This window comes from Pinus tabuliformis, chromosome 1_1, assembly GCF_031772625.1.
Source record: "Pinus tabuliformis cultivar Carrire ecotype Pingquan chromosome 1_1, CPIR1, whole genome shotgun sequence".
Taxonomy (NCBI): domain Eukaryota; kingdom Viridiplantae; phylum Streptophyta; class Pinopsida; order Pinales; family Pinaceae; genus Pinus; species Pinus tabuliformis.
The window spans coordinates 961,766,358-962,054,715 of record NC_142297.1 but is presented as its reverse complement, the minus strand read 5'-3'; the positions used below and the strand labels follow the sequence as shown (position 1 = coordinate 962,054,715).

At 38.1% G+C, this 288,358-nt stretch overlaps 1 pseudogene; it reads right to left on the bottom strand.

Moving 5' to 3' along the window:
- Nucleotides 1-45,049: 45,049 nt before the first annotated feature.
- LOC149217689 (putative pentatricopeptide repeat-containing protein At3g13770, mitochondrial pseudogene) lies at nucleotides 45,050-47,715 on the bottom strand (annotated as a pseudogene).
- Between the last annotated feature and the right edge of the window lie 240,643 nt (nucleotides 47,716-288,358).

The window sequence follows — 288,358 nt, the reverse complement described above, 5'->3', positions numbered from 1 at the left end:
ATAGGTATACTTCTATTAGTATCACTCATGTTTATCGGATAAATATTTGGTTTTCCTTTATATCATATGGATGTAAATAATTTTTTTTAATGTGTCATTCATGTGGAGTGTACATTAATCAATGGGATATTTTTATGGTGTTGCATAGACAAAATACTCATGTACAAGTTACAAAAGGCATTTATAGGATGAAGCAAGAACCATATCCACGGAAATCAATAATTGATGAATTCTTACTAAATTTTGGCTTGACAAAGAATACTATAGATCCTAGCCTTTGTTATTTACATGATAAATCTGATTTGCTAGTTTTGGTTCTACATGTAAATGGCTTGAATCCTACAAATAGTTATGAGAATTTCATTGCATGGTGTAAGGAGAAGATGGGTGATAGATTTAATATTAAGTTATTCTAATCCATTAATTCCAGAGGCGTGATAAGATATAGGTGAGGTCTTCCTTGAAAACTGAAGTACACAATGGAGATTCTGAAAATATTTTTGATGCTTGATTGCAAACCCTTGGAACCTCCTATGGTTCTAAATTTGAAATTCTAATATCCTTTATGTGAAGATTCCAAGTCCTAGGTGACTAATGTCGTTATGATCTCAATCAAACAAGTAGATTGTTGAATTTAACTAGTATTGCAATTAAATTTCAAACCATAACATCAATCATATTATAGCTAGAAATTAAATAATGGACGCATAAAAAATAATTTCACACATACCCAAGTAATTACTCCTTTCAATCATCTTTTTGTTCCATTAAAAAACTTACAAGGAAACCTCCAAAAGTTTCCCAAAAAATAAAATTGCACAAATACAAAAAACCACACTGAACTTGACTAGAACAACTATTGAGTAGTATGTTCAATTATATGAACATATGTTGGTATGTTCATATGAGTATGGATTATGTATGGTATAACTATACCATTATATGGAACTATTATGTATGTTTTCTCATACTACATGTTGCTTGAAATGACTCTTTCTTGGCTACTTGTGTTCTCTCCCTCTCTTTATCACTCAACCTAGTCAATTGCTTATGTGTGATGAAAATCTCTACCTTGCCTTACCTCTATACTTTCAATGGAGAATCTATTTTTAATATTCCTACTAGTCTAATTCATGCATGAAATACAATTTTAGACTCAACTGCTAACATAAGATTTTCACATTTATACTAAAGTGAATTTCAAAATAGAATTATTTTTCCAAGATAGAATTAATTTTCAAAAATATCTTGAAATACTTCTCACACACTCACACTAAACCCACTATAAATTCATGTCCAAGATATAATTCTCAACACTCTCTCTTAGCAAGGAAGTAATTATGCACCAATCCAAGCTTATTTTGTTTCCAAAGAAAAATTTTGTAACTTTCTATTAAGAAAAAAAGTTATGTTCAGTATATGCATCTAAGTGCATTCCAGCTCTAGTTCCCTCCTTAGACAAAATATGTGCTTCATGGTTCCTTTCTCTGTAGATGTGGCATCAAGTAATATAACCAACAAATTGCTTTAGTTGTAAAATATCTTTAAGTATTGTTAGCAGTAAAATCTCTTTAAGTATTGACATCTTTGAGAGGCATTAAATTTTTTTATAACATTTAGGGAGTCCCCAAAGATTTGAAGAAGCACCAATCCAAGCTATAATGCCTCAAACTTCCCTTTTGCCAAGGACTCAATAAGAATATTATCTACCTATTGATCTATGGGATTATGTTTGAGCTTCAATACTCCCCTTTGAAGCATGCCTTGTATGAAGTGATATCTAAAAGTATGAAGTGCCTTGTTTCATGATTTGACCTATCATGAAACAATGTATTCTTAAATAGTTTGATACAACTTTGAGTATCAGAGAAAATGCTTGTAGGTTCCAACTCCTTATGAAGAAATCTTATAAGTTACTTATGAAGCTAGATGGACTTCCAACTAGTAGTACTAGCTACCATGTATTCTATCTATGTTGAGATAAGTTCCATGTAAACTTTCTTTTTATTAAACCACAATACCATCGTTGATCCAAAGCTAAAGCAACACCATCATATTATCTTCCTGTATGTTACGCTACCTACACAATTTGAGTCTAAATACCCTTGCAACTTCAATTCACCATCTCCAAAATATCTTAGACCATGTTCCATCACACCTCTCAAATATCTGAGCACATATTTTGCTACTACTTAATGCCCTTGCCTTGAATCCATCATGCACACACTCAAGGTGTTCATTGTAGAACATATATCTAGCATAGTGTTGAGAAAACACATCAAGGAACATATTAGTTTCATGTACATAATGGGATCTACCAAATTTGAATCTAAGTTTTTCACCTTATTTAGATTAGTCGTCATGGGTGCGGTCATAGGTTTGTAGGCCTCCATTTGAAACCTCTTAAACATCTAAACTACATGCTTATCTTTCCTAAGGAAATCTCCCCTAGTCTTTGCCAAACCTCCAACCCTAAGAAGTAATGCATCATGTCGATGTCCTTTATCTCAAACTCAACTCCCCATGTCTACTTTGCACCTAGAAATAAGATTCTCTACACATGCCAAAAGTAATTCACCTACGTACAACACCAAAAAAAGTAGTTTATTCTAAATAAATATAAAATATAAAATAAATTATACTTTGTTTTTGGTGAAGTCCATGCTCCGCAAATATCCAGAAATAATGGAATACCATGCTCTTGGCACCTGCTTGAGTCCACATAAGGCTTTATTAAGCCTTCACACATGGGATTCCTTCCCATTTACCTCAAAACCTTAAGGTTGCTCCATGTCCACTTCTTTCACAATGATTGAATGAAGGAAAGTTGTCTTCACATTTATTCGATGTATCCTCCATCCCATAAATGAAATCTAGGTCATAACAAATCTAATAAAGGTGTACTGATGGCTAGAGTGGATGTCTACTCGTATCCCACTCCCTCTCTCTAGGAGAACTCTCTCATGACGAACCTTTCTTTGAACTTCACAATGCTACCATATATAACATGGTTGATTTTGTAGAGCCAACTATAACTTACAACTGACTTCCCCTCTAGTTTTGGAACTATTCTTCATAATGGAGGTATACTCCACCATGGCATCCTTCCATACCTATTAGTCTACTACCCCCTCAAAACTAGAAGACTCTGAATCTAGATTGTTCCATATCAATGCCACATAGTCTGAAAACCTTTTCAAATGTTTTCTCTCTTTGAATATGCTTCTAGGAGTCTCAACATGCTCTTGTGCATCCCTCAAGGTTTGACTTAGCCATCAAGTTCTCATAACATAAGTAGAATGGGCTATTGTCTCTCCCTTTTCACCCAAATGCTATTGTATTTCCCCAAAAATCGCTAGTGATATTGATTCAACCTTCAAAGCTCCCTACTCTTCATCCTCCATCACTAGAATAGTCTCACAGGACTTCCTAGTTGCAAAGTTTTCCTCAAGCTTTACATCCCAACTCACTATTGTCTTCCTCTACTCTAGAATAAATCGTTCATGTTGGAGGGATATAACTTGATCCTCTTCTCTACTGATACATGGATATAAATTGGACAACTAAAGATGAAAAAATGACCCACCTCTGGCTTCACCGTAATGAATACCTCCTCCAGTGTCTTATCATCCAACATTATATGAGGACACCAGATTCGGATGTAGGTTAATGTATTGCATAACCTTTCCTAATAAAAAATCAACAAATCCTATCATGTATCAAAACCTTTGTAGCCCCTATGATGGATCGATTCTTACACTTTGCAACCTCATTCTACAGTGGGTTATATGAAACTATCATCTCCCTCTTGATTTCTACCTCGGAAAAACCTATAAACTCCTTGGAGGTATATTCTCCCTTGTTGTCTAAAATAAACACTTTAATATTCTTCCCTATTTAATTTTCATCTATATATTTGAACTCCTAAAACTTGTTAAATACCCCATGTTTAGTCTTTAAAAAGTAGAACAAAGTCTTGCAAGAGAAATCATCAATAAAGGAAACATAACACATGCTTCTTGTTATTGACAATATTGACATCGATCTACAAACATCCATATATACTAGGTCTAGAATATCCTTATACCTATGCTCACTATTTGGGAAAGAAACCTTAGCATTCTTGTAAAACATGGACTCTTTGCATACAACATGCTGCTCAATACTAAAGTTTAAAATACATATGACTATCTCCCTAAAAATAGGAAGCACCACATGATTCAGGTGTTGCATCTTCTTGTGCCACAAATCACACAAGTTTTCATCATTATGCACCAAATATCAAATAGGTTCAACCTACAAAAGATAAAAATGGCCTTCTCTAACCCCTATTACTTGAGCTATATTTGGGCTAGAATTCTTCAGCTTGATGAGGACTTGCTAGTTTTTGAACTTTGTTGGAAATCCTTATCTTCCATAGCCAAAACTAAAAATAAAATTTACCTAGGACCTCAAAAAAATAAGATATCATCAATACTGAACTCTAGAAGACTAATGACTACCTCCCTCAAAATAGGAAATAACATGTGATGTAGGTGCCCCATCTTCTTGTGCCACAACTCATAGAAGTTGCCTCTTTTATGCACCAAAGCTAGAACAAGTGCACCCTGCAACCTATACAAATTACCTTTGATAACCCCTATTACTTGAGTTATATGTGGGCTACAATCCTTCAACTTAATGAGTACTGGTTGGTTCTTGAACTCCATTGCAAAGCTTGTATATTTCGTAACCAAAATCGGAAACAAATTCTTCTTGGGACCTAGCACAAATAAGACATCATCAAAATCTAAAGAGTTACCTAACTCAACCTGGAAGGGATATAGTACCAAATCTTGGTATTGAGTACTTGATATCATCACCAAGCCCAACCTATATTTTTGAGTCTTACTTCCTCACACTATAACACAATCATGGCACTAATGTCATATGTTGAGATGCTCCACTATCCATATACCATGCATCCTTTAGAGTCATGTTGGAATAAAGGCATATATCATTGAGAAATCCTTCTAGAAATCTGATTTTTTTCAGAGATTGTTACCTACTATTGTCATTGCTTCTCTTTACCCTTCTTATTTTTATGGACACTGTGATGCATAATGATAAGGATTATGAAAAATGAAGCACTTTATTTTACTCAAGCACTTATTTCCTGGTTGTGAGGTTGAATCCTCATATTTTCCCTTACCCATGTCATTCCCTTTATCTGTTTCCTTATTTGGCTAACCAAATAAAGCTAGTTTTTCAACACTACCCTTCTTATTATCCTTTGACTCGATTCGAGTCTCCTCTTGGATACAATGATCTTAAAGCCTCTTAAATAAAGAAGCTTTTCCCAACTGCAATACCTTTGACAAATGGTTCCCATGAAGTTGGAAAAGCATTTAGTGTCATGTTCACTAGAATTGAATCTTTAGCTTTCTGCTCAACCATATTTAATTTTAGTGTGATCTTCATAAGGTAACTAGTGATTATGTTTGATCTGGTCATCTCTGTGGATATGAGTTTGTTCCAAAATATTGTCTTTATATTTATGTTATGACTCTAGGAAAGACTGAACAAGACATTAAACATCTCCTTTTCCAACTTCTTCTTGGATATATCAGGGATTATATGGTCCTTTATGGCATCCAAGATTACCCACTTATCCTTCACTTCCTTCTTGTTGTGAGCTAACCAAGTCTCGTGGACCTATAGGTGGAGTCGTAACATCCTTTACGATATCCCATTGATCATTATATTGTAGTAAGAGTGTAACCATCACCTTCCATGTAAGGAAATTCAAAGCACCATCCAATTTGTCCTCAAACCTAATGCTAGTTGATGCCATATCTAAGATCTATTACACAAATTCCCAAATTTGAAAATTAGTTTGAAACCCTCTAACTACTAGTCCTTCTTTTCAATAATTTATTTACCATTGAAAATCCTTGGAATCTCAATCAAAGAAGTTAACTCTAATAGCATGTGAAAATATCAATCCCTAGGTGACTAATGTCCCCATGATCTCAAACAAGCAAGTACATTGTTGAATTTAATTAATAGTGAAATGAAACTTCATACCATAACATTAGCCACACAATAGCTATAAATTAAATAATAGAAGCATAAAATATAATTTCACACATAAATAGGTAATTACTCCTTCTAATCATCTTTTCATTCCTTTGAAAAACTTACAAGGAAATTTCAACATATTACCCCAAAAAAAACACTATACATATACCAAAAAACACCTCGAACTCTAGCAGAACAATTGTTGAGTAGTACAACCTGTTTGTTGGAACTGTATGAACACCTATACAATCCATCCATATGATTGTATATAAATATTATGTATGATATACATAATTGGGTGCTACCCATAAATACATATTTCCTAGATGTAAGCACTCTCTCCCTCTCTCTATTACTCAACCTACTTAATGAATGCAAAAGCCAACTAGGTTTGGGACTTCCACGTACAACCCGACCATAGATTGGATGAACCAAATCTTTCTTTCAGCCAATCACCCACATGCCATATTCCAATCATGAATGTGGGACTCATAACCAAAATCAACCAGGGATTCTCGAGGCTAAACCACCTCACCCTCATCAATAGAACCAGGGCTTCCCGAGACTAAACCACCTTACCCTCATCAATAGAACCAGGGCTTCTCGAGGCTAAACCACCTCACCCTCATCAATAGAACCAGGCTTTACCGCAATCCGAACTGGATCAATAGGCCCTAAACAAGTATTAATGCCATCGATTTCTCCACCTACACCATGAGGAATTTTCTTGTCTCCTAGTCTCTAGGATTTATCGCACTCCCCACCAAATCACTAGGCCCTAATCAAGACTCCACCCTCTAGGATTTACTATATATCCTGTCATTCACCAACTAAGGATTTCTAGGCCTGATTGAGGGCACCCACTTCTAGGCTTTACCGTATATCCTACCATTCACTGGTCGAGGATTCCTCGGCCCACTGAGGTAACACAAAATCCATCTCTACCGCAACCCACAATCCAGTTTAGGGGTTACTAAGACAAGGATTTACCACAATCCATAGTCTAATTCAGGGATCACTAAGCCATGTGTTCTTTCTTTCAAAGACCACCTCAATTAGTTTCAAATCCATCCTACAATCCATCTCAACCAAAACATGAGAACCCCATCACACTATGGCTATCCGGAAATGGAGAGGCAAGGCTGAAGAACATTGTCACACCTGGAAAAACCCATGCCAATGAAAACAAGAGAACCAAATACACACATGCATGTACCATGCATGGAAAATATAGCAAGGAAATCACACATGGAAATCGATACCTACAAATAATCTTGTTGTAGCTACTTGATCCTCCTCTTCCTTGCTATTTTGCTTTCCTTTGCCTTCTTGGTCCTTCCTTTTCTTTCCTTGATCCAAATCTAGAGTGCTCTAAGGAAACTCTAAGTGTCCAAGAGTGAGAGAGAGAGAGAATAGAGATAGAGCTCCATAACTGAACTAACAAAAGGTAAAACTGACAAAAATGTACAAAATGATCCTCAAAAACCTTTTTATTAATGAGGCCTCTATTTTCTTCAATTTTCCATTATTTTCCTCCTCATATGCAACCGTGACCTTTCACCTTCCTTTTCTCCTAATTTCCATTATTTTCATAAATAAAATGCCAATTAACGTCTCATGCCTTTCCAAAGCCTTTGCTATTTCCTTTGCCAATTTCCTTAGCCATAATAAACCAAGTGAACAACCACACAAAGATGTTTTTTCCAAACATTTAGCTTGGAATATGTGTCCCATAACTGTTGTTATTTATTATTTTTCATTTATTAACTTTATTTACATGAACAAAACTCATAAGCAAAACATACTGCCTATGGATCTTTATAACTTAGCTCGATGTAGTATTTACAATGATCAACCTATTGAGAAACAATCAACATGTCAACATAAAAACATAAACCATAACGACATGACACCCATACCACTTATTGGAGCTTTATAACACAACTCATGGTGGTATTTACATCCACATACATATGTACATTTACCAAAAACATCATACCAAAACATATACCAAAAACATTCGCTCAACCAACGAATAGAGAAGGATACATAGCCCACATCTGATCCGCCATCTCCCATGTAGCTTCATCAGGCCCAAAGTGCTTCCACTGCACTTTAATCTGCTTGATTGCTCAGTTCCAGAGCATGAACATCTTTCTCTGCAATATACACTGAGGTTCCGGTTGGAATTCTCCCTTTGGATCAACCTGCAATACATACTAATAACCACATGATCAACATATTTAACATACTTATTAAGCAATGACACATGGAATTTCATTATTGGAGGCAGTGCAATTCGATAGGCTACTGGTCCAATCCTTTCAAGAATCTTTAAAGGACCACAAAACCGAGGTGCCATCGTAACACACGATCTAATCCGCAAGGAGCTCTTCTTGGGCTTGATGTGCAAATACACCTGTTCCCCAACCTGAAACTCCTTTAACAACATGTTTCGATATGCATAGATTTTATGCATGTCCTGTGCTGCGTTTATATTCTTCTTGATTACTAGTATTTCTTGTTCCATCTCTGCCAACATATCTGGTTCAATCAACACCTTGTTCATTGGATCACTCCAACTGATGGGAGTATTACAACTCCACCCATATAGTTCCTCAAACCGACTCATACTCAAAGATTCATGGTACATATATTTATAAGCAAAATCAACCAACAGAAGGTACTCCTCCCATCTCCTCTGCTGATGCATCACATACATCCTCAACATGTCCTCCAATATCTTGTTGACCCTCTCTTCCTGTCCATCTGTCTGTGGATGATAAGCTATGCTGAAGGCCAACTCTGTCCCCAATCCTGCAAACAACTCCTTCCCAAATTTGGAAGTGAGATTAACATCCCTATCTGACACAATCTTCTTCGGAACACCATGCAATCTGACCACATCTCTGATGAATCCCTGTGCCGCATCACTAGCTGAATATGTGGACTTCATTGGAATGAAGTGTGTTACCTTTGTCAACCTTTCCACCACAACCATGATAGAATCATGTTGTCTACATGTCTTTGGAAAACCTGTGATGAAATCCATGGAAATGACTCCCCACTTCCACTCTACAATCAAAATCGACTATAGTAATCCACCTGGATGCTTACATTCTCCTTTAACCTGCTGAGAATCCAATCGTCTGACCACAAACTCTGCCATATCCTTCTTAAGATTCAACCAATAATAAAACATCTTCACTGTTGTCAATGTCTTTTGATATCCTATGCCCTGAATACGGGTTCGCATGAAACTATCTCAAGGTAGTCTTCTAAAGCTCACTACCATCTGACACATATATATTATCCCTAAATCTAATCAAGCCATCCGTTGTGAGGTGATAGTCCACATCTTGATCACTTGTACCCTGTTGTAACCTGTGCATAAGCTCCATATACATGTCATCCTACTGACTTGCTTGCAAGATTTGATCATGTAAGTCTATCCCATAAGAACTCATATGTTATATGATTCACGTGTACTCTCCTTCTAAGAGCATTTTCAATCCTGTTCTCCTTACCCTTGATGTACTTGATCTCAAAGTTGAACTCAATAATCGTGGCAAACCATCTAGCTTGCCTAATATTCAGATTCGGTTGGTCAAATAGATACCTCAATCCACTGTGATCACTCATCAATACAAACCCCATACCAAGAAGATAGTGTCTCCACATCTTCAATGCTTGAATGATCGTTGCCAATTCAAGATCATGTGTCGGGTAATTCTGCTCATGCTCATTCAGTTTTTGTGATTCATAGCATTCTATTTGTCCCTCTTGCATAAGGACTCCACCAAGTCCTCTCTTGCAAGCATCTTTACACACCACACACTCCTTATCTGAATCTGCAATATTTAACACTAGAGAATTTGTCAACAATTGCTTCAACTGTTCAAAACTTGTTGCACATTCCTCTGTCCATTCAAATTTCTTACCTTGCCTCTGCAATGATGTAATAGGATATGAAATGTGAGAGAAGTTCCTGATGAACCTCCTATAATACCCTTATAGACCCATAAATGATATTACCTCATCCACGTTTCTAGGACTTGACCACGCCATGATATCCCTTATCTTCTCTAGATCCACTTCTATGCCTTCCTTGGAAACAATATGTCCCAAGTAATGTACCTATGTCTGAAAGAAACCACATTTGGTAAGCTTGGCATACAACTGATGCTCTCTTAGCAATCTCAAAACTGCTGCTAAATGCTCGGCATGTTCTTCCTCATTCTTAGAATATATCAAGATGTCATTAATGAATATAATAACAAACTTGTCCAGATAAGGACACAACACACTGTTCATCAAGAAAATAAAGGTAGTTGGAGCATTAGCTAACGAAATGGAACTACAACAAACTCATAATGCTCATACCTGATCCAGAAAGTTGTCTTGTAAATGTCCTCTTCTTTAATGTGTACCTAATGATATCTGGATCTCAAATCAATCTTTGAGAACACTGTTTCTCCCTTCAACTGATCAAACAAGTCATCAATCCTCGACAACAGATATGTTCTTGATGGTCACTTTGTTCAACTGTCTGTAATCAATGCATAACCTGAGAGTACCATTCTTATTCTTCACAAACAATATTGGTGCACCCCAAGGCGATACACTTGGCCTAATGTATCCCTCGTAAATAATTTTCTTGAATTGTAATTTTAGCTCTACTAACTCTGGTGTGCTCATCTTGTACGATTCCTTCGATGCTAGTGTTGCCCTTGGTACCAATTCAATGGAAAAGTCCACTCCATGTGAGGCGGAAACTCTAAAATATCTGTTGGAAACACATCCTAAAAATGTTGCAAGATTGGGTACCTGCTCAATACCTCTGCATCCTCAACATTTTTACATTTATCACTAGAAATATGCATTCTAAATAATACACACCATTTTCTGTGACTGTGTTTTTCCTGCATAGTTGTCACCATCCTAACGGATGTTTCTTTCTTCTTACCCTGCAAAACTCTTTTTTCTCCATTGTCATCCAAGCACTCAATGGACTTGTCATAAGAATCCACTTTGGTCATATGAAGATACAACCAACCCATACCCAACAACATATTGTATGACCCCAATGACAATGCATTCAAATGTGTTTAGGTAGGCATACCATTCAACTAAAATCCACAAGCTCTTTCCCAATGATGAACTTTCTTCTTTGTACCTGTAACCAACTGCACTAACCAAGATTTTTCATGCACGTCATTATTCAAACCACACTTATCCACCATGTCAGGACTAACATAACTATAAGTTAATCAAAATGGAAACAACTTGATCACAAAGCCTACCATCCATCTCAATGATATATGTATGGTGATCTGCCTATCTGTTATCCAGCGCTGCATAGATATAGGGAATGCTTCGTCCAATGTCCCCAATAGTACACGCCTCCTATGCACTATAGATCTAAGGCATACCACCCTGATTCTATGGAAAGTCCCTCTTAGGATGTTCCTTACCACATGTCCAACACTCCAACTATCCTATACCATCACCTTTGTTATGTTGTTGTGACCCATGTCCCTATCTAGCTACGTTGCAACTCTTGTATTGTGCAACATTTTCTCTCTCTTCTGCATTCTGAGGCCTTATTCTTTTCGGCTTCCATTTACCTTTACCTTTATCTTTCCCTTTCCATCCTTGTTGAGATTCATTCTTATGCTTTGAATGCTTTTAAAAGTGTTTCAATTTCCCAATAAATTCCTCAAGTGGCCGAGGCTCATCATACTCAGTCCGATCTCTAAAAGCTAATGGAAATCCGCTGAAAAATCTCTGAAATTTAGCCTTCCATCCTTAAGATACGGTACATACCTTAATAATTCTAGGAACTTAGTCATGTACTCCTCATCTGTCATTGATCCCATCTTTAGCTCATTGAACTCAGATTTTCTTTCGTAGTAACTCTTTGACAAGTATTTCTTCTTGAATTCATGCCAACTCAACTCTTATGTCCTGATGTCTCTAACCCATTTTACATCCTCCCACTACATGTCTGCTTTCCCTTTGAGATTGAGGATAGCTCTTATGGCCTTCATATTCTCTATGTATTCATGCAACTCAAAGAATTTCTTCATCCCAAGTATCCATGCTTCTACACCCTCTAGTTTCTTCAAATATCCATCAAAGGTAGGTCGCTTAGCTTTATTGAACTCGTCTGGAAAGTATCCCCTATCACTCCTCCCGTAAGGGTGATAACGATGACGATCATAGTGCATGTCAGAACTAGAACTCGAATAGTACATGTGTCCATCACCTCTCCTATCCAGAGTATCCAAGAGTCTTCCATATCTAACTGTGTCATCCCTATATGACTTGTACCACCATGAGACCTACTTCCATATGCCCCATTAGTTTTGTCCTCTTGCCCATGATTTATCCGAAGTGGTCCATGTCTTTACAATTTTGACAAACTTTGAAGGATGACTTCATTAACTTTTGCTTGTTTCTCCTGTGCCTGCATGATTTTGTCATTATTTTCTTTACAACTTCTTATTTCTACCTTCAAACTTCTCAATGTATCTGTTAAGTCAGAAGAGTTCCCAACACCATACTTCTCATATGATCCATAAGGAGAATCTCGTGAACTGTAGTTTACCATATTGCTATTCATCTTTGATCTCTTTCCAACAACACACCATCCACTTTCACATGGCGACACAAATAAAACCATGACAACTGTTAGGGTCCCACCCTAACCCCCTTATTTATGTAGTGGGATCGAGTCATAGTAAAGAGTCAATAAAGCCCATATTAATAATTGTAAGTGGTTAACCCGCAATTAATGACGGGACCACAGTTAGTTGCAAATGGGCCATGGTATTAGATAGATGGTATTAATAAAACCCATGGTATTGATCCATGATATTGCATGTATGAGTCATATATAAAGGATAGAGACTCCCTGTGAGGAGCATTGTGTCTTATTTTTGAATCGAGCTCTGCTCTATTGGAGGTTGCCCCCTCGAAGAGGCCAATGAACATTGCTTTCTGAATAATAAAATATTTGTTGTTGTCTCTCATTATTCTATGTTCTGGGTATCTTTCTTCGCATATTCTGTATTTGGGTATCTTTTTGCAGGTTAAGAGCATAACAAATGGTATCATAGCACTTTCCAGGGCTGGTGGGATCTCCATTTCTTAGCAATTTTTTTTTTTTGGCTAGAGACGTGTTCCGGCGTCTTTAAACCACGGGATCTATCGTTGAGCGCATAAACTTGCGGATTTGGGGAGGCATGCATGCAGGAAATACAAGAGGTGGTCACGCTTGTTGGACTCCCTTGTAACCCCTGTGGGTGCCCCTTCGAGTAGTAGCGCATTAGACAGAACCGCGTACGGACTGTCTTCCAAGTACCTTCTGGGTATATCGGAAGCCCCTTAGCTCCTCTGCAACCTCGCCATAGATAAACTATCGGCCGTCTTGCTGCTACAGTACATCGAGAACAACACTCGGAGAGATTACTCGCCCGTACGATAGGGTAGTTGGGTTGTACGACTAAGGGTACGGTTGATCCTCCTTAGTTAGAGCCCTAAAACATTGGGCCGAGTACTACTGTTAGACCCTTATGTATATTGCGATCTGTAGCACCTGACGCTCCTCGAGACCATAGTTCCGTTTTCTATCTTGGGATCACGCATCATCTCTGCCAGATCCGCTCGCGCAAAGGGTGCAGTAGCAGCAGACATCAGTCCCGCAGTTCCGAGTTAGCAGACTAGCCATTCCGATCTATTAGATCCATCCAATCCGCAACAACAATCTGTTCTGCCACTCAGAGCTATCCGATCTGCCATTCAGATCTCTCAGATCCACCGGATCTGAGTAGTTGTGTGGGGTTCTTATACCGGGGTATGATTTTCGCAGGACTTTTGGCAGCATTGACATTTTGAGGATTCGACTACTGCAGTATTCCTAAGGAGTAAAACTCCCTTAAAGAAAAAAGGGTCTGAGATCTCCTGGGGCGCTTATTGGTGATTTAGCCCATCAGAATCAGGACGACGAGCTGAGCACGGTGGTACCATTCAATTCTTAGTGAAAAAAAATAAAATTCGGCGGTCCCAAATTTCAAGAACATCAGGTTGGTTCATGGTAGAAACTAGAGCTCAAACTATGGCCAATGAGAGAATGGACAAACTTGAACAATCCTTGCAATCCCTCCAAATTCAGCTTGACAGACTAACTAGCATAATCCCGAAGGGCAAGGAGGAAGCCCACGAGGAGGCATATATTGGCAATGGACACAGTGAAGGTGAGTCTAGCCACTCTCTTCACCTCTGGGGCCCCCACCAACAATCAAGCCCGCGACCTCCCAAGTTGGATATGCATAAATCTGATGGTTCTCACCCGGCAGCATGGATAGCACAAATGGAGTAGTATTTCAATCTGAATAAAATCTTAGATAATGAGACTCAGCTTATGGTGGGGAGCATGTACTTGGACAATGAAAGGTGGCAATGGTGGGAATGGCATCAACATTGCAATGGAACTTTTGTGACTTGGACCACCTTCAAAAAAGCTCTTACAGAACGCTTTGACCAGGAATCTTCTTTTTTGGGTCGTCTTACTAAGCTCCGAGAGACTGGCACAGTGGATGAATATGTTACAGCCTTTGAAGCCTTAGCCTTCCACACTAGGGGTCTCAGATGTGTTCTACACGGAATGTTTTATCAGCGGTCTTAAAGAAGCCATAAAAGCCCACGTCCTATTGCACCACCCTCCCACATGGACGGAGGCTTGCAAGGTAGCTCGTAACGTGGAACATGCATTAGCAGCCCAGTACAGTCGCCCAAATTTCACCGCTAAGGGTCGCCCCCCACAGGCTCACAGCACGACTCAAACACTTAAGGTTCAAAAGGTGTCACCTGCAGAAATGGCCGAAAGAAGAAAGCAAGGATTATGTTACTACTGTGATGAAAAATACTCCCCAGGTCATAAATGCAAGGAGCCCAAATTTTTTCAAATTGATGCCACTGATTACAGCTCATCGGAGGAAGATCCACCACTGGAGGAACATGAGGCGGTAGAAGAGGACAACCAAAAGGACAATGTCCCTGACGAACCAGTTATTTCGCTGCATGCTTTGGCAGGGATTTCTTCACCTCAAACTCTCAAAATCAGAGGTTTTATTAAACATCACCCAGTAGTAGTCTTGATTGATAGTGGAAGTACACATAATTTCATCCATCAAAAAGTCGCGGAAGCAGTGCATTGTTTTGTACGAGCAGTTTCTAACTTCCAAGTCCAAATTGCAGATGGGGGCACAATGAAATGTGAAGGCCGCTGTGAAAATGTCAAACTTCAAATGGGGGATTATCAATTGAAGACCCACATGTTTTCCATACACATGGGAGGGTGCGACATTGTCCTCGGTGCTGAATGGCTTCGCACTCTTGGGCCAATCACAATGGATTTCCAGAAGTTATATATGAGTTTTAAGCAGAACAACTCCACACATACCCTCCGTGGACTCTAGGCGGGAGCTCCCTCTATCATCAGCTCGCATAGGATGGAAAAATTGCTTAAAAAGGGCCATCAGGGAGTTATAGCTCAATTTAATGCCATCCAGGCAGTCGAAACCCAGTCTCTGCCGATTCATCTTGAGATGCAACAGATTTTAAATAACCATCTGCCGGTCTTTGACAAGCCTCATGAGCTTCCACCCTCGAGAGGGGAACATGATCATAGCATCACCTTGGTTCTAGGGGCCCAACCCCCAAATGTGCGCCCATACAGATATCCGTTCACCCAAAAGAATGAAATAGAAAAATAATCAAGGAACTTTTGGAAGCAGGTGTCATTCGTCCCAACATTAGTCCTTATTCATCACCGGTGATCATGGTGCTCAAGAAATATGGGGAGTGACGGATGTGTCCAGACTTCAGGGCCCTCAATAAGTTGACAGTCAAAGATAAATTTCCCATCCCGGTGGTTAATGATTTGCTGGATGAACTCAATGGGGCTCAAATCTTCACTAAGCTGGATCTTCGCTCAGGCTACCACCAAATTTGCATGAAGGAAGTCGACATTCCAAAAACTGCTTTCCGAACTCATGAAGGCCATTATGAGTTCCTGGTCATGCCATTCGGTCTTTGTAATGTCCCATCTACTTTTCAGAGCCTTATGAACCACCTTCTCAAACCATATCTCAGGAAATTTGTCCTTGTCTTCTTCGATGACATCCTCATCTATAGTTGCACTTGGGCCGCACATCTTCAGCATGTAGATCTACTCTTGCAACTGCTCTGCAAGCATAAATTATTTGTTAAGATGTCCAAGTGTTCGTTTGGCATGGAAGAAGTTGAGTATTTGGGCCACATTGTGGGGCGTGAAGGTGTCAAGGTGGACCCCAAAAAGATCCAGGCAATGCAGGATTGGCCTCAACCTAAGACCTTGAAGAGCCTGAGAGGATTTTTGGGTCTCACAGGCTATTATCGCACTTTTGTCCGCAATTATGGTCGCATAGCAAAGCCCCTCACTCAACTCCTGAAGAAAAATTCATTCTTCTGGAATGAGGACGCACAACAGGCATTTACAGCTCTAAAAAATGCCATGTGTTCCACTCCAGTCTTAGCACTACCTGACTTCACCAAATCTTTTGTCATTGAATGTGATGCTTCGGGTATGGGTATTGGGGCGGTCTTAATGCAGGAAGGGCGACCTTTGGCCTTCACAAGCCAACAACTAAGTGGGAAGAATCTGGGCCAATCTACCTATGAGAAGGAAATAATGGCCATTTTACATGCAGTAGAGACCTGGCGACCTTACTTATTGGGGCGACGTTTCCAAATCCGCACAGACCATCACAGTCTTAAATATTTTTTGGAGCAACACCTATCCTCCCCACAACAAAATAAATGGCTCACCAAAATGCTGGGATATGATTATGAGATCATTTACAAGAAAGGGCAAGAAAATAGTGTAGCAGATGCATTATCTCGCCAATTTGAGGAGGGAAGTACCCTGCTAGCAATTTCCCTTCCCATTCCAGAATGGATTGAAGAGGCTTGCAGGGAATGGTTTTCACATCCCGTGCTCTCCCAACTCATTTCTCAATTGCAGGCAGATCCAAATTCCACCAAGGGCTACTCGTGGCAGGATGAGATTCTTCGCTACAGGGACAGAGTCGTAATATCACAAACATCCACCCTCAAAAGTCGCATTTTGGCCGAATTGCACTCATCCCCCATTGCGGGACATTCAGGCTTTCAGAAGATGTATGCTCGCACCAGAAGATCATTTTTTTGGACAGGCATGAAAAAGGAAATCCTTACTTTTGTAGCAGAATGCGATGTCTGTCAACGCCACAAAGGGGAGACCGTCAAAGCACCAGGCACATGACAACCGTTGCCCATCCCGACAGCAATATGGATGGAGGTTTCTATGGAGTTCATTACAGGTCTTCCAAAGTCAGGAAACAAATCAGTCATCATGGTGGTTGTGCACAGACTTTCGAAGTATGCTCATTTCTGTGCCCTACCCCACCCGTTTACACCGACTTTGGTCGCTCAATCGTTCATGGATCAGATCTTCAAATTACATGGCATGCCCACTTCTATTGTGTCCGATCGCGACCCGATCTTCACCAGTAATTTTTGGCAGGAACTTTCAGGCTACAAGGCACCCAACTGAAACTCAGTACTACTTATCATCCACAAATGGATGGTCAAACTGAAGCCGTCAACAAATGTCTGGAAACCTACCTTAGGTGTTTCACTTCAGAAAAGCAACATCTTTAGGTACAGTGGTTACCTCTGGCTGAATGGTGGTATAACACCAACTATCATGCCACCACCAAAATGACTCCCTATGAAGCAGTATATGGTCAACTCCCTCCTTCCCCTACTTCTTATATCAAGGGGTGCTCAAAGGTACAAGCAGTGGATCAACTCCTACAAAACCGCGCAACCATGCTCGCCCATCTTAGAGAGAATCTTCATCAAGTTCAAAACCGCATGAAGCAACAGGTAGACCAGCATTGCTCAGAGCACCAATTTCAAGAAGGGGATCAGGTCTTTTTGAGGCTGCAACCATATAAGCAAACATCACTCAAAGACAAGGGTTGTCAGAAACTATCTCCAAAATTCTACGGACCATATCAAGTACTTCAGCGCATTGGAGAAGTAGCCTATAAGCTGGCTTTGCCGCCTACTGCAAAAATCCATCCAGTTTTCCATGTCTCATGCCTCAAGAAAGTGATTGGGAACAATTGCAGAATTCAAACCAGTCTACCTGAATTGGACGAGGAAGGGTCAATCTGGCTCCAACCTGAACAGGTCCTAGACACACGAGAAAGGCACCTGCGTGGCCGCATGATTAGGGAAGTTCTCGTCAAGTGGAAAGACACCTCTCTGGAAGATGCAACTTGGGAACCAGCCACTATTCTTCAGCAGTTTCCGCAACTTCAGCCTTGAGGACAAGGCTATTCTTAAGGGGGAGGGCATGTTAGGGTCCCACCCTAACCCCCTTATTTATGTAGTGGGATCGAGTCATAGTAAAGAGTCAATAAAGCCCATATTAATAATTGTAAGTGGTTAACCCGCAATTAATGACGGGACCACAGTTAGTTGCAAATGGGCCATGGTATTAGATAGATGGTATTAATAAAACCCATGGTATTGATCCATGGTATTGCATGTATGAGTCATATATAAAGGATAGAGACTCCCTGTGAGGAGCATTGTGTCTTATTTTTGAATTGAGCTCTGCTCTATTGGAGGTTTCCCCCTCGAAGAGGCCAATGAACATTGCTTTCTGAATAATAAAATATTTGTTGTTGTCTCTCACTATTCTATGTTCTGGGTATCTTTCTTCGCATATTCTGTATTTGGGTATCTTTTTGCAGGATAAGAGCATAACAACAACCACCATGCATACACAACAAGTACATAGACCACAAGCATAGAGAACACATATATGCAGCCGACATGAATGCATGACCAACACACCGCACATCTAGTCCAAGGGGTGAATCATGCTCTGATACCAATCTGTAACACCCTCCTCCAATATTTACCCAAGTTAACCATTATGTTGGGGTAAACATGTGACGAGAGGCTACTATGATATAGTTCAACTTCCCATGTACAGTTAAGGAAGTGGAACCGACAAAACACAACCAATCTAACATTCTACACATGTTACAAACCTTTAGGAGTCAACCAACCCTTCTGGGTGACCAGCCCCTGAGACAACTTGATATTTCACTGACCTAGAGCCTTATTCACTCCCATGACATGAGCATGCATGTGACTAGGACCCTCCAGTCGCTCCCACAACAACGACATGTCGGCGACTAGGGACTTTTTTAGCTAGTTTTGAGCCTGCGACCCCAGATTAGGTGCCACTTTTTTAGGGCTAGGTATTAGGCCATTGCCCAGAACTTCATGAGACTTCCATAGATGATAAATAAAATATAAACAAAGGTACTAATGCAAACATTTTATCAATGAATTGAATCAACCCCTACTAGCCATAACAGGCATTTTGTCAAACATGTCACAAATATGCATTCTACAAGTCATAACAATAGATCTAAGCACAGGAGTCTCATACTTATCTGGGAATCGCTAAGAAGCATTGATACCTTATCAAATTAGCTACATTATCATTTATTAGGTAATATATTCATTGTCCATTCATTTACAAATCAAAACATGATGAGATCCATACATGATTATTGTCATAAAACATACTCATAACCAACATATAAACAACAAAAATAATATGGATACAACAACCATAAAATCCACATGTAAACTAATACATTTGCTCATAAAATATCAAATAAATGAACTCTTATTAATGATGCAAAATCCAACTAGGTTTTGGACTTCCATGTACCACCCGACCATAGGCTGACTAAACCAAATCTTTCTTTCAGCCAATCACCCCTGTGCCATATTCCAAGCATGAATGTGGGACTCATAACCAAAATAAACTAGAGATTCCCGAGGCTAAACCACCTCACCCTAATCAATAGAACCAAGGCTTATCACAATCCCCACCGGATCACTAGGTCCTAAACAAGCGTGGATGCCACCATATTTCTTCACCTACATCGTGAGGAATTTGCATGTCTCCTAGTCTCTAGTGTTGAGAAATCTAGGGCATCAAAAGATAGGCGATTTCTCTACTTTGAAAATTTCTTGTGAGTGCCTTTTTACTTCTTGATTATGATCTTCTCTTTCTTATGTTATTGTTGTGTTCTTTTTATCAAGACAATTACCAATTCATGAATAATAAAGAGACAAGAGACACCGTGTTTAGGCTATCAGCCAAGGCCAAAACCTCTCACTCTTTGAGAGGAAAAACCACACAAATTCCTCTTATAGAACCTTCAATTGACGGATACCAAGACCATGACAAAGACCCTTGACACTAGAGCCCTTCCAAGACCAAGTCACAAGCCTCCTCTTCACCCTTAGATCTATGTTGCTCTTCTTCTTCCTCTTCTTTGCTTCCTTTAGAATTTCGGCCTCTTCCTGTAGGTCTGCAACATTTTTCTTCACAACAAAAACCCTATATTGTCTTTTGATCCTTGAATAATATATTTTTAGAGGGATATTTCTTTCACTTCTACTCAGCTTCCTTTAGCGAAGTCTTTTCCCAATCTAGATCACCCTTATATCACTACATCCTTTGGCCTCCTTCAAATTTGTAATCTTCACATGTGAGAGGTTCGATTGGCCCAAAAATAGTCCTACAATGATGTCACTTCCTTCATTATCCTTTCTTCTTCCTTCATTGATGTTAAGGCTCCTTCTAGGATGAATTTCACACTTGGTTATCTCATACTTGCTTGACCGAATTGTTGTCCTCCAAATGGGGCCGAGCACCACTATATATAATGGTTTGTTTATGACTATTAGGCCAACATGATCATTGTAGTAGGCTGACTTCATCTTTCTAGAATTTTCCCTTTCATTATAGGCCGACTTGAGGGAGGACTAGTGACAAGGTCTTGGAGGGTGAATTACATAAACAAAAGTGACTTTTACAATGTGTAACATGCCTTCAATACATGAAAATGACTCTTTAGACTTTTATGACTAGATGACAAACTCCCTAAAGGGATCACAATGGGAGCCTTAACTAAAAATAAAATCTCTTGCTCATGAAAACCATGACGTAGGCTTTACAATAATTTTATTTTTCTTCTTTACATATTTTACATAAAATCACAATTACATGTCATTATGAATACCGAGCCTAATTAGACTTTTCAACACTCCCTCTTAACTAGGGAGGTATTCATAATGGTACTTGGTCATTCTCAATATGAAGAATTTCTCATAAGAAGAATCAGATTGGTAATCCATGTGTATAACATCATATCAACCAACATTGTCACATATTAAGGCCTTGATTGACAACTCTATTTCTCCACAAGATCTGAGCTCAATGCTGGCGAGACCAATGATGTATAGACGCCTTCATCATTATCTCTCTCGGAACATACCCCATCTGGTGCTCAGGGTGTGCTCCACTAAGACTATTCTTATCTTGGATTCCCAGTCCTCAAAGAATATCGGTCCTCTATGACTACTCTTATCTTGGATTCCCTAACTCATCCTCACAAAGTATCAGATGCTAGATGTTTACCCAATCCTCCATTCTATCTTCCCAAGTGAAGACAAGAATGATGTGTCTATATCTCCCTCTTAATTAGGGAGGACATATCTATTCCAATAAAGGAATGTACTCATTCCTACTGAAGGAATGTACCTAAGCACCCTCTTGGCTTAGGAATTTTTTTCTTCTTCTAGGTTTCTTTCAAGTAAGAAAGTTGTTTCCAAACTCCCTCTTAATTAGGGACCTACAACAACGCCTTAGGTGGATATAAACAAACAACTAACTGCTTGAAGAGCTCCTTCCTTCGATGTCATGAATTTATACTTCTTTATGGAGTCTTCATCTTTTAGGACTTCTTCATAGGGCACAGACCATCCATCACTTTCATCCATGAGTCAATCATGTCATCATTCCTTCATCAAAAAGTGATCCATCAGTCTACATCTGGCCTTGATTCATGTCATGTTTCCTTCTTCATGTTATCCTTCTTTGGAAGGATCTTACATCCTTCTACGTGGTTCTCTTGGAAGACATTCAAGGTTCTTCCCTTAGTAGCCTTGCATAAACCAATCCAGATATTTGTTCAAAAAATAAAGGAATGAACATTAAAAACATTATCTTTGTGATGTTGTTTCATCATGACATCTTCTAGTTTGCATCAACATCCTGCATACATATCGACACATCTCTCCAAGATATATATATATATATTATCAAGGGTCTCTTTCAGACTTCAATAGAGTCTTCATATATTCCATGGAGATATCCTAGTAAAAAAATCTTGGTATTTCAGATGTTAATTTCTTTTACCGTGGTTGCATATTCCATGTTTTCTTCCTTCCTTCACACATTTCATTCCCAGGAGCTTCCAATCAAAGTTCCTCAATTGTAGTCAACCACCTCATACTTCATATGAGGACATATTATGTTGATTTAATCTAGTGAATGTGTGACCCATGGCTTGTTGCATCCTTATATAGGAGAAGATATTTTCCCTTTGATCATGCTTCTCAATATAGAGCAGTGATCCATGTTACCTACAACCATTTGACATGACTTTATAATATTGAATACAAGCATACATACCTCATTTTTCCTTTAGGTCATCTAGGCTTCTTTCAACAATTTCCTTGATTGAAAAGAGCTTCAATCCTTGATTTGATTCATCTCTTATGTCATCATATCATCATCCCATGAATTCTACAAGTTAGAGTTCTTGATGAAACACTTGCTACCTTTCCAGATTGGTCAATCTTTCGATGAGGATTCTATCAGAGAATCTTGAGGATATAGCATATCCCTATCCAACAAGTGTTTTTCTTTTGACTGATGTATGATGAGCCTTGTCGTAGATGACTTCTTCCTTGTTCCCATAAGTGTCACTTGAGCTTTTAATGAGGTTTCCAAGAGCTATATCCTTCATAGTTGACTGCCATATATTTTGTTCCAAACATCCTTCACGTTACCTATGGTAATGTCACGAGCTCTTACTTCTAATGCTTATACCATGATGTCATTTTCTAATATGATGCATCCTATCTTATTTACAATGCTTCCTATCTAGATAGCTATAATTTACACAACTGAAGAGTACTTATTGGAGGTGATGATCTTAGCCATAATAGAGATATTTTACTTCCCTCTTTTGAAGCTTCTTCTTCTCAGGATCTTCCACTTCTTCGGTAATATGGGCTTCTTCCTTATTTCTCTTGTTATTGTCCTTCTTAAGTTTAGGACAATTTCTTCTATAGTTCCCATATTCTTGACATCCATAGCACTGAACCTTTTCCATGTTCTTCTTTTTCTTTTGACGACAAAATTTACCAAACTTTCCTTTTCTCTTTGTCATAGCAAAATATGCTTGATTTTGCTCATTTGATCCTACATCAGTTTTTGCCTTCAACCTGGTTTCTTCAATCTTGCATAATGACCATAGATCCTAGAAAGGAGTGGCTTATTTCTTCCCATAAATAATTGAAGTGAAGTTTCCCCATTCCTATGATAATGCATTTAATACTACAGTGGTCATTTCTCTGTCAGACATTATTTCACCCAGACCTTGAAGTTGATTTCTTATTTTAGAAATCCTCATGAAATATGAGGTTATTCCTTCTTCCTTTGAAATCTTTAATTTGTAGAGTTCTTTCCTTAGAGAGATAAATTCTCCTGCACTACTCACTGAAAACATCTCTACCAATTTGTTATATATATCTTTTGAAGTGCTTAATTTTGATACATATGGGATGAGGGAGTCCTTGATGGATTCTATGAGAATCCTCTAAGCCCTCACTTCCCCTTTAATGTATCTAGCAAGTGCTTAAGCATATTCTTTAGGAGGTTGGGTTATTGTTCCCTTGATGTGATCCATGACTTCATTCTCAATAAGGTTTAGATCTGTTATTTTCTTCCATGCAAGAAAATTTGAAGCCCCAACTAATTTGTTGCTCTCCTTGCAAAAGGCCATTTTGAGAGATTCAGATGAAGTCATAAATGTACTTGAGTAGAATTTTCTTTCTCCACTTGCTTCCTCATTTAACTTGATAGTGATATAGATAGTACAAGAGTACCTCTTGATAGATTATTTCTACAAGAGTAATCCTTGATTCCTTTGGGAGAGAGATCACTTTGATGGAGTTCTTCAAAGGTTAAAGCTTTTACTTTAATGAGAGAGAGCTTGCTTCACAAATCTTTTTGAAGACGATGACAATGTTATTCGATCTAGTCTTCTTTAGTCTTTGAAAAACTTCTACTCCTTAGATGATGGTTGAGTGGTGATCTTGGAAAAGCTTCTAGGGTTTTTGGACTTTCTTTCTGCTTCCTCCTTGTTGATGATCCCAAGACTTTTGTTGAAGTAGATTTCTTCGATATAGGGTTTTGGTATGATGTAGATCTTGATATTTCGCTTTGGTATCTTTGACTCTATTTTATCCCTTTCTTGAAACTCGATCCTTGAGTGTCCCTTTGATTAGATGCCCCTTCTTAACTTTGTCACCTTAGCTTTGAACCCATGTTGAGAAATCTAGGGCATCAAAAGATAGGTGATTTCTCTACTTTGATAATTGCTTGTGAGTGCCTTTTTACTTATTGATTATGATCTTCTCTTTCGTATGTTATTATTGTGTTTTCTTCATCAAGACAATTACCAATTCATGAACAATAAAGAGACAAGAGACACACTATTTAAGTTGTCAACTAGGGCCAAAACCTCTCACTCTTTGAGAGGAAAACCGAAACAAATTCTTCTTATAGAACCTTCAATTGACGAATACTAAGACAATGACAAATACCCTTGACACTAAACCCCTTCCAAGACCAAGTCACAAGCCTCCTCTTCACCCTTAGATCAATGTTGCTCTTCTTCTTCCTCTTCTCGGCTTCCTTCAGAATTTATACCTCCTTATAGGTCTGCAACCTTTTGCTTCACAACAGAAACCCTAGATTGTCTTTTGATCCTTAAATATTCTCTTTTTAGAGGGAGATTTCTTTCACTTCTACTCGGCTTCCTTTAGAGAAATATTTTCCCAATCTAGATCACCCTTATATCACTGCAACCTTTGGCCTCCTTCAAATCTGTAATCTTCGCACGTGAGAGGGTAGATTGGCCCAAAAATAGTCCTACGATGATGTCACTTCCTTTGTTATCCTTTCTTCTTCCTTCATTGAACTAATAAAGGTACCAATATTCTACAATGAATCTCTATTACAATATATAGGTATGAAGAAAATTAATGAGAACATCCAAATAACAAGAAAGTTGTAGTTTTCTATTCAATTGGAATTAATAACCAAAGCTCATAATACAATACGAGTTATGAAACGACGTCGTTAACTTATAAAGTCGAAAAGACCCATATTATATTACAAATAGAACAGTATTTAGGCAGAAGACTTTCGGCCTTAGCCTTTGAACAGGGCAAAAATTGCCTATGATGACACATTTCCCCTTGGGGCATATAGTCCAGAGTAGCTTCATTGTCTCAAAATGCAAACGAGAGAACCAATTCTTATAGAAGAAGTGACTAGGGGTGCAAGCTTGTCGACCTATATAGGAAGGAGGTCAAACCCATTCAAAAATTGAGAGGTCCTGATTCCATGCTTCAACTTATATAAGAAGCATTCGAAATATAAACAGTGAGTTTCAACATACCTAGAAATTCCATCTGAAACAAAAAATAAGATGTAACTAATGAAAGAAATTAAGTCTAAATAAAAAACTAAAGACTCTTGGAAGAATATTATACCTAAAAAGAAATTGCACCCAAACCCTAAATGTGTTATTCGAAAACGACATAGAAACAAAATTAACAAATGGCAAAGAAGTATAAAAATAACATATTCAAGAAAGATTAATACCCTGTAAGTTTAATCAGTAGTGGAAGATTAGAGCCAATTATGGTTTGATATATTATAAGCGGATATTACCAAATATAAAAGCTAAAAATTTATTCCAGGATGAACAAAACAAAAAATGTTCTATTTTGGGTTTTTACTAATAAACGCCAATTGGTAAAACAAATAAGAAATAATATAAACTGTAAGGAATTATACTTCCTTAAGAGAATATTAACTTACAATTCAAGAAACGAATTGCTTTCCAAGTATAGAGCATTGCTAAGAGCAATTTTGGCCAAGATAAAGATGGAAGTTATAGTATGATTTCACAATTGAAGTTGTAAGCCAAACAAAAGGGCTACGCTTAAAAACCCTTGTTTAAATAACCTGGTACATAGAAACAAAGAGAATATATATATATATAATTCACCTTAAGAGACGAGAAGAAGTACTCATTTTAACCATGGAATAAACAAGCATGAGAGCGAGTAATAAAAATTTACATTTGTAAGTGATAAAATCCTAGATCAGTCTCAACAACTCTAAGGAAAATATTTACTATGTATCAGCAAGAAGAAGGAGAACGTTTGGTTAAAAACAATAAAACATAAAATCATTAGAATTGTAAACGAAGATATTCACAATCTTGAAAATCAACTTCATACCTTAAACATGCCAATTCAACCATTTGGAACCGTAATGCATTTCCATTCAAAAAGATTGGGCAATGTCTGAAGAGAAGGTAGGGTTGTGATTTCAGCATAATAGCAAAAAATAGTGAAGTTAAGAGGGGTAGTAGAGCATAATGGCAAGTTTTATTTACTATGTTATAGACTCATAAATGCGCTTGGGTAGTATATGCCCACCGTTGGATCGAAACAAATATATTATCCAGTGGAAAACATATACTTTCCAGACGCATTTATGAATCTATAACATAGTAAATAAGACTAACCCTCTATCTACAAACCCAAAAAGAAAACCGGACAAATGAATCCATCTGAAGCAATGTCATTGCAACTCAAACAAAACCCTAACAACGTTTACCGTCGACTAACAAAGAACCCATCGCAACCGTCGGATCAAGGGTTCACATATTTCCATGTTACTCCACTTGAAGGCGGATGGAACCATCATCGTGGCTCAACGGAAACGTGCCACAAATACAAGAGGGACCACATTATGAATTCATTTGAGTGTTGCCTCAAACACAGGCAAATTTATGTGTGTGTGAGACCATAAAACATTATACCAACAATTTAATACACTACATACACAGAATTAAATATAAGGTGCGATAAATGTACATATGCAGCAAGTAGGGCATTTGTAAAGTGGTCAATAAAGTCCCTCAAGCGTTGGAGTTTGACTTGATTAAAAGTATATAGACTATATGGAAGCACACATTTAACATGCAAAATAACCATAAGTCATGTAGGACAGTAATAACAACTTTCAAGATTAAACATTAGTATAAAAAATATAATGGAGAAGGGGTAAAAGCCCACATTGACTTGTTATGGCCACCATAGTTTTGATTTATATATATATTGTTTTATAAACCAATGAGAGAATTTTCTTGAAATACACACATGTACATGTATATTAGATTATTCTTTATAATAATTATTAGTATAAAAATATAAAGGAGAAGGGGGTAAAAACCCACATTGACTTGTTATGAGCACCATAGTTTTTATTTATACATATATATTATTTAATAAACCAATGAGAGAATATTCTTGAAATACACACATGTATATTAGATTAGTCTTTATAATAATTATAATGAGGACTTTGAGAAATACATTTACATTCATAATTAAGGTGGTGTAGAAGACTATAATGGGTTTAAGAGTAAATTACCATGTCAACAAAACCTTCAACAATTAAAAAGTATAAAGAATAAGAGTAGAAGAAAACATAAATGAAATAGAATAAAATTAACTCTTTTGTTTAAAAGTTAAGGTATAACTTGCAACAGTGAATTGTAAAAGAATAGTAGATAGTGATAAAAAATTGTGTCAATTGTTAAAGTATAGACAAAGAAGATATTGTATGAGTATTGTATCTAAATATTTTTTTTCTTCTTTTAGGTGCATATTGAGAGGTACATTACATTTTTCTTCTTTGTAGGTGCATATTGAGAGGTACATTACATAAGACATCTACATTTTTTTCTTTTTTTTAGGTGCATATAGAGAGGTACATTACATAAGACACCCGCATTCTAATTCTCCATGGTTTTTCATCTCATCTCATATGATAATAAGGATGATACTATTTCATCAAAATTTAAAGTAGTTGCATTACTACACATAACAACAATTAGACCATCTATCTAGTAAAAAACATAACTCATACAGTTGTCTTCATATGAAATCTTACTATCAATAGATAATAATTGACTTAACATAGTATTGAAGGTGTTCAGATGCTCTGTGATTGAGTCTCCATCAAGTTATACATATTTTTTTGTTGAAATAGTTTGTTCACTAAGAACTTGGACTGATACAAAGCCCCTAGGCATGTTCCACAATGCCTTTGTTATAACGTATTTTGAAACATTTAGTAATAATGAATCTGAGAGACACGATCATATTGTTCCCTTTGCTTATGATTCAACTTGGTCCAATCTTCTGTTTACATCCCTATTGGTGCAGTATTCACATCCATAGTGATCCGCTGATATTTGTGCACCAAAATTTTTGAGCTTTTGTAGCTGAAAAGTCTACCCATTTAATTTACTAATTTCTATCTTTGAATTGCTCACCATTTCCCTTCACCACAGGAATCGATTCCATAGATATTCCAATATAACAAGGTTTTCCATGGGCCTGAACAAAAGAATTTAACCATAAAGGTGTGCCCTTGAAGCCAAACTATTATGATACCAAATGTTAGTTTTAACCTTATGCAATTGTGTTAAAATTGGCAACTAGGGCCAAACTCCATGTGAGTCATCTTATTAATGGAAGATGATTTTTTCTTGGATCCCTCTCATTGAGAGGTGTAAGATTGATCTAAAGATTATCTGATTCCAATAAGTATTCATGGATATATGAATTTATTTGTGTTATGGGACAATTCATCAAGGTCGGCCAGCAACCAAATAAACCCCATTTGTGCTTAACATTTTAGTATAAATAGAGGTGGCCTTCAAGTCATTTCTAAACACTCTTGGGATCTCTTCCTCTCTACTTGTCTTTGGGTTTTAGTAGGAGGAGAGATCCTAAGGGATAACGATGCCCCAATCCAGAGGGCAGAAGCCGGAATTGCTGGGAAAAGCCGAAACTGTTGGAACTGCCGGAACTATTGGAACTACCGGGAATAGCCGGAACTGCCGGAACAGCGGGGAAAGTTGACCCAGAGGGCAGAAGCTAGAACTGCCAGGAAAAGTCGGCACTGCCAGGAAAAGCCGAAACTGCAGAGAATAGCCGGAACTACCGAGAATAGCCAGAACTGCAGGAACTACCGGGAATAGTTGGAATTGTCAGAACTGCCAAGAATTGTTGGAACCGCTGGGAATAGCCAGAATAGCCAGAATTGCCAAAACTGTCGGGAATAGTCGAAATTGCTGGAACTACCGGAACAGGGGGGAAAGCTGATGTAGAGGGCAGAAGTCGGAACGGCTGGGAACAACTGAAATTGCTGGAATTGTCGGAACTGCTAGGAACAGTCAGAACTGCCGGAACTGCCGGGAACTGCCGGAACAGCTAGAGCATCTGTCTCTGAAGGAGAGTAGCATGCAAGGGACAACTAACTAACATTGGGACAGTTGTATGGTACTTAGCAGCAAATACACCAAGCATGCAAGGGACAGCTAGCATGCAACAACAAGCATGCAAAGGACAACAAGCATGCTAGGGACAACAAGCAAGCAAGATGCAGCCAACACATAGGTCAGTATGGCAACATGGTGTAGCAATGGCACATAATGCAGTACAATGATGGGTACAATCATGATTAATGAAGCGTGATGAGATGCAGCATAGTGATGATGGGTGCAGCATGGTGTAGCACAGTGAGGTGCATCATGATGACGAAATGCAACACAACGATAGATGAAGGAGTCACCTTGGAGAATCAGTTGAAGCAGCATGTCTTCAACTGATCTCATGTATCATCTTTTTAGAGATGATCTATGCTCTTATCTAGATAAGTCAAAGTGTTGACTTCTGTTGTAAACGTACTATCTCTCTCTCTCTACTGAACTATTGAAGAACATATAAGAAGAATTGATCAAGGGTTTCCCCACATTGGGGTTTGTCCCTGGCTAGCACCACATCTTGTGTCCTCTTGTCTTGGCTTGTCTTCTGCGATTTATGTTTATGTTCTATCTGCAGTTTACTTTAATGCTGATGTGATTGCTAATCTGGAAAAGATATTGAGCTAACTGTGAAAATTGAAATAAATTGCTCTAAGCATAGAACATACCTAAAATCAACATGGTATCGGAGCTAAGGTGAAGGCAATGCCCAAGCAAGAGTGAAAGAGCAATCATGAAAGACAGTTGGGAAAGGAAAAAAGGATCAATGGATTCCTCATCCCTCTTCAAATTCACCAAGGGTGAAGTCGAAGCAGAGAATATTATCAAAATGGAGCAACAAAAGTTTTTGATGGCCGACCTAAAGATCACTTCAATGGGAAGTCTGGATCTAAGGGTGGAAGGAAACGCAAATGCCTTGGTTGCAATAAGTTCGACCATTATGCAAAGGAGTGTCTGAATGGTAGAGACACATCACTTGATGAAGATAACAATCATTCCAGGGACATCTTCAATGATCAAAGGAATGACAGGTAATGCAGGTCATCAAGGAAACGACTGACTCTTCAGAGAAAGCAAGGAACCCTAGGTATGAAGATTCAAATGTTGTTTCTGATAAGATAAAGAAGCGTTATCTTGTATTGGTCCTCTTCTTTAGATTCTTTGGGAATCTGGCTTATTGATCGTAGTGCTTCAAGGCACCTCATCGGATAGAAGGGTGCTCTCTCGAATTTGGTAGAGACAGAAACAACCGTGGGATTATACTTGGAGTCGATGCCACCTATCCCGGAAAGAGTGTAGGGAATGTTACCCCTCAATTGAATGAGGGTAACTCGATTCATTTACAAAATCTCCTTTATGTACCTGATCGCAAGAAGAACCTGGTGTCCATTTCAGCAATGGAAGTCAAAGGTTATAGGGTGGCACTCATCAATGGAAAGGTACGTGTTTGAAAATAGAAATTTCAAAGATGTTTTTGAGTTCAGGGTTGTATCAAGTTGCAGGAAGTCCACTGGGGACTATGTCCATTTACACATAGCACCGAAGGTTTGTGAGTCAAATGGTGACATGGATGCCTGAATTCAAAAAGAGCATGAAAGTACATGTCTGAGATGTACCGAAGGAAAATCTTACAAGGGGACCATTCCCCTCATGTAGCAGGTCCACAGTTTTGGAACAACCCAAGGGGTTTGAGATTGATGATCAAGAATCTCACGTATGCAGGTGGAAGAAAGCCCTCTATGGCTTGAAGCAAAACTCCCCAGGCGTAGTATGAGAGGATTGATAGCTGTCAGATGAAGTTGAGATTCACTAGGAGTGAAACCGGTCCAAACCATTACCCGAAGGTTGAGGATGATAGACCTCTCATACCGACACCTTATGAGGACGACCTATTTCTGACAGGTGCAGACGCCTATTTCTGACAGGTGCAGACCCTCTCATTTGCAGAAGTAAGAGGGAGTTGGATTCCGGATGTGGAATGATAAACTGCAAGCCTGTGACTACCTTGAGGATCTTAACTTTTAGAAGTTATATGGTAGTGATGTCAGACCAGATTTGGGAAATGCCTTTGAGTTTCATAAACTCATTCGCATTGATGTTCTTGGTGGACTTCCGTCCGGACATATGTTTTGCAGTTAGCATGGTGAGCTCATATTTGGTTGAGCCTCACTGGATTGGTGCCAAGAATCTTCTGAGATATCTTCGAGGCACAATCTCTCATGGATTGAGATACACTGCCGGAAATATGAAACTACATGATTATTTGAATGCTGAGTGGGCAGGCAGTGTGGAGGATCACTAGAGCACTTCTCAGTGCTGGTTCTTTTTGGATTCTGCTTCGATATCATGGATGAGCAAGAAGCAGAAGTCGGTTGCTATAAGCATCGCTGAGACCGAATACATAGCTACGAGTATGATCTCGTGTGAAGCTGCATGGTTGCAGAAGCCCTTAAGTGAGCTGTTTGTACACATGCTGAATACCACTGTGATTCTCTCTGACAGCCAGAGGGGGGATTCGATTATTGAGGAATCTCGTATTCGATGATTACTCCAGCAAATAGACATCAGATACTGCCTTATCTGGGATATGGTAAGTCAATAAGCGAGGAGGCTCCATTGCATTGAGACTGATGTACAGGTCGCAAACATTTTGTCAAAGGCCCAGGGAAAGGTCAAATCTGTGACTTTCCCAAATGACTTGGAGTCGTTGAGAGACCTTCTTATAAGGGTCCTGCATGTTGCATGCATTGAGCTTTGGGAGCTCTGGGGGGCTTGGGGTACTTACTAGAGCAACATACGACCACAGGGAAACTCACCCTCCCCTGGTGGTGCGCTATGTACAAGATGATAGGTTCAACCCTCCCTTATGATACCCCGTGGTGACTGTGGAACAGGATGATTAGTTCTCCCGTGGTGACTGTGGAACAAGATGATTAGTTCTCCCGTGGCAACTGTGGAACATGATGATTAGTTCTCCTGTGGCCAGGATGATTAGTTCTCCCGTGGCAACTGTGGAACAGGATGATTAGTTCTCCTGTGGGCCGGGTGATTAGTTTTGTCGTGGCAACTGTGGAACAAGATGATTAGTTCTCATGTGGGCCGAGATAATAGTTCTCCCATGGCGACTGTGGTGCAGGATGATTCGTTCTCCTGTGGACAGGATGATTAATTCTCCTGTCGAGGCATCCTACCCATGCAGTCTAGGACTCATGGGAAGTACCTCTCATCTGATCAATGAGCAGGGAAATGGGGTTAGGGACCATAGTAGTACTATCAATGGATGCATCGATGTATCTACTGTACTCACTATGCTAGGATGACCTCCATTGATCTGGGATCAATGAAACTGATCTGGGATTAGTGTGAGTGGTTTGAGACACTCTCTTGTGATATTGATCTAGGATCAATAAAACTGACTTCGGGCCAGTAAGAGTGATGTGACACACTCTCTTCAGATGAAACTGACTTCGGGTCAGTAAAGAATGGTATGAGACATTCTCGATCAATTCTTCTTCTTCATGGTTCAGCAGAGCAGAGTAGAGCAAAGCAAAGCTCAGTAGAGCAGAGCAGTGTAGGGCACTGATGGCAGAGATAGTACAGTCATACATATGGATCAACGGATGGAGTTCTCCCTAGTTGAGAGGGAGTGTTAAAATTGGCAACTAGGGCCAAACTCCATGTGGGTCATCTTATTAATGGAAGCTGATATTTTTCTTGGATCCCTCTCATCGAGAGGTGTAGGATTGATCTAAAGATCATCTGATTCCGATAAGTATTCATGGAGATATGAATTTATTTGTGTTATGGGACAATTCGTCAAGGTCGGTCAACAACCAAATAAACCCCACTTGTGCTCAACGTTTTAGTATAAATAGAGGTGGCCTTCAAGTCATTTCAACACACTTGAGATCTCTTCCTCTCTACTTGTCTTTGGGTTTTAGTAGGAGGAGAGATCCTAAGGGATAACGCTGCCCTAATCCAGAGGGCAAAAGCCGGAACTGCCGGGAAAAGTCGAAACTGCCGCAACTATCGGGGATAGCCGGAACTGTCAGAACAACCGGGAAAGTTGACCCAGAGGGCAGAAGCCAGAACTGCTGGGAAAAGTCGGAACTGCTGGGAAAAGCCGGAACTGCCGGGAATCGCTGAAACTACCAAGAAAATCTGGAACTACTGGGAATAGATGGAATTGTCGGAACTGCCGGGAATTGTTGGAACTGTTGGGAATAGCCGGAATTGTCGGAACTACAGGAACTGCCGGGAACAACTGAAATTTCCAGAACTGCCGGAATAGGCGGGAAAACTGACACAGAGGGCAGAAGCCAGAACTGCTAGGAACAACCGAAATTGCCGGAACTGTCGGAACTGCCGGGAACAGTCGGAATTTCTGGGAACTGCCGAAACAGCTAGAGCATTTGTCTCTGAAGGAGAGCAACATGCAAGGGACAACTAACTAACATTGCGATAGTTGTATGGTACTTAGCAGCAAATACACCAAGCATGCAATGTTACAGCTAGCATGCAAGGGACAGCTAGCATGCAACAGCAAGCATGCAAAGGACAACAAGGATGCTAGGGACAACAAGCAAGAAAGATGCAACCAACAAATAGGTCAGTATGGCAACATGGTGTAGCAATGGCACATAATGCAGTACAGTGATGGGTATAGTCATGATTAATGAAGCGTGATGAGATGCAGCATAGTGATGATGGGTGCAACATGGTGTAGCGCAGTGAAGTGCAGCATGATGACAAAATGCAGCACAACGATAGGTGAAGGAGTCACCTTGGAGAATCAGTTGAAGCAACATGTCTTCAACTGATCTCATGTATCATCTTCTTAGAGATGATCTATGCTCTTATCTAGATAAGTCAAAGTGTTGACTTCTGTTGTAAATGTACTATCTCTCTCTCTCTCTCTCTGCTGAATTATTGAAGAACATATAAAAAGAATTGATCAAGGGTTTCCCCACATTGGGGTTTCTCCCTGGCTAGTGCCACATCTTGTGCCCTCTTGTCTTAGCTTGTCTTCTGCGATTTATGTTTATGTTCTATCTGCAGTTTACTTTAATGTTGATGTGATTGCTAATCTGGAAAAGATATTGAGCTAACTGTGAAAATTGAAATAAATTGCTCTAAGCATAGAACATACCTAAAATCAACAAATTAACTACTGCAAATAATTCTTAATATAAACAGAAAAGATGCAATGGCACGCACATACACACATTTACATAAAGATTCACTAGAAACTCAAAACCGAGAAACCAAAAAGATTTTTTACTATATATGTCTCTAAATGTTACAAAACCCCCAATCCATTAATCTTGGATTCAAATATAACCATAGTTCCTTAACCAAAATAAAAAAACCATGGGCAAAACCACAATACACCACCTACTAAAATGAAAACCATATGCCAAAACTCGATAAAAATGGATGCAAAAAAATTACCCAATGTTTTTCCCATGGGGGCTTCCACTCCCCATGTGACCCCCATGTTGTGCCTGGTGCATATGAATCATGTGTGGGACTATTAATGTAAAGTATATAACACATACCCAAAAAAATCCCCAATGAAAATACACTAATATCTAGTTCTCCCATCACATTTCATATTCTAAACTCTTTCAAAACCATTTTGTTGGATTTACACTTCATATCACCTCAAGCTTCATCTTCTTAAATCCTGGCAATCTTAACCTAGAGAAACTACCCTTGAGGCAAAGGAGAGTTGACCTGAAGTGAGAAGAGGGTTGGTGAGGTGGCAATGGCCCCTCTTGAGTTCCACTAGAATCACACTTGAGCTTTTAGACCTTATCTCAAGAAGTATGAGTTTATGTAATAACAGGTCTCACGTAAATACCTAGGTCACCCTTAGCCACCTAGAATAATACAATGAAATGTTGACTAGATTAGCTATTAAACCATAATCTATGATAGAAATTAGTCATAATGTCAACTAACCACAAGCAAAGATTACCCTCATTCCAACACAACCCCGCCCCAACCCTGTCCTAATTTTGAGCACGAGGTAATAAAGAAAGTTGATAAAATCCTTTTAAGTATAGAAGTGCTAAAAGTCAAAAATCAATTCTATACTCAGAATTGCTTTGTCATCTATAGATTAGGAATAGGTTATAATATTAGGGATGTGCATGGACTAGAAGAGTTCCCTATGGTGTTGTCTATCGAGGTGGAAAAGTTTCCTAAAGGGCAAAAAGTCGTTGGAATACGACTAAGTTTTTCTCAAAAAATCTGATACTAGGAGTGCTTGAATCTTGTTTTTGATGGTGGAAATCGATTCAACATCATCAAAAACCCCTAGGGCACCCAAAATCTTGAAACTTGACTATTGTAACCCATATTTCCCAAAATATATACTAGATTTTATCAAAATCTTGCCAGAATTTCCATTGTTTTCCGGGCAAAATTAAAGCCTCGTTTAGACTACGTAGTTCCAAATTTTGAGAGGGCTAAAGCTCCAAGAAGCGAGTCACATGCATGCACACACCTAAACTCCTACCGGGCACTTTTTATAATAGGCAATTGATCCATGCAGGTTGGGTGCTTTCTTCTAGGTAGATTAGGGTTGAGCACATCACTAGTATGTCCACATTCATTGTGAACCCTAATCTCTCTTATTTTATAAAAGAGAGATTGGGTGCACCACTCAGGTGGCTAAAGAATATAAATTTTGAGCTTACTGCATTACAATTATTTCTTTCAATTAATAAAGAGTGATTTAATTGAGTGTTACAAATTAAGCTTGTTGTTCCATTATTAAAAAGATTGATGTGTTTGTGGATCTATCATTTCTTTATCCATTGTTTTGACAGGTGGTTAATTCGAGTCTGATTCCTAGATTAGGGTTTTGCTTTAGGAATGCAGATCTGCTTACCATGTATTGAAAAAAAACCAATGAAGAATAAGCAAGTTGAGGTCCCCATCCAACCTAGGCTCCTAATGAACAGAGCATATCCCAAGTGATTAAGTCTCCAATTAGCAGAAAGTCTTACTAGAGGGTGTTAATCTAGTTGTCATTGATGTCAATATTTTGAAGAAGGCAAGGACATGAAGAAGGACATGGTGATGAAGAAGGAAAGAACATCAAGGACATGATGATATGTTGAAGAAGACAAGGATATGATTAAGAAGGCAATCAATGAAGAAGCCCAACACTCAAAGGCATTCTACCCTGCCTCCATTTTTGCACTAATGAATGATCAGTCACATTAAATAATATTTTTCTCCATCTTAGAGGAAGAATATCATCATGAGACCTAGACCATCTTGAAGGGCATAATTTTACCTTTCTAATGAGCTATTATGTGTCCCGAAATTCCAAATAACGAGAGAGAAATTGATTTTACAAGTTAAATTATACCTTTGTTCATGGAGCCGACCTACACAAACTTATATATGTCGGCTTGCACTAAAAGACATGTCCGTTCAGGTTTATGGGCAGAATAGCCTATTAATATAGGCTCGGACCTCCTCCTCAAGTACAGAAGACAAGTAGATTTGTGGATTTATTCAAGGAAGAAAGTGATAGGAAAGTTCACACCTCGTGAACTAAACAATTAAAGTAAGAATCCCTGTATAGTGTGGAATATTTCTGAGGAAAAATATGGACTCCTGTGGACAGTTAGGGCTCCCATTCCAGATTCGTTTGCTGACTGTTTTTCTTGCTGCGGTGCCTTTTCGGACTAAGGATGGCTTTCTCTCTCGAACTGGGTAGACTGTATTAGAACAATAACCACCTTCGAACCTAGCAACATATCTTTGTTCTTGGTACTGTGGATAAGGGCTCTCGAAACTTAATACTGAACTGTGCAATAAACAAGCCTCAAACTGCTAAACAGGGTCACATGGTGTTGAATTTTTCGAAGTATTAGCCCTCGGATTAGCCCTCAAAACTGTGGAATATTATGTCATGGATTGTGTAGCTCGGACCTTCTGAAGATTACTTCGGATCTCTGTCACCTTTGGAGCTGCCTTAGGATATTTTTGAAGACTGGGTTGCAGATTGTCTCAGGGTGTTGTTTGAAGACTGTTTTGCAACTTATGGACTAGAACAGGAGCACCTTAGATCTCTCTGTGGTTTAGAACAGAGCCACCTCAGAATGCAGATCACGTTGCTAGAACATATACAATTGAAGATGGTAAGTAATAGTGCAGATTGGTGAAATGAAGTATTTGATCAAATAAGTCCAGTGAAGCAGCAGGTGCAGACTTGGTGCAGTGTGGTGCTAACTCTTCTTGGGAAGTGTGAAGACAAATCAGTGGTATAGTTTGGTGTTTGGAGCAGTGCAGAATTGAAGATGGTGCAGAATAGTGCAGATTGGTGAAATGAAGTATTTGATCAAATAAGTCCAGTGAAGCAGCAGAGAAGGATTGGTGTCCTTGGGGTAGGTGCCCCTAAACTCAAGGTTGGAGCCTTGGTGAAGATAGGGTCGAAGCCCTAGAGGTCGAAGCCTCATTAAGTCCAAGTTGGTGCTTGGCAATCATTGTACACCTTCATTTGTAAAAGGATCATTTGTCCTTCTTATTTCAATAATAAAATTATTCATTTCTCTTATTTTAAATTGTGTAGAATCTAACTGGTTAACAATTGAAAAGAAATATTGATTCACCCCCCTCTCAGTATTTCCAACAATTGGTATCAGAGCCAACTTCTTCACTATCAGCCTAATAGCTAGAAGAAGGATTCTTAGGCACAATGAAGAATCAAGAAGTGACAGGGAGGCTTCCTTTGTTCGATGGCACAAATTTTGGTTTTTGGAAAAAAACAATGTCCTACTACTTAATGTCCCTTGGACCTGAAGTTTGGCATTCTGTTTTGAATGGGTACACTGCTCCTTTCACTCTTGCAATTGATCAAGACGAAAGGGAAGATTACATTGCAAATGAAAAAGCCTTAAATTTCATCACTAGTGGAATCACTGATTCTGAATTTACAAAAGTCATGAATTGTGACTCAGCCAAAGAAATATGGGATAAGCTGGTTAGCTTATATGATGGGGACTCCAAAGTTAAGAAGGCAAAGCTTCAAACTCATAGAAGGCAATTCAAAAGTATGAAAATGGATTATGAAGAAGATATTGCATCATACTTTCTCCGAGTAGCTGAAGTGGTCAACTCTCTTAAAGGATTGGGAGAAAATATTGAAGAAAGCATTGTTGTTCAAAAGGTCTTAAGATCTCTCCCTGACAGATTTGACTCCAAAGTAAGTGCTATAGAAGAAATGAAGGACCTAGATACTCTCAAGATGGATGAACCTCATGGAATCCTAATTGCCTATGAGATGAGAAAAGGAATCTCGAGTTCCAAAGATACAACATTCAAGGCCTCAAAATCAAAAAAGGGGAAAGGATGGAATACCAGCAGTGATGACTCCGATGTTGAATCCGAATTGGCGCAATTTGTATGAAGACTAAAGAAAGGATCCAAGCTAAAAGGTAAGTACCCTCTTATTTGTTTCAAATGTGGAAGAATAGGTGATTATGTTGCAAAATGTCCCCATAAGCATGATAGTGATGATCAGGAAGATTCTAAAAGGATGGTATACAAAAAGAAAGGGCTTAATATGAAAAATGTCTTCTCTAAGCACGAGAGCCTGACGAAGATGAATTTGTAGTCATCAAAAGGAAATCAACTAAAAATTTCCCTCATTGCAAAGGAGGTAATGATGAATCAAATGAAGAAAATGACTATGTAGGAAGCCAAGAAGTATTATTCATGGCATTCACAAATGATGATGATTCAGGACTAGAAGGAAATGTAGATGAATTGTTAATGTGTCATTGAAGAAAATGAGAAATTACGAAATAAAATCATTTCTCTCAAGGTAGAAAAGGAGGAAGCAAAAAGAAGGGAAGACCTCTTGAAAAATAAGCTAAAAGAAAAGGAAGACATCTGTGAAAATCGTGAAGCTGAAATAGTATTTCTGAGGATTAAAATGGAGCAAGTCAAAAAGAGTTGGGAAAGCTCTCAAATACTTGACAATATCCTTAATGCTCAAAAAGCTCAATATGACAAATCTGGGATTGGTTTTAAAGGAGAATCATCAAGTACTAAGGATAATGCAAGAATCTATGCCAACATACTTTCCAGCAATCCAAAAGAAGAAAAATCATCTCATCAAAGGCCCATCTCAAATCTAAAGAATGAAGAAAGAGTAACTCCAAGGAAGAATGTTGATTCAAATCGTGGCTATTACAACAGGTACCAAACTATCTTTTTTGGGCATTGTTATTATTGTAAAAAATTTGGTCATCAAGCTAAACATTGCATGGCTCGTAAGAATACAACACCAAGATTGAAGGATCAAACAAATAAACCACGTGGTCTCAAAGAGCAAGGACAAATCAAGACTTATAACTCCTTTGATCCTTTGACCAAGTTTGATCCAATTTGCTCATTATGTAATGATTATGGACATAACGAACAAAATTGTCCACTCAAAAGAAGAAAAGCTAGAAGGGAAAATCTCAATACGGATAAATGTGGCCTAGCTCTATGTGCTCATAATGATGAAAACCATTGGTTTTTGGATAGTGGATGCTCAAGACATATGGCAGGTGATAAAAGGAAGTTTGTTTCATTGAACAATAAGGATGGAAGTGTATCCTTTGGAAGTGGATCTGCTAAAATGACTGGAAAAGGGATCGCTACCCTTGTTAATGGAAAAGGAAAGGCTCCAAATGCTTTGCTGGTAGAAGGACTCAAACACAATCTCTTGAGTGTTAGCCAAATTTGTGGCCAAGGACATAATGTTGTCTTTAGCACCAAAGATTGTGAAATAAGAAACTCGTCCTCAGGAGAACTTGTGGCTAAAGGAGTAAGAACACTAGATAACGATTACATCCCGAGCAAAATCCACGAAGATAAGTGTTACTTGAGTCAAATAGATGAAAGTTGGTTATGGCACAAGCGATTGGGGCATACAAGTTTTGATAACTTGATCAATATTAGCAAAATTAATGCAGTAAGGGACATTCCAAAGATGTTCACACTAGATCAAGTTGTATGTGGCCCATGTCAATATGGTAAGGAAACTAGAACCAACCACAAGACTAAGGAATTCTCAACATCAAAATCTCTGGAGATCATTCATGTAGATTTATGTGGGCCAACTAGAACCCCAACGCTCCAAGGAGAAAGGTACTTTGCTTTATTTTTTGATGACTATACTAAAATAATGTGGGTATATTTCATAAAATATAAATTTGAAGCATTTGAATATTTTAAGAACCTTAAAGCTCTTATAGAAATTGAAAAGGATTCTCAGATTAAATGTCTTAGAACAGATAGAGGGGGAGAATTCACATCAAAAGAATTTGATGAATTCTGTAAAGTACATGGAATTGAAAGAGAACTCTCTGCTGCTAGAACACCCAAGCACAATGGGGTAGTTGAAAGAAGAAACCGGACTATTCAAGAAATGGCAAGAACAATGTTACTAGTAGTTGACTTGCAGCCAAAATTTTGGAGAGAAGCAGTCGGGACAACAATTTATACCTTGAATCGAACTCAACTAAGACCAAATAATGAGAAAACTCCTTATGAATTATGGAAATGAAGACTTGCTTCAGTAAAATACATCAAGATTTTTGGAAGCAAATGCTTCATAAATATCAATGATGACTCACTAGGAAAATTTGATTCTCGGGTTGACGAAGGAATATTCCTTGGATATTCTATTAGGAGCAAAGCTTACAAGTGCTACAATAATTGACTACGAAAAATAGTGTAAAACATTGATGTGAAGATTGATGAAGCCCTTCCAGAAAAGGAAATGGAAGATCATGAAGTTGACCCCTTCATTGAAGAAAACGAAGAAGAACCTGAAAAAGAGGAAAAAGATCAAGAAAAGCAAAAGGAAAAAGAACCATCTCAAACTCCTTCAAAAGTGAAATTCCTCCAAAAACATCACCCGGAAGAGCAGATTATTGGCAATGTAGATGAGGGGATACAAACCCGAAGAAGGATGACAAGTACACCAAGGAAAAATGATGTTGCTCTCCTATCTATGATAGAACCAGAAACTTTTACTCAAGCAAGTAAGGATCCTCATTGGGTGGAAGCCATGGAAGAAGAAATGTATCAAATCGAGAAGAATGAGACATGGGAGCTGGTACCTTGTCCAAAGGATAAAAATATAATTGGAACCAAGTGGGTGTTCAAAAACAAAATGAATGAAGATGGAAAAATCATCAGAAATAAGGCAAGGCTTGTTTGTAAAGGTTATTCACAAATTGAAGGAATCAACTTTGAAGAAACCTTTGCACTGGTAGCTCGTATGGAAGCTATAAGGGTGTTCTTGGCATTTGCTTACTCAAAAGGATTCAAAGTCTATCAAATGGACGTAAAATTAGCGTTTTTGAATGGGGAACTCAAGGAAAAAGTCTACATGGAGCAACCAGAAGGGTTTGATCTAGCAAAAGGAAAAGACTTTGTTTGTAAGTTGAAAAAGACATTATATGGGTTGAAACAAACTCCTAGAGCTTGGTACGCAAGATTGGATCACTATCTACAAAAACAAGGCTTCAAAAAGGGGGTGGTTGGAAGTAATCTCTACTTGAAGATGGACGAGGATAAGTTACCAGTCACTCTTGTCTATGTTGATGATCTGATTTTTGCTAGCAATAATGATGAGATGAACCATGGGTTTGCCCAAAATATGTCAAAAGAGTTCGAAATGTCGATGATGGGTGAATTATCTTACTTCCTTGGACTACAAGTATTTCAAACCATAGCGGGCATGTTCATATCTCAAGCAAAATATCTTAAAGACGTGCTTAAAAGATATGGGATGGAAGACTGTGCACCTATGAGCACACCAATGACCACAGACTGCAAATTGAGCAAAGATGATGAATCCCCCTCGGTAGATGCAACTCTTTACAGGTCAATAATTGGAGCTCTCCTATACTTAACTACTACAAGACCCGACATTATGCAAGCAGTATGAATGGTAGAAAGATTTCAATCAGCTCCTAAGCAATCCCATTTGTCAGCTGTAAAAAGAATTCTCGATACTTGAAAGGAACTCCTGATTTTGATCTTTGGTGCCCTAAGAGCTCAACTCTAACTGTGACTGCATACACCAATGTTGATTGGGCCGGAAGTGTCGATGATTGAAAAAGTACTACTGGAAATGCATTCTTCCTGGGAGATTGTCTAGTATCTTGGCTCAGCAAAAAAAATCATCCATATCACTATCTATAGCTGACGCTGAGTATATAGCTGCTGCAGATTATTGTACTCAAATAAAATGGATGTAGGAAGCTCTAAAGGATGTCAACATAGATACCAAACAACCAATCACCATCTATTGTGAGAACACAAGTGCTATCAGTCTCAGTAAAAATCCAATGATGCACTCAAAGACCAAACATATACCAATCAAATATCATTTTCTCCGTGAACAGGTGGCTGACCAAAACATCAAGTTGGAGTATATCAATACTAAGGAGCAGATTGTAGATATTTTCACCAAACCTCTTCCTCGAGAAGCATTTGAACATTTTCGCCAAAAGATGGGGGTTATTGCTCTAACATCACACTAAGTTGATTCTTAAGATGCCGCACGACAAGGGGAGCAATTTGATAGGGGGAGTCCTTGTACACCCCTTTGCCATTGATGTCAAAGGGGGAGAGAAGAATAATATTGTCATCTAATGACAAAGGGGAAGATTGTTAATCTAGTTGTCATTGATGTCAATATTTTGAAGAAGGCAAGGACATGAAGAAGGATAGGCTGATGAAGAAGGAAAGAACATTAAGGGCATGATGATATGTTGAAAAGGACAAGGATATGATTAAGAAGGCAATCAATGAAGAAGCCCAACACTCAAAGGCATTCTGCCCTGCCTCCATTTCTGCACTAATGAATGATCAGTCACATTAAATAATATTTTTCTCCATCTTAGAGGAAGAATCTCATCATGAGACCTAGACCATCTTGAAGGGCATAATTTTACCTTTCTAATGAGCTATTATATGTCTCGAAATTCCAAATAACGAGAGAGAAATTGATTTTACAAGTTAAATTATACTTTTGTTCATGGAGCTGACCTACACAAACTTATATATGTCGGCTTGCACTAAAAGACACGTCTGTTCAGGTTTATGGGCAAAATAGCCTATTAATATAGGCTCAAACCTCCTCCTCAAGTGCATAAGACAGGTAGATATGTGGATTTATTCAAGGAAGAAAGTGACAGGAAAGTTCACACCTTGTGAACTGAACAACTAAAGTAAGCACCCCTGTACAGTGCGGAATATTTCTGAGGAAAAATACGGACTCCTGTGGACAGTTAGGGCTCCCATTCCAGATTCGTTTGTTCACTGTTTTTCTTGCTGCAGTGCCTTTACGGACTAAGGATATCTTTCTCTTTGACTGGGCAGACTGTATTATAACAGTAACCACCTTCGAACCTAGCAACATATCTCTGTTCTTGGTACTGTGGATAAGGGCTCTCAAAACTTAACACTGAACTGTGCAATAAACAAGTCTCAAATTGTTGAATAGGGTCACATAGTGTTGACTGTTTCGAAATATTAGCCCTGAAAACTGTGGAATATTATGTCATGGATTGTGTCGCTCGGACCTTCTGAAGATTACTTTGGATCTCTGTCACCTTCGGAGCTGCCTTAGGATATTTTTGAAGACTGGGTTGCGGATTGTCTTAGGGTGTTGTTTGAAGACTGTTTTGCAACTTATGGACTAGAACATGAGCGCCTCGGATCTCTCTGTGGTTTAGAACAGAGCCACCTCACACTGCAGATCACGTTGCAAGAACAGATACAATTGAAGATGGTGCAGAATACTGCAGATTGGTGAAATGAAGTATTTGATCAAATAAGTCTAGTGAAACAACAGGTGCAGACTTGGTGCAGTGTGGTGCTAACTCTTCTTGGGAATTGTGAAGACAGATCAGTGGTATAGTTTGGTGTTTGGAACAGTGCAGAATTGAAGCAGGTGCAGACTTGGTGCAGTGTGGTGCTAACTCTTCTTGGAAGTGTGAAGACAGAACAATGGTATAGTTTGGTGTTTGGAGCAGTGCAGAATTGAAGATGGTGCTGAATAGTGCAGATTGGTGAAATGAAATATTTGATCAAATAAGTCCAATGAAGCGGCAGAGAAGGATTGGTGCCCTTGGGGTAGGTTGTCCTATACTCAAGGTTGGAGCCTTAGTGAAGATAGGGTTGAAGCTCTAGAGGTCAGAATTATGGTAATTACCATGTCTTCTGATTTATGTATGTACTAATTCTCCACTAAAATATTTTACAGAGCTATCATATGGTGTTAATGTGTATCTTTCTGGTGAGTCTGTTATATAAAATCACTTCGTGAAGAACAAAAAACTAGCTTGGACATAGTTGGAAACAAAGAAATGTAAAAAATATTACCTATTCTGTTGCAGTATGTTCAAACTTCAAAGCCTACAACAAATGCAGGTTGATAGGAAGGCAAATGCACGCATACTGCTTATTTCATATCACCAATAATCGCCACAAGAACAACATCCGTCCTTGAAATGATGGAACCGATTGGCATCCCTCACAACAATTTCTCGGGCAACAATTTTAGAAATGAACTTGGTGGCAGAATGGCAGTCGCCACAAACTCGAAGATTTTTCACAATCCGGATGGTTGTCCCTGGCGACGTGTTGGTAAGCCCAAATGCAATTGCCAACTTCTCGCTGTGATGGCAGAGAGCAAATTCCTTTTGCTCCTCTTCGACATCATGCAGAGAAAATCTTGTATCAGGCACATACCCTGCTTCTTTCATTTCAGCAGCCAGTCTCTGCAGTTCTTCATGGATTTTCTGCATTTGAGGATTCGATCTTTGTCCCACACGAAATGTGTACACATTGTTATTGACCTCAATCCAGCTGCATCCAGCGGGTTTCTTTTTAACCCTCCTGACTTTCATCATTTTTCGAACATTTTCAATGTCATCCCACCTGCCAGCCGCAGCATACATGTTTGATAGCAACACATAATGTGCAGCATTTTCAGGTTCCAACTCAAAAAGCCGTTCTGCTGCATACTCACCTAACTCAATATTTATATATATTCTACAGGCACTAAGCAAAGAACCCCAAATGGCAGCATCAGGTTTTATTGGCATTTTTTGTATAAAGCTTTGTGCCTCCCTTAGGGCCCCAGCACGGCCAAGGAGATCAGCAATGTTGCAGTAATGCTCAAGACTAGGTGTAAGGTGATAATCTCTACTCATACAATCAAAATATTGCAATCCTTCTTCAACAAGTCCTCCGTGTCGGCACGCAGATAGAACACCAACAAACGTGACATGATCTGGGCTGATGCCCGAAAATTGCATTTGTTCAAAAAGTAGAATTGCCTCTTTGCCCTGCCCATGCATTGCATAGCCCATAATCATTGCTGTCCACGAAACCACATTTTGCCTCGGCATGTAGTCAAAAGCTTTCCTTGCAGTCTCTATGCTCCCACATTTAGCATACATGTCAACAAGAGCACTACCTACAAAGACATTAGAGTGGAATCCACTTCTAACAATGTCTCCATGGACCTGCTTACCAAGTTCAATGGCAGCCAAATTCGCACAAGCTGGAAGTACAGCACCAAAAGATTCTGCATCTGCCTTCAACCCCATTACCTGCATTTGTCCAAAAAGCTTAAGAGCTCTATCAAAATGCCCGTTCTGTGCATATCCTGCAATCAGTGCATTCCACGAGACCACGTCTCGTTCTGGCATTTCTTCAAACAACTTCAGGGCTTTATCAACATGCCCGTTCTGTGCATAACCTGCAAGCATTGCATTCCAGGATACCATGCTTCGATCAGGCATTTTCTGAAACAATTCAAGGGCTTCATCAACTCGTCCATTCTGCACACATCCCGCAATTATCGAATTCCATGAAATCACATCCCGTTCAGGCATCTCCTCGAAGATCTTCAGAGCCTGGCCAACATCTCCATTCTGTGCATATCCTGTAATCATGGCATTCCAGGACACTACATTTCGTTCAGGCATTTTGCTAAACACATTGCAGGCATCCTCGACACTCTTGCATTTCACATACATATCCACAAGCGCACTACCAACATAAACAGCAGTTTGAAACCCACTTCTAATTATGTACCCATGGACCCCTCTTCCATGCTTCAAATTCCCCAAATTAGCACAAGCAGGGAGAACGCTCGCAAAAGTAAAATGATTGGGTTCGATTCCCGTCCTCTGCATTTCATAAAAGAACTCCAAAGCCTCCTCGCTGCGCCTATCCCTTGCATAACCAGCGATCATGGCAGTCCAAGAAACAACATTTCGCTTGGGCATTTCACCAAAAACTCTGCGAGCGTCCTCCAGGCTTTCGCACCTGGTATACAAGGCAACAAGCGTGGTACCCAAAAACAAATCCAACTTAAATCTCCTCTCATTCATGTGGGCATGAACTAGTTTGCCTTCCTGCAAGGCTCTGTTGTCCACACAGCTCTGCAACAGAGTAGCATAAATAGAATAGTCCGGGCGGCCCATGGAATCCAGAATTCGAATAGCTTCTTTCAATCGCCCTTGATTGCACAGGGTTTTTACATCCCCAAAACTTGGTATTGCTAGCATCGCAATTTTTTATTATTTCAAAAACTATACAATTGGTCTCTTTCAGAATTGAGCCTATCTGCTTCATTTTCTGAATCCATAAATGCTGCCGCAATGCCATGGCTATGAGTCGAAGCTGCTTAATTTTATAAGCGGAAACTTGCTTTCAGCCATTCCAATTGTCTTTGGCAAATACTCACCTATGGTTCGCTCTCTGTAATAGTCTTACTTCGCATCCTTCCGATGACAAACCTTCCCAACATAAAGCTAGCGAAATCTGCAAAATCAAACAAACTATGGGAGGCCAAATATATGTAATTTATGGTTTCGTATGGGCTAGATCTTAAATACGAGCATATTCGCCAATGGGAATGTTTGAATGTTGTGCATTTTCATGAATTTAATACGGTTAGGTAATTTGTGTTTTGTCCCGATGGGATGGCATTGGCGGCATTAATGTTCTTAGGCGCCTTAGTTAGTATCATTTTTTTTAATCATATGGTGAATCGGTCACTGCGAGGCCTAATCTATGGGAGACCCAGGATCAAACCTCATAGCTGCCACTATAACACCAAGAGCATAACCAACCACCTGCAAGTCGGGTATACTAAGTTCCTATGATTTTAGCAAGAGCAGACTCATGGGAAAGGGGAATCTGCCCCTCTAGCCGCCACCACAGCAGGTCATTGTACTCAATGAGATTTGAACTTCGGTCTCCCCGGGCTTCGCCCATGTGACTTACCGTCAAACCACACATCACTGTACTCGGCACTTAGCATCATTCGCCTGCGTGGAATACAATGGCCAAAGGGAAGGGGATGAGAGCAAGTTCTCCACCTGTCTCATCACACTTTTTGGCGTGACGGTCACATTGTTTTTAAGTCACAAACTCACTTATTCTCGTTAAATTAGTTTAAATGCGGGCATTTGGTGGGAGAGGGGCTTCCATTCGACATTCTCCTTATTTGTTATACACAGTTATTGCAAAATTTTTTATTTGTTATATACAATGATTGTAGTTGGTTATATAGTCATCGCAGTGGGTTATGGTTTCATCCTAGGGAAGATGGCTTACGGAGTGCAAAGGCTCTGATATAAGTAAGGCATGTTGCGCTCAAGAGCACATGATTTGGGTTTTTAATGTTACAGTTGACATGCACGCCATGACGTACACTTGTCATTCATTGGTTTTTGCTCGCTCAGGTCTTCTCTCTTGGTTGTTCGATCATCTCACATAGTTTTCCCTTAACAACCATATAGGCCTTATCTCATGGTGGTAGATTTTCAACTTTGTTCGAAGGAAAGTGGCAGACTTCCGATTGTCATTTAGCTCCTAGTTACCAAGGTGGGAGCTCAAAGCTTTCAACGAAGGTATGTCTATGTATTACCCACCTCCACGATTCTTTTCTTGTCGTCAATTCACTAGGTATTGTGTGTCATTTCCCTTTGACAATCTATCTAGTTCCTGTCGGTGCCCATGTTTTTTGTTTTATTCTTGCATAACACGACAACGATCTAGGTGAATATTGGTGACCACCTACCTATTCCACTGACCCCCAACACTGCCTCTTTCAGTTTTTTCGGTTTCCTTAATTGTAGCACAATTTACTATTTTTGGCAGTTTTTTCGGGTCCTAAACTTTTGGAGTTGTTTTGAGGTCATAAATGACGTTTTTAGGGGAAACGGAGAGACCAAAAATGTCTCAAACCATCATATTAATTTGTTTTTGGCTTCCTCTTCGAAATCTTCAAATCGAAATATTATGAAAGTCAAACGGAGATCATATGCCAAAGCTACGACCCCGGGAAGTTGATATACCAATTTACCCAAACGGGGCCCACAGTTTTGGCGCTTCATCTCCTAGGGTCAGGTTTTTGGATGTTTAGGGTTTTTTGTTGTTTCTCAATAATAAATAGGCCTTTGAGCCTTATTGTAACATAATTCAGAGGCATGTAGCTACGACATCTCTTCTTAGAGATAAGTTACCATCATTCGAGCTAGTTTATTTCCATTTTGTTTGTAAGCATATTTCAGTATTTTGATATTAATGAAATGAAGTGTGATTTCTACTGCATTTCTGTATTTATGGTTATATGTATAATTTGTTGTGTTCTTGTTTAAGTTCGGATTAGTGGTATCAGAGGGGTCTACTATTTCTCTGTTTTTCTTTGCGTGTCCCCAACGAGGTCAGGATATAAGGAGTTAGGGCTCGATCTGGTTGAACATTTGCAAGACCAACCTTACAAACCTCGACGGCCTCCCATGGCGGAAAAAAAGAAAACCGAGGGTGCATGAGATCCTTTCAAAATATTACTTGAGGAAGCCCTCAAGTGACAAAGGAACGCGATGATGGATAACTTTGCCCAGATCCTTCGACAGCTACCCATAGGCGACGCATCTTCATCCAACAGCCACTCTGGAGGCGCCACTCCTTTTAAGGTACAAGTTAACTTTGATATTCCCGTATTTGAGGGCCAGATAGATGCAGATGTCGTAGATAAATGGTTGAATCTGTTGGAAGGATATTTTTCAGTTCATGACTTTTTCAATCGGGAAAAGATTACTTTTGCACTTCTCAAAGCTGCCCCACATGTCAAGGACTGGTGGGAAGCCTACTGTGAACAAAAAGACAAGAGGGAATCCTCACTATTTTCAGCCACACCCACTTGGGATTCTTTCCGAGACGCCATCAAGGAACAATATTACCCTGTCGGGAGCTATGAAGATAAATACATAAAGTGGACCACGCTACGACAGGGAAGGGACCAAGATGTGTTGGAGTTCACAAATGTTTTCCATACCCTCCACACGAAGTTGGGTATCAAGGATTCTGAGCGGTATGTGATACTCAAATACCGCGGTTGTCTATATAAGTGCATCCAAGATGAGATGGAGTTAGTCGACATCTCCTCGCTCGACACGACATACTAATACGTGCAAGGAAAATATGCCCCCAAACCATAGAGCAAAGGCGAAAGTCAAGGCCGAAGACGCAAGCAAAGAACAACACCATGAAGACAAAGAAGGACATGGGAAAATGGTGTGAGTTTCATAAGAGCTCCACTCACAACACAAGTGAGTGTCGGGCCAAGCAGTTAGTGGTGGTTGAGCTTAAGGCTTTTGAATCAGACGCATGTTCTGACTGTGAGTCATAAACCAACAAGGGGAATGACAAAGGGAAGCAAATCATTGATGTGGAGCCTAGTGCCACCGTGGCCACCACTAAGATCCAAAATAATAAGCATGAAAATCCAGAGGAGGGGAAACACCTCTTCCACTCATAGATATGGGTGAAAGGTTCTCTGTTGCAGTTCATTGTCAATAGCGGGAGCCAAAAGAACTTCATTTCAGCATAGGTTGTGAAGCGGTTGGGCCTACCGACAACAACACATCTGTAGTCGTACACCATCGGGTGGCTTCACCAAGGACAAGGTTTTCGTGCCAGCCAGTAGTGTCACCTTCCCTACAGCATCAAGCACTTCATGGATGAGGTACTGTGTGATGTTGCTCCTCTTGAAGTTTGTGATGTATTATTATGACAACCATACTTGTGGAAGCGGCATGTTGTATATGAGTCTAGACCTCGCTCTATGATTATTAGTTTGGGAAATAAGTTGTACAGGATACCGAAGGTAGCCCTGTCTACTGCCATGTCTTTGATCACTACAAAGCAATGCAGTAAGATCATTTTCCATACCAGGAAATTTGTTTTCCTTATGATTCACCCTCAGGTCAAGAAGAAGGTTGTGGCCACGACTTCCAGACAGGGCTCCTCCGCACAACAACAATAGATGGACAAGGTCGTGGAGGAGCAGTGGGACATTTTCGCCTCACCTACAGTGGTACATCTGCACTATCAGGTCAAACACTCCATCGATCTGGCCCCAGACGCGCCACTACCCAATGGACCGATCTATCAACGCTCTGTTCTGGAGAATGATGAGATCAAGAGGCAGATTCAGGGAGTCCGATTGTATTGGTACAAAAGAAGGACAAGACCTGGAGACTTTGTATTGACTATCGAGCGTTGAGCAAGATCACTATCCATAATAGGTACCCAATCCCACGGATTGATGACCTTCTGGACCAGCTCAAGGGGGCCAAATATTTCAGTAAGATTGACTTGAAGTCTGGTTATCACTAGGTGCCTATTGAACCCTCCGATGTGTGGAAGATTGCCTTCAAATCCAAGGAGGGCCTTTTCGAATAGTTGGTCATATCTTTCAAGTTGACGAATGCCTCCGCAGCCTTCATGAGATTGATGGATGACATGTTGCGACCCTTCATTAATGCATTCATGGTGGTGTATTTAGATGACGTCCTGATCTTCATCCAGATTTAGGAAGGGCACCTCCGCCATATTCGATAAGTCCTTAAAACCCTGTGACAACACAAGTTGTGTGCCAATTTGGAGAAATGCAGTTTTGGCATGACCCAGGTTAAATATCCGGGGTACATCATTGATGAGCAGGGTGTGCATGTGGACCCAGCCAAGATACAATTCATTCAAGATTGACCAGCCCCAACCACTCTAACAGAACTCCGCAACTTTCTGGGTCTTGACAATTTCTACTGCAAGTTCGTGTTAGGGTTCTCTCATATCACTTGGCCTTTAAGTCAAGTCACCAAGGGAGGAGCGAAAACAAAGATTTTTTGGTCCGAAACCCAACAGAAGGTGTTTTCTGAGTTGAAGCATCGCCTCTGCTATGCACCAATCCTCACATTACCAGACTTGCAACAATCATTTGAGATTGAGACAAACGTCTCCGCCTATGCTATTGGTGCAGTTCTTACTTAGCATGGGCATCCAGTGGCTTACCATAGTGAGACACTTTCAGACATAGTCCGAAAGTATCCCACTTATGACAAAAATTTATTCCATTGTGCAGGGATGTCGTCAATGGAAGCATTACATTATGGGTAAGGAAACGGTCATCCACATAGACCATTGACCCCTGTAGTTCATACAAACACAGGGGAAGTTGCAGAACGATCGCCATGAGAAATGGTCCACATACCTGCAACAATTCCATTTGAACATTAAGTACAAGAAGCACAACACCAATAATGTTGCAAACTACCTCAGTCGACCACTAGTCATGGTGCCAATCATTGTGCTCGACTCTTGTGGGAACGAGACTTCGGGGTGGTCGCATCTTTATGAGAGCGATCCATAATTCGACAACACATACCAGACACTCCTTGAAGGTAAGTAAGTTTAAAATTTTCACGTCCTAGATGCACTCTTATGCCACTTGGGACACATTTGTGTTCCTTCAAGCGAGCATGCCAAGATGATTTGGGAGGTGCACTATTTTCGGATTGTTGGACATTTCGGAGTAGAGAAAATAGTGGTAGTACTGCATAAGTATTTTTATTGGTTGAACCTTCGTCAGGATGTTGGGAGGTACATTAAATCCTGCACTGCCTGCGCCATTGCCAAACCAACCATCAAGAAGCAAGGCTTATATACTCCTCTGTCTACTCCTAGTCGACCTTGGGAATCCATCTCCATGGATTACATGTCTGGCCTTCCTTCTACTAAGCACGACAATGACTGTGTTTTTGTGGTTGTCGACAGATTCTCTAAGATGGCCATTATGGAAACTTGTAAGAATAGTATCACAACACAGACCACTGCTAAGTGCTTCTTTGAGCGAGTGTGGGTACACTTTGGGATCCCACAGTCCATTGTCTCTAATCGTGACAGTAGATTCCTAAGTGCATTTTGGTCAAGTATCTGGTTGATGTTGGATACCATACTCACTAAGCCCATGGCTTTCCATCCCCAAACTGATGGCCAAACAAAAGTTGTCAACAGGATGATCGTACACATTCTGCGCATGTACAACTCAAAGCATCCACGCACATGGGATGAAATCCTCCCCTATGTCCAACACAACTACAATAGAGCTCTCCATAGCTCAACGGGCCATAGCCCCTTTCAGGTAGGGCTAGGATTTCAGCCATTATGACACATTGATGTGGCCATACCAGTTGCAGCTACTTAGGCAGATTTGGCTCATGTCCAGTCTGAAGCCGATAGGGCTAACAAGTTCATTGAGCGCATTCAACACATCCACAAGTAGGTCCATGATATATTGCACAGAGTCATAGCTAAGTACAAGCAGCACCATGATCAACATCGGGTGTCGCACAATTTCTAGGTGGGTGACAAAGTTTGGCTACATTTGCAAAAGGAATGCCTCGCTGGACCCCATTGCAAGCTTCACCCGCTTCGATATGGGCCATACACCATCACCAAAGTTGTAGGGGACAATGCCTTCAAACTTATCATTTCACCGTTCCTTGGTCTGCACCCAGTGTTCAATGTAGACCACCTTCGGCCATACTTTCCACCATTGTTGGGCACATCCGACGTTGCAAAACAACTCACACCAACAGAGCTAAACCCAGATTGCATGGAATAGGGCACAACTGATCAAATCATGGACACACAGATCAAGAACACTCGCCAGCAGAAGATCCAACCATATTGGGTTGTCAAAGCTGGCCAACTCCTTCACCAAGGCAAGTGACTCACTAGGGACCAAGTTCAACAGAAGTTTCCTGATGGGGGAGGAATGATTCATGTGGATATTTGTGGCCACCTATCTATTCCACTTGGACCCCAAACACTGTCTCTTTTAGTATTTTGGTTTCCTTAATTGTAGCACAATTTACTAATTTTGGCAGTTTTTCGGGCCTTGAACTTGCGGAGTTGTTTTGAGGCCCTAAATGACTTTTTTTTTTTAGGAAAACGGAGAGACTGATAATGTCCCAAACTAGTTTTCTGACTTTTTTTCGGCCTCCTCTTTGAGATCTTCAAAACAAGGTATTATGATAGCCAAATAGAGATCGTATGCCAAAGTTATGACCCCAAGAAGTTGATGTACGAATTTACCCAAACGGTGCCCACAGTTTTGGCACTTCATCTCCTAGGGTTAAGTTTTTGGATGTTTAGTGTTTTCCATTATTTCTCAATAATAAATAGGCATTTGAGCCTCATTGTAACACAGTTCAAAGGCATGTAGCCACCACATCTCTTCTTAGAGATAAGCTACCATCGCCCGAGCTAGTTTATTTGCATTCTGTTTGTAAGCATATTTCAGTATTCTGATATTAATGAATCTACTGCGTTTCTATATTTATGGTTATATGTGTAATTTGTTGCATTCTTGTTTAAGTTCGGATCAGACTGGTCCCTCCTTTGAGCTGGTCGTTGTGTTACCCACTGCATCCTCCCAAATTACTGACTCTACGTTATTTAATTCAATTGTCCTACACTGGTATGTGGTGTATGGTATCTTGGCACTTTTTTGATATGGTTTTGATAGACTTACGTGTCAAGTCTTGGCTAATCTCAATTTCCTACTTCCTATCAGTCATTTATATCTACAAATTCAGTGGCTTTGGGAGCCTGAATACGTAAGTCATTTTGGGTTGCTCTTCCTCTCTATGGTTGATGACGCCTTCATTCGTCTTAGTCTCCACACTTCCATAATCATGTGTGTCCACCATCATAGTCTCATGTTCGTTCCACCTGCACCCGTTTATACACATTCTCCCTACTATTACATGGCACCCAGGCATCGTCTACCCAGTCATCGGGGTGGCAGATGCATCTTCCTCTCGTCGACATCTCTTTGGTTGGAACTTTGTGGCTTATCATTTTGACTTCATTCCCCCTAAAGTGAGGAGTGAGATTCTTCATTTGGAAGCAAGGGAATTTGAGGATTGATTTGACTCTTGAATCAGTGGCAACACCTTCAGGTGCACTCCGGACCCAGGCAAATTTTGAAAAAGGAGGCTCCATTTCCTTCATTCAGTGGTTGTGCACCGTCAGCTAGAAACTTTGCTTCACATGGTCATCTGTGACAAGCAAGTTGACAATTATCAGTTATTTGCAGGACAAGAGGAGATTAAGTGAATTCTATGGGATATTAGATACAATCTGGATGACATTGTCGCCAGATTAACATGGGTAGAGCGTTTTGTGGTGTCTGACTCCAACTTTAGATCATATACATAGCCTAAATCACGAACTGTCATTAACGCTCCAACAAAGATTCTGCCCCAAGGAAATTCCAACTTCTTCTCTCAAGTTCTCATATCAAATTAATAGTTTCTCATGGTTCTTGGCATTTCATTTTGGAAACAAGTTATGCCTAGCTTTTCTATGCTTCTATTATTTTCATGGTGTTTTAGTATGCCATATGCAAACACTGGTTTTGTCTGGTTTGCTTTGAACACACTTATGCATGTAACTCTTTATGGGAAATGCCTTGTCTAGCTTGACCTTTTGTTTTTGTAAGTTTTTTGAACAATTTGGAAGTTAATCCTGGGATCTGAGGTTGTTACTGATAGAAATAGTGAACTTTGTTTCGACTACTAGAACAAGGGATTCCAAAGAGTTTTTGGGAAATAGAAGTTATCAATGTAATATCAAATTTTCAGTAATATAAATATATCTACGAAGCTTACAAAAAAAAAAGTTTTTTAAATCATAATTCAACCATTTTAGATTTATTTTAATTTTGGATTTATCAAGCGTTAAGAGAATCAATTTTTTTAATGTGAAAATCTCTTTTTCGAGTGCAGAACTTAAGGAAATATTTGCACATTTAGAAATTTGATCTCTCAAGGCACGTGATAAATCTAGAGTTAAGATGGATCTAGGTTGATTTAATTATTAATAATGAATAATTATATATATATATATATATATATATATATATATATTTCGAATATATATATATATATATATCGTAATGAAAACCAAGGAACAAATTACATTTTGCAGATGCCTAAAAGCATTCGATCAGAACAACTTTTCAATCGATGCACTAAAAGAGAAAAAACAAAATAATAATAATTACATAAAATTGTTGGGGCGAAGTGTGATAATAATTAGTGAGTTTCCCTTTTTTACCTTTCTTTTTTTCCAACTTTTGCCAAACTCCTTGATTGGGAGCAGTTGACACTATTTCCAATTAGCTGTCTTCCACTTTTGGGGGAGTTTCTTTCTATTAGTTTGAACTCTCAGATGTATGGGTTCACTTTATACCCCCTACTTCCTTTTGAATGGGTATGACCACCTTTTGTTACTATGTACTATGATCTTTGTTGTTTCTGTACCATTGCTCTTTTTCTCATGTTGATTACCAAGAGTCTGGGGCACCGCTAAACCATTGGCCTTATGCTTCTCTTCTCCCTCCTCCATTTGGGATCCTTGTTGATTCTGTGTCTCTGGTTGTTGTTGACTCTCATCCATTTCTTCATCTTCGTCATCAGAAGAAGGCGGATCTGGAAATTTCCAACCCTTTGGATTTTGCGATCTCTTCTTTGTTCTTTGTTTTTCTCATGTGCATGAATTCTGCAAGTGCCTTGTCTGATGGTAGATCTGACACCTGAAAGCAGTATTTTCAAAATCTAACCATTGTGTCCACTTGAAATCTTGGTGATTCAGATGGACGCAATCTGGTAGGCCTTTGCTCAAGTCTATCTCCACACATATATGGGCAAAAGTAAAAATACCTTTGTCCATTCTTTCTCGATCCATCTTTAGAAATTTCCCTAATGAGTTTCCAATGCCTTCTAGGACTTGGTGATGCTAGAAGGAGAGGGGGAGATTATGTAACCTTACCCATACAAACATCTTTGTAACCACCATTATTATGGCATCAAAACTAGGAAACCATGGAGTTACAAAGAGATATGTCCTTCCGAAAAACCATGATCTTTCATTTATGACATATTCCAAGTCTTTCTAATTGTCAAATTGAACCATAAAAAATCCCTTCATGCACAAGTAAATATCACAATCTTTAGTCCAGTTGAGGTAAATCCATTGATGTAATTCCTCTGATTTAGTCCAAGAACCATTAAATCGACAAATGATGGCTCTAGCTTGAATAATAGTGAAAATACCACTCACTTCTGGAAATTTTACTGATAGATTTAGAGATTTCTCCATCTTATCAACTAGGTAAGGGCCTAGGATTTTTAGATTTGGGGATTGTCTGACTCACTTTCCCTCGCACTGCATCCTTAAACGAATTTAGACCCTTTGTAGTAGAAGTTGAACATGGGGGTCGTTCCTGAGGCTCAACCTCGCAACTTTAGATTTATAATGATTGTAGGGTTACGTTCGATGCCATACTCCTTCAAATGATTGACATCTTGCAATAGTTTACCCTCATAGATAAGGTTTTGTATATTGGCCAGAATACCCAATTTTCCCTTCACCATCTTTTTCAGATTTGATACTAGATCCACTGATTGAACCTTTATAAGGAAATATTTTCCACTTAGGGTCTTTAGAAAAATTGGAAAATCTTTCTCATGATCTAGATCTGAGGAAATAAAAGCCCTTGGTGAATATGTGGTGTTGATTCGTTTCAAACTCCATCCACCCAATCCCTCGTTTATCTTCAAACAAAATCAAAACAACAGTTGGGGCATCAATCTATACAGACCGTCCCCTTCTGAGACACAGTGGGTGCCTATGCGATATTGAAAATTTGACTAGTGAAAATGTTCTAATTAATAATTATAATAAAAATTAATTACTTAATATTTTATATTAACGAATAAGTAAATATTTATAGCGAAATCATAACTAGTGCAAAGTCAACAATAAATGAATGACAATGTCTAAACATACTGCGTTTTGGAGTTTTCGTGAGAATCAAGCCAAATTTTTCTAGCCATATCTTAAGTATTGTTGTTTAAAATGGGTTTTTGAAAGCATATATGGATTCAACACCCTAAAAAACACATAGGGCATTAGGATTGTGGAGAGTTTACAACTCAAACTTGATTCCAAGAAATCCGACAAATTAGACCAAGAATTTTTTTTTTATAGCGAAATATATGGCTAGTAAAAATCATCAAATTAATATAATTAAAATTATTTTATTTTAAAATTAGTAATTATTTCCTTTTATTTTTTAAATATTTTAAAAAATGCATACTATAAAATATGTTTAAAAATATAGCTTATTCTTTAAGTGTTAGAATTAATATAATAATAATAATAAGTCATTTTTAACGTCGTGATTTTTTTTAAACCATGGTAAATCGATAACTCATTAGAGTAATTTGGGTGAGGTTTAGGACCAAACCTGGCAGCTACCACTATAACACCAAGAATATATCCAATAGTCTGCAAGCGAGATATACCAGAAACTCAGTTCAACCTAAGATCGAGACATCCAAAGACCACCATAAATTGGAGCCAGTATCCCAAACTCCAACGAGATGCCTATCCTTCCAACCTTACTATGATGGGCCATGGTGTCGCTCTTGTTTATGCAACAAGGGATTCATCTCCATATGTAAAAACCATCATGAAAATTTCATGTAATAAAAATAAATAGAGGCAAAAATAATAACCACAGTTCATGGGACACTTATTCCTTGAATGTTGGGCAAGGCATCCTAGTGGGTGTTCACTTGATTGTTTATGGCTAAGGATTTGGAAAGGAAAAATTACATTTTTGGCACATTTATTTATGAAAACAATGGAAATTGGGAGAAAAGGAAAGTGAAAGGTCACAGGTTTCATGTGAGGAGGAAATTGAAGGAAAATAATGGAAAATGAAGAAAATAGAGGCCTCATTCATAAAAGGCTTCTGAGGATCAGTTGGTAACCTTTTCTCAGTTCAGTTTTGGAGCTCTCTCATTATTCTCTCTCTCTCTCTCTCACTCTTGGACACTTAGATTTCTCTTGGAGCAATTTTTGCATTGGAGCAAGAAAGGAAAAGAAGGTAAGAGGAAGCAAAGATCAAGCAGGGAAAGGCAGGATCAAGCAGCTACAACAGGCTTCATTGCAGGTATCGACTTGCATGTGTATTTTCCTTGCTAGATTTGGCATGCATGGCATTACATGTGGTTCTTTTCTATCATGGCATGGGTTTTTCTAGGTGTAACAATGTTTTCAACCTAGCCTTGCCATTTTCAGATAACCATGGTGTGATGGGGTTCTTATGTTTTGGTTGAGCTGGATTGTTGGATGGATTCGAAATTGAGTGGGATGGATCTTCGAATGATAGAGCACATGACCTAGCGGTCCTTGAACTAGACTGTGAATCACGATAAATCCACTGGCCTAGTGACACCTGAGCCAGACTGTGGGTTGTGGTAAAGCCAGGATTGTGGGTTGTCGGTGGGCCTAGGAATCCTTGCTGGTGAATGACAGGATATACGGTAAATCCAAGAGGTGGTTTTATCTCCGTTGGGCCTAGTAATCCTAGGTTTGGGATATGCGATAAAGCCTGGAGAGTGGGTCTCGGTTTAGGGCCTAGTGATCCAGGTTTGGATTGCGATAAAGCCTGAGAGACTAGGAGACAAGAAAATTCCTCACGATGTAGGTGGAGAAATCTGGTGGTATCCATGCTTGTTTGGCCTAGTGATCGGGTGGAGATCACGGTAAAGCATGTTATGATGTGTTCATTGTGTTGGCCTAGTGATCCAGGATGGATTACGGTAAAGCCTAGTTTCTATTGATGAGGGTGAGGTGGTTTAGCCTCAGTATGCCTTGGTTGGTTCTTTTGGTTTGAGTCCCACATTCATGCTTGGAATATGGAATGGGGGTGAATGGATGAAGAGAGATTTGGCTCAACCATTCTATGATCAGGTGGAACGTGGTAGTCCCATCTCCGGTTGGTTTATTGCATTCATCAATGAGAAATTCATTCCCTTGATTTTCATGTATAAATGTACTGATGTATATGTGGATTTCATGGTTGATATGCTTATGATATTTCTGTTCCTATTATGTTGGTTATATGTATGTTTTATGACAACAATTATGTATGGTTCTCAGCATGTTTTTACTTATGAATGAATGGGTAATGTATCTATGGCATAATAGATGGTAATGCAGCAAATGACACAAGGGAACAATGATTCATAATGATTCTCAGATAAGTATGAGATCCCTACACTTAATTATGTTGTTTACACCGTAGGTTACATGTTGATGATATGTTTGACAAAATGCATGTCATGACCAGTAGGGGTCTGGTTAAGGTCTTGTTCAGTTTATTTCTTTTGAATCATTGTTTCCCTATACTTTTATTGATTTTAAGCTATCACTCCATTCTGGGAAGTGACTTGGGCTCTAGGCCTGAAAAAGTGGCTTAAATTCTGGGGTCATTGGTACAGAATTGGAAATTTTAATCTCTGGTCATTGGTAGACAAGCTTGTGAGAGCAACTTTGGGTTTATGGACACTATCTTGCCCATAGCATGGGAGCGACTGAGGCCTAAGATGTCTAGAACGTAAGTGGGACCCAGGGACAGCCTGTCTAAGTTCCTGGCATGTCTCTTGAGGATTCTGAAGCTGATGTTGGATGATTGTGTGTGATGTTTCTGTTGATTCCACTTCCCTAAGGTCACTTAGGAGGTTGAATCCAATCATAGTAGCTTATTGGTTAGTTACTTGGATAGATGTGGAAAGAGGGTGTTAAAGAGTGGTATCAGAACATGGTTCATCCCTCGGACTGGATGGGTGGTGTGTGTTGGTCATGTATGCATGTCGGTTTCATGTGTGTCTCTTACACTTGCATCCCATGTGCTTGTTACATTTGTTTGATGATTGATTATGGTTGTAGTAAGGTTTCCATGTTGAATTTGATGATTGATTTTGTGGAAATCATCGTCATGAGTATATGACTCGTTACATATTATTACATGTCGTTTACATGTTGATTTTATGTCATCTACTTACATCCTTGTATGTTAGGTTTCATTCTTGTAGGTTTGATTACATGTATCAATCTTGTACTTTTATTACAAGAATTGATCACTTATGCTCAACTACATGCGTTTATGCGTATGTGTAGTTTATTTTGCGTTGCTTATGCATGTTGATGGTTTCATGTGGCAATGTGTACAATGGAGTAATGGTTGTTTTCATGCATGAGGTCATCACATGCATTGTTGATATGGCCTTGCCCTGATGACTAGACCCTAGCTAGAATGATATTTATGCATTAATGCACTTACTTGTTATATGTCTATATGTTGTTATGATTATGTTACACATGTATCACGTTGATTTGATGATTTGGTTTATTTGATGTATCCCAAATTATACTAAGGCATGTTGATTTATTGTGATTTGGTTTATATGACATATTATGCATTGTAGGAAGAGATCAAATGGCTAGAAAGATGGTAGACTACAAAGACTCTCCCTATGAATCAGATGAGAAACATGGTGTTGGGCACTCTTCTGATTTGGAAGACACAATGAGAAACCTAAAGGAAGAAATAAGGAGTTGCGAGGCTGACAATGACCGGATCATATAGGCACAAGAGAAACAAGCAGAGGTTAATGCTATACTTATTCAGAGTTTGTTAGACTTGCAATGAAAAGAGCCACTTCTTATCAGCCATGGACATTAAGATAGAGCTAATGGGGCATATGGAAGTAGGCCTCCTGGTAAACACAGGCCAAATAGATCTAATACGGTGAGAGATGGCAGGTTGTTGGACACTCTGGATATAAGGGGTGATGAGTACAGGTTCTATTCTAGTTCTAGTTCTGACAGACATCATGATCATCATCACTATCATCCTTATAGGAGGAATGATAGGGGATAATTACCAGATGAATTTAAGAAAGTGAAGCCACCTACTTTTGATGGATATGTGAAGAAGTTGGAAGATGCAGAGGCTTGGATACTTGGGATGAACAAATTCTTTGAGTTTCATGATTACATAGATAACATGAAGGCCAAAGTAGCGATCTTCAACTTTAAAGGTAAAGCAGACATCTAGTGGGAAGATGTTAAGCGAGTCAGAGACATCAAGATAAATGACTTGAGTTGGAGGGAGTTCAAGAGGCTTTTCAGGAAGAAGTACTTGTCAGAGAGGTACTACGACAATAAGGCCAAAGAATTATATGAGCTAAAGATGGGGTCAATGACAAATGAAGAGTACACAACCAAGTTTCTAGAGCTATTGAGGTATGTACCATATCTTATTGATGAGAAAGCTAAAGTTCAACAATTTGTCAGTGGTTTTCCATTAGCATTTAGAGATAGGATTGAGTATGATGAGCCTTGGTCACTTGAGGAAGTCATTGGGAAATTGAAGAATTGCTATGAAAATCAAAGTGTAAGAATGAATCTCACCAAGGATGGAAGGAAAAATACAAAGGTAAAGGTAAATGGCAGCCTAAGAGGACAAGGTCTCACCATGCAGATGAAAAAGAGAATGTGGCACTGCAAAAGAAGTTTAATGAAGCTAGATAGGAGCATGAGTCACAACAACAACATAGAGGTGTGGGTATTGTTCAGTTGGAGTGTTGGACATGTGACAAGGAACACCTTAAGAGATATTTTCCATTCGGGGTAGTAGGCCTCAGATATACAGTGCACAGGAGGCACAGACTGTTGGGGATGTTGCGCAGAGCATTCCTCGTATCTATACAGCAGTGGATAACAGACAGGCAGAACACCAGGTATCTATCATTGATATGGACAGTAAGCTTTTGATCAAGTTATTTCTATTTTGACTAACCATGGATCTAATTATAGCTATGTTAGTCATGACTTGGTGGATAAGTGTGGTTTGAGTAAAGAGTTGCATGCAAAGCCTTGGTTAGTGCAATTGGATACAGGTACAAAGAAGCGAGTTCATCATTGGGTAAGAGCTTGTGCATTTGATTTGAATGGTATGCCTACCGCAACACATCTAAATGTACTACTATTGGGATCATACAGTATGTTGTTGGGCATGGATTGGTTATATCTTCATAGAACCAAGGTAGACTGTTATGGCAAATCTATTAAGTGTGTTGATGACAATGGAGAACCAAGAGTCTTGCAGGGTAAGAAGAAAGCCACATCAGTTAGGATGGTGAGAACTATGTACGCGAAGCGTAGCCGTAGGAAAGGGTGTATGTTATTTGTAGTGCACATTTCTAGTGATAAGGGTAAAGAGGTTGAGGATGCAGATTCGTTGAGCAGGTACCCAGTTTTGCAACAGTTTCAGCATGTATTTCCTGAGGACATTACAAAGTTGCCACCTCACAGGGAAGTAGACTTTTCGATTGAGTTAGTTCCCGATAGCTATGTTAGTCATGACTTGGTGGATAAGTGTGGTTTGAGTAAAGAGTTGCATGTAGAGCCTTGGTTAGTGCAATTGGATACAAGTATGAAGAAGCAAGTTCATCATTGGGTAAGAGCTTGTGCATTTGATTTGAATGGTATGCCTACCGCAACACATCTAAATGTACTACCGTTGGGATCATACAGTATGTTGTTGGGCATGGATTGGTTGTATCTTCATAGAACCAAGGTAGATTGTTATGGCAAATCTATTAAGTGTGTTGATGAAAATGGAGAACCAAGAGTCTTGCAGGGTAAGAAGAAAGCCACATCAATTAGGATGGTGACAACTATGTAAGCGAAGCGTAGCCGCAGGAAAGGGTGTATGTTATTTGCAGTGCACATTTCTAGTTATAAGGGTAAGGAGGTTGAGGATGCAGATGTGTTCAGAAGGTACCCAGTTTTGCAGCAGTTTCAGGATGTATTTCCTGAGGACATTACAAAGTTGCCACCTCACAAGGAAGTAGACTTTTCGATTGAGTTAGTTCTAGGGGAAGCTCCAACATCAAAATCACCTTACAAGATGATCACACCTGAGTTAGTTGAGTTAAAATTGCAGTTGAAGGAAATGTTGGACAAGGGATACATTAGGTCAAGTATATCACCATGGGGCGCATTGGTATTGTTTGTGAGGAAGAAAGATGGTACTCTCAGATTATTCATTGACTACAGGCAGTTGAACAAAGTGACTATCAAGAATAAGTACCCTTTGTGGAGGATTGATGACCTATTCGATCAACTAAAGGGAGCAACAGTGTTCTTGAAGATTGATCTGAGATCTGGATACCATCAGGTATGCATCAAAGAGGAGGACATTCACAAGACAACTTTCCAGACCAGGTATGGGCATTATGAGTTTGTTGTTGTTCCATTTGGCTTAACTAATGCCCCAACTACATTTATGTGCTTGATGAATAGTGTGTTATGTCTGTATTTGGATAAGTTTGTTATTGTGTTTATTGATGATATATTGGTATATTCTAAAAATGAGGAAGAGCATGCCAAGCATTTAGTAGTAGTGTTGAGGTTGTTGAGAGAGCATCAGTGGTATGCTAAGTTCAACAAGTGTAGTTTATTTCAGACCGAGGTACATTACTTGGGGCATGTTATCTCCAAAGATGACATTGCAGTAGATCTAGAAAAGATAAGGGCCATCATGGAATGGGTAGCTCCTAAGAGTGTGGATGAGGTGAGATCTTTCATGGGTCTGGCAGGCTATTATCAGAGGTTCATCAGGAACTTCTTGCAGATTTCTTATCCTATCACATCATTGCAGAGGAAAGGTAATAAGTTTGAATGGACAGAGGAGTGTGAGGCTAGCTTTGAGCAACTTAAGCAGTTGTTGACACATGCACCAATGCTATAGATTGCAGATCCAGACAAAGAGTTTGTAGTATGCACAGATGCTTGCAAGATAGGACTTGGTGGAGTCCTTTTGCAGGATGGATAGGTGGTATGCTATGAATTGCAGAAACTGAATGAGCACAAATAGAACTACCCCACGCATGATCTTGAGTTAGCAACGATCATACATGCATTGAAGATGTGGAGACATTATCTTCTTGGCAGAAGGTTTATACTTATGAGTGATCATATTGAGTTGAGATATTTGTTTGACCAACCAAATATGAACACCAGGCAGGCTACATGGTTGGCCACGATCAGTGAGTTTGATTTCAAGATCAGGTACATCAAAGGTAGAGAGAACAAGGTGGAAGATTCTCTCAGCATGCGGGTACATGTAAATCACTTGGCAGCTATGAGCTCCTATGGACAGACTTACAGGATAAGATCTCGCAGGTAGGTCAGCAATATGTCAGTTATATGGAGATTGTGCACAGGTTGTAGTAGGGTGTTGGTACAAGTACAGGGGAAGGTACAGGTACATGTAATGGTACAAGTACATGTACATGTGTAGGTGCATAATTTATGGATTATTGTCTTACAACGAATGGATTGGTTAGATTTAGAGACATGATATATGTGACAAATAGAAATGAGCTCAAGAAGATGATATTGAGATAGTTTCATGCGAAACCTTATTCAAGTCACTCATGCTACCAGAAGACACTGACATCAGTGAAGAGATTATTATTTGATGAATCTGAAGAGGGATGTAGCAGAGTTTGTGGTGAGGTGTTTCGACTATCAGTGAGTGAAAGCAGAGTGTAAACATCCAGGTGGACTGCTATAGCCAATCGTGATTCCAGAATGGAAATGGGAGGTTATTTCATTGGAATTCATCATAGGGTTGTTGAAGACAGTGAGATAACATGATTCCATTATGGTTATTGTGGAAAGGTTAACAAAGGTCACAGACTTCATTCTAGTGAAGTATAAATTCTCAGCTAGTGATGTAACACAGGTATTCATCAGAGATGTGGTCAAGTTGCATGGTGTTCCAAAGAAGATTGTGTTAGACAGGGATGCGAAGTTCACTTCCAAGTTTTGGAAGGAGTTATTTTTAGGTTTGGGCATAGAGTTTGCCTTCAACACAACTTATCATCCACAGACAGATGGACAGTCAGAGAGGGTCAACATGATATTGGAGGACATGTTGTGGATGTATGTGATGCATCAGCAACAGAAGTGGGAAGAGTATCTCCCATTGGTAGATTTCGCATACAACAACGGTTATCAGGAGTCATTGAGGATGAGTCCTTTTGAGGCATTGTATGGGCAGAGTTGCAATACTCCCATCAGTTGGAGTGATCCAGTTAACAGGGTGTTGATTGGACCAGAGATGTTGGCAGACATGGAATAGGAAATGTAGGTTATAAAGAAGAATCTAAAAGCAGCATAGGATAGGAAGAAGAATTATGCAAATAGGAACAGGTTGTTCAAGGAGTTCCAGGTTGGGGAACATGTGTACTTGTGCATCAAACCGAAGAAGAGATCCTTGCGGATTAGATCATGTGCCAAGCTGGCACCATGGTTTTGTGGACCCTTTAGTATCATTGAGAGGATTGGGCCAGTAGCCTATCGACTTGCACTGCCTCCGATAGTGAAATTCCATGATGTTTTCCATGTATCATTGCTTAAGAAGTATGTTAAATATATTGATCATGTGATTGACTGGTCTGTATTGCAGGTGGAACCAGATGGAGAATTCCAACCAGAGCCTCAATGTATATTGCAGAAAAAGATGTTCATGCTCCGGAACCAAGTAATCAATCAAGTTAAAGTGCAGTGGAAGCACTTTGGGCCCGATGAAGCTACATGGGAGATGGAGGATCAGATGCGGGTTATGTATCCTTCCTTGTTTGTCGGTTCAGGCAAAGCAATTTTGGCTTGATGTTTTGGTGATGTTGCTATATGTACATATGTATATGGATGTAAATACTACCATGAGCTAAGTTATAAATCTCCAATAAGTGGTATGGGTGTGTTGACAGTGTTGGACCCGCCAACATTCAAGGGATCACCTTGGTATGAAGTCCCAACTAGACCTTGCACCGTTTGGTGTGGGAGTCCCATCCGGTATGATGGTCTGATTGCCATTGTTTTAAGGATTTTTCTCAACTCTTGCTTGTCAGCACAGGAGAGTGGTTCACTTTGTCTTCAAGAAGTGAGGTTCGCGTGCCTGGTGAGTGTAAGTGTACTTGTGTCAATGGTTCTTTCACTATGAAGGGAAAAAGGTGAATGTGAGTTCCAGGTTGAAAGGGATCAGTCCCAACTCGACTAGGAACACACAACACAAAGGACATACATAGCTTCCAACAAATCAATCCACTCGGATGCAACAGTCACAACATAGAAGGTAAGATAACACGTACAACACTCATAGATCAATCAGAGACGAGTGCAACGGTTGTTACAACAAGGTTCATGTGAAAGGTTTGTCTGATGTCCGGCAGAGCATTCGGCACGGATGGGACAACATTAACAACATATACAACACATTTCCATTAATAGATTATGAATTACAACAAATGAATCAATTCATATGTAGAACACATGGTTAAAGCAACATGCATTACAAGTGTTAAAGATCAGTATTACAACAAATACAATACATGTGTGAAAACGTGTTGGCCTGTTGACATGCTTCTGAATTAAGCGAAAGTTCCAAGACACATCGTTACACCATACATCACTAACCCCGTCAGTGGGGCGTTGGAGCCACTACTTACTCCTCAAATAAAAGATTACAGACTCTCTTGGCTATGTGGGAGGAGCTGAGGTGAAAAGTCCTTTTATGTACAAATGAGTGGGGTATTTATAGCCAAGGGTGAAACTGACCCTTGTGGTTGTTCGACTACCCTCATGACCATTCGACTTCCATGAATTTCCAACTTACATGACTCTATGTTCAACAAGTGGGTCTCTTGGACTTCCATGTTACATCACATTGATTGACAACAAGCCCATAGTGGAGATGTGGGCAACATGACTCATGAATTGACTCGACATGACTTGACAAGACAATGCTGGTACATGTGTGCTGCTGCTGGAGTGCATGTCGAGCTACAGTGCTACTAAGTGATGGATGTCTTCATGGTGTATCATAACTTCACCTCCGCATGGCAAAGTGCATGGAGTCTTCGATGGTCCTTGGTTCGCTTGATGACACTCTAGCATGTTGTTCCTTGCTTTCATGTTGGAAGGCTTGATACGCTCACTTGTTCGCGAAGGTGCATGTTCGTCGCGTTCGTCCGCTTCGCATGCTTAGTTCATTTGTCCGTTGGTGAACTTTTCCATCTGCATTTGCTCCCTTCGTTCATCTCGTTCGTCATCATGACATGTTTATGGTGTACGTGTATCTGCAGTCACTCATGACGAGACGACATCAAATTCAAAACCTCCTAGTCTACCATGACAGATGATCATTCGGATGCGGGTGACTAGGAGAGGCAGCAGGGCTGTGATGCGGGATGATGGCTCCGGGCAACTGCTAATGAAAATTGCACAAGAGTCACTAAGGGATGGAGACAGATGATTTGAGTTGACAATGACTGTCTGCAAGGTCTGGCTCGGCTGGGAGGAAAAATTGCACAAATTTTAGGAGGGACAGTCTAGTCTATAGGAGGGCAGGGTAAGCATGCTCTGTGCATTTTCTAGAATGAACAGTCAGTAGGGGATGGACAGCCAAATTTGTGCAATTTTCTAGAGGAATGGGTCGGGCTGCATGAGGGGTCAACAGGTAGGGATTGCGCAATTTTTCTGGGGAACTACCCGGGAGATTGGCAGCCAGATCTGCTCAATTCCCAAAGGAACTGCTAGTTGGCTGCTGGGGTCACTAGCAGCTAGATCTGCGCAATTCCCAGAGGGAACTACCAGTTGGTTACTGGGGTCACTAGCAGCTAGACTTGCACAATTGCCAGAGGGAACTGCCAATTGGCTACTGGGGTCACTGGCAGCCAGACTTGCGCAATTCCCAAAGGGAACTGCCAATTGGCTACTGGGGTCACTGGCAGCCAGACTTGCACAATTCCCAGAGGGAACTGCCAGTTGGCTACTGGGGTCACTAGCAGCCAGACTTGTGCAATTCCCGGAGGGAACAAGCAGTCTGCTGCTGGGAGCTGCTGGCTGGGAAAGCTGCATTAAGGCCAGGAGGCCGGCTTGCTGATCATCTCTGCGCAATTTCTGAGCTGAGCTGACTGATGGGCAGTGGGAGGCCTGCTCATGAGCATTGCACAATTTCTGAGATGAACAGTCGGTCGACTGTCCGGGTGGCTAGCATGAGTGTTGATTAAAATACTTGCAGGCAACACTATTAGGTCCCTATACTACTAGTGTAACCCCTTATTGTTATTAGTAAAACCCCCTTATTATATTGTTGTGCCCATGTAGTCCCCATATTGTTATTATTGTGCCCCATAGAAGCCCACTATTGTTATTATTGTGCCCTTACATTATTATTGTTAGGTCGACTTTGATTATATTATGACCCTCCTATATATAGAAAGGAGGTCTTGTCATTTGTATCATCCAAGAATTGTTCATTTGTGTAATGTAAAGGAGGTTGTCCCCTTGAAGAGGCTTATTTTGAAGGTGTTTATCTATCTTTTCTATCTTTTTGTGAGTTGGTTTCATAACATTTGGTATCAAAGCTTTGGATTCTAGAGTTTCGCTGCTCCAAACATGTCATCATGGCATTTTCACTATAACTTTTTTTATGCAACATTTTAGAAGCTAAAAAAAAAAACCATTTGAGCTGAAATCATTCTAAACTTCGGGTCTGAATTTCAGAGCTTGTCTCGCTATATTTTCGGAGATATGATCTGAGGAAGTTAGGGTTTTTGCAGACTCCCGAATTACATTCCAAACAGGTGACCTGGGGAAAATTGTCATAACTTTTGTTCTGAGCATCAGATTGAAATTTCGTAAGAAGTTTCAGAAAGAGGACGACCTGTAGTTTTATGTATATCCATTTTAGGTACTAAGGTTGAAACAGTGACATGTGGAACTTCGTACAAGTTCGCTCTACTGAACTAGTCTATAATCAGGTCACCATGGGAGATTTGGCATAACTCTTCCTTGGAGAATCCAATCTTGATCAGACTTGTGGGGTTAGAAAGAGGAATCAAAGGGCTACTGCAGGATGTGATTTCAGATATTCGAGATCCGCAGTTACAGAGATACAACATATTCAATATCAAGCTCTTACAAAGTGAAAAAAAGGTGTGTAGTTTTTTTAAAATTTTGCATAAGATTGGTTTGAAAAATTAGTTTGAAGGAATTCAAAGGGAATAGTGAAGAATTATTAGCATTAATTGATGCCCTGAAGAAAGAAAATTGAAACACCTAGTAAGCACCCTGAAATCTCTAGCATGACTTGTGAAGAAGAGGAAGAAATGCAACATGATATATCAAAATTACAAGATCAAGTACAACAAATTTCACTCTCACAAAAGGTAACTGAAGCCAAGATGAATGGGGTGGAAGCTAATATGAATGGCACGCAAGTTAAGATGGATGGAATGGAAGCTAAGATGGATTGCAAGGAAGCTAAGATGAATGACATGGACACTAAGATGAAGGGCATGGACGCTAAGATGGAAGAATTGAAGATAAATTTGAATAAGTTGCTACAAGAAATGGTCACTAACGGTGAAAGGGTAGTAAAGGAAACTCATGATGAGAACAAAATAAATGTTAATCATGATTTCATAGACTCTAATGTTGGATTGAAGATCCACCATGTTCCAAAAATTGATATGAGGAAGTTTGATGGCAAGGATCCCGGAACATGGATATTACAGATGGAGCACTTTTTCGATCTCCATAATGTGCAAAACACACAAAAGGTACGTATTGCAACTTTATATTTGGAACCAAATCAGTTTGTATGGTATCAATGGCTTTGCTCTTGTAAACAAATTGTCACTTGGGCAATTTTTACGGAAAAAGTGATAGCACATTATGAAGATACAAAAAGCAACACCTTTTTTAGCCAATTCATAAATCTCAAACAAAAGGGTTCAGTGATGGAGCACATTAAGGACTTCCAAAAATTGAACATAAGGGTAAAAGATATTCCAAAGGAGCATAGGATTGATGTGTTCATAGGGACTTTAAAGGATAATATCCAACATGAGGTTTGCCTTTGGGAACTTGATTCATTGGAGAAGGCATTCAGGTTAGCAAGAAAAATGGAAAGCAAAATTATGGCAACCAGGAAGCATACCACTCACAACTATAAAGATGGAAGTGTTGTCACCCCTAGCCTTCCACAACATACAAGATTTACACCACAACAATTGGAAGAAAAAAGAGCAAAAGGGCTTTGTTACAGTTGTGATAGCAAATACACTAAAGGTCATAAGTGTGCTGAGAAGAAATTATTCTACATAGATTGTGAAGAGGAGGAAGAAAAGGAACAAGAAATGTCAAAAAAAGAGGAATACTCTAGGAACAAACCCTAGATAAAGAAGAAATGAATCCAACCATATCTTGTAATGCATTGGTTGGAATTACCATTCCTCAAACTACCAAGATAGAAGGACATATCAAGAAGAAAAAGGTAATAGTGTTGATTGATTAAGGAAGTACCCATAATTTTATTCATTGTAAGATAGCCAAGGAATTGAATTGCTTCCTATATCCAGCACCAAAGTGTCAAGTGATGGTTGCAAGTGGAGGAACCATAAATTGCTATGGAAAGTGCCATAATATCAAGCTATCCATGGGAGAGTATGTATTGAATAGTCCAATGCTTTCCATTCCAATGGGTGGTGTTGATGTTGTATTAAGAGTCCAATGGCTACAATCCTTGGGTACAATAGCTTTTAATTTTCAAGAAATTTTCATGAAATTTTGTGCGGAAGGAAAGGAATTTGAATTAAGGGGTATTGCAGGGAAACTAGGAAAGATAATCATCTCTAACGGTCTGACAAATCTTCTAAAGAAGGAACAATGAGGCGTAATTGCACAATTATTTTCACTAGAGGTTCCCACATCAAAATCATCTATTTCTCCAGATATCCAAAAAGTCTTGGACAATCATTCCAAGGTATTTGAGACTCCTAAAGGCCTCCCACCTATTTGTGATCATGATCATGTTATTCATTTTATTCCAAGAAGTGTTCCTCCAAACATCAGGCTGTACAAATATCCCTATGCCCAAAAGAGTGAAATTGAACGTATGGTTGCAGAAATGCTAGAGGCTGGTATAATTCAACCTAGTCAAATTTATTTCTCTGCTCCAATAGTATTGGTGCACAAGAAGGATGGATCATGGTGCATGTGTCTGGATTATAGGGAGCTCAACAAGCTCACTATTAAAGATAAATTTCCCATTCCTGTCATTGATGAATTATTGGATGAATTGCATGGATCAATTTACTTCACCAAGTTGGATCTTCATCCAGGATATCATCAAATCAAAATGAAGACTGAATACATTCTGAAAACAACATTTAGAACTCATGAGGGTCACTATGAATTTTTGGTCATGCATTTTGGCCTTACCAATGCACCTTCTACATTTCAACGTTTGATGAATTCCATTTTAAAACCCTTCCTTAGAAAATTTGTGTTAGTATTTTTTGATGATATACTAATCTACAGCAAGTCTTGGAAGGATCATGTTCAACATGTTGACAGGGTGCTCAAACTACTGGAGGAGAAACAATTATATGCAAAAATCTTCAAATGTTTCTTTGGAGTACAAGAGGTGGAATATCTGGGTCATATTGTATCTCATGAAGGTGTTAAGGTAGACCCTAGCAAAATTAAAGCCATTAAAGAATGGAAAATCCCCACATCCATAAAGAATCTGCGAGGATTTCTAGGGTTGACAGGGTATTATCGCAAGTTTGTTAAGAATTATGGGAGAATAGCAGCACCTCTAACACATTATTGAAGAAAGATGCATTTTCATGGACTCTAGAAGCAACAAAGGCCTTCGAACATCTTAAAGAGGCAATGTGCCAAGCATCGGTCTTAGCTACGCCGGACTTCACAAAAACCTTTATTGTGGAATGTGATGCTTCAGGAAATGGAATTGGTGCTATTCTAATGCAAGATGAAAGAGCCATTGCTTTTGAAAGTCGTCCAATCAAAGGAAAGTATTTACACAAAGATATTTAAGAGAAGGAAATGTTGGCAATATTACATGCACTTAAGAAATGGAGACCCTACCTAATGTGAAGACACTTCAAGGTAAAAATGGATCATGATAGTCTTAAATAATTTTTAGAACAAATATTATCCTTTGAAGAGCAAAAAAAATGGGTCACAAATATGTTGGGTTATGACTTTGGAATCATCTACAAAAAAGGGAAGCAAAATGTTGTTACATATGCACTCTCAAGAAAGGATAAGGATGTGGAAGCATTGTTTTGTGCTATTTCTATTATCCAACTAGGTTGGATAAACAAAACAAGGGATGAATGGAAGAAGGATGAAGAAGTGTGGCCACTCATTCAAAAGTTGCAGAAGGTTCCAGGTCAAATAATATTGCAAGAACTTGACGAGGAAGGAAAAATCATATTGGAACCTAGAACAGTCACAAAAATAAGAACCCGACAGCTACGAAATCAATCAATTTCAAAGTATCTCATCAAGTGGAAGAACTTACCCGCTGAAGATTCCACATCGGAGGAAAAGAATTTTATACAGAAGCATCAAGAACTACTCAAGCGTTGAGGACAACACTTTCTGAAAAAGAGGGGCATGTTAGGTCCCTATATTACTATTGTAACTCCTTATTGGTGTAAAACCCCCTTATTATATTGTTGTGCCCATGTAATCCCCATATTGTTATTATTGTGCCCCATAGAAGCCCACTATTATTATTATTGTGCCCTTACATTATTATTGTTAGGTCAGCTCTGATTATATTATGATCCCTTAGACTCCTATATATAGAAAGGAGGTCTTGTCATTTGTATCATCCAAGAATTGTTCATTTGTGTGATGTAAAGGAGGTTGCCCCCTTGAAGAGGCTTATTTCGAAGGCGTTTATCTATCTTTTTATATCTTTTTGTGAGCTGGTTTCATTACAAGCACAACTTGAAAGAACTATCTTGGCACTTCTGCGCTATTCTGGTTGATAGTCGATCGAGTCGAAAGCAGGGTGATGGTCCGGCTATCAGTGAGGAGTCTGGTCATTAGAACTTCAGCAAAAATGACTAAGTGTGTGAATAGTCGAAAGATGCATAGGTGATCATACAGACACACACTTGCATGATTTGACGACGAAACGACCAAACCATCCGGATACACATGTTCAACATGATTGACCGACGGTGCAAGTGACAAGCGTGACACTTGTGATTGATCATTAATGTTCGAGACGATGCTTGCGTGAATGAATGTGACTTCATGTGTGAGTGCGACATATGCTTTGATAGAGAACACATCAAACACATACGAAGCAAAGACTTTGAGCATAACCGGAACACGGTCGCAAGCATGACTTAAACATCAACATGTAGAGACTTGAGTGCAATAAACAAGACAAGCAAATGTAAATACTCACACAGGCTCACATACTGAACCTGCGTGTGTGCAGTCATCAAGTGAAACTCTTCAAGGGAGGCTCTGAAATTGATGCAGGCCAAAATTTTGGAGTGTGGTTGTAGCTGCTACAACAGGGTGTCATGTTATGACTTTGTCATGTTGTTATGTTGTCATGATAGTTTGCTTTCAGCAGGGTGATCATTGTAAATACTACATCGAGCTATGTTATAAATCTCCATGGGAAGTATGTTTGCCTTTCAGCGGTTTTGCTGAGGTCTTGGTGTGGCCTAACACCGAGGATAGTTTCCCCCAAGGGGGAGGGTTTTGTAACAATCCTGGTGAATTTTTCATGTAATAAAAGTAAATAAAGGAAAAAATAATAACCATGGTTGGTGGGACACTTATTCCAAGCTGAATGTTGAGCAAGACATCCTTGTGGGTGTTCACATGATTGTTTATGGCTAAGGAAATTGACAAAGACAATGGCTAAGGCTTTGGAAAGGAAAAATGACATTTTTGGCACATTTATTTATGAAAATAATGGAAATTAGGAGAAAATTAAGGTGAAAGGTCACAGGTTGCATGTGAGGAGGAAATTGAAGGAAAATAATGGAAAATGAAGAAAATGGAGGCCTCATTCATAAAAAGGCTTCTGAGGATCAGTTGGTAAACTTTTTTCAGTTGAGTTTCAGAGCTCTCTCATTATTCTCTCTCTCTCTCTCACTCTTGGACACTTAGATTTTTCTTGGAGCAATTGTTGCATTGGATCAAGAAAGGCAAAGAAGGCAAGAGGAAGCAAAGATCAAGTAGGGAAAGGCAGGATCAAGCAGCTACAACAAGCTTCATTGCAGGTATCGACTTGCATGTGTATTTTCCTTGCTAAATTTGGCATGCATAGCATTGCATGTGGTTATTTTCTATCATGGAATGGGTTTTTCCAGGTGTAAAAATGTTTTCAGCCTAGCCTTGCCATTTTCGAATAGCCATGGTGTGATGGGGTTCTTATGTTTTGGTTGAGTTGTTTTTCCGAATGGATTCAAAGTTGAGCGCAGTGGATCTCCGAATGAAAGAGCACATGGCCTAGTGGTCTCTGAACTGGATTGTGGATCACGGTAAAGCCACTGGCCTAGTGACCCCTAAGACCGACTGTGGGTTATGGTAAATCCAGGATTGTGTTGCCTTGGTGGGCCTTGTAATCCTTGCAAGTGAATGGCAGGATATACGGTAAAGCCAAGAGGTGGTTTGATCTCCATTGGGCCTAATAATCTCGGGTTTGGGATATGTGGTAAAGCCTGGAGAGCGAGTCTCGTTTTAGGGCATAGTGATCTGGGTTTGGATTGCGGTAAAGCCTGAGAGACTAGGAGATAGGAAAATTCCTCATGGTGTAGGTGGAGAAATCCGGTGGCATCCATGCTTGTTTGGCCTAGTGATCGGGTGGATATCACGGTAAAGCCTGTTATGATGTGTTCATTGTGTTGGCTTAGTGATCCGGGATGGATTACGGTAAATCCTGATTTCTATTGATGAGGGTGAGGTGGTTTAGCCTCAATATGCCCTGGTTGGTTCTTTTGGTTTGAGTACCACATTCATGGTTGGAATATGGCACGAGGGTGAATGGTTGAGGAGAGATTTGGCTCATCCATTCTATGGTCGGGTGGAACGTGGTAGTCCCATCTCCGGTTGGTTTATTGCATTCATTAATGAGAAATTCATTCCCTTCATTTTCATGTGTAAATGTATTGATGTATATGTGGATTTCATAGCTGATATGCTTATGATATTTTTGTCCCTATTATGCTAGTTATATGTATTTTTATGTCAGCAACTATGTATGGCTCTCAGCATGTTTTTACTTGTGAATGAATGGATAATGTATATATGGCCTAATAGATGGTAATGCAACAAATGACATGAGGGAACAATGGTTCATAGCTATTCTCAAATAAGTATGAGACCCCTACACTTAATTTTGTTGTTTACACCTGTAGGTTACATGTTGATGATATGTTTGATGAAATTCTTGTCATGGCCAGTAGGGGTCTAGTTAAGGTCTTATTCAGTTTATTTCTTTTGCATCATTGTTTCCCTGTATTTTTACTTATTTTAAGCTATCACTCCATTCTAGGCAGTGACCTAGGCTCTGGGCCTGAAAAATGGCTTAAATCCCAAGCTTGTTGGCACAAAACTAGAAATTTTAGTCTCTAGTTGTTGGTAGACAAGCTTGTGAGAGTGACTTTGGGTTTCTGGATGCTCTCTTGCCCATAGGATGGGAGCGACTGAGGCCTAAGATGTCCATAACATCAGTGGGACCCAGGGATAGGCTGTCTGAGTGGTTGACATGTCTCCTGAGGATTCTGAAGCTGATGTTGGATGACTGTGTGTGATGTTTCCGTTGATTCCACTTCCTTAAGGTCACTTAGGAGGTTGAATCCAATCATAGTAGCCTCTCGTCTCATGTTTACCCCGGTTGGCTAGTTACTTGGGTAGATGTGGGAGGAGGGTGTTACATCATACATCATTTAATTGTTAAAGTTTATGGATATACTTTACCGTTTGCTAAATGTCGTTACGTCTTAAAAGGAAAAATGCTCCTAATTGTTAAACCTACTTGAATAAAAGTATATAAAACACACACATACACACACAAAAAAATTCAATATATTTTGGGTAAAGTGTACTTTAAAGTATGTTTTAAAATATTAAGGCAGTATTCCTAAGGAGGGTACCGAGGAGCAGCCCACCCGCGCCACCCCCCCCACATGCCTTGATATAATGCCAGCTCAAATGAAAGGGAGTTGTGACTCCCATTATACTTGGTGCATTACATCACTTCATCGATCATGGCATGCTGATACAAGGGTAAACATCATTTGAATATTACAGGAGGCATAGGGAGGTATAGGAGGACTCAACAAGAGAATTCTATCAGTTGGCAGAGCTAGAGGAAAAAATTGACAATATAGACCGCAAGCTAACAATTCTAGCTAGGATATCAACTAACATCTCCTTCTCGTCAGATGAGGATAGTGACTAGTTAGTGTGGATGCCTAGATATTCTACCTAATAGTTGTTATGAATCACTGATTTTTTTATTGTGGCACTAGTAGTCTTTTCTCATGTCGATGTATGTCAATGTCTGGCACAACCAACATATTTTTATTAGCTTTTATTTACAAGATGCTCTAGTTAGACAAGTTCTTAGCAATTTCGATACTCTAAACGTATGTTATTAGCTTGGTTTCCCTTTGGGTGGGCTAGTAGCATAAAATTTTTGGTCTATGTAATCCTCATTTGATGCAATGTAAAGTGCCTAACTTCAATATGTATGTATGTATGTAAATATATTTAGTATGATTTACTAATTTTATTAAAGATAGATTTTTTGTGGCTTCAATTATTAGATTCGCCAGGGAATATATAATGGAGCTAAAAGTAAGAAGCAAAGGTTTTTTATCATGCCTACGCTGGAGAACAGAATCTCCTAGGATTTTTTTTTATGGTGCAACCCAAGGTTGTCCTCCTTTACGGGGAGTGGGAGTAGTATTGTTCCTCTCTTAGTCTCATTATAGTCTTGTTGGATATGCCCCAGAAAGGGGCTCAAACAATAAGGTAGAAATTTTGGTCCTTTGAACTTCGCTTGAGGTTATGAAAGATAAAGGCATCAAGAAGTTGCAGGTCCTTGGTGATTCTCAGCTAGTCATTAAATGGGTTTCTAAGAGCATATTGGTGGAAAGTTGTGTCTTGGCTCTTTGTTGTAGATTATCCAAGAGTATTTATTATCTTTTTATTGACTTTCCTTCAAACATATGTATAGGAATTAAACTTGAATGCTTACGAACTCTATAAAGAAGATTTTTCCCTTCTTGTAGACTCTTTTTTTTCGAAGCAAAATCATAATTTTATTCAACCTGAAACCAAGGAAACAAATTACATTTTGTAGATGCTCGAAAGAATTCAATCATGTCAACTTGTCGACTAATGCACAATAAGAAAGAAAAAAATTACATATATTGTTGAGGCCAAGTGATAAAAATTACTTAGTTTCCCCTTTTTTCACTTCTTTTTCTCCACTTTTCACCAAATGCCTTGATTGGGAGCGACTATTACCTACAAGGGGACTTCCTTGTTAGAGCCCCATCTCTTAGATACATGGGGCCTCTTTATGCCTCCCATTTCCATTTTCGTGGGTGTTTCTAGTTGTTGTTTCTCTACTATTATGATATATGTTGATTTAAGACCCTTCTGACTAGGTGCCACTATTCCTGACTAATGTTGGGGGTGTGTTATATTCTTTCCATGTGTCATGGGTCTGGGGTAAAGCCTCAAAGTGGACCCAATAATATTTGGGAGAACCCAAGGATGGGCGGGGGGAACTTAAAGATGGTGGGTGGACCTACCCATGGTTTTGTGCATGGTTTTTTCACATGGTTTTGGGAATGATGGTTTTATGCCCATGGTATTTTTTGTAGATCCAGTCAAGGGAACTACGGTTATGTTATAATCCAGGGTTAGTGGATTGGGGTTTATGAATTCGTTGACATGTATATATGTGTATTGTAACATTGAAAGGAATTTAATGAAAAATCAATTTGGTAGTCTCAGTTTTGGGATCCAGGGGAAAATCTCTCTGTATATTTGTTTTATGTTCTCACCATTTTATATTTTTATGTTTTAAGAATCCCTGTGTAGGTAATTTCTGTACAAGGTTAAAACCTACAACTAATCCCCCATACCATCATTTTATTGGTTATCAAGTTGAGTTTGTGCTTATGTGTTTGGAGAATTTTCCTTGGGCTCTTGTTTTTCATTCTCAGAAGAGTAAAAAAATTGTCATCCCCTTAGCTTAGGGGCCTGCCTCTTTTTCTTTTGGGGGGGCTTTTTGTCTTAAGGGAAGATATTTTGCAAGTGTTCTATTAGACAAAAAGGTTCAGCATTTGAATGTCGTATTCTCATAATCTAACACCTATGTCCACTAAAATTTTTCATGTTTTATGAGAAGATGATCAGGAAGGCCTTTAGTAAGGTCGATCGCGACACATATTTTGGAAAAAGTAAAGATAATTTTTGTTGTTTTGTCTAGATCCATATTTTTGTATTTTCCCAAGGTATTTGTGATATCCTCCAAGACTTGATGGTGCCAAAAAGGAAGAGGGAGGTTTCGAAACCTCACCCAAACATGAATCATTGTTACCATCATGCTAGTAGCATCAAAGTATGGGAACCATGGGGTGACAAAAGCTCGTCTCTGCCCCAAAACCATGGCCCTTCAATTAGAACTGTTTCCACATCTTGTTGTGTAACAAATTGTACTATGAAGAAGCATTTAGAGCACAAGTAGATGTCACAGTTTCTTATCCAAGAGGAGTACACATTGGTATAAGTCTTCAGCTCTCAACCAGAAACCATTAATTAAAAAAATCAATGCCATAGATTGTAGATTAGCAAAATATAATTTTACCTCTCGTATTTTCACTTTCATAGCTCGTACCTTGTCCATTTACTCGATGATGTAAGATCTTGGGAGATTTTGGATATATTCTGTTGAGATGACATTCTTCCCTTTCAATGCATCCTTGTATTAGGGTTTCTTAAAACTGTAGAACCCACCCCCCCACCCTGCATCCTTAGATTTAAAATTATGGTAGAATCTTTTTCTACACCATAATATTTCAACTAGAGAGAGTCTCGGGCATTTTTCCTTCGTATAACAAAACTTGATGTGTTTCTAGTATTCCCACATCATTTTGAATGCTTTTCCTCGATTTTTTGACTAGATTCGTGCCCCATATCCATTGGATTTTGGTCTTTTTATTTAAATTCTTGACAAAGATTTGGCATTTTTCTCCTTCTTTCTAGCTATTGTCCAAATTTGGGTCTAGGTCTAGAAAACAGGGAGGAGAACCATGAGAAACCAAATTTGGAGATAAGATCTGTGGTTTATTTATTTCGCGAACCAAATCCATATTGTATTGTATATATGCTTCATACCAATCCTTTGTCACCCCCCAATGTTGAGCAATGAGTCTAAGTATCCATGGGAGTTAAAAACCCATTACACATAGAACATTTAACTACCCCGTAGGGCGTTCCAAAAAAGACCATAGTAGAAAAAATTGTCATTGCTACAGATCCCACATACCATCTCCTTTCTGATGTGCACTTTAGTTATTGCACATTTGAAGGGATCCTCAAAATTAATGCACTTAACCATACAATCTATTCGGTTTCCCTCTTGAATCGACAACAAAAAGAAATGGTGGTTTTTTCTATTCGGAGGATGACAGAGTCAAAGGCCCTTCGATCCACCCTATGCAAAGAAATACTGGCTTCATCGACGTAGCCCAAACCCTAGTGCCACATAGAACCTCCATCGCTCCTTGTAGACTCTTTTGATATGCCATAATTAATTAATGGAGAGGTCCATGAGTCTATGAATCTCAAGTTATAGTTACTCTCTTTTATATTCTATTTGTAAGGTTGCAAGGTCAATAATGATCTAAAACTAATAAGATCGTTTTTTCCTCTATGTTCAAGGTGATAATTTTTTTTGAAGAAAAATTTGTAATTTTCATTACTGAAAATGGAAATTACATTTTGCAGATGCACCATTGTGCATTCAAAAGACCATATAGGTGCCTTAAAAGAAATTAAAAAATATCGATAACTTGTTTGTCCCACCTTTGCAGGCATAAAATATCTTCAAGATCGCTTCATAGTGGAAAAACAACAAAAATCCAACCTATTTTACAAACTTGTCTTGTTAGTTGAGAAGTTGTTATAGAGATTACATAAATACGACAATATAAAAAATCCATCAAAACATCTATAAATCGACATAAACAAAAAAATAGATAAAAGTATAAGTTCAGTTCATGTTACTCCTGCTACAGACCCTCTATAAAGGGTCTATGTTAGTATTTAGAAGATGTGTCTCCTATCCATTATGTGATCTCCCAAGTACCCATAGCCTATCAAGTGCCTTCTTTAGAAAGGGTGTTAGCCATTTTGTTTCTTTCCTTATAGATACGATGACATGAAGTTATGTCAAATGCATGCTTAAGCTGTAAAATTTATTTTAAGATAGGAATTAATGTGTGCATGTGACATCTTTAAACATTGTTGAACTAGTCAATGATGATCATAGAATCACCAAAGATTTGAATATGTTGAACATTTTTCTCAATGGAAAATAGAAGGAGCTAAATGTTAAGAATTTTGGCATAGTTATTTGATCCTCTACCCAATCCACTCTGTAAATTGAAATAATGATTTTCCTGAAAATAAAGAACATTGCCCCACCCCCATGCATAATCACCCTCTTGGGAAGAGGCCCCATCAAAGTAGGTCCAAGGGATGGATTGGTTAATTTTTTTGGCAGTGATGTTACTGAATGTTGTGTTGATAACATTTCAGGGAGAAGGGATAAAATAGCTAAAGTGTAAGGAGTGACTGGTTTCTCCTGAAATATCTCCTTATTCTGAGAGAGCCAAATACCCTAGTTTATGAGAGGAAGAAGCCTTCTTGATTCCTTAGGGGCAACTCCCTCTCACCAATTCTTCCAAGCATCATTAAAATATTCTCCCTACTAGCTTAGAGAAAACCCTAGATGAATTTTGATCATACCCTTTTAGAAAAAGGACATAAGAGGAAGAGATGATCCATTGATTCCTCTTCATTATTGCATAACACACACCAATTGGGACCAACCATATTCCTATTTTTTAAATTGTCCCCTGTGAGAATCTTATTATTCAAGACATGCCACTGCAAAAGACGTGCTTTGGCAAAACATTTCTTCCATAACTTCTTCCACCACCAATCCAAAACCACAGGTTTCTAATTTTCAATGATATGCAAATATTTGATTTGGGCATGTATTTCCCTTATAAAGGGTGTACCCATGTAAGAGTGTCTTCTCTGTCTTGGATGCATACATGAGAAGTGTTTAAAGAAACAATATAATTTTGCCAGATATTTACAAAGTTTCCATGCATATTTACCTGGTGAGAAAACATCCACCTCTGAGCTCAAATAGTGGTATGATTGATATCGACTACCTGATTTAAAGTATTTACGTCTATATCATTTAGCAGAACAATCAACTCCCGAGGTAGCAAAAAACCCTCCCCACATCCCACCTAGGGGTTAGTGCTTATATTTAACCTTGATCCATTACCAATATTCCAAGCCAAGCCCTCCTCAATTATAGAATAGAAATATAGTATGACTCTTTAGACCACTTATATTTTAGGCATCTTCTTATCTTCTTATTGAATCCATTCTTTTAATGAGAGGGTGGAAATATATTTTTTGTACACCACTACCATCCAAAAGCTTGAAATCAACCTTCAACCCACCTTTGATACTAGTGCCTTAGAGAAGGATGGAAGATTTTTTAATCCCCATCCACCCCAAATCTTGGGCAGAGAGATCTTGTCCCATTTAACTTGTGAGAAGATTTGTCCTTCTTTGGAGCCAAGCCATAAAAAATGACAACATATTTTGTGAATGGAATTCAAGACTCCTTTATGAATCTAAGATAAGGACATACAAAAAATAGGAACCGCCTCAAGAATATAATTTATAAGAACCAATCTACCAGCTCTAGATAACCACCTATAGCTCCAAACCTTCAATATTCTCTCAATCTTTGCTATGAGCCATTACTAGTCTACATCTTATAATCATTAGGTTTCAGATGGAATCTCATGTATTTAAATCCATTGATAAATTTGTATGAGTTAAAAGGAAATAAAATATGTACCTTGACAAATTCATCCCTCGATAGGCTGAGTGGAGAGACAATTGCTATGTGGATGTTTATTTGCATTTATGTTTCCTTTTAAAACAACGTCAATGAATTTTTTTATGGAAGCAATGTCATTTATTGAACTATCACAGAATAACAAAATGTCATCAACAAGCAATAAATGTGTGATGGTAAGATCTTCAGCCACCCAAGCACCTCTCGAATCCTCCCCTTCTTTTTGCATCTGCTAAAATTGTGCTCAGACCTTCTGCCAATAAAAGAAACAAGAGGGGAGACTAGGGGCATACTTTTCATAGACCCTTAGGAGCACGAAAGAATGTTGAGGAAACTCCATTTATCAAAATAATGAATGACAACGATGTGCCACAACTCATGACCCAGTTTATGAAAGGGACTTCAAAGCCTAGGTGAGTGAGGAGCATATGGAGGTATACCCATCTTACTCTGTCATTTGATTTTGAGAGGTCAATTTCGAGCATCAGACCTTTAAATTTACTTGACTTTAGGCTATGGAGCCCTTCCTATGCAACCCCAACCGCTTCATGGATCTTCCTTCCCTCCAAAAAAACAATTTGTTCCATTGATATGATATTAAATAGAATAGGATTCAACCTATTTTCTATTATTTTTGTAATTAATTTATAAATACAATTGCACAATGAAATAGGCCTGAAGTCATCAAAGGGATGAGGGGCTTCAGATTTAAGGATGAGAGTGATAAAAGTAAAATTGAAAGAATCAAGCATCTAACACAAAGAACGAGAGACCTCCACCACTCTTCAAATGTTTGCCCCTAGAAAATCATACAACCCAATGATGAATTCCACCAACCATCCATCAAGACTCGAACTCTTGTCCTTATGAAATTTGTGCAAAACCTATTGAAATTATTCCTTAGCAATAGGCTTCATTGGGTTCTAATATCGTCATCATTGGAGAATATGGAGAAGAGTTATGCTAGTCGAATTACTTTTGCAATAGTTTATTCAAGGGGTTCCTTAAAGAGATTGCAGAAATGGATTTTCCTCAAACTAGAAAGCTCATTGAAAGATGTGGCTTTACCCCTGTTCGAAGTGTCCAAAGTTAGATGGTGTTTTGAGCTTTATGTCCCTTAGAATTTTTTTGAAAGAACTTTGTATTTCATCCCCACTTTTTAACCAAATAACTATGCTTTTGGTCTCCATGCTTACTATGTTTCTCCAAAAATTATGGTTTTTGTAGCTTCCAAATCAGCAATCCTTTGTTTAGAGTCCTCATTCAGATATCCCCCCTTCAGGAGCTTCTAGTCTCTCTAATTCTTCCTCCACTGCTTTAATCTCCTCCTCCTCTCGTTGTCTTTTTTGGGGGACCATTTTATTATATCTTACTTAACACTTTTGAGGTTCTCAACAAATTGGATCCACATAGGCACCCTCTCATCCAGATTGAAGGGGACCCAAGTATCAGATACCAACTTGAGGAATGAGGCATCCTTAAACCATGATGCATTAAATTTAAAAGGGCTTCCAAGCTTATTTGAATTCTAATTCAATTTGAGAAATATAGGGTGGTTATCAGATACTCCCCCCACTCCAATCCACTGATGGAACAAAGGGGTACTTTCCATCAGAGGTTCCACCATAAGAAAATGATAAATTAATCTAACAACCATGGCATCATCAGATCTTCTATTCCTCCAAGTGGGCTTATATTTGATCAATCGACATCACATAATTTATGACACATCCAAATGTGGTTGAAATAATCGGATAAAGAGACTACATGGGCATAAAGACCTGTTGTGCTGTACAACAACCCCCCATTTCATAAATTTTTTCTCTAAAATCATAATATGAAATGGGTCCCTTTTAAAATTAGATGTGTGAATAAATTGGTATTAACCCATCTTTAGAAAATCCTCATCAAAAGGTCCAAGGGAAATGATATATTATAAAATAAACCTTTTGAACAATAATAAAATAGGTCTTTTAAAAAATTATAAAGTCCTTTGTTATTACGATAAAGCGATTGCAAGATCGCATATCACAATAATAAGAAAGACATATATAAAAGACCCATTGACTCACTCCGATTTGAAAAAGGAACTCGCTATCGGATATCGGGGAAAGGCAAAAACACATAGTATAGAAAAACGCCTCCCTCATTTCCCCGATGCGATAAAAGGTATCGCCTTCGACAATCGGCCGTAACAACCCAATACATGAATTGTGACACCTTCAAATCTTCCGATGTGATAAGGCGTATCGCCATCGACGATCGGCGATTTCGCAATGGCATAAGTAACATGACCCAAACCCATCCCCGATTGCGATGCATTAAATCAAGGTGCATGTTTCCAAACATATTTAAAAGGCTTGCATGCATTGTATCACCTTTTGGTGATCGAAGGATATTTTGGACTATTATTAAAACCTTCCCGTTCACGTTACCAATCATCAATTGCGATTTAATTCTGATTATCCACCAAAAAATCTAAGCCACGCTTGAATGGATCATTCATCATATAAACGTTATGATGGGTATTTAAAAACTCCTTTACCATGATTGACAGGTTAAACGACCAATTAATGAAGCAGTTATGCCGAGATTTTCCCTTAGATTGTATCTGCGGCAGTTTCACTATAATCCTTTATTATTCGCTGATTGATATAATCCTTTCATATTGGCTCATACTACCTATTTCTCTGTATCACGTTGGTTTCATCCCTTGTGCAGAACTCCACCGAAATAACAAATTTGAAACAAATGGGAAAGAAATCCAAGAGATTCGTGGCAACAACGGCTCCTACAACAACAGTGCAGCCAACCAATGATCCAGGACCAAGTAAAAAAGGTTTAATTTCAGATACTACATGTCTAGACCTTGGAAATACAAGTTGGCAAAGTATCTACAATTTAATTGAAGCAGAGGAGCCCGAAGAAGTGTCAGAAGAAGCTACTGCAAACTCAACTAATAAATCAGAAGCTTCCCTAAAAGATTTAGCCGACTCATATTTGCACAGGATAGCAGCACGGGAGAAAATTCTTCCATACACTGATGTAGTCAGATGGGTGGTTGAAGAAATTCCAGTTTCAAATAGAACATTTTGCACAGTTGACGGAAGAATTTTTGGTTCATTTTAGCCTGATGACTTGAGGAAGATGTATCATTTTCCCGAACCCGAAAAGAAATACAACAAAGCCTTTCTAGAAAAATTCGCAGCAGAGAATGAGACTGAGTCGGCCCCAATTAAGCAATGGAGACAGAATCCCGCAAAGCACAAACATGAATCATCGGGTAAGTACTCCGTGGATTCATTGTCATCTCCTTATTGTTATGCTGGGGCAATGATGTGTAGAATGTGGGGAATGCATGATTCTGCATAGTTTACTATTGAAATGGTTCCTTTAATGGAAGCAGTGGTTAATAGTTATGTGATGGATTGGGAAAACATATTGTCCGATAAATTAGCCACTGCAATTCTTGACTTCAGATCAAATGCACGTAAAACCACCAGAACCATTCCCCCTTTTTATTATAGTGCTTATATTATGGATACTCTTTGCTTTAATTCCGAATACCCGGTACTCGGGTGGAGATGGACTGCACAAGACCCTAAGCCAATCCACATTTATCATCAGATGTTATGGAAGGCACACTATAAAGACCACTTGTACCAAATCTGTAATGGTTTCATGTTACCTATCTATTATGCCATTTTTGATAAGCCTGCCCCAAGGATTTCCGATGAAGCAATGATTGACTTGACTGCTGTAGGGAATTGGTTTGGGGAAGACAAGTTCACATATATAAGGGTTTATGGTAGCCTCGCAAGACCCCATGTCCTTCCTTTGTATATACCTGATAAGCTGTTGGCTCGAGAGTTGGCCTACCAAATAACCACAACAGGAACATCCAAAACTCTTAGGAATTCTAAAAAGCAGTCGTGGCCTACATTTCCTTTGAGGTGCGGTGTATACACTCTACATGATTATAAACACGTTGAGAAAGAGACAGAAAAAATAAACATGCTCAATCTTGCAATTATCCCTAACAGGCAATATGACCCAAGGAAAGTTGCCTACAACGTGCTTGAACAAGCCAAACTTACAAAGTTTGATCACCAAAAAGATGAATTCGACGCCCTGTTTTCTTCATTAGAATCATTATTTCAGATAAAAACATTGGCCAAAATGAAATATAAAGATGAAGGGCTGGTAGAATTCAATAGGCTTAGAGAACAGAGGTTGCAAACTCTGCCTCTGGACTTATTAGCTACTACCCCAACAACTCAGTCAAGTGAGCTTGAACAACAGATTATTGACAAACCTCCTGCTACAGAGAAGATTCCCGAGCAAGAAAAGCAACCAGAACAGGAAACAGAGCAGGAGAAAGAAAAGAAACAGGACAGTGAATATATTGATATAGATACTCAGATTGATCCCAAACTCCTCAAAGAGTGGCAACAATTTGACTCTATTATAAGCAATCCCGAGACTTCACAAGGGTTCATCACACCTCAAGTAACAGTCGGTCAAGAGACAACAACAACTACGGTTCCAATTGAAGGGACCAACGGCCTATCCATCAGCAAAGATGCAGAAATAATTCCTAAAGATCCATCCGATCAGATTGTTTTGCAAATAAAAGACATACCACCATTAGATGTCTTTTACAGTCCAAAACACAGGGCTATAGTGAAAAGACAAAGGAAAAGGAGGAGACTTGATCAATCTTCCCTTTTACCAGCACAAACAGAGATGGCTAATGTGGTGTGGAAGGAGGAATTTAACCCTTCCGATGACCTTACAAAAATTTCTCAGTATGCCGGAGCCTATTCGGCAGCCACCATGGATAAAGCCTCGGAAGTAAGCAATCCACTTAAGGAAAGAGACCAAACAATTGTTTTGTTGCAGTCACAGGTGTTCAAAAGACAACGAAAAATAGAACAATTAGAATAACAACTATCAACACTGCAGCAGATAAACAATCAATTAAATGAGCAATTGCTCAAGGAGAAGCAGAGGATAGACTTAAGCACAGTACAGAAACAAAAGGAATTATCCGAAGCATTGGCCAGGTTGAAGAAAATGAATGAACAAATGAGTAAGACGAAAGATGAGCAAATCGCTCTACTGTCACACCAAGTAGAAAAGTACAAGAGTCTTTTGCAACCAACAGATTTTAGGTCTGAAGCTCTCCAAATCAATAAAGCATTGATTACACAGCTGAAACTGCTATATCATAACATTTCTCGGGTTGAGCCCCTTTGTGAGATTACTGCATCAATAATTGACAAATCAGTCGATGCTAGGTAGGATTTGGAACAAGCTGATGAGACTTTAACCAATTTTCTTGCTTGGCAAGACACCAGTGAACGGCAAGCTGCAAATCTGCCTAAAATTCTAGAGTCACACAAAGAAATCCCTTTTCTAGAATGGTAGTCACAACTGATGAAAGCAGAGAGATAAACCTCAAGATGCATATTATCAACTAGTAATTTAATTGAGTTAATCAATGACACTCTCTATCTATCTCACTCTCTATCTATCTAACATGATTTCACAGTGCACTCTAGGAAAATTGCCGTCAGCCAAAGCATTGGAACAAACATGCAATCAAGAGTTGGAGAAGAATGGAAGATTAATTGTCGGCATCCAAAGTTTAACTTGGGATACCTTTTGGTTTTTCTTAATTAAACCATACAGTCAAAGGGCTGCACTCAAATATTTAACCGATGCCATCAATTGCATGATTCCTAAAATTCATGATGCCACATACTCAGCCCAACTACATTCTCGTCTGAGTCGCCCTCCAGAATTGCAACCGATGCTTGCTATTTGCCAGCTCAAGCCAAAGGGAGATCATCCGAAACAATGAATCATGCTGCCGACTGCAAACAAGCCGATTTTGAGGAGATACTCATAATTTAGTTGTACCAATTAATAACATTTTTATTTTGTAATTAGTTAGCCTAATTAGTATTTATAGGCCCTTTCATGCATTTAGAAAGGGTCCTCAGTTTTTGTATGAACTCAAATCAGTAAGTCACACTATTGTGCTTCTGATATATTTTTTATGAAGACTGGGCCAGTATTCTGAATTTTAACGAAGAAAGCTTTGATGAGATGTGCACTATTGCCTTGTTGTGGAAGTGTTTCTAAGTTAGAAGAAGGAATTTGAAGGCGATTGATATTGGGAATGATCCAAATAACATATGGTACTATTATCTATGCTCTTGCTTCATTCTTGCACGTGAATCAACATTTATTTAATCTTGCTATCATTGGATATATGTATGTGTTTTAACAGCAATCCTTATACTTATCACTATTGAATGTCTAAGGAGTGTTATTCTTTCAATCATATTTATGTCTATGATATATATGAAGAATAGTGTAATAATGTTTTCATGATTACTTTGTTCAACTACTTGAACAAAGTAATTATCATATGAATAAATGTCTTTGTTTACCAATAGAGTCATCCATATGCTTGTTTGTAGATAAAGATCATTAAAAGTTACACTAAAGCAGAAATTTCCCGGGATAGAATAGTTGTTTGTAATTTTACTTTTAGGTTAAATCATTCATCCATTATCATTATATATTAGAGAATCAACCACTTATCCATCCTATTTACCAATCATTGGGAAACTGGTCCCATTATTTCCAGTCGGAGCCACCACACCAAACGGAAAAGGAGCTGCCTTTAAGGTCTAGACCGGGTGGTTTTCCCTGATGTTGTTGCAGTGATTTTCGAGGCATCAACATTTTTTGCGCTAAAAGGAGGGAATGAAATCCGAATGGAGAGCAAACCCAAACTTATAACCCATTCTGAGAGTAAATCTCCCTCCACCTCACCTCGGACCTCCCATTTGCATGCTGGAACACCAGTATTCAAACGAGAAGAAGAGGAGTCAACCACAACTGCTCAAACCCATCATACTTCAGAACGATTAAGTCCTGAGTCCCCTGAAGTACAGTCTCTTATCCAAAAACTTCAAGGCTTTTCGATATCACCACAGAAATCTGAGGTATCTCAAGGCAGTGAGACTTCGCAATTCAATCTACCTCACCCTCTCACCAGACTTCAAAGCGGAAAGCTCGGTATTGAACCTACTGAGTTGCCTTTACCCAAAAGGAAAAGGGCAAAAAAGAACACTGAAGGATCTGACAGTGAGACTTTCTCATCATCATCCTCCATCTCATCTTCTCCAGTGCGAAGTCAGCCATCCACCCCTCCATTACACATTGTTGTTCAACAAGGATCAGGAACTTCAACATCTCAACCTCAAACTTCAATATCAACTCCTTCCCAAACATCTGGAACTTCATCGGCAATATCATCTGCTATTAGTTTTACAATGGCTCAGAATCCATGGAATAATCCTGGTGCGGTTACTATGCCTGCACCATTACATCCATTGCCAGCACATCCTGAAAAATGGTTGCCGAAATTTAATCCAGATGCAGGAATACAAGCTGATGAACTTATTAACAATTTCATGTTATCAGTTAATTTAAACAGAGTGACAAAGGAAGATTTTGTTGTTAGGCTTTTCCCTTATACCTTACAAGGATCAGTTGGGTCTTGGTATTTTTCCTTGCCCTCTGGATCCATTACTAGTTGGAACATTTTCCAAGAACAGTTTCTGACTAAGTATGGCGATGATAGATCTTTAGCAACGTTAATTAATGATCTCTCGAATCTTAGGATAGAATCTAAAGAACCTATCAAGGAATTCAACTCACGATTTAATAAACTCTTAAATAAAATTCCAACCGCCTCTAAACCAAGTGAGCAAATCAGAAGTGAATCGTATATAACATCCCTACCTTCAAATATAGCTGTTTTTGTATATAGAGCTGCAAAACTAACTTTAGCTGAGAACATGAAAGAGGCGCTTGCTGTAGAGAAACGCATTATTTCTTTAGAAAAGAAAGCTGCTCTTGAAAATAGAAAATCCAAAAAAGTTTCTTTTAAGGATGATTCGAAGAAGAAAACCCCTAAAGATCCATATGATATGGAGGGTCTACAAAAAGTCCTCAAGACTATATCAAATGAAATGGTTGAAATCAAAAAGCAAGTAGCTGAAACTTCAACAAAAAGACCATTTAGAAATTTTAAGAAGCCTGAATCAAAACCACCAAATACTATATCCAATGCAGACTCAGATCCTGAAGAGGAAGAAGAGGATGAAACAGTCTTGTCATCAGAGGAACCAGAAGGAGAGGAGACTGTAGAATGTCATGGGATGTGGGACTTTATTTTACCTAATTCCGATATAGAGAATGAACATGAAGCTTTCTCTGTGACTACCAGGAGTAAGAGTACTCCTGAACCTGTTCAAACAACTTCGAAGAAAAGGAATGCAAGTACCACTACTACCAAAGAAAAGGTCTCCACAAAGAAAGCTGCAGCAATACCATCCCAAAATCAGCCATCATCTTCAAATTCACCTTCAACATCTAAGACATTAGTAGTTACAGATTCTATGGACTACAATATTATCGAAGACATGAAGAAGACTAAGGCAAATATTACTATGTTTGAACTTAGCAAACTCAAATATCAACAGAAATTACTTCTCAAGGAGTTAAATGATGTACCTTCTTCACCTCTCCCTAATGCTGTATTATCCAAAGCTGCTAATGATTCAGGCCAACCACCTCCTGGTAGAGTGGAAGCTACTGATGCAGTTTTAATTGGGGATAGATCAAATTCATATACTCCTACTTTCCTCCTAGCCTATGAGATCTATAATAGAAATCTACACAACTGTTTGATTGACTTAGGGGCTTCCTCTAATATAATGCGAGCTTCAGTTTGTTTCAAATTGAACATTGAACCCCAAAAGTCTGCAATTCATATTGTATAGTTGGATAGAACTAAGGTCCAGGTTTTAGGGGAAATCAACTCAGTAACTATCAGGTTATCAACTGATCCAAGAGTGGTTCAGAGAATTGATATTTTAATTGCTGATATACCTGAATTCTATGGGTTGATTTTAAGTAGAGATTGGTCTGAGAAACTCCATGGTTATATTTCCACCGATTGGTCCCATATGTGGTTACCTTATAAAGAAAAGCCAAATCAGATCAAGATCGATCAGGAGAAACACATGACCCATACTGTTACCAAATTCGAACATGAAAATCAACCAATAACATTCAATAACAATATTTTGGGGAATTACTCATCTGAATCATTCTTTGGCAATTTTACTGCCCAACCATCTCCTTTCCCAGTTAATAAATTCACATCTCAAATCGAAAACTTCTCACAAACAGATAGGTCAAGATGTGTTAATATTGCTGAGGAAACTGTAAATAAAATTGTTGATAATTCTTTATTTTGGTCACTATACTTTGATGGGTCTAAATCTAGTGAAGGTGCAGGAGCAGGATGTATTTTAGTTAGTCCTAAGGGAGAAAAAACTATGTTATCATGCAGATTGGAATTTGAATGCATAAACAATACAACTGAATATGAGGCCTTAGTTCAAGGACTTTACAAAGCAATTGGTCTTAAAGTTCAATTTTTGAAGGTGTTTGGTGATTCAGAAATTGTTATTAAACAAGTTCGAAATTCAATTCATTGCCTTTCTGGTCATCTCAAACACTATCAGTTTTTGGTGCAGGAACTCATATCTCAATTTTTAGCATTCAATATTTCTCCCATCCCTAGGTCCCAGAACGCAGCAGCCGACTTGCTAGCTAACGTTGCCTCCAAACTCCTACCATCCGAAGATTACAGCCCAGACAGATTTTCAATAGAATTATTTTTTAGACCATTAATTCCCGATAATGTCACCAATTGGTGAGTGTTCAATCATGATGAAGACATTTTAAATTTCTTGACTTCAGATAAGTCCTACGATGATTAAATCATTGATGAAAGTGATCATGACCTTCAAATGAATGAAAAACAAGAAGAAAACTCAATACCTAAACCAATGGTCAAACTTGAGGATCTTTATGATATTAAAGACATGTTTTAACAGGTGACCAATTCAAAACTCCAGAGTTCTACTTTAAGATTTGAATTGATAAACCTAGGTACTAAGGAAAACCCTCAAAACATCAATTTGGGATTAAGACTTTCTTTAGAAGAAAGAACATCATTCATTAGATTATTGCAGGAAAAAAAATATGTCTTCACTTGGAAATATGATGATTTGAAAACATATGATGCATCGATCATTCATCATACTATTCCAATGCTTTCTGAACAAAAACTAGTACAACAGAAGTTAAGGAAGATTCATCCTAACCTAGAGAGTCAAATAAAGGCTGAATTAAATAAACTCTTGAAGGTTAAGATAATTTTTCCTGTCAGACATTCAAACTGGGTGTCCAATATGGTGCCAGTAAGAAAGAAAAATGGTGACATTAGGATTTTCATCGATTTCAGAAATCTTAATAAGGCAAGCCAAAAGGATAACTTCCCTTTACCCACCATGAAGCATACACTCCATTCAGTAGCTGGTTTTGAGTTAATGTCCTTTTTAGATGGTTTTTTCAGGATATAACCAATTTTTGGTCCATCCTGAAGACAGGCTTAAAACTACCTTCAGAACTAAGTGGGGAACTTATGCTTACCAAAAAATGCCTTTTGGACTTATCAATGCAGAAGCTACATTCCAGAGAGAAATGAACATAGCATTCAAAGGATTGATCAATAAATCAGTAGTTGTCTATTTAGATGATATTACTGTATTTTCCAAGAAAAGGTCTAATAATTTACATGATTTAAAATAAATCTTTGAACGCTGCAGAAGGTATGGTATCTCGCTTAACCCAAAGAAGTCATTTTTTGCTCTTAATCAAGGAAAGCTTTTGGGTTTCATTGTTTCAAAGGATGGTATCTATATTGATCCAGATAGAATTAAAGAGATTTCTGATATTCCATTTCCTCATAATAAAAAATCCATGTAGTCACTTTTGGGTCAAATTAACTTTGTCAAAAGATTTGTTTCAGATTTTTCCCAGATTATTTTACCATTGCAAATGATGATTAAGAAAAATTCGGTGTTTAAATGGGGACCTGTAGAAAAAGAGGCATTTGATTCTATCAAACAATCGACCACTAATGCCCCTGCTTTAAGCACTCCCAATTTTTCAAGTCATTTCATACTATATACCCTCGCATCTGCTTTGTCTTATGCAGCAGTGCTGACTCAAATTAATGATCAAAACTTGGAAGCACCAATCTCATTTTACAGCTCGAATCTTCAAGGTGTTGAACTTAATTACTCGGAGGTTGAAAAACAAGCCTTTGTTGTGTACAACGCCATTGAACACAACAGACCCTTTCTCTTAAAAGCTCACACAAAATTTATAGTTCCTTTTTCAGCAGTAAGACAATTACTAGTTCAAAGGGAATTATGAGAAAAGAGAGCAAATTGGGTCACAACATTACAAGAATATGACTTAGAAATCAAACTAGCAAAGATTGTCAAAGGCCAAGGATTTTTCAGGCTGTTGGCAGGAGCATCCAATATTCAAGAATCTGAAGGTACAAAAGAAACTGAAGAAATCAATCAGATAAGTACCACAGATCCTAAATTTCAATATGCAGATATGATTTTCTATTTAAAAAATGGATACGCTCCTTCTAATCTTTCCTATAAAAACAAACATGCCATTAGATTGAAAGCGAAAAACTTCATAATTATATATGATGTATTGTTTAGATGAAATTATGATTCAATTTTATTAAGATGCCTAGAAAAACCTGAAGCACAAAAAGTTTTGCAGGAGCTACATGATGGACCAGCAGGAGGACATTTTGGTGCTGATACAACAGCTCACAAAATCATTCATGCTGGATATTATTGGCCCACCTTGTTCAGAGATACTCATGAATATGTAAGGAAATGCCAAAGTTTTCAAACATCCAGTGGAAGACAAAGAAAGCTAGCTTTCCCTTTGCAACCAGTAAACATTGAACAACCTTTTGAGCAATGGGGATTGGACATCATTGGAGAAATCACTCCACATTCATCCAAACAACATAAGTATATCCTTACCGCCACTGATTACTTTACTAAGTGGGTTGAAGAAATTCCTTTGAAGACAACAAACTCTGAGGCAATCATGGAATTCATAGATCAATTCATTATTACCAGGTTTGGTGTCCCAAACGCTCTTGTTTTTGATAATGCATTTTATTTCTCTGGAAATTTGATATTTGAGTTTGCTATCAAAAGGGGATTTAAATTGAAGTATTCTAAAAATTACTACCCTCAGGGTAATGGTTTAGCAGAATCCACCAATAAAAATCTTATTAAGATTATTAAGAGAACTATTGAGCAGAATCATAAAAACTGGCATAAATCTCTGATATTTGCACTATGGGCTGACAGAATAACACAGAAAGCCTCCATAGGCACTTCTCCATTTAATCTAGTATATGGAAAGGAAGCTGTCATACCAGCAAATTTAGTACTTCCATCCCTAGCTTTAGTGCAGTTTATTGAAGAAAGTCCCTCATCTTCTATTCAACTAAGACATGATCAAATTTTGAAACTAGAAGAAGAAAGGGAAAAAGCCAGAATTATACATGTAAAACATCAGCAAATTATCAAGTCATCTTTTGATACAACTTCAACCAGTTCAAAGCAATTACAAGTTGGTGATCTAGTTTTGAAATGGGACAAAGCCCATGAAGATAAAGGAAAACACACTAAGTTCCAGAAAATGTGGCTTGGACCATTTCAAATCAATGAGAAGATATGCCCTGCTACTTTCATATTGCAAGATCTATCAGGAAAGAGAGATTCTCTTCCTGTTAACGGCCTTATCCTGAAAAAATTCTTCAATTGAGGAGGTAACCCCTTCTCCCTTTGTAAATATTCAATTTTCAGCAAAATTTGTGTACATAGTTTATTTATTAGAATTTTAGGAAAATAAAGTTGTAAGAAGCCTTCCATTGGTTTTTACTATATTGAAATGTTACTCAAAAGAAATAGTTTTGATATTTACTTTTGAGAAATGGAAGCCTTAAACGAAAGAAAAATTTCTATGAAATTAGGTATATTTAGATTCTGAAAAACCTCATTTTATTTTTGTGAAATTTTCTCAAGATTTAGAAGTACTGTAAATCATTTTAATGTTTTTAAGCAGCTTGAAAACAGTTATCAATACAAAATAAAAATTGATTCAAGCTTATCATCTTCAACTCTTACCCTGTCATCCATCTTCTCTTAAGGAGAAAATTGTTCATCCCATTCATCAAAGTTTATAATTTTTTTTTTATCGATAAAACTACTCTAAGAAATTATATTATTTACAAGGAGAAATTACAAACAGTGTAGCACGTTTTCAGTCCAGCTATGGCACTGAGACAATGTAGCCAACTGTGGCTTGCTTTGAGCTCTGAGTGCCAATATCCTCCTCCAGAAAAACCCGAGATTAATCAGAGACATAGCCCACGCAGGGGTTGAGATGCAAAAACAATACCCACGCTGGGGTAGAGACCCAAAACCATACCCACGCAGGGGCAGAAACTCAAAAACCACCACCCACGCAGGGGCGAAGACCCGGAAGACCTTGCCCACGCAGGGGCGACCCTGCACCTTAACAAGATTACGTAATAAACCAGCGCATGCCCGCTCGACCCAAACAAAGAGACATTGACCAAAACAAACATGAGCAACCAACCAGACAGAGACCAAGCGACAGAGACCAAGAGACCAAACAACAAAATCTGACCTGAACGGCAAGCGAGTGATGCAGTTATGCGCCTGGCCCCAGGTCGTCCAGGTCGTCCAGGTCAGCCGGGTCCATCTCCACAATTGGATACCCGAAGCCAAAGGGAAAGTCCAGGTCCTCGTCCGCTGCCGCTTTGGAGGATGACGCCTCCTGCGCCATGTTCTGGAGAGGCTCCTTGCCTTTTGTTTCTTCCCCCTGAACCTTGTTTTGGTCCCTCTGGTTCTCTGAGGGCAATTCATGCTTATCTGCCCCTTCAAGGTCCATCGTTTCATCTCTGACAAAGAGGATGGTAACGTGGGCATTGAAATTGCCCAACTTGAATACTGCAGAGCCAAATGCTGGGCTCTCAGTCTGCCTTGGCGATTTCTCATGCGGATCCTCTGTGTCCAGGAATTGAGAAACTTGCAAATGGGGAATTCCTGCCCGACGAAGACTGCAACAGCAGCAACACTGATGCTGCCTTTCTGCCATTGCTGGGGAGCGAGAAGGTGCCCCACGTCCAGGTCCCCTTCGACATGGCTGCCTCTCTCTGGTTCTCGCCATGGGAGCAGAGAAGCTGTCCACACTACAAACCCAAAACCAAATCTCCAGAAGCGTCCAAGCACAGAGAATGTTCCCACTCTTCCGCAGAACCTGAACTTGCCCAGAATGTCTCTGCCACATTCCCACTTCATTCTTAAATTCCTCCTCCTTCCCTCGGCACCAGAGCGCCATGAATGCTCTACACTCTCCCCTGCAACCAGCATTAATGGTCATTAAGACTTCTTGGGCAGAGGCTTATGTTATTTAAGCTTCCGTCCCCTCCATCACGTGGCTCCCTTCGCGCGGCAAATGGCGTCGGCCTCCCGACGTGTGGCTCCATGCCCTCCACCTCATCACCCGCATCCGGGGGTTGAGCATCAGCAATGATGAGATTTTGATAGTCCTGAAGTTGCTGCCTGTTAGGAAGGATGCTTTTATCCCCTGCAAGGAGAGGTTTGCTCGATTCAACTCCTATGTTGGCCAGGAGATCCGCAACTTTGTTGCCCTCCCGTTTAGTATGAGTGAAGGATATGGCTCTGAAATTGCTGATAAGCCTTGCAACCTCATTCAATCTTGCCTCCAGCCTCCAACTTGGCGCTACTCTTCTCGCTTTTGAACCATTCTGTAGCCTGATGGCTAAGTTGATCAGTATTTGGGAGTCCCCTTCGATGATCACAGATTGAAGACTGAGAATCTCTGCTTGCAGCATTCCTTGCAGAAGACCTTCCAACTCCGCAGAATTGTTGGTGTCCCACCCTAGGTTACCATAATATATCCTGATAACTTTACCTGTAGAATCTCGAATGAGACCTCCATATCCAGCCTCCCCCGGGTTCCCTTTGGAGGCTCCATCGAAATTGATTTTGAAGGTGTTGCTAGGGGGAGCTTTCCACCTACAGTCTCCCTTCTTGGAATAAGGAGGAGACTTGCTGAGGAGAGAGCTGGAAGAAAATTGAAGCTGCCAGTTGCCTAATATGCTTCGCTCAACCTCAGTGGAAGGGAAGTCTTCCTTGGACCAGTTCTGGAGAGCCATAGTTTCCTGAATGTTCTGGTGAATTTTCCTCCAAGTTTCTTCTAAGGGTGAGTGTTTGTCCCTGAAGATTCTCTGGTTGCGTTCTTTCCAGATGTTCCAGAGAACAATGCCCGGAATAATGCTCCATAGATGGTTGAGGATTTGGCATTCAAAAGGTTGCATTGGCCAAAGTCTTAAAGAAGAGACTATATCATTTTCTTCCATACATCTTTTCTGGCATCGGAAGCTGGCCTTGTCCCATATTTTCTTGGCAAATTGACAGGTAACTAGGAGGTGGTTGAGAGTCTCTTCGTCCTTTGCACAATTCATACATATTGAAGGGCCCTTATAACGCCGTTTCCTAAGCTTATCCCAAGTAAGAATTTTTCTATGGCTTACCAACCACAGAAAGTAAGCAATTTTCGGCCACGGTCCCAATTTCCAGATTTTGCTCCACAACAAGTCTGGGGGAGAGGGGAAGTTATTCATCAGATTGTAAGCTTCCGATGTGGAGTAAGTACCTTTTGGCAAATAACCCCATCTAAGGATATCACTGCCATCATCATGCCTTATCCTTCTTTTGCTGAGTTCAATGGTGAGCTCCTCTTGTCTTTGAGTGCCAGGGTGGTGGAGGATTCGATCGCTGCCCTTCCATTGTCGAAAGTTGTTCTCCGAATCTGTTAACCAGTACTGATTAACCGTTTTGCGCAGTTGGTTTGGTTCATCTGGTACGATATCCTGGTGAAGAGTGTCTTGTAGCTTGGGCTGCTGGTTCCAAGCATCAGTCCAAAAACGAGCCATGCGTCCGTTCCTGATCTCCCAAAAACTGTGCTGTTGGATGAGAAGATAATGTTGCTTAGCCGAATTCCATATAGGAGAACCCTTTGCATTGGGAATGAATCGAATGAGCTCCTCTTGAGGCCTGTCTTCTGCATATTTGGTTTTCCATACTTTCCCCCAAGGTTTTTCTGGGCAGGTGATCCACTGCCACCATAACTTGGCATTCATTATGGAATTGCTGTACTCAGGGTCCCTCAATCCTATTCCTCCCTTTTCCTTGGGCATACAGGCAGTGGACCATTTGACTAGTGCCCACTTGCGATTGGTCGCTGCGCTGCTCCAGAGGAAGTTGCGTTGAAGATTCCTTAAGCTTTTTAACACCCATTTAGGCGCTGCCAAAATTGAGAATAAGTACAGAGGCATGGCCTGCAAGACGGATTTAATAAGGACAATGCGTCCAGCCAAGTTGAGGGATCTAAAGGTCCATTGAGAGAGTCGATTTTCCAACTTCTCTAAGAGGAATCGCCAGGCAGGAAGTTTGAGGGCAGAGGCCGATAGGGGGGCTCCCAAATATTTGGACGGCAGAGAAGCCTCAGGGAAGCCCAAAATGCGGGAGACAGCCCTTTTAACAGAAGGAGGAGTGTGGAAGAAAAAAATTTGGGATTTGGCATTATTTATACTCATTCCTGAGGCTTCCGAGAAAGAATTAAGGAGAGCTTTGAGGCGACGGGCTTCTTGCACTGAGGGATAACCAAAAAGCATAGTGTCATCCACAAACTGATGGTGGGAGTGAGCAGGGGAGTTATGAATAGAGATGCCTTTAATCAGATGCGAGTGGAGAGCATGCTTAATGAGCCTTCCTAATCCTTCTGCCATTAAGACGAAAAGGAAGGGGGAAAGGGGGTCGCCTTGACGAATGCCTCGAGAAGGGTTGAAGGGACTTGAGGGGAAGCCATTGACAAGAATGGAGAAATGAGCAGAGGTGATCATATTCATAATCCAGCGAATCCAGGGAGCACAGAAACCAAAGGCTTTTAGCATCTCCTGTATGTAATTCCAGTCCAATTTGTCAAAAGCCTTGGAAAGGTCAAGTTTAAGAAGCATACCTGATTGCTTTGAGTGCTTGAGGGAGTGAATTACTTCGTGAGAAAGAAGGATGCCATCCATAATGTTCCGCCCCTCCACATACCCTGATTGTTCCGGGGAGATGAGCCCAGGGAGGAGAGGTTTCAGACGGTTAGCTATCACTTTTGAAATTACTTTATATATCACATTACATAGCGCAATATCAAAGTTTATAATTACTCAGAGTGTAATTCTAAAATATGTATGATATAAAAGATAAGAGGTCTTATTACAAGCCTGCTTACCATGATCATTAGGGGAATAGTTCAACTGACATTACCAATACTGCATATCAAAACAGGGTAATGGCTTATAATTATAAGACAAGGGGTCTCATCACGAGCCAACTTGTTCAGTTAAATTACTGTTGGAAATACTGAGAGGGGGGGTGAATCAGTATTTCTTTTTCCCACTATTGTTTTACCGGTTAATACATATATATTCAGAACACAATATGAACAGCAAGAATAAATTCTTTTATTAATATTATTGTGCAGTAAAATAAATACAATATATAGATGGTCACAATCGGTTTCCAAGCTCCAACTTGGACTTTGGTGAGGCTCCAACCTCCAGAGCACCAACTCTATTTTCCCAAGACACCAATCTTGGACTTAAGAGCACCAACTCCCAAGGACTTCAATCCTTCCTGCTTTTGGGGCACTAACCCCAAGGACTCCAATCCTTCCTGCTTTTGAGGCACTAACCCCAAGGACTCCAATCCAATCTCACTTCTGAGGCACCAGCCTCAAGGACTCCCATCCTTCTCACTTTTAAGGCTCCAACCCCAAGGACTCCAATCCTTCTGTTCTCAGAACTCTTCTCTGCTGAGTTCTGTCTATTTACAGCTTCACTGTAGTCTCCAAACTACAATATCAATGACAACCATGTCTTCTTATGGATGAGTCTTCACAGCTCTGCACACTGCCCACGCATAGTCTCCAATAGCCTTTTCTGCTGCTGCTGCCTCTATAACCTCCGCTGCTTCTGCAGCCTCTACAGCCTCTGCTGCTTTTACTACCTCACATTCTGGTTCTTCACCCCCACAACAGCTCCAACAGTGTTCACTAGCAAATTCAAATAATGCTCCACCACCTCTGCTGCTTCTGCTACCTCATATTATGGTTTGTTTGCAACAACCATCACATGTGGGTCCTCTGTTTACTGTTTTATGCAAACCTGTCTTTGTCCATTCGTTTCCTCTTTCTTGCTGGCTCTTCGGCTTCCTTCTCGCCTGCTTCAGCTTCCTCACTTGTTGGCTTGTTTGTCGCTGTAGCTTCCTCTGTCCATTCGTTTTCACAGGACACATTGAATCAATGAGCAAGGATCGAGTCATCCGTAGAGAACACAAGTTCAAAAACTTGTAACAGCGCTGCTTTGCCAATGATTGTGGGCATACACAGGGATGGCATTTTTTAACGGACAGCCACGTCCTTATCACAATCATAGTCGCCATGATTTGGTCTCCCGCACTATCGGGACTGTTCCTCACGGTATTTTCGCCTCCACACTATAGAATCAGAGCCACCCTTTTATCGCCGCTTTTATGTCTATCGGAAGCCACCGACCGAGCCTCTAATCAACCATCACCGAGCGCTTTAATCAACCCGCCACACTTATAGAATCAGAGCCACCCTTTTATTGCCGCTTTTATGTCTATCGGAAGCCACCGCCCAACAGTGTCCACACATACAATCAACACAAGCATTTCAATATATGTCTTAAGGCTTAAACCCACAGCCACATATAATATATGGGAAACATTATAAAACCCCTTTATAAAGATTTCGGTCACATATACATTACTACACAGGAACCCATGTAAATCCTCTCAAATGAACATTCGCGGATTTCAAATCTTATCTGCCCGCCTTTATAGTTATCGGCGGGTCCGGATTTCGGCGATCACAATAAATCCCTTTACTCCGACCTCCGATGAGGAGCGGACCCGATGCTCTTTTAGACTCCCTTCTATACTGATTTCGGGTCCGATGTATATCTGCACTCGCTGTAAACAATAGTCCCAATCCTCCAACGGAACGCGGACCCGATATGGCTTTAGACTCCCTTTAATATTGTTTCGGGTCCGATGAACATCGGCGTTCGCTGTAAACAATAGAACAGCCTTTTCCGATGCGACGGACCCGACACCCTTTTATGATCCAGCCTGTTCAAATTTCGGCTCCGTCAATTCGGTGAGTTCACCTTGGCGACTTTGTAATACAAAGGGTCTGCGGACCCGACACTCCTTTAAGCTCCCTTCTAAAGAGATTTCGGGTCTGGCCTATTGGCAGTTCCCTATCGGCAGATTTGCAATGTAATAGGTCTGCGGACCCGATACTCCTTTAGGCTCTATTTTATAATATTTCGGCTCCAATTATCGGCGATGTCACATATCGCTTCCCCCGATCCTTCCGACGCGATCACTCCGATATGCCGATTGCCGATTAGATCTCCGCCGTTCATTATTCTTTCAGATCGGACGGTCAGCGCTAAATCGCATATCGCATCCTCCATTCTCCATTCCCGATTGCCGATTTGGTGAAATATATATCTATATATATATATATATATATATATATATATATATATATATATATATATATATATGTCATCGGGTCCATATGTGCCGAAACACATTTAACTTGTGTTGATTTTGGCATAAATGCATATATGTAGATTTTGGGCGCTCAAACACTCCCGATAGCATTAATACATGCATATGTGGGTTTCCATTGCCCGAACAACTCCCGATAGTATTAATGAAGGCATATATGGGTTTTGATCGCCCGAACAACTCCCGATAAATATATGGCTCTGTTTGCTTCATTGGCTCCTCTGATGGCTCCTCTTGCTCCGATATGCTCCGATAGCTCCTCCGATGGCTCCTCTTGCTCTGGCACTCCTCCGATATGACTCCTCTTGCTCTGATATATGTGGCTCCTCCGATAGCTGTTCTGCTCCCGATAGGCTCCTGATAACTCTGTCTGCTTCCTCTATGGCTCCGATAGCTCTGTTTACTCCTCTGTTGCTCCGATGGCTGTGTCCTCCGCTCTTTCTCTATGCTCTTTTGATCGGTCTCTGTGTGCTCCTCTTCTTTGGCATATATATGTGACATATACATATATATGGCTCCTCTTGGTTCCTCTTGGTCCATCTGCTCTTCTCGGTCCGTCTCCTCTTGGCTCCTCTTGTTCCATCTGCTCCTCTCTGATATGCCTGTTTTGGCATATGTATATATGTATGTGGCTCCTCCTGCAGCTCCTTTTAGTCATGTCCAATGTGGCTCCTCTGGCTTCTCATCTCCATCTACTCCTCTGGCTTGGCAGTGTCTTTCAAAGACCTCCTTGCATATAAGTCTGTTTCCGCATATATATATGATATATATATATATGGCTCGGCTATACTGATGGCCTTTGCTCCTGTCTCTTCATGAATCTGCTCTGCATCCCCTTGGCTTCATGTCATCCTCTAGTATCCAGAATATTGCCATATTGACATCAATGACAACCTAGTTCAACAATTACAACCAGTGAATGGCATTGTCAAACCGCTAGCCACCAAACCAAGACAATGGCTTTTTATCTTACAAAATAAGGGAAAAGGAAAAAAGTGATACAAAATATGGAGACATATTTATGGATTCATTCTTTTTAATTATACTCTGAAATGGATAGGATAATGAATGATCAAATGGTTAAAAGGTATCCCTGTCGAGACTATAGATGTTTGTTGGCAACAGAGGCTCTACCTATGACAGAGGAGTCATTATAAAGCTGAGTTGGAAAAGTTTTTGTTTTATCATTATCAACCAATTAAAGCTAATTTAAAACATAGAATGTATTTAATTTTAACAGGAGAAGAAAATAGCAGAAATAGTTATCATTATATTCAGAATTTATGATTGCCTAGTTATATTAGAATTTTTCGCTCAGTTAAGATTTCTAGATTAAGAAAGTTTAAGTAGTTTAACATTTCTCAGAGATAATTGTTTCTCCCAGTGAATCACCAATTTTTGTGCTGTACAACAACCCCCCATTTCATAAATTTTTTCTCTAAAATCATAATATGAAATGGGTCCCTTTTAAACTTAGATGTGTGAATAAATTGGTATTAACACATCTTTAGAAAATCCTCATCAAAAGGTCCAATGGAAATGATATATTCTAAAATAAACCTTTTGAACAATAATAAAATAGGTCTTTTAAACAATTATAAAGTCCTTTGTTATTACGATAAAGCGATCGCAAAATCACATATCGCAATAATAAGAAGGACATATATAAAAGATCCATTGACTCACTCCGATCCAAAAAAGGAACTCGCTATCGGATATCGGGGAAAGGCAAAAACACATAGTATAGAAAAACGCCTCCCTCATTTCCTCGATGCGATAAAAGGTATCGCCATCGGTAATCGGCCGTAACAACCCAACACATGAATTGTGACACCTTCAAATCTTCCGATGCGATAAGGCGTATCGCCATCGGCGATTTCGCAATGGCATAAGTAACATGACCTGAACCCATCCCCAATTGCGATGCATTAAATCAAGGCGTGTGTTTCGAAACATATTTAAAAGGCTTGCATGCATTGTATCACCTTTTGGTGATCGAAGGATATTTTGGACTATTATTAAAACCTTCTCGTTCACGTTACCAATCATCAATTGCAATTTAATTCTGATTATCTGCCAAAAAATCTAAGCCACGCTTGAATGGATCATCCATCACATAAACGTTATGATGGGTATTTAAAAACTCCTTTACCATGATTGACATGTTAAACACCCAATTAATGAAGCAGTTATGCCGAGATTTTGCCTTAGATTGTATCTGCGGCAGTTTCACTATAATCCTTTATTATTCGCTGATTGATATAATCCTTTCATATTGGCTGATACTACCTATTTCTCTGTATCACGTTGGTTTCATCACTTGTGCAGAACTTTGTCGAAATAAAAAATTTGAAACAAATGGGAAAGAAATCCAAGAGATCCGTGGCAGCAATGGCTCCTACAACAACAGTGCAGCCAACCAGTGATCCAGGACCAAGTAAAAAAGGTTTAATTTCATACACTACATGTCTAGGCCTTGGAAATAGAAGTTGGCAAAGTATCTACAATTTAATTGAAGCAGAGGAGCCCAAATAAGTGTCAGAAGAAGCTACTATAGACTCAACTAATAAATTAGAAGCTTCCCTGAAAGATTTAGCCGACTCATATTTGCACAGGATAGCAGCATAGGAGAAAATTCTTCCATACACTGATGTAGTCAAATGGGTGGTTGAAGAAATTCCAGTTTCAAATAGAACGTTTTGCACAGTTGACGGAAGAATTTTTGGTTCATTTTAGCCTAATGACTTAAGGAAGATGTATCATTTGCCCGAACCCAAAAATAAATACAACAAAGCCTTTCTGGAAAAATTCGCAGTAGAGAACGAAACTGAGTCGGCCCCAATTAAGCAATGGAGACAGAATCCCGCAAATCACAAACATGAATCATCGGGTAAGTACTCCGTGGATTCATTGTCATCTCCTTACTGTTATGCTGGGGCAATGATGTGTAGAATGTGGGGAATGCATGATTCTGCAAAGTTTACTATTGAAATGGTTCCTTTAATGGAAGCAGCGGTTAATAGTTATGTGATGGATTGGGCAAACATATTGTCCGATAAATTAGCCACTGCAATTCTTGACTTCAGATCAAATGCACGTAAAACCACCAGAACCATTCCCCCTTTTTATTATAGTGCTTATATTATGGATACTCTTTGCTTTAATTCCGAATACCTGGTACTCGGGTGGAGATGGACTGCACAAGACCCTAAGCCAATCCACATTTATCATCAGATGTTATGGAAGGCACACTATAAAGACCACTTGTACCAAATCTGTAATGGTTTCATGTTACCTATCTATTATGCCATTTTTGATAAGCGTGCCCCAAGGATTTCGATGAAGCAACGATTGACTTGACTGTTGTAGGGAATTGGTTTGGGGAAGACAAGTTCACATATATAAGGGTTTATGGTAGCCTCACAAGACCCCATGTCCTTCCTTTGCATATACTTGATAAGCTGTTGGCTCGAGAGTTGGCCTACCAAATATCCACAGCAGGAACATCCAAAACTCTTAGGAATTCTAAAAAGCAGTCGTGGCCTATATTTCCTTTGAAGTGCAGTGTTTACACTCTACATGATTATAAACATGTTGAGAAAGAGACAGAAAAAATAAACATGCTCAATCTTGCAACCATCCCTAACAGGCAATACGACCCAAGGAAAGTTGCCTACAACGTGCTTGAACAAGCCAAACTTACAAAGTTTGATCACGAAAAAGATGAATTTGACGACCTGTTTTCTTCATCAGAATCATTATTTCAGATAAAAACATTGGCCAAAATGAAATATAAAGATGAAGGGCTGGTAGAATTCAATAGGCTCAGAGAACAGAGGTTGCAAACTCTGCCTCTGGACTTATTAGCTACTACCCCAACAACTCAGTCAAGCGAGCCTGAACAAAAGATTATTGACAAACCTCCTGCTACAGAGAAGATTCCCGAGCAAGAAAAGCAACCAGAATAGGAAACAGAGTAGGAGAAAGAAAAGAAATAGGACAATGAATATATTGATATAGATACTCAGATTGATCCCAAACTCCTCAAAGAGTGGCAACAATTTGACTCTATTATAAGCAATCCCGAGACTTCACAAGGGTTCATCACACCTCAAGTAACAGTCAGTCAAGAGACAACAACAACTACGGTTCCAATTGAAGGGACCCGTGGCCTATCCATTAGCAAAGATGCAAAAATAATTCCTAAAGATCCATTCGATCAAATTGTTTTGCAGATAGAAGACATACCACCATTAGATGTCTTTTACAGTCCAAAACACAGGGCTATAGTGAAAAGACAAAGGAAAAGGAGGAGACTTGATCAATCTTCCCTTTTACCAGCACAAACAGAGATGGCTAATGTGGTGTGGAAGGAGGAATTTAACCCTTCCGATGACCTTACAAAACTTTTTCGGTATGCCGGAGCCTATTCAGTAGCCACCATGGATAAAGCCTCGGAAATAAGTAATCTACGGGAAAGAGACCAAACAATTGTTTCGTTGCAGTCACAGGTGTTCGAAAGACAACAAAAAATAGAACAGTTAGAACAACAACTATCAACACAGCAGCAGATAAACAATCAATTAAATGAGCAATTGCTCAAGGAGAAGCAGAGGATAGACTTAAGCGTAGTACATAAACAAAAGGAATTATCCAAAGCATTGGCCAGGTTGAAGACAATGAATGAACAAATGAGTAAGACGAAAGATGAGCAAATCGCTCAACTGTCACACCAATTATAAAGTACAAGAGTCTTCTGCAACCAATAGATTTCAGGTCCGAAGTTCTCCAAATCAATAAAGCATTGATTACACAGCTAAAACTGCTATGTCATAACATTTCTCTGGTTGAGCCCCTTTGTGAGATTACTGCATCAATAGTTGACAAATCAGTCGATGCCAAGTAGGATTTGGAACAGGCCGATGAGACTTTAACCAATTTTCTTGCTTGGCAAGACACTAGTGAAGGGTAAGCCGCAAATTTGCCTAAAATTCTAGAGTCACACAAAGAAATCCTTTTTCTAGAATGGCAGTCACAACTGATGAAAGCAGAGAAGAAACCTCAAGATGCAGATTATCAACCAGTAATTTAATTAAGTTAATGAATGACACTCTTTATCTGTCTAACATGATTTTACAGTGCACTCCAGGAAAATTGTCGTTAACCAAAGCATTGGAGCAAACATGCAATCAAGAATTAGAGAAGAATGGAAGATTAATCGCCGGCATCCAAAGTTTAACTTGGGATACCTTTTGGTTTTTCTTAATTAAACCATACAGTCAAAGGGCCGCACTCAAATGTTTAACCGATGCCATCGGTTGCATGATTCATGAAATCCATGATGCCACATACTCAGCCCAACTGCATTCTCGTCTGAGTCGCCCTCTAGAATTGCAACCGATGCTTGCTATCTGCCAGCTCAAGCCAAAGGGAGATCATCCGAAACAATGAATCATGCTGCCGACTGCAAACAAGCCGATTTTGAGGAGATACTCATAATTTAGTTGTACCAATTAATAACATTTTTATTTTGTAATTAGTTAGCCTAATTAGTATTTATATGCCCTTTCATGCATTTAGAAAGCATCCTCAGTTTTTTTATGAACTCAAATCAGTAAGTCACACTATTGTGCTTCTGATATATTTTTTATGAAGACTGGGCCAGTATTCTGAATTTTAATGAAGAAAGCTTTGATGAGATGTGCACTATTGCCTTGTTGTGGAAGTGTTTCTAAGTTAGAAGAAGGAATTTGAAGGCGATTGATATCGGGAATTATCCAAATAACATATTGTACTATTATCTATGCTCTTGCTTCATTCTTGCATGTGAATCAACATTTATTTAATCTTGCTATCATTGGATATATGTATGTGTTTTAACAACAATCCCTATACTTATCACTATTGAATGTCTAAGGAGTGTTACTCTTTCAATCATATTTATTTCTATGATATATATGAAGAATAGTGTAATAATTTTTTCATGATTACTTTGTTCAACTACTTGAACAGAGTAATTATCATATGAATAAATGTCTTTGTTTACCAATAGAGTCATCTATATTCCTGTTTGTAGATAAAGATCATCAAAAGTTACACTAAAGCAGAAATTTCCCGGGATAGAATAGTTGTTCGTAATTTTACTTTTAGATTAAATCATTCATCCATTATCATTATATATTAGAGAATCAACCACTTATCCATCCTATTTACCAATCATTGGGAAACTGGTCCCATTATTTCCAGTCGGAGCCACCACACCAAACGGAAAAGGAGCTTCCTTTAAGGTCCGGACCGGGTGGTTTTGCCCGATGTTGTTGCAACGATTTTCAAGGCATCACCAGGACCCCAAATTTCACAAATGCCAATAGAAAAATTCAGATTACCCTTGATCACTTGATTATTTGTTTTCATTAAGGATCTAGAAAAAAAACATGTCCCAGAAGGTCTTCTTGTCATGACATGGTTCGTAAATATTGAGAACCATAATATCCTTCCCTAGATTCGTAGAGAAAATATCATCCCCCAAAAACATGCCCCCTCCCTCCCCCCAAGAGCCAATAAGTTTAATAGATTTTTTATTAAATCTAATTACTAATCCCCCATATCTACCTTTAGCATCAAAAGCTACGAAAATCCAACCAACCAATAAATAATCCAGCACCCCAACCACCATATCCCCCTCTTCTAACATCTCTTACAAAAAAATAATTTCCTATGATCATAAAAGGTCATGCTCTTCAAAGCTAATTTCTTAAATGGGCTAGCTAAACCCCTATAATAGAAAGAGAGAAAGAGAATTTAGGAATCGAAATAGGGGCTCACACTACTATAAGTGTCTCATCAATAGACTTATGTCTACCCACAGTAATATCCAATATTTCCTTGAATTTAGCACTAGAGATATGTGATTTCCTACCCCTTTGTTGCCCACCGGGTTGAGCTAGGGAAGAGGGCCCTTGACCATCCATATAGGAGATGGTATCCCCTTTATGAATGGATGATCAAAGGTTATATATAGGATTGGAATTAGGGGATGAAGCCATATCTATGGAAGGAATAAAGTCTATCAGGGCCAAGAGGGGGGAAAGAACATTAAATTAGAGCCAAGGAAGGAAAATCAGGCAGGCAATACAATGAGGGAGAGGATGAACCCATATTCATGTAGTTAGAATTAAAACATATAATTAAACATGACACATGAGGGGAGAAGGAGTTAATACCTAATAATAGAGGACTCGATGTGGAGGGAGGACCAACATTTGCATCTTACATCACAGAATCGGCTGGCACCTTCATCATTGCATCACCATCCTTGTCCATCTGCATATGAACTAGAGAACTCTTTTCCTACGTTTTTGTTTAATCTCCCCATCATGTCATCTATTTACCCTCATTTTAACCTTATCAACATCTCTAGAAGACAATGCTTGTCTCTCCTTATTTCCCACAAAAGTAAGCAAACATTTCTTCACGATATGTCCATATTTGTGAGATATGTGACATTTGAAGGGAATTCCTTCATATTCCACCTATTTTCTATACTCATAACCCCTGTATCTTATATTTAATTCTACAAACAATCCTTCATGAGGATCCAAATTTACCAAAACCCTTTCAATATCCATCTTACCGCTAGTTTCAAATGACATGTCAGCCTCCAGGAAGGATCCCAACTTATTCCTAATAACCTTAAAGACATCCATATACCATAGTTGCGATGGAAAACCAGGAATCCTAACCCAAATAGGAGCGACTTCCAGCCTTTCACGACAAGCATAAAATAGAGGGTTTTATCACTTCATCAAAATCGACATAGAGTATACACACCATGTCTATCCTAGAGCCCAGTTAGTTGCTTCTCCTAAATTGAACTCAAGCATGAACCAACCTTGCGTAAGGATACTAACCTTGGGGAGATCCTTTAGAAAATGCCCCCATTCCTTTGCAACCAATTTGTGCAGGAGTTCTACTAAGAAGTCTCTGCCCCTTGCCTGCCCTACTAGAATTAACTACACCATTTCCATCACTTCCCAAATTTAACATCCTCCCCCACTACCGGATTTTGATCTTCACTTTTAAGTTTAGGGTATTTACCAATTTTCCTCTTTTACCAGGTTGTTGATGTCCATCCAAACCCTCCTAAAATTCTAAAGTTTCCACCAATGAAGATTTACCATTATCATTCCCTCCAATCTCATTCCTTTCCACAGTCAAATCCAACAGACTGTTGATAAGTTCCCTTATATGAACCTCCCCAGACCCTTGAGATGGACTGTTATGTGAAATAAGGCTCATTATGTTCTCAAGTCCTAAGTCAAAATTCTCACTAAATAACCCAAATAGAAGACCTTTCGCCTCTAGAAAATTGATATCGCCCAATTTTGTTTCTGCCTCTATTTGTAACATCTCACAATCTTGTGTTTCATTAAAAGGGTTTCCAGAGTTTTGTGTGTTCGATCCTTCAACATGCATCTGAGCTAGAGTTTCATCCCTTGGTTGTTTTCGAGGCGCATTTACTGGGGGGAAATATTGAGCCTATTTAGCAGGGTTCCCTTGACATATGTCCACATATCTTTTTGACGTGTCCATCTCTCGAGGTTGAATTATAAAAATGTTCCCCCCCTCCAAAGCACTAATTGTTTCCCAATCCTCCACCTCAACCCCTTGATGTGGTGTATTCAACCAAATAGACTAGAAGTCACCTGATTCATATCCAAAGTAAATAAATTCTTCCTTCCGACCACTTTCCGCCTCCAATTTTCCACCAATCATCAAGGTTTTCCAACCTACACATCACTCCCCTTTCCCTGCCTACTATTCATTGTCTAGCATTTCGAATATTTTACTCCAGAAATCCAAAGGTATACCAAGAACCCCTCATTGCAACCCAAAGGCTAACCTTTATAATCGCAAACCATATTTTGTAGCCACAAACCTATCTCCATAGTCGCGGAGCCCCATGTAATCAGTTTAGGGTGGTAATGTTGTAAGTGCCTATGTTTTATTGTAAAGTAAGCTTGTATTTTGTATTTTTTAAGCCTTTTAGGAAATTTTAATTAATCAATATGTCAAACAAATTTTGAAGATTGTAAGGTTTACACCGTCCCTTTTAATTATAATACGTGTTTTCACTCTTATATATATATAAATGCTTAATTTTTACCATCACCTCATAATATTAGAATTGTATATATTATTTTCCTAATTTATAAAGACTTTGAAAAATAAGATAATGATAATTACCATGGATTGCATAGTATGTCGTTGTATAATAAAGTGAGTATAAATAATGAGTATGATCAAAGGTTAAGTTAAACATATGGAGATGTCAATCATGAAGAGTTTGAATATTTGGAAGTTATTATAAGGAGATGAAAATAATGAATGGGATTTAAAAAATGAATTATAATATTTGGAAAATCGGTAACTTTAAAAGATTAGTTGTCACTATTACGAGATATAATTATTTTATAAATAATATGGACCAATTATAATGTATCTCCCAAGACTTGAACTTATATGACTAGGAAAATAAATTATTTATAAACCACTTAAACTAAAATCCTTTCAGTTTTTAATGTATCTCCCAAGACTTGAACCTATATGACTAGGAAAATAAATTATTTATAAACCACTTAAACTAAAATCCTTTCAATTTTTTAAAATATGTTAAATATTTTATATAATTTTTTATATTATGAAATCATTCATAAAATACGATGAATGAATTCATCAAGTCTTAAACCTATACATGGTGAGGATAATAATAAAATAATGGTTTAAAGGAGTAAATTAATAACGTCAAACCAAAAACCTATGAATGTTATTAAATATAACTTCTCATTTTTTCTCAATAAAACATTTGGCTAAAATTCTTAAAGAAGAAGTAAAAGATTTCGGTTTCTATTAGTTGTTGAAACAAAAACCTTTTCCATCCATACAATTAGTGTTAAGGAGTAAGAAAAAAGTCATCCAAAATCAAGATATATATACAATTAAATTTTGATTAAAAAAAAGTTAAAACATAGGGAAACTTTGATGATTAATTTTGAATCATGGGATATTATTTTTAAATATTTAATGTTCAATTATATTAAATTATTATAATAAGTAGTTGATTATTCTAATAATAATTAATTTCATTTTGTTATTTATTATTATTTCTTCAATTTTAGTGCTTAATTATACATTACACAAATTTATGTGGTTATACAAATTTATTTTTACGTAAACCAATTTTAGCTATCCCCTCATGGGGTGACCCTCATGGCTACCACCTATCTTCTGAGCACCCATCGGGGCTTGTACGACCTCCACACACGATTCCTAGCACCACTATGTGTTGTCCCATACCTTAATGCCAGCGAGTGCTGAGACTGCTCGCACACTTTGTCGTTAAATACATGGGACGTTGTGAAAGATTCTCCTGTTTGTTTGTTTGGGAGATGAATTTGGACAGAGTAGAGAACAGTGGTGTTAGTGCTGGGTTCCTTGATGCCTCATCGGAGTCAAGACCTTGGGTGGGAAACGGGGTGGACGCATGGGCTCGATTGGTTTGGGTCAACACTGGTTTGTTAGATTGCCCTTGGGATCCCAGAACATGAGCAGCTAGGGTGTCATTTTGTCTTCACGCCTTCAACTTTTGTTCATGAAATGTTAAGTTTCCAGAGCTTTCGGAGCTCATGTCTGCAGTTTGGGGAAAGGTATTTTTTTCATGTACGTTTCAACGCTTTCTCTCATAAATGGGGTGTTCAGTTGGAATCTAGTTAGGCTTGCCTTGTGTTCTAGTTCTTTTTGGTAAATTCTCTTAGGTTATGTCGGTGGGAGGGTGTCATCCCAGGCATTATTACGCACTCCTGGTGGCCTAGTTTATGGATAAAGCTGAAGGTCAAGAGTATTAGTTATCTGCCGCCTGGGGCTAGGGGGGTTTTCAATTGTGAGTCTGGGGGGTGGAGGAAGGCTCTTAACCTATTCTGGCCTTGGGACTGGGTAATCGCGGGCTCCCCCTGTGTCACTGTGTATGTTTACTAGTTGTTGGTTTGCATCCTTCAGGAGTTGCACTTCCGTGGGTCCAGTTTCTTTGTTTATTGCAGTTACTATTAACTACTTTCTTTGGCCTCCCCCTCCATCGTAGGTTTTGCCTCGACCAATTTAGTATGCCATGCTAATGGGGTCAGCCTCATTGAGGGGGAGGGAACCATCTTCGCGTAGGGTGTCCCGAGACTGGCCACAACTCGCCCTGTAATTCTTCAGACAACTGGGATACTGAAGAAGCAACCACCATCTCACCAGCTCGCTTCCCAGGCCATGTTGTGGCCCCTTCCACTTTGGAGTCCATCGTTGATCAACTTCAGAATATCTAGATTAACATGGATATTCTCAAGGAGCGCCGTTATGAAGATTGCAATGAGCTTGTGGTTTACATAAATGACATCCAATACAGTCAAAACGAAATTCTGGAACAATTGGACAACCTTTGTTGCAGCCACCATCGCACCAATGACCACCTTCACAGCTTGGAAGCGAGGGTGGAACACATAGATTTTCATATGCATGAGCATGTTGGTTACTTTGCATCTCCCCCTGTAATGCCCCCCAATCCCCCTCCTTGATATGCTGCCATTACTTCTAGTTGTCTTTTTGTTCTCTTTTAGTATGCTAAGGCTACAATTCCTATCAAAAATAATGGATGTCAACTGCTTTCTATGGTTTCCTCCAGGCCCCGATCTCAACAAGCTTGGTCAAAATGAGGGAAAGGGGCTTGTTGAGATGATTTATGTAAACACCGTTTTTATGAAAATCTAATGAAATCACTTTGAACGACAAAAAAAAAACTTTAGGTATCAATTATGGCAAGCCTTATCCATCTTAGAACCTAACATTTAATGCTACGACAGGTGGTATAAAGGCCATTAGATTTGAAACCAATGCTTAATTAGTTGGTATAGAGGCTATAATAAGTAGTTGATTCTTCTAATAATAATTAATCTCATTTTGCTATTTATTATTAGTTCTTCAATCTTTAGTGCTTAATTATACATTACACAAGTTTATGTGGTCATATAATTTTTTTGTTTGTTGAATTATCTGTAAAGCAACTTTAGCTATCAATTAAGGCAAGCCATATCCACATTAGAACATAGAATTTAATGCTACAACATGTGGTATAGAGGCCATTGGATTTGAAACCAATTCAAATCCAATGACATTTGTAACACTTATCACAACATTAAATGTTGTGTATCAAGGTGGATATTGATCAACATCGACACTCACCTAGATAAGTTGATTATGATATGGGTGATGTAGTAGGTTAATGGCTTCGGTGCTACAATGAACCCATTACCAATCGTGAGGCCATGCTAGTAGTGGTTTGAAAAAAAATGTAACATATTTGCTTTTGCAAGTCACTCATGGCCAAGTTTCACAATATTATTCCAATGACGTCCCCAAGTCCACAATGACACTTTTGCAAAGTCCTTTATCGACATCCTGACTTCTATGTAATGTGTGTTCTTATATGATATGGCGGAAAAATTGTGAAGCTAATTGTATTAGTGGTCGATTAGCCTTAAAGGTTGACAAGTATTAGGGAAAAGCTATCCCTAGTAGATGCCTTCAACATAATATTAGGGATTGTATCTAGTTTAATTTTATTTATTAATGCTAAATGTTAGTTGAAAGTACTTAATTCGATGTGATAGTCTAATGGGCCATAGCATTGTGCATTGACTATTTTATTGATATTATTTTGATTAAAATTGTTTTTTTGTCCTTGAATATGATCTATAATCGTGTTAGATTAGCTAAGAACCCATCTTGCTTAGATGTAAGAAAACATGTTAATGGTCCAAAACCCATAGGCATCTATCAAGAGTTGAAATCTACCCCATTAAAATTATCTAACACACTATAGGTTTTATTTATCCATAATGATGTTATTGCATGTTTGGGTCTTGATATCATATTAACGATGGCTAAGTCGGTAGCCGCTACTATTGAAGATTTTTTTTTTTTTTTTTGAAAAATGAAGAAGATAATATTTATAGTAAGCACTATAGTAAAGGGTAGAATAAATAAAACGTAATGGGTGATTGAGGGTGGATTAATTGGTAGGAGGGTGCATTGTGTCATAGTATTAAGTTCATCAAAAGTTGGGGTAGGATGCTAGATAGGAAGTAGAGTAAAGATTTTTGACTAGCTCATCAACATCTTGAGAAGATTTGCAGCTTTCTTAAAGAGGATCTCCATAATATGGCTCTTTATATGTCTCTTTAGGATGAGCATGCAAAATTGGATATGTAGATTTGGTGGGATGAGAATTATTTAATTAGGGTTTCTCATGTCGGTGTCCATTATTAATAGATTCAAGAAGAGGACAAGGATTCCAAGTTTCATTTTGAATTTCTCGAGTGTAAAGGTGCAATGGAAATAATGCTTGGGTTGTTTTGCATTGATGGCTCTCTTTTTGAGGATATTTCTAAAGTTAAAGGTGTGATTAGCTCCCACTTTCATAATATATTTTCTTCCCGTTCCTTGATAGATGTAATAATGGTTGCTAAAGATTATTTTTGTTGTGTGGTCCCCTATAAGGTTTCTTGTGGTGACGGGTACATGTCTGAAAAATAATTTTCCATGGAATGGATCTTTGCTACTTTATCTTCTGTGAAATCTGGCAAACCTTTAATGATGGATGATTTCCTTATGAGTTGTAGAAGGGAATGTGAGATACAATTGGTGATGGAATTTGTTCTTTAGCATCTAAAGCTTTTGTTAATAGTCATCTATTTTAGTTTATCAAACGAGGGGTTGATCAAGCTTATGTTGAAGAATGTAGCTAATGACTCTATTGGTGGTTGGTGACCTATCACTTTGCCCATGGTCGCTTGTAAATTTTTTTCAAGGCTTTGGCTTTGTCAAGACCATATATGATTTGCTAAAGAGAGAATCATTCTTAACATCATGGTTTTTGCATGGGAGGCTATGGAAGGGAGACTAAGCAATAGTCTTTGATATTAAAAATTGACTCACGGTTGAGCATATAATCAAGTCTATTAGTGTTTTATTTAAAAGATGTTGATTTAATTGGGGTTTGGCCCCATGTGTGTTAACATGGTGAACACTTTGTTCACCAATGCTTCAACTTTTGTTTTTATCAACATGGACTTAACTCCTATAATTTAATTCCATCCCTTTATTCATTAAGGATGCCTAATGCCCTTTATTTGTCTATCTTCACTACATATGATTTGGGTTATTTGTTCGATCTGGCTCGTATCTTTACTAAGATTCATGATATGCTTCTATTATATGGTTCTAATATGGTTAACAAACACTTCACAAATGACTCTCTTCTGTCGAACAAATTGGAAAATATATTATTTTATAGATTCATTTCTTGTTTAGACACCTTTTTCTCTACCTTGTGTGCCATGGTCAGTACTCATGAAACTAACTTTTGGTTGGATGACCCCTAGATTGGATCCCTATTGCCTTGTATTATATTCGACATAGGGTTATTGCATGATATTTGGGGAGTCCCTTAGGATTAGGGTTGTTACCATTCACCATGTTTCATTTATGTTTATAGAAGTTGTAAAGATTCATATTTGGCATCATGTGGATGTTCAATTTGTAAGAAAGTTGACTATTGTTGGTTGTGTTGTTCAAGTGTCTCATATTTATTATTTGTCCAATACATTTCCTAACAAGGCTTAATTTCAATAGCTTGAGTAAATTTTGAGAGATTATTTACAGTCCAAGTATGGCAGATATTGGTGTTTTCACACGGTTCCTTGGGATGTTTGCATTAAGTGTAAGGATGGGGGAAGGGTATTGGTTTGATTAATGTTACCACTAAAATGAATATTTTAGATACCAAGCAGGTGGTGCAGTATCTCGTGGGTTCAAATCTCTTGTAAATATTGGCACCAAGTGCTTTCAATGCAACATTTAAGTAGAGTTTGAGAGAGTTTCATACTTTGTAATATGATCTCATCCCTTCATCTCTTTCGAGATTCGAGCTCTCTCATCTTTTAAAGCATTTGAATTACATAAAATTTGGTGGATGCTAGTTTGTTAGTAGTGGGAGGTTAGTGTAGGTTTTAAACTTGTATAGTTAATTGTTGTATACAAATTCTTAATTAAAATAGAAAATACGCAATAGAAAACGTGCACATTAACATAAATATTTTACCCTAGAAACCCAAAACAAGAAAACTAACAAGATATTTCAATATATATATATATATATATATATATATATATATATATATATATATATATATATATATATATATATATATATATATATATAGATATATATATATATCTATATCTATATCTATATCTATATCTATATATATATATTCACATATATATTATTACAATACAATATATATCCCCCAAAAACCATGAAATTCCAATCCATTTACCCGAAATTAGAATACAGTTATAGTTCCTTAATCAAAATGACGAAACCATGGGAAAAACCACCATGCTTCACAAAATCTATTTTATAAAAATAACATGTGCGAAAAATTGCAAAAACCAAATGCAAAAAAATTGCCTAAAAAAATCGTGGCATTTCCCTCTAACCCTTTGAACATGGGGGTTGCCACACCCCCATTGTGTCCAACTACCAACACACAACACGTAGGCCTAGTTGAGTACAGAATATAACACATACCTAACATTATCCCTCTTGTTGTTTTCTTTACACAGAAAGGCTCACATGAGTACATGATCAACAATCTAGGGAAATAATGTGCATTGTTTCTCTGAACTAAGAAAATTTCTCAGTGATCACAAATTTTGTTAATGAATTTGCAACATTCTTCAAATTGTCCATTTTTCCAACATTTCCTTCTTGTCTTCAATCATATACCTCATGAACTGATATTGAACATCAATATGCTTTGTCTCTAAATGATAAGTTGGATTTTTCACTAGGAAGATTACACCCTGACTCTCACAATGTATTCTTATAACTTGTTGTACCAACCCAATACCTAAACACAATCTCTATAACCATACTACTTCCTTGATCGCATTAGTGGTTACCATGTATTCAACTTCTATAGTTGAGAACGTGACTATGGATTGTCTTTTGCTTATCTAATTGATTCCTCCTCCAAATACGTTAAACACATACCCACTTGTAGATATTTTGCAATATAGATTTCCAACCCATTTTGCATCAACAAAGCCATGTATTTCCAACACTATATCCAATCCTAGTCTTCCTTCATAACACAATCCATAGCTAGTAGTGCCATGAAAATACTTAAAAACCCTCTTTACTGTTGCCCAATGCTCCTTCCCTAGTTTTGAAATATACCTATTAAATACTCCAGCTGCATGTGCAATGTCTAGTCTAGTATAAACCATTGCATACATCAATATTCCAACCACACTGGCATATGGAACATCATACATGTCCTCTTCTTCTTCCTATGTCTTGGGACATTGATATGCAGATAACTTTACACCTATAGGAATAGGCACCTTTTTCGGTTTACATTCCTACATATTAAAACCTTTACAATATTACTTATGCACACTTCCTCTAATTTAACCAGAGTTTCATGTTTTCCCAATCTCTTTTAATTTTAATGCCCAAGATAAAATTTTCAGCACAAGATCCTTGGTGTCAAATTTAAAGGAAAAGTGAGTTTTCACTTCTTGGATGATTTCTTTTTCATTCCAATCAAAAACATATCATCCACATACAAGACCAAGTAAATAACATGATCACCAACTAATTTGAAATGCATATTGTGATCTACTTTGCTCCATGTTGTCACACGGAATCTGTCAAGGGTGCGGACACGACTGACCTTCCTAGAAGTCTAAGACATTCTAATGACAAACAAGACAAAATGGAGTGATCTTTCTCTAAATACACCTTTTACAACATGAAAACTACAAGTGTTTAGGCTTACCTTATTCCAAAACGCTGTTGTTGAAGTCCGTTCTTGACGATCCGGATGAGCTCCTCCTTCAAGTCAATTCCTGCAACCACAAACAATCAAACAATTACCAAGCACTTGCATTTCATATAATAAAACATATATTCAACATGCAGACCAAGGAACACATGAAATAACTCATTAACACAAGCTATTGAGAAAAATAAACCAGTTTGTATTAATAACGAAACAAAGAAACTCTTACAACCTGGCCTTGGTGTTGTGCAAATTCCTCCCAGGGTCCATCAAGGGTTTTCCTCTACTTTGACAAAGCTCACCCTCTCCCAAGTAGAATCAAGTGAAGACAATCTCTCCTCACAAAGGCTCTAATGGAAGACCTAAATCCTGCAGCATTTACCCAAAGAAAATGTATAGCTCCAACCTCCTCTCCTTCTGGCTCAATGCCTTCATTTATAGTGCTGTAAAGAGGTTATTCAGGTCCACTATCAATGGGATCATCCCCCTCTATGGGTGGGATAGCTCCCTTATTGATGGGATAAGTTCCCCCTTAATAGAGATACATGAACCAACTGGAGGCGCATCCATTTCATCAAACCGACCTCTAGAATGTTCTAGAAGTAACCACAAGTAACTTTTTCAAGATAAAACTCGCGCATTTTGCCTTTTACAGAGGGACGCACCTGTCCCTTAACATACAGAGCGTCCATGGACGCATATTTTGTGAACAAGGTCAGCGTCCCCGCAGGTAAGGCTAGAGAGAACCTGCGACCCCAGAGATAAACATAGTTTTTACAAGACTTTCTCTCTTCTTTGAGTTTGAGATGGATAACAGAGGCATGAGACTTGCCTAAGAGGGTAGCATGACTGTTGATTTGAGCCATACTAACTGTGAGTAGTCAAGGTGACATTTTTTAGTGTAACAGATTGCCCCCTAAAGTGCGAAGCCTGGAATAGAATAGGGTTTTGTAATTCTAGGAAGGGTGAAGCGCTTTATCATTTCAAGGATTGCCTTGTGGATGGCCTGGTTGGAACCTGCAATTTTCAACACAAAATACATGGATAAGATTATATCATTACTGAGGTAGGCATTCCCATACTCAGATTCAAAACTTTAACTAATGGACTAACTATTCTGATACAGGAATGATCTTGCAGTACATTATTTTTATAGACTTTTGTAGACACAGTATGGACGCAGCCATCTGTTTATGATAAGTCTACATAGACAATGAATACAAAACTCCTCGCAGCCTGGATAGTAGAAACTAGATCCAGGGTCTTCACTTCTACTTCTCGAATTGGTACGATTCTAGCCATGTGATTAAATGATTCGATGTCAAACATGGTAGAAACCACTTGATTACCAGTCAATGATGTAAACTGTTAACAAGCGTGAGAGAAACCACCAGTAATGTCAATGGTCCTCAAAGTACCAAGCACAACCCGTGAAATGTGAATAGATGTTTTGATGTCGAACACTTCACGGAATCCTCTGATCGAAAGTCAATGATGTAAACTGACGTCAAAGGCAAGAAACCTGCCATTGATGCATGCAGACTTCAAGGTACTGTCGATTCCTAAGTCATCTTTCTAGAGAATGTGTCGATGTCGATAGAAAGCGACCCGTTGCAGGCAAGCCCGCAACACGAAATCATTGTTCAAGTTGAAGAAATGTTGCTGTAAGGACTGACTCAGGGATGGTCAAATGGATGACAAGTATTTTGCAGATGAAAGTTTTGCTTGCAGACCTCTTGAACACATCACGACACAACAGATGGTTTGGTGACGAATAACTCAAAGTTGATCCCTGAACCCGGTTAAAGATTTTCAAAGTGATTTGGTCAACTGTGAGGTAAAAGATTTCCCAACCCAGGTGAAATGAAAAAGTGTCGTGCTCAAGAGTGGTAATAAAGTTTCTTCTGAGACAAAAGGTGACAAATAGGTTCATTCTTCTCTTTTTTCCCCCACCATTTCTGGCAAGTACCTCTTTATTTTTAACAAGCTTGAGGAGGATAACATATGCTTGATTATAAGCTCATCCTTCGGACGAGTCCAACCTAGTTTAAATTCGAACCCTAGGAAGGAGTGGTTCGTTCCTGTTTGTAATTGAACAGGTCCTCTACTGTAAAAGTTTAACGAGCCCAGTATAGGAGAAACTCGGCGTTTTTCAATTTTAGAGAGTCTGAAAAAACTAAAGGAGACTCCACGTTGAACTTTTTCGTATATTTGTGTCCCTCAAGCCCGAAAAAGTATAAAATAATACCTGGGGGAACCGCTTGATCTTGCGACCAAGGAGTACTTTCATAATAGTGTCGTTAACCTGAAAAGTAAAAAGCGATCAAGGACACGTCGTTTTATTTCCTTATCGAGTTCGAAACGACAAAAACCCGGCAATCTTTTCCTGATTTTGCGGTCAAAAAAGAGCTAAAAGGGGACCGTCTTTTAATTCCGTTTTAACAAGTGAAAAAGAAACGCTCGGCAATCTTTTCATATTTTAGGAGTCTGAAAAGGGCTTAAAAGAGAACTCCAAGGTTTCACTTTTTCTTAAGTTTTAACGAGTTCGAAAAAGGGATAAAAATGTACTCATGGTTTTCACTTTTTCGTAAGTTTTAACGAGTTCGAAAAAATGATAAAAATGTACTCATATGGCCGACTTTCAATTTAATTTACGAGCAGGAAAAGACGGAAAGAACTCGGCATTTTCATTTGTTTTACGAGAATGAAAAATAGCAAAATAATCTCGGGATTTTCATGAGTTTAACGAGTCTTGAAAATAACTGAAATTGACTCGAGATAGGTTTCATTTTTACAAAAGCTTGAAACAGATAAAAACTATGCTTCAAATTAGTTTCATTTTTACACAAGCTTGAAACAGAGATAAAACTGTGCTTGATGCCCCCTAAGCATAACTGTTAGAGCGCATGCCCCCCAGCTTTATTTCATTCAACTAAGGTGGATGAAATGAAGGTTCAAGAACGAGATCATTTGAAAGACTCGACCTAAAACTGTAAGAAAATTATGCAAAAAACTGAAATAACTAACCTAAATACTTAACATTTATGAGATCTAGTCAATCTCTCGACTCAAGTAGAGGAGGATTTGTTTCATTTTTTAACGAGCTTGACACAGGAAAAGAACTATGCTCGGATTCAGTTTCATGTTTACGCAAGCTTGAAACGAAAAACTATGCTTGTTATAAGTTCACATGCCCCCGGCATAATGATGCAAATCAAGGTACATGCCCCCCAAGCTTCATTGCATTCAATGAGGTGGATGGAATGAAGCTTTACTTTCAAAATCTTGGAAAGACTCGTGGGAGTTGTTTCATTTTTTAGACGAGCTTGACACAAGATAAGGAACTATGCTCGTAACTACTTTCTACAATCTACCTAACAAAAACTATACTCTAAAAAACCTTGATTCATTTTTTAACGAGCTTGACACAAGACAAGGAACTGTGCTCTAAAAACCTTGATTCATTTTTTAATGAGCTTGACACAAGACAAGGAACTATGCTCTAAAATCCTTGTTTCATTTTTTAACGAGCTTGAAACAAGACAAAGAACTATGCTCATGACTACTCTCTACAATCTACCTACTTAACCTACCCTTGTTTCATTTTTTAACGAGCTTGACACAAGACAAGGAACGATGCTCAAAAAGTTCGCATGCTTCCAGCATAATGATGCGAAATGAGGTACATGCCCCCCAGGCTTCATTGCATTCAACCGGCTGGATGAAATGAAGGTTTACTTTCAATATTTAACTTGAAAAGGGAGTTGTTTCATTTTTAAAGAGGTTGACACAAGAAAAGAACTATCCTCATACCTAATTCATTTTTTAACGAAGTTGACTCAGTAACAGGAACTGTCCTCAAACCTGATTCATTTTGTAACGAGGTTGACTCAGTAACAGGAACTGTCCTCAAACCTGATTCATTTTTTAACGAGGTTGACTCAGTAACAGGAACTGTCCTCAAAACGCTACTTTCTACAATCTACCTACATATCCTAAAATCTAGCTGATTCATTTTTTAATGAGGTTGACTCAGTAAAAGAACTGTCCTCATGCTAGCCTATTTCATTTTTTAACGAGGTTGATACAGGAAAAAACTATCCTCGTACACACTGATTCATTTTTTAACGAGGTTGACACAGTAAAAGGAACTTTCCTCACTACAGCCTATTTCATTTTTTAACGAGGTTGATACAGGAAAAAACTATCCTCGTACACACTGATTCATTTTTTAACGAGGTTGACACAGTAAAAGGAACTTTCCTCACGCTCCTTGTTTCATTTTTTAATGAGCTTGACACAAGACAAGGAACTATGCTCATGACTTCCAGTTTCATTTTTTAACGAGGTTGAGACTAGAAGAAACTATCCTCACGCTAGCCTGTTTCATTTTTTAACGAGGTTGGCACAGGAAAAGGAACTGTCCTCGAACACACTGATTCATTTTTTAACGAGGTTGACACAGTAAAAGGAACTTTCCTCGCTAATCTTACTTTCCTATATAACCTACTATCTACCTGATTCATTTTTTAATGAGGTTGACTCAGTAACAGGAACTTTCCTCATAACATCCAATTTCATTTTTTAACGAGGTTGAGAGAGTAACAAACTATCCTCATCAACTGATTCATTTTTTAATGAGGTTGACACAGTAAAAGGAACTTTCCTCGTGCTAGCCTGTTTCATTTTTTAACGAGGTTGATACAGGAAAAAACTATCCTCGTTCACACTGATTCATTTTTTAACGAGGTTGACACAGTAAAAGGAACTTTCCTCACACTAGCCCGTTTCATTTTTTAACGAGGTTGATACAGGAAAAAACTATCCTCGCACTCACTGATTCATTTTTTAACGAGGTTGACACAGGAAAAGGAACTTTCCTCGTACCATCCAGTTTCATTTTTTAACGAGGTTGAGAGAGGAACAAACTATCCTCGTTCACACTGATCATGGTTTCCAACTGGAGGAAAGACATGTCAATGGACACACCTTGATCATGGCTTCCAAGAGGTCTTCATCCGAAGGAAGAATACTTCTTGGGAAGGAACACATGTCAAGGGACTCAAAAGGGATAAGAACATCGTGTTCAAGTAATCCCATAGAGTTTTCCATGTCAATTACCGGAGCTAAATCAAAGGAAGATGAGCAAACAGTGAGAGGCTCACTTACATCGGTAACTGAAATCATGGGACCGGTTGCCACATAATTAACCCGTGGCAGGGTAGATACCACTTTAGAATCAGGAACATTTAGGTGTGTCATATTATTGGTAGTTGAAAAATGACTAGGGAACGAAAGCTGGTCTACAGTCACAATACTGCCATTGTGAGGGAAAGACATCACGCGAAAGAGTGTCGATACGACAGCTTTCATTGCATAAACATAGTCTCGCCCAAGGAGTAAATTGAAATCCAAGGGTCCTCGAACTACCATAAGATCAATACAGACAGTTTTACCTTCCAATGTAATGGAAAACTTAGGAAGGATCCCTAAAGGTTCACTAATGGTTCTGTTAAAAGCTTTCAGATTCTGCGTAATAGGTGCAAGCTGAGGGGAACCCAAAGCTTTCCAAACAGTTGAGGATAAAATACTAACAGAAGCACCTTCATCGACCTGAGTACGATGTACGTCCCTACCACCAGCCTTGACAATGATCTGGAAAGGGATGGAGGAAGGAAGACGAGGTTCTGTCAGTCTATTCCAATCAAAGGAAAAGACCTCAGTGCTTGGAGGGGGTTCTGTAGAAACAGTCGAAATGCCCCCCGGCATAGAAGAATCTGATGTAACAAGAAGAACATCAGCGGTATGAAATTGACTCTCGAAAGGGAGAGTGTGATCGACCGAATGTGAAATTGAATCGACCACTTGATCAACTAACGGATCATCAACCTGAGTGACATGAGTTTCACTCTCCAATGGAAGAGTGTGATCAACCATACTTGAAATTAGATCAATCACTCCGTCAGTTGACGGTAGGTTGGGAGAAAGTTTACGGTAACCAGTTGCAAATTCTTGCTGTGGAACAATAAGTTTTTCCAACAATGTTGAGGCTTCATCCATGTGAGGGCAAATGTGAGTTTGATGACTCCCTTTGCATAACTTACAAGGAAACCTAAATTTACCCTTTTTCCCAGGAACCTGACTATCACTGGTTGATGGATCAACAGAAAGTTGATGAGATTTTTCTGACCATACTTCCAAGACCTTTGGAATACCAGGACAATTGACAAGGAAGTGGTCACCCTTACAAAGCCTGCAAGGGTATTTGGGTTTACGATGCATGTCGGAAGTTTCCTCAACACAACTAACACTTACAGCCATGGTTGGTTGGTTGACTTCTTTCTTATCTTGCTTCTTCTTCTTCTTCTTCTTCTTCTTCCCTTTCTTCTTCTTCTTAGCCTCCTGGTTACTAGCATCAAGGCTTTTACCAGGCGAAGAGGAAGAAATGGAGGAAGAAAAATTAGGCAAAGAAGGTAAAGGGTCAACAGAAGGTTGGTGATGTTGAGATGGTGAACTCTGTTGAGGTGAAGCATCCGGTTGAGATGGAACAATTGGAGTACTTTGGGCCAACGAAGTTGAAAATAACCATATCGGTAAACCTATTGTAAATCCAGGTAATGACAAAGTAGCCATATAAGGAGGACCAACATTTCCAAAGTAAGGAAGAGTACTAGGATTCTCATTAGGAGGGGTTCCTAGGTTGATAAATTCCGGAACATTTGCCATTATATTCAACTTCAGTGAATTTTATTAACAGTTTTAAACTAAAATTAACAATTCACAATTTACACCTAACAATTAAAATTCACAATTCACACCTATGGTCTATAAAAGTAAAAACAAACAAATTAACACGCGCTATCAAATCTAGGAGTCAAACCACACACAAACAGTATTCTTCCGGACCAAAAACGCTAGTTGGTGATGAAGCCCAACCTCGCTGGATTCAGTACAGAAATGGCGGGTGGAACAGTTACGCCGACAACCTGCTTAATGAATAGACTGGACCAAGTTCCTCCACTTTAACCGTCTTGAGTGAAGTGAACCCCCCAGAAAATCCAAGTGAGTATAGCCGACGTCTGCTCCAGGTACAGTGGGACCTTCCCTCCACTGTCACCTTGGGTAGAATCCTAGATATTATGGCCACTAAGGTTACCAATCACAACAATTACACCTGGGGGAACAGTCTAAACTCCGACAGCACGCAAGGGCAGAGTAACAAGCTCAATCCCCTTACCGGCTCCTTGACAGTAATCCAAGGTTTACCGATAAGTGACCCCTGGCTCCTCGACAATGGTTAATCCGAGGTTTACCGTTTGTAATACGTACTGTCTGGCGTCGTTCCCAACGAGGGGGGAATGATCCCCTCACTGGTTCGGACACGAGCTCGTGCTTCTCCTTTAAGAGGAGCTTTCCCAGAGTGTAAATGTAACAATTGGATTTGATTCTATCACAAGATCGACTACTTGTTTGGTTTTACTGTCTTGGAGAGTTAAGTACTCACCTACTCCAAGACACTAGCCTAAGCTATGTTGGTGCTTCAGAGCCCTAGAAATGTAAAAATTACTAGATGAATTTTAATTAAGCGCTGTGTTATTAAGGCTGTTATTACTCAAATGGATAAATGGAGATGAAACCAATGGTGTTATGACCCGACTCAACTGAATGCAATCGAATATGATAATGTAATCGTTTCAATTCGATGAATCCCAACTAAAGTAAGGAGAGAGTTTCCATTCACTTCCAACAATGCAAAAAATTGATCACTAAGAGAAAGTATAACAAATTCTCTAATGCACTAATTTCATCAAGAAGAACTAATGCAAATCAATTCCAAACCATTTTTTTTATTTTATTTCTGTGTAAATTCAAATCAAAGAAAGCTGATCTAAATCTACAATTGATTTTTTCAGAATGTAAACTATGCAATTGTAATCTATGCACAATTCACTTGAAAAGTATGCAAATGTAATCTATGCACATTTTTCATTAATATTCTGAAAATGAGAATTCTAATTATGCAAATGTGATCTATGCAAGAGAATTCTCAAACACAAGATGATTCTAATGTAATCTAAGAACCAATCAAGTGCAAATTGAGAAAATTGGGTGAGAGTTCCAAAGATCAAAACATAAAAACACTCAAAGGCGATTAACACTCATACACAATTTAGCCCCCCCGGCGAATGAGGGGGAATTTTTTTTGCAAAAACACAAGCAAAAAGATGCAAAATTGTGAAAGAACTGAGAGAAATCTCCAAGTAATGACCAAAGGAAAATAAATCAAGAATTTCTCAAGAAAGAGACTCAAAACACCCAATTGATGAAAGCTAAGAGCAGGAACAAGCTCAGGTGAAAATTTTTGACAGGGTACTAAAGGATCTGGGCAGAAAAAACTAAGAAAAAACAAAATCTAAGAGCAAAAAAGGCAAAAAATGGAATTTTCTCAAATTTTGGCAGGGGACGCAGGCAACCCGTTAGCACAGGTGCGGGCCCGCTCTGTGCACGCAGCAAAAGTGCGTCCAGGGACGCACTGTGCAGCACTCAGAGGGTGCGTCCGTCTGAAAAACTCAAGAAAAACCAAAATAAAACTAATCCTAAGCTAACCCACCCAGAGACAGAATCACAGAGCCAAAACCAGAAAAATAAAAATGATTTTCTCAGAGCAAAGTTCACACAAAGGAAAAGACTTTCTCATTAATGGAATCCCCAGCGGAGTCGCCAATTTGTCACACGGAATCTGTCAAGGGTGCGGACACGACTGACCTTCCTAGAAGTCTAAGACATTCTAATGACAAACAAGACAAAATGGAGTGATCTTTCTCTAAATACACCTTTTACAACATGAAAACTACAAGTGTTTAGGCTTACCTTATTCCAAAACGCTGTTGTTGAAGTCCGTTCTTGACGATCCGGATGAGCTCCTCCTTCAAGTCAATTCCTGCAACCACAAACAATCAAACAATTACCAAGCACTTGCATTTCATATAATAAAACATATATTCAACATGCAGACCAAGGAACACATGAAATAACTCATTAACACAAGCTATTGAGAAAAATAAACCAGTTTGTATTAATAACGAAACAAAGAAACTCTTACAACCTGGCCTTGGTGTTGTGCAAATTCCTCCCAGGGTCCATCAAGGGTTTTCCTCTACTTTGACAAAGCTCACCCTCTCCCAAGTAGAATCAAGTGAAGACAATCTCTCCTCACAAAGGCTCTAATGGAAGACCTAAATCCTGCAGCATTTACCCAAAGAAAATGTATAGCTCCAACCTCCTCTCCTTCTGGCTCAATGCCTTCATTTATAGTGCTGTAAAGAGGTTATTCAGGTCCACTATCAATGGGATCATCCCCCTCTATGGGTGGGATAGCTCCCTTATTGATGGGATAAGTTCCCCCTTAATAGAGATACATGAACCAACTGGAGGCGCATCCATTTCATCAAACCGACCTCTAGAATGTTCTAGAAGTAACCACAAGTAACTTTTTCAAGATAAAACTCGCGCATTTTGCCTTTTACAGAGGGACGCACCTGTCCCTTAACATACAGAGCGTCCATGGACGCATATTTTGTGAACAAGGTCAGCGTCCCCGCAGGTAAGGCTAGAGAGAACCTGCGACCCCAGAGATAAACATAGTTTTTACAAGACTTTCTCTCTTCTTTGAGTTTGAGATGGATAACAGAGGCATGAGACTTGCCTAAGAGGGTAGCATGACTGTTGATTTGAGCCATACTAACTGTGAGTAGTCAAGGTGACATTTTTTAGTGTAACACATGTGAATCCAAGTCCTAGTATATAAAAATAATTTTTTAATACCACATCCTTGGTGATTTCTTTAACCCATACAAGGAATTTTTCATCCTGCATACTAGCTCTTTCTTTCCTTTCACAACAAAGCCTTGTGGTTACTTCATGTCGATTTCTTCTTAATATATTCTACTTTAAGATAATAATAAAAAGCAACAAAAATCTAATAAAAGTAAGTGTGGCAATAAGCGAAAATATATCGCCAAAGTCAATTCCTTCTACCTGGGAATAACCCTTTGCTACTAACTGAGGTTTTGTTTCTCTACTATGACTTTTGGGCTTAATTTCTTCTTAAAAACCCAATTTATTCCAATGGCATTTCTTCCAATCAATAACTCCACTAGATACCAAGCCTCATTCTTGTCCAAGGATGTCATTTCTTCAACCATGTGCTTTTTCCATCCTCTAATTCCACTGCCTCCCTAACAATTATAGGATCATCATCAATACTAAACAAAGCAAAATTAGAACAAAATCAGGTGGAGTATACCTTTCTAGTTTCCTTCTTTCCCAAACTGGTATCCCCGGTGACAAAGTTTGTGATTCTTCTTCTTCTTATTCATGTTCTTTTGTAGAGTCTAATTCATCATCCTTCAATTCAAACTTTATCTTTTCTGGTTCTTTCTCCCTTTGTAGGACTTCATTTTGACAACATATTTGACTTCTCTAAATACCACATCTCACCTATACACAACCTTCTTAGTTTCTTGGTTCGAAAACTTATAATTTTTCATACCATATTTATATCCAATAAAGATACACTTTTCAACTTTCTTATCCAAATTATTCATATTCTCCTTTGGAATGTGTACATAAGCATCATAGCCAAATACCTTAATATGTTTAAGAAAAGGTTTCTTACCACTCCATACCTCATGTGGATTCTTTCCATTCAACATTGATGAGGGTGTTGTATTTTCCAAATAACACATGCCTACTACCCCTACCTAGAATTATTGTCCTGACTCGACACCACTAAGCACACTCGCTTTCTCCATCAATGTCATGTTCATTCTTTTTGCAACTCAAATTTGTTGAGGTGTGTATAGAGTATTCTTATGCCTTAATATAGTGTGCTTCTTATAGAATTATTCAAATTCATTTCCATGTAATTATCCACCATTATTTATCCTCAACACCCTAATTTTCTTCTCTATCTGATTTTCCACAAGAAATTTAAACTCTTTGAACTTGTCAAAGACTTCATATTTCTTCCTGAGGAAATAAACCCATGGATTCCTCAAAAATTAATCTATAAATGAGACATAATACATAGATTTACCCAGTGATGGAACCAAAACAAGTCCAAACACATCACTATCATGCACCAACTGTAATATTTCCTTCGACATCATAGAATCAGAGGAAAATATTGCCCAATTTTATTCCCATATAAACAATGTTCAAAGAAATCAAAATATAGAGAGAAATTAGAATTACCTTCTTCCAAACCATTACTATGTATTATTCAAAGGCCCTTCTCTCTGATATGTTCCAGACTTTGATGCCACAACATAGTATTTTGTCCAAAATATGCAAGAGTTTTCCTTCTTCTGCTCCACTCTCAGGAAAAACAAAATTGTTGTACCCATCACTGACAGTGCTTCCTAATGGCTTATATAGAGTTCAAATCTAAACTCCCTCAACAATACCATTGCTTCTTAAACCACCCTGCATGTATCCTTCTCAAACATTGTTTTTACACCTGCATCACTCATCTTGCTTACATAAATCAAATTTATGGCTAATCTTGGGATGTGCAAAACACTAGGGAGTGTTCTAACCCTTCCACCCATGAGATTCAACTTGAACTTTACTCATCCTATGATTCTAGTTTTCGATTCATCTCCTAAGAAAACATCACCACCATGAAATATTTCGTAGTCGCAAAGCCACTCCCAATGAGGGTCCTTGTGAAAGGATGTGCCTGAGTCAACCATCCATGCCTCATGATCTATGTGTGTATCTGAAGAAGCTAAGTACACACCCACTCCTTCATCTAAAGAAGTTCTTACTTATGTAGCAAGAGCATATTTAAATCCCTTCCCTTTCTTAGGAAGTTTAGATCTGCAATATTTGTTGTATTGTCCTTCATTTCCACATCTCTAGCATACTTTTACAAACTTTCCTCGATATTTAGATCTTCATCTAGATTTAGATCTCTTGCTTGAGGAATTATTTTTATTTCTATCCTAAGAGCATCTTGTGACAAATAAGTGTTGGGGCTTGGTTTTGCCCAATTTTGACACCTTTTTCTATACTTTCCCTCTCACATTTTGACTATCTTTAAACCCTACTATGCTTATCTCGGTTATAATACTTGTGTTTTTGCCAAAAGGGTGTTGTAGGCTGAAGGTATGAAAATTAATATTAAAAAGTGTCTTTTACCTTAACTTTGAGTATTCCTTAGCTAGTTGTTCATTATTTTATTACCATGCCAACTAATCTCGAGTTCTTGTGCAGATTTTCTTTGATTCGGAAACAGACCCATAATTCCTGTAGAACAACTGTGCGATCTTATTTCCTGCAGACACTCCGGATTTCCTGCAGTCGCGGATTTCCTGTAACTGCACGATTTCCTGCAGCAACATCGGCGGTTAGCCATATTCCATGGATATCTAAGTCCAACAGGAACATGGGTTTTGCGGGAGATATATCACATATGGCTGCTATCCTATTGGCCTTCTCAGATATGCCAACAACACCACCCAGATTCAGAAGTCTTCTCTCGTTGGCCGTTTGGAGGAACAACTACAGCCATGTAACGAGTTTTCGTCTAATCCATGCTTTCAGTCATGGATTAGACCCAGTATGGCTAAAAACGATATATTGTAACAGATCTTTTAGCCTAAGGCTTAGATTAGCAGTTTCCTTTATTTCGAGCCATATATGGGCTTTGTCAATGTATAAATTCTGTCCTAGTTTTTATGATAGGGGTTGTTAGAGTGCTAGGTTGGTTTCAACACTAACTATGTATCAGATTGTACTCGACTGTATTTTCAGATTAATATAAAGATATATGTTCTATCCATTGCAGTGAGAAAGCTCTTATAATTTGAAGGGGTTGTGAGTAAGGGAGGGCCCACTTTGATCACAACTCCCATAGTTAGTTTTTAAGCATTTTTATTTCTGTTATGTAGTAATAATTCATTTTTACAGCTAATGTACTCTTTCTAATATATCAGTAGCACTGGATGAAATGAATTAGTTTATGTTTATGTGTGGGATTCAGTTAATGAAGATTTGATTTCTCATGTTGATTGAATTTCTTAATTTGATGTAAGTGATTTTTATATCTTTTCCTAATCATCATTGGCAATCTTAAGAGCTGTAGAGGGAAGTTCGATCCACTCTATAGTCTTTGCTACTAAGTGGTTGATGCAAGAAAGAGTCATTGGTTTTGTATGATTGGTTAGTTAGATTAATCACCACTTACAATATTAGGCTTGCATATACTTTGCATGCATCTCACAAGCTTACCTGCTCGAGTTGATGATTTATGTTTAATCAAATTATAATGCTATAATTTGACTCAACATTTTGGCGCCATTGCTGGGGAGGTGCTAAAGGGATAATACTAAAGTTTTTTTATTACATGCATTGTTTGGAATTTTTCAGGACTGGGGGAGTTGAAGTGGTAAGACGAAGGGCAAAGCCCACGCACCGGAGGAGGTCAGAAATTCACCAAAGCCGTGTCCTGATTGTTTGGTAAGTAGTTTCTTTTGAATTTATTTTCATAGTAGATGATTGGGTCCAACATCTACAAATGTCTTTTGTGGTGGTGTGAGCACCACTTCATTTACTAATACATTGGCAAGGAAAAAGAAGTCTGCAAGAAATAAGGCAGCAAGAGAAGAAGAGTCCGGTCAGGAGGTCTGTGGTCCTAAAAAGAGCCCAGAACATATTCCTGCTTCTACTGTAGTAGCTTCTGCAGGAAAATCTTCTGTTGCTGCCCATTTTGAATCTCCTATCACAAGGAAAACAACATCTCTGCTCAGTGGTCAGCCTGAAAAGGAATTCCTTGGCAATCTTGTTCAAGAACCAGAAATCCAAACCATCGATTCTGCAGGATCTGCAGTCTACAAAGCCCCCACTTCCTTTTGGTCTAGAATGGCCCATGAAGAGGGGACTGGTCACATAGATGGATACGATGAGAAGGAAGAAGAACTGGTCACATTCGAATTCCCTATCAGGGAGGCTGGTGGAGCTACTCAGATGAAGAATATTCCTCCTTCAGCCTTGCCTAATTTTCGTGGGGTTCCCAGTGAAGATCCTGATGCCTTTCTATTCGAATTTGATGTGTTATGCAGGAGCTATGACTATTCTTCCAATGCTCAGAAGCTGAAGTTGTTTCCTGCAACATTGAAGGATGCGGCTCTCAAGTGGTTCATGGGGTTGGCTTCAAACTCCATTACAACTTGGGAGGAAATGAAAAAGGTATTCTTAAGAAAGTATCAAGATTATTGCAAGACTAGGGACCTCAAAGAAGAAATATTTGGCATGAATCAGAAGGAGGGGGAGAGCCTTGAGGACTTGGTGGAGAGATTTCAGTATAATCTGTAGAGGTCTAAAATGAATCAACTGAGAAAGGATACTAAAAGAACAATTTTGCTTAGAGAGATCATACCAAAATCTTTGGATATTTTGAATATGATGGGAGGAGGTGACATATCAAAGTTGGGCTATGATGAAGTATGTGAGATATGTCATCGATATTCAAGAGGAAATTCGAAAGTTGGAGTGTAGAAATTTTGAATAATTTAACACATATTCACAGAGATTATCCTGATCATACAATTATAAGCGGAACATGTATAATACATAATCTCCTCTTTGTTGATCATCAATTTACAGAAGCAGAAACATTCACAGGCACACATAGAAGCATCAATCAAACTCATTAACACAGTATGTATCCTGGGGACAACATCTCGCTAAAAACCCTACACTATCTGTATATTATATAGATTGAATCATGTAACATTACAAAGTACAATGCTTATCACAAGGAATCCAGTACCAACTCCACCTGTTACACACAATACAGCTCAGATATGATCTCCAAATCTATTCCACTGCTTGCCTGCCTCTCCAGCTCAATACCTGCTCAAGAACTAATGAGAATGGCTTACCAAACTCGTATTTGACCTGCAAATAATCACTCACACTCTGTTGGACGTGAGCACAGGCTACAATTCTTGATATTGGCCAATTCATTGGCATACTCAATCCCTCTGATTGTGCAAATCATCATGCACAACTATAGTCACAACTGATAGCAATCTGATCCTCTAACACCTGTCCCTGCTGAACTGAACATGCACTGACATGCAACTGAGTTAACTGATGTATTCTATAGTTGCATTATGAGTTAATAACTTGTGAATTAATTAATAACTAATTCACCCAACTCATCTGTAGTCTATTTGCCAGTTAGACTAAATACAACCAGTTTAACAAAGCTAAACTGAACACAACTCCATCAACTGCACCTCCAGTCCACTAAACTCAACTCACTTGAGTTCTAACTGAAGTCCTGCATGAAAATATTAGTCATCCCATAGGTAACCACGTATTTCCCTCTGGGATCTGCATGTACCACGTCCGTAGCTCATCCTGAAGTGCTCCAAGAGAATAAGATCAAGTTTATAGTCCAAATATTATTATGAGACAATAATATTTGACTTTTCTATTTTTGATAGCCAGTCTAAAAATAGACTTTGATCACTCACACTGTGATCACTCACACTGTGGTCACCCACACTGTGATCACTCATACTGTGATCACCCACACTGTGATCATCCACACTGTGATCATCCACACTGTGATCACTCATACTGTGGTCACCCATGCTAGGATCAAAAATAGAACTTGCGCCATAATTTGCCTGCAGGCCCACTTAGTGAAGGCGACTCTTTTCACTAAGCTCCATCATCTTGTTGCATTCTCAACAAGCATTTCTTGTTGCACACTTTTCAACACTCCCTCTCAACAAGAAAGGCTTCCTCTCAAACCCGATCCTGAAACTCTGGAATGTTCTCCATGCAAACACATCTGGCAGGTCCACTTGCTCTGTCATCAAAGTCTCTGACTGCTATTGCCTCTGTCAACTGAAACTCTGCATCTCTGTGCTCTTCAGTAGCTGACTGCTCTAGCCTCTGTCACTTTGATCTCTGACTGCATCCGTGCTGCTGCTGGTTCTATCTCCTAGCATTGCATCCGCACTGCACCTCCCAACTGACCTCCCTGTTGGGACAGAAACACCCTCTGATGCTGAAGCTCTACCTGCTGCTGACAAGTGCTCCCTCTCTGATATTTGCGCTACTGCAACATCTCCATGCATCTCGCACCATTGCACACCTCTCTGTGCCACCTAGCACTGTGAAAAACACTTGTGCCTCTCGCATTGCTGCAGCCTGCTAGTTATGCGCTGTCCTGGGATTCCCTGCACTGTCGCTCTCTCTGCCGCTCCATCCGCATCTGTCTCTACCCAATCAATCAGTTCCTGCTACTACACATTTGGGGCTCCCGTAGCAAGGTCTCATCCAAGAGGTTGGGTACCTCAAGGATCTTGCCCCTCCTCCTTGGGACGATCAATCCACATCACCCCACCTCCTACTTGGAGGTATGGCTACATCCGATCCCTCAGACCACCTGGCTCGAAGTTTCCCCCTACTGGAGGTCTCTACATGAGTAGATGTCTCTACTCGATCTCCTCTCAGCTTCCCCTATTGTGGCTGCTCCACAACCTCCTGAAGTTGCTGCACCAATCGTGGCTCCTTTATAATCGTCTGAGACTTCTTCTGGCTCTGCATGTTGAGAGGTAATATACGCTCCCTCTCAACCACCAAGTCTCCATCAGTTGCCTCACTGCTCAAGGCTTTGCATGCATCTTGAACCTCAAGAGCATATAGGTTCCTGACCCGTGAACCAATCTCATGACAACGAAAGCATCTCACCTTCGACTTGTCAACCTTCTTCCCATCACTGGAAGAACTAGATTCGGAAAGAGAAACCTTCCCCTTCCCCTTCTTCGCCTTACTCGCTAAGGCATAGTTCTCCTCATCATGCATAGATGAAGAACTGTCTCTGGTGCGCCATCTAATCTCCTCCTGCATCAAATCTGACCATAGTCGTTCCCAATTTGGCAGTTTCTCCCTTCCATTCACCGAGTCCTGGTAGCTATGCCAACTCTTAGGAAGGTCAAGGAGTGCTAGACTCACCATCCTCATCCGACAGTCACCCCCACACTTCCCAGCTCATCCCAGCATTGGGTGAACTTCGTGAGATACTAGGGCATACTGTCTCCATTCTCACACTGAATGTTTCTGAGTTTATCTCTTGCTTTGGAATTAAATTCAAATTCCACCAGCTCAAAAACTCAACCGCTTCCGATCTAGAATTCGTGAGAACACAATATTTCTCGTACAGAGATTGACTGTATGGGCATTCACCGGATATCTCACCTTCCAAAGGAAGGATGAATCTAGAAGCTACCTGGCCCGATTACAGACTCTGCCTGAAGAAATAAAATGTAAACACTTTCTGAATAATAGATCCGATGATCAATCCTCGCTTGATATCCTGTAAAAATCTCTTCTACAAATCAAGCAGCTCTGATACCATGTAGAAATTTTGAATAATTTAACACATATTCACAGAGATTATCCTGATCATACAATTATAAGCAGAACATGTATAATACATAATCTCCTCTTTGTTGATCATCAATTTACAGAAGCAGAAACATTCACAGGCACACATAGAAGCATCAATCAAACTCATTAACACAGTATGTATCCCGGGGAAAGCATCTCACTAAAAACCCCACACTATCTGTATATTATATTGATTGAATCATGTAACATTACAAAGTACAATGCTTATCACAAGCAATCTAGTACCAGCTCCACCTGTTACACACAATACAACTCATATCTGATCTCCAAATCTATTCCACTGCTTGCCTGCCTCTCCAGCTCAATACCTGCTCAAGAACTGATGAGAATGGCTTATCAAAATCGTATTTGACCTGCAAATAATCACTCACACTCTGTTGGACGTGAGCACAGGCTACAATTCTTGATATGGCCAATTCATTGGCATACTCAATCCCTCTGATTGTGCAAATCATCATGCACAGCTATAGTCACAACTGATAGCAATCTGATCCTCTAACACCTGTCCCTGCTGAACTGAACATGCACTGACATGCAACTGAGTTAACTGATGTATTCTATAGTTGCATTATGAGTTAATAACTTGTGAATTAATTAATAACTAATTCACCCAACTCATCTGTAGTCTATTTGCCAGTTAGACTAAATACAACCAGTTTAACAAAGCTAAACTGAACACAACTCCATCAACTGCACCTCTAGTCCACTAAACTCAACTCACTTGAGTTCTAACTGAAGTCCTGCATGCAAATATTAGTCATCCCATAGGTAACCACATATTTCCCTCTGGGATCTGCATGTACCACATCCGTAGCTCATCCTGAAGTGCTCCAAGAGAATAAGATCAAGTTTATAGTCCAAATATTATTATGAGACAATAATATTTAACTTTTCTATCTTTGACAGCCAGTCTAAAAATAGACTTTGATCACTCACACTGTGATCACTCACACTGTGGTCACTCATACTGTGATCACCCACACTGTGATCATCCACACTATGATCATCCACACTGTGATTACTCATACTGTGGTCACCCATGCTGGGATCAAAAATAGAACTTGCGCCATAATTTGCCTGCGGGCCCACTTAGTGAAGGCGATTCTTTTCACTAAGCTCCATCATCTTGTTGCATTCTCAACAAGCATTTTTTGTTGCACACTTTTCAACATGGAGGAGGAACAAGAGATACTTCTTCCAGGCTTGTCAAGTTAGTTGCTGGAGCTGGAGTAACCAGAGCTGAAATGGGTAATTTATTTGAAAATTTTAAGACTGATATTCTTAGCACATTATCTTCTCAATTGGATGTTTTGCAGGTTAAGAAGAAACAGGAAAAATAGGAGGAACTAGAAAAATCCCTGGTCATGTTCTGTTCGAAATGCAGGAAGAAGCATGCCTTGAGGGAATGTCCTACAGATAGCATAGAGATATGCCAAATCTGTGAAGCAGAACACTCTACTAATCAATTCCGTCACTTCCTAAAATCAAAGCAACATATCTAGCCGATCAAGGAGTTGTCAACGCACTTTATGCAATGGCACCTCAAAGACCATGGCAACCATGTGCTACAGGTATGGCTCAGTCGCATTTTCAAGTTCCTTATAATCAAAATCAGATGTGGAATATTCCAATGCCCTGGAAGACCTAGCCTCCACAACAGCCTTGGCAGGGGAACTTTTCTTACCCTACCACTCAAAATTTTCCTTCTCAAAACTTTTATCCTCCGCAGCCTACACAACAACAAATGATTCAACCTCAACAGTAGTAGCTTCAGTTGCCTGCCCCACCAAATCAACCTCGTCCTACGTAACTTCCTGCCCAACCAATGTCTAACCCCAATAATAAAACCATCCAATCCACTCACAACATTGGATTGGTCACCTATCCCACTTTTCCTACCTACTGTATTGCACCACAGTCGCTGCAGGAAATTTATGTTCCTATTTTACAGGAATTTCCTGTGTCGCTGTAGGAAATCTAGCTGAGGTCAGGAAAAGTGGTGAATCAGCCCAGAAGAATTGAAGAGATTGTAGAGGAAGACTCTCTAGAAATGCCTAAAGTTGAAACCACACCTGAACTAGCAGAACAACCTACTTCAAGGCCGCAAGAACCTTCCTCATCCCATACAATCCAGCCTCCTTTTCCAGAGAGGTTGGAAATGAGACTAAAGCAGCCCGAGTTTGATCTTGTGTCTGAATTGAGAAATGTATGCATTAAGATCCCTTTGCTGCAAGCAATTAAAGATATCCCAATCTATGCTAAAATAGTAAGGGAGCTATGTACCAAGAGACCAGGAAGACAAAAGAAAGAACTCTCTACAATTCAAGTAGGTGGAAAGCTTGCAAGTTTAATGTCTACTAGATTTGTTACTGAAAAATATGCAGACCCTGGAATCCCTGTGGTTACCACCTTTATCAATGGACAACCTATAAAAAATACTTTAATTGATTTAGGTGCAACCATTAATGTGATGACTATGGAGACCTTATCTAGAATATGAACCTTTGACTTATTGCCTACTCCTACCATGCTAGAATTAGCAGATAGGTCTAAGGTAAAGCCAGAGGGGGTATTAGAAGACATTGTCATCTCATTAGATTCCTAGAAGTACCCTGCAGATTTTTATGTTCTTCAACCCAAAACTAACTTAGGAGGGCATCCTTTGATCTTGGGGAGACCATGGTTAGCCACAGTAGATGCTTATATAGGGTGTAGGTTCGGAAATATGACCATCACTCATGGGACTGAAACAAAGCACATTAATTTGTATCCCCCCACTCAACCTCTCTTGAGATCAGAAAATACACATTGGGTTGAAGAAGAAGAGCATGATTCAGAATGTGCCTGACCAGTTTTGACAATTGCCCAAGCCATGAGCCTTAAAGAAAATTCAGAAGAAAATTTGATAAATTGTTGTATTTCTAATCCTGATTTTCTGCAGCAAGAAGGAAGGCAGTCTAGTCATAATTTAGATCTCATTACTAATCTACAGGATTTTCATGAATATAGTACAACAACCGAATTACATTCAACCTTATTATCTGCATTTCTTGCATATTCCATGACTGAATGGGGGAGTAAGGTGGTTGAAATTTTTCTTGAAAAACCTTTGAATATTAATTCTGCCTTAACCCCTGAATAGGAAAAAAAGTTAATTCAAGCATTGAAAAACTTTTCAGACACTTTTGCTTGGGAATACACAGATATGAGAGGCATTCACCCGGACACATGCATTCATCATATTTATATAGAAGAGAAATCCAGGCCCGTGAGACAGCCACAAAGGAGGATGAACCCCGCTTTAAGGGAAATTGTGAAAGATGAATTGCAAAAATTGTTAAATGTAGGGTTCATCTATCCTATATCGGATAGCCAATGGGTATATTCGTTGGTTATTGTCCCCAAAAAGAATGGTAAATGGCGAGTGTGTGTAGATTACAGGGAACTAAATAAGGCCACATTGAAAGATCACTTTCCCTTGCCTTTTATAGACCAAGTGCTGGACACTTTGGCAGGAAAAAAATAATTTTCCTTCCTATATGGGTTCAGTGGGTACAATCAGATTAGGATAGCTCCGGAAGACTAGGAAAAGACTACATTCACATGTCCCTGGGGCACCTATGCATATAGGGTACTGCCATTTGGTCTATGCAACGCACCAACCACATTCCAACGGGCAGTCCTTGGTATTTTTTCTGATCTTTTGCATGATTGCGTAGAAGTTTATATGGATGACTTTACAGTCATGGGTGATACTTTTGAAGAATCTTTACATAATCTTGAAAAAGTTTTGCAGAGATGTAGAGAAACTAATCTCTCATTAAGTAATGAAAAATGTTTTATGATTATGAATGAAGGTATTGTTTTGGGTCATCATGTTTCTGCTGCAGGAATTAAAGTTGATCCGGCAAAGATTGAAGTCATTGCAAAGCTATTCCCACCAACTAATTAGAAGGGAGTCTGAAGTTTTCTTGGGAATGCAGGCTACTATAGAAGGTTTGTTGAAAATTTTACAAAAGTAGCCTCTCCATTATTTAAATTGTTGACTAAAGAAGTTGAATTTCATTGGGATGATGAGTGTCAAGCTGCATTTGATACACTCAAGGAAAAACTTTCTTCAGCACCGGTATTGAGAGGCCCAGATTGGAAATTGCCTTTTCATATTTCCACTGATGCCTCTGATTCAGCCATAGGAGCGGTATTGGGACAAAAGGAAGATTCGATAACCCATGCTATTTATTATGTTAGTAAAAACTTAACTCCTACAGAACTGAATTATATAGTAACTGAAAAAGAATTCCTTGTTGTGATTTATGCTATTAATAAGTTTAGACATTACATCATGGGCTACGAAGTTTTTATACACATCGATCAATCTGCCATTCGATATCTCATGAATAAACCAGTTACTAATGGCAGGATTACTAGGTGACTTTTGTTGCTGCATGAATTTGACATCACGGTATTGGATAGGCATGGAAAGGAAAATCAGGTAGCTGATTTGTTATCTAGAATCAACCATGCAAGTGAGGATGTTCCTGATAATGATAGCTTTCTTGATGAAAATTTGTTTGCTATTTCTGTTAAAACACCTTGGTTTGCAGACATGGCCAATTACCTTGCTACAGGAAAGTTGCCTCCTTATTTTTCATCTAATCAGAAAAAGAGAATTATTAGAAAAAGTGTTGATTACTCTTGGATTAGGGGAGATCTTTTTTTCACTGGAACTGATTTGATTATTTGCAGGTGTGTCCAAGAAGATAAGATATATGAAATTTTGAGAGCCTGTCACGATGAACCATGTGGAGGACATTTTGCAGACAAGTGAACAACTTACAAAATCCTTTCGCTCAAGTTATTATTGGTCAAGTCTTTTCAAAGATGAAAGGGAATATGTTCGGAAGTGTGACAACTTCCAGAGAATGGGGCGGCCTGTACAATCAGATGAGATGCCTTTGCAACCACGAGTTCTTATGGAACCTTTTGAGAGGTGGGCTCTTGATTTTTTTGGTCCCATCAACCCTATGTCCAAAGGTAAGAAGTATATTTTAGTTTGTATTGATTATGTTACGAAGTGGGTGGAGGCAAGAGCATTACCTAGAGCAACAGAGAAAACAGTGGTAGATTTTCTTTTTTCTGATATTTTTGTAAGATTTGGGGTACCTAGAGAAATAGTCACTGATCAAGGTACTTAGTTTGTATCAAAGCTTATGCAAGGAATTTTGTAGAAATATCAAATTACTCACTGGAAGTCCACCCTTTATCATCCACAGGCCAATGGGCAGGTGGAATCAACAAATAAGGTATTGGAGACAATCCTTACCAAGATAGTGCACTTACATAAGAAGGATTGGTCTGACCAACTTCTTGAAGCATTGTGGGTCTACTGGATTACATGGAAATAAAGTTTTATTGCCCATTGAATTTCAGATCAAAACATTTAAAATGGCAGCAGATTTGGGAATAAACCTTGATGAAGCTCAGCAACAAAGAATCTTATAGCTCAATGAGTTGGATGAAATTAGGCAGGATGCTTTTCAACATATTGACTTGATTCAGAAACAACAGGCTAAATGGCATGACAGATACATTAAAAAGAAGCAGTTCAAAGAGGGAGACTAGGCATTGTTGTATGATTCTAAATTTAAGAACTTTAAAGGAAAATTTAACACACATTGGCTAGGCCCCTATGAAATTGAGAAAGTCTTTGATAATGGATATGTTCGGGTTAAAACCATTGATGATGGGAATGTTACCTTCTTGGTGAATGGGCACAGACTCAAGTTATATCAGAAACCCCAATCTAAGGAGGAATTTGTGGAAGAAATTGTGAAGAAAAGAGAGTTGGAGATGGTGAGAGAAGGGATCATTCCTTCCACTATCTCTTCTTGATTTCCTGCTGACACAATGAGCTCACTTTGTTCCTCCTCATGCTTGGTAAAACATGAGAGGAATGTCTATTGGGTATAGGTTTATCCCTTTTTCTGGGCCCAATGGACTAATTACGGAAAAGGAACCCCCTTGGAGTCTTCTTTTCCAAGTATTTCAGACTCTCTAAAAATGAAATTTGGCGAGCATGGACTACCCTAGGCTCATTAAAATTACAGGTCAGTAGGTCCTCTTAATAAAAGTTTATTTTCAGATAAAATTGGATTTCTTGTGTTGGACTGATGTGGGATTTCTTAAGGCCCTCCTTCCAACAATCTTGGCCCATCGACATCAGCAAGTTATCTGGGTGCAAGATCAAAGCCTTATGATGCCTTGAAGCTTGTATGCCCCAATGACAAGCTATCTCACCAACAGCAATGGGGAATCACTATGGCTCCTTGACTACTGGATCCTACAGGGGGGTTCGACATCAGCACATTAATTCACACCCGATGGGATGCATCAGGGTACCTTGGTCCTCGCTCTCATTAAAGGTGAAGGGCCTCACATTGGTTAACAGCTAACCTCAATGGTTGGTAATCTAATGAGCTCATTGCACATTTGACATCAACACCTTTTATTCATGTGCAGTGGACTGTACACAAGCGAGGGAAAAGTGTTAGTTGGTGGTTCGATTTCCTGCAAAAGCTCCACAAGTCATGGTACAAATTCTTGTAGACGTTTCGAAAGTCGCGACTCGATTTTCTGGAAGATTCAATAGTATGGTTCCATTTCCTGTAGAAAAAGTTCAGTAGTCCCGGTTCCATTTCCTGCAGCGGCACCCTAGTTTTCTGAAAAACAAAACAAAAATCATAGACAAAGCATTAATTTAAAATTATTTAAAAGTACTGACAGATTTTTAATACTAGTCGAGGTCATGAATTATGAAATCATATATCTGATTTAATTATTAGGTGGGTTATCATCTCAAGGACATGCACGCATCATCTGAAGTACTGGACCGTTGGAAGGTATAAGGTAAAGTATAGCTGGTGACAGGACACTCGAGGTAAAGGGTAATTAACGCTTTTATTTTTAATTATTTATATGATTTTTCAACTATGGTCACCCTTGCGGAAAACGCAGCTGTAATCCGATATATTATGACTCCATCTCCTCTCCTGATTGCCATGATTATGTCACGATCGTTATACGTACTCCCCATATCTTCCTATAGGTCAGATCATGATGACAATCATGATCATGACCCATCTTTCGAAATTCCCGTGCTTTGCGATCACCTTCTATAATAAGCCCTCCCTTGTCATGCGAGTCTGTTACAAGCTTAAGCCAATATTTCCAAAGAATTGCATATGCCCTGTCCACCAGTCTTTCACCATGTCAAAACTACGTGCCCTTGTCCGCTTTGAGCCGCAAGGGCCTGAATTGCTGGAGGCCGACCCTCGCAACAAGGCGAGATTGGAAAGAGCAGGGTGGCTGCCATTTTTCCAGTGATTCAGTGGCCACAACTCCAAGGTGACAAAATATTTCGCCTTGAACCTGAATGGCGATAAGGCTCAAGTTGGGGATGTTCAATTCAGGTTGACTAAGGGTTTGGTAGCACGAGCATGTGGGATTTCACAGTTGGGAGAACGCTGGTTCAAGAACCAATGTTTCAACAAGAATTTATGTGCACCCTTCCTCTGTAGAGAGCATTCAAACCCCAACTGGACTAAGGGAATCTCGCAGGAGTTCTTGAAGAGTAAGTACCAGAACTTGTTATTTTTCCTGCAAAAATACATCACGTGTGAAGGTCACTTCGGGCTTGCATTCCTGTTTCATATTCGTCTCCTCACCCATTTCCATGACAAGCCGTTAAATTTTCCCTATTACTTGAGGATGTCACTGATGAAGATGTCAACAGATACCAAGGAAAGGGGGGTCAATTTAGAGGAAAACCTCTACCACCACGGGCTGGTGAAAATAATCTTGGTGGAGGTTTTGAAAGATAAAAAGTGGACATGGGAGGAGTTCTTGGCCGAAAACTATTTTGCAGAGAATGAGGATTCTGATTCCTCAGATTCTATGGAGGAAGCACCAGCAGATAAACCAGAGAAAAAGTCGCGGACGTGTGGGTTACAAATAAAAGGGAAAGAAGAGGAGAAAAACTTTGACCCTTCAGAGTCTACAACAGAAAAACTAGTGGAAAAAGTGAAGAAAAAGTCATAGACTCAGAAGCCACTGGTAAAGAAGGAAAAGAAGGATGGCCTCGGCTCTCCGAAGCCCACTGAGAAGAAACCCGAAGAAAAACCAAAGAAGAAGAAGAAGCCTTAGACCCTCGGGCTACAAACGAAGGAAGCAGAAAAAGATGAGGAGGTGGTGGTGACAAGGGAGATTGTGGGCCAAAAGCCCAAGTCGAAGAATGGTACTTCCACCTTGGAAAAAAGATTTACCAGAAGCCAGGTTGTTCAGCTGGCAATAAAAGATATTGCGGATGCAGAAGTATTGCCCGAGACACTGGATAAGAAGAAGGAGAAACACCACGGCCCACCCAAAGATAAAGAGAAGATTGAGTCAGCTGAGTTTACTGGTGAGGAAGTGATGTCCGTTCAGGACTCCCCGCTACATGGAAGCGGGAATAACACAGAAGAGGAACAACAAGTAGAGGAGGACCTCGGGTCCCCTAAATATCTCCAAGGACATCAGGGAGGGGAAGTAACCCCTTAGAAGAGATGATCACTGCAGGAATTGGAAGAAATCATCATCGAGCTCACCATTTTGGAGAGAGCTTTGAGAAAGGAAAACGAGACCCTAAAGGAGAACAACCTGCGTATCTAGAAGGAGCATGAAGAGTGGGTCCAGAAAACAGCCTGAATTATGAAAAAGAAGTAGGCTAAGATCGATCATCTGAAAAAGAAGAACGAATTGTACAAGGGTCAAATTCCTGCAGAATCCAGCGGTAACCAGTTGAACTAGTTGGCGGAGGTAGCAGATCAGTTGGCTACAGTAGATGCAGCTCAGGATAAGGAATGATTTCCTTTTTCTTTTTGGGGAGACGCAATAGTTTTTCTTGCATAAGGGGCATGCAAGGACTTAGGTGTGGGGGAGATGTTGGGGCTTGGTTTTGCCCAATTTTGACACCTTTTTCTATACTTTCCCTCTCACATTTTGACTATCTTTAACCCCTACTATGCCTATCTCGGTTATAATACTTGTGTTTTTGCCAAAAGGGTGCCGTAGGCTAAAGGTATGCAAATTAATATTAAAAAGCGTCTTTTACCTTAACTTTGAGTATTCCTTAGCTAGTTGTTCATTATTTTATTACCATGCCAACTAATCTCGAGTTCTTGTGCATATTTTATTTGATTTGGAAATAGGCCCATAATTCCTGCAGAACAGATGTACGATCTTATTTCCTGCAGTCGCTGATTTCCTGTAACTGCGTGGATTTCCTGCAGCAACATCAGTGGTTAGCCATATTCCATGGATATCTAAGTCCAACGGGAACATGGGTTTTGCGAGAGATATATCACATATGGTTGCTATCCTATTGGCCTTCTCAGATATGCCAACAACATCGCCCAGATTCAAAAGTCTTCTCTCGTTGGCTGTTTGGAGGAACAACTACAGCCATGTAACGAGTTTTTGTCTAATCCATGCTTTCAGTCATGGATTAGACCCAGTATGGCTAAAAACAATATATTGTAACATATCTGTTAGCCTAAGGCTTAGATTAGCAGTTTCCTTTATTTCGAGCCATATATGGGCTTTGTCAATGTATAAATTATGTCCTAGTTTCGATGATAGGGGTTGTTAGAGTGTTGGGTTGGTTTCAACACTAACTTTGTATCAGATTGTACTTGACTGTATTTTCAGATTAATATAAAGATATATGTTCTGTCCATTGCAGTGAGCAAGCTCTTCTAATTTGAAGGGGTTGTGAGTAAGGGAGGGCCCCCTTTGCTCACAACTCCCATATTTATTTTTTATGCATTTTTATTTCTGTTATGTAGTAATAATTCATTTTTACAGCTAATGTACTCTTTCTAATATATCAGCAACATTGGATGAAATGAATTAGTTTCTGTTTATATGTGGGATTCAGTTAATGAAGATTTGATTTTTCATGTTGATTGAATTTCTTAATTTGTTGTAAGTGATTTTTATATCTTTTCCTAATCATCATCAACAATCTTAAGAGCTATAGAGGGAAGTTCGATCCACTCTATAGTCTTTGCTGCTAAGTGGTTGATGCAAGAAAGAGCCATTGGTTTTGTATGATTGGTTAGTTAGATTAATCACCACTTATAGTATTAGGCCTGCATATACTTTGCATGCATCTCACAAGCTTACCTGCCTGAGTTGATGATTTATGTTTAATCAAATTATAATGCTATAATTTGACTCAACAATAAGACATTTGAATTCTGATTTTCCATGGTTTTTTGTCTTATCAGGCTTCTGATAAAAAGGATGAGACAACTTCATTAAAACTTAAATTAGTCGCATTACTACCTATGGAAACAACTAAAATATCTCAAGAGTCTAGTAAAAAAAGAAACAAATTAATACAATTATCTTTGCATGAAATCTTAATATCAACAGGTAATAGTTGACTTACCCCAACATTGAAGGCATTCATATGCTTTGTCACTGAGTCTCCATCCTTCATCCGTAGGAAAAATTTGTTCACTAGGAAGTTAAATTGATATAAAACCCCTAACTTTTTCAATAATGCCTTTGATGTAGATTCTTTTGAAACATTCAATAATATTGAATCTAAGAGACACAATCATATTATCCTCTTTTCCTTTCCATGCAACTTGGTCTAGTGTTTTGTTGACATCCATGTTGGTGCATTACCCGGATCCACATTGATCCTATGATATTTGTCTACCAATAAATATCCCACTTTGAACTTCCATAGCTTGAAAGTCTACCCAATAAAGTTTGTGTGACATCCCCTGCATGTTAATTCCCCTTGTAAGACTTTTTCCTTATAATTATGTAATTATAAATTAAAATGGTTGAGAAAGGGACACAAATTCCATTACTTGAAAAGGGAGATTGCTTGAGGAGGTATATTTCTTTAGGAGTTGATTGATTAAATATTATTCATGGGTTAACTGAGTGGATTTTAATGAGTTTTTTGTGTATTAACTCAACTGCAAAACAAGAATGGGCCCATGTTCATGTTGGGAAAAGACTACAAGAAAAAAATGAAAAAAATAATGGAGAGTGTGGGTTGTGTTGTCCATGGAATTGGTTTGTGTAGACCACTTGAAAAGGACATAACCATCGTGGCCAAGAAGGAGGAGGAGATACTCCTTCATTCAATTACAATGATAAGGGAACAAAAAAAAGGAGTGGGGGGGCACACATTATTCTCCATTCACATGCTCTCACACGCAAAGGGGATACCGGATGTGCATAGAGGAAAAGAGGAGGTTAGGAGGCTCTTGTGGTAACAAGAAGAGGGGAGGATGAGAGGTTCATGTTGTAAAGATAAGAATAGGTCTAAGGGTCTAGGGAAAAGCACCCATGAATCATACACATAGGTAGACAAAGGGAACATAGGAAAATATAGGGAGGTCGTGAGGCTCTTGGGTGGTGAAAATTTAATGATTAAGAGGGAAAAGGAAGTTATGAGGATTGAGAGAATTCATGGAGAAGAGAAGCTCTAATGATAGCCAACTATAAAACCCATGGGGTTTCTAACTGATCATAGAGCATAAATTTGATGATATCCAGCTCAGGAACCCATGAGGCTTGTTGACTGATAGTCATAGAGCAGTGGTTGTGGATGATAGGGTTGATAAATCCACTAGAGGCTATGCTAGTTGATAACCTTTGAGAGATGGAGGCACCTAGTGCTAGTGGGTCGATAACACCTAATGGTAGTTCCATGGTTTTGTGCTAAGAACACAGTTTAATATTCCATTAAGCTACTATAAAGTGCAATCATATTCCTTCAAAGGTAACATAGCTGTGAAACCCTCCATGTCATTAACTATATTTCTCTCTCCATATTTGAATTGAGACTCTCTGTGTCTAAATCCATAAATATGATGGGATGTTGTAAGTTTCTTTGCATAAAAGAAAGTGTTATCTGCTTGATGTGAAAATGGTGAAGGCAAGTTAGCCTAGAGACACCCTATTTTAGCTGATAATATTGGTTTAAAACTCCTATGAAAGCACTGTAACTCAAACTTTGGAATATGGATCAGGGGTGATAGTTGTAAGAAAAGCTTGGATGTAGCTTGTTTATGGTTGGGTGGAGAGTTAGAGTCCCAATCTTAGTTTCTAGACCTCTTATAAGATAATTATTCTCTTACATCTTTGTGCATGTGATTATTGTTATGTTGAAACGTTGTTATGTTAATGCTGAGGAGTTTTGATTTCCTACATGAGCAAGGAATGTCACTATCTCATGAAATGATTTTATGTAATGGTTCATTTCCTGTGGATACTCTGAGCTTCAAAGTAACTTAGAACTACTTGAGTGTAAAGAGATGGAAATATATGTTAATGAATAGTTATTTATAATGACATGTGTATGAAGAGGTAGACAACCCCTATTAATTAGTTGAATGAATGTATGGAGATAATGAGGCCGCTAAGCCTTGGATTATAAATTGTAAGCTCAGGAGGATTAGCATATATATTGTAACAACCCTAGTGAAAATTCGATGTAATAAAAGTTAATAAAGGAAAAATAATAGCCACGATTATGGGACACTTATTCCAAGATGATTGTTGGGAAAAAACATCCTAGTGTGGGTGTTCATTTGGTTTATTATGGCTAATGAAATTGGCAAAGGTAATGGCAAAGGATTTGGAAAGGAAAAAATGGCATTTTTGGTAATTTATTTATGAAAATAATGGAAATTAGGAGAAAAGGAAGGTGAAAGGTCACAGGTTGCGTGTGAAGAGGAAAATGAAGGAAAATAATGGAAAAATGAATCAAATAGAGGCCACATTAATAAAAAGGATTATGAGGATTAGTTGGTACCTTTTGTCAGTTTAGTTTTGGAGCTCTCTCTCTATTCTCTCCCTCACACACTCTTGGACCCTTAGAGTTTTCTTGGAGCACTTAAACATTGGATCAAGAAAGGCAAAGAAGGTGAAGAGGAAGCAAATATCAATAAAGGAAGAGAAGGATCATGTAGATACATCGAGTTTAGTTGCAAGTATCGATTCCATGTGTGATTTCCTTGCTAGATGTGGCATGCATGGTTATGCACGTGTGTTGTTGGTTCTCTTGATGTCATGGGAATGGGTTTTATCAGGTGTGATAGTGTTCTTCAACCTTTCCTTTCCATTTCCGAATAACCATGGTGAGATGGGGTTCTCATGACCTGTAGGATGCATATTTGTGACATGTTTGATGAAATTCCTATCATGGCTAGTAGGGGTTCAGTTAAGTCTTTGTTAAATAATTTGCATTACCATCATTGTCTTTATGTTTCTTTTCATTTCTGTGAATTCCATGAAGTTCTGGGCAGTGATTGTGTCCTAACCCTAGAATTTAGCCTTAAAAATCGTAGTCACTGGCAGAAAAAGGCTACACTCACACTCATACAGGCTCATGGGAGCGACTGGGACCCTCAATCTCTTAGAGGGCTTGGAAAGGGAGTGAATGGGCTCTAGGTCCTTGAACTACTGATTTTCGTCTGGGGTTGGTCACTTGGAAAGGTGGGGTAGCTCTTGGAGGTTCTGTAGGATGTGTGGATGGTCAGTTTGGTTGTGTTTTGTTAGTTCCACTTCCTTAAGGTGACCTAGGAGGTTGAATCATATCATAGTAGCCTCTCGTCACATGTTTACCTCGATTGGCCGATTACTTGGGTAGATGTGGGAGGAAGATGTTATAGAATGGTATCAGAGAATGGTTCACCCCTTGGACTAGATGGGCAGTGTGTTGGTCATGCATTCATGTCGGTTGCATATGTGTTCTCATGTTTGTGGTCTATGTACTGGTTGTGTATGCATGGTGTTGGTTATGGTTGTAGTGGTGTTTCCATGTGAAAAGTTAATGGCATTGTTGTTGGATGTGTTTATCATGATTTTATGTCAGTTATGCACTGGATATTCATGTCAGTGTTTGTATGTAAGGTGTATGTGTGCGTGTCATACATATGTTGTTATGCATACATTGATATGGGTGTAGTTTTCATGCATGAGGTCATGATGTGTGGTTAATATGGTCATGCATTGATGACTGTACTATGGTTAGGATGATATCTACATGTTGTTATGATTATGTTTATACATGTATTGTGCTAATCTATTCAGTCTTGCAGATGAGATATCCTCCCCAAGTTATACTAAGGTACATTGGTTTTTTAATTTATGATTTGGTTTAGCTGACATAATGTGCCTTATAGGAAGATATCAAGATGACTAGCAAGATGGTAGACTACAAATATTCTCCCTATGAATCAAATGAGCAACATGGTGTTGGGCACTCTTCTAACTTAGCAGACACATTGAGGAGTTTGAAGGAAGAAATAAGGAGTTGTAAAGAAGATAATGACATAATCATGCAGGAACAAGAGAAACAAGAAGAAATCAATGCAGTAATCCTTCAGATTTTTTCAGACTTATAAAGACAGGGACCACTTTGGATCGGCTATGGACATGAGAATGGTACTAATGGGACATATGGTGTTAGAAAATTGTATATTACAGAGCAATGGAACACATAAAATATTGCAGAAACATAAACACAGAAAATGCATAAAACAAGAGAGACACAGATATACATGATTCACCCAATTTGGGCTATGTCCACAGAGAAAAAACCAGTCCTTCCTTTTATATTATCCAACAAAATGAAGAGATTTGAACCTACAATAGATCCATTGTAATTTCCTCCACTCTCACACAATCTCCTCTCTCTTTCTCTCTTAGAATACACATATACACAGTCACAATACAATTCCCTAATATAAATCAAGTGGTTGCCTTCTAGGGAAAGCCCCCTAAATTAAACATGACTTATATTGTCAAATCATTCACCTAATGAATGACCTAGATTGACTACAAAATTACAATATTTTACAAGGCAATTTTACAATGTATTTTTAGCTTCGAGGGCGCTGCCCTCGAACCCCCACCGGGGGCCTATTGGCCCCCAGACTCCCCCCGTGTGGAGGGGTGTATAGTATTCTTGGGGTATACATCTAGCTGAAACAAATACCTATGAATTAGGAAGATGATCATGCTCCACACCCAATAATCTCCCACTTGGAGACTGATTATAGAAACTCCACCGTTGCTTCATTTGCTGGACAATGACTCCACTTTGGATCTGATTGTTTCTCATCTTCATCATCATACTTGAAGACCAATTGAAATTGAAAAGAATATCAATTTCTCCCCATTTACAACTTTTTTTAACACATCTGTAGGATTCTGGCTAGCATGTATCTTTTCCAGCTTCAATTGTCCATCTTCCAACACTAACCGTATGAAATGGTACTTGAGATGCATATGTTTATCCTTGGAATGAAATGATGAGTTCTTTGTAAGATGAATGACACTATGGCTGTCAGTGCATAACCTGCACATCTCTTTCTTACCCAATTCATCCATAAACCTTTGTAACCAAATCATTTCTTTACTAGCCTTTGTAGCAGCAACATACTCTGCTTCCATTGTTGAAAGTGCAACAACATTTTTCATTTTTGAAAACCAATTGACAGTTGTTCCACCAACAATAAACACATACCCTATGGTGCTCCTCTTGATATCTCTATCACCTGGCATATATGCATCAACGTATCCCTGTAAAGCAATGTTTGAACCAACGAAGCATAATGCTTGATTTGTGGTACCTCTCAAATACTTGAGAACTCACTTCATTGTCATGTAATGTTCTTTTCTTATATTTTTCACGTACCTGCTTACAAGTCCCATGGCATATGCAATATCAAGCCTTGTGCAGACCATTGCATACATTAGACTTCCAACTACTGATGCATATGGAACTTTAGACATATAATCCATCTCTTCCTGATTCTTGGGACACATCTCCTTACTTAGTTTGAAATGGCTAGCCAAAGGTGTACTAACTGGTTTTACATTCTGTCGGCTGGATAAATCATTCTTGCGGATAAGACCGATCTCCCTAGTATCTACAGATATCTAGCGACAAGCAGAACAAAAAAATCTACCTTTCTCTAAATATTGCGATATATAAATAAAAACCAGGAGGTGTCTTTAGACCCTACCTTAAGTCCAACGCTAGTTTGTGGCAGCTACGCTTCGATCGTCCAAATGAGTTTCCTTTTGAGAACCTGCAAACACAAACAAGCACACATCAAATAACACCTGCATAGCTAATATAATAATTCATATTCATCATGGTGATCAAGGAATCCATGAAATAAACCATAAAAGACAGCTTATTGAGAAAAATAAACTTGATTGTATTAACTTTGAACAAAGAATAACTTTACAACCTTGGTGCCTTGATGTTGTACAAACTCCTCCTAGGGTCCAAGCAAGAATCTCCTCTACTTTGACAAGCCTCACACTCTTTCCAACAAGATCAAAAGGTATGTAATCTCTCCTCTCAAGCTTAATTAGGAAGTCTAAATTCCAACAACATTTACCCTAAAAAATATTCAGCTTTCAACCTCCTTAGTAACCAGCCCAATGCCTCATTTTATAGTGCAGAGGAAGGAAGTTACAGGTCCACCTATGAATGGATAGAGTCCTCCTTCAAAGGGATAAGCTCCTCACATCAAGGGGTTAGCTCCTTTAGTTATAGGATGCATGAACCTCAAAGGAGCGAACTTGCCACCTCAATATTCCCTCTAGAAGCTTCCAAAAATAACCCAAAGTGAGTTTTTAAGAATATACTTGCGCCTTTTTGACTTTTACAGGGGTCCGCACCCATTACACAGAAACTGTTGGGTCCCTATAATACTAGTGATTACCCCATTACTATTGTAGTTATACCCCTTATTTATATTGTTGTGCCCCCATTGCCCCCATATTGTTATTAATGTGCCCATAGAATCTCTCTATTGTTATTTTTGTGGCTTTATATTATTATTGTTAGGTCGACTGGATTATATTGTGACTCCTTAGACTCCTATATATAGAAAGGAGGTTTTGTCATTTGTATCATCCAAGAATTGTTTATTTATGTAATGTAAAGGAGGTTTCCCCCTCGAAGAGGCTGAATTCTAAGGCGTTGATCTATCTTTTCTATCTTTTCTTGAGCTGGTTTCATAACATTTGGTATCAGAGCTTTGGATTCTAGGGTTTCGCTGCTCCAAACAGGTCATCGTGGAATTTTCGCTATAACTTTTTTTTTTCTGTGACATTTCAGAAGTCGCAAAAAAAACCCATTTGAGAAGAAATCGCGCTGAACCTTGGGTCCGAATTTCAGAGCTTTTCGCGCGATATTTTCGGAGATATGATCTGAGGAAGTTGGTCTTTTTGCAGACTCCTGAATTACACTCAAAACAGGTGACCTGGGGAAAATCGTCATAACTTTCTTTCTGAGCATCGGATTGAAATTTCGTAAGAAGGTACAGAAAGAGGACGGACTTTAGTTTTCTTTTATATATTTTTTAGAGTCAAAGGTTGAAACAGTGACACGTGGAACTTCATACAAGTTCGCTCTACTGAACCAGTCTATAATCAGGTCACTGCGGGAGATTGTGCATAACTCTTTCTTGGAGAATCCAATTTGGATCAGACTAGTGGCATTGGAAAGAGGACATAGAAGGCTACTACAGGTCACAATTTCAGAACTGGATGATTCGAAATTACAGAGATACATCAGATTCAATATCAGGCTTCTACAAAGTAAAAAAAAGTGTGTAGTTTTTTTTTTTTTTAATTTTTTTTTAATTTTTGCATAAGCTTGGTTTGAAGGAATTCAAAGGGCATAGTAAAGCATTATTATCAGTAACTGATGCCCCGAGGAAAGAAAATGCAAACACCTAGTAAGGAACCTGAAAGCTCTAGCATGACTCATGAAGAAGAGGAAGAAATGCTACATGATATATCAAAATTACAAGAACAAGTGCAACAAATGTCACGCTCACAAAAGCTAACAGATGCTAAGATAAATGGCGTGGAATCTAAGATAAAGGGCATGGAAGCTAAGATGGATGATCTGAAGACAGATTTGAAGACAGACATGGCAGATTTGAAGACAGATTTGACAAATTTTCTACAAGAAATACTTACTAATGGTGAAAAGGTTGTAAAGGAAACTCATGATGTGAACAAAAGAAATGTTAATCATGATTCCATAGACTCTAATGTTGGATCAAAGACCCACCATATTCCAAAAATCGATATGAGGAAGTTTGATGGCAAGGATCCCGCCACATGGATATTACAGATGGAGCAGTTCTTCGATCTCAATAATGTGCAAAACACACAAAAGGTACGTATGGCAACTTTATATTTGGAACCAAATCAGTTTGTATGGTATCAATGGCTTTGCTCTCGTAAACAATTTATCACTTGGGCAATTTTTACGGAAGAATTGATAGCACATTATGAGGATACAAAAAGCAACACTTTTTTTAGCCAATTGATAAGTCTCAAACAAAAGGGTTCAATAATGGAGCACATTGAGGAGTTCCAAAAATTGAACATAAGGGTAAAAGATATTCCAGAGGAGCATAGGATTGATGTGTTCATAGGGTCTTTAAAAGATAATATCCAACATGATGTTCGACTTTGGGAACCTGATTCATTAGAGAAGGCATTCAGGTTAGCAAGAAAAATGGAAAGCAAAATTATGGCAACCAGGAAGCATACCACTCACAACTATAAAGACAGAAGTGTTGTTGCCCTAGTCTTCCACAACCTATAAGGTTGACACCACAACAATTGGAAGAAAAAAGAGCAAAAGGGCTTTGTTACAGTTGTGATAGCAAATACACTAAAGGTCATAAGTGTGCTGAGAAGAAATTATTCTACATAGATTGTGAAGAGGAAGAAGAAAAGGAGCAAGAAAGGTCAAAAGAAGAGGATATACTCCAGGAACAAAGCCTAGATGAAGAACAAATAAATCCGACCATATCTTGTAATGCATTGGCAGGAATTACCACTCCTCAAACCATCAAGATAGAAGGACAAATCAAGAAGAAAAAGGTAATAGTGTTGATTGATTCAGGAAGCACCCACAATTTTATTCATTGTAGGGTAGCAAAAGAATTGAATTGCTTCCTATATCCAGCACCAGAGTGTCAAGTGATGATTGCAAATGGAGGAACAATAAATTGCTCTGGAAAGTGCCATAATATCAAGCTATCCATGGGAGAATATGTATTGACTAGCCCAATGCTTTCCATTCCAATGGGAGGTGCTGATGTTGTACTAGGAGTCCAATGGCTACAATCCTTGGGTACAATAGCTTTTAATTTTCAAGAACTTTTCATCAAATTTTCTACCGAAGGAAAGGAAGTTGAATTAAGGGGTATTGCAGGGAAACCAGGAAAGATAATCAGCTCTAATGGTATGACAAAGCTTCTAAAAAAGGAGCAAAGGGTGTAATTGCACAATTATGTTCGCTAGATGTTTCCACATTGGAATCATCTATTTCTCCAGATCTCCAAAAAGTCCTGGACAATCATTCCAAGGTATTTGAGACTCCCAAAGGTCTCCCACCTATGCGTGATCATGATCATGCTATTCATCTGATTCCAGGAAGTGTTCCTCCAAACATCAGGCCGTACAGATATCCCTATGTCCAAAAAAGTGAAATTGAACGTATGGTTGCAGAAATGCTAGAGGCTGGTATAATTCAACCGAGTCAAAGTTCTTTCTCTGCTCCAGTAGTATTGGTGCACAAGAAGGATGGATCATGGCGCATGTGTCCGGATTATAGGGAGCTCAACAAGCTCACTATTAAAGATAAGTTCCCCATTCCTGTCATTGATGAATTACTGGATGAATTGCATGGATCAATTTACTTCACCAAGTTGGATCTTCGTTCAGGATATCATCAAATCAGAATGAAGATTGAAGACATTCCGAAAACGACATTTAGAACTCATGAGGGTCATTATGAATTTTTGGTCATGCCTTTTGGCCTTACCAATGCACCTTCAACATTTCAAGGTTTGATGAATTCAATTTTCAAACCATTCCTTAGAAAATTTGTGTTAGTATTTTTTGATGATATACTAATCTACAGCAAGTCTTGGAAGGATCATGTTGAACATGTTGACAGGGTGCTACAACTATTGGAGGAGAAACAATTATATGCAAAAAGATCCAAATGTTTCTTTGGAGTCCAGGAGGTGGAATATTTGGGTCATATTGTATCTCATGAAGGAGTTAAGGTAGACCCTAGCAAAATTAAAGCCATTAAGGAATGGAAAATCCCCACATCCATAAAGCATCTGCGAGGATTTCTTGGGTTGACAGGGTATTATCGCAAGTTTGTTAAGAATTATGGGAGAATAGCAGCACCTCTAACAACATTATTGAAGAAAGATGCATTTTCATGGACTCCGGAAGCAACAAAGGCCTTTGAACATCTTAAAGAGGCAATGTGCCAAGCACCGGTCTTAGCTACACCGGACTTCACAAAAACCTTTATTGTGGAATGTGATGCTTCAGGAAATGGAATTGGTGCTGTTCTAATGCAAGATGAAAGACCCATTGCTTTTGAAAGTCGTCCAATCAAGGGAAAGTTTTTAAGCAAAGCTATTTATGAGAAGGAAATGTTGGCAATACTCCATGCACTTAAGAAATGGCGACCCTACCTAATGGGAAGACACTTCAAGGTAAAAACGGATCATGATAGCCTTAAATACTTTTTAGAACAAAGATTATCCTCTGAAGAGCAACAAAAGTGGGTCACAAAGATGTTGGGTTATGACTTTGAAATCATCTACAAAAAAGGGAAGCAAAATGTGGTGGCAGATGCACTCTCAAGAAAGGATGAGGATGTGGAAGCATTGTTGTGCGCCATTTCTATTATCCAACCAGATTGGATAAATGAAGCAAGGGAGGAATGGAAGAATGACGAAGAAGTGTGGGCACTTATTCGAAAGCTACAACAAGATTCCAGTACGTCTGATACATTTAGCTGGAAAAATGATTCGTTATGGTACAAAGATCGCTTATACCTCTGTAAGAATTCCCAGCTAAAACAAAAGATTCTTATGGAATTGCACACTTCTCCCTTAGGAGGGCACTCAGGATTTTTAAAAACTTACCACAGGGTTAAGAAGGAATTTTTTTGGGATGGCCTTAAATCAGATATTCAAAAGTTTGTGGCAGAATGTTTGGTTTGCCAACAAAATAAAGTTGAAACAATTAAGACACCGGGTCTATTACAACCTTTATCCATTCCAAGCCAACGTTGGGAGGAGGTTTCAATGGATTTTATCACAGGTTTACCCAAGTCTGAGGGAAAGAGTGTCATCATGGTGGTAGTTGACAGACTTACCAAGTATGCACACTTTTGTGCATTATCACATCCATTTAAAGCCAGTACAGTTTCTACTGCATTTATGGAAACAATTCAAAAGCTACATGGAAACCCAAAGATTATTGTAAGTGACAGAGATCCCATTTTCACTGGAAATTTTTGGACAGAATTATTTTCTTGTCTTGGTACTCAGTTAGCTCATAGCTCATCTTATCATCCTCAATCTGATGGGCAAACTGAGATAGTAAACAAATGTTTGGAAGGATATCTTCGTTGCTTTGTATCTGATAAACAGACACAATGGGTCAAATGGTTGCCTCTGGCTGAATGGTGGTATAACACTTCCTTTCATACAGCAACAAAAATGACCCCATTTATGGCACTTTATGGGTATCAACCACCATCCATCACATCATATTTAAGAGAAAATTCTAAGGTTCAGGCAGTGGAACATCACATCGAACATCAACAACAAGTCCTCCAACTCTTAAAGGATAACCTCGTGTTGGCACAGAATAGAATGAAACAACAGGCAGATCAACATCGCAGTGAAAGAAGTTTTGATGTAGGTGATTGGGTATTCCTACGGCTACAACCATATAAGCAAATGTCCCTCAAGCAAGCTAAGAAGGATAATAAATTATCACAAAAGTATTATGGTCCGTACAAGGTGTTGCAAAAGATTGGTACTATGGCATACAAATTGGAGCTTCCTGCAGCTTCTCGATTGCACCCAGTTTTCCATGTTTCATGTTTAAAGAAGGTTATAGGCGACAAGCTCCCAGTTCAAACAATATTGCCAGAACTTGACGAGGAAGGAAAAATTATATTGGAACGGGAAGCAGTCATAGAAACAAGAACTCGACAGCTACGAAATCGATCAATTTCAGAGTACCTTATCAAGTGGAAGAACTTATCCGCTGAAGATTCCACATGGGAGGATGAGAATTTTATGCAGAAGTATCCAGAACTACTCAAGCGTTGAGGACAACACTTTTTTGAAGGAGAGGGGCATGTTGGGTCCCTATAATACTAGTGATTACCCCATTACTATTGTAGTTATACCCCTTATTTATATTGTTGTGCCCCCATTGCCCCCATATTGTTATTAATGTGCCCATAGAATCCCTCTATTGTTATTTTTGTGGCTTTATATTATTATTGTTAGGTCGGCTGGATTATATTGTGACTCCTTAGACTCCTATATATAGAAAGGAGGTTTTTTCATTTGTATCATCCAAGAATTGTTCATTTATGTAATGTAAAGGAGGTTGCCCCCTCGAAGAGGCTGAATTCTAAGGCGTTGATATATCTTTTCTTGGTCCGCAGGGGACATGACCAGGGGCTGCGGGACCACAGGTAATGCTAAGAGAAAGTGCGGAACCAGAGTTTTAGAGATTTTTAAGGGCTTTCTCTCATTTTTCAAGGCTTGACATGAAGAGCTGAGGTTTAAGACTTGCAAAGGAGGAAATTATGAGTGGTGATAGACTCACACTGATTGCAGAATGTCATGGTGACAATATTTTGTGCAACACATTCTGCATATTAAATATTTCCAACACCTTTTCTATGTACTCACTCTGAGACAATGTTAATTTGCGATTTTCCCTATCTCTAGCTATTCTCGAACCAAGGATTTATTTTGTAGCACCCAAATCCTTCATTGCAAACAATTTTTCTTTGAGCATAATTATTTTCTACATGTTAGATCCTACAACAAGCATGTCATCTACATACAATAACAATATAATATAATTGCTATCACTTGGCTTTTGAGATAAACACAATGATCAAAGTGACATATAGTATAACCTTGTTGAAACATAAACCTATCAAATTTTAGATACCACTGCCTTGGAGCCTGTTTTAGGCCATACAAGCTCTTCTTCAACCTGCACACTAGTTTCTCCTTCCCTTTGACCCCATACCCTTGTGGCTGCTACATATAGATCTCTTCCTCCAAATCCCCATGGAGAAAGGTCATCTTTACATCTAACTGCTCAAGATGTAAATATTTTGCTGCTACTAGACTTAAAATAGTTTTGATTGAAGTCATTTTAACAACAGGAGAAAATATTTCATCAAAGTCTATACCTTTCTTCTATGAAAACCCCTTCACCACAAGTCTAGCTTTATACCTTTTTCTACCTCCATCTTCTTCTTTCAACCTCTAAACCCATTTATTTAGCAATGTTGTTTTACTTACAGGCAACTTGATTGAGTCCCAAGTCTGGTTATGTACCAAGGAGTCCATCTCTTCTTACATGGCTAGCTCCCACTTCCTCCTAGTTTCTACTTGCATTTCTTCTTCATAACATTCTGGTTCACTAGAATCAGTCAACAATACATAATATAATGAAGAGAGTATCGTCCAGGGGGTCTACTTATCCTGGTAGATATTCTAACACCACTTTCAGGTGTTTAAGGTGCATGTTGTTGTTGTGGTTGATGTTGTTGTCATGGTTGTTGATCATTATGATTTTCAGATACCTTTACCTTTTCTATGATCTCATCAAGAACTGTGTATTATCTGCTTTATTTTTCTTGTTTCTTTTCCTACATCTGATCCTTATACAAGACCCTTTCATTGAATATGACATCTCTACTCCTAATGTTTTTGTGATTTTCATAATCATATAAGCGATAACCAAAATCATTAACACTATATCCAATAAAGGAACTTTTCTTTTATTTTGCCTCAAGATTTGTTCTATTTTCTTTATTAATGTGGAAAAAGGCTTCGCAACCAAAAGTATTTAAAAATGAGTAGTTTACCTTTTTACTTGTCCATGCCTCCTTTGGAATACCACCATCCAAGGAACTTGAAGTCCCTTTATTTATTAGATAAACAACAATATCTACAACATCTGCCCAAAATTGTAAAGACAATCCCACATGCAATCTCATGCACCTTGCACGCTCCATGATTGTCACGTTCATCCTTTATGACACACCATTTCCTGAGTTGTTCCTGGAACTGTCTTCTCTCTACGAATTTAATGCTCTGTATAGTACTTATCAAATTCTTTGCTGCATTATTATCCTCCATTGTCTGATCTAAGACACTTCAACTTCTTTCATGTCTCATTCTCAACCAAAGCTTTCCATTTCTTGAAAGTATCAAATACATCAGATTTAATTCGAATATAATAAATTGAGGTTTTCCTGGTTGCATCATTAATAAAAGTAACATAATAACAAGAGCCATCGAGAGATTATACCTTAGCAGGTCCCCATACATTTGTATGCACAAGATCTAATTTTTTGCTCTTCTTTTTTTCCCAACTCTGAGAAATTTGACTCTCTTATGTTTTCCATAAACACAGTTCTCCCGGAAATCCAAATCAACATGCTTAAAACCTGGAAAAAAAAATTCTTGAGTGAATAATTTCATCCCCTTCTCACTCATGTGCCTAAGCCTATGATGCCACAATGTTGTGTCTGTTCCTGTGGAGGTTAAGACATTAACAAAATTAGAAATAATATTGCATAAATACAATGTACCAACCTTTTCTCCTTTTTCTATTACCAAGGATCCTTTAGTGACTTTCCAGGTTTTATCTGTAAAAGTAGTTACAAAGCCTTCACCTCCCAACTACCCTATTGAAATTAGATTTTTCTTCAAATCTGGAACATGTATTACCTCCTTCAATAGCATTGGTTTTCATTCTGTTGTTTTATGAAAACTTTACCCATTCCAACAATTTTACAGGGTTTATCATCACTCAGACGAACATGTCCAAAATATCCTTGAACATAATCATGAAAATGTTTCCTATCAGGTGTGGCGTGGAATGAGGCCTATGAATCTACCACCCAGGCATCAATAATGTTTTCTAATGAAAGAATCAAAGCATCTTGCAACACATCACCTGTTACATTTGCTTCATGATTGTTCTCTTGTTGTTTGTCTCCTTCTTTTCCCTTTCGAGACTTGGAGTCTTTCTTCAGGTTTCCTTTCTTCCCACATTTCCATCACATTATCCCTGATTTGGACTTGGATCTCCCTTTCCTTGAATTACTGTGATATCTTGGGCTCTTTCCTCTTTCCATTTTTCTTCCCCTAGTCTCTACATTCAAAGCATTACCTGACGTCTCAATGGAGTTTTTCCATCGGATTTCCTCACTAAGGATGGCATCGACAACATCATCAAACTTTAAAGTACTAGATCTAGAGGTAGAGTTACTAATGGCCATAACTAAACCATTCCAACTTTCTGGCAATGAGAACAGAAATAACAGAGCCCTAAATTCATCATCAAAATATACCCCTACAGAACTTAACTGACTGGTAACCATATTAAATTCATTTAAATGATCATCAACAGATCCACCTTCTAACATCTTCATATTAAATAAATTCTTCATAAGAAATACCTTATCTAAGGCCACGATTTTTTTATATATTTTGGCCAATGCCGTCATTAAACCATTTGTGATCATTTCCTTTGAAATATTAAAGGCTATCGATGCTGCTAGGCACAACCGTATTTCTCCAAGTGCCTTTCCATCGAGAATCTCCCATTCTATGTCTGGCATACTTGTTGACTTCTTTGCTTTTCCGCTCAATGGTATGTTAAATTTTCTTAGGGTGACGTTGTTCTTTGCTAGATAGTTTCATTTCATCATTAATACATTAAGTTCACCCCATATTATCATTGCATTATTCAGATATACACCATTATACATCAGCATATGCAATTACATAGAAAGAAACAACATCACCAACATCATCAATGTAGTGGAACATAAAAGGTACAATAGAAGAAAATCTTGCACACATACAAAGGCACTAGGATTCGTCCAAGACCAGGGCAAAACCCACTATGGGGAAAATCCTTGCAAATCTTCTTCTTCTTAGATCATCATCAAATGATGCAGAAAAAGAGAGTACAATGATCCATAACTTTGTCTATGCAGAAAAACAATAATGATATCTATGAAACAGATCTAATCATGCTAGGAATCAGAACCCTCATACTGAGGGTTGTAATGTGCTATCACAAAATGATATCAATTGTTTTATACTATTATCATTGTGACGAACGTTGTTGTCACTGACGATGAGCCCAATACATATGTTTGCAGCGGAAACTAACAAATCAGATCTACAGATATATACAACAATAGAGAGAAACACAGATCTACCATATCATTGAATTCAACTGAAGTCAAGATGGAAAACCCTAGATCTGAACTATGGTTGCTCTCATCAAAAATTGTTTGTGTGCGACCAAAACTCCCTGGTCTCTCTCTCGGTCATTGTATGCGGGCGACCGTGACTGCAAAGTCGCTCCCACGAAGTATTTATGTGTGCGACTGTGGCACAACACACTTAAAACCTAGAGTCACTCCCTTATTGTGGTTGTGTGAGCCACCGAGATGTCCTCATCGCTCTTAGTACCACTCTCTGTGTGCGACCAGGGATCGAAACCTATAGATCTACCTCTGAAGCCATAATCACTCCCATAAGCCTTCGCGCCAGCATCCAAGGGTCTATAGTCACTCTCATAGGATTGTGTGCCAGCGTCCAGGGACCAGAATGTCATATTCTATGACATTGATCGAGATCTAGAAGACCCTAACCTAGAGAAAACCTTCGCCTGTGATTTTGGACCCTTGAGCGAACTCGTTCTGTCAAACCTATGTGAACCAAGACAAAAGAGAAGAGAAGATGTGTCCAAATGATCTTGAGTTCTCCTATATTTATAGGTTTTCCTGAGGGTTCACTTGGGGTTAAGACTGGACCAAGGAGTTACTCATGTGGTTAGGGTTGACCCATTCCATAATACATGTATTAATAAAATAATTCATAAATCAACTTCCGCTTGACCAAATTTGGTGATCTTTAGGTTGATTTTGGTCCTCTAAAAAAGGGGAATCTAATGAAATCATCATCTCGATCATTTGAGCTTTCTAGGTGGAATTTTACTGTTGTTGCAAAAATTAACACTCCCTCTCAACTAGGGATAATTCAACCTACCAATATATGTCCATTGAACAATATGACATTCTGGAATCTTCAAGTGTCATCACGTATCATCATGGATCATCGTTGTCATGTAGTCGTCATGCCATGTTCATCTCAAGTGCCTCATCATCACATATCATTATTGTACATCTCGATCTATCCTTTACTTATTCATGCTTATCACTTGACTGTTCTTGCTCGTATGTTGAACATTCTCGGATCTAGAAGAAGAAGAATTTGTTACCAGAGGGGAGCTCAAGCTACTGCCCTCTATCCATCAGGCTACTATCTTGAATCTCTATCAATGAGCTACTACCTAGATCATCATCAATCATCATCATAGAGCATATCATCAGGGAGCGCATCTCAACTTGGAATCAAATCAGGGAGCAATAGCTTCCACCCATACCAAGAAATAGGATAACTCATCACACAGGGGAGTACACCCTCAAACCTAGATCACATAGGGGAGTACACCCTCGACCATGAAATTTCATCAGGGAGCTTACCCTCAACCCAGAATCATATTGGGTTATATCAACCCATCCTATTGCATACTGATCTTCCCATCAATGATTGTGAATAGTCATGTGGTAGAAAACTTGCATCATAATCGCCTTGGGTTATACACCCCCAAGTACACCCTTATCTCATTGGCCAGATGAGGATTAATATTCTCAACAAGGCCGACATGTGGGTATGATGCCAATTGGGGTGTACTCTGCAAAGACAAGACAAGGGAGTAAAAACCCTCAACCCTATAGGTAATAGATAGGGGTAATGCCCTATTGTCCAAAGTTTCCTCAACCCCATGATCCCTTATCCCTCAATTCCTCACCTTGGGAGCTCAAACAGGAGGGAAGAGTTGGCTCAATGTTCTTGATCAACATTGCTCTCATCATACTCGAATCTGGTATCTTCTTGTCTCAATAGTAGTTGTTTCCTGTTCATACAGAACATCAAATCAAATATCATGTCAGAACATAAGTAATCATATAAATCACAAAAGGATACCATAATAATGTTCCCTCTCAAGGAGGTACCAATCATAATCTTGAGTTTGTTTCAAACAGTTGCACTGTCTTAATATATGAGAGTATCTCGGTCCCAGCTATAAATATGGGACTTTTAGTCATTGTAATGTAACCATGCCATATCCAAATCATGCTCAAATAGCTCTATAAGGAGCTTCAGTATCCTGCCTCACAACTATCCATGCTAGCAGCTTCATGATCAGCCTTGGTCATGCTATGGATCTCTCATCCAATATATCATGGTGGATCTCATACTAAAGTAGCATCCAAATGTGCTTATCAACAAAAATATCAAATATCAGCAATACATCTGTGCAGACACATATCATAGGAGAAATATCTCATTCTCAAAACTAGAACACCCCATGCAGATATTTCAAAGCATGCTCAGTGGCAACTCTATGTAAGTGAATCAACTCACTCATGAATTTAATCAAGTTGTATGTACATCATACATATACATAAGTATGTTCAAAATGGAACATCAATGCTTTAGCTACCAGATGCCATGTTAAGTTCAACAACATCTTGAACTTCAAATCAAATTATCCAAGGATTTGCAATTTTCATTATTCAAAAACATTTTCCAATAGATTTGTAATATGGAATTTCTTTTCCAGAAATCAATTCATCATGCCATGATACATTATTTGAGGCTTCATAAGACATCTCCCTCTAATTTAGATCATCAGAGGATCATCACCTGTCACAATTAGATCATCAAGATATAAAATCAAAACCATAATAAATATCAAAGCCATACCTTGGAACTCATAATCCTGACTTCATCAGATTACTATCAAATCTAGACATATCTGGATTGCAATTCTCTAAGCATAATGCCTTTCTATTCCAACATAATCATCCTTACATAACTCAATGTTGTACCATCAATCAAAAAAGTCAACTCATCATATTTTATAAGCCAAAGCACAACCATTATGAAAGTCATCATTATCATAGTATTGTAGAATTTCCTGTAGATTCACAAGCTCATGTAATCTACTAAAACAAGACACAAGAATATAATTCTACTCTTTACAGCAGAAGCACATAAATATCTAGCAAAACCATAATCGACAAGAGGAAGAATATCAATGGGACATAACATAATAAATATCTGGGGAAGCCACAACTCAAAACCCCACTATCTGTATTAAATTAGTCATAAATCCAAGATGATAATACAATGTTTATTCTCAAAAGAACAATCCCAACACTCAGTAAAACCAATCTCCAACTCACAAGAAAACTCTTGGCCAACACTTAGCCAATTCTCTAGCTCTCCAAATCCCTATCTCCTTGCGCCCTTGGTCAAAGAATTCAAATGAATACAATATGCTCTGCTCAACCTTGAACTTAACCTACACAAGTATTTCCTATCCTCCGCTTGATGACTTCCTTTGGCCAATACTTAGCCAAATCTCCAAGCCTCCAAGCTTCTAATTCTTTACACCCTTCCTGAGAGAATTAGCCCGTATTTAAAGGGAAATTCCTTATCCATAACTGCACAATCCCTTCTAGGCTCAGTTCCTGATTGCATGCACCATCTGTACACCTCAAAAAATTATACAACAAATAGTACGCTATCCCTGCACTCTAGTCTCAACTGGGTCTTTCTCAAAATCAACATGCATGAGTTTCTGATGAGGGAATCTTCAGTTAACTGGAGTAGCACTAGTTAATGCATTAGTGTACCAACTGATTGTTAACTCACTATTAGTTCCTCAAACAATTTGGAACTAATTTAACTAGACTTAACTCAGTAAACTAAGTTAACTAATTACAACTCATACTTAACTCATCCTGGACCCCTATAATATGGGGAGAACATATACATGATTTCAGAAAAACTTCCAAATCGAAATTCCTAAGTTAAATAAGTCAACTCACTCTAGTTAACTATTACAAGTTGCTATGAGAATAAAATTCGATTTTAATTCACAATTTAATTCAAGGACAAATTGAATTGGAATTTTGGATTCTATTTTTAACATTTCTTGTTGCTATTTTCAACACTCCCTCTCAAAAAGAAAGGAATTCAACTCGATCCCGATCCTAAACCTTTGGAATGTTCTGCATGCAACACTTCTCTCTAGTGTTGTTGCTACAACAAATCCAGAAACAAAAAACATCCAACCTGAATCAGTATGATGAATCTGTCATCAAAGTCTTTGACTGTTATTCTTCCGTTGACTGAAAACTCTATGCTTCTGTTGACTTTGCCTTTCTGCACTATTGTCAACCCTTCTTTGCGCTTCTTCAGTATCTGACTACTCTAGCCTCTGTTACTTTGATCTCTGACTGCATCAATCTCATTGATTCCTCCCGCTACTATGTACTTTGGGCTCCTGTAGCAAGGTACGATCCATGAGATAAAACCTCTCAATGGACCCTGCCCAATTTCAGCCCTCTTGGGACTATCACTTCACATCGCCCCACCTCACACTTGGAGGTATAACTGCATGTGATCCCTTTGCCCACATGGCTCGAAATTTCTCCCTACTGGAGGTCTCTGCATGAGTGGACGCCTCAAATCGGTCTCCTATCAACTTCTTCAATTTTTGGTGCTCCACAATTGTTTGAGATTGTTTCTTTTCTGCTTGAGTGGAACTCTCCACTCGGTCTCCACTTATCTTCTCTAGTTGTGGCTGCTCCACAACTTCCTGAAGCTGCTTTAAAGGCTTCTTCTGGGGCTGCATGTTGAGAGGTAATTTACTATCCCTCTCAACCACCAAGTATCTAGCCTTTGCCTTTCTCCTCAAGGCTTTGCATGCATCTTGAACCTCAAGTGCATACAGGTTCTTGCCTAGCACACCAATCTATTATTTCTCTCCCATTGCCACGAAATTTTCTAGAAAAAGAGATGATTTTAAATCAACAATATCTCCCTCATCCGAACTTCGATTCGACCGATTTGTTTTTTGAATTTGGGTATTTTTTGCAAAGAATCCAAATATGTTTTTTTTGTTTTTTTGTTTTGTTGTTGTTGTTGTTTTTTTTCTTGTGTTTTGTGTTTTTTTGTTTTGTTTTGTTTTTTTGTATTTTTGTTTTTTGTTATTGTTTTGTTTTGTTTTTTGCTTTTGTTTTTGTGTTTTGTTTTGTTTTATTTTTTTATTTTTTGGTTTTTTTTGTTTTGTTTTTGTTTTTGTTTTTTGTTTTTTGTTTTTTTGTTTTTTGTTTGTTTTTTTTTTTTTGTTTGTTTGTTTTTTTTTTTTGAATTTTTTGCACAAAATTTTCAGATCTTCTCTGCAAACTTGCGGTCCAAAACTCAAAACTTCGAAATCTCCTCTAGTATACTGTTCTCAGCTCTGATACCATGTAGAATTTCCTATAGATTCACAAGCTCATGTAATCTAATGGAAAAAGAGATGAGAATATACTTCTACTCTTTACAACGGAAGCACATAAAGATCGAGCAAAGAAATAATCGACAAGAGGAAGAACATCAATGGAACATAACACAATAAATATCTGGGGAAAGCCACAGCTCAAAACCCCACTATCTGTATTGCATTAATCAGAAATCCAAGATGATAATACAATGCTTGTTCTCACAAGAACAATCCCAGTACTTAGTAAAACCAATCTCCAACTCACAAGCAAAATCTTGGCCAACACTTAGCCAATTCTTCAGCTCCCCAAGTCCCTATTTCCTTGTGCCCTTGGTCAAAGAATTCAGATGAATACAATATGCTCTGCTCAACCTTGAGCTTAACCTGCACAATTATTTCCTATCCTCCGCCCGATAACTTACTTTGGCCAATACTTAGCCAAATTTCCAATCCTCCAAGCTGTTAATTCTTTGCACCCTTCCTGAGAGAATTAACCCGTATTTAAAAGGAAATTCCTCATCCATAACTGTGCAATCCCTTCGAGGTTCAGTTCCTGATTGCATGCGCCATATGTACAACTCAGAAAATTATACAACAAATAGTACATTGTCCCTGTACTCTAGTCTCAACTGGGTTTTTCTTAGAATCGACATGTATGAGTTTCTGATGAGGGAATCTTCAATTAACTGGATTAGCACTAGTTAATGCATTAGTGCACCAACTAATTGTTAACTCATTATTAGTTCCTCAAACATTTTGGAACTAATTTAACTGGACTTAACTAAGTAAACTGAGTTAACTTATTACAACTCATACTTAACTCCTCTTGGACCCCTATAATATAGGGAGAACATATACATGACTTCAGAAAGACTTCCAACTTGAAATTCCTAAGTTAACTAAGTCAACTCACTCTAGTTAATTTAACTGGACTTAATTCAGTAAACTTAGTTAACTAATTATAAATCATACTTAACTCATCCTAGAACCCTATAATATAGGGAGAACATATACATGACTTCAGAAAGACTTCCAACTCAAAATTCCTAAGTTAACTAAGTCAACTCACTCTAGTTAATTTAACTGGACTTAACTTAGTAAACTTAGTTAACTAATTACAATTCATACTTAACTCATCCTGGACCCCTATAATATAGGGAGAACATATACATGACTTCAGAAAGACTTACAACTCGAAATTCCTAAGTTAACTAAGTCAATTCACTCTAGTTAACTATTAAAAGTTGCTATGAGAATAAAATTCGATTTTAATTCACAATTTAATTCAAGGACAAATTAAATTGGAATTTATGGATTCTATTTTTAACATTTCTTGTTGCTATTTTCAACAAGTATTAATACTTTCAACCAGGGGAGAGGAGGAGCTCATATCAAGCTCATATCAATTCATGACTTCATCATGCAAAAAAGTTGTAATTAGTCATGCAATATGAATATGAACTTTATCAAGTCATTTTCATAATCATAACATAAGCCATTTTTGTCACTAGGCGCAAACGCATACGTCAAGGATGAGTCATGCAGGTTCCATTTTCATGTTGAATCACAACTATCATTACCTCAACCGTTGTGCTAGGAATAAGGAGGCCAATTCAAAATCATGCTTTTGAATATTCACATAAGTCATTATGCTCACATAGCATAGACATTAGGGCAAATCAACCATTATCAAATCAGATAATTAGACATCAGATCAAGTCCAACTTGTTATCGTAGAGGGATCTATAGTCAAAGCACATTTCAATCATCAATTAAAATTTATTTTGAAGCATCATGACAAAACACCAGTAATTCCAAATCATGCCAACATAGTGGCATATCTAAATGTATGTCCCGGTCACCTGCAAACACAAGTTCAGTATGCATGTTCATGTTATGGCAAACATTCAACCTTTTTCTACTACCACATGTTGTTGTTCTCTGCAATAAATCTGTGGTACTGATATCTTCTAGGTGACCATCTGATTTCATGCATAATACTTCATTATATGTTCAACAATTTAACTCAACAACTTCAGAAATCAGTTAACAATGGAAGAATATGTCAGGGACATCATGATTCATAGTTCATAAAACTTCAGAAAGCTTCATATGATGGTCAACAATACTGAAAAATTTGGTTGCTCCCTTCAATTTAGCATGAGAGCGGCTTTAGCTGCCTGGACGTTGTCTAGGCCTTAGCATGCATGCATCTAGGGACGAGATCTCCCATATCAGTCACTGTGTCTAGAGAAGAAACCATAATTTCTGTATGGGCTTCAGACCTGAGACCCTGCTGCATATCAATACTGTCAGATGCACATTGTTACACTAAAAAATGTCACCATGACTATTTGCAGTTAGTATGGCTCCATCAACTGTCATACTATCCTCCTTGGCAAGTCTCATGCCTCTGCTTTTCATGTCAAACTCCAAGAAAGAGAGAAAAGTCATTTAAAGTCAATTATCTCTGGGTACGCAGTTTCTCTCAGCCTTACCTGCGTGTACGCAACCCAAGTTCACAATACCTGCGTACTTGTACGCTTTGTCTGTAAAGCAATGGGTGCGTACTCCTGTAAAGGTCAAAAGGCGCAAGTTTCACTCCAAAAAAGTTACTTGTGGTCATTTCTAGAGCATTCTAGAAGCTTGTTTGACGTGTATTGAGCGCCTCCAGATGGTTCATGTATCCCTATGAAAGAGGAACTTATCCCATCAAGAGGGGAGCTAACCCATCCAAAGAGGGGCTTATCCCATTGATGGTGGACCTGATTAACTTCCTCTAGAGCACTATAAATACAGGCATTGGGCCAGAGGGAGGGGAGGTTGAAAGCTGAACATTCCTAAGGGTAGATGCTGCTGAGATTAGGACTTCCTTGTAGAAGCTTGTGAGGAGAGATTGTCATCCTTTCTTGTTTCATTTGGAAGTGGGTGAGCTGATCAAAGTAGAGGAAAACTCTTGCTGGACCCTGGGAGGAACTTGCACAACACCAAGGCTCAGGTTGTAATGGTTTCTTTTGTTTCCTATTAATACAAATAAGTCCATTCTTCTCAACAATTTGTTATTTATGAGTTGTTTCATATACTCCTTGGTCTGTATGTTAAATATGTTTTATTTTATGAGATATTCAGGTGCTATTTAATTGTTTGATTGTTAGTGAATGCAGGTTTCGAAGAGAAGGAGGAGCTCATCCGGATCGACGAGGCTAGACTACTACAACAGCGTTGGACTACAGGTAGGATCTAAACACTTGATTTCTTATATAGTAAATGCATATTTAGAGAAGGATTGTTCTTAATTGTCTTGTTTGTCACTAGAAAGCCTTAAGCTTCTAGGGAGGTTGGTTTTGTCCGCAAAATTGACTCTTTCCGCATGACAAAATGGCGACTCCACTGGGGAATCCATTGATGTGAATGATTTTTCCTTTGTCTGAAACTTTGATCTGAGAAAAGTCTTTTTCTTTCTGGTTTTTGGTTGTCTGACTGTGTGTTTGGGTGGCTTAGCTTAGGGTTAAATTAGATTTTACTTTTTCTTAGTTTTGCTAGAAGTACGCAGCCTCTGAGTTGAGCACAGTGCGTACCTGTACGCACTGCGGCTTTGTGCACAGAGCGTACCCGCACCTGTGTAAACAGGTTGCCTGCGTACCCTGTCAAAATTGAGAAAATTTCAATTTTCTCCTTTTTTGCCTCTTAGATTTTGCTTTTAATTTGTTTTTTCCACCCAGATCCACTGGTTACCTACCAGAGATCTTCATCTGAACTTGTTTCGTCAGTGTCAAGTGTTTTAGTGGAATTCGTAGAGGTTCTAGCCTTAGGGTTTGATTTTTGCATTGGTCCTGTAGTGATTTTGGCTTTAGAAGTCGTAAAACCTTGGATCTCCCTGGTATTTGCAGTCTTCTTAGGAGTCGGACCTTTCATAGAATCTACCCTTGTGAGACATCTACCTTTGTTTTGTCTCTTTGCCGAATCTCGGAAAAGTTTGTTGATTGAACTGTGAATTTCATTTTACAAAAAAGAACAAAAGATTTTATGTTTGTTTTTGGCTAGTTTTTGATTCTGCATTGACTAGTCCTTAGTCAAATCACGACTAAGTAAAACATCTTGGGATCATACTTAGTAGGTTTTGGCCTCATTATATTTGCTTATTAGGTGAATTTCTTTTGATTTGCTTTTAAGTAGCTTTGATTTGATAGATTTGTAAAGGTTTGCTTTTTGATTTTTAAATGCTTTGTTAAGTAGGAAAAAATCCAAAAAATCTCTTTTGAAAGAAAAGTTTGCTTAGGTAGCATTTGAGTCTTTGAAAGGAAAGGGAATTTTCGCAAAATAATTAGTGGTCATGTGTTGCATGTTTTGGAAAAGATAAAGAGATTGTTTCTTTGATTTTCATTGCCAAGAAAGTTGTCTTTATATAAATTTTGCATTCTCCAACTCTCTTAGCTAAGGAATTCATTGAAAAAGAGAATTAGTATAAATCATCCTAAGTGCATCTTTTTAGTGGTTTGAGTCGAGTCTACACACCATCAGTTTCATCTCCGCTACCTTTTGTCTTAAAGAAAAGCCATAAAAATTAACGCTTAAAGTAAAATCAACTTAGTAACTTTTTATTTACTAGGGCTCTGAAACACCAATATAGATCAGGCTAGTGTCTTGGAGTAGGAGAGTAATTAACTCTCCAAGACAGCAAAACCAAACAAGTAGCTTATCTTGTGGTAGGATAAATCCAACTGTTTCATTTGTACTCTGGGAAAGCTCCTCTTAAAGGAGAAGCACGAGACCGTGTCCGAACCAGTGAGGGGATCAATCCTCCTTCATTGGGAAAGACGCCAGATACGCACGTATTACAAACGGTAAACCTCAGATTATTTTTGAGGAGCCTGGGGTCACTTGTCGGTAAACCTTGGATTATTGTCAAGGAGCCGGCAAGGGGATTGAGCTTGTTACTCTGCCCTTGCGTGCTATCGGGTCGTAGACTGTTCCCCCAGGTATATTTGTTGCTGTTGGTAACCTTAGTGACCATTATCTTTAGGATTCTACCTGAGGTGACGGTGGAGGGAAGATCCCACTGTACCTAGAGCAAACGTCGGCTAGACTCACTTGGATTTTCCGGGGGGTTCACTTCACTCGAGACGGTTAAAGTGGAGGAACTTGTGCCGGTCTATTCATTAAGCAGGTTGCCGGGGTAACTGTTCCACCCACCACTTCTGTACTGAATTCGGCGATGTTGGGCTTCATCACCAACTAGTGTTTTCGGTCCGGAAGGCTACTGTTTGTGCATGGTTTGACGCCCTAGATTCTTTAGGCGTGTGATTCAAATTTGTTTGGTTCTTTAGAGACTTTAGGTGGTTTGCTTTGAGATTTTACTTTGTTTGCGTGTGCAGTAGTTAAAAGTTTTTAACTGTGGCGGAATTACCGAGACAGTCCCGTAGACTTCGGGGCCAGTCTCCTGAGATTGTTACCGTGGCCGATTTGTTGAGGAAATCCCGTAGACTTCGGGGTGAGCCTCCTCAAGACGTCCCGAGTCATTACGAAGGTTTGAAAGTCCTTGTAACTCCTCCTAGTGGCAGTAGAGTAGGTTCACCTGAAGAAGGAGAGTCTTCGTTGGTAGTCCATCCAGATTACCAAAGTCTAGAAACAGGTTATAATCCTGAAGCTGTTGCAGTTTCCGAGCTTGCTGGTAGTTTTTCATCTACTAGTGATATAGGCGAAGAACCTGAAATATCTGAACCTGTTACTCCAACTTCTAGTGTTCCTGATTCACCTAGGGTAGAAAGAGTCATCACCGAAAATCTTCCTTCTGGTTTGATAGCTATTGAAGAACTTGCTCCAGAAGAAGAAGTAGGCGGCCCTATTCTTGAAGATCAACCTACCATTGATCTAAGGGAGCGTGAATCTATCTTTTACAGTCCACCTAGAAGTACTACTTGGTATCTTTCGTTAACTAATTACTTAGACAACTCAGGGATAAGTTTTTCTCCACCTCGTACTCCTTATCCACCCGGAGGTATTTATACTCCTGTAAATATGTCTAGTCAGTCGTCCGTGTTTACTCAACCTCCTGAATCTTTCTTGTATGGTGGTCCTTCTGTTCCTGCTAGGTATCAGTCACTTTCTGGTACTTTTGCAGGAGCATCTCCTCAACCCATTGGACATGGGTCATTAACTGGAAACAATGGTAATAAACCGTTGGGCGTAGGAGACATTTATATGATGTCAGGTTCAATTCCCGGTTCTCAACCTCAAGGTGGTCAATTACCGCCTGGGGGGCAGCCTCAATTAATGCCTTGGGGGTAACCTCAAGGTACACAACTTGCGTCTGGGGGGCAACCTCAAGGACAGTATGTACCCATCGTACAGTACATTCCTCAAGGTCAACCCCAACCTCAATATGTAGCCTAGGGTCAACCTCAGTATCAATATATGCCTCAAGGTCAACCCCAGTATCAGTACTTACCTCAAGGGTATCTACCCCAAGGTCAGTACTCGAGTCAAGGTTATCAACCACCTCAAGGTCAATCTTATGTTCAAGGTACGGGAAATGTACCTTTCAACTATCACTTCTACCCTCAAGCTGGTTATGGATCTCAATATCCTCAACCTGTCATGGGTCAATACCTCGGAATGAACATAGTGTGGGATCCATCGCAAGTTCAACAAGTGTTGCAGCCAAGTGTACAGTTGTCATCTCAAACTGGACAACCTGTGGTTTCTGGTCAACCCCAACAACCAGTCCAGTCTAATGTTCAAACTTCTGTACCTTCGGTAGTTACTCAGTCGCCAATTGCACCTAGTACTCCATCTCAAATGACTGCTGCAACTACCGCAACATCTGTTCCTTCCACCACACCTACTTCTGGAGTATCGACAGCTCCGGTTTCTACTGTCTCTGCCACTACTCCACAGACATCTTTACCATTGTCTGGATCCACGATTCAAACTACGGTTCAGATGCCTGTGGGGCAGCCAGGTTTAAGTACGGTTGTTACTACTCAACCACAATTTGTTTATCAACCGTACCAGGGACAATACCAATACGGGCCTGCTGTCCAACAACCGGTTTACCAGTATCAACCGTATCCTGGGTACACTTATCAACAACCACAACAACCCCAGTATGGTCCGGTTAATCCTGGTTTTCTGGGAGGATACAATATCCTGAATGCGATTCCTGTTCCAAGTTATCCTGGATATCCTCCTCCTGGGACTGGTCTTGTGACTCAGAGTTTTAGGGATCCTAATCGTCAATTGCCGTTTATCGCAACTTTGGATTTACCAGACTTGACGCGCCTAACGAACGATCCAATAAATTATCTTCCGTTCTGGCCGCCAATGCCAAATAAGTTTCCCAGTGATATACCCAAGTTCGAAGGTAAGTCTGGAGAGGATCCATCAAATCACGTGATGACTTACCACCTCTGGTGTGCTTCAAATTCCATCTCGGATGATTCGATCCATTTACGTCTTTTTCAGCGTATGCTCATTGGTCTCGCGGCCAAGTGGTACATTGAGTTACCACGGGCCTCTTTTTATAATTTTAGTCAGTTAGCTACCTCGTTCTTAACACATTTTCAGTTGCCGGTCAGATATGATAATGGCACCGAGTTATTAACTTCATTAAAACAGTCGACGTCCACTTATATTTCCGACCATATTCATGAATGGAGACGTCGAAGGCGTTTAGTGAAAGTTTTTATCCCAGACCAAATCTTAGCTGAATGGTTTGTTAAATCATTATTACCGAAGATTACTGAAGACGTAGCTAAGGCCGGAGTAGTTACTGAAGAGCAAGTGATTGCTCAAGCACAGTACCTTGACTTAGTTTATACTCAGTCGGGTACGTTACACGAAAAGATCCCAGATCTTCCAAAGTCGAATCAAATCGCTGCTGCTCCTTCGGGATCTCATGCTGCTGATGGCATGATTGGTACGGTGAATACTAAAAGCAAGAAGAAGTCTTCAAAGAATTCTTCGCCCATTATCACCTTACCAGACTCCCCGACAGGAGAGTCTTCTGCTGAAGTTTCCGCTGATATTCACGCTGTAGAGTCATCTACGGCTAAATCAAAAAACGGTGGGAAGAAGAAAGGCAAGAAGAAGAATAAAGCAGACAAAGCTCCAAAGGAGAAAACAGAAAAGTCGGAAACCAATGACGAAAAGCGCAAGCCCCGTTATCCTTGTCTTATTTGTGAAGAAGATCATTTTACAAGAGATTGCCCTCATTGGGCCGAGGTTGCGAAACTCGTCAAAGGTTCCCAAATTCCTGCTGTCTTGAAGGATCCATTCCCGAAAGATAGAAAAATGATAGGTTCTTCCTCGAGTGCCGTTGAAGAACCCATATTGATGATGTCTCATGTAAGGATTGCGACTCGGTCACACGATTATGGTAGTAAAAGTCCTGTTGATGGATCGAAAGAAGCAGAATCTTCTCAGTCAAATCCATCAACCTCAGCTCCCGGTTCTGATCCACTACAGATCGAGAAACCTAACCCTGACTTAGTAATTAAACCGCCCGCCAAGGGTGTACTTCGAAGGTCTGCTTTCAATCCACATGCGAGAGCGGCCCAGAATTACAACATTGTTGAGGATTTAGCTGTTTCACCCTCAGCAATGTCGGCTTTAGAAGTGCTGCAATCATGTCCAGCACAACGAAAATTACTTTTGTCGGCTATAGGAGCTGTTGATGTTCAGGACCCGAACCTGATAATCTTTGATCTAGAAAATAGTACACCGCGTTTACCTCATCAGATGGCTTTCCAGATCCCAGTGATAGTCAAAAACAGGCCTATTCATCGGACTGTAATTGATGAGGGAGCTTCCACGTGTATTATGTCGATACAGTGTTGGAGATCGCTTGGTTCTCCTTCACTTAATCAATCCCCGACAATTCTTAAGGCCTTTGATGGCCGTGGGTTCCATCCGTTTGGCATTCTACAGGATTTGCCTATAGGGGTTGAAGGAAAAACCGTTAGTCTGGATGTGGAGGTGGTTGATGCCCCTCTAGACTACAACCTTCTCTTGGGTCGAAGTTGGTCTTACGCTATGACAGCGGTCGTCTCATCGGTCTTCAGAGTAATAAAATTTCCACATAATGGCAAGATCGTGACCATAGACCAGCTGGCTTACTTTTCATCTGACCCAGCCTCTTCAGAGAGTATCCAACATGTCGGTAAAACGACTATCCCTTATAAGGATGTTGGTGTAGGATTAGTTAAAGATGCCGGTTTACTGGGAACTTTTCCTTTTCCTCCAATCAACGCCGTGTCTTCGTTCACATCCATTCATATGATTACATCAGATACCATTGTTTACGATGATCCTTGGATCGTTCCTTCCGAATCTGAAATAGACTCATTTGGTGATGCTATGCCTTTGAGTCCGTATGAAATTGCTTACGAAGCCGTGCAGTCTTTTACCGACTCGCGTTCAACCAAAATCGACCAAATGAATGTGGTCCGTGAGGAATCACTTTTCACTTCAACCTCGGAGTTAATAGCGTTTCCCGAAGTTGTGTCATCTGACGAACAACTTTGTGAAGTCCTGTGTGTAGACGATTTACCATGGGAAGATCTCCATCATAGATCTTCGTTTTTACCTGAGGATGATCGCTTTGAAAACGATTTCTCATCAGTTTTTACAGCTGAATATGTCAAAGAAGCTCAGAGTCCAATGAAACATCCTGATTCAGAGCTGAATTTGGGAAACATCTCTCGCACTGTTCCCATTGACATTTCAGTCAAGCCCGGAATCATTGAAAACATTCATATAGGTGCCTCGTGTTCAGATGACGAGATTCAAACATACAAGGCCCTATTTCAAGAATTCCGCGACGTGTTTGCCTGGTCCTATGAGGAAATGCCAGGAATTGATCCCGCAATTGTTGTCCATGAGATTAAGACTTACCCGGACGCTAAACCCGTTCGGCAACGTTTGCGTCAGATTCACCCTCGAAAAGCGGCTGCAATTAAAGCAGAAGTTGAGAAGCTGTTGAAAGCAGGTTTCATTTATCCGATCCCCTTAACGGATTGGGTATCGAATATTGTTCCGGTTAACAAAAAATAAGGAACAATAAGAATATGTATCGACTATAGGGATATTAATCGTGCTTGTCCCAAAGACAACTATCCAACACCCTATATCGATCAAATAATTGATGATTGTGCCGGCAGTGAAATATTTTCCTTTATGGACGGTTTTTCCGGTTACAATCAAATCAATATTCTACCTGCCGATCAACCAAAAACGGCTTTCATTTGTCCATGGGGGACATTTTCTTATTGCAAATTACCTTTTGGGCTTAAGAATGCCGGAGCCACTTTTCAAAGGGCGATGTCTTATGCGTTTCATGACATCAAACACATTGTGCAACCGTACCTCGATGATTTGCCTGCTCATTCATTACATCGAGCTGATCACCTTGTCCATTTACGAGCAATTTTCATGAGGTGTAGGCATTATCGTATACGTTTGAACCCACACAAATGTGTCTTCTGTATAGAAGTGGGACGATTGCTAGGATTTGTAGTTTCAAAAGCCGACATTCGCGTTGATCCCTCGAAGGTAGAAGCTATCATCAAATTGCCTCCCCCTTCGAGTCTTCGCCAACTCCAAAGTTTGCAGGGGAAAGCAAACTTTCTACGCCGATTCATTCCTAACTACGCCGAGGTTACAAAAGGTTTTACACGGTTGTTGAAACAGAACGCTCAATTCTCTTGGGATGAGATAGCTCAGCAATCTTTTGATGCACTTAAACACGCGTTGACCCATGCACCGTTGTTGCATCCTCCCAACTACAACCAAGACTACTTTTTGTACCTCGCTGCCTCTCATTCCACTATTGGAATGGTGTTAGTTCAGGAAGACGAATTCGCAACAGAACATGTGATATATTATCTTAGTAGGACGTTAAATCCCACTGAGCTAAAATATTCGCATGTGGAGAAATTGGCCCTGGCAGCCGTTCAGGCTGTCCAACATTTTTGTCATTACATTCTTCTTCGTAAAACTACAGTCATTTTGGATTGCAACCCTATGATCTACATTTTGACTAAACAATTGCTAGGGGGCAAGTACTCTAAATGGATCGTTATCCTGCAAGAGTTCGACTTAGAGTTTGAAAAATCTAAGTCTAAGAAATCTTTAGTTTTTGCAGAGTTGATGTGTGACTTCCCGCGTGCTGACACGGAAACTGTGGTAGAGGAACCCATTGCGGACGAATCTTTGTTTCTTATCAGCACTTTAGATCCGTGGTATGGGGATATAATCGTCTATCTCCAAACCCAATCCTTTCGGCCCGAAGCTTCAAAGTCGGAACGTCGGAAAATTCGATTCCAGTCCCAACAGTACAAAATTATTGGAGATACTCTTTATCGCCGTGGGGCAGACTTGGTTTTTCAACGTTGCTTAACTCACGAAGAGGCAGAAAGGGTTTTGAATGACTGTCACTCTGGGGCGTGTGGCGGTCATATGTCTGGGTATGCCACAGCTCAGAAGGTGTTGCGTGCTGGCTATTTCTGGCCGTCCATGTTTAAAGATTGTATCATTGCGGTCCGAAAATGCCACAACTGTCAAGTGTTTGATCGCAAGATGCGCGCACCACCAGCTCCTCTCCACCCTATAATTGCCGTTGGTCCTTTTGCCAAATGGGGTATCGATTTTATTACATGTAACCCTCACTCGGCCGGGGGGCATGCGTATATCATCCTTGCGGTTGATTATTTTACTAAGTGGGCCGAGGCGATGCCTACATTTGAGGCAAACGGCAAAACAGCTGCAATTTTCGTATTCAATCACATTATTGCTAGGTTTGGTGTCCCACAAGCGATAATCACTGACCATGGGCGCCATTTTCGAAACATTATGATGACAAAACTTACAGGCCAGCTTGGTTTGCGTCACGATAGCTCAACTCCTTATTATCCACAAGCCAACGGTCTGGTTGAGTCCATCAACAAAGTTTTGGTTATCATGATCCGACGAATCATTGGGATTCATCGGTCGAATTGGCACAACATGTTATTTTCCGCGCTTTGGGCATATCGAACTTCAGTAAAAACATCAACAGGGTTCACTCCTTTCCAACTAGTTTATGGTTTGGAAGCCGTGCTGCCCATTGAATGCGAAATCCCATCACTTCAAATGGCTGTCGAATTACTTCCAGCTACTTCCGAAGAGGAGAAGCGTTTATTATACTTAGCTCAATTAGATGAGACTCGATGCGATGCTGCACTGGCAATCGAGACTCATGCAAAACGAATGAAAGCTCAGTATGATCGAAATGTGACCCCTCGAAATTTTTCGGAAGGAGACCTAGTGCTATTGTATGATCAAGCTAACGATAAATTAGGTGCTGGAAAATTCGTTCCTATGTGGCATGGGCCCTACATTGTTAAGCGAAAGCTAGCAAAAGGGGCCTATGAGCTGGTTGACTTTGACGGGGACTCTTTGGGTAAACCCAGAAATGGACTTTACCTAAAGAGGTACTATGCTTAAATGATGGGTGTGAAGATTTTAGTTAAGTTAGTTAGGTTAATTTTTCTTTCTAGCTAGTGTGTTTGTTAGTATAGACAGTGTGCTTAGCTTAGAAAGTGTGTTTTTCGTCGTTATTCTGCTTATCTTGGTTTTACCCTTGATGATTGTAGATGTTGATGCCTCTCCAAACGTACATTGGATTTGCTGATGGTGCTTGTCGTAGTACACGGAATATCTCTTCCGCAGCTTGGGTTATCTATTCGCCCTCTGACGAGTTAGTTTCTATGCATGGGGTGAGCCTCGGTCAAACAACAAACAACATTGCAGAATATAGTGCAGTGATTGAGTTATTATCTGAATCCATTTCATTTGGGATTCGGAGTTTGATAGTGAGGTTAGATTCTGAACTCGTTGTATTACAGCTTAATAGAGTTTATGCCATTAGAAATCCAGTGTTATTAAGGTTATTTTTGAGAGTGCGTCTTTTGGAACGTGAATTTGATTACATCGAATATCAACATATTCCAAGGTCTTTTAATACATTAGCAGATGCAATTGCTTCTCGAATGTTAGACAGACATTTTTGATAATCATACATGTAAATTTAAAAACATTAACATTTAATCACACATGTTTAACAAGATAAGCTGGTAATAATGATATATATATAGATAGGAGTGTGTCAAAAATACATCGTCTTCGATCATAGGTTGCAAAACACCTTATGATCGGCAAAAATGATAAGTACAAAAAACCAAAATGTCACATGTGTCTACAAAAGTGACCATCCAATCACTGGTGGTGCTCCCTATACGACACCACTGCACGGGCTACCCTACACAAGAACCTCCTAAAAGGTCCTGGGACTGCGACTACATAGCGCTGAAGTCTGATAGGAATATCATCTATAGTAGTCTCTAGTATATCCGCCGTCAGACGCTCTAGATCCTGCTCCAACTCAGCTAAGGTCTCTGCAGCCGCGTCCTGTGGGACCGGTGCCGGTGCAACTGGTTGTCTCCTCTCAAAAGGCCGGAGATTGGCTGGACGCCGTGGACCTACATCTGCATTTTGAAAATTTTTTACTGTCAGTTTTGAGACGATATATAAAAACAAAAAAATATAGATAATTTAAAAACTTGTGAAAAATGAAGTACCTCTGTCGTCCCATTGTTCTCCCTGTGGAAGAACCATGTCCGGATCACCGCGAAAATCCACTCCGGCATAAGGAAAATCCTGGATCGCAAAGACCTGGTCCTCCAACCAGTGAAAGTAACCCGCAGGAAATCGGACAACTCCTGCTCCCTCATCAGGATGCCGGGCCATCACCGCAACCCATCGCATCAACTTTGGCTCCCGAGGTGGCCCAACCGCAATAGTGAGATGCTGAGGGATCAGCATCGGAACTCTCTCTAGGGCAAAGCTCACAACTAAAGGCCCATACCCAAAGGTCTTTAATTGCCCGTTCTTTGCCCTAGTCAGTTGGCCCTTCATATTGGCCAACACAGCGTCGCACCAGTTGAAAATGGTGCCTCGGAAGCAATCAATCGCCATCCGCATTTGGGACCCGGTGGCAATGTGCAAAGCGGCTGCGCCGCAGAGTCTGGTAACTGTAAAGGCAATTACCATAAGTTCAGGTCGGGATATGTATTTGATTTCTATCCCCTTCTCCTGGTTTTGATTATTGCACCACTCTAGCCGGAGACTAGCAAGGGATTGGCCACCCGGCCTAGTCCCGAACAGAGACAGTTGCTCGCCCCTATTAGGCAAACCAGTGAGAAAATATATGTCTGAGGGCTCTATCTCGAGCTGGTGCCCTCCGATGTAAAAACATTGTTCCTGGACGTTCCACCTTTCAACCAGCCACTCTAAGAATGGCACCTGGGCCCTCATGCCAGGTATGGCCCAGTATTTGTAGAGACCGCATGCCTTCAAAGCATCAATGGAAGGTTGATGATCTATTGCGGCCAAATCGACATCTTCGTGTTCTCTTTCACGCCAATCAAGCATGGTGGGCAATCTACACACCAGAAAACATTCATTAGAATTCATTAAATCAAAAATTAATGGTTTAGTTTTGAGATTTGGGGTTTTAAATTTACTTTGCGCGGAGTACGCACCCCGCTTTCAGAAAACAGAGCGTGGGTACGCAGCTGTTCTGAAGGTAGGCTGCGTACTCCTGCCATTTTCCCATTAACGAAAATGTCGGGGTACGCAGGTCACCCATGGGGCACCTGCGTACCCCGAAAAGCGGATCTTGAAACCCCAAAGCCCCCAAAAAATCAAACTAGGGCTTAAAATGAAATTCTAAACGGATGAAAACAAAGAGGAGGATGTTGTGGAATACCTGAAAGAGACGGCGCTCGATTCCGACGGTCGGATTCTCCGCAAAGTCCACGGGAAGTTTCTTGCCAAAAGCCCTTTTCTCTCCCTCAACAGTAAAATGGTAAAAATGACATGGTAAAAGGTCTTTTTATAGGTTTTTTGGATAAATGAATGCTAGGTTTGTTTATTTTTCACCATGGAAGGATATTTTTCAATGTATTTTTGCCTATCTTAAACAGGTATGAGTAATGTGTTGTTTTTGTGCAGGACAAAAGGACTTTCAGGGAAAATTATCATTTTTCACGAACCAAAACATCAGAGTCATCTTTTAAGCCCTTTTCTGACTCCTAAAACATGAAAAGATTGCCGAGCGTTTCTTTTACACTCGTTAAAACGGAATTAAAAGACGGTCCTCTTATAGCCCTTTTCTGACCATAAAAACACGAAAAAATTGCCGGGTTTTTGTCGTTTCAAACTCGATACTGGAAATAAAACGACGTGTCCTTGATCGCTTTTTACTTTTCAGGTCAGAGGCACTAATCATGAAAGTACTCCTTGGTCGCAAGATCAAGCGGTTCTCTCAAGTATTATTTTATACTTTTTCGGGCTTGGGAGACACAAATTTACGAAAAAGTTCAACCCTGGAGTCTTCTTTAGTTTTTTCAGACTCTCTAAAATTGAAAAACGCCGAGTTTCTCCTATACTGGACTCGTTAAAATTTCACAGTAAAGGACCTATTCGATTACAAACAGGAACGGACCACTCCTTCTTAGGGTTCGAATCTAAACTAAGTTGGACTCTTCCGAAGGATGAGCTTATAATCAAGCATATGTTATCCTCCTCAAGCTTGTAAAAAATAAAGAGGTACTTGCCAGAAATGGTGGGGGAAAAGAGAGAAGAATGAGCCTATTTGTTATCCTTGATCACAGAAAAAACCTTATTACCACTCTTGAACACGACATTTTTCATTCACCTGGGTTGGGAAATCCTTTGTCTTAAAGTTGATTAAACCACTTTGAAAGTCTTCAACCGTTTCTGGGTATTAACTTTGGGTCAATCGTCGCCAAGCCATCTGTCGTGTCGTTATGTGTTCAAGAGGTCTCTGCAAATAAACCATTCATATGCAAAATACTTGTCATCCATTTTTCACCATCCCTGAGTCAGTCCTTACAGCAACATTTGTTCAACTTGAACTATGATTTCGTGTTGTGGGCTTGCCTGCAACGGGTCGCTTTCTATCGACATCAGCACATTATCTAGAGAGATGACTTAGAAATCGTCAGTACCTTGAAGTTTGCATGCATCAATGGCAGGTTTCTCGCCTTTGACGACAATTTACATCATTGACTTTCGATTGAAGGATTCCGTGACATGTTCGACATCAACTCATTCATTCACATCTCATGGATTGTACTGGGTACTTTGAGAACCATTGACATCACTGATGGTCTCTCTCACACTTGTTAACAGTTTACATCATTGACTGGTAATCAAGTGGTTTCTACCATGTTCGACATCAACTCATTTATTCGCATGGATAGAATCGTACCAATTCGGGAAGTAGAAATCAAGACCCTGGATCTAGTTTCCACCATCCAGGCTGCGAGGAGTTTTGTATTCATTATATAGTAGACTAATCATAAACAGATGGCTGCGTCCATACTGTGTCTACATGTATCTATGATTGTGATGTACTGCAAAATCATTCCTGTATCAGAGCAGTAGTTAGATTGTTAGTTAAAGTTTTCAATCTGAGTATGGGAATGCCTACCTCAACGATGATATCATCTTATATATGTATTTTGTGTTGAATATTTGCAGGTTCTAACCGGGTTCTCCACAAGATAATCCTTGAAATGATAAAGTACTTCACCCTTCCTAGATGATATGAAACCCTAAATCTACTTTAGGCTTCGCACTTTAGGGGGCAATCTGTTACACTAAAAAATGTCACCATGACTATTTGCAGTTAGTATGGCTCCATCAACTGTCATACTATCCTCCTTGGCAAGTCTCATGCCTCTGCTTTTCATGTCAAACTCCAAGAAAGAGAGAAAATTCATTTAAAGTCAATTATCTCTGGGTACGCAGTTTCTCTCAGCCTTACCTGCGTGTACGCAACCCAAGTTCACAATACCTGCGTACTTATACGCTCTGTCTGTAAAGAAATGGGTGCATACTCCTGTAAAGGTCAAAAGGCGCAAGTTTCACTCCAAAAAAGTTACTTGTGGTCATTTCTAGAGCATTCTAGAAGCTTGTTTGACGTGTATTGAGCGCCTCCAGACGGTTCATGTATCCCTATGAAAGAGGAACTTATCCCATCAAGAGGGGAGCTAACCCATCCAAAGAGGGGCTTATCCCATTGATGGTGGACCTGATTAACTTCCTCTAGAGCACTATAAATACAGGCATTGGGCCAGAGGGAGGGGAGGTTGAAAGCTGAACATTCCTAAGGGTAGATGCTGCTGAGATTAGGACTTCCTTGTAGAAGCTTGTGAGGAGAGATTGTCATCCTTTCTTGTTTCATTTGGAAGTGGGTGAGCTGATCAAAGTAGAGGAAAACTCTTGCTGGACCCTGGGAGGAACTTGCACAACACCAAGGCTCAGGTTGTAATGGTTTCTTTTGTTTCCTATTAATACAAATAAGTCCATTCTTCTCAACAATTTGTTATTTATGAGTTGTTTCATATACTCCTTGGTATGTATGTTAAATATGTTTTATTTTATGAGATATTCATGTGCTATTTAATCGTTTGATTGTTAGTGAATGCAGGTTTCGAAGAGAAGGAGGAGCTCATCCGGATCGACGAGGCTGGACTACTACAACAGCGTTGGACTACAGGTAGGATCTAAACACTTGATTTCTTATATAGTAAATGCATATTTAGAGAAGGATTGTTCTTAATTGTCTTGTTTGTCACTAGGAAGCCTTAAGCTTCTAGGGAGGTTGGTTTTGTCCGCAAAATTGACTCTTTCCGCATGACACACATAAATCATACTTCAACAAGACATAATGCAAATATTAGTATGAGTAAGGTTCTTGAAAAAAAAATCTCCCTCTGATTGGGGATCTACTTCATTCATATTATCGATTTGTCTCTACTAGAGTCATACAACAACATCTCTATTAGATTATAAACATATGGCTATTAGCGTCATGCCATGAATACTTCATCAAAGGTTTAGACTCAAAGTAGGAGATAGATCTCAAACGCAATAACACTTTTTATCAAGTCACTCCATCAAGTTAGGGAATTCAGTTTAAGCATAAGTTGTCAAGACAAAACCATGGTTAGTAAGAGATCTACTTGTCAATATTACACTTATACCTCTCACATCAAGGTTACCATGCTCTTCATGATCAATGAGATCAAATTAGGTCATTCAATAAAGATTTATCAAAACAACAAGAGTGTTAATCACTCTTTCCATATGCCAACATCATGCTTATCGCAAGAATTACCAACAGACTCATGTATAGGAGTCAATGAACTATCTTTCTATATGAAATCCATAATGACAAGTATCAAGTGTATCATTTTCTAGAGCCAAGGTGATATCCTTCTTTATAGGATCAAGATATCGAACGGATAGACCAAACATCGAATGTATCAATGTATCAACATTAGATAGCCTTATAGAATTCAATAAGATAAAAAATTTTCAACACCAGATGCATCTTTTCATCATAGGAAGCATAGATCCAAGTCACTTTCATATGCATGTATGAGCAAATAAAGAAAGAGACATTCTCATCAAACCTTAGGGCTTACCGAGCCAATAACTAAAACATACCATGCATACATTATGGTTTTCAAATACCTGAGCACCTACTCATTAGACATAGGCCGCTAGAAGAAATTTGTCATCGTTTCATCAATTACCTCTTTATCTCTTTCCAAATTTGCATATCAAAGTGATCCTCAAGAAGGATCTACACATCTCATCTCAGCAAGGAGGATAGAAGCATCCATATACTCAAATACATATGCAGGAAGTACAAGCAATAAACATAATCATCAAATCCATAAGTCTAATAAGTCAAGAAATACTTATCTTTAATGAGAGGTGATCCTCTCCCTCTAGAACCAATCTTCAAGATCCATCAATGTCCATGGTCCATATACCAATGTTGTCTTCAAGTATCCAATCAGATCTGCTAGGGATTATCCCATCTAGGGATTCATCGAATCTTCGTCAAGTGTTTCACATAGACCATGCTATCAAATCTCAAGTCTTTGCCATAAACTAGGGTTTTCTCTCCAACCCTAACCTCATAGAATCAATAAAACCCTAATCAACAATATTCCTAGGGTTTTTCTTCAAACCCTAGAGTTATTTTAGGTCTCCACCATCCTCTTCTTGCTTCCATCAAAGGTGTCATTATTGGGGTGATCTCCATCACTTTTCTTCAGCCCAGCTCTCATTCCATGTTAAATTTTCTTAGGGAGACATTGTTCTTTGCTATGATAGTTGCATTTCATCATTAATACATTAATTTCACCCCATATAATAATTGCATTATTCAGATCTACACCATTATACATCAACATATGCAATTACATAGAAACAACATCACCAACATCATCAATGGAGTGGAACATAAAAGGAATAGTAGAAGAAAATCATGCACACATATAGAGACACCAGGATTGGTCTAAGACTAGGGCAAAACACACTATGGGGAAAACCCTTCAAGTCTTCTTCTTCTTATATCATCATCAAATGATGTAGCAAAAGAGAGTACAATGACCCATAGCTTTGTCTTTGCAGTAAAAGAGAGTACAATGACCCATAACTTTGTCTTTGCAGCAAAACAATAATGATATCTATGAAACAGATATAATCATGTTAGGAATCAGAACCCTCATACTGATGGATGTAATGTGATGTCACAAAATGATGTCAACTGTTATATACTACTGTCACTGTGCCGAACACTGTTGTCACTCTCGATGAGCCCAATACATATGTTTGCAGTGGAAACTAAAAAATTAGATCTACATATATATATATATACAACAGTAGAGAGAAACCTATATCTACTGAAGTCAACTAAAGTCAAGATGGAAAACAATAGTCCTAAACTCGGGTCACTCTCATCAAAATTGTTTGTGTGTGACCGAAACTCCCTTGTCGCTCTCTCGGTCACTGTATGCGGACGACCGTGACTACATGGTCACTCTCAGGAAGTATTTATGCATGCGACAGTGGCGTAATACAATTAAAACATAGAGTCACTCCCTTATTGTTGTTATGCGAGCAACTGAGATGTCCTCATCGCTCTTAGGAGCACTCTGTGTGAGCAACTGAGGACATAAACCTTTAGATATGCCTCTGAAACCATAGTCACTCCCATAAGCCTTTGTGCTAGTGTCCAAGGGTCTATAGTCACTCTCATAGGCTTGTGTGCTAGCGTCCAGGAACTGAAATGCCCTTTTCTATGCCAACGAACGAGATCCAAAAGACCCTAACCTAGAGCGAACCTTTTGCCTGTGATTTCGGACCCTTGAGCAAACTCCTTCTGTAAAACTTATGCGAACCAAGAAAAAAGAGAAGAGAATATGTGTCCAAATGATCTTGAGGTCTCTTCTATTTATAGGTTTTCCTAAGGTTTCACTTGGGGTTAAGACTGACCCAAGCAATTATTCATGTGGTTAGGGCCGACCCATTCCATAATACATGTATGAATAAAATAATTCATAACCCAACTTTCGCTTGACTAAATTGGGTGATCTTTAGGTTGATTTTGGTCCTCTCAAAAAGAGGAATCTAATGAAATAATAATCTCAATCATTTGATCTTTATAGGTGGAATTTACCTCTATTGAAAAAATTAACATGGTAGGTACAAATATTTCTGAAACAAATAATATTCCATCTACATCTTCCACAGTTGGTAGTTTTGGCCATAAAATTTCTCGACCCTAAACCTACCATCTTCCGCCATTTCTCCCACTCAAAGTAGGAACCCTTCTCTCCTACAAGTTTATCATCCAAATAGACCTTCAGCTCTGATACTAGTTGTTAGAAAATTATATATTACAGAGAAATGGAACACATAAAATATTGCAGAAACACAAACACAGAAAATGCATAAAACAAGAGAGACAGATATACATGGGGCTACGTCCACGAAGAAACAACCAGTCCTTCCTTTTATATTATCCAACAAAATGAAGAGATACAACCTATAGCAGATACATTGTAATTTCCTCTTCGCTCTCTAACAATCTCCTCTCCCTTTCTCACTAAGAATATGCATATACATAGCTGCAATTCCCTCATATAAATTGATGGGTTGCCTTCTAGGGAAAAAAACGTTAAGTTAAACATAACTTCTACGATCAGATCATCTGCCTAATGAACGGTCGAGATTGAATACAAAATTACAATATTTTACAAGGCGTGGAGGGGTGTACAGTCTTCTTGGGGTATACATCTGGCTGAAACAAATACCTCTGAATCAAGAAGATAATCAGGCTCCATATCCAACATATTGCAGTAGGTCTCAGGGTGGTCACATGTCAGATAAAGATGACACAATCAAAGATGGTAGATTCTTGGATACTCTAGATAGGAGAGGTGATGGACACAAGTACTATTCTAGTTCTGGTTCTGATAGGTATCATGATCGTCATCGTTATCACCCTTACAAAAGGAGTGATAGGGGATACTTTTTGGATGAGTTTAATAAAACAAAGACACCGAATTTTGATGGAGAGTTGAAGAAGCATGAGGATGTAGAGGCTTGGTTACTTGGTATGAATAAGTTCTTTAAACTGCATGAGTATACAGAGAATATGAAGGCCATAATAGTTATATATAACCTCAAAGGGAAAGCAGATATCTAGTGGGAAGATGTAAAACATGTCAAAGATATCAGGACAAAGGAGTTGAGTTGGCACGAATTCAACAGACTCTTCAGAAATAAGTACTTGTCGGAAAGGTACTAAGAAAACAAAGCCAAGGAATTCTATGAGATCAAAATGGGATCAATGATAGATGAAGAGTATACGACCAAGTTCTTGGAGCTATTAAGGTATGTACCTATCTTAAATATGAAAAGGCTAAAGTTTAGAGATTTGTTAGTGGATTTCCATTAGCATTTAGAGATTGGATTGAGTATGTTGAGCCTTGATCATTCGAGGAAGTTATTGGGAAACTAAAGCATTGCTATGAATAGTCAAAGTATAAGAAAAAATCACATCAAGGATGGAAAGGGAAAGATAAAAGTAAATGTAAGTGGCAACCGAAAAGAAAAAGGCCTCGGAATGTAGAAGAAAAAGAGAATGTTGTACCACATAAGAAGTTCAATGCAGCTAGATAGGGACATGGGTCACAACAATAGAATAGAGGTGATGGTACATGACGGTTGGAGTGTTGGAAATGTGGTAAGGAACATCTTAAGAGGGATTTTCCGCAAGATCAGGGTGGTAGGCCTCAAATATATAGTGCACAAGAGGCGCAAACTCTTGGGGATGTTGGGGAAAGTATTCCTCATATCTATGCAATGTTGGATAATAGCCAGACATATCATCAAGCATCTATCATTGAGATGGACAGTAAGCTTTGTGATTAAGTTGTTTCTATTTTGAATGACCCTCGATCTAATTATAGTTATGTTATCCCTGACTTGGTGGATAAGTGTGGTTTGAATAAAGAAGTGCATGTAGAATCTTGGTTAGTGCAGTTGGCTACATGTACTAAGAAGAGAATTCATCATTAGGTAAGAGCTTACGCATTTGAGTTGAATGCCATGCCTACTTCAACACATTTGAATGTATTACCGTTGGGATCATATAGTATGATTTTGGGTATGGATTGGATATATCTTCATACGACCAAAGTGGATCGTTATGACAAAGCCATTGAGTACTTGGATGACAATGGGGAGCAGAGAATCTCGTAGGGCAAGAAGAAAGAAACATCAGTTAGGATGAAGAAAACTATGCAGGAAAAATGTAGTCGCAAAAAAGGGTGTGTGTTATTTGTTGTACACATTTCTAGTGATAAAGGTAAGGAGGACGAGGATGCAGAGATATTGAGCAGGTACTCGATCTTGCAACAGTTTCAAGATGTGTTTCCAGTAGAGATCTCAGAGTTTCTGCCTCACAAAGAAGTGGAATTTTCTATTGAGTTGGTACCGAAGGTAGCACCACATCCAAGGCACCACACAAGATGAGTACTCCAGAGTTAGTAGAGTTGAAGTTGTAGTTGAAGGAAATGCTTAACAAGGGATACATTAGGCCAATTGTATCTTCGTGGGGTGCACCAGTCTTGTTTGTGAAGAATAAATATGGTACTCTCAGGTTATGCATCGATTACAGGAAGTTGAACAAAGTGACCATCAAGAACAAGTATCCATTGTCGAGGATTGATGACTTATTTGATCAATTGAAGGGAGTCCTAGTGTTCTCAAAGATTGATTTGAGATCCGAATATCACTAGGTACACATCAAGGAAGATAATATTTACAAGACAACTTTCCGGACCAAGTATGGGCATTATGATTTTGTTGTAGTTCCAATTAGTTTGACTAATGCTCCAGCTACCTTTATGTGCTTGAAGAATAATGTGTTGTGTCCTTATCTGGACAAGTTTGTTATTGTATTCATTGATGACATTTTTATATATTCTAAGAATGAAGAAGAGTATGTCGAGCATTTAGTAGCAGTGTTGAGATTTTTGAGAGAGTGTTAGTTGTATGTTAAGCTCAATAAATGTAGATTCTTTTAGACAAAGGTACACTACTTGGGGCATGTGGTCTCCGAGGAAGGCATAACAGTAGATCTAGAGAAGGTAATGTTGTCATGGAGTGCGCAACTCCTAGAAATATGGATGAGGTAAGAACATTCATTGGGATAGCAAACTATTCTAGGAGGTTCACCAGGAACTTCTCTTAGATTGCATATCCTATTATGTCATTGCAGAGGAAAGGTAAGAAAATTGAATGGACAGAGGAATGTGTATCAATTTTTGAGCAGTTAAAGAAGTTATTGATAAACGTTCTAGTGTTAAAGATTGTAGACCCGGACAAAGAGTTTGTAGTGTGTATAGATGCTTGCAAGAGAGGACTTGGTGGAGTCCTTAAGTAGGAGGGACATGTAGTATGTTACGATTCGTGAAAATTGAATGAGCATGAGTAGAACTATCTAACACTTGATATTGAGTTGGCAACAATGATCCATGCATTGAAGATGTGGAGGCATTATCTTCTTGGCAAGAGGTTTGTACTGATGAGTTATCATAGTGAGTTGAGATACTTGTTTGACCAGCCGAATCTAAATGCTAGGCAAACTAGATGGTTGACAACGATCAATGAGTTTGATTTTGAGATCAAGTATATCAAGGGTAAAGAGAATAGGGTTGCAGATGTTCTTAGCAGGCGAATATAAGTAAATCACATTGCAACTATGAGTTCTTATGGGACAGACTTACAGGATTAGATTTTATAGGCAGGTCAATAGGATGACAGGTATAGATAGCTTTTGCATAGGTTATAATGGAGTACAGGTATAGGTAAATGTATTGGTACAGGTACAAGTACAGGTGCACAGGATGCATACTATCATCTTTCAGTAGATGACTTGATCAGATTTAGGGACAAGATATATGTACCAGACAATTGCCAGACAATAGTGAGCTCAAGAAGACTATCTAGAGGGAGTTTCATGCGAAACCGTATTCAGGTCACCCAGACTACCAAAATACATTGACAACAGTAAAGAAGTTTTATTATTGGTTGAATCTGAAGAAGGATGTGACAGATTTTGTGGCTAGATGTTTGGACTGTCAACAGGTAAAGGCAGAATGTAAGCATCCATGTGGACTACTACAACCGATTTCAATTCCATAATGGAAATGGGAGGAAATTTCCATGGATTTCATCACAGGTTTGTCGAGGACATCTAGACAACATGATTCCATCATGGTTGTGGTGGACAGGTTGACTAAGGTAGCACACTTCATTCTAGTGAAGACTACATATTCAGCTAGTGATGTGGCACATGTGTTCATTAGAGATGTGGTTAGATTGCATGGTGTTCCAAAGAAGATTGTGTCAGACATGGATGCAAAGTTCACTTCCATGTTTTGGAAGGAGTTGTTTACAAGTTTAGGTATAGAGTTGTCCTTCAGTACAACTTATCATCCACAGATAGATGGACAGAGAGAGAGGGTTAACAAGATATTGGAGGACATGTTGAGGATTTATGTGATGCAACAATAGAGGAGATGAGAGGAGTACCTTCTATTGGTTGAGTTTTCTTATAATAATGGGTATCAAGAATCAATAAGGATGAGTCTGTTCGAGGCATTGTATGAGCAGTGTTGTAGTACTCCCATCGATTGGAGTGAACAAGTGAACAGGGTATTGATTGGACCAGATATGTTAGGAGAAATGGAATAGGAAATGCAGGTAATAAAGAAAAATCTATAGGCAACATAGGACAGACAAAAAATCTATGCAGATCGGAACATTTTGTTTAAGGAGTTTTAGGTTCGGGAACAGGTGTACTTGTGCATCAAGCGAAAGAAGAGATCCTTGCGGATTGGATTGTGTGCCAAGTTGGCACCTCAGTTTTGTGGACCTTTCAATATCCTTAAAAGGGTTGGACTAGTAGCCTATCAAATTTCATTGCCTCCGATAGTGAAAGTCCATGATGTTTTCCATGTGTCATTGCTTAAGTAGTATGTTAAATATGTTGATCGTGTGATTGACTAGTTTGTATTGCGAGTGGAGCCAGATGGAGAATTCAAGCCGGAACCTAAGTGTATATTATAGAGAAAGTTGATCATGCTCTGGAACCTAGAAATAAAGCAGGTTAAAGTGCAGTGGAAGCACTTTGGGCCTGATGAAGCTACATGGGAGATGGCAAATCAAATGTGGGCTATGTATCCTTCTTTATTCGTCAGTTGAGTGAATTTCCTTGATATATGTTTTGGGTATATTTGTTGATGATATTTTGGTATATGTACATATGTATATGGATATAAATACCACCATGAGATATGTTATAAAGCTCCAATAAGTGGTATGGGGGTCATGTTAGTATGATTGTCATGTTATTATGTTGTCATGTTGGTTTGCTTCTTAGTAGGTTGATCATTGTAAATACTGCAACGAGCTAAGTTATAAAGGTCCATGGGTAGGATGTTTTTATTTTAGAAATCTTGTTGGTTATAGGTGTCATTGAACACTGAGGATGGTTTTTCCCCAAGGGGGAGGGTTCTGTAACATCCCTGGTGAAAATTCCATGTAATAAAAGTTAATAAAGGAAAAATAATAACCATGGTTATGGGACACTTATTCCAAGTTGAATGTTGGGAAAAAACATCCTAGTGTGGGTGTTCATTTGGTTTATTATGGCTAAGGAAATTGGCAAAGGCAATGGCAAAGGCTTTGGAAAGGCAAAATGGCATTTTTGGCAATTTATTTATGAAAATAATGGAAATTAGGAGAAAATGAAGGTGAAAGGTCACAGGTTGCATGTGAGGAGGAAAATGAAGGAAAATAATGGAAAAATGAAGAAAATAGAGGCCACATTAATAAAAAGACTTCTGAGGATCAGTTGGTACCTTTTTTTAGTTCATTTTTGGAGCTGTCTCTCTATTCTCTCCCTCACACACTCTTGGACACTTAGTTTTCTTGGAGCACTTCAGCATTGGATCAAGAAAGCAAAAGAAGGCAAAGAGGAAGCAAAGATCAAGCAAGGAAGAGTAGTATCAAGCAGGTATTGATTGCATGTGTGATTTCCTTGCTAGATGTGGCATGCATGGTTATGCATGTGTATTCTTGGTTCTCTTATTGTCATGGGCATGGGTTTTTCTAGGTGTGACAGTGTTCTTCGACCTTTCCTTGCCATTTTTAGATAGCCACGGTGAGATCGGGTTCTCATGTTTTGTTTGAGTTGGATTTCCGGATGCATTCGAAGCTGAGTGAGGTGGATCTCTGGATGAAAGAACACATGAGCTAGTCATCCCTGAACCAAACTGTGGATTATGGTAAAGCCACTGGTCTAGTGACCCCTAAACTGGACTGTGGGTTGTGGTAAAGCCATGTATTGTGTGCCTCGGTGGGCCTAGGAATCCTTAACCGGTGAATGGAGGGATATATGGTAAAGCCTAGAGGTGGTTTCCCTTGATCAGGCCTAGGAATCCTTGCCGGTGAATGGTAGGATATACGATAAAGCTTGGAGGGTGGTGTCTTAATTATGGCCTAGTGACCCCTGGATCAGACTGTGGGTTGCGGTAAAGCCTAGAGACTAGGAGACAGGAAAATTCCTCACGGTGTAGGTGGAGAAATCTAGTGGCATCCATGCTTGTTTATGGCCTAGTGATCCAGTGAGGATTGCAGTAAATTCTGATTCTATTGATGAGGGTGAGGTGGTTTAGCCTCGAGAAGCCCTGGTTGGTTCTTTTGGTTTGAGTCCCACATTCATGCTTGGAATATGGCACGGGGGGATTGGCTAAAGAGAGACTTGGCTCAACTAATATAGAGTCGAGTGGAATGTGGTAGCCCCATATCGGGTTGGCTTTTGCATTCAGTAATAAGAGTTTATTTCCTTGTTATTTTATGAGAAAATATATTGGATTATATGTGGAATTATGGTTGTTATATCCTCGTTATTTTTGTTGTTTATATGCTAGTTATGAATATGTTTTATGACAGTGAAAATGTATGATTCTCATCATGTTTTGATTTGCAAATGAATGAGCAATGAATATATGACCTAATAGATGATAATGCAGCTAATGTGATAAGGCACCATTTCTTCTTAGCGATTCTTAGATAAGTATAAGACCCCTATGCTCATATATGTTATTAAGACCTGTAGGATGCATATTTTTGACATGTTTGATGAAATTCCTGTCATGGCTAGTAGGGGTCCAGTCAAGTATTTGTTCAAGAATTTGCATTGGCATCATTTTCTATATGTTTCTTCTCATTTCTATGAATTCCATGAAGTTCTAGGTAGTGGCTGGGTCCTAGCCCCAGAATTTTGCCTTAAATCTCGTAATCGTTGGCATAGCACTAGTAGAAAAAAGCTACAGTCACACTCAGGCAAGCTCATGGGAGTGACTTGGACCCTCAATCGCTTGGAGGGCTTGACAAGGGAGCGATTGGGGCTCTAGGTCCTTGAACTATTAAGTTTCCTCATGGGTTGGTCACTTGGAAAGGTGGGGTAGCTCCTGGAGGTTCTGTAGGATGTGTGGACAGTCTGTTTGGTTGTGTTTTGTCGGTTGCACTTCCTTAAGGTGACCTAAGAGGTTGAATCATATCATAGTAGCATCTCATTACATGTTTACCCTGGTTGGTCGTTTACTTGGGATATAGGCTAAATTGGGTCAAGATTTTGTTAAGCTTAGAAGGGACAATGAGCTCATAAGGGACAATGTTGCATTATATATATGTGTGTGTGTGTGTGACTTTATATGCATATAATGAGTATACAAGCCATTTGGGTTATCCTTCCCGACCTTTGCCAAAGCTCAACCATGGCCATAGACCTTTGTACACACACACACACACACACACACATATGTGTGTGTGTGTGTGTACATAGGTCTATGGCCATGGCAGCGCTTTGGAAAAGGTCAATAAAGATAACCTAAATGGCTTGTATACTCATTGTATGCATTTAAAGTCATGCACACTTAGAGCTTGGTAAAGGCCTTTTACTTTCGCACTGTGAATTGGTGAGTACATGGGGTTGGAATCCTTAACTCCGAAGCATAAGACTTTCTAGGGAAATGGCATAAACTCCCTTTGCTCCAGTGGTCAAGAGCTTAGATTGGAGAAATCAAGGTCGTTGATGGTTGAGTGCTCATGGCCATTGGATGACCTTGGAGGTTTGCTACCCTAGAGGTTTCAAGTGGAGCACTAATGGAAAACTCTCGGGATCAAATCCTTAGGATGAGGTGGTAGTGGGTCCTGTTGTCAATGCATAAAGTGGGTAAAACACTCCAACTCATATATAACGAGGAATTCATGACTGGTTGGGCCTGAAAATTACGTGGGACCCTATCTATGTGGACGAAGTGATGAACGATAACATCACCCCAGACCCCAAACCATAGAATATTTAGAGGAAGTGCATGATAGACTTGTTGGGATCTATTACCTAGGGTGAATTAGTGTGTGGGGCTCAATCAGTGGATTAAACACCGCGTTGTGTGAATGTGGTTGTGTTTGGAGAAGGGGTTGGACAACTTCCACATGAGGTGTGTAATGCCACATATCCTAGAAGATTGTCCTTAGAAGTTCAATGGGGATTAGTGTTGAGACCCGTTGGGATTTAACTTCTGAGGTGATGTGGCCACAAAGGGTTTGCACCTACATACAACTATAATATATTATATATATTATGTTATATTTTGGATGTGTGAGCTGGGACTAATTCGTGACTTGGTATGGGTAGGTCGACAATTGTCATTTGGCCTTGATGTGGCACATAACCGGGATAGTCACGTGGGCATATAACTAAACTTTAACTGGCCATATATTTTGATCCATATTTCAAATCGAAACAAAATTTATATCATTGGAAAGGTCTTGATAAGAAAAACGAAATGATGTTATCTATTTTACTTTATGAAGGATTTGTAAGAGGTTGAAAAATTTAGACCCCATTTCCACAATGAGACCTTAGTGACTGCCTCCCTTTAACCTGTCTTTTGGGCTGGGGTTAGTAGAGGGTATGTTACAGAGTGGTATTAGAGCTTCCAAGTTCAACATTTGGACTAGATGGGCTCTATCGCAAGAGAAATGTAGTTGAGGGTTCATACAAGACCTTTGGAGATTATGTAAGGCCTTAAAGCCTTCTGATAAGCATTAGGAACTCGCTTGTCTTGTGGCTTGATTATGTGTGTTGCTAATGAGTTGATTATGTATAGCATGGTATTAATGCTTGGAAATGTTTTTTATTGTTACAAAAATGTTGACCTTGAATGTGATATTCCAGCTAGCCTTACTGCAACAAACTCCCAATAATAAACCAAGGTGATGATATACATTTTGTAATTATTTGCATATAATCTAAAAATTATGTGTGTGTATGACAACACATAAGAGGACACTAACGGCCAACAAAAGATGAGGACAAAATGGTGCAATTGTAACACCCTCCACACAGATCTACCCAAGTAACCATCCAACGTGGGTAAACATGCTACGAGAGACTACTATGATTGGATTTGACCTCGTATGTGACCTTAAGGAAGTGGAATCGATGAAACACATCAACCAACCTATCCACATCAACAACATAACCTTAGGAGACATGCCATCCACTCAGACATCATGTCCTTGGGTCCCACTGATGTTCTAAACATATTAAGCCTCAGTCGCTCTCATGATATAGGCATGACAAAGTCCAGAAATCTAAAGTCGCTCTCACAGGCTTGCCTGCCAACGTCCAAAGACCCAATTTTCCAGTGTTATGCCAACATCCTTAGGATTTGAGCCACTTTTTTAGGCCCAGAGCCTAGGTTACTGCCTAGAATGGAATGATAACTTAGGAGCAGTAAAGGAACAGGGAAACAATAATGCAAAAGAAATAAGTTAAACACGACCTTAATCATACCCCTACTAGCCATGACGAGCATTTTTTCAAACATGCCGCAAGCATGTAATCTACAGGTGTAACCAACAAAATTAAACATAGGGATCTTGTACTTATCCAAGAATCGCTAAGAACCATTGTTCCCTCATGTTATTTTCTGCATTCCCATATATTAGGCCATAGATAAATTATCCATTCATTTACATGTAAGAACATGCTAAGAGCCATACATAGTTGTTGTCATAAAGCACACATATAACCAACATAATAGCAGTAGAAATACCAATGAAAGTACAACCATATAAACCACATATTATCCATCAGGATGCTCATAAAAATACAAGGAGAAAGAACCTTTGATTAATGATGCAAAAACCAAACCTGGGATGGGACTTCCACATTCCACCTGACCATAGAATGGTTGAGCCAAATCTCTCTTCATCCATTCACCCATGTGCCATATTCCAAGCATGAATGTGGGACTCAAACCAAAAGAACCAACCAGGGCATACCGAGGCTAAACCACCTCATCCTCATCAATAGAAACCAGGCTTTACCGTAATCCATCCCGGACCACTAGGCCAACACAATGAATACATCATAATAGGCTTTACCGTGATCTCCACCCAATCACTAGGCCAAAGCATGGATGCCACCAGATTTCTCCACCTACACCATGAGGAATTTTCCTGTCTCCTAGTCTCTCAGTCTTTACCGCAACCCAAAATCAGATCACTAGGCCCTACACTAAGACCCCAGTCTCTCAGGGTTTATCACAATCCACACCAGATCACTAGGCCCTAAACTGAGACCCACTCTCTAGGCTTTACCACATATCCCAAAACCATGATTACTAGGCCCAACAGAGAGAAAACCACCTCTTGACTTTACCGCATATCCTACCATTCACTGGCAAGGATTCCTAGGCCATTCGTGGAAACACAGAATTTCGCTTTGTCGCAACCCACAGTTTGATTCAAGGGTTACTAGGCCATGTGTTCTATCATTTCAGAGATCCACCTCACTAAGCTTTGAATCCATCCAGCAATCTAGCTCAACTAAAACATGAGAACCCCATGACACCATGGCTATCTGGAAATGGAAAGGTTAGGCTGAAAACATTGTTACACCTGCTAAAACCCATGCCACAACTACCAAAGAACCACATTCAATACCATGCATTCCAAATATAGCAAGGAAAATACATATGCAAATTGATACATGCGAGCAATCACGTTGTAGCTGCTTGATCCTGCCTTTCATTGCTTGCTCCTTCCTTCCTCTTGCCTTCTTTGCCTTTCTTGATCCCATACATAACCAAAGAAAAAGCTTGAGCCAAGAGCTTAAACTGACTAAGAGCTTTCCAATTGATCCTCAAAAGCCTTTTTATGAATTCATTTTCCATTATTTTCCTTGATTTTCCCCCTCACATGCAACCTGTGACCTTTCACCTCACTTCTCTCCTATTTTCCATTATTTTTATAAATAAATGTGCCAAAAATTCCATGTCTCCTTTCCAAAGCCTTAGCCATTGCCTTTGCTAATTTCCTAAGCCATAATAAACTAAATCAACACTCATTAGTATGTTTCCCCCACCATTCAACTTGGAATATGTGTCCCATCATCCGTGGTATTTATATATTTTACATGATTTTAAACAGGGTTGTTACAACAATACAACACTGACTAGTCACAACATGGATATGAAGAGAAAAGTTCAATTGAGCAGAGAACAGAGATAGGCTCTCCTAACTCTAATGGACACATTGGGGAGTCTAAGGGCTAAAGTAAGGAGAGCCAAGTCTAACAATGAAAGGCTTGTCAAATCACAAGAGAGGCAAGCATAAGTGAATGCAGTCCTATTTTAGAGTATTTCAGACTTACAAAGGTAAAGACAACATGAGTTGGGAGCTAGTCATGGGAACAGGTAGTACGGTCCCTTAGAAAAAGAGGAAATAACAAATGGATCACATGGGAGTATATCCAAAAATAGACAAAGAATGCTAGGTGAAGATACAATGAAAGGAGGTACTCTACTAGATACTCCAAAGGAGAGGACTAGCACCCATGAGCAGTTTTGAAGGCACTCACAGAAGGCATTACCGTCATCATCCTCATCATGATAGAAGGAGGGGAAAAAATATGTACTAGAGGAATTTAATAAAAATAAGCCTCCTACACTTGATGTTGAGATAAAGGAAGCAGAAGATGTCGAATCATGGCTGTTAACGATGAAAAATTTCTTTAAAATTCATAACTACTCTGAGAATAATCATGGATGCTAAGGATGAAATTTTTCTTTAAAATTCATAACTACTCTGAGAATATGAAAGCAAAGGTGGAAACCTTCAACCTGAAAGGCAAGGCCAATATATAGTGGGAGGATCTAAAGAATGTATAAGGCATAAGAGAATAAGAGATATCATGGAAGGAATATGAGGAACACTTCATGGACAAATACATGTCTAAAATATATTTTGATGGCATGGAAAAGGAGTTCTATGAGCTCAAAATGGGGTAGATGTATGATGATGAGTATGTTACTAAATTTATGGAGTTGCTAAAATATGTGCCCTACCTCAAGGAGGAAAAGGTAAAAATCCAAAGATTTATCAGTTAGATGCAACTATCCTTTAAGGATAAAATAAAATGTGATGAGTCGCGTAGCTTGGAGGATGCATTCATAAACCTAAAACATTATTGTGAACAATCTAGGTGCAAACTAGAGCTTAAGACTGATCTGAATGTAAAAGACAGTTCTGGAACTCAAGGAAAAAGTAAAGAAAAGTTGGGACATCAACCTCAGAAGAAATTAAGAATATTCACCACCAATGGAGGTAATACTTAGTGCAACGCAACTTATGAATGTGGCTTTGCTCAGGTTAATGAAGGGGGTGGGTCCCGGAAGAAGTCCATAGTATGTTGGAAATGTGGGTAGAACCATTTGCATAGAGGCTACCCCCAAATATAGAAAAATTAATCGAGACCACATACTGTGCAAGAAGCATAAACAATGGAGGACGTAGCTTGAAATGTGCCCAAGATCTATGCAGACATGGAAAACATGCATGTTGGTCACCTGCCATCAATGGTCAAGATGACTGATTAGATATGGATTACATATACTTTTTGTTGTTGTTGAAGCAATGTAACTAATTGTAAATAAATTGTGCAGTGTTTGAGTTTAATTATTGTGGTTGGCTGTAGTAGAAGAGACTAAATGAAAACATTGAAAGGGCTTGGGTTGAGCCTTATTCATGAAGCATTGAGAAATGCCAGAATTCACGGGGATTGAGTTGTTATGTTTTTTAATATGTTATGTTTTGTGTCCCTCGATTGATTTATGATTGAATTGTACTTTTTAGTATTGGATTGCACATGGCCATGCTATTTTATTGCATGATTTTATGATTGTTGTCATGAAATCCTTCTTTTTTATGGTTTCCCTTCTTTCCTTTAGATTTTTCCTTTCGTTCTTCATGCTTTAGGGGCCTTGGGAGCATTGGTTGGGCTTGGTAGGAAATCCATGGGGCTCTTGTAAGAAAGCCAAGGAGGCCCTACGCATAAATAAAGAACATGGTAAAAATGATAAAGGTTGGAAAGGGCCAGATGGGCCAGAAAATGCCATCCTTGGAATACCTTGGAGCGTTGCTCCTAAATTTTACAGCAAGTAGAAAAGAAATTATGTACAACTTGAAAATTGTTGTGTGAATACCAAGAGAAATACGAGTTCCCTAAAAATGTTGGTTTTATTTGACATGTGTTAATGTATAATATGTCCATGCCCAAGTGGATATCAGTATAACAGTTAAGAAGGTTGGTTGGATTCATGGGAAATGATGAGAAGCGAAATGGTAGCCTTGAAAATGGCACAATGGAGGTTCTCAAAACCTTGACCTTACTTTATATATGTGTATGTGTGTGCATATATATATCTTTGTGTGCGTGTGTGTTATATTCACGAACATGATTGATTATTGAAGTTACGATAAGTCATTGTGACTGACATGTTCTTGTTAGGGATCATTCTTGTGGGAGAATGATGGTATAGATGGCATAAAATATTCCTGGTTGTGTGAGGAATTAATTGGGTAGAGAAATATGTGGTTGACTGATGATTTAATGTCATAATAATATTATTTTTATATCCTCTTTTTGTATCATGCAGATGACAAGGAAATGTTGATGGTTGTGGCATCATGTATATTATTGTGGCAACATGTATATTAACTAATAATGGGAATCCTTGATTGCAAGATTAGGTTTGTACTCCATGTAGCACTATGTTGATGCTAGATGATAGTTTGGTGGAGTAGAGAAGCTCTGAGGATAGTATATCTTATAAACCCATGAGGGTTGTTGGTAGATAATCACATAATAAACTCAGATGATAGTTTAGTTGAGAAACCCAAAAGGCATGACGGTTGATAATCACTGAGCAGTGGTGTGTGCCTTACATGGTTGATAAAACCGCTATACAATATGCTCGTTGAACACTTCTGAGTGGTGGGGTCACATAAGGCTAGTGGGATGATAACACCTAATGGTAGTTCCGTGGGATTTGGGCTAAGAACATTGGTGGAGATTCCACTAAGTTGTTGGAGAGTGCACTCTTATTCCTTTAGGAGTAATAAAACCTCCTCACTATTAATAAAATCTCTCTTTCCAAGGTTGAACTGAGACTCTTTGTGCTTTGCATGAACCTATGTGTTGATTTGTAGCCAGTGTGGTGTAATAGCAAGGATTTGTTGAGAACACTTGATAAATGGACTTGTTGATAATTGATTTGTAGTCATTGTGGTGTAACAACGAGGAGTTATTGAGAACACCTGATAAATGGGCTTGTTAATAGTTGATATGTAGCCACTATGGTGTAACAATGAGGAGTTGTTGAGAACACCTGATAAATGGGCTTGTTAGTGACTTATTTGTAGCCATTGCAATGTAATAGCGAGGAGTTGTTGAGAACACCTGGTAAATGGGATATGTTAAAAAAAAGAGCATGTATGTGAATGATTGAGCATCCATTCAAAGGATAAGACAAGAGGTATAATTTAAATTTTTGCAAATTATTTATGATGAATCTCATGAGAGATTGTATGCCATGTTACAAGAAAGCATGGGAATTTCCCAGTCTAGGTGAGTGAAGCTAACTGAAAACTAAAACAACTTGAAGATGTCAAAGTTCACATCAAAAGCACCAAGAAGACTACAAAATAACCATAGTAAGTGGATTATCTAAGGATAATTTTCATCTTATTTAGTTGTTGGGTGAACAATTGTATATGTGAACTACAATTGTAATCAAGTTGAAAATATAAAGCTCCAAATCATTTCTGCTTAGTTTAAGGCATGTTTTTATTTTGTGTTCAGTCATAGAACACTAAAGATGGTGTTCCTCCAAGGGGTTGGGGATTGTGACATCCCCTGCAAGTTAATTCCCCTTGTAAAATGTTGTCCTTGTAATTATGTAATTATAAATTAAAATGGTTGAGAAAGGGACACTGATTCCATTTCTTGAGAAGGGAGACTTCTTAAGGAGTTGGTTGTTTTAATATTAGTCATGGGTTGACTGAGTGGGTTTTAATGAGTTGACTATGTATTAAATCAGCAGCAAAACAAGGATGGGCCCATGTTCCTGTTGGGAAAAGACTACAAGCAAAAAAGGGAAAAATTAATGGAGAGTATGGGTTGCGTTTTCCATAGAGTTGGTTTGCGTAGATACCTCAAAGAGGATGTCTATAAGCTCTTGTGGGAACAACAAGAGGGAGGATGAGAGACTCTAGTTGAAAAGAGTAGAATAAGCCAAAGGGTTCGGGGAAAAGCACTTAGAACTCATATCCATAGACAGAGGAAGGGAACATATGAAAAGATAGGGAGGCCATGAGACTCTTGGGTGGTCAAAACTAAATCACTAAGAGGGGAGAGAAGGTTGTGAGGATTGAGATAATTTAGGGAGAAGAGAAGTTTTGATGGTATCTAAATAAAAAACCCATGGGCTTGCTCAATGATAATCACGGAGCATAACTCTAATGATAGCCAACTAAGGAACCCATGAAGCTTGCTGACTGATAATCACAGTGAAATGGTTGTTCCTAATAGGGATAATAAATCCTTTGGAGGCTATGCTAGTTGATAACCTTTGAGAGATGGAGGCATCGAATGCTAGTGGGTTGATAACACTTGATGGTAATTCCATGATTTTTGGCTAAGAACATAGGTGGAATATTCCACTAAGCTATTGGAAAGTGCACACTTATTCCTTCAAAGGTAACATAGTTGATAAACCCTCTATGCTATTAATAATATATCTCTCTCCATATATAAATTGAGATTCTTTATGTCTAAATCCATAGAGATGATGGGATGTTGTAAGTCCCTCTGCATAAAATAAATTTTTCCCTGCTTGATGTGAAAAGGCTTGAATATTTGGTGGGTATAGGCGGGGCAACCTTTAGACACCCTATTTCAACTAATAATATTGGTTTAAAATTCCTCTGAAATCACTCTACCTGAAGCTTTAGAATTTGGCTTGGGGGTGACAACTACAAGAAAGGCTTGGTTGTAGCTTATCTATTGTTGGGTGGAGAGTTAGAGTCCCAATCTCATTTGCTAGACCTCTTATAAGATAAGTATTATCTTACATCTTTGTGTATGTGATTATTATTATGTCTTTGTTTATTGTGTTGAAATGTTGTTATGTTAATGTTGAGGAGTATTGTTTTATTGCATGAGAAAGGAATGTCACTATCTTGTGAAAGGATTTTATGGAATGGTTCATTTCTTGTGGACACTCTGAGCTTGAAAGTAACCTAGGACTAACTAAGCAGAAAGAGATGGAAATATTTGTTAATGAATAGTTATTTGTAATGACCTTTGTATGAATAGGTAGACAACCTCTATTATTTATTTGAATCATTGAATGAAGATGATGAGGCCAATAAGCCAGGGATTATAACTTGCAAGATCAGGAGGATTAACAATCATCTTTCTCTCTCTGTATATATATATATATATATATAATTGCAGGTTGCGGCTTGAGTTGGGCCAAGATTTTTCTGTACTTGAGTTGGGCCAAGATTTTGCTGAGCTCAAAAGGGACAACGTTGTGTTAAATATGTGTGCATGTGTGTGTGTACATAGGTCTATAGCCATGGACAATCTTCGACAAAGCTCAGGAATGATAATCTAGATGGCTTGTATACTCGTTGTATGCATATAAAGTCACGAGCACTTGGAGCTTAAAGGCCTCTTACTTTCGCACTATGAATTGATGAAATATGCAGGGTCGGAATCCTTAATTCTAAAGCATAATACTTTGTAGGGAAATGGCACAAACTCTCTTTTCTCTTATGATCAAGTGATGTGATCAAGCACTTAGACTAGAGAGATATGGGTCATCCATGGGTGAGCATTCATGGCCATCATATGACCTTGGAGGTTTATTACCCTAGAGGGGTTTCAAGTGGAGTACCAAGGGAAAATGCCCAAGATCAAATCCCTAAGATGAGGTGGAAGTGGGGCTTGTTTCCAGTGCATAAAGCGGGAAAAACACTCCAACTCACATATAACATGGAAGCCATGAATTTTTGGACTCGAATAATACGTGGGACCCTGTCTACATGGACGAAGTGACAAAGGATGACATCACCTCGGACCCCAAAATATTTGGAGGAAGGGCATGATAGAGCCTTTGGGATCTATTACCTAGGGCGACTTTATGTGTGGGGCCTGATTAGTGGATTAAACATTGCATGGTGTGAATGTGGTTGCATATGGAGAAGGGGGTGGATAGCTTCCACATGAGATGTGTAACACCACATATCTTGGAAGATTGTCCCCAAAATTTCAGTGAGATGTAGTGTCAAGACTGTTGGGATTTAACTCCTAGGCTGATGTGGTGGTGGAGGGCTCGCGCCCACATACATCTATCATATATTATATATATTATATTATAGTTGGATTGTGTGAGTAGGGACTAATTCCCAACTTGGTCGGAGTGGGTCGGTAGCTGCCATTTGGACATGAGGTGGCACAGAAATAGGATAGCAATATGGGTATATAACTGAAATTTAACAGGCCATATCTTTTGATATGGATTTCATATCTAAGCAAAATTTATATCATTGTAAAGGTATATATGAGACAAACACAACGATGTTATCTATTTTATGTTTTGAAGGAGTTGTAAGAGGTTGAAAAATGTATACCCCTTTTCCATAATGAGTTTTTAGAGGTCGGGTCATCTTAGTAACTGCCTCCTTCTAACCTTTGTTTTGGGCTGGGGTTAGTAGGGGTTATGTTAGATTTCTCAATATTTTTCTTTGAGTTTCTTTCCATTTCCTTTCACCACAAGAATCTCTTCAACATATCTCCCACTGTAACAGGGTCTACCATAGGCTCGAGCCAAACCCCTTCGCCACAATGGTGTCCCATTGAAGAAAAAAGTTCTCTAATACAAAATGTAGGTGTTAACACTATATAATTAATTTCTCAAAAAACATTCTTAATTAAAACAAATAATATGCAATGGAATACACACACAGTACCATAGAGATTTTATCTTGGAAACCCAAAACTAGGAAAACCAACACTATTTTTCAATATATGCTCCTTTGTATAGTATTGTAATAAAATATATATCCCCAGAAAAACATGAAATGTCAATCCATATACCCTAGATTACAATACAATCTTAGTTCCTAAACAAAAACTACAAAACCACGGGAAAACCACCATGCACCGCAAAATTGATTTTACAAGAGAATCATGCACAAAAAACACCAAAAATAGAATAAAGAAACTGCCCAATTTTTTTTCAAGGGTGTTTCCATCCCACTCCCCAATTCACTTAAAGCAATGTACAACACATGGAGCTACTCGTTCATAAAATATAACACATACCCAATAGTTATTTGAGATTTAAATTTCCATCAGATTTGAAGTTGGATGGTTCATGATTCATGTGTCGTGGAACTACCTTATCTTTTATCTCATGGGTTGAGAAGGAGATCTTTCTTTGGGGTAATTTGTTGGATTTCATCTCTAATTCTTGTAAGGAGTCACATGATCTTGCTCAAGAGTATGATCTTCTTGCTTCTAATTATCTTTCTATTACGGGGTTTTGAGGGCTTATCACAAATGCTAAGTTGTATAAATCAAACATTAAAATGCTTATGCCTTTATAGAGAGATTGGAGTCAATGTTTTGGCTAGCCAATTCACTGGTATGACTCTCATCTATTATAGTCCATTCTTCATTAGAGTTATATGTTTATGCATATGATATGCCCCATCCTAAATGCTCATTGGATATCTAGTGATTTAGAGGACAATAAGATCCATCAATTAGATAATGTTTGGTTATATCATATTTCTTATAAGTTGAGAATTTTTTCTTTGTTGTTGATTTCTAAAGGGGTTTCATCCAAGGTCAAGCTATCTAAGAGAAAATTGTTTTCAACCTCCATCTTGTTTGTTAGTGATTCAAGATGGTCAAGCATTTTTTTAGGAGTGTCAACATGCCAAATAGTGTGAGGTTTCTTCAAGATTAATGTTTATTATTGGTTTGCATTATATGGCGATTGGTGCACTCAAGTTCACTCCTCACCAATTGCATAATGTTTGGTCATATCATATTTTTTATAAGTTGAGAGGTTTTGCATGGTTGTTGATTTCTCAAGGGATATTTTCCAAGGCCAAGCTAAGTAAGAGAAATTTGTTGATAGCTTTCGTCTTGTTTGTTAGTGATCTAACATGGTTAAGAACTTTTTGTAGGATCATCAAAATGCAAAATAGTGTTAGAGGTTTCTTGAGGATTAATAATTATGGGTGACTTAAGGCAATGTTTCTTTATGGTTTTGTTGTCGCTCTGACAGCCACCCTCCAAACTTTTTGCCTAAGTAAATTTTGGAGCACACATGAACTGCCATTTCAAGCCCCCTAGTGTCGTCATGTTGTTTGATTTTCTATTTGTGTGTTTTTTCCTAATGTCAAATCCTCCTAAGTCAATGTTTCCTAAGTGTCATCACCAAACCCTTAGAAGTGCTTATGACATCTAGTCCATGGTTAGGTGAACTCATGACTTGTCTTGACTTAGAAACTAGCCTTTTTGCCATGCTAACACTCGAAAAGCACACAAAAGCACATAAAAATCAAACAAAAAGCAAGAAAATGATCTTTAAGGCAAAAGCGCACTCTGAGTTGATGAAGACATGAGTTTGAGTTGAGCGCACTCCTTCGGGTTGAAGAAGTGTGCCCTCTTTGAGCGCACTCCTTCATGTTGAGTAAGTGTGCCCTCCTTGAGCACACTCCTTCGTGTTGAAGACATGCACTCTTCCTAGATGCATGCATGAGCCTCTTTGTTGCATGTGGGTGCACTCCTAGAAAATAGGAGCCCACTTAACTTCCCTTAACTAATCCTTTCACTTGTCGATAAGTGGCGATCATGCATGAAACAATTTTTCATGTAAACTTTTTTAACTTAACCCAGATATCATTCATTTGCATAATCATTCTCATGTGGGTTGGGTGCATAGTGTGGATCAATAAAGTCTTCATAAACCTACATTAGAAGTAGTTTTTGCATGTCGAATCTATTCATTTCCTTTCATGATTTCACTATCAATCATGCTTTTCTTGTTGGTGTTTCTTTGTTTTGTAGCTTATTTATTAGAATTTATGTTCATTCTTGATTTTACAAGTGTTAATTTGTTGTCACATGCTGAGACTCTACACATTCCTCATCCTTCCACATTCCATCATGATTGCAAGAGGATTCATATAAGCTTGGAGATCCTTCTTCTTCTCATTCCTATAATGAAATATTGCTATCAAACTCGTTATTTAGCTTTCCTTCGGTAAAGCACACTTCTAGAAGTCGAAGCCCGGTCATCCTTGAAAAATTGTGCCCAAAATAGTTAAATTTCCCTCTTGAACTCACTTCTTCATCATGAAGAACTACACCCTCTCTGGAGTGCATGAGCACACCACGAAGGCCTAACAATTTTCCTTCATCCCTTCGGCATGCACAAGTGTGCTCTCCTTTCCTTTGAGCACATGAGTGCACCCTGAAGGACTAAATACATGTTCCTTCATCCGTTTTGAGTGCGCTAGTGTGCCCTCTCTATCTCCTTGAGTGCATGAGCACACTATGAAGGCCCAACAACTCACCCCTTCATCCCTTTGGAGTGCGCTAGTGTGCCCTTGATGGGTTTCTTCTCTTGATTGAACGCATGAGCGCACTTCAAAGCCCTGAATGACCCTTGACTCTCCTTCATGTTTTGAAAGTGCGCCCTCCTATTTTTCATGCCTATTTTCTTATGCATGCAAGTGACTTTGTATTGTTTTTGATATATTTTCATGATCAGTTACATTTGATGGCTTTTTGTACATGATTTATGTGACATTGTTGCATAGTTAGGTTGCATTGAGTTAATCTTGTCATTATGAGTGTGTTGCCACAAATAGGTGTTCGAGCTACAAGTATTTTCACCCTTTAATCATTTGTTGGAGCCATGCCTCCCTTTACACATAAAGAAGGCAACAAATAAACTTCAGAGGCAAGCACTGAGGAAGTTGATGAAGTTGCAAAGCCAACCATTTGTTAGAAAATAAAAAAGGTAGAAATATTTTCTTATGTTCATAGTTGCTTGTGATATTATTATGTTCTTATTAACTTCTTTATGTTCTTTCTTTATCTTCTTCTCATCAAGCAATCATCAAAACAAAAACATGAAGATCAGGGACAACAAAAGTAGGCACTCAGCCAGGGCTAAAACCCCTTTATAGGGGAAAACCCTATGAGAAATCTTCGTTCAGTAAATTCAAATTGAGACAAACCAAGACTCTATACCCAAAGACCTTCCTCCTCCACCAAGTCAGCTCTAAAACTATTCTTCCAACCTTCAAAGATCGACTGCAACAATATTGAATCAACATTGCTTCAATATTGCATCAAAGATAGATTTTTGACCCTACTGCATTAGAATTTCAGCCTGGCTTCAAGACTGTTATTTCAACCCTCTTGCAGCTTCAGTTCTTTCTCACATGTGAGACAATATAGAGAAAATTTTGACTTCCTTATCTAAATAATAACCTCCTCCTCCTTGACTATCGCTTTCCTTCTTCCTTCTTGAATTTCACACTTAATCTTATTCCAACTACTGCAATTCAAACTTGTTGAGAGTGTGTGTCCAAATGAGTGAAGCTTCTCCAATATATAGTGCATTTGAATTCCCTTTTTGAGGTCAACTTGTCCTTTCTTGACGCTGAATTGGTGGAAGAGGCCTAGGAGACCTAATTTTACATCAAATAAATTTATTTCTTGACAAATGGAGCCCAAGAAGGGTCTTTTACATTATGACATGGATAAGGACACTTGACATAAACCCCAGAATCTTGCAATGGAGGCTTTGACCTATAAAAAATTGACCCAAGCATGAAACCCATGCTTTAATAAGTAAATTTCTTAATAATAATTTATTTTTTTCTTTCTTATGATTTAAATACAATTATGAATACCAACACTAGTTACATTCTTCAACACTCCCTCTTAACTAAGGAGGCATTCATAATTACACATATATAGACTTACATGGCAGATCTCAAAATGAATTATGAAGAGTTCTAGCACACTCAGTGCTACAGACTAGATATCTAACCAGGGTATTTTATCCATGTGGGACTAAGGGGACTCAAGCTTTAGCCAACTCTAGGTACCATAAGGATTTTAAGCTCTTCAACCCATGGATCTAGGTGTGTATCCAAGGTTGGAGCTCCATGACCAATTCCACGCTCCCTCTTCAGGATCTAGACAACAAACACATAAGTCGTCCAGATGTCCTCCCAAGCATATTGCCAGTAGATGCTTCATATCTCCTATAAACTAAACCAAATGTATCTATTTGTCCGAGCATGCTTTGAAAATGTTCAACCTTCTTATGGAAAGATTTACATGTACATATACATATATATACACACACATATACATACACACACACACACACACACACACATATATATACATATATATATATGTATATATATATATATATCTATATATATACATATATATATATATATGTATATGTATATATATATATATATATATATATGTATATATATATATATATATATATGTATATATATATGTATATATGTATGTATATAGATATATATATATATATATATATATATATATATATATATATATATATATATATATATATACATACATACGTACGTACGTACGTACGTACGTACGTACGTACGTACGTACGTACGTACGTACATACGTACGTACGTATGTATGTATGTATGTATGTATATATATATATATATATATATATATATACATATATATATATATATATATATATATATATATATACATACATACATACGTACGTACATACATACGTACGTACGTACGTACGTACGTACGTACGTACGTACGTACGTACGTATGTATGTATGTATATCTATATATATATATATATATATATATATATATATATATATATATATATATATATACATACATATACATATATATATACATACATACATACATACATACATACATACATATATATATAGACACACACACACACATTTACATCTTGTCGGAAGCTTTTCTTCTTTTATTTCTTCAGTAGCACCTAATACTACCTCGATACTTTGCAAATCCATATGTAGTACTTTTATTCAATCTTCAGTTTCCTTCTTTCTTCAAGGTATTTACTATGCCCTACCTCTCAATTGTGAGATATATCCTTTCTTATATCCAGGCTCCCTCTTAACTTAGGGAGATTACCCATTTCCTTCTTTTATACCATCGAAGAACCTTCCACGAATTCATTCCTTCTTACAGTATTAAGGTCATATTGATCATCATCATTCATATAACTTCCTTCATCGAACATCTTCATCATCTTGACTATTATGTACTTGCAAAACTTTAATAGCAAGAACAACAAAGTACAAATATATGGAAGCGTGAAGTTAACTAAATCATATTACTATAATGGAAGAATTTCAAATGTTCAAACTTTAGACACCTAATACCTAAGCCTAGTTAGGTTCATAATCAATAAGAGACATATATTTTACATACTAGACTTCAACTTCTAGCTGGGGTTTTGTCACAGACCCCTATTTTTTATCATCGAGACATAAAGCCTTAGATATTCGAAATTCAATCAAATTATAATCCAATCATAGTACTATACATCTAGGGCTTCAATATTACTTTCAAAATTGTATGATAGACTCTACTAGGGTTTGTTGCAAACCTGGATTTTATCATCCAAGCAAATTGATATCAACAATCGAAAACAATATCATTATCTCCTAGAATATCTATCTCTACGATGGTTTTGTTACAAACCCTAGATTTTACAAATCAAGACATGAGTATCATCAATTAAGTTAGCATACACACATATATCTTAGATTTCATAACCATGGACTAGCATCTCACAACAATATCTACTAGGTAAACCCAAAAATTAATACATTGAAGTTAGATATACAATAATTTTGATCAGACTAGGGTTTCGATCAGACAGAGTAATGTACACTTAGGGTTTCATTCCTAGAATCTTACTATGACTACTACAATGATTTTTCTTATAAACCTTAAATTACCAAACCCTAGGGTTTCATTATATAACCAAGACATTAACAACAAACCCTACAGAATTAGGGTTTTTGCAATACCAAAAACCCTAAACATCAAAATAATATGATTTCTATAATTTATCAACAACCTTAAGATAACTAGGGTTTCATAATCAATATTGACATACCCTTAGCAAGAAGAGGCTAGGGTTTTATAGTGAACTCTAAAGGTTAGGGTTTCACAAGAATGATCAAAATGAAAGTATGAGGAGGGTAGATCCAATATCATGACTAATCACCCTAACAAGAATATTTAAGATTCAAAACCCTAGACATGATGATGTCAGTAATTTAAAGCAAATTTCAAAAGAGAATGAACATACCTTTTCTATGAAGAGAATTTTATAACACAACTTGTAGTTTAAGGCATACCTTGAATTTTTCTTTAAAAAACTTTGTAGGATATAAAATATTGGTGGGCTTCCTTTGTAATAGAAATTTTTCCATGCTTCAAGTTTATCCTTTGAAGTCTCCTTAATAATATTGAGCATTTAGTAAGCTTTCCTAACCAAGGAAAATATAAATAAAAGGTTATTAGCATATAATATAAACAAATCTTGATATGAAAGGGAAACCAAACATAAGGAGGAGACAAAGAACAAGATACTTATCTTTTGGTAAAATGGTGGAAACTCCCTCTTAATCCAATCTCGAGGGATACCTATAACTCATCAAAATAATTCAAAAATTTTGACAAGACATGTTAGACTTGCAAACTCTAGAAATAAAAACATAAAGGAAAATAATTCAAAACTTAAAATAGAAGACTAAGAGAGATATGTGTGATAGTGTACTTATTAGTATAAGTCCTTGACTTATGATTATTTAGTCCTTTTCTTCTTGGGTGAAGCTTCATTGGTAACATTTGCTTGATCCCTATTTCTCTTCTTATTCCTTCGATTCTCTGGACTTTGATTTTTGTAACGAGCCATCTTGTGACAGTTGTAACATTCAAGCTTGGATAGGTCCACTTTCTTCTTTGGTCCTTTGAACTTTTTGAAACTTCATTTCTTGTTGTGATGAGCAAAATAAGCATTGGAGGTGTTTTATTCTTCATCTTCCTTCTTGTTGATTACTAATGATATTTCGACTTCTTCTTGGCTACATGCATTCCACGTTTTTTCAAATGTTGGAGTATCCTTCCAACTGTTAAGTCATGATGCAAAGGCACTCCAAGATTTTGGCAGTCCTAGAAGAACAATAATTACGTGCTCTTTTTCTGAGACAACTTCGTCTATTGCATGGAGTGCATCTCTAATTCTAGATATCCTTATAAAGTAGGATGATATAATATTGTCTTTTGTCATCTTAATAGTCCTTAATTCATTCTTTAGGCTTGTTATTTGACCAATGTTCTTGATGGTGAATAATTTTGAGAGAGCCTCATACATTTCTTGAGTGGAATATATATTCGATATGTATGGAATTTGGTTGTGCTTAAATCCATCCACTATTAGGTTCATAGCCAAGATTTAGGATTCTCTGAAATTTTCTTTCTCTGCTTCATCTATAGGCTTCTTGACTTTTCCTTGAACAAGATCCAAAACTTTGTTCTTTTCGAGGATGAGATCTATCCTTTTTTTTCTAGGCTCTATAGTTGGAGGCTCCTTCTAGTTTGTTTTCTCCCTTCATTGAGTTTGACATAGTTCCTGTAGATAGTAGACTTATCTCCTTATATGATCCTTTTTCTTTTATGACCTTCCTTTGATCTCTCTTTCCTCAATATATCTTCAACCTGCCTTTTTTCTTCCTTATTCACCTTAGCTCTAATACCATGTTAGAAAATCGAAAAGGCATAAATATTTTCTTATGTTGATAATTACTTGTGATATTATTATGTTTTTATTAACTTCTTTATGTTCTTTATTTCTATTCTTCTCATCAAGCAATCATCAAAATAAAAACATGAAGACCAGGGACACTAGAAGTAGGCACTCAGTCAGGGCTAAAACCCCTTTATAGGGGAAAACGAAGTCAAAAATCTTCCTTTAGTGAATTCAAATTGAGGAAAACCAAGACCCTATACCTAAAGACCTTCCTCCTCCACCATGTCAGCTCTAAAAATATTCTTCCAACCTTAAAAGATTGATTTCAACAATATTGCATCAACACTACTTCAATACTACATCAAAGACAAATTTTCAACCCTACTACATCACAATTTCGACCAAGTTTCAAGACTGGGATTTCGTCCCTCCTGCAGCTTCAGTTCTTTCACACGTGTCAGACAAGATAGACAAAATTTAGACTTCCTTAGCTAAATAACAACCTCCTCCTCTGCTAGCCCTTTCCTTCTTCCTTCTTGAATTTCACACTGTTTCTGCTTCAAGCCACTGTAATTCAAACTTGTTAAGAGTGTGTGTCTAGATGAGTCGATTTTCTCCAATATATAGTGAGTCTGTGAGGTTGAATTCCCTTGTTTAGACTAAATTGTCCTTTCTTTTGGCCGAATTGGTGGAGGAGGCATGGGAGACCTAATTTTACATAAATAAAATTCGTTATTGACAAATGAAGCCCAAGAAGGGTCTTTTACATTATGACATGGATAAAGACACTTGACATAAACCTTAGAGCCTCAAATGGAGGATTTGACCTATAAAAAATTGATCCAAGCATGAAACCCATGCTTTAACAAGTCAATTTCTTAATAATGAAAATTTATTTTTCTTTCTTATAACTTAAATACAATTATGAAGACTAAAACTAGTTACATTCTTCAACACCATTCCCATTTATGCAGACACACGGTGCTTCATTGATAAGTCTACTGAGGTCACATGGGGTAGTATAAAAGAAAGATTCATGAAGAAGAGGTTTGCTGAGAATTTGTAATATGTGAAAACATGCATCAATATTAAGTAGTCCAGAATGCATAGGATCACATGAATATTCCCAATCATCCTTTATGTAGAGATGACTGAGTGGATTATCACACACATGGATGACTCTCATCTTGTGCTTCGCAGTGAGAGTGGAAGTTAGCTCACTCTCTATTATGGAGAAGATATGCAAAAATACTACAAGACGTTAAGTCCCACATAATATGAAAACACTAACTTTTACAACAGATGGTCTGACCTCGACACAAGTGACATCATAAAATCATGGTGTTGAGAGCCTGCTAAGTTTTGCCATTGCCCATCTGCAGTCTATCCGACTAATATTCTTAGATATGTGTATCATTGTCTTATATTCATGTGTTGTTGATTGCATGGGTGTAAGAATGCTGAGGTGTTTGAGGAAAACTAGATATATATTCTCAATATGGTGGTAACCCGTGGAAAAGTCTTCAATTGGGCATATATATTGTCATTTGAGTTGCAATGTCTTGTGGGGTAAGAAAAATAATCTTTGAGGGTGAACTAGGCACCACAATTATATATGTCTGCATTTCTTTTAGATGGAATCTGCGCACAATATGATTTCCCAACATTATACTGGAAATTGACTCTTGAGGACAAGTTTCCAGTTTACTTTCACTGTAGAGTGTTATCGGAATCAAGCTTCAGAGGTGCATATGAAAAATTGGATTATCATTTCTTTGCAGTTATATTTCATATGATATTCGAGATCGATCCTCCTTGCATGATCGATTAGGTGAAGGAGTCACTACAGGATATCATGGATTGGTTTACAGCTCCCGAGGGTACATACATCAAATGTTTTGGTTGTCAGATATCCCCTCATCTCATGCCATGATATGTGACCAATAAGGTGGTCATGTAGGAAGTAGCAAATCAATTGGACAAGGGATTGTTAGGAGTTCTTCACAGGAGGAAGAAATCCCCTTGGCCCACCTTCCCTTTGAGGATCAAATTATATGATTTAAAGAGCCACAAGGCGACAAAAATAGAAATACAAGAGATAGATCACTTGCGCTTCCCCACTAAACACTTTCATGGGTATGGGAACTAGGAGAGTGTGCAGGAAAAATTGTGAAAGGATCAATTTCAATATGGGCTATTCATCAATGTCCACAACAGAAGATGAGAAAGTGAAGAATTGATATAATGCAGTTAGAAAGACACATCCAGCAACAAAGACCAGTTCACTGCAATATAAATCAGCTCAAGAGATGCAAGTATAGGAGGAAGAATAGATAACGCAACAAGCAAGGAAGGTAGCTCCTAAGAATATGATCAGTTATGATTTGATAGGCAAGAGCAGAAGGAAGTGGAAAGAGGATCCTTTGAACACTAGAGATATTCAAGCAGAACAAAAGAGAAAAGAAGCAGGAGAAGAGGAGAAGAGGAAGAAATATGAGTTGTTGGAGAACCATTAAGAAGAAGAAGAAGAGAGAAGAAGAATAGAAGAATAACAGTAAAGGCAGTCCCAGGAAGAAGAAGCAACACAAATACTGGAAGAAGAACAGTTGATTCAGGAGATAGAAGATGAAGAGTTGGAGCAAGAAGATAACATCCGACCCATGGATAATGAACTAGGTTCTCTAGAGGAACCTCCCCTCACAAGTTGTTATCTTCCATTAGGAGAAATGGGAATCAAACCTACACCTGCAGACAAAGTCATGGGTTTGTGCAGTGTAATGTTTGGTCAACTTAAGAAGAGGATCTTGCATCAGAAGCATAAATACTTTCCAAATGATCCTCAGAATCCAGTCTTAGTTTCTACAGAGAAGGTGATAACTGCCAACACCAGAAGGAATCACAAAGCAATCATGGCAGCAAATGTTTCCTTTGCTGCAGTGGCACAAGATAACTTTGAATACTTGCTGAATGAGAATGTTAGACTAAGGAGAGAAATTGTTGTGGTGAAGCAACAGGTGGAATATCTTGCGGTAGAGAATCAATGGTTATCATCATAGCGCATTAACATCGCATAATGGAAATCATCCATGCAGAAGGAACTGGGACCAATGGAGGACACCGTGGCACAGTTATATGATGATATGATACTTTGACAACAGGTAGTGGTTCCTCTAGTTGGCATTTAGAAGAAAGCAAAGGAAGTGGTAAAGCTCCTGAATTAGCAAACATACCAGTTCAGCATCTTCAGGAGTGGGTTGCCAAGTATCTGGATGCTCTGCAACATTTGGAAAAGAAAGACAAGATTTTCACAAAGATAGATAGCGTTCAGTTGAGACTCCACCATCAGAACTACATGTGGCTTGGAGAACAATTGATTAGTAAAATTGTTTCTTATAATCGATTACACAATGGTTTTGATTCTTTAGCAGAAAAACATGTGCTGCCTTCAATAGGAACACTTGAAGCAATTAGAGGAAGAGAAATCATCTTCCAGGAGATCAGGAAAAAGATTGAGCAGATCAAGCAAGCAACATAATAGGAAGTATTGGAGGTCACCAAGGAAATTATTCTACAATACACCATCATACTAGTCAAAGCTAATATGAAACTTTCATGGCTATGGAATAATGTACAGTCAAACACCAAGGCTATATTGATGGAGGCACTAGAGGTGAAGATGTGTTACATAGGGGACTTGCCAGTTCAGGTCAAAGCCATCTCAACAAAGTTCAGTGCATGGCACACTTACATTACAAATGAGCTTCATGAGGAAGCCAATGACTTATCAATTTTATGAGCATTTGTCCCATTATCATTTTTTACTTATATAGTCACTGTCTCGTATGTAATTTGTCTTATGTAATAAATGGTATGTAATGAAGTCCAAGGGACATATGTGGAATGTGAATAGTCACACATGTAATGTAATAAGTCATGAATATAATATGAATAGTCATAGGAGTTGAAGAGTCATAGGGAAGCTCAAAGGTCATTGTTATTTGTTATAAATAGCTCCTCATAACTCAAAGAAAGGGCTTTGATTCTTGGAGTCTTGCCTTGGCTTCTCTTGTAGTGCATAGGAGATAGATCATTCTTTGGAGAATCAATTTGTGGCTTCATGTTCCACTATTGGATATAATGTTTCATTCATGTAACAATGTAGTTGGGATCTTTCACTCTTAATCAAAATATCTATGAGACAACAATTCTTCATACATGTATCATAGATATAATAGGACTATTCTTGTTACGTTTATGGTATGTGTTTCTTTAATTACATACTAACTAAATGAGCTAATTCGTTGCTTAGCTATGATTGTTATTGAATGAGAGTTGTTATGATTTAATGATTGTTGTTTATTATGTGGACTAATCTGTAGGTAATCAACAAGCCTTCCTCTTCCTTTTCGAGTCTCTCTTTAGGATAGTACTATTACTTTTCTAACAAGAGGCTTGTTTTCCTTTACTAACTATGGATTTTCCCTCGTACACCTTACATTGGGTATTTCACAAAGCTTAAATACTTGCTACTCCAAAGAGTTCTTGTGTTCTCTTGAGTGCAATTGTAACCAAGGAATATCTTTGAAAACCTTTCCAACGGTGGTAGGGTTGTATGACCAGATGGGACTCCTACACAAAACTGTGTGAGGTCTAATTCGAAACTCACATTGGGGAGATCTCCTTACAATGTTGGTGACATCTAGCATTGTCAACATTTTTTGTGCAGAGGGCCAAATGACAAGTCGAACCTGTGAAGTATGTTTGAGTCTCTTACCTTTAATGGCTTCATCCCATATCATAATCCTGACGTGTTTTTATAAAGCTTTAGATCTTTCAATCCCTGCAAACTTTTTACATAACTTTTCACATTTTAAATTTGATGGAAAGGGTACAAAATCCATCCTTGATTACGTAATTGAGTTTGTTCAATTTTGTTTTTCAAGTGGTGTTTATTCTGAAGAAATTCTTGCGGTGTTGTTTACCCTTACATTGGATGGTCGTGCAAAGCAATGGTGCTATTCTTTACCAACTGCTTCTATCTCATATTTTAAACAATTGGTTAACGAGATCCATTGTGTATTCAACAAATATGAATATCAGGACATTCTTAATGAAATTGATCAATTTAGAATGGAATCCAATGAATCTCTTGAACATTTTGCTAATATCTTCCCCCATCTTTGTTATGAATTTCCGGATGAGGATGTGGACTGGAAGTTCTTGGATGAGAAATTTTATTTCTTAGTCTAGATTTCAATAAAATATTTTGAATCTGATCTATTATATCCTCCTGATCAAAAATAATTTCAGTGTATTGAGGAAAAACCAGATATTTCTTTTGTCCCATGTCCCCCTCCTTTTAATGTTCCGTGTTTTGAACCTCAACCGATCACTAAACCAGAAGATCAATGTGCTGACAAAGAATTAATTTTTCTTTCACATCTTTCCCCTGATGATGATTCATTTAATCTTATCATTCCACCATATTTGAATCTTGATATCTCACCAGTCGATCTTTTACCCGTTAATCAAGTTGAACCCTCATGACCCTGATGATTTCCTTTTCTCTTAATTATATGGTAATTATTTTTCAAGTAACATGGATGCATATTTATTCCTACAAGAAGATTTATATTTGTAGCAATTCCAATTGGAGCCTGATGCGATTACTAGGTATTTTCTTTTAGGTATAATTCCTTTTGATCAAGAAGATGAAATGCTTATCATGGAGGATTTTTGCACTAATCTTGAAAATCTATCTAATGAACCTCAATTATCATTTTAATCTCATAATTTGAATAATGTCTCTTGTTTTGATAAGCAACTGATCATATTTCCTTAGAATTCAAAGATAAGTCAAGTGAGTAGGACACTTCAGCCTACATTGATGGTTATGTCAGGTTCCTGTCACCATGAAATTATGTCTAATTTCGTCGAATTCATGATTCTTTCTCAAACTTTCATCAGTAATGTCATCACGTGGGATGTCAACTCTCTCTTGAGGGATGCTCATTTTCTTCACGTAATTTTTTTCAACCCCTAGGGAAGAAAGTTTAATTTGACCATTGAACTTCCACCATTACATCCCACCTCAAGAAAATATTTAATCAAGATGTAGAAACAAAGAGTGATTTTAATGAATGTCAATCTAACCTATCTTCTTCATCATCCATCAAAGAATCTCAGTCACATGACATAATGGATTGTGGTCAGCCTGTTAAAGTTCCTTATGATGTGGATTTGTCTTTGATCAATTTTTCCTATTGTAATTTCCCTAAAGGTTGCTTCCATGATCCTATTGTAGAGTCCCTCAAATAATCTTATTAGTCTGGGCCCATGTCTTGTGGCATGCACTTTCATTTGCTTCATCGAGTCTTGTATGGCCATAGGCGGAGTTTTTCATTTGATAGTGTAGTCGATTGTATTACTTTGTTTTGATTGCACTTCCTATTTCTATACGTCAGTGCATATGTTAGCATGATTTATCTTTTTCACTTCACCACATTGCACTCTGGCCTTACACGATCATATCCTTATACTCAAAGGTCGGGAGAAACTTATATGGCTGCATTGGAAGTTCCATTTCACATTACCCGACCTTGTATTGTTTAGTTTAGTATAGGATGGCCTACATTTAGTTATATGCATTGCATTCCTATTTTGTGCTTTCATCTTCCCTTATGCTCCTTTGGATTTATTTGTCGTCGAATAAAGTTGGTTTTGAGCTTCAAGATTATGTGGCTAAAATTTTGTGAAATGCAAGTTGTGGTAACATACAACCCTTGGCTTATCTGTTACCCTCTTCTTTGCTTTGGTTTACATCTTTCGAGTCAATGATTTTCTGATGGAAAATGTGATCCTTTAGCTAGGAAGTTGTACGCAAACCATGATGCTCATATGTGTTTAGGATCCTCATTCCTACACTTGGTCCTTTTTATGAATAGTGTATTCTTGCTTGTCTATCTTAGTAGAGAAAGATAAGGGGAAAAATTTTTAGCTATCAAAGCATCAGAGGTCTAAAACTTGTCTATGAAGGAACAACTACTTATGCTCTCAATAAGTTGGGATCCCTCTTCTGCGTGTTAAAAAATAATGCCTATGCACAGTCCTATTGAAAAGAAAAAATAAAGGGTGAAATAAGAGAAAGGCTTATTTTGCAGGGAGGTGATGCAAGCAACTTCGTCGAGGTACTGTCTAGGCTAGCTGGCAGCAAAGCAACGCTTGTGTTCTTGAAGCAACTCTGCTGGGGTACTATCCGGCCTGTTGGGAGTGGAGAAATGCTAGAGATGTAAAACTCATACTCTGATTGTTTCAACTCGTTGTACTATATTACCCTTACTTACATCAATAGGATAATGATATGGCTTGCTTTATGTTGTGTTACGCCGAGCAGTGGAACTGGGAAAACCATATCTTTAACTGGGTAAGAGTGGGGAGCTAAGGTAACTCACTGATTGAATCATACTTCCTAGAGAATTAAGAATTTGTGGCTAAATAAAACCATCTCAAAGAAGTTAGGGTTCTCCCAGTGTGTTGCCATCTGTTGTTTCTGCGACAATGACCCTCCAAAATTTTTGCCTATGTCAATTTTTGAGCCTACATGAGCTGTTGTTTCAAGCCCCCTAGTGTTGTCATGTTGTTTGATTTGTTATTTGTGTGTTTTATCCTAGTGTTGTATCCTCCTCTAAGTCTATGTTTCGTAAGTGTCATCACCTAACCCTTAGAAGCGTTTGTGACATCTAGTCCATGGTTAGGTGAACTAATGACTTGTTTTGACTTAGAAATTAGCCTTTTCTCTATGCACACACTCTAAAAGCACTCAAAAGCACATAAAAGCAAACAAAAGCAAGAAAAGTGCTCTTTAAGGAAAAAGCGCATTCCATGTTGATGAAAACACGTGCTTGAGTTGAGCACACTCCTTTGGGCTAAAGAAGTGCACCCTCCTTGAGCACACTCCTTCGTGTTGAATATATGTGCTAAAGAAGTGCACCCTCCTTGAGTGCACTCCTTCGTGTTGAAGATATGTGCTCTTCCTGGATGCATGCATGAGCCTCTTTATTGCATGTGGGTGCACTCCTAGAAAATAGGAGCCCACTTGACTTCCCTTAACTAATATTTTCACTTGTCGACAAGTGGCGATCATGCATGAAACAATTTTGCATGTAAACTCTTTTAAATTAACCCAGATAATCATTCATTTGCATAATCATTCTCATCTAGGTTGGACACACAATTGTGGAAAAATAAACTCTTCATCAACCTGCATTACAAGTAAGTTTTTCATGTCAAATCTATTCATTGCCTTTCATGATTTCACTATACATCTTGCTCTTCTTGTTGGTTTTTCTTTGTTTTGTAGTTTATTTGCTGGCGTTTCTATTCAATCTTTATTAAGCAAGTGTTAAGTTATTGTCACATGCTGAGACTCTGCACATTCCTCAACCTTTCACATTTGACCATGAATGCGATAAGATTCATATAATCTTGCAGATCATTCTTCTTCTCATTCCTATAAAGAAATCTTGTTGTCAAACTTGTTCTTGAGCTTTCCTTGGGTAGAGCGCACTTTTGTAACTCGATGCCCAATCAACCTTAAAAAACTACACCCAAAATAGTTAAGTTTCCCTCTTGAGAGCACTCTTTTGTCATGAAGAGTTGTGCCTCCCTTGAGTGCATGAGGACACCATAAAGGCCTGAATTATTTCCCTTCGTCCCTTCAGCATGTGCCAATGCGCCCTCATTTCCTTTGAGCACACCCTGAAGGCCTGAAGTCCTTAAGATATTTTCCTTCATCCCTTCGGAGTGCGCCATTGCGCCCTCTCTATCTCCTTGAGCGCATGATCTCACTGTGAAGGCCTGAAGGCCCGAAAACTCACCAATTTGTCCCTTCGAAGTGCACCAGTGTGCCCTTGATGGTTTTCTTCTATTGCTTGAGCTCATGAGCGCACTACAAAGCCTTGAATGATCCTTGACTCTCCTTCACTCTTTGGAAATGTTCCCTCCTAGTTTGCATGCCTATTTTCTTATGCATGCAAGTAATTATGTATTGTCGTTGATATATTTTCATGATCAATTACATTTGATGTCTCTTTGTACATGTTTTATGACATATTGTTGCATATTTAGGTTGCATTAATCTAATCTTGGCATTATGAGTGTGCTTCCACAAATAGGTGTTTGAGCTACAATTATTGTCACCCTTTGACAAAGGCACATATGAAAAATTGGTTGAGAACTTCTTTGTAGTTAACTTTCATATGATATTCGAAATTGATCCTCCTTGCATCACTGAACAAATGAAGGAGTCACTCTGGGATATCGTAGATTCGTTTGCAGCTCCCAAGGGTACATACATCATATTTTTTGGTTTTCAGGAATTCGTTTGCAGCTCCCAAGGGCACATACATCATATTTTTTGGTTTTCAGGTATCCCCTCATCTCATGCTACGATATGTGACCAATAAGGTGGTCATGCAGGAAGTAGAAAATCAATTGGACAGGGATTGTCAGGAGTTCTTCACAGGAGGAATAAATCCCCTTGGCCAACCTTCTCTTTGAGGATCAGATTATATGAGTTAAAGAGCCACAAGGAATTTAAAGATCCATGAGGAAAAAAAAGAAAAAGAAAGAGTTGGATTGCTTTGACTTCCCTTCTAAATACTTCCACGGTTATGACCCTAGGAGAGTGTGCATGAAACATTGTGAAAGGATTGGTTTCAATACGAGGTAATCATCAATGTCCATAGAAGTAGACGAGAAAGTGAAGAACTGGTATAATGCAGTTAGAAAGACACATCCAACATAAGAGACCAGTTCACCCCAAGATCCACCAACTCAAGATATGCAGGTCCAGGAGGAAGAATAGATAACCCATCGAGCAAGGAAAGTATCTCCTAGGAAGAGGATCATGTATGATTCGACAAGCGAGAGCAGTAGGAAGTGGAAAGTTGATCCTTTGAACACATGAGCTATTCAAGCAGAACATGAGAGAAAAGAAGCAGAAGAAGAGGAGAAGAGGAAGTAGGATGAGTTGTTGGAGAAGTAACAAGAAGAAGAAGAAGAGAGAAGAATAATAAAAGAAGAATAACAAAGGTAGTCCCAGGAGGAAGAAGAAACACAGAGATTGAAAGAAGAACAATTGACATAGGAGAGAAAAGAGGAAGAGTTAGAGGAAGAAGATACCATCCAACCCATGGATGATGAACTAGGTTCTCTAGAGGAACCTCCTCTCACAGGTGGTCATATTCCATTCAGAGAAATGGGAATCACACTTCCACTCGCAAACATAGTCATGGATGTGTGCAGTGTAACATTTGATCAGCTTAAGAAGGGGATCATGCAGTAGAGGCATAAATACTTTCCAAATGATCCTCAAAATCCACTCTTAGTTTCTACAGAGAAGGTGATAACTACCAACACTAGAAGGAATCCTAGAGAAATCATGGCGGCAATTGTTGCTTTTGCTGCAGCGACACAGGATAACTTTGAATGCTTCTTGAATGAGAATGCTAGATTGAGGAGAGAACTTTTTTGTGGTGAAGTAATAGGAGGAACATCTTGCGACAAAGAATAAATGGTTATCATCATAGAGAATTAACATCATAGAATGACAGTCAACCATGAAGGAGGAATTGGGGCTAATGGAGGACTCCATGGCATTGGGGCTAATGGAGGACAACAGATGGTGGCTCCTCTCATTGGAATTCAAAATAAAGCATAGGAACTGGTAAAACTCCTGAAAGTAGCAAACAAAGTGGTTTACCATCTTCAGAAGTGGACTGCCAAGTATTTGAATGCTCTGTAACATTTGGAAAAGAAAGACAATATTGTCACACAGATAGATAGAGTTCAGCTGAGACTCCACCATGAGAACTACATGTGTCTTGGAGAACATTCTATTAGTACAATTGATGGTTATAATTAATTGCACAATGGTTTTGAGTCTGTAGCACAAAATCATGGGATGTCTTCAATAGGAACAATTGAAGCAATCAGAGGCAGAGAAATCATCTTCCAGGAGACTAGGCAATACATCAAGTAGATCAAGCAAGCAACAAAACAGGAAGGCTCGGAGGTCACCAAGGACATTGTTCTATAGTATTCCATTGAACCAGTCAAAGCTCATATGAAACTTTCATGGCTATGGAATAATGTACAGTCAAGCTCCAATACCATATTGATGGAGGCATTAGAGGTGAAGATGCATTACATAGGGGACTTGCCAGTTTGGGTCAAAGCCATTTCAACAGAGTTTAGGGCATGACAAAATTACATTACAAATGATTTCCATGAGGAAGCCAACGATGTATCAATTTTATAAGCATTTGTCCCATTATCGGTTTTATCTTATATAGCCATTGTCTCATATGTAATTTGTCTTATGTAATAAATGGTATGTAATGAAGTCCAAGGGACATATGTGGAATGTGAATAGTCACATATAGAATGTAATAAGTCATGAATAGAATATTAATAGTCATAGGAGTTGAAGAATCAGAGGGAAGTTCAAAGGTCATTATTATTTGTTATAAATAGATCCTCATAACTCAAAGAAGGGGCGTGGGTTCTTGGAGTCTTTCCTTTGCTTCTCTTGTAGTGCATAGGAGATAGATCATTCTTTGGAGAAGTGAGTTATGGCTTCATGTTCCACTACTGGATATAGTGTTTCATTCATGTAACAATGTACTTGCGATCTTTCACTCTTAATCAGAAGCTTTATGAGCTGACACTTCTTCAAACATGTATCGTAGATATAGTGGGACTATTCTTGTTATGTTTATGGTATATGTTGCTTTAATTACATACTAAGTGAATGAAATAATTTGCTACTTAGTTATGGTTGTTATTGAATGAGTGTTATTATGCTTTAATGATTGTTGTTTTTTATGTGGACTAATCTACATGTAATCAACAAGCCTTCCTCTTCCTTCCCAAGTCTCCCTTTAGGATAGTATTATTAGTTTTCTAACCAGAGGCTCGTTTTCCTTTACCATCCGTGGATGTTCCCTCATACACCTTACGTTGGGTGTCTCACATAGCTTACATACTTGCTGCCCCTAAGAGGTGTTGTGTTCTCTTATGCGTAATCGTTACCAAGGCATATCTTTGAAAACCTTTCCAACAATGGTCAGACCGTATGACCAGATGGGACTCCTACACCAAACAATGTGAGGTCTAATTGAGACTTCATATCAGGGAGATCCCCTTACAATGTTGGCGGCATCCAACAACGTCAACAAGTTTGCATTATTTGGTTACTGGTGCACTCAAGTTCACTCTGCTCTTGCATGGATTTGGAATTATTTGAGAAACAAAACTCTATTTATTTTGTGTAAAATTAAGTATTAAACTATTTTTTCTCATGAAGATAGCTCATTGTCTTCCTTTCGTTCTACATGGTCCATCGTGAACTTTTAGCGAAATGAACTCTATTAGTAAAAGATGCTCATTCTTTGGACCTGATTGAGTATTTTTCACTTTCTTTTAATGCTTGTAAATCTAAGAAAGAGAATATGATCTTCCCTATATATACCCTTCCATCATTTTTGATATAATTAAATAAAAATCGTAAATATAAAACATATTTAAAATGAAAAAAGAAAAAGAAATTAATTTATCTTTTGATATTATCGCATTTTGTAAGTTCTTGAGAGGTCATATTTATTTTCACCTTTCCAATATCAGTACTATGTGTTACCTATATTAGCGACACATATATCTCAATTTTCAAGGTGGATCTATTCATGCATTTCCTTTATTGTGTTGGCAGTGGGTTTCTAAACAAATGATCACTTATTAATTTAGTACACAAGCCTTTTTGTCTTCATCTTCCTCACATTTATGAACTAAGATTAAGATGGTCATTTATACAAGTACAAATGAGAAGAGTATTAAAAGAAAATATACATTAGAATTATTGCAGAAACAATTTATATCATATTAGAGCACATGATTACTTATAGGTGTCACTTAATACTATTCCCTTGTAGTTAATTAGCCCTCAATGAATAGTGAGGGATTCATTCTTTGGGCTTGTAGAGAGGGATTTTTATCAAGTCCCTTAGAGAGGAAATTTTTATCTAGGACCTTAGAGAGGGGCTAAATATTGGTTTATGGAGTCCATGGAGCACTATGTGCAACTTGAAGCTAACAGGAAATAGAGAAGAAACTACTTAGTGACTAGAACATTGACTCTTATGATTGTGAAGTCTATTAGTAGTAATGAGGAGCTGATATTGTCTCCATATTGTAGTTTCAATTTTTTGAAAGGATCTTATGAATCAATGGAATCATCACACAAGCTAGCATATCCATCTTTATATGCCTCCTTAAGTGTTATTACCAATAATATCCTTGTGGCATATTCATTCTCAGTGTAATTCTCATTAGTGACATTCATGGAAGCCCTCAAGTGGTTTTCCTAATTATAGCATTGTTTGCTTAGAACATATGAAATTTTGTAGTAATATCTTGTGGAATAATATTTTGGACTCCAGGAATGAAGGAGAGATCAAGAGGTTTCTATCTAGTTTACTTCATCAATGAGTGTGGTATTTTTGATTTGTAAATTGTTTTGCCTGACAACCTACATGGAATTTCCATTATGAACAATGCATAATAAGGTTGTGGGTTATGTGTTTAGTCCAAATTTGTTGGGTTGTTATTACTCGCCTTGTCCACATTCTCTATTAATAGTTCATCATAGCTAGATAAGAAAAATTAGCAATCGTTGCATCCAACAAACAGAGAGAAACTAACGTTATAGGTGAAAATTTCCTAATGGGATTAAGTTGAAGATCTTGAAACGAATAGGTGGTTGGGACAATATTGTAAGGTGCCAAAAGGTATATAAATTCAAATGGCCATATTTTGCACCATTTGAGAGATGTATAAATCCAAAGCATCTCACTCAAGTCAATTTATATTTTTGTCAATTTCTTAGAGCATCAAGGTTCCTTGGTCAAAATCTCCTCATTGGAAGAAAGATGATGAGTGAGTGGGGATTTTACCAATACCAATTCCAGTAATGATCCTAGCCTAGATGAAACATTGTTGGATCCATTTGGAAATGATAATCTTCAGTGGACTCAAGGTAATACTGACAAAGAGAGAGTTCATGTTGTAATATTTAGGGAGCATGGTTTACTCTGTGTGTATTTATTGATAATCTCATTAACCCTAATGCTTGAGATTAACTTCTTAACGATGTATATGTCTCAAATTATAAAATTTGAAAGCATTGATTTGGGGTTGCCTAAGATTTGAGAACCCTAATATAGAAACTAAGACTAAATAGTTGACGAAATTGGAAGAATTACACAACCATAATTTTGAACAAGTTTCTGTAGGATTTATGAATCTATGATGGTAGAGAAGATTGGAAATAGTGATGGTGATTATTATAAATGGGAAGCAAATTCAAGCTCAAAACCTTCCATAGAGAGGGCCTCCCAAGGCTATGATAAAACCACAAGCAAGGCCAAAGATAGAGTAGGAAAATGTAAAGCTAAAAGGAATGTCAAGAAATGGAAAGAGGGCTATAGGAAATGGACTTCCAAGTTATCAAATATCAACAACATAAAATTAGAGAGTGAAATAATGAAAACTAAAATAGGATTTAATGCACTTGACCCTGAAAATCCAAAGAAATCACAACAAATGTAGTGCAAAACCAAAGAACACAAGAGAAAAAAGATAAACCCTAAAAAACATATCTTGTATCAATGATATTAAAAAATATAGAAATTTGTTCACTTACTTTTTCAATGGGACAATCTCCTACAACAAAGATCCAAATATAATAACAATTATTGAAAAAAAATTACATAACCTTATACTCAATATATAGATATCCATATATAATACTAACTACCTCCATGTCCACTTACAATGAGTGATTACTAACTGATTTGGATTATTAATAAATAAGACCCATTTTACAATGATTTATTATTAACTAAGTATTTAGCAGGCGTTATAGAAGGAAAGTGGCCTCATACAATAATAAAGTAAACTAAGTAAGGGAGTTACGATACGACCCTAACATAGCCTCCCCGCTTCTAGCTACAGCCAAGTGTAACCTGTTCCATCAAACTTTGATAGGTATGGAAATTCAATCCCATAATATTCTTTAAATAAGACACATGAAATATTGGAAGAATCTTGGAGTGGCTAGACAACTAGCTCATAAGAAACTTATCCAATGCATTGTATGATCTAATAGGTATCATATAAATTTGTTGCTAGCTTATGGGGAACTTTATCCTTATGTAACCTATATTTATAAGGTTGTGGGGGAAGAAACACTTGATCCCCTTCAACAAAAGAGTATTTAGATATATTTTAATCAATGCCTTCAATTTCACACCATAACTGAGTTGTCCTTGAGGATATGAATGATGGCTTCTCTAGCATGGAGCTTTTAATCTACTACATGAACCTTGGAGGTGACTAGTACACAAGATGTCATTGACAAGGGTTTGGAGCCATAAACAACTTCATAGGGTGTCATTTTGGTAGATCTATGATAAGTGGTATTATGCCACCATTTGATAAGGGGAAGCCACAATTCCCATTGGTGCAACTTTTCAGAAGCAAAGAATCTTAATGAGGTTTTTGAGAACTTGTTTATAATTTCAACTTAGCCATCAATTTAGGGATGATATTCCATACTCATATTTAGTTGTGTTCCTTGAAGTTTAAGTAGCTCCTACCAAAATTTGTTGGTGAATCTAAGGCCCTGATTTAAGATAATGGAAGTGGGAATATCATGTAGCTTAAAGATTTCATGCATGAAGACTTGACAAATTATATTAGGATAGAAAGGATTATCTAGAGCACAAAAATGAGCATATTTTGAAAGATGGTTGATAAGCACCATGATGACTCATTTTTCATTTGTTTTTAGGAGTTCCATGATAAAATTCATTAATAAGTATGTCCAAATATCTGTTGAGATTGGTAATGGTTGCAATGACATTGGTATGTTCATCGTCTCTCACTTGTTTATTTGGAAGATGTGAGAAGATGTTACAAAATCCTGGATATCTATTTTCATTCCTTCCCAAAAGAATGAGTGCTTAGTTATTTCATATGTTTTATGAAATTTAGAGTGACTTGCTATTGGTGATGAATGTAGTTCCTCTAAGACTCATTGTTTTAGTGTTGAATCTTTTTATATAACAATGTGCTCTTCATATCATATTGTAGCTTGTCACCATGTATAACCTTTCTATGGACTAGGATTTGCCTAAATTCATTGGATGGGTTGCCTTAAAGTATTATTTTCTTGTCATTCCCTACAAGCTTCCTCAATATATCCTGTACTTGGTAAGGATAAGGCAAACAGTGATCAATCATCCTTAAATTTTTTTGAATAAAGCATCAAACCCAACATTTTATTTACCATTCTTATATATGATATCACAATCACATCCCATCATCTTGGTGACCCACTTATGTTTCTATAGTGAATAAAATATTTATTCAAGGAAGTCATAAAACTATGGTCAATATTGATTTCAAAATGGCTCCCTATGAGATATGGCACCAAGTCTCCACTACATGAAGGATAGACATAAATTCCTTCTCATGTGTAGATTTTCTCAAATCATAGTCACACAACTACTTTGTAGTGGATGCCAAAGGTGTCCTTCTTACATTGAGACTGCATTAAGACCTTTCCTAAGGCGTCACATTCTAAGATAGTAGTCATAGTAAAATTAGGCACTACTAATACTAGAGTATTTCATATGGAATACTTTAAAGTGGTGAAGGATTGTGTTGCTACCTCACTCTAGAAAGAGGCATTCTTTTTAAAGAGTGAAGTGAAAGGAGCTAAATTTTTTCCATTAATTTCCACAAATTTCATGTAGTAGCCTCTAAGTCCTAAGAATCCTTGCAAGATTCTTATTCTTTTAGGATGGGTAAATCTTTCATGGTCATCACTTTCCTAGGATCAACTCGTACTCTATCATGACTTATAATGTGACCCGAATATTCTACCTCAAAAGACCCAAAAGCACACTTGGAGTGCTTCATGAATAATTGATTTTCCCTCAGGCATTGCAAGGACTTATCGACCGGTCATATGTGTGATTCCCATGGATTAATGTATTAAAGATGTCATCAAAGGAGACTAGCATAAAATTGTGTAGGAAGAGTTTGAAAATTGTTCATGAGGCTTTGGAAAGTGGATGAAGCATTACAAAGATCAAAAGGTACCAATAAAAACTCATGATGACCTTCACATGTCCTAAAGACATCTTAGGGATTTCTAACTCTTTCATCCTGATATGGTGGTTGGTATCTTGAACACAAATCAAGATTAGTGAAAAACTCAGCTCCATGAAGTTCATTCAGGAGATAATCAATAATTGGGATGGGAAATTTGTCCTTGTTTTTCAAATGATTAAGAACCCTAACATTAGGAAGCATTTTCCATGTTCCTTCCTTCTTTAAAACCATGACCACTAGCGATGAGTAAAGGCTTGTACTAGGACGTATGACCCTTGTCTCTGATAGTTCCTAAATTATCTTTTCTATTTCATTATTTTGTGCAAAAGGGTGTTGATAAGGCTGTAGATTTTGGTTAAGTTCCTAAAATAAGGAGATTATCATGGTTAATATCTCTATGAGAAGGGGTAAGCCTATAGTATCTCAAATATTGATGATGTTTGTTGAGGACCAACTACAAGTCTATTTAGATTTCTTGTTTCAAACTTTCCATAACCCACATGGCATTAAATTTGGAAATAATGTCAGAGTGGAATTCCTTTGATAACATCTCCATATGATGAGAGCTAGCTATTTCAAGAGGGCCTACTTGAAGCCTTTGAAGGTGTGTAGATGACCTTCTTTAGTGAAACTCATATATAGTTCCTTGAAATCGATGGTGTCCGGTCCCAAAATGTGTACCCATTCTACCCATAATATTGTATCACAACCACACATATTGATGGAAAATAGGTGGGTTTTGAGTTGGTAGTCATCCATTTGGAGCTTTTCATTTTCACATATGCTCCCACATGTCATCATACCTCCATTGGCTATCATGATTTCAAAATTGTGCCTTGGGAGGACAAAACAATGGATTTCTTCTGCCACTCACTTGTGAATGAAATTATGAGTATTGTCACTGTAAACCAAGCTATGATTTGTCAATGCTTGATGTATCCCTTAAGTTTCAAGGTTTTTGGAGTTGAAATGCCTGATAATGCATGCAAGGAGATTAGGTGTTATTATAGAGGGAATTAAGGTTTGCTAGTTTCTTGAGTAAGAGTGTTGGTGTCTTTAATTGGTAACTATGGTGTCTTTTTAATAGTTGTGTTTTGTATCAAGGTTGGAGTGGCCATATGAGTTTCAAATAATTTTTATTCTTTAAATCTATAACCTAGAGAATATTTTCAATCACAATTATAATAGAGTTTGCATCTTTGGTGATCTACCAATTCTGTTGGAGACAACCTTTGTACTTTCAAGGGATGAATCGGGGTTTTGCTTGGAGAAATAACCTAAGAATGGAAGTGTGGATGATAAAATATGATTTTTTAGTTTGTGCACAGATCATCATCTTTACTTGTCGATCCTTCTAATATGCTTCTAAACATGTTGTGGGATGTTTCATTCTAACTTGTGCTCAAATATCCTCCTTGAGGCCAATAATGAAACATTCTTTACAAAAATTAATATATTAATTTATATGTATGGATGGTTAATTGCTCAAAGGATTAAGGCCATTTGGTGTAACTTGTAAATCCACCACAAATAGTGAGTATCTCTCTCAAAATGTGCATGGATAATTTTAACAAACTGACTTTAGGCAATGTACCTGCATAAGCTTTTTTATGCCATTTACACCATTGCCATTGTTTTGGATCTAGATCTAGGACCCCCACTATAAATTTCATAATGTCATCAGTAATTCCATGGAGGGTGAATTAGTTTTCCATCTAGGTGACCTATATTGATGGTTTAGAAACATTAATCTTGTTTAAATCCACCTTAGGAAATTTATGCCAAATGTTGTCATCCATTGATTTATAGTTGTGATGACCCAAAGAGGGACGTTGGTGGATAAATAGCCTCAAGTTAGAAACATTTTCCCAGTGTGGTTCAATATGTTATGCATTCTAGGGGCCTTCTTTGGGTGTGCCTTTAGGCACCAACTTCTCCAATTTGTCATCCAACTTATGATACCAACTATTTATGGTCTACAAAATTCCTAAACATGGCCATTAACATTCTCTTGTTGAGTGTCTAGGTTATCCAACTTATCTATATTAGAGTGGGTGGTCATATTATCCAAGGTGTTAATATGAGGTGGTTTATATGGCTCCACATGGGTGAGCTCACTAAAAATGGTAACCAAATCCCGAGGACAAGGGATTTCTATGTGTTACAACTCTCTGATATACATTTAGGGTCCAATAGTAGCACTCAACCCAATATCTTAAGACATTGACTAAGGAGGCTCAAACACGCCCTTAGCCATATTACTTGACTACCCGGCTACTAAAGAGTTATCTCTATGAGTGTTTTATTGTTGTACTATAGTAATAGGATGACCATTTAGTTTATCTAAAGTTGGTTTCATGTATACCTGTGGAATTTCTATATACCTAAGGGTACATGCAAGTGAGATCTTGTATACAAGTATCGTTTCATGTGGTATTACTTGAAGAGTCTCCAACAATGTGATTCCACTTCCATTCCTGCATGTATTTTTTTTCCTACTATAACTTTACCCCCTAAATGATAGACCCTTGTGTTATTTAAAGATTCTAGAACACAACTATAAAAGAAATTTCAAAAATTTAAAATCTTGCTAACCCTAGAAAAAACTTTTAAAATCACTAAAAAAATAACTTACTTTTTCAAGGTAGGGTTTCAAGCCAAAAATTTCAAGTGTAACTCCACTTCCAAACTTTACTTTGGACGATTTTTTTTTATTGAACTTGGGTATTTTTCAGAGGAATTGTATGTGGTTGGTTTATTCAAAAGAAAGAAAAAAAAAAGAAAAAAAAAAAATTATATATATATATATATATATATATATATATCGATTCAAATGTTGTCATCCTTTTTTCCATTAAAAATTTGTTAAATTATTTTAAAATAATAATAATAATTCCATTTTGTGGCCCAAGAAAGAGATATGAAACCACTTGTAATGTACTTAACCTTAGAACTTTAGACAAATCACAGAAATGGTTGTGAACAAAGAAAGAGCACAAGAGAAAAAAGATAAACCCTGAGAGCTATCCTTTGACAATCAAAAATAGAATTATGTTCACTTGCCTTTTCAAGAGTGCAACCTCTTAGAGCAAAGCTTCAAACACAATAATAATTATTGACAAAAATTAGATATCTTTCTAACCAATATATAGATATCCATAAAATATATTTATTACATAAAGGCCCACTTATAATGTGTACTACTAAATTCATGACTTGTTAATAAAAATAACCCTTTTACAATGAGTATTTAGAAAGCCTTATTCAAGGAAATTCACCTCATGGTAGGACCCTAATAGATATCATCCATAGAGAATAATTCCTAGAAGGAAAAACTATAATAGAAATCAACAAGTGATTGGATTAATTTATAAGGCTACCTTATTCCATAACCTAAATGGTTGCGTGGGAGATGTATCATCCAAATAATAAAAACACAATGGCTTAAGTATTGAATGGTTGCCTCGATTATTGAAAGGAGTCGATGGAGCTGGTTCCCAAGGAAGAAAGGAGTTAAAATGAGAAGAATACGTCAAACTTGTTGAATCTCAAATAACAATGTGATGTTGACGTGTTTCAAATACTTCCTAGTTTTGGATAAGTTTCATAAGTTGTTAGGGTTATTGCATTGAAAGCTTCATTAGTTGTGTTTCTTAAATTATTTTTTGTATTTCAGATACTTATTCTTTAAATTTTGTTGTTACCAATATCTTGTATCATGCCGATGAATGTTTCTTCTTTATTCATATAGTAATTTTCTCTACCTTGGAAATCTTATTTCAAAATATATTATTTATTTTAATTTTTTCATCACACATATATATTGTTTGGAAAATATTGAAATTTCAAAATTAGTTTTCATCATTATTGTATTTTCAGCCTCTACACATCAATTCTCTATATATCATATTATTTGATATGGTTATTGCATTTAATTGCATATTGTGCAATTGTATTAAAGAGAATGTATCTCTGCAAGTCCCATTTTTTGGGCCATTTAGTGTTTTTAATCAATACTTAAGCCTAGCCATAAACACCAACCAATCTCCTTTGTTTTAGCTTGTTTATAAGATTTCTTCTTCATATCACTACTCATTATTACTTCTCATTTGATTAGAATTAAATTCTTGGTTGTCTTGTGATTTTCATGTATATTTTGTTTTTTTGGTGATTCCTTTGAATGTATGTGTTCAATTTGTTGTGTTCATTATATGTTTATTTTATATTTGTCATTGGACCCTCATATAACAAGTTGTAACAAAAGTTGTTAAATCCCAACTATTGAGCTTAACTTGCAATATGTTTGTCCACCTCCATCCAAATTTTTGGATTTTAACAACTTGAAACTTATAAATACACCATTTTAGGAAAATTATACATGTTGTCCTTATTGACCCTAGTCTCAATGTTATTCAATTTTATATTTAGTTGAACATATATTTTTAAATAATGGATTACTTCTCATTTTCACTTACTCCTTTTTTTTTTCGTTTGTTATAAATGTACATTGTTTTTAGCTCCAATTGAATTTCATATTCTATTTTATATTATCTTTGAATTCATGTTACATTGGAGAGTAATAAGAATTTAATACTTGAGAAAACAAATGAGATAATATCCATAAATGTTCGACCTTGTACAAAGGACATGTACGAAGTGTATAAAATACATACAACAACCATATTCCACAAAGTAAAAGAACTAAATGTAAACCCGCTTTTCAAGTTTACACTATGCGAAGTATATACACATAGTATATATGTATATAAACACACAATCATAAGGTAGACCAAGTAATATTGGTTACAAGTATAAAAAAAGGTTGATGATCCATGCCCCCCATATTCTCCCTACATACTTGTGAGCCCTCACATATTGAATTGTTTGCTCAAATTCAATGGCAATGTTAGTTGTGCAACTTGTTTCTATTTTTGCCTCCAAAAGCTAGTTTTTTTACTATTGCTACAACCCCTAGAACATCTTAGACGAATTGTAGCTAAAAACCCTTGAATATAGAAAATATTCACATTATTCTATATAATTATTTGTAGTAACCTATTTTTTTTGGACTCTAGAGGCCATTTAGAGCTTCTTTGTTTATGTATTATGGTTCATTTATGGATCACACTTTTGTATTTATAAACCCTTACTTGCTATATACATGAGAAAACTTTATGCATTTGTATATATGTTTTGTATTCACGAGGAATTCCATGAATATATATTTGTTAATCAAAATTTGAATATTTTATGTAATTTTTGGTTATTTGTTTTCATTCCTAATTTTTTCCCTATTCCAATATAGTTTTAACCAGTTTCCAATTTAAGGGGTCCATGGTGTCAGTGACTATTCTAGTTTTAATAACATTGGTGTAAGCACCATTCTGAAGATGGGCACCATCCAAGGAAGTTGAGGTTGATACTGTGTGTTTGTCTTGGGAATTATAAGCACTTCCCACTTGGAATCACCCCAGTGAAAACCCAGGGATGGCTACTAAGGTTATCAATTCACAAAATTAAGATGGATGAAACAATTGTGTGATAGGTGTCTGCATATAAGAAGGGAATATGGGACATCATACTACACCTAGAACTAGAGAAATCGTTCAATGCCAAGGACTTGCCAATTCTACCACAGTGCATAATGCAACAAATAAGCAAGAGGGGATAATATCTATACTTGCTTATATTAACTCATGCTTAATGCATGTGTGATGCACACTTTCTCAAAAAGTGTCTTTGCTACTACTGAGTTTTTAGCACTCTTTAGTGGTTCTACTTTTTTTTTGCAACATTGGAGAATCTACTCTCCACCCTACACCAAGGCCCTAATACTCAACCATGTCTTACCTAAAAAAAGTAATATATTTTATTTTAGATGTTAATGGTTACTTTTAAGGCTATTGTTTACTCAAAAGGGAAATATTAATGAAATTTGTGATGTTTAAAGACTTTAAGAACATTGACAATTTTAAGACATTAATAAACATTCAAGAGAATTAATTACAACATTTAAATAAAGCTAAGCACTATTTAAAAACCTTGAAATGAAAATAACTAAGAGATCAGCTTCACCATGAATGAAATACAATGTTCATTTTCAATCTAATCAATGTACCATGAAAATTAAAACAGTCTAGAAATGCAAATACAAAAACTATAAAAAAACCTAAAATGTAAATAATTTTTTTTTTTGTTCGCTTCTAATAATCAATGAAAAACATGGTCAGATACCTAATGCAAATAATCCAAAACCCCAATTTCAAAAAGAGATTCAAAATTGGGCCAGTACATTCTATGCATGTAAAGATTTTTGAAATCTATAGGAGATGCTTACAAGTTGATGTGGAACAACCTGCATGAGTGCATATGCTTCTAGTAAAGGAAAGTCATGGGGACCCACATTTGTAATTGAAGCCAGTGCGCATGCAGGTTAAGAAAGGTAGAAAAAACCATTAAATAAGCTAAAAAATGTAATGTTTGGGAAAATGACAGAGATAAAATTCAAACCAAGATTCAATAAGTTGGAAAATTTTGGGGAGAAAAAAATCTAAGAGGAAGAATGTTCTCCTAATAAAATTCTCATGATAGAGTCACCAATTCTATTTTAGGGAAAAATCCTTAATGACATAGGGTGAATCATTGATCTAGCAAAATGAAGGCTAAAAAAAGAAAAAAGAAAAAAGAAAAAAAAGGGGGAACAAATAATCAACCCAAATTGTGAAAGTATCTATATTAAAACATAATAACAACACATCCATCTCTTGTTAACACCATGGTGGGATATCTCATGTAATAAATACTCTAAAACAAAGTAGGTTTTTAAAATGTTTTGAATAGGGTGATCACTAGTGATCTCTTTTCATTTGCATTATTTTTCATGCCAACCACATTTAATGGAAATTTGTATAATTTGAACTTTGGAGTCAATTATATCTTTTTGAGACAAGTTTACTAGGATTTCATGTTTAAAAGATGCTCAAAAGATTCAAGAGACTTGTAAGTAAATGAAAAATTGATTTTCCTAAGATTCTTCAAAGTAAAAAAAGTCATGATTTATTTTCAATGGATTAATTAGGACGAAGTATTTTCAACATTTCATTGTTTTGTATTAAAAGGTTTAATAAAAGGGTTTTTTTCCCTAATATTTACAATGTGAAAATAGTGAAACCTAGTTTAATTAAAAGGTTATTATTTGTATTTGGGGTATTATAACTTAAATAGACAAATAGATAGAGACTTGTAAGATATCAATTTAGAGGAGGATTCATTCAAGACAAATGATCTTATACAAGGGTCCATCAAGAAAATTTGGTGTTCTTATATTAATGTTACCTTTAAAAACAAACCTAATAAGATTAATCGAATAATGGACAAGCATTTGTCTTGGGCTCTTGTTTTGAACAACAAGTAGGTTATCTCAAATTATAAGTTATCATGGATCATCATATCAAGCATTGTTTAGTGCTACAAGTTCTTTATTATTTTGGAGCATTTACATGGTTAGTGATTTATCAAGGCCTACCCACCTAGTTTTAGTTGAGAAAATATAGATTTATAGAGTGTTAAACTACGAAATGAGACATGACATGATATCAGGCAGAAAATGCTTTCACCATATCAATGATATATCCATCTACTGATATCAATATATAGTGCATGGATGTAATCACCTCATGTATTGAATAGTGCCAATACATTAACGACACATCAATAAATAAGGACGACACATCATCAAGATATGTAACACCCTAGTTCTAATCCCTAAATTGGCGATGTATGTTTCTAAATATGATGAATGACCAAGGGCTAAGAAATGTAGTATGCAAACATTATACATTGAAAATAATAAAATGAAATACATCACTGATTGTAAGAAAGTTAAGGGTTGAGTCATGGGTAGTTATGATTCCACAAGGGAGGGGTTAAAAAGAGTCTTGAGAGAATTTCACGTCTAGAATCCTATGCCATTTTTCCTAAATCATTTTGTAATGGGCTAATTACCTCATTTAACTTGTTAAAACCCAATCATTGAATGCACGCAAGAGGATGGTAGAAATTTTTTCTCATCTAGTTATGATAGCATGGGTTGAGAACAATCAACATGGGGAATTGTGAAAGTCAAATATGCATGGGAGAAAAAAAATTTGAAGTAGAGAAGGTTCGTATTTTTGTAGGACGCATGAAGAGAGGAAAAGCGGAGTTTGAGGCGCTACAAGAAGGGCTAGCCATACTGTGTGTTGAAAACTAGTTTTTAGAGTTGGGATTTATGCCAAGAACTATGTTAGGATGCCTCTAAGGAGATCTTGTTGAAAAATCATGAAATATACAATGCAAAGGTTGTTGTGAGCACTCCATATACAGTTGGATTTATTAGATCCCAAAACTAAAATATTCTTAGTTAGTCTATGCTAGCGCCTTGGAGGGGATGGAGACTATCCAAGGGATTGCGGTGCAAAGAAGCATATCTCATTCATTGGGTTGTACAAACTAATGGAGAGGAGAGTGTGATGGTTGGAATTGTTGTAGGAGTCATGCCACTATTAGTTTACTAGGTATTGAGCTATTTGTGTGGTCAATCAACATCGAAAGGAGCATGTCCATCTTTGTGAACTCATGGCTTCATCTTAGGAGTGACTTGTTACAAAGAAAATTGGTGGAACAATGCCCATGGTTAGGTGGAATGTCTAATGTATACTACTAGTTACCTAAATGTTCACAAAGATAAGTATTTTGTCATTGTGTTTACTTATTGTTTAATGATGTGTTAAATTGTTGAAATTAATTTTGTGTTAGTGTTCCTAAATGTTATTATGCATACTTAAATGATTGCATTCAATTTTTTTATGATTATTGGAAGTTGTATGAGTTAATATTTCATGATGTGCATATTCAATTTCTTGAATCATATCAGAGCCATATTTGTAGGTAACATGGCTCAAAATAGAAGCCTAGGTAAGGTTCAATAGTGGACTCATGTGGGCTAGAGATCAATGCAATACAATAAAACATGCCATTAGCGCCAAAGATAGCGTTGAAAATCAATGTATGGATCCTTTGAATTGGGTTCAACTGGAAACACAAAACTTAACGCTACAAAGAATTTTCACTTGTGCACTAGAAATAACGTTGGAAATAGTGTTGGTAATTGCGTTGGAAATATCGTCGGGTTTAGCATTGAGAACTGTTTCTTCCATTCTTACTTCCATTGTAGCGTCCATTTGTACTTCTAGTTTTGATCCCAATTGTGCTTCTTGTTTTGCTTTTGGTATGGCATCAAAAATAACTTTTTTTTGGCTTCCTAATTTATGCCAAGTTATGCTTCTATTATAATGTTGTTTGTTGATTCATTTTTTTGCTTGCAATATGGCATCACTTGTTGCATCTGACTTTGCTTCCATTATGGCATATTCTTTAGATTCTATTATAATGTCTTTTGTTGCTTCTAATATTGCTTCCATTATTACTTATTTGTTTGCTACCTAAATCGATTCTTTGTTTTCTTCTTATGGAACACCAAGTTTGTCTTATAGTATTGCTTCAATTATTACTTCTTTATTTTCTACCTAAATTTATTTTGTTTTTTCTTCTCAAGTAACGCCGAGTTTGGCTATAGTATTGCTTCCATTATTACTTCTTTGTTTGCTACATAAATTGCTTCTTAGGTAACACCAAATTTTTCTTCCAAGATTGCTTCTAGTGTGCTTCTAGTTTGGCTTCCATGGTTTGCTTCCTTTTTTGCTTCCAGAATTGCTTTCTATTAGCCTCATGGTTTGCTTCCTTTTATTTGCAAGGTTTGCTTCTTGTTTAGCACTTAGGTTTGATTCTTTTTTAGGTCCAGAGTTTGCTTTCTTTTAGTGTTGGCATTTTCTTCTTAATTAGCCTTCAATTTTGCTTCATGTTGAGGAACTAATTTAGCTTCCTATTTAGAGCTAAAAATAGCTCCAAGTATGGATTCAAATTTAATTTCGAATTTTACTTTCATTTTAGAGCCACATTATGCTTCCATTTCAACACTTCATGTCACTTCCTTTATAGCTTCCATTTATTAATTTTATTAATTTATTTATTTTTTTAATTAAATTAGTTAAGCATGTCATGTCTCTTAAATAACTTATACAATTATAGAGTAAGTCATATTGCATTTGAAATATTTTATAGCATATCATTTATAAAGATTTTTTCAAGTAAATGGAAAAACATGCAAACTAACAACATCATTATACTTATTAAATCTCCATCAAAATAAAATCTACAACATCCATTTTTTTGTTTGAAGTTCGTCACTGAATTTTTGGAATAGAGTATTATAAAGAGTAACGAGCTTGTTATCGGCCGGCCCGCTGGGAAACCAACCCAGTCGTGATTAGCTACACATAATGCATGCCCATATTCACATGATAGAGATTTCCATAGTAGATCTATTTCAAGTTTCTTATAGTTACAAACCACACCACAACATTGGAATAAAATAACAAGATAATTTTATTTTTTATCTGTAACCGATATTTTTATATTATTAATAACAAAATTGTTGGTCTATGATCAACTAAACATAATGAAAGACCATATAATACATATTAAAATGTTATAAGTCAAAATGATACAACTCAATGTAGTATTGTAGGTGAGAATTATACATATGATAATAAACATGAAAAAGAGACATCATAATGATTTATCAACAATTATCCACGATGGAGTCTATATGATCAATGTCACTGGATACTATCAGAAAATTGTTCATCATCATTATCATGTCTATCATGATTATCAACATCATGATAGACATCAATGTCATCATCATCTTCATTTTCCTCGATGTTCTCTCCATCTACTTCATCATCATCATCTTGAATTCTTGAACCAAACCCAACATAATCTAGATTGAGCTCGGGATCAATTGGATCTTCTGGAAGACCCATGTTTTGCAAAAAAAACATTCAAAATGAAAAGTTATTATTTATTTCATGCAATATTTAATATTTATGTTATATTTCTAATATTACAACATGTGAAACAAAACCATAATCATATTACATCATACCAAAGTGCACATATATATCATAATAAAATTTCAATTAATTTACAGCTAATATGTCATTCCAATGATGTAAAACATGCAACAATTCTAATAAACGTTAGTAAAGATCATAAAAAGATGTGTTATATAATTTGACTATCAACTATAAATTTTATTACATAACCTTAAGTGCCAACCCCCTTCTGTCAATATATAAAAGTACTTTGTGTGTCAACATTAATGTTGTATATAAGTCTACAATCAAATAGAATTATACAATATGTCATAATTTAATTGACAAAATTCCATAATGCAATTGTGTCTTCATAATTGTGTTGAACAAGGGTCTAGGCACTATGGCTAGCTCGCCCTTGACTAAACACACTTGCAAGATCAGATGGAACTAAATTTTTGTAACATCCCACCCCACGTTTACCTACTTTAAATTACTTACCAAGGTAAACATGAGCTGAGAGTTACTATGCATGACCCAAATTCCAAGGTGAAATTATGGAAATGGGGTCTAACTTGCTAGTGCATGCTATTCTTTTTTACAAACACTTTGTGACTATAGTACCTGTAAGTCATGGATGCATATTTTGGTCACTATTTACATCAGTTTCATCATATGTTCATTAAGAAGGCTTTCTACCCTCACATAGTTTTTGCAACAAATACATATTAGCTCAAGCATCCATATAAAATAACCAAGAGCCCGTCAAACCATGAATTAGATCTAGATCAAGAGCACATTGTATAATAATAAATACACCATGCATGTAGCATATACTTAACCAACAATAAAGCCATGAAAAATCAGTCATGTAAACAACAGTAAATTAGCAATTATTCTCATTGATAATCAATAAAGAATAATACATTTTAATGTGTGCAAAGTGCCAACTAAGTCAGGGACTTTCATGTACCACGCGACCATAGATTGGGATGAACTAAATCTTTCTTTCATCCAATCACCCCCACGCCATATTCCAAGCATGAATGTGGTATCTCATGGAATAAACCAAGACAAAACCAACCAAGGCTTCCAGAGGCCAAACCGCCTCAACCCTCAATGACAGTGATTCCATCTCTACGATATGAAAATCACTAACCCCAACCAAATCGGTCTCTACCCAAGTTGTTGAGGGCTCCAAGAACTAGTAACTCAACCTCCATCCTTCTAGGGCTCCATCATGTTTGTCTGACCCAACTCCAAGGACTAGTAACTAAACCCACCAAGGGCTCCAAAGCGTTTGTCCCAACCTAGGCTGTAGGACTAGTAACTCAACCCAAGTTGTACCCAAGCTTCTAGAGTATTTGTTCCAATCCACAACCATAAGGAACATGAGAACCAATCATAAAAATAAAAAGTGGAAAAACCCACAACACCATGGCTATCTTGGAAATGGCAAGGTAAGGCTAAAATCACTGTCAATCTAAACAAATATCCATGCCAATGACATCACATAATGAGAAAATCACATGCATATACCTTGCATCCAAAAATCAACAAGGAAATCACACATGCAACCTGTTACCTGCAAAGAAATCTAGTAGTAGGTGCTAATCCAATTGTTCCCTTATGCTTTCCTTCTTTCCTTTGCGTTCTTTCTCCAAATCCAAGTGAATACTAGAGTGTTCCATGCATGCTCCAAGAATTCTCTAAGTGTGCAAGAGTGTAAGAGATGAAAGAATGGAATGAGAGCTCCAAAAATAAATGGACAAAAGACTGTGGACTGATCCTCAGAAGTATTTTTATCATCGAGGCCTCTATTTTCTTTATTTTCCCTCTAAGTTCCTTAGCATGAAAATATGTGTCTATTCAACTTCCTTTTCTCCTATTTTCCTTTATAAATAAATGCCAATTTTTGCCACTTTTCCTTTTCCAATTTCCTTAGCCATAAATAAATCTAAAATGACACCCACTTGGATGTTTTTCACAACATTCCTCTTAGAATAGGTGTCCCATGACCTTGGCCTTATATATATATATATATATATATATATATATATATATATATATATATATATATATATATATATATATATTACATGGAAAATCAACCAGGGGTTGTTACAAACCCCTCTCCCTTGGGGGAACACTGTCCTCGGTGTTCTATGACACCTATGGCTAACAAACCTTTGAAAACAAAACATATTGCCTATGGATATTTATAACCCAGCTCGTTGCAGTATTTATAATGACCTTTGTTCAAAACAAAACAACATACCATTTGGAGCTTTATAACACAACTCATTACGGTATATACAATAAAAACCACATATAATCATTCACATTTTCTTCAACCAACAAATAATCATACTATATATGGAGCTTTATAACCACAACTCAATACAATATTTACAATAACATACACATATACATATGCAAAATTTATCTAACCAACAAATAAAATGATACACCTCCACCCTCAAAATTAGTACTAGGATTCACCTCCTTCCCAGGAAGTCTAGAATCCACTACCAATTTCAAACCTACATCCAATGTCTAGCACTACGATCATTGCGCTACTTGTACTCCTAGTGAACAATTAGTGGCTCATTGTTCCAGGGCACACTCCCAATGTGCTTTTGATTCCATTTGGCAATGATAATGACCAAAAAAAATTCATTCCTCAACCTTCCCTTATCTACTACAAAATCCTCTGGGAAATCCGGTCACCCCCTTCCATGAATTCACACACCTTCCAAGTTCTGTTGGCATCACCTTCTCTGCTACACAGTCCCTCAGGTGACCATCCCTTGGAAAGGTTTCCTCGCATTGGAAGGTCCAAAAACCAAGGCATATCTCTGCCTCAAAACCATCATACCAGTCATAGAATGCTCATGGAAATTAATGGACACTATTGGTATGGTGTCCCACAATGGCCCTGCTCCTGAAGTGCTTTACCAACATACTATTGCATGTTCCAATTTCTTTCATTGTTGCTACTAACATTCTTGTAGCCAGTTCCAACCACCCAAATCGACATTTCCTTTCTTTCCTATACCAAGCATATAATTACCATTAGACTCAAAAGCAATTGAAATAAATTCAAATCACACCTCATTGATATCTCGTCAATAAGGTACACCTACAATTTTTTTTACTTCCTGTCATTGCAAGTCAAACTAAATCTTTGATAAAATCATCATGTATAAACATATCACATATGATTAGCTCAAACATAACCATTAGAAATCAGAACCATAGATCACATGCATAATTAAAACTGAAATAAAACATTGATACTTATCTTTCAATCGGTTATTTTCTTCTACCTTTGTCCTTTATCCTTTTCGTACACACGCTAAATTGCTTGTCAAACCCAGTAAGCACAAAGTGCCTTCTCTTCTCTTCAATCATGTACACATACACACAATCTACATCACAACACATACACCCACACATGGTGTACCACACAATACATACACCTACACCCAATGTACAACACAACATATACACCTACACTTGGTGTACAACACAATACATACACCTACATCATGGTATACAACACAACATAGCATCATGTGTACAAAATGTACACAACACCACATGTAAAACATGTACACAACACATGTACACACCGCCGCATGTATAACATGTACACAACATCACATGTACAACATGTACACAACACCACATGTACAAAACACCACATGTACATAACACCACATGTACAACATGTACAAAACACCACATGTACAACATGTACACAACACCGCATGTACACTGCAACAATATTGCATATTCAGAGACCACCTTGTCTCTACCAAGAAACCTTGCTTCTAGTGTCTTTCCACTATCCATGCTTGTCTCAGAATGTCACAAATCACACTTCTTTAATTCCATTGATGTATCCCTTAGCATAGCTTGTCCATAACATAAACATAGGCATAGTATAAGCACACAATATCAATTCATATCCACACGATACTAACCTCATATATCTGTTAGGGATACTCTTCCCACTTGATTCCTCATATGACCAGAAACATCTTCATGCCATTCACCTACATAAGCAATCATTCCTCCATAAGTATGATTCTTGATGACCCTGTTAGACAACAACATACATACATACATGTATACATATATAAACATCAACATACTCATGATCACAACATAATTACCAGATACCATAAGGTCTAAGTTAAGAAAACTACCTTTATCTATGCACAACATGCACAACATTGAGAACACCAGTTCCCAACTTAGCCAAGGCATCTATTACCTAATCCCATTTGCTTTACCTTTCCTGATACCTTTCTCATGATTGCCTTGCCATTATCCATTTACCTCAATGGATGTAACCAGCCCGACTAGTTTTCGTATTCTTATCTTTAACTTCCTTTCATTCATGCATTGGGCTTCATCCAGGTCTTACTAGTTGGGTTTCAGTTAGATCTCACCGAGCTCCATTATCTTTCCTCTTTCCAAAACCAATTCCCAAGACCTTCAAAACATAAAAAGCAAGAAAAGATAAAGAAAACATGGAAAACCAATCAAAAATACAACACCACAGACAAAGTGGCATGGCCATGCACCAGACATAATCAAAACCACAAATCAAGAACAAAAAAATCACAAAACACCGAAAGCACAAGAATTCCAACAAAGACCGTGACTTAACCCCCATGGTTTCTTGATGTTTCCAAGGATTCATGAGTGAAATCTTAGCCCAAACCTTCTTCAAGATCTATGACAGTCTCTTTTGCCTTGTGATTCCCTGTATCATGCAACATTAGCTCATGCCCTTATTCATTCCTTTACAAGATTAGAACTAAGCCTCTTATCTCAAATATCAACCTTAAGATAAAACCATGTCAAACACATGTTCATGAATATAGCATATATCCACATAATGCCAGACAAAATCAAGGTTAAGTAAACTTCCAGTATTCATGGAAAGCACTCATTCATTTGGAATTGCGATTTCCCAACGTAGCCAAAGGAAATCTCACCCAATTCCTTTCTTTTCCCTTTTTACCTTGTTGCAGTTGAGCCTTATTATGTGCTATCACATTGACCCAATTGTTAGTTATATAAACAAATCAATTGTTACCCTGTCATGCTAATACCAAGCATGTTGCCCTGCAATTGTTTAGACATGTCAATCACATGTTCCACATGGTGTCTATTAATTTGGAATCAGCCTTTACCAAGACTAATAGCCATGTCATATTCTTCAATCAACTCATAGTCATTAGCCACAGTTCTATTACCAACACCCACTTGCACTCAAGTGCATATCAGTTGTCTCGGCACGTATTGTTTTAGTACAATTGTCTTAAAACAAGATCATTCCTTCACGAAATTTTATATGCACATACTCATACAATGCACTCAATCAAGCATTCAAACAACCTATAAACATTACCCCTTACTATCCATGGTCCTGTTGTGCTCTACAACAACCCCCCATTTCATATCATTTTTATTTACAAAATTATCATATGAAATGGGTCCCTTTAGAAGTTAATTGGTATCAATATTGTATTGTTCAAAAAGGTCCGATAACCAAATGAAAACATTATATAAAAACCTTTTGAAAAACCCATTTTGATCAAATAAAATAATCTTTTATCATTGCGATAAAGCGATCGCAAGATCGCATATCGCAATGACATAGAGAACACAAATAAGTGGCATATTGGTTTCCGCCGATGCGATATCGCTATCGGATATCGGCGATATCTATACGCAGTCTGAAAGCACCCCAAGCCTTTCACCCCGATGCGATGCGATATCGCAATCGACAATCGGCAATATCCTATGCACATTGTTAAGGCGCCCAGGTGACCCAACCCGATGCGATGCGATATCGGTGATTGGCGATCGACGATATATAATGCATATCTCATCCCAGATGATGAAAGCAGAGAGGGCGGCTTCCTGGTAAAGCCGCATACACAGAGAGCCGCCCTCAAATTCCTAACAGATGCAATCGAGTATATGATTCCCGATATTCAGGATGCCACCTATGCCGCCCAGCTCAGCTCGCGCCTCAAGAAACCTCCTGAAGTAGAGCCAATGCTTGCGATAAGTCAGCTCAGATATAAAGGCAAGTAGCCTACCTGATGAATCATGCCACCGACTGCCAGATCGCTGAAAAAAATCATATCAAGATTGATTGATACCAATTTAATAGGATTTCTGTTTTATAGATAGGTAGATTAGTTAAGTATTTATAGACCCTTTCATTGTTTTGGAAAGGGTCGTAAAGTTTTGTACCAGACTTAAAGACTAAAGTTTGCACTATTGTGCTTCAGTCAATATTCTTTTATGAAACTGGACCAGTTGTTCTTAATTCGACAAGGAAGCTTTTATGCAAATTGTGCACTATTGTCTTTGTTAAGAATGTTTCTGCGTTGAAGGAAGAATTACAAGTAGCGATTAATATTGGGAGTGTCAAGTAGCTCATATGGTATTTCTATCTATGTCTGAATTCATTCCTTTCATATGAATTGTTATGTGATTATTCTTGCTATCATTGATTATATGCATGCGCTGTAACAACAGATCTATATTCATTCCACTATTGGATGTTTTATGATGTGCCTTTCTTTTTAATCATGTATATGTTAATGATATAAATGATAAGTGTGGTAATATCGCTTCAATCTCTTTGCTTAACTATTTAAGCATAGTAATCATGAATGAAATAATGTCTATGTCTGTTAAATAGAGTCATCTATATGCCTGTTTATAGACACAGATCATCAAGCGCTGCACTTTAAAGCTCAATAAGTTCCCGGGATAGATCATAGTTTATGTATTCTTGTTAATAGTTTTAGTTATTCGCTCACCGTTAGCCTAGTTTATAAATCATCCATTCATCCCGTTTATCCACTTTTGGGAAACTGGTCCCATTATCCCCAGTCGGAGCCACTATTCCAAACGGAAAAGGAGCTGTACTAAGGTCCGGACCGGGTGGTTATCCCCAATGTTGTTGCAGTGATTTTCGAGGCATCAACAGGTCCACACTAAGGTAGAAGGAGGCAACTACTATAATTGCCCGACCTCCAATGTTCAATAATGGAAATGGGATCTCCAAATCTCTACTAAATTTAACCACACTTACCAAAACTTTATTTTCATTTCTCATATATTTCGTATGATATTAAATAAATAAAATTTCAATTATTCCACTTATAATATACTAACTAAAAACATGTGACATAATCATGCAACTTTTCAACTTTCTTGCATGCAACCTTTCAAATTATTTGCATGAAACTCTTCAAGTTATTTGCATGCAAATTGGCATAGATAAACTACAACCGTATTATCATACTACAATACTATCCCATCCAAAAAAAACATTTTATTCAAACAATTACCATACTATTACATTTTCTTCAAACAACTACTATACTATTACATTTGCAAGTAAGAATTTCTTCAAACACTTTACATGAAAACTAATATAGAAAACTCTTTGCATACAAGTAAGCATATGTCAGATACAACAATATTATTACACATCAATACTATCCCCAACCATAAACAACATACTCATTGGGACATTTTATCAAACAATTTGTATGCATTGGATCATTGAACCATTTAAGCATTTCATCAAATGCTTTGCATGAAACCTAATATGGTGAATGATTCAATGCATATATCCTAAATCTCAGCAGTACAAGTTTTGGAACTGAACCATATGATTAGTGAGAGTATCCTTAACTATGGTTCAAGTCTCAACTTCTAAAATTTCATAGATGAAAATTTATAACAAAAATACCAACACAATCCTATTTGGTGAAAAATTCTAGGAGCATTCAGGAAGTTCAATTTCCATTGGTCATATCTACTAAAATATAGCAACCCAATGTCTAAATTTTTTTAGCAAAATATCAGCGGGATTTCCCCTCACAGTGGACAAATTTCCATCTCCTGAGGCCAACCAGAAGAAAAGTTATAACATAAATTCCAATGTGACCTGTCTGAGGCCTGATTTTAGGAGCATTTAAAAGGCTCGACTTCTTTTGCTTATATCTCCTAAAATATTTCAACCCAATATCTAAAATTTCTACCAAATGATTAGTGGCATTCCCCTCAATGTATACAATTTTCCAGCTTCTAGAACTTAACAGAAGATAATTTATGACAGAAATGCCAACATGACCTATTTAAAGATGCTTTCAAGAGGGTCATCTTCCTCAAATCATAATTCCTAAAATATTGTGAAGCAATATCTGAAATTTTAACCACATTATAAATGGGATTTACCCTCAATTTGGAAAACTTTTTAGCTACTAAAACTCCACATAAGAAAATTTATAATGAAAATGAAATCAATTGTACTCATTGATCCCTTTGTTCTTCATTTCATCTATGATAGAGCCCATCTGGTCCAAGTTTTTGAACTTAGAAGCAATGATACCACTCTATAACACCCCACCCTACATTTAACTACTTTAACATACTTACCAGGGTAAACATGAGATGATAGTTACTATGCATGAGCCAACTTCCAGGGTGAAATTACGAAATGAGGTCCAACTTACCAGCACATGTTATTCATTTTTACAAACATTTTGTGACTATAGTACCTGTAAGTCATGGATGCATAGTTTGGTAATTTTTCACATTAGTTTCATCAAATGTTCATCAGGAAGGCTTGCTTCCCTCTCATACTTGTTTCAACAAACACATATTAGCTCATGCATCCATATAAAATGACCAGGAGTATGTCAAACCATGAATTAGATATAAATCAAGAGCACATCGTATAATAATAAATACACTATGCATGTATCATACACTTAACTAGAAATAAAGCCATGAAAAACTCGTCATGTAAACAATAGTAAACTAGAAACTATGCCCATTGATCATCAATAAAGAATATACATATTAACATGTGCAAAGTACCAACTAAGTCAGGGGCTTCGATGTACCACATGACCATAGATTAGGCTGAACCAAATCTTTCTTTCAACCAATCACCCCTGTGCCATATTCCAAGCATGAATATGGGACCTCATGGAATAAAATAAGGCAGAACCAACTAGGGCTTCTAGAAGCCAAACCACCTCAACACTCAACCATAGTGATTGGATTTCTGTGGTCTGAAAATCACTCACCCCAACTAGTTCGGTCTCTACCCAAGTTTTGCAGAGCTACAAGAAATAGTAACTCAACACGCAACCTTCCAAGGCTCCATAGAATTTGTCCAACCCATCTCCAGGGACTAGTAACTCAAACCACTAAGGGCTCCAGAGCATTTTTCCCAACCTGGGCTCTAGAAATAGTAACTCAACCCAAGTTGTCTCAGAGCTTCTAGAGCGTTTGTTCCAATTTACAACCATAAGGAATATGAGCACCAATCATAAAAACAAAAAGTGGAAAACCCACAACACCATGGCTATCCCGGAAATGGCAAGGAGAGGATAAAACCATTGTCAATGCAAACAAATATCCATGCAAACAAATATCCATGCCAATGACAACACATAGCGATAAAATCACATGCATATACCATTCATCTAGGAATCAAAAAGGAAATCACACATGGAACTTGTTACTTGAAAAGCAATCCAACTATAGCTACTGATCCATTTGTTCCCTTGTGCTTTCCTGCTTTCCTTTTCCTTCTTTCTCCAAATCCAAGTGAATACTAGAGTGCTCTAAGCATGCTCCAAGAATTCTCTAAGTGTGCAAGAGAGTGATAGAAAGAGAGAATGAAAGGAGAGCTCCAAAACTAAACTGAAAAAAGACTGTGAATTGATCCTTAGAAACCTTTTTATGATTGAGGCCTCTATTTTCTTCATTTTCCTTCATTTTTCCTCTAATTTCCTTATCATGAAAATATGTGTCTTTGTACCTTATTTTTCTCCTATTTTCATTTATTTTCATAAATAAATACGTATTATTTCCACTTTTCCTTTGCCAATTTCCTTATCCATAAATAAACCGAAAATGACACTCACTAGATTGTTTTTCCCACCATTCATCTTGGAATACGTCTCCCATGACCTTGGTTTTATATTTTTTTTACATGGAAAATCAACCATGGGTTTTTACAAACCCCTCCCCCCTGGGGGAATACCGTCCTTAGTATTCTATGGCACCTATGACCAACAAACCTTTGAAAACAAAACATACTACCTATGGAGATTTATAACCCAGCTTGTTGCAGTGTTTACAACAACCTCTGTTGAAAACAAAACAACATACCGCTTACTAGATATTTATAATACAGCTCATTACGATATGAACAATAACAACCACATATACTCATGCACATTTTCTTAAACCAACAAATAATCATACTTTTTATGGAGCTTTATAACCACAACTCGATACAATATTTACAATAACATACACATATACATATGCACAATTTCTCTAACTAGAAAATAAAAGGATATGATGCCAGTATCAACCAACAAGGAAATCCAGTGGCTCACACCTCCACCCTCAAAATTAGTACCAGGATTCACCTCCTTCCTAAGAATTCTAGAATCCACTACCAAAGTCAAACCCGCATCCAATTTCTAGCGCTACGATCATTGTGCTACTTGTTCTCCTAGTGAACAAGTTACTGACTCATTGTTTCAGGGCACACTCCCAATGTTCTTTTGATTCCATCTGGAAATGTTAATGACCAAAACAAATTCATTCCCCTACCTTCCCTTTGTTGCTACATAGCCCCTCGGGCAATCCAGTCACCGCCTTCAGTGCAGTTACACACCTTCCAAGTTATGTTGGCATCCCCTTCACTGCTACATAGTCCCTTAGGCGATCTATCCATTGACAAGGTTTCCTCGCATTAGAAGGTACAAAAACCAAGGCATATACCTGCCTCAAAACCATCATACCAGTCATAGCACGCTCATGGAAATTAATAGACATTTTTGGGTACAGGTGTCCCACAATGGCCTGCTCCTAAAGTGCTTTACCAACATACTGTTGCATGTTCCAATTCCTTTCACTACTACTGCTAACATTCTTGCAGTCAATTTCAACCACCCAAACCAGACATTTCCTTTCTTTCTTGTACCAAGCACATAATTTTCATTAGACTCAAAAGGAATTGAAATAAATTCAAATCATACCTCATTGGTATCTCGTCAATAAGGTACACCTACAATTATGTTTACTTCTTGTCATAGAAAGTCAATCTAAAACTTTGATTAAATCATCACGATAAACATATCACATCTGATTAGCTCAAAAAAGACCATCATAAATCAAAATCACAGATCACATGCATAATTAAAACTGAAATAAAACATTGATACTTATCTTTCAATCGGTTCTTTGCTTTTACCTTTGTCCTTTATCCTTTCCGTACACACACTGAATTGGTGGTCAAACCCAACAAGCACTCAGTGCCTTCTCTTCTCTTCAATCACGTACACATACACACAATGTACATCACAACACATACACCCACACATGAAGTACCACACAATACATACACCTACACCTGATGTACAACACAACACATACACCTACACCTGGTGTACAACACAATACATACACCTACACCCTGGTGTACAACACAACATAACATCACATGTACAACATGTACACAACACCACATGTACATAGCACCATCTGCACAAAATGTATATAGCACCGCATGTACAAAATGTACATAGCACCACATGTACAACATGTTCACAACACTACATGTACATCGTAGCAGTACTGCACATCCAGAGACCACACTATCTCTACCAAGAAACCTTGCTTCTAGTGCCTTTCCACTATCAATGCTTGTCACAACATGCCACAAATCACACTGCTTTCATTCCACTGATGTATCCTTTTGCCACTTTGCCTTTGCCAATTTCCACTTTTCCTTTTCCAATGACTTTGCCAATTTTCTTATTCATAAATAAACTGAAAGTGACACCCACTAGGATGTTTTTTCCACCATTCAGCTTGGAATAGGTGTACAATTACCTTGGTCTTATATTTTTTTTTTTTACATGGAAAATTAACCAGGGGCTATTACAATTATGTTGCTTAGTACGTGTACAATGACCTGCGTGTGTCCCTGAATGGCATTGTGTTTTCACTTAGACAAACACCCCCCAAAATTCTTCTTACACATGAATTTTGGAGCATACTAAGGATCTTGTGATCTTTCGTTTTGTGGTCACTTCATGGTCATCTAATGTTTTGAAAAGTATTAAGTATTCTTCTAAGTGTCAAAATCACTTGCTCACGTACACTTTGTCCGCGATGAATCTAGAAACACACATCCTTCTAGGCAAGTTGAGATATGCATTGCGCATCCCTTGAAGGTAAGGCTTGAGAAATCACTAGTTACAATGACTACGTAATCCATAAGAACAATGTACTGCACAATACATATCAATAGTTAGGGCATACTCTCTATTGATAGTCTCCCTCACTTTGATTACAATTGCATATTCATTTCGTTGAGTTTTCTCAACTGTTGCTCCGGCGCACATTTTTTTCTCAAATGTCACTTTCACGTTCGCAATTGTCATTTTTTACTTGCATTCACTTTGATAAGTGTCATTTTCATGTTATCTTCGCTCTAGCATGTGTTGGTTCCACTCTCTCGACTTTCTTTAAGCCTTTGAAAATGTCGTTTGCACTTTTCTCTTACTTTTGTAAGTGTCATATTTTAGCATGGGAAGTGTTGCATATCGAAAAAGTTAGAGTTATGGTTCATTTCAAGGGGAAAATTTGGTGTGAATGGGTCATTTTTATCATATAGATATGTATTATATCCATTTTTAAACTTTCATGCATTGTCATACTAGTGCCGTCACTTTTGCCGCAAAGTGTATCTTAAGTGTCAGACCTAGTCAAAGGGAGTCAAGTGTACATTCTTGAAGGGAAGTTTTGATGCATTATCCTACACCATTGTGTTCTATTCATTGTAAATACATGAATTATACATATTCTGAAAGTATTGATCGATGTCGTATAAGCATCTTCACTGTCATTGTAAAGTGTAACCTAAGTGCCACACTTGGATGAGAGTATTGTTTCGTTGTCGCATTAGGTGGATCATGTTGTTTCTTAGTGTTCAGTGTTCTATGTTGTGTTGTTGATTGTTTTGAGTGTGTGATAATGTCCAAGTGTTACCCTGGTTTCATATCTGCTTCATCGATCCCACACTTTGTCAAATTCTGGAAGATCCTCTTCCCAATCAACTTGACATCACTCAGCCTCCTTGAACTGTGCATTGCGCAGTAGTAAGCCTCAAGCTAATCCCTTGCCTTATGGAACCACCCAATATGTAGTTCCTGCCTTCAAGGGTTGTGCATTTCATATTCACAGTGCTTAAGGATTGCCTCAATACTCCTAGAAACTACATAATCATGCCTCCCATCTAGTATCTTGATGTGCATTGCACAGCCTCAGTCATCAAGTTGTGTCCTTGAACTGCGCAATTTCTCAATCCACTGAACAGTCTCCCTCTATAATTGCACACTGTGAAGTATTAGTGGAAAATTCTACCTCACTGAGCTCCTCAACTGTGCAGTCTTCCTTCCTAGGCCTCTAGTATTGTGCATTGCGTAGTCACAAGATTCAACACCCCACTCTTGGCCTCTGGAACTGCACACTATGCAATCCCTAAACCTTCCTCTCGGTTCAGTACTTAGTTCCAACTCCTTTCCTGATTTTTAGGAAGTATGTTGTACTAGGATTTTTTCGTACTAATGTCGTCTTGTCATGAGTAATTTCCAGTTGCATATTTTATATGTTTTCATGACATGATGATGATTTAAGAGAATGAGGAGGAGACCATACTAGAAGACACTTATGAAGTTGTAAATACAGGTTGATCATTGCACAAGAAGATGAAGGGACACCAGATTGCGATAGAAGTTGGAAGATCAATATCATAGTGAAGACTCCCTATTTTTAGCCTCTTGGAGGGTGAAGAAGAAGAACAAAGAAAATATTTCATGAAGATGAAGTACTGAATAGACCTCTCATGAAGATTGAAGACAAAGCAACAAGAGGAACAACTTGGCATTTCCACTTCATCATGAAGTCCATGTCATCATTGTCAAGTTGTGAATTGTATCAGTGCCATCACAATGTCATGCGTGTCCATGTGTTTTGCCACATATTTTATGGATGTAATGATGTAATTATCAAAAGGAAAGGAAAAAATGTAATGTGTGGAAGTCCAAGAGTCATATGTGGAATATGAAAACTCACGGACAAAAGAGTCTTTAGGAAAATTCCAAAAGCCATATAGAAGTCCAAAGGTAACATTAGAAGTCTAAGAGTCATGAGGGAATCTCAAGAGTCATGGGGATATGAAAGGTCATTCCTGTTTTTACAAATACACCCTCATAACTCCAGTAAATGGCTTTTGGAGGCTTAGCCTTTGGAGAGTTATCCTTGGCTTCTATGACTTAACATAGGAGAGAAGATCATTCTTTGGAGAATCAAGAAGTGACTTAATGTTCCACTATTGGAGCTAGTGGCAAATCGTTGTAACTGTGTAGTTGGATCTTTCACCTAATAATCAAAAGCTCATTGAGCCAACAAATTTTCATGCATGTATCATGATTATTGTAAGACTATTTTGTATATTTTTGAGATATATGTTTTGTTTGTTTGTACCAAAGAAATTGAACTACTTCGTTGGTTTTGGTACTTATCTTGTTGTATGTGTGTTGTATTTTATTTAATGTTTGTTGTGTCTATGTGAACTACTTTGCTAGATAACTAATGAATATTTTCATGCTCTTTTGTCTCTCTTAGGTTAGTAATATTAATTCCTTCCAAAGACTCACTCCTCTCTCCCCCCTCATGAAAGCCTCAGTTTACATCTTGAAATTGGTGCTTCATAGTGTCAACTCACTTATTATTTTAAAAGGTTATGTGCATACTTTCTTATGTTATCCATTGCAGCTAAGGCAAACCTTTGAGTTATGGTGGTGGGGTCAATACTCCAGATGGGGCTCCTACTCCAAATGATGTGAGGCCTAATTGGGAATTCACATCGAGAAGACCCCCTTGGTTAATAGATTTCCAGCACCCTCAACACGTTGGGAAGCGAGATGAAACTTACCATAACCGAAAAGTCGAGGATGAGTTGGAAAAAACATTAGTTTCATTGGAATCATAATATTGGATTAACACCAGGGACACCCCTCTCTAGGGAATTCATGGACCAAATGTTGTCTACATCGATGGTTTTCACAACTAGGGTTCCACTAATTAGCATGGAATGCAATTTCTCCATTATATGCTCAGATGTTGAGAATTGTGCTAAACAAGGGGCTTGGCACCGTGGCCGTCTCACCCTTGATGAAAACATGCCTGCAAAAACTGATGGAACATAATTCCATTGCTTGGTTTGGTTTTTATGCCCCCAATTTAAATTTTCCACATGTCCCTAAAAGGAGTTGGGAAGCAAATTGAAACTCACCATAACTGGAAAATCGAGGCCTAGTTGGAAAAATTGTCAATTTCGTTGGAATAGTGACATCAAATTATCCTATGTAATTTTTAGGTACTATGAGTACATGAAAATATCTTAAGTTAACCATTGCAAAGGAAAACCTATGAGTTAAACCTAATGATGGGCATTTTATATGTCTTAAAAATCATTGGAATCTACTCCAATTATGGATGGGGGAATCGTAGGCTTCGAGGCATAAACACAGTAAGGTTCGGTTAAAATCTATCTTAAACTCAATACTATTTTTCTATTAGGTATTGGAAGTATATAAAACTATCCTAAATTAAGAATTGAAAAGGAAAACCTATGAATTAAACTTAATCCATCTTAAGGAAATTATTTAGCAAAATTTTCAAAGTAAACTAAACTCTATTCTAATCTGGTTTGAAACGAAGTATGTCCAAAGATTAGGCTTATGTCTTTAAGTTTGATGATAGAGATGTTTAATAATTGCTTAAGGATTAAAACTTTTGGGGGTTTAATAGAATGAAGGAACTTATGGGATTCACTATGAACTAGGGTATTTCTACTAGCATTTAGTATTTAAGATTAACTCGGGTGCTAACATGCCATGATAATACCTTAAGAAAATACATAACGTTTCAATGTTAAGAAAATATCAAAAGATGAAAACTTAAAACCAATCTCAGAAACACGCATAGTACCTCGTAAACCAGCAAATGTCATCATCATGAGCATCAATTCCACAACAGTGCTACTTTTCCTCAATAGTAGTAGAATTCCAAACAAGAAAAATCAAAAGGTAAAATATAGTGAACTCCTTCCTCTTTTCACCAATGTGTTATGATTTACAAATTAGAAGTCTCTTCCTATTTATACATGACCTAAGAGACCTTTGAAATGTGTGGGAAATGTGCCTTATCACATGGAATTAACTACATCCTCATTATTTTTTTGTGGATAATAACTCATCCTCATTAAATTTCTATTATGCATGAATACTCCAAATTGGATCGATTTTATAGTGTAAAACGCAGGGATTGTGTGCCTCAAATAAATGCACACTAGGACTTATAATTAATTGACATTACAACAATGATAATTCCATCCTAAAGATACAAACATTTTCTACAACATATCATACTCATTATCCTGAAAGAAATCTTACTCACTAAAATCCAAGTCTGTCAATGTAGTAATTCATCATATTTTCCAATGTTCAAGTTTAAACAAATGTGCACTCCTAGGCCAAACCAGTTACACTCTTGGTAATGAAAACTGAAATGGGACATGATTGAACAATACCTAACCTTAGGATGTAACCTTTCATCATGTCTCAAAAATATCCTACATAACTGTGTTTCCCACTTATACACAATTTTCACATAAGGCAAGTCGAAGCAAAACTTAGAATGCTGTATGAAATTTGAAGTATTAATGTTTAAGCTTAAAGTAAAGATATAACAATGTAAAATTGTGTAATATCATTAAATAAACAATCTACAATTGAGATTGGCCAAGAAATGACGCTTGGGCATGCATTTTAGTGAAGCAGGGAAATTTTGGGCCGCTTCACAAAAATGCATGCCCAACCTTCATTTCAAGGCCAACTTGAATGATTAAATTGCATTGCTTCACAAAAATGCATGCCCAACCTTCATTTCAAGGCAAAATTGTATGATTCAACTTGGAGAGTTTGTTTTACTAATAAGTAACAATAATACAAGTAAATTTTTTTATTTTAGTCATCTGAAGGTTGAAGTTAATGTAAATGAAATTATTGCAACAATTGTAGTTCATGGTGTCACCCCAAAAGTGTCAACATACTGTGAATAACATAAACTTACTGGAAGAAAATTAGTGTGTAAAATTAGTAATTAAATAGTATACAATTTGAATCAAGAATATTGGCCAAGAAATTAAGCTTGGGCATGTATTTCAGTGAAGCAAGGAAATTTGGCCTGCTTCACAAAACTACACACCCAACCTTCATTTCAAGGCCAAATTGAATTATTCAACTTTAAGCGTATTTTTTTACTCATAAGTAATATGAATACAAGTAAATTTTTTGAATTTAAAGATCTGAAAGTTGAAGTTAATGTAATGTAAATGAAAGTGTTGCAGCAATTGCAGTTCAAGTGTTGCCACAAAAGTGTCAACGGTTTGTGAACAACATAAACTTACCGATCCCGAATGCGAGTGCACACAACATATATTAAGAGGGAGGCAGAACGGGATGGAAAGTGGCCATGCCACACGGCCTTCTGTAACCATACACTCCAATCTATAAACTGTATTAACACCAACCATAAATGGCATTTAAGTTGGCACTGCCTTCAACCCGCCTGCATCTACCCGCCTCGGCTCAGCTCAATGGTGACCTCTGGTGAAATTAACTCCACCGCCCCTGTCTCTTATCCTCTGCCTCTGCAATGCCATTGTCCCCAGGCTGCAGCAGCTCCATGCTCTCGCACCGCCACGGGTAGGCGATGTAGCATCCTCTGTTGCACTGATCTTGGCCCGGGACTTCATTATACTCAAAGCCTGCTCTGCAATCTCATCCTCCATTCGGCGTCTATAGCTAATCCTTCCTCTGGGCCAAACTCTGAACCTTCTGCACCCTCTCAGCACTCTGAGTCGTCTACCTACAGACAGTCTCATACCCCTGGTATCAACATGACCAGAACTCGCCATAGAATGCGTAGTCACAGAGGCGGCAGCAGAGGCAGATTGCCTCGCTCTCCTCCGTCTCCGGCCTCTGAAACCACCTCCTCTACGGCTCATTTGACTTTAGGCCACTACCCAAATATGCGTAGTGGCAGAGGCCGCTCACGGCCTCTCCGCCTCCATCCGACGCACTCTGCTTCACCTCCCAGTGGAATTCCCTCCATTCCACAGTCGCCCCTCCACTTAGCTCAATTCGTCCACCTCTATTCCTTAAACCAGCCCATGATCACTGCCACCATTTCCATCACCTTTCACGAGGAGATGCAAACTACAGAAGGTGGTTGCCACTCAAGCGCGACGCCTGCTAGAGCCGAGAGGAGCACACATTCCATTACCTCCAACGAAGGGGAGCAGGCCACAGAAGGTGGATGCCAAACTGGCACTGCGCCAACCATGGTCAAGGAGAGCACACTCTACGCTCAGCTGAAGCAGGACACTCCTCCTCCACAGAAGGATCAGAATAATCAAGCCGACGAAGACATGGACAGATGTTTTGTTGTGGAGGCACACCAGGCGAAGTAAGATGAGGACATGAGAGCATCACAAATGGAGGAAGATGACATGGATGATTACAGATGCTTCATTTTTGAGGAACACCCGTCGCCTCCGCGTCACACATGATCGGCCACACACCTTGCCACGTGTCCGCGAGACTCAGGTTCTGGGAATCAGGATTATGTTTTCTATGGTTTTTTTTTTTGGAAAACTGTTGTCATATGGCTACGTGGATGATTTTTTTGTGTGTTTTTTTTGAAAAACTGGTTAAATTCTATGCGTAATTGCTGGTTTTCCCTGCGTGGGCAACAAGATAACTCATGCAATCTTATTTTTGAACTGGACTGGTTTCCCATTCTGGGCAGTCCATACCCTGTTTTGCTGATTATTGCCCTAAACTATGGCAAGGACATGCAAAGGCAAAAGCCTCAGTGTATTATTATTTTACAGTAATAGAATTTAGCTTAATTTAGGAAAAAAAATAAAATTAAACTTACCAAAAGAAAAATAGTGTATAAAATTAGTAATTAAATAGCATAAAAAATGAATCAAAAATATTGGCCAAGAAATGAAGCTTGGGTGTGCATTTTAGTGAAGCAAGGCAATTTTGGCCCACTTCACAAAAATGCACACCCAACCTTTATTTGAAATCCAAATTGAATGATTCAACTTGGAGAGTATTGTTTTATTCATAAGTAATATTAATACAAATGTTGTTTTTTAATTTAGTGATCTGAAGGTTGAAGTTAATGTAAATGAAAGTGTTGTAGCAATCACAGTTCACGGTGTCACCCCGAAAGTGTCATCAATTTGTGAATAACATAAAATTATTGAAAACAAATTAGTATGTAACATTACTAATTTAAATAGTATACAATTTGAATCAATGATATTGGCCAAGAATGAAGCATGGGCGTGCATTTTAGTGAAGCAAGGAAATTTTGGCCTACTTCACAAAAATGCATGCCCAATCTTCATTTCAAGGCTAAATTGAATGATTCAACTTGGAAAGTATTCTTTTACTCATAAGTAATATTAATACAACTAAAGTTTTGTAATTTAGTGATATGAAGGTTGAAGCTAGTGTGATTTAAATTAAAGTGTTGCAGCAATCACAGTTCACGGTGTTGCCCCAAAAGTGTCAATAGTTTGTGAACAACAGAAACTTACTGGAAGAAAATTAGTGTGTAAAATTAGTAATTAAATAGTATACAAATTGAATCAATGATATTGTCCAAGAAATGAAGCTTGGGCATGAATTTTAGTGAAGCAAGGTGTTATAGGACATTTTGTCGCATCTAGTCAATAGGCCTACAAATCGGATCATTCATCATCTGTGAACATGTTGTCATCCTACCTACACAAAGCCCTAAGAATGAGCTTTCTAAATAACTGAGTTTGTTGGTCTAATTACTTCAACTTAGTTATTTTAAGCCCCATCGCACCTTGCCCCTTTAGAGACCTATGTTCAGCAGCGGGTTGTTCCCTTATGTACTAATGCTTATCAACAATAAATTTCTCCTTTTTGGGGGTGCTTTGATTCTAAAAATTTGGGAAAAATAAAAATAATCTGAAAGCTTCCTCTTTCAGAAGATTCCAGGGGATGTTTTAACCATTTACCTTGGATAAGAACCTCGAATTGTATTTGATCCTACGTTGGAGACTTTGCCTCTTATCCTTTAAGCTCATCCTCCCATCTTAAGTGGATCTCAAGCCTAGATTGGTAAATGGATAAGAATTCGTAAACTACTATCCCTCTCCTATAAATTTATTGCCATCTATAACATCAAGGTTGGATTTTGGAGACTGATATGTATTGAATCTAAAGGATTCATCATTTTCATGCATTAGGGTGACATTGAGGTGTGTTTTGTGACAAGGAAGGACAAGTCAACTTGGAGAGATCTCTACAAGATCAACTATTATTTTTGGTTCTAAACTCTCTCCTATTATTTTAATACAAAGAGTATATTGTTTTCCTATACGTGTTATGTTACATTTACATTCATGTATTTCAATGCTTCACTGATCAATTGAATAGTATAATTGAATTATGCTACATAGATGTTGTGGATCTTTGGCTTTTTGTGAATGTATGTGCAGGTTCTAATTATAGAAATTGGAGTTATGATTGGAGATTACAAGCCGGGAGGAAAGTAAATATTGTGATGGATTCCAAGTAAGCCTCTTTCCCATTCTTCAATTTCTCTAAGGGAAACTCTATATTGATTTAAGAGTAAAGTTTTTCGGTAGAAATCACATAGGAGAATCTTTTTCCGATGCGTTTCGAGCCATCTAGTGTGGTTCATCGTCAGGACAATTCAGAAACATCGTTATGGATCACAAAAGCCCGAATTCAGAAACTCTATATTATTTTCTTTATGTTGTTCTAGACCACTCCACTAGGTCTAGGGAAGATACTTTTGTCTGCAATCGTAAATTATGCATAACAAATTGGTGACTCCACTAGGGATCATTTCTTTCCCTCAATGGTTTCCTTTACCTTAGCCCTTGTTTCACCTCTTGAACATACCTTCATTTCCTCATTTAGCTATGGATTTAACCCTAGGAAGACCTTTCCCTGAGCTTGGATTTATTTTGTGTGATGCAATCTGGCCAGATCTGCATCAGCCCTCCCCTGTTATGGAGACAAAGCATTGCAACACACCCTAGCCTTCTTTACACCTACATTGTAGAGCATTGGTGCCTTTTCTACACCTATGTTGTAGAGCATTGGTGCCTTTTCTGCACCTGCGTTGGCCCCTATTAGATGCAAAAATTTTCATTTTGTGCCTTGCTATCTAATTTTCTTGGTTCCAACTAGTTTTTTGTTCTATCCCTGAGTGTACCTTGGTCTTTGAAAATCCTTCACTTTGTTTTCTTTTGGTTTTTATAGCCTTTGATAAGGATTTGTTTGGATTTTTCTTTATTCTTGTTAGTTAGGTCATTAGAAAATTGTTGCTTGATCATTGATTGTTTGAAAGAATTGTTATTGCAGTCATCATTCTGTATAGTTTCTTTTGTCAGTGATTTAGCAAGTATCTTAGTTTTCATCTCATTTGAAAATTAAGTGGATCGAAAAGAAAAATCTCATGCATTTTGCATTGCATTTAGGGTTTTGTGTGTGAAATTGGAAATTGGAACAATTGTGTTAGGGGAATTGACTTAACAATTTTGTTTGTTGCATCTTGTATGTTACATCACTCTTTGTTCTCTTCCCTCCCGTACATAGATTTTCATTGAAAATAAGATTTCATTTCTTCATTCTAGATTGCATATTTAGGATATTCAGATGAAATTCGCAGTGAGCCTTGAAAATTGAAACATAATTCAAGATAAACTTTAAAATTTATTGAATCAATCTTAAGGATAATTTGAAACATTAACGCAAACATCTAGATATCTAGGCCAGAGACATGTCCCGATGTCTATAAACATAGGAACTGTCATTTTTTCCAGCGTTGCATTTCTCGGGTGATATTTCATTCCATGTACATAAGTGTATCAAACCGTTCTCCATGTACCTTTAGGTATATCGAATGTCGCTCCACGCATGAAAAGTATATGGGAATTCTCTCATTGTACGGTTACACATTAGAAAACACTAACACAAACTACACTTCCACATACCTTTGAGTATATTTTGGAAGTCCACCACAAGTTTCTATCCTCACCTTAGGTAACTGAGTCACCCTTGTATATTGTGATACAACATACACACATTGAGGGAGATTGCTTGCCTGTACATAAATCCTTGGTTTTCCAAGGTGGTATATTGCAGTTCATAGTTGCTTGGTAAACCTTTACGTGTATATTACCCTATTTGATTTATTTATTTTTGTTAATTTCTACAATTTATTAAACCAACATGGAAGAACAACACCCTACACTTTGTCGTTCATGTAGAATGCAAAATAAGCCTCTTCTTCCACCTGAGGCAACTCTTGGTCGTTGTTAGAATCACTCAAAGACACAAACTACCAAATCGATTACTTCTGGAGTTACTACTTCTCATCCTCCACTTGAAATAGATCCACCATAATCATTCTTTCCTATGAGTACTGAACCTGAGATTGCCTCTTCATTGGCCAGTGAGTTCGACACAATCGAAACAGAAGCACTTGAAATTTCATTACCTAAGGTTAATGAACCTGACTATACTTAATCAGAGATGATGTAACCTGAGGTTATACAACCTTAGGCACCTCATTTATCTACACCTATTACTTCATGACCTTCCTTTTCTCTTCCTCTACCACAGACCCAACCACAAACTATATATATCTTGGACTAGATGGTGAACCCCTTCCACCTAGTCTTGTGATATCGAAGATATTTCTCAAGAAGAGACTCAAACCTACTTTACTATCCAAGAAGGGACTCATTTTTATCAGGCCCATCCTTTTCCTACCCCTCATACTCCATCACAATATCCTTTGTCTAGTTCTTTTCCTTTCAACTTACCCTTGAGTTTCCCTCAGCAACCCTCTTTGGGACAGTTAACCATGACTAAGTATGCTTTGGTTTCTCAGTAAGTATCTACTACTATGACTGAGACAACCCATGTTGCAACCTCATCCATGTTTGTAACATCACTAGAGACATATTTGTATGGTGTCCCATCCATCCCGCCTAGTTACCAATCATTGTCTAGTACTTTCTCTAGTGCAACATCCAATCCATGGACCTATCCCATATCATCCTCTTTTGGAATCCTATCTAGAACTTCTTTGATAAGTGATACAAATTTTATCTTCCTCCATCTACACCTACAATTCAACAACAGACTTGCCCTTACGTAAGTGGGTATGGACACATACAACAACCCAATCCACCTCCTATTGGGAACCCTCCTCTTGGGGGGGAGTTGCCTCTATATTCCCCTCCTCTGTCGACAGGGGGGCAACTTATTGCCAGAATATTTCCATCTCCTCAAGCTAGTTCTCATCCTCATTTGAGTCCTCCATATTTGGGAATGGTTGCTAATGTTTTCCAACCTATCTCGCCCATACAACTTGGTTTGGTTGTGGCTTCATCTTTAATCTCTCAACTTGTTCCATATGCATCTCAGATTTCCGATCATCAACCTATACCTCAACCTATTCAAGCTCAAGTTAATGTAAGCCAACCTCCACTCACTGCATCTTTAATTCCACCTATTCCATTGGTATCTGGCGCCTGTCAAGCCACGTATACCCAACCTTTCAAGGTAACTTACAATCACTATCGCTTGGTCATACCATTCCTCAAATTCAAGTGGGTCAGAATGTATATGGTATGGTGCAGGCACAACCTAACCAACCTTATGTTAGGATGATGCAAAATCCCACAGGGAAACCATATCAACCGTATCAAGGTATACCTCAAATGCCTTATGGTCAAAAAATCCAAACCCAGTTGCTTCAACATTTAGAAGGTTATCCTATAGATGGGAAGCAAGGTTATGTGTGTTCTGGTTATCAAAATCCTCCCTATCCTAGAGCATAGATACCTGTTGCTCAGGCCATCCCATCTTACCCAGGGTATCCTCGACCAGACCTCAATAGGCAGTTTCCATTCATAAAAAATCTTGAATTTCCATATTTGACCAGGCTCACCAATGATCCCATTGCCCATTCTCCTTGGTGGTCATTTATTCCCACCAAATTGCCTAGTGATATCCCAAAATTCAATCGAAATCCTAGAGAAGACCCATATGCACATGTTATGACTTATCATTTGTGGTGTTTTTAAAACTCTCTCAATTATGACTATGTATGTTTGTGTCTTTTCCAGTGCACACTCACCAGTATGACAACAAAATGGTATATTGAACTACCACGAGATTCATTCGATAATTTCAGTGCTTTTGCTACCATATTCCTATCACATTTCCAAATTTCCACATTCAATATGAGAGTAGACCTGAACTTTTAACCAATTTCAAACAAATGAATTCCACTCACATTTATGATCACATCCATGAGTGGCGACATCATCGTTGTTTGTTCCTGATCCGTTGTTAGTTGAATGGTTTATTAAGTCTTTGTTACCATCCATCACAAAAGATGAGGTTAAAGGCGAAGTTGTGAACAAAGAGAAGGTAATTACTCGTGCCTAGTATTTGGATCTTATTTATACCCAATCCGACACGCTTTATGATAAAATACCAAATGCTCCGCAACCTTCCAATACTGTTTCTCAACCTTCGAGTAAATAATCACATGTCATTGATGGCATGAATGGTTCTGTCAGCCAACAGTCAATGAGTAAACCATCTGGTTCGAATCTTGTTGTGGCTATCCAAAACCCTCCTTCCACTGCTCCTATGACTTCTAATTCTGAGATCAATGTTGTCTAATCTTCCAAAGGAAAATATCAGCAACCAAGAAGTAAGATAAAAATCAAAGGTAAAAAGAAGAAAGATAATCCCTCGGAAGATAAAAAAAATAATCATTCTTTTGAAGAAAAGTGAAAACCTCATTATCTATGCTTTATTTGTAATGAGGAGAATTTCACTCACAATTTTCCACATTGGGTGCAATTCAATCAATTCCTTAAGTCAATTATTGCTCCCGATGTGTTGATAGATCCATTTCTGAATTAGGAGACCAATATGGTTGCTCGGGATCCTGCTTCCTCTAACTTGGTTTTGATGCTTTCCTCCGTTAAGCCGAAAAATGATGTTATGGTGGCCACCCGAAATAAATACTATAGTAATTTGAATCCCTAGAATGGTTAGGCTACTAATCAACCTACTAGTTCGACTGAATCTCCATCAGATCCTGCTCCAAATGTGTTTCCTACCGAATTGGAAATTAAGCCTCCCAAAGGCGTTATCCATAAATCTACATTCAACCCTCGTGTAAGAGCTGCTCATAATTATAACATAGTTGAGGATCTAGCTCAAGCTCCTTCAACTATGTCAACTCTTGAGGTGTTGCAAAATTGTCCCACCTAGAAGAAGGCTTTGCTTTCTACAATTGGATGTATTGATCCTTCAGATTCCAACCTTGTAGTTTTTAACCATGAGAATCATATGCCTTGACTTCCAACCCAATTAGATTTCATGATTCAAGTTGTTATTCGCGGTAAGAATATCCATCATTTCATTGTGGACGAAGGAGCCTCAACCTGTATCATGTCACTCTCTTGCTGGAAGGTCATTGGTTCTCCCCAATTGAATCAGTCACTGACTACTCTAAAGGCTTTTGATGGAAGAGGCTTCAAGCCTTGTGGAATTATGAATTCATTACAAGTAGAATTAGGCGACAAGACAGTGTCAGTGAAAGTTGAAGTTATTGACAAACCGTTAGATTATAATCTTCTCCTGGGTCATACGTGGGTTTATGCTATGGTTGTTATTGTTTTGGCATATTTCAAAAAGATTTCTTTCCCTCATAAGGGAGGTATAGTAGTCATTGATCAAATCACTTTCTTTGCCACCAATTCTTAGGTTACCAGAGTTGTCCCTCTAGTGGGAGAAGCCCCACATCCATATCAACATGTCGCGGTGGGATTGCTTAAGGATTCTTCCCTCATGGGAACCTTTTCTCTTCCTCCTCCTTCTCCTGAAAACTCTAATTTGGTTTCCCATGTCAACATGATATCTTCTTGTACTACTCCATCTTATCCTTGGGTAGTAACAAATGAATCCAATATTAACACTTTTGGTGACCACATGTCACTCAATCCCATTGAGGTTGACTATGACACCATTTATTCGCCCTGTGAGGCACATTCTATTCTCTCCTCTTCGATCAATTGGGTTGATCATTCCTTAGATTATGACATGTCCTCTGATTCCTTCTCTCATACATTTTCTACTGATGAGAGCATCATGGAGATCATGATGTCGGATGATGCTCGTGGGATGATCATCATCATCATTCCTCCTTGCCAAATTATTTTGAGGATAATCTTAATGAAATATATCGGCCCAATGTTGTTGAGATGTCTGTGAATTCCGTATCCATCCATGGTATCGATTCTGAGAACAATTTTTCAAATGTTGAAGAGACTATCCCTCTTAATATTTCAATTAACCCTGACTTTGTTGAGAATGCACATATTGGTGCATCTTTCTCTCTTGATGAGATCAAGACCTATAAAGCCCTTTTTTATGAGTTTCTAGACATTTTCACCTAGTCTTATGGAGAGATGCTAGGTATAGATCCAAATATCATTGTACATGAAATTAATATGTATCCTAATTTTAATCATGTTCGGAAGCACCTCTGTATAGTTCATCCCAAGAACGTTGTTGCTATTAAAGTTGAAGTTAAAAAACTTCTATGCACTAGTTTCTTCTACCCGGTACCTCTAACTGATTGGGTGTCAAACATTGTTCCAATCATGAAGAAATAGGGAATAATTCATGTGTGTGTCAATTACTGGGACATTAATCATGCTTGTCCTAAGGACAATTATCCTACCTCATTCATTGACTAGATTATTGATGATTGTGATGGTTGTAAAATATTTTCATTTATGGATGGATTTTCTAGCTGGAATCAGATCAACATTCTCTCAACGGACCAACATAAAACTACATTTATTTGTCCCTAGGTCACATTCTCATATTGAAATCTCCCTTTTGGATTGAAAAATGTTGGGGTTAAGTTTCAGAGGGAAATGAATTATGCCTTCCATGAAATCAAACACATCATACAACCATATTTGGACAACCTACCTGCTCACTCGAAAGATCATGTTGATCACCCGATTCATCTTAGGGCTATATTTTTACGTTGTTCACACTACAAAATTAGGTTCAATATGCACAAGTGTGTGTTTTTGTTAGATCTAATCGGATTCTTGGATTTGTTGTATCAAAACATGGAATTTGTGTTGACCCATTGAAAGCCTAAGCGATCATAGATCTACCTTCTCCTTCTTCCCTTCTTCAACTTCAACGACTCCAAGGGAAGGCTAACTTTCTACGGAGATTCATTCCCAATTACGCCAAATTGACCAAAGTATTTACTTGATTGTTAAAGAAAGGGGTTCCCTTCCGTTGGGATGATGCTACCAAAAAGGCATTCAATGTCTTGAAATATGTTCTGATTCAAGCATCCTTGTTGTATCCCCTGGATTGCCAACACGATTACTTCTTGTACCTCGTTGTTGCAATTTCTACCATAGCTATGGTATTGGTCCAAGAGGATGATGTAGGGACCTGTTATCTCAAAATCAGACCCTGATAGGCTGCTGGTCAGGTTGACTCTAAGTAACTATTTCAAACCTACTTTAGGCTGAGGCCTAGCCTCCTCAACCTGAGAGGGCTCTCTCTTGATGGATTAATGATTTTGATTAAAGATAAGATGGCTAATTCTTATAGAACAACTGTGAAAAATATGAATGCTGGAAACACATTAAACAACTATCCATTGGGCTTATGGAGTCAACAACACCTCAATATAACAGTGAACTTAACCTTACATGGAAGTCAGGGCATTCAGCATTTAGATATTCAGAACATCAACTCATATGGGACCACACGGTTTATAAATGTATACAGGAAATCAGAGCACATTCAGTGAATTCTGAGTGATTATACACCTATACCACTGTAAGAATTAAGAAAGGACAACATCACATATTCTGAACATAAGAAATCCTTCATGAATCCTGAGAAGTAAAGTCAAAATTATATTAATGAAAATGAGTCTTACATAAGCCAAATACAAGCTTTGTTATAAAGTTTTCCAACCCTGATTACATTTCTGTTTCAGCTATATATAAAGCTCTTATTCTAACTGATCGAGATTCCTCCTCCAGCATGAGGGGAATTCAAAAACTACTTCTAATGACACCTATTAACCTTTTAACTAACTAATAAATACAATAAAGTGTTGACTGGAGTTTTTTTAGAGATCTAAATCAGCTATGACTCTAACTCCATATTACATGCATGATGGCTTTAATTAAGATGATTCCTCATTCTTTGACATCTGGTTCCCTTCTAGTTTAGTTGTGATGGTCTTCAAGGCTCCATGATTGTCTTCAATGACACCTATTTTCCAATGCCCTGAAAGATAGGAAACTACCCCTGTTTACTGGTCTTTAGTTTTCCACAAAATATTCGAATGCAAATAAGCATGTCCTTTATCCTTTAATTACCCAAAATGGAGCAGACTGCCACGTCCTTGATGCGTTGTAAGCTTTTTCCCATGTACATGTGTGCAGGCAAAAGTTTCTTGTAAACTGTTTGATATATCCTGAACTGTGGTAAATGTGCTCACTTTACGACAAAAATTTAAAGTTGGATTTGAATATATATTTTCTCCACCTGTCTTGACCTGGTTGACTGTTGATAGCTTCAGATGATGCCTTGTATGCCTTTTAGACGTTTCCCTTTCAAAATTCCCGCTTATAATTCAAAACTGCTTGATTTACGTTGAAATCATCACTTTCAGCAGTTTCATAGCGCGCTACGAAACTGCTGAGTTATTTAAAACAGCTTGTTTTTAACCTGAGACTTTTATTAGCCAAGTGCTTGATTTCCAAAAACTTCTTTAGACTTTCCACAGGTCGAATAGGAATTTATATTTCTTGAGAAAGATAAGATCAAGCAAACTTGTCAAAATTTTTGAAACAAAATCTTACTTGAAATGAAAACTCATTTAGCAGGTCTTTTAAGCTGGCTTAGCTCTGCCTTCAGATCTTCAATTTGTTTCTTCATAACCTTATTCCCAGCTCTCAGTTGCATATTGATCCTTCTGATGTACTTGGCTTCTTTGATTGCTGGTACTATCCAGGTGTGAAATTGTGAATGGCCATCAACCACTGAATTCAACTGGGCTTCTACAGTTTCATTCCCTTTCCATAGAGCTTTATAATAGTTTGCGTGTATGACTGCATGTCTTCTAGCAGCTTTCTTCAATTTGGCGATCTCATGCTTAGCTGATTCTAATTGGCTCTTTATGGCTGCTATATTATTTTCTTTAGGCGTAATGACCGTTTTTCCTGCGTTTTTCTGTGTCTCTTCCCCTGTTTCCTCTGTTCTTGGCAGTACTTCCTATACTTGCTGGAATCTCCTTGTCATAGGTCTTCTAGGTTTAAAAACGAACTCTTCAACTGGCTCATCAAATTTAAGCCTTTTTGAGGCCTTGGATTTCTTGGTGCTTTCTTGTTCTGACTGTATTAACTCGATTTGAACTGGTAGAGACTGCTCAAATTCAATAGCCTGTAATAAGTCATTTAAACTTGCCTTGGACACTGGACTTTCTTCGACTGCTATAGCTTTACCTTTTTCCTTATTCATCTGGCTTCTTGTTCTTATCCTTGAGACTACTTCAGATGTGCTTGTTTCAGGTACAGTCTTTTTACCATGAGATTTTTCCTTAGTTGATTGCTGAGGTTGATCTTGGATGACGAGTGGTTTCACTTGTTTTCTTACTTGTGACTTTGGAACTCTTTTAGCTCTTACTTCTGTTTGGAGCTCAGCTATTGTAGAATCTCTAGCAGGTTGAGGAGTGAGTCCAGTCTGGCTTTTGAAGCCAGCCATAAAAATAAATGAATTCCAATCTCTGTCTACCTTTTGGAGCCCATCTAAAACCAGTAGTTTGATCAAACCATGATGAAACAAAGAGGTTTCACAATCCTCTTTCCTCAGCTGTACCTTATCACACATCTTACTCAAACTACGGAACAGATAAAAAGGTAAGTCTATGGAGACCTTCCCGGTGAAATGCAAAAGGAGTTTAAAATGGTAAGAGTAAACCTTGTTATACCTTCCTTCACAAGTCAGATATTTCTGTATGCAGGTGAGTAAGTGAGCATAATATTCTTTGACATAATTCCTGGGCACTGCCTTACTTAAATCTTCATTTACAAATTCATCCTTCAAAAACTCCTTACAAGGATTCATGTCAAATTTGAAGTTTTTAAACCATTCCTCTTGTCCTCGTGGGATCTCTGTCACAGTAGATATCACTTCTGGCGAAACCTGCAATTCTAAAATGGCTACTTTTGAATTCAAGCCTGTGAAGTTAAGTGCAAATTCTTTGGTTACCTGTGCGTGTCCTCCTTGTAACTTTTTGCAAAACTTCCAGCACCCGGCCTTTTTAAATGCTTTCTTCACCTCTTCATTTCTCAGCGTTATATCCAGGCCTTCAGGCTCAGTCCTTAGACATTTGCCAGATCTGTGCTCCTTTTTCTCCATTGATTCTTCCAAATCCTCTTAAACAATAACTACCAGCTCCGGTTGGAATTGTGTTTCAGCTTCTATTTGAATTCAGCCTCGCTTGATTATCAGCCTCGCTTGATTATCAACCTCGCTTGATTTTTAAAATTTTCCGTTTAAAATCTTTCAAGATGTAATCTTGCAGATTTGTCATTCATGCAAGACTTACGGCCATCATTAAGATTTATGCACGGTTGTCTTTCTTGGGAATGATAATTCGTGCGTATCAACAGATCTAGTGGTGGTGATAGTGGCAATGAGTGGTAAAATGTGATAAGAGAGGTACATGAGCTGACATGAGAAGACACGGCCTATGACTCACCTAACGGACTTGACATTTCGGGAAAGACTCGCTGCGAAATGTACGAATCCATGATTTCGCAGCGCTATTAGTTTTAAATTTTAATGATGCGCTGCGAAACTGCCTAATCATGATGCGCTGCAAAACTGCCTAATTATGATTGCGCTGCGAAATTGCAAATAGGCACGGTGACTGACATAAGATAACAAGTGGCTATAGAACAATGGTAGATGGAGGGGAACCAATGGGAGCTGAGAATAACTTGACTCAAAAACTCTTCAAAACTCCAGATTCTAAGGGAAAAAATTAAAACAAAATTAAACTAGCACCGACCTTTGTCATCGGGCTAGGATAAAAAGTTACATGTATCAATTTTAGTTCTAAGTGATAATAGTGGCTCCACTTGGGATAGTGTGCTCCTGTAGTACACTAAGAACTCGTATGTCCAGTGCTTTGTCCAATTTATGAAAACATAGATGAAGTTGACAAGCATCCTTCTCTAGCTTTGTGAGCCTTCACCTCGGGCTTGAGCTTCCTGTTCAGCTTGTCATTTATTTGCAACAAAGAAAGACTAATAAAACGGTTATATACAATGTTGTGAGAAACTTGGCAGAGATTTAATCAATTGTAATGCTTTACGAACCTGCCATTAATAGGTCCTCCAGCATATGGTGTTCCATCAATCTCTTGTAGAATGTAGGTGTTATTCCCATGGAAAGCAGAAATTTGATATGGCCCTTTCCACAAATTTTCAAATTTACCATGTTTACCTTTCTCTTCAATTCTAGCTTCCCATTTCAAGACTTTATCATGAATCTGGAATGTAACTTCTTTGATCTTTTTGTCAAATGCTCTCTTGATCCTTTTCTGGTTTTGTTGATGACTGTCAAACACCTCATTTCTTTTCTCTTGCAAAGCTATTAGCTGATTAATCCTTCGTTGTATAGCATTTGGTTCCTCTTCTAGTCCTTGAATCAACTTCATTACTGGTACTCCAAGGGATGTTGGAAATATAGCCTCTGCCCCATATACTAGCTCATATGGTGATGTTCCAATGGACCTCTTTGTGCAAATCCGGTCAGCCCACAAAGCATATCTCAGTTTCAAATGCCAGGCTTTTTTATTTTCTTGCAGCAACTTCTTAATGATTCTCACAAGGCTCTTGTTTGATGACTCAGCCAAACCATTTCCCTGTGGATAATAAGCAGTGGAATGTCCAAGGGAGATGTGATACTAATGACAAAAATTAATGATCCTTTTGGACTTGAAAGCTTGAGCATTGTCTGTAATGATCTTGATTGGGCAACCAAATCTTGATAATATATTATTTTCTAAGAAAGAAATAATCACTGAATCATTTGCTTGCCTTATGGGTATTGCTTCTATCCATTTTGTAAAGTAATCGGTGGCTGTGAGAATCCAACGATGCTGTCCTGATGAAGGAGGATGGATTTCCCCTATAAAGTCTAATCCCCACTGCTGGAAAGGTGCTTCAAAATAAATAGGAACCAAGGGCATTGGCATAAGCTTTCTCTTTCCTTCAAACACTTGACATTCATGGCATGTGGCTATCTTTTTATAGATATCTCTAAACATAGTTGGCCAAAAATAGCCAGCTCTCAAGACCTTGTTTGCAGTGGCTTTCCAATAGTGATGTCCTCCACAATCCCCTTTATGAAACTCATCAATTACTTTATCAACTTCTTCTTCAATGAGGCAGTTTAATAATATTCCTCCTGCATCTTTCCAAAACAAATTTTGGTCATACACAAAATATCTGAGAGATTTCAATTTGGTAAACCGAGCTTTGGATTTTGAAAGATTATCAGGAGCTCTATTATGCTGCAAAACAAATGCTATATCCTTGTACCATTCTGAGATCAAGAATTTCTCATTTATTTGGACCAATTCCTCTTCATTTTCAGAAATTTCTGAGATTTCTGTGCTTAAATTAATATCAATACAGTCCAAATTTGACTGAGTCAACAATTTGGCTAGGCCTTGACCCTTTACCAACTTTGTGGGTTTGATCTCAATGTCATACTCCAGCAGTTTTGCTATCCACTTTCCCCTTTTTCCATCTGGATCAGCTTGTGTAAGAATATCTTTTATAACAGCATTTGGGACGTAGGCAACAATGTGAGAGTGTAAAACATAGATTCTGAAATCCTTAATTGCTTTCACCAATGCATAGGCTTGTTTCTCTAAGATATTATATTTCAATTCAGCATTGGCTAATGTCTTGCTAAAGAAAGAAATGGGTTGTTCAGTACCTTGACTTCCTTTTTGCAATAAAACTCCAGCAATTGTGTCTTCAGAAGCGAATGTGAAGATAGGGAACTCCTTGGTAAAATCCGGGCTGATGAGTACTGGTGCTTGAGTAAGTGCCTTCTTGATCTCTTCAAATGATTTTTTTGCTTCAACTGTCCATTTAAAATCTGCTCCTTTCTTTAACATCTTTGTTATGTTCTTGACAACTTCAGCAAAATTAGGAATGAATCTTCTAACAAAGTTAACTTTCCCAAGAAAGGATTGAATCTCCTTCTTACTCCTTGGTAAATCTAATTTTTGAATTGCACTAACTCTATTAGGATCAATCCTAATTCCTTCTTCAGAAATAATATGACCAAGCAGTTTGCCAGAAGTTAGAGCGAAAATACTTTTGGTTGGGTTTAGAGAAATACCAAACCTCCTACACTTCAGTAGGACCCTTTCAAGGTGCTTTAAGTGGTCTTCTTCCCTTTTTGAAAAAACTGTGATGTCATCAAGATAAACCACCACTGATTTGTCCTTTTCTTCAGCAAAAGCAATATCCATTGCTCTCTGGAAAGTGGCTCCCGCGTTCATGAGGCCAAATGGCATTTTTGCATACATGAATGTTCCCCATGGTGTAGTGAAGGCCGTTTTCTCCTGATCATCTGGGTGAACAAGAATCTGATTGTACCCTGAGAAACCATCAAGCATAGACATCCTTTGTGAACCAACAATGTTTTGCAGAATGAAATCCATTTTGGGGAGGGGGTAATTATCTTTCAATGAAGCTTTGTTTAAGTTTCTGAAGTCTATACAAATTCTGATCTCTCCATTCTTTTTTCTGACTGGTACCAAATTAGCAAGCCAATTTGAGAATCTGATTGGGACAATAATTTTAGCATCAAAGAGCTTTTTCACTTCTTTTTCAATCAGTGGCATTAGAAGAGGATTAATTCTTCTTAGCTTCTGCTTAAAAGGCTTTTCATTCTGCTTAATAGGAATGGTATGCTGTATGATTGAAGAGTCATATTGTTTCAAGTCAGCATAACTCCATGCAAAAACATCAATGAATCTTTTCATCATCTCAACATATTTAGTCTTCATATCAGCTGAAAGGAATTTTGAAATCTTGACTATCTTAGGCACAACCGAGTCTCCTAAATTGCAGCTTTCTACTTCTTCTTCATTAGCTTGTAGTCTTGGTGCTTTGAGCACATCATTTTGATCAAATAATTTCTCAAGGGGAATGAGGCCTTTAGGAATTAAGTTGTTTTGTAATTGTAAGATTTCAGAGCTTTCCTTTGACTCTATTAACATATTCTGCTGATCTATCTGATTGTGTTCAAACTCTCCTTTTAATTCAATGAAGTTCCTTACATGCTGATCATCCTCAAAAACTTGCCAATTTGTGATATTATCCGGTATAACTGGTCTATGGCGAACCTCCACTTCGTAATTTTCAGAAGAGTGCTTAGGAATGATAAAGAGACTGGCCGAAACAGCAAGAGAATCTGCAATAGAGTTTTGATCTCTAGTTTTGATGCTAAAAGAATAGGATTGAAATTTTTCCAACATTTCCAACACTAAATTTCTGTATGCTCTCATCCTTGTATCCTTAGTTTGATATGTACCTTCTACTTGTTTAATTACCAATTCAGAATCTCCACAAACAACAATGTTTCTAGCTTTCAATTTTATCAAGGCTTCCAAACCTAAAATCAGAGATTCGTACTCAGCCATATTGTTGGTACAATCAAAGTTTAATTTGTATGAGAGAAACTTACTTTCTTCAGTTGGACTAGTGATCCAAATCCCAGCTCTTGCCCCTTCTTTTCCTGCTGATCCATCAAAGTATAATGACCAGCAGCCCATGATGTCTCTTTCATCTCCTTGCTGCCCTTCTTGACACTGATTTTCCGCAGGTTCATCTTGTGATTCTTTTGCAACTGATTCATTGAAAAGGATAGCTGACCCAAGACCAGTATCACATGAATAAATAGGAAAATTCTGAGGCTTGTCTTTGCTGCTTACCATGTAGGCCATCCTTGTCTCGCGATACAACCTCCTTTTTTCACCAAACACTGGGATGGTAGCATATGTAAGGTCCATCTGCATTGTGCCCTTGATTTTTGCTGCCCATGACCTTGAAATAAGCATCCCAAACTTTGGTGGAATGTCTGCAACAACAATATCCATAACAATTGTTTTTGCTGGAATTTGTGTGAGCCCCACAACAACATCTTTTATCAAACCAATGCAATGGACTCTTTTTGAATCAAAGGAAAATAAATCCTTATATGGCCTAGTTACCTCTAACCCCAGTCTTTCCATGATTACCTTAGGCATGAGATTATGTGATGCCCCTGAGTCTAACATAGCATTATGTAGAGTCATATCATGAATGCTAATGCTTATATAAAAAGGGGGAAACTCTTCATTTTGTTCATCCTCAAGTCTTGGACCCAAGTAGATAACAGGGTTATCTTCTTGTACATTTAGGATATCAGCCACTCTTGGTTGTGAATTAAGCATTTCAACAATTTTTCTTCTGTATTTGTCTACCTTGAGAATTTCATTAAAAGGGACTGATATCTTAATTTTTGCAATCTCATTCTCAAGATTAAAAACAGAAGTAGTCTTGTCAATTTCTTTAGGAGGAGGAAGAATTTGAATATCCTTTTTGACAAGAGGAGAATCATCCTTACCTTCAACCACCTTTGATTTTTCCTTTTTATCTTCAACTGTCTTTGAGGTATTCTTCTTGGGCTGTGCTTTGTTTGCTGTAATAGGAACATCTCTATTCCTAAGATTATACTGCTTTTGCATCTCAAAGATAGCGTGCTGATAGCCCTTTAAAAAATCTGAAGGCTCTTCTCCTGATTTTATCATACTGGACTCATCATGTTCCTCCTTAGTCAAGAAAATCCCTGACACTTCTTCATCAAAACAATGGATTGATTCCTCAGGGACTTCAGGTTCATCTTCTTCATCTACCAAATTTTGTTGGAAGGGAGGTCTCACTGGAGGATCTGCCTGCTGATTTCTGTTGTCTCTTGGCCTTTGCTGATTCTGAGGTCTTCTGAACTGAGGGTTCCTGAATTGAGGTTCCTGCTGCGCTGGAGGAGCAGAAGCATTCCCGAGAGCTAGTCGGTCCATCAATTTCTCCATGGTTTTCATCATTGTTTCAAACTTGTCTTCTTGAGTAGAGGTAGAAGGTTTCTCTTCTTCCTTCAGCTTAGTCTTTGCCATCTTTGATTTCTTAGCAGCAAGTATATTCACCTCTACCTTAATTGCATCATTGTGCATGTCAGCAAGAGAGGCAGACTCCCTTTGTCTGAGTAAAAGAGAGAAATCTGAATCAAATGATTCAGCATATCTCAACTGTGCCAAAGCTCCAGGAGGTTTCAAATGAGCTGGAATAGAATTGTATATTTTGTTAAACCTCTTAGAGAAGTTTTGGACAGTTTCGTCTGGAGCTCTTCTAAGATTGTTGTATTCGGTAAGGGCTTGGACAGGGTTGGTTCTGTTTCCCCATTTCCTTAGAAAGCTATCTTCAAATTCTATCCAACTATGAATGCTTCCGGCTCTAAGGGCTTTAAACCATTTTCTGACTTCCCCAATGAAAGTTTGAGCAAACAATCTTAGTTTTACATCTTCATCATCCACTTCTTCCTTGTCAACAAAATCATTGAACCTATCCACATGTTCCTCTGCTGTAATATCTTCATCTCCTCCCCATGTTGGAATTCAGGCAGCATATTTGCTAGGAAGATCATGTAAAACAACAGGGAGAGCTAAAGGAGCATACCTAGTAGGTATAGCCATAATGAATGGAGGAGTAGTGATAACAGGTATTGTATGACCGGTGGGAGCAGAACTAGTGTGAGATAGTGTCTGAGGACTATTTGGACTAGCAGAGGCAGAAGATAAAGTATTGATACGAAAAGGACTATTTGGACTTTGCAAACCACTGACAAAGGAACTCCAATTTGGGAGAGGTAAACCAGTTTTGGATTTGAGCAAAACTTCAAAAGGATCAAGCTCTTTGAGTTGATTCAAATCTTCTTCTTCTAACAGTAATTCTGAAGTAACAACCTCCCAAAACTCTTCCTTATCTTTTTGTGACACTAAGGATGAAGTATCAATGCCTCTTTTTTGTAAATCTAAAATAATTCCAATAAGTTCTTCTTCATTCTCAGACCTCAACAATACCTCATGAATTTTATCATCTACAATTTTATCTTCAGGACTTCTAGAAAATTCAGGGAACAAAGATTTTGATACGGATGAAGTACCTGGTATATCAGGAAATCTTTGCCTGCTCCTTGAGATGGTGTTTGGATTATCCACAGGGGTAGGTGGATCTGGGTCAGGATTACTCCTTGTATATCTTCCTCTCGAAGCCACCTTTTTAACTTTAAGATTGTATGGAGTCACCAAGGTAGAATGCAGCCTCGAAAACCTTCTGAGCTCCTGCTACCTTCAGAAGTTCAGCTTCATGATTTCGGGAATGAGTAATCTTCAGTCTCCCGGCAGACGCACCAAAATGTTATCTCAAAATCAAACCCTGATAGGCTACTGGTCAGGTTGACTCTAAGTAACTATTTCAAACCTACTTTAGGCTGAGGCCTAGCCTCCTCAACCTGAGAGGGCTCTCTCTTGATGGATTAATGATTTTGATTAAAGATAAGATGGCTAATTCTTATAGAAAAACTGTGAAAAATATGAATGATGGAAACACATTAAACAACTATCCATTGGGCTTATGGAGTCAACAACACCTCAATATAACAGTGAACTTAACCTTACATGGAAGTGAGGGCATTCAGCATTTAGATATTCAGAACATCAACTCATATGGGACCACACAGTTTATAAATGTATACAGGAAATCAGAGCACATTCAGTGAATTCTGAGTGATTATACACCTATACCACTATAAGAATTAAGAAAGGACAACATCACATATTCTGAACATAAGAAATCCTTCATGAATCCTGAGAAGTAAAGTCAAAATTATATTAATGAAAATGAGTCTTACATAAGCCAAATACAAGCTTTGTTATAAAGTTTTCCAACCCTGATTACATTTCTGTTTCAGCTATATATAGAGCTCTTATTCTAACTGATCGAGATTCCTCCTCCAGCATGAGGGGAATTCGAAAAATACTTCTAATGACACCTATTAACCTTTTAACTAACTAATAAACACAACAAAGTGTTGACTGGAGTTTTTTTAGAGATCTAAATCAGCTATGACTCTAACTCCATATTACATGCATGATGGCTTTAATTAAGATGATTCCTTGTTCTTTGACATCTGGTTCCCTTCTAGTTTAGTTGTGATGGTCTTCAAGGCTCCATGATTGTCTTCAATGACACCTGTTTTCCAATGCCCTGAAAGATAGGAAACTACCCCTGTTTACTAGTCTTTAGTTTTCCCCAAAATATTCGAATGCAAATAAGCATGTCCTTTATCCTTTAATTACCCAAAATGGAGCAGACTGCCACGTCCTTGATGCATTGTAAGCTTTTTCCCATGTACATGTGTGCAGGCAAAAGTTTCTTGTAAACTGTTTGATATATCCTGAACTGTGGTAAATGTGCTCACTTTACGGCAAAAATTTAAAGTTGGATTTGAATATATATTTTCTCCACCTGTCTTGACCTGGTTGACTGTTGATAGCTTCAGATGATGCCTTGTATGCCTTTTAGACGTTTCCCTTTCAAAATTCCCGCTTATAATTCAAAACTGCTTGATTTACGTTGAAATCATCACTTTCAGCAGTTTCGTAGCGCGCTACGAAACTGCTGAGTTATTTAAAACAACTTGTTTTTAACCTGAGACCTTTATTAGCCAAGTGCTTGATTTCCAAAAACTTCTTTAGACTTTCCACAGGTCGAATAGGAATTTATATTTCTTCAGAAAGATAAGATCAAGCAAACTTGTCAAAATTTTTGAAACAAAATCTTACTTGAAATGAAAACTCATTTAGCATGTCTTTTAAGCTGGCTTAGCTCTGCCTTCAGATCTTCAATTTGTTTCTTCATAACCTTATTCCCAGCTCTCAGTTGCATATTGATCCTTCTGATGTACTTGGATTCTTTGATTGCTGGTACTGTCCAGGTGTGAAATTGTGAATGGCCACCAACCACTGAATTCAACTGGGCTTCTACAGTTTCATTCCCTTTCCATAGAGCTTTATAATAGTTTGCGTGTATGACTGCATGTCTTCTAGTAGCTTTCTTCAATTTGGCGATCTCATGCTTAGCTGATTCTAATTGGCTCTTTATGGCTGCTATATTATTTTCTTTAGGCGTAATGACCGTTTTTCCTGCATTTTTCTGTGTCTCTTCCCCTGTTTCCTCTGTTCTTGGCAGTACTTCCTGTACTTGCTGGAATCTCCTTGTCATAGGTCTTCTAGGTTTAAAAACGAACTCTTCAGCTGGCTCATCAAATTTAAGCCTTTTTGAGGCCTTGGATTTCTTGGTGCTTTCTTGTTCTGACTGTATTAACTCGATTTGAACTGGTAGAGACTGCTCAAATTCAATAGCCTGTAATAAGTCATTTAAACTTGCCTTGGACACTGGACTTTCTTCGACTGCTATAGCTTTACCTTTTTCCTTATTCATCTGGCTTCTTGTTCTTATCCTTGAGACTACTTCAGATGTGCTTGTTTCAGGTACAGTCTTTTTACCATGAGCTTTTTCCTTAGTTGATTGCTGAGGTTGATCTTGGATGACGAGTGGTTTCACTTGTTTTCTTACTTGTGACTTTGGAACTCTTTTAGCTCTTACTTCTGTTTGGAGCTCAGCTATTGTAGAATCTCTAGCAGGTTGAGGAGTGAGGCCAGTCTGGCTTTTGAAGCCAGCCATAAAAATAAATGAATTCCAATCTCTGTCTACCTTTTGGAGCCCATCTAAAACCAGTAGTTTGATCAAACCATGATGAAACAAAGAGGTTTCACAATCCTCTTTCCTTAGCTGTACCTTATCACACATCTTACTCAAACTACGGAACAGATAAAAAGGTAAGTCTATGGAGACCTTCCCGGTGAAATGCAAAAGGAGTTTAAAATGGTAAGAGTAAACCTTGTTATACCTTCCTTCACAAGTCAGATATTTCTGTATGCAGGTGAGTAAGTGAGCATAATATTCTTTGACATAATTCCTGGGCACTGCCTTACTTAAATCTTCATTTACAAATTCATCCTTCAAAAACTCCTTACAAGGATTCATGTCAAATTTGAAGTTTTTAAACCATTCCTCTTGTCCTTGTGGGATCTCTGTCACAGTAGATATCACTTCTGGCGAAACCTGCAATTCTAACATGGCTACTTTTGAATTCAAGCCTGTGAAGTTAAGTGCAAATTCTTTGGTTACCTGTGCGTGTCCTCCTTGTAACTTTTTGCAAAACTTCCAGCTCCCGGCCTTTTTAAATGCTTTCTTCACCTCTTCATTTCTCAGCGTTATATCCAGGCCTTCAGGCTCAGTCCTTAGACATTTGCCGGATCTGTGCTCCTTTTTCTCCATTGATTCTTCCAAATCCTCGCAAACAATAACTACCAGCTTCGGTTGGAATTGTGTTTCAGCTTCTATTTGAATTCAGCCTCGCTTGAATTTTAAATTTTTCCGTTTAAAATCTTTCAAGATGTAATCTTGCAGATTTGTCATTCATGCAAGACTTACGGCCATCATTAAGATTTATGCACGGTTGTCTTTCTTGGGAATGATAATTCGTGCGTATCAACAGATCTAGTGGTGGTGATAGTGGCAATGAGTGGTAAAATGTGATAAGAGAGGTACATGAGCTGACATGAGAAGACATGGCCTATGACTCACCTAACGGACTTGACATTTCGGGAAAGACTCGCTGCGAAATGTACGAATCCATGATTTCGCAGCGCTGTTAGTTTTAAATTTTAATGATGCGCTGCGAAACTGCCTAATCATGATGCGCTGCGAAACTGCCTAATTATGATTGCGCTGCGAAATTGCAAACAGGCACGGTGACTGACATAAGATAACAAGTGGCTATAGAACAATGGTAGATGGAGGGGAACCAATGGGAGCTGAGAATAACTTGACTCAAAAACTCTTCAAAACTCCAGATTCTAAGGGAAAAAATTAAAACAAAATTAAACTAGCACTGACCTTTGTCATCGGGCTAGGATAAAAAGTTACATGTATCAATTTTAGTTCTAAGTGATAACAGGACCAAACACCCTATTTATTATTTTATTCGAAACTTGAATGATACTGAGATCAAATATACTCATGTTGAAAAGTTAGCTTTGGAGGTTGTTTAGGTTGTCTAAAGGTTTCACCACTATATCCTGCTTCGAAAAACCATGGTTGTTTATGTTTACAACCCCATGGCGTACATCTTATCATGAAAATTGCTGGGGGGAGCACTCCAAATGGATTTTCATCCTTCAGGAGTTCAATATGGAGTTCATCAAGTCCAAGTCGAAGAAATCTTTAGTCTTTGCTTAGCTAATCTGCGACCTTCCCACTGCTAAAACTGAAACAACATCTGGTGATTTTATTCCAGAAGATTTGTTGTTCCTAATAATTTCATCTTACCCATGGTATGGAGACATTATCATATATCTCCAAACCCATACTTTCCGGTCTGATACCTCTTGCTCTAACCAACGACATATCTGATATCAAGCTAAAAACTATATTATAATCAGCGACACCCTCTATTGTCATGGTATTAATACGATTTTATGAAGGTGCATCACCCATGAGGAGGTCAAAAAAGTCCTGAATGAATTCCATGGTGGGGCATGTGGTGGTTATATGTCTGGTTATGCTATCGCATAGAAGATTTTGCGTGTTGGCTACTTTTGGCATGCTACGTTTTGCAACTACATCCTTGTGGTTCAAAAGTGTCATGCTTGCTAGATATATGATCATAAAACTTGTGATTCACCCATTCCTTTACACCTTATTATTGTCATTGGACCATTTGAAAAATGGGGCATTACTTTCATGACATGTAACCCTCACTCAGTTGGGGGGAATGGCTATATCATTGTAGCGGTAGACTATTTTACCAAGTGGGTCGAGTTGATGCCTACATACAATAACATTGGTGAAACAACTGCCCTTTTCTTTTTTAATATTGTTATTGTGAGGTTTGGTGTACCACAGGCTATAGTTATAGATCATGGGAAATATTTTTGTAACCACATGATGTCTAAAATGACTGCTAAGTTGGGTCTCTCCCATGAGAGTTCAACTCCCTACTACCCTCAGGCGAATGGGCAAGTTGAGGCCATTAATAAAGTTTTAAAAATTATGCTTCAACGTATGATAGGGGTCCACAAATCGGACTGGAACCTTATCCTTTATGCATCCTTGTGGGCATAATGAACCTTTGTTCACACTGCTACCTGGTTTACACCATTCCAATTGGTATGGAAGAAATCCTTCCTATTGGGTGTGAAATTCCATCTCTAAAACTTGATAGCGAGCTCCTCCTTACCACTTATGGAAAATAAAAACATCTCTTACATCTAATGCGCTTAGATGAAACTTGACATGATGTCGTGATGGCTAATGAAGCTCATAAGAAATGCATTAAGGGACAATACAACAAGAATGTCCAGCTTCGTGTCTTTTTGGAAGGTGACCTTGTCTTGTTGTATGATTAAGAGTCTAAAAATTTGGGATCGTGGAAGTTCAAGCCAATGTGGCTAGGCCCATACATTGTTAAATTTGTTTTTGCTAAAGGAGCCAATGATCTTGTTGATTTTGATGGAGTTCCATTGGCACAACCTCAAAATGGGTTGTACCTTAAAAAATACTATGGTTGAGTAATTTTTGTGTATTTCACTATATACATGTTGTATATAGGTGTTTTGAGTGTGTTTGCAGTGTGATTCCCTTCTGGGTTTCTTATAGTTTTGTTAATCATGTTTACATTTGGTTTGCAGATGTCAGTATCCCTTCAACCACATGTTGGTTATGTTGATGGTGCTATTCGTAGTACTCATAACCTTTCCTCTACAATATGGGCTAGATATGCTTTGAATGCCAAGTTAGTGAGTTTACAAGGGATTTGTATCGATTGCTCTACAAATAATATCAATGAGTATAATGCAGTGATCGAGCTTTTTCCTGATGTTATTTCCCAAGGTATTTGTCGTATAGTTATCAGACTTGACTCACAAATTGTAGTACTATAGCTGAATAACGTCTATTCAGTTATAAGTCCAACTATGCTTCATATGTTCTTAAGGGTTTTCCTTCTAGAAAGACATTTTGATTATATCCAATATCAACACATTTCTAGAAGTCTAAACACATTGAAAAATGTGTTAGCAAATCATGTTTTAGATATACATGTGTGACACGTGTAAATTTAATTCAAGTCACATCACATACATTAAATGAGATAATAGAACATATACGAAACACCAATAGGTAAATAGTAAATATTTGTATGTGTGTATCTATATATATATATATATATATATATATATATATATATATATATATATATATATGTATATATATATATATATATATATATATATATATATCAAAGTTTGGTTTTATAAAAACTTATTCCCGAGACACATATGGTCGCACAACCTCTCATATAAAAAAATATACATGCAGTTAAAATATGGATACACATTGCCTCCTAGTAGACTAATCATGATGCTCATTATAGAAATCAACTGTACAAGCCATCTTGCACAGTAGTTGGCCGATACGACCAGGCATGCTAATAGTATGACGTTGTAGCCTCATAGGGATTTGGTTGACCCTAGTCTCAACTATGCCCTAGGTCAATCCCTCCATGTGTCACTCAACCTCTACAAGAGTCTCAGCCACATTAAGATCCTGCAATACCTCTCGTCCCCCTGTAGCAACATGTACTCCAATTGGTTCCTATTGTGGGTCTCCAACATGTTGAAGATAGGAGGAACCCACAAGTTGAACGGGTCCAATGTCTACATGCAAAAAAAATTGATAGTTTAGTCTCGAATAC